The 288,358-nt window shown below is 38.5% G+C and overlaps 1 protein-coding gene across 2 annotated transcripts; it reads left to right on the top strand.

Annotated features, from left to right (window-relative positions):
* The first annotated feature begins 74,204 nt into the window (after positions 1 to 74,204).
* On the top strand, positions 74,205 to 248,993 carry Garem1 (GRB2 associated regulator of MAPK1 subtype 1). Of its 2 annotated transcripts, none has more exons than XM_042675335.1 (6): positions 74,205 to 74,368; positions 131,434 to 131,574; positions 209,654 to 209,784; positions 227,498 to 228,670; positions 246,182 to 246,348; positions 247,754 to 248,993. In XM_042675335.1, exons 1-6 carry the CDS (start codon positions 74,248 to 74,250, stop codon positions 248,646 to 248,648), a joined length of 2,628 nt encoding a protein of 875 aa, XP_042531269.1. In that variant the 5' UTR covers positions 74,205 to 74,247; the 3' UTR covers positions 248,649 to 248,993. The 2 variants fall into 2 exon arrangements, with proteins under 2 accessions (XP_042531269.1, XP_042531268.1); XM_042675334.1 differs by having other exon boundaries at positions 247,751 to 248,993.
* Positions 248,994 to 288,358: the final 39,365 nt, after the last annotated feature.

Raw genomic sequence — 288,358 nt, 5'->3', positions numbered from 1 at the left:
GCTTGGGAAACTGGATAAAGGAGAGTATTCTTACCTGAAATTGGGAATACCTCCATTTTCAATTGGAGCTTGCTAGAAATATAATAGTGTGTTGGACATGTGGAGTCTAGAGCTCAGGAGGGAAGCCTGGGTGGGTATTCATATAGGAAATCTTCAAGTAGATGGAGGTCAAGGCCAGAGGAAAGTAGGGTCATCAGGATATTCTGAGTAGCTAAAGAGAGATAAAATCTGAACCTTAATGTTAAGAAAAGAAAGAAGAAATAGGAGATGAGGATCTGTAAGACAAAAGGAAGTCTGGAGAAAAGGGTAACATGTTTTCATTGGTTGGTGTTTTCCTTCTTTTCCAGGAGATTAGTTGTGTGTTGGAAGAAGGGTATAAGTAAGAAATTTGTATGTATACATGTATTATGTATGTATGTATGTATGTAGCCAACCCTGTAAGTTCTTTGTGGGCAGAATTCTGTCCAAGTCATAGATGTATCCTCAGGCCTAGAATGAAACAGACTCTTGATAAACAAATAAAACTTCTTGATTTATAGAGTTCGACATAATCTCACTTCTTGTAGACATACCTATTACCTTATCAGAAAACTCATTCTGTTTTCCAAAACAGAAAAAACAATGATGACTTGATATGTGAAAATACTTATTATTAGCAGGGTGACTGATTCATGCCTATAATCCAGCTATTCAAGGAGGCAGGGATCAGAGGTTCAAGGTTTAAGGCTTTTTTAGGCAAAATTGTTAAGAAGAATCTATCTCAACAAAACAAGCTGGGCAGCTTCTTGAAAGACAAGGCAGACTGAGCTAGTCCTAAGCTAAAGAGGAGACCTTATCTGAAAAATAACTAAGGCTGTTCAAGTGGTAGATCATAAATGTTTAGTATCACCTGAGCACTTTAGCACCACAAAAAAAAGCAAACAAAAAAAACCCCCAGCTTACTTTGAAATGCTTCCTAAATGATTATGTTGTGGGGTTTGCTGGGGGTTAGTTTTTTATTTGGGGGGTTTGTTTGTTTGTTTTTGGTGGCACTGAGATTAGCACCCAGGACTTGTACTTGCTAAGCAGACACTGTATTGATGAGCTATTTCTCTAGCCAAATGAGCATTGTAACCTTGGATTTCATACTAAAATACTTCATAAACCAGTATCTCCCTGATCTTTGTTAAGCAACGTTCAGGCAGCAAGTATCACAAAGAGCACAGACTCTGGGCTAAAGTTAATCTGATTTCAACCCACAGCTCCAGCAGCCCTGCTTCTCTCACCTGGGGCAAATCACGCAATGATGCTAAGCCTCTCTTTCCTTATGAGTCAAGTAGTGCTTACATCATGGGCAACACTGGGCAATCGGGAAAATGAGATCTCCACACTCTCTGCAGAAGCTACTGTCGCAAAGCAGTTGCCTAGAAAATACCAGATCCCTTCTCTTTAGCAGCAAAGCACTGATCGGTTTTTACAGAACAAGAAGCAAGAATTGCTTCTCCTAGGTTAAGGCTTCCTCTGAGATTTCAGGCCTGCAACGTCATCAAGGGCCACCAGGTGGTGGTGGTGCTCATCAGGGGACCCCAGGTCAGAAGTTCTTCACATAAGGAAGCTAACTTCTCAGGGCTAACTCTAGGTTCCCACTATGCCTCTTTCTATGGGTGTTATAACTTTACTAAAATGACTGTCTCTGCAGATAAAACGCAGACTACTTCCAGAAATGGATACTAACAATAAAAATCATATCTCCATTGATATAAGACTTAATGGGGGGGGGGGGGAGGAATCTACTTCAGGTACACATCACAGAACATCCTGGTTCCCTTAAAGTGTTTCGAATTATCCCATAACTTGTAACCTTCATTTTAACTTCTCTACATTAATTGTGACTCATTCCTATGTTGGCAGAAGGCTAATCTCCCCTGGGCTGTGCTTAACCTCGGCAAAACTCTATGGAAAAAGCCCTCCATCCTTTTCATCTGTCAGGGGATTAAATCACTGTATAATACGCTTAGGGAGTCACTTTTGCCAGCATTTACAAGGCAATCTTGGCCTCCACATGCCATCCAAAGCTTTGCCCCAGAACTTGGCTCTTTTCATGCTTCCTGTCTTTACCCCATGGTGAAACACAAAACACATTGGGCCCCAAGGCTTCCATGACCACTGAGTTTTAATCAAAACCCAGCTTCCAGAGTTAGCCTGGCCCCTTCCGGGTTCATCCTCAACATAGGAGCTGCTGTGAGTGCTCTGCCATCTTTTAAGAGGTGCTAAAAAATCAAATCCAGAAACTGGTATGTGCCAGGAAAGTGCCCTACCATTAAACCACACCCCCAGCCTTCCTGCCATCTTTTGCATGTTGACATAGATCAGTTTGGGGGCATCCTGTGTTCATTTAAGCTTATTGCCTATGGATATCAAGGATGTTCTCTTCTCAGGAAGAAATCATTTAGAATGCTAAACACAAGTCAAAGTACATAATGCTTTGAAAATGTAAAGGTTTTGGGCCAGAGAAAATACTCTGTGATAGATAGTATCATGGTGGGTTGTTTGTCTTCATTTGCATTCACCCCAAGAGTGAACTTCACACTGATTATGGCCTCTATGTGGTTTCCGGATGCTAACCAATATGCTGTTCTGGTGTGGAATGTTGAGAATAGATGCATGTGGGTATCCTGGGATACATAAGAATTTTGTACTTTGTTTTGCTGTGAATCTAACTGCTCTTTGAGAAAAAGAAAGAAAGACAGAAAGACAGAAAGAAAGAGAAAGAGAGAAAGAGAGAGAGAGAGAAAGAGAGAAAGAAAGAAAGAAAGAAAGAAAGAAAGAAAGAAAGAAAGAAAGAAAGAAAGAAAGAAAGAAAGAAAGAAAGAAAGAAAAAGAAAGAAAGAAAGAAAGAAAGAAAGGAAGAAAGAGAGAGAGAGAGAGAGAGGGAGGGAGGGAGGGAGGGAGGGAGGAAGAAAGGAAGGAAGGAAGGAAGGAAGGAAGGAAGGAAGGAGAGGCATTGTCCTTGTCTGTGATAGGAATAGGAGGTATGCTCCTGTGGGTGTATATACCAGACCCTTACTAAGCCCCACTTTGGTGCTTCTATCTGGGCAGTGGGTACAGCAGCACACTAAACAGACCAGGCCCTATCCTTGAAAATCCTACAGTTGAAAGGGAAGGTAAAGAATCAAACTAAGTCACCCAAATAAGTGCTTCATTTTACTGTGATACATGTGACATAGGCATTCTGAGTGGTTCCCAGGGAGCAGCTGGCAATGAGCTAATTCTTTTCCCTGGGCATTTATTCTGCAATAGCACCACACCATGCTAAGTACTTCATGCACTGGGCATTGGTCTCTTTCTCCCCTGTGCTCCCCACTGGGTCTTTAAGATCTGAGAGCTAAGGGTTTCTAGCATGCTGACACTTGTGCTGACCTGAGCTGGAGCCATGCAAAGCCACAAGGCTGAAGCAACGAAGCTTCCAGAAGGCAGGGAAGTTCGGCCTTCTCCTAGCCTTCCTTGAGCTTCTGGTCTACTTACCTTCAAGCCAGTGATGTCAAGCGGGAGAAAGATAATAGCATTTGCACATCTGGGTCTTCTATTTGTCTCTGTATCCCTTTCCCTCTGGCTTTTCTCTAAATTGCCTCTTCCCTTGGTGTTAATGAGGAAAGGATGGATGCATAGAGATATATCACGTACTGGGAAAGCATACCCTGAAAGCATTTGCATCAGATTCAGTAATCCTATCTTTTGAGAAGACAGTGTTGAGCAATGGACACAGAAGAGATAGGGCCTTTTAGGAGAGTGATCTGCAGCCAGAAGTATCCACAACCTTTGACTATGCCATTCTAATTTCTTCAGAAATACAGGATGCATGCATTGTAAAGAAACAACTAGCCCATGAGGTGGATAACATTATTCCCATTTCTGAGATGAGAAAAAACAGGTTAAGCAACATGTTCTCAAGACCATTATATATGGGAAAAATAAAAGATCAAGGGTTAGGGGTATAGCTCAGTTGTAAAGTGCTTGCCTAGCATGCACAAAAAAATCAATATACATATAGTCAAACTTGGGTACAGATAACCACTAATAGACTTTCTCCTCAGAAATAGTTTGTAATAATCTATTCTATATAATAGGTCTAAAACCTAGTATACTAGGTTTCCTCTCATACCATACCATGAATGAATCGGTTCCAGAAGTGTTTATTAACATTGCCCCATTCCTTAACTGCTGCTCTCTTGCAACTTCAGAGAAAAAGGAGGAGGGCTCTAAAACTCTATAAGGAAATCATGTGTTGGACATGTGTGGGTGGTTGGAAAGCAGCTAGTGCTCCCGCCTTCTGTATTGTACGATGAGGTTACTCATCCTCAGTGTTCCGGGTCAGGGGAAAGCTTTGCCCAATGAGGGATGGGCCATCCTTCACAGGTGAGGCCAGAGCTATTGACCCGCCATCAGCAGGCCATGACATGCCCGAGCAGGTGGGGTGACGGATCTGCACAAATTTGTGTGTGCTCACGGGCTCCTCTGACCTACTGTGAGCAATGACAAGAATTTGAGAGCACTGGGAATTCAAGGGGTGCTGTTGTCATGATACATACATGACATCGGTAAGACCCTATGCAAACCTAATGTGCATTGTGAATGCATGACCCAATTTCTCTCTGGCTTTGTCCGTGTATTTAAGTGAAGAGATAAGAAACTCTTACATGAAACTGTGTTTTGGTTGTCAGCAACAACTCACCTTTCCAGGAACAGGATGAAACAGAGCTCAAGCAGAGTGTCCTTAGCTTAGTCTGAGACAAGTCCTTTTTATGGGCACATAGTAGATTTATATGCCTGTGACTTCTCTGTGCTTTATAACAAGGCCATCTAACATGCATGCCCTCAGAGTGAGACAGATGCAATATTTCCTTCTGGTGGGAGGCAAGGAAGCAGAAGGAGGGAGAGGTGGCTTTATTATGCATAGTAGCTATTTCTCCCAGCTCCAAGTGGCCCTTTGAGAAGATAAGTAGTGAAGGAGACCAGGCAAAAGGCTAGGAGCCTATTTATCTAATATAACCTGATTGCAAGCAACAGGTGCGCTAGCATATAAACTACCTTGGAGTCATCAAGAAATTCTAAAGAAAGCTGCATCAAATTGCAAATGATATGACTTTCATTCTAATGATAGATATTAATTATACAGGGAAGATTGCAATAGGCCCATAAAATGGGTGTTTGCATCCTCATTATTCAGTATTTCATGCCATGATGATAAAGCAATAATGACAGAATAATAAACACGCTTTTTATTTATTTATTTGCCTCACTGAAAACTAGTCTTTGAAAGTCAAACCAAGGTTTGGAGGAAGTGGGCTAAGGGCACATCTCCAACAGATGAGCTGAGATGCCAGGGATGGCAAGAGGGAGGAAGAGATTAGCCAACAGATGGGTGGAGAAGATGGATTTTTCTCTATGACAAATATATGCCTAAAATGCGATACAATAGTAAATGGTGAAAGGAGTGACACAGAGGAAGATGCATTGCACTCCTAAACTGCCTTGTCAAATGGCACCTCCCTTGTGCAACTACCTAAAGATAATAATATAGATGTTATTAGAAAATTTAGAGGAAAAATTCTCATTGGTGGTAACAGTGTTTTGTTGATATATTTTAAAAAATGCCCCAACCCGGGACTGGCAGTATAACACAAGTGGCAAAGCACCTGCCTGGCAGGCATAAAGCCCCGTGTTCAGTCATTAATACTGAGAGAGGAAAAAAAAGAGTCCAAATCCTTGAATGGACAATAGTTCCTTTCAGTAACACGGAGGGGTGGGACATAGGCAGTCACACATCATGTACACAACAGAAGCTGTCACTTGAATGTTGCTAAAGGCTCCTTAGACTTATGAGGCCCCAGTGTGGGGCGGAGCCAGACTGTGGGAGATGAAGAGTGGGTTGGAAAGCACTGAGAGACTGGGATTGCCAGCAAGGAGAAAAGCAAAGGCAGGAAGTGGTGGGTGGAAAAGCAGGAGGGAGTGGAACAGGAGAACACTCAGAGCAAACAAACCCACAACCACAGAAGTGGCAAGAGACAGTGAAAACCTTTGTCATGGTAGCTCACTAAATAGCACCTCGAAAATAAAGGGCAAATTGGGGGAGGAACGTGGGGAAAGAGGAGTTGCCAGGGTTGACTTACCTAGCTAGAATCCTAAAATAACTCTCTCTCAAAAGAAAAAAACAAAAACAAAAACAAAAACGCGTAGCCCTTAACATCCTGTTTGGTTAATTAATCAACATCCCTTTTCCAGTCAGCAAAGCCAAACCTCTATCTGCCTCTTTAGTATGGCTCAGTGTTTTAAATGAGGCTTAATTTATAATATTTTGGTAGATGTGCTTTTGTCAAGACATCTGAAAGTCTTGATTGCTCATGACTTCTACACACACACACACACACACACACACACACGCACACACACATGTCAAGATGATTTTGGGTGACTCTTTCTTCTGTGTAGGAAGAACAACAAAGAGACGCAACACTAGGCTATTCCTTGCTGCATCTTTATACCTTAAATACTACAACAAAATCCTCCATATCACTGATACATTTTTCACTTGCTCCTCTCTAGGCATATTACCTAGTCGCTCACTGACATAGCAGATTCTAGGAGGCATGGTGTGATAAACATGGATTCCTCTGAGCACCCCAAATATGAGAATTCAGGAAGGAAGACTTTGGTCCTATGTCTCCAAAATTGGCTTTGCGCTGCTACCTCCATTCACAGATTCATTTGTTCAATGAATATTTACCAGATCCTACTACATAGAAAGTATTAGGAAAGACTTAGACTCCCTTCACCCCTCAGGCTTGTATATTTTAGGCTGAGTATATTTTAGTGCTGAGTTTGGAAATTGAAACAAGCAAGATTTGAACAAAAGCAAACATCACATAAAAGAAAGCATAAGTGGCTTTATCTTTCTTGCTGTTGTTTTTAATGTATTTATAATGTACTATGTGATTTTTTTTTGTTTCTTTTGTATGTTCTTCCCCCATGGTATAACCCCTGTTTTCACTGTATTTAATTCTGGTGCCCTGAATCTTGTATATGTTTTTCTCATTTGGGGAGGGGAAGGGAAATAGCAAAAAGCCGATATAAGGATACAGGCTGACCCATTGTAACAATGAGATGTATAAGACACTATGTTGAAAATGAACTTTACAACTTTGGTGGGGGGAGGGAGGAGTCGGAGGTGGGGAGGGAAGGGATGGTAGGGGAAAAAAACAGGTGGTAACAATGCTCGATAGGAAATGTACTCATTACCTTATTCATGTAACTGTAACCCCTCTGTACAGTATCTTTACAATAAAAATATATAAAAGTATAAAAGCATATAATATAGTAAACAGTCATGTCCATTTCTTTTCTATTTTATTGGGGAAGAAATATTAGATCAGGAGGGACAAAAATTACCTCTCGGTGAACAATTGAGAAAACATTTAGAAGATATGGCTATTGAAAAGGCAGTTTTCAACATCAGATGAAAGTGAGGTCTTTAACAGTGAACGCCTCCATATACCATATGCAAGGCCTACAGTTCAAATCCCAGTAAAGCATAAAATTAATTATTTTTTTAAAAATGAGCTCTCCAGGTGAAAGAAATACAATAAGCAAGGAAACTGACACAAGATGTTGGAAATAAGGGTGCCATTAAGATAGAGATCAGAGATTAGGAAGGGAAATACTAACAGATGAATTTGGAAAAGAAGACTAGGCTTATTCATTCAACAAACACGTCAAAATTCTGTAAGGAACCTGACACTCTGCTAAGCACCAAGGTAAAATGTGGATAAAGACTTTGCCACCCACTGAGATCCCTTTAGGGCACCAGCAACAGCCACACCTGGATCTCATTAGCAATGAGTCATGTCAGACCCCAGTTTCCAGCTAATGAGTCAGAATATGAATTTTAATAAAAATCCTAGGGCACTTTCTATGGAGAACCATTGATGTAATGCACTGCCTACATATAAGGGGCATTTAGTTTGGTGGAGGCGCAGAACAAACAAACCAGAACATGCAGTGTGGAAATGCCATGAGAGCTACGCACACGGTAGCATGTTGGGGTAAGCAAAACAGATGAGGCAGAAAAGTCAGTCAAGAGGGACAAAGAAGAATGCCATTGCACCATTGTATCACCCACCCTGCCTATATAAGGCGGTGTGTAGAGGGAAGATGTTTACTAACAAGCAGAAGGAACACTAATATTCTTCCATGGCCTTGTAGACCAAACACTGGCAGATCGATTATGATTTAATCCTTCACCATTACTTCATTTAGTTCAAGCTACCATCATTTCTTGCTTGTACTATGTAACAGACTCATCAGACTGAAAAGTTCCATCCATTCCGCCTTTTCTCCGGTCTATCAGGCGATTCTTTTTTTTTTTTTTTTTTTTCATCTGTTCTCTATAATTCTTTGATATGTTCTTTTTTTTTTTTTTTTTTTTTTTTTTTGGTCGGTCGTGGGGCTTGAACTCTGGCTTGGGTGCTATCCCTGTGCTCTTCAGCTCAAGGCGAGCGCTCTACCACTTGAGCTACAGTGCCACTTCTGGTTTTCTAGTGGTTTATTGGAGATAAGTCTCACGGACTTTCCTGCCTGGGCTGGCTTTGAACCATGATCCTCAGATCTCAGCCTCCTGAGTAGCTAGGATTACAGGCGTGAGCCACTGGTGCTCGGCTTGATATGTTCTTTTAAAGCCTTGTGAGCAGCAAATGTTAGGGTTTCCTCCTCATATCCCCTGGTGCTTTACATACCACCAAAAGGTCTTTTCTCAGTCCCTCAAAATTTTCATATTTTCTCCTACCACAGGTTCTGTATATGTGTAGTTCCCTTTGCTTAAAGGCTCTTCTATTGTTCCTTTGGTCTAATTAGCTGTACATCTCACCGGATATCAATCTAAGTGATCCTCTTTTCTTCTTTTTTTTTTTTTTTTTTTTGTTGGTCCTGGGGCTTGAACTCTGGGCCTGGGCACTTTCCATCAGCTCTTCAGCTCAAGGCTAGTACTCAGCCACTTGAGCCACAGTTCCACTTCCGGTTTTCTGAGTGGTTTATTGGAGATAAGAGTCTCACAGACTTTCCTGCTGACTTTGAACTGTGTTCCTCAGATCTCAGCCTCCTGAGTAGCTAGGATTAAAGGCGTGAGCCACCAGCACCCTGCTTCTAAGTGATCTTCTACAGGAGTGATCATGCTTGACTTCTTGAGGTCATATCAACCAGGGAAGGGTTGGTCTTGCTTTTCCCAGCCACATTATTGCATCACCTGGGACTGTCTCATTCACAAATTAAACATTAATTTCCACCAAGGTCAAAGGCCTGGAATCTATTTGGGATCAGCTTTCTTTTTTCTCTTACGAGAGTGCTGGTCCATAGTAAGCACACATTAAATGTTTGTTTAGTGGTCAATCAATGCCTTGCTCTAGGAAGTATTTCTAGGTACAAATGCTGATGTGATCGTATTTTTGACAAATGGTCAGTATCATGACATGCTTCAGAGAAGTTGGGTGGACTAAGGTCTAAGAGATGATCATTTGTATTATGTGAGAGACTCACTGATAGTGGCTAAGCAGTTTCAGCAGCAATATCATCAAACCGAATAGTTGAGAAGAAATGGAGGCAAGAATGCAGACAATCTGACTAGCAATGCAGCCTTTGTCCTTCTGAACCTTACTCCCTGCATTTCTAAATATCTTACCCTTCTTGTTTATGAAGCTCTATTCGGGGAATCAATTAGATGAAGATAATGTGGCTATACAATGTCTTGATAAATAGATTCAGCCTTTGAACAACAAAGCAAAGGAAACAAAAACATTGCTATTTATCTTCCTAAATTTTTAATTTATAATCAGTAACACTGAAGACAACACACCAAGTAGAGTATTTTATGAACAATTCCAAAATTTGTGATAAGTGTTTCAGATGCACTATATCTTCTGATTCACACCCCCTACACACACACACACACACACACACACACACACACCTCATCCTGTTTCTGAATAGTGCCTCAAACTTCCAAGTTTCTTCTTCAAAGATAACAAAATCTGTTATAAGAATTTTGTATATAAGTTGTGTGAGAAAAGAACTGGCTCAGCCATCCGTTAGAAATGGTTCTTATTAGAGGTAAAAGAATTTTGCCTCTTCTTTGAGGTAAAAGTATTCCCCTGAATCTCAATAGAAGTATCTTAGATTACAAGGGTCTTTCTTGCCACCCTTCAAATAATAATCCCAATGGAGTTTTCTATCCCATTGACATTCCTATCCCTTTGAACAGACCATAATCCATAGTTTCATTCACCATAAATGTAATAGACATAAATATTATACATACCTTGATGGGGTATAACTTAATGAGGTATAATACATAATATATGTATACTTTGATGAGGTATAACTTGACGAGATATAATACATACCTTGATGATGTAAAACATAAAATGTTTCACTGTAATGAATTTTTAATAGATCTTAAAGGCTTTCCTTTGGTCTAGCTCTCGGTAATTGCTGCTTTTGTTGCTCCTCATCCATTCTGAAGGCATCCATTCTTAAAACATGGACTACTTAGTGTTTTGTTACACCTAATGAATATCATGGTCAGCATTCTGCCCCTCAAACGTGTCCACACCTTACTTGTTGGAGCCTGTGGTTTGGCACCTTGCCTGGCAAAAGGGCCTTCACAGGTGTGATGAAGCTATGGTTCTTAAGATGAATGGATCACCCTAAATAGAATAGGAATAACAAATGTGTATACATTAAATAGAGAAGTGAGAGATTTAAAAGATATTGCACTTTGAAACTCAGTGAAGTGCCACAGGCCAAAACATAGGCAGCCCAAGAAAGAAGCACAACTAGCCAAGACCATGATATAAACTCTCAAAGGGCCACATTTCAGATCTCACTTCCAGAGTTGTAAAGATAACCAATTTTTGTTGTTTCTAAACAAATCCAATTGTCTTTTGCTGTATCTCTGTTCTTCACATAAGTTAAACCAAAGTTCCATATTTTTGGTAGTTCCACACTTCTTTGCCAAAAGTTCTCACCAAAATAGTTTCAGAATTCAATCCTTGACTATAGCTGCTCCCAAATTTGATTGCTACAGAATTATCTGGAAGGCTGGGTAAGACCCAGATGACTGGGCCTCACCCCCAGAGTTTCTGGTTCAACTGTTCTGGAATGGAATCAGTGATGTGTATTTCCCAGGTGATGTTTCTGTTGCTGGTAGGGGAGACACATGGTACTATTCTCTTCTGGGAATGCTTTGCTATAGGAGAGAGTTTTGACTCTAATAAGCATATTGACTGGGTAACTAAAAGGCAATAAGATTCTCATCTCTCAGTAAATAGATAACTCAGAATATTAACTCTTACAGAACTCTTACAGAATATTAACTCTTACAAAACTCTTATTAACTCTGACATGGCCTGTTATCTAACACAGCACTAGCACAGTGCTGAGAAGAAAACAAAGCTTAGTAAACAGTTCTAGGTTGAATGAATATATGCATGCAAGCATGAATGAATGAATGAGTGAATAAATGAATGTAACAGCAAATCTTCATTTAGTCATTCACTCAATCCTAATTTATTAACCACCTCCTTTGTTCCAGGCACTGATTTAAATGTTAGTTTTTATATTTTTTAGAAAGATAATATGGAGATACAAACAAGCAGAAATCTTTTCATGTGGTTTATTGAGAGAAATGGTAAAAAAATTCACATATATGGAATATTAGAAAGTGATCATTGTTACAGGGGAAGAGAATCAGAGTTGGCTAAGTCAAAAGAGGCCCTTCCTAACTTGCCTCAATCACTACCAGACTCCTTCACAAAGAATATGTTTGTCTTACCCTGTTTTGTGCTACTGCAACAAAATTCCCGAAACTGAGTAATTTACAAAGAACAGAAATTTCTTTTCTCACAATCCCAGGGGTTGGGGAGTTCAAGGAGCCAGCAGCAAGGCCTTCTTGTTGTGCCCTGGTATCATAAAAGAGCAGAAGCTGTGACACCTCTTTCCTAAGAGTAGAGTCTCAATTCCATTCTTGGGGTAAGAGCCTTTAGTGCCTACTCCCCTCGGATAAGGACTCTACCAGTAATTCCATTGCACTTGCAACACCTGGGTGTTGGAGGGACAAAGCCATAGCCATGTTCTCTGAACTCCTGGTTGCCATGCTTTGGCCTGAATACCAAGATACTGCAAATAAATGGAGGAAGCATCTGCCCCTAGTCCTCCAGGAGTTTACAACCTGTAAGCCCAGTGTAAAGAATGGAATTACCTAGTGCTTACCCACTTACCTCTCTTCCAATGTAACTGCAGATAGCACTTCAAATACCATTGGCAAGTAAACACAGGGGACCTGGGAAGCCTGTGTAGGAAAAGCATTCCTAGCCTTTGGGCATTTACCTTCCCATGCTTTAAAGGAGAGAGAGAAATAGAGAGAGAGAGAGAGAACAAAAAGCTAATAATATTTTCCACATTTTTACTTTACATTTGAATAATAGTCTTTTTAATTTTCAAAGCTCTTAAAAATATCTTACAAGATCAAAAGAGAAGAATTTAAGGAACTGGATCAATTTTACAACTTTGAACTGAACACTCTTTAGTCTTTTAAGACAAGAGCATGTAAATGATGCATCTTCTCAGACATCTTGGGAAAGGCGTTAGATAGAATACCTAAAGCAATATATAAACTTCTTTTTTTTTATTGTGAAAATACTGTACAGAGGAGTTACAATTACATGGGCAAGATAATGAGTACATTTCTTATCAAGTATTGTAGCCTCCTCCTTTGTTTCCCCTTTCCATCCCTTCCCATCCTCCCCTGGCCCCTTCCCCCCCCCCCCCCCCCCCCGCACCAAAGTTGTGAAGTTCGTTTTCGACATAACAACTTGTACATCTCATTGTTGCAATGGGTCCACCTGTATCCCTATTTAAACTATTTGTTTTTCCCCTTCCCCTCCACAAATTATACCGACATCAAATACAGTGAAAGCAGGGGTTATACTGTGGGGGAGGGACATACAAAGCAACAAAGAAGGGCTGGGAAGATGGCTCAGTGGTAGAGCGCTTGCCTTGCATGCTTGAGGCCCTGGGTTCGATTCCTCAGCACCACATAAGCAAAAAAAAAAAAAAAAGGAAAGCAACAAAGAAATAATCTTATAAATGTGTTAGAAACAATCGCATGAAAGAAAAAAAAACATTTGAATACATATCTTAGGGTTCATTTCCCTAACATCACATTATCTGATCTTTTCTGCTTGACTCAGACCAATATATAAACTTCTTAATGTATCAGTAAAGTAATGATGGCTCTTGTGAAATTTTGTTTTGGGGGGAGATGCATCTCCTTCCAATTTAGGCAGCCTCAAAAATGAACTTGCCTATAAAGAACTTCTGATGTGCTATCTGACAGCAAAGTAGTTGTGGCTGGCAATAATTAAACGTATATTTGAAAATAACAGTAGAATTGGGTTCCTGTGGCTCACACCTATAATCCTAACTATTCAGGAGGCTGAAATCTGAGGATCACCATTGGAATCCAGCCCAGACAGAAAAGTCCCAGTGAGACACATAGCCAATCAACCCTCAAGAACCAGAGGTAGAGCTGTGGCTCAAGGTGATAGAGTGCTAGCCTTCAACAAAACAGAGCTCAGGGACAGGGCCCAGACCCTGAGTTGAAGCCCCACAACTGACCAAAACAAAAAACAAAAACAAAAAAAATCCCACAAAAACATGATAGAAAGGATTTTGGTTGTCCCCAACATAAAGAAATGGTGAGGAAATATTCCAAGTATGCTACATTGTATATATATATATATTGTATATATATCATTGTGCCCATAATTATGTACAATTATTTTGTGTCATTTTTAAAGTACTAAGTCACCTATTTGCCTATTGTATACATAATTAAATACAGATTTCAAAACTCTTTGGCTTAAAAAGTGTCTGATTTACAGAACGGCAATTCTTTGGGGAGAGTAAAAGTGAGTAAAGTTAGTCACAATACACAATTTATACACATGAAAATGGAACTAAGAGACTTGAAGGGGTGCACGGGGTTGGGATAGACAGGGAGAATAATGGAAGGATATGGATCAAGATTCATTGTACACACACAGATTGGCATGTTGAACTAAAACCTCTTTGTATGACTATGTAAAGATAATGTGTATTACATAAAATATAATAAAATCAAATTTTAAAAAGAAAGGCAATTATCTTGGTTCCTCTGTCAAGAACACATAGCATAGAAACACTGAAATGTCTTTTAATGTGCTGGTTTAATATAGCTACAATACTTTAAAATATTCTTCTAAAGTCAAAACAATTTCATCTGACACTTTTTAAGAAAAATTATCCCTATTTTTATGTTCTATTCTTTCTATACCCTGCTTCTCAAACATTACTTTTCAGATACCAATTCATACTAGAACCATCTCTATGACGATATAGAAAAAAATATTTCTCATAATCAAGCTGTGCATTAAGCATGCCAACTTTGAGAAGCTCTAGATTAAATAAAATTGAAGTCACTATTGAAATTTCTTGTATTGCCCACTATAATAAGCAATGCACCTAAAAAGAATAATAAATAACCATCACAGTTTCTCCTCAGGAAAAACAATTGAATTAGAATAAATCTTCCCATTGATAGTCCTTTAACCTATTCTACTGCAGATCCCTAGATTCTCTGAGTTAAAAAAAAAAACATGAAGATAAAAAAATTGAAATTAGACATCACTTATTAATAAAGCCCTAAACATTGAATTAAATGCAGGTAGCCTTCCTTGGGTTTTGCAAATAACTCAATCCAAGTATCATATTAGCTTTTCAGATTAAAGCACAATATTTCTCACGAAGGCCATTGAGCTACTTAGTTGAAGCAAAAAGTTCTTTGTTCAGATTTCCTGTTTCTTTCATAACTATAGAGAGACAGGATATTGGTTTTTATTTTAATGTTTTATATTTAGAACAATTTATTTCTTAAATCTATCTTCTTGAGTTATATTTTATAAATAGGGTAAAAATTATACAAAAGGAAAACAAAATTATTTAACTGATAAACTTAATGAAATGGGACTCCTAGAGCAACAAATAAACCATGTCTTTTAACATTTGGACTTTCAGTAGATGTCTCTTTAATACAATGCAGAAGTGTATATTGGTCCTCAGTTCATTAGTTTTAGTATGCCCTGTTAAAATATCGTCCTTGCACTTTTGTAACTGCCAAGATGTCAGTTCTGACATGACTCTCTTCAGGGGAAATGTGGTTGGCCTTTCCTTATTTTTTTGCTGACACAGAAAATGAACAATTTCTTAACATCATTTAGGATAATGCTATCTGAATCATAGCAAGTTCAAGTAAAATGAGGTGCACATGTTAAGTCATCTGCAGAAAGGTACAATTTTACCACTGGCTGAATTAGTTCAGGGCACAGGAATTTAGCAGCCAGACTCACCAATGCTAGAAATACATCCAACTGATGAAAAAAATTGAAATATATAAAGACAACCAGCCTTTAATTCATTTCCACTTGCATATAACATGTGACTTTAATGTACATGCAAGTTGTTTGCTAGGATGTTAAGCATTAACTATAATGCACCCTTATCTAGAATACATTTGATGATTTGGGTTGGTCATTACAATATTTAAATTGAGCACTTAAGTACAGTTTAGAAAATTATATTCTCTCCATTTGAAATAACCGTAAATAAAACTCTCTTTAAATTATTATGGAAGAATAATGCTAAGTGAAAAAGCAGAATACAAAATTGAATCTACCCTGTAATTGCAACTATACAAAATTGGTTATGCATGCAAACAAGATTGGGGGAAACATTAGAAAATAGAGGTGATTTGTTAAGGAAGTAGATTGGAAGAATTCTTTTTTATAGCTATTTGTATAATTTTCAAAAATATTAAAACTATTTTGAGGAATAACTTGTGTTTTCTCCTCTTAAATTCAATGTTTTCCTCTCATTGGACATAATTTAAATTATGAAAACATAAGAGATGATGTGGGCATCACAGAAACAGTTGCTGTCTTCCCTCTTTTAAAGAAATATATTTTAAAGCTCATGATGTTATTGTAGGTATACCAATGCATATAATCTACACAGACATTAATATTGTCATTTATTGCTAACATTATAATGATCAGAAATACTAGTCTTCCAACCAGAAGTAATCATGGAATCATAATAAAGACAAATGAACTAAATTACTGATGAAGTTGAAAGTTGCAGTATTTTGATTAAACAGCCAGCAGGAATTGTGAGACTAATTAACTCAGGGTCAAGCTATTGCTGAACCAAATGCCAGAACTATCAAAATCCAATACAGGCTATGCCCCGTTACTTCGCCAAGACTACGTATTTGTACTTAAGAGTAATGATCTGATATGTTAAGAAAGTTCAGCTCAGTAAAATAACTGCTGTTGAGAACTATTTGTGCCAGGCCTGCTGTCAGCAAATCACTCAAGTTCTGATAGTCAAGTTAGGCCTTTTGAATTCTGAAAACTGGGAATGTCTAGAATTTTTATAGGTAACTTAAGCACAAGTAGGCCTGGGGAGGATCTAGTATAGGACCTGAAGAGGGACTGGCCAAGGGGCAGAGCTCTTCTTCCTCTCTCAATTAGTTTCCTAAGAGGTCTAACATTTAAGTAAGTACTCTGTCTCCTCTCCTAGGAGGAGTCAATGGAGGAAACTAAGTGAATGTTAGTTCATCAGACAGATATTGAGAGAGGTTGAACTTACTAGCTTAAGTTGCAGGTAACTGAAGATGCCAGCATCCAAATCTTCATCCCCCAAAGCAAATTTACTTGCTCCAATTTCTTTTTGGTGGGAGTAGGGGGTGGGTCGTGGGGCTTGAACTCTGGGCCTAGGTGCTGTCCCTGCGCTCTCCAGCTCAAGGTGAGCGCTCTACCGCTTGAGCCACAGCGCTACTTCTGGTTTTCTAGTGGTTTATTGGAGATTAGAGTCTCATGGACTTTCCTGCCCGGGCTGGCTTTGAACCGTGATCCTCAGATCTCAGCCTCCTGAGTAGCTAGGATTACAGGTGTGAGCCACCGGCGCCTGGCTACTTGCTCCAATTTAAGTGAAAGATGGGATTGGTTATGAAACCCACTCAGCCCCTTGTTAAATTAGATAAGATGCAATGGACCATGAATTCTGGCATACATTAGTACTTTTCACCAACTGTTATAGGCGGGGCGCAGTTGTCCTAAATGAGATAAGAGGAGATGCTACTGGAATCTATTGATAAAAAGCCCTGGATGCTCTTCAGATATCCAATAAATGCATAGAATAACCATCAATAATAAAAGTTTTTGCCCCAAACAGCAATAGTCCCAGGATTAATAAATCCTTGAGAGGCATAGTCATAAAAGGTTACAATCACCACAAGTAATTCAACTGTCTTGCCTCAATAAAAACAGTCACTTGTTCATGCACAGTGTATATTCTCTTTTAATATTCTATCTCCTTTTAAAACAGCATGTGGGACTTTCTAGTTGTACAAAATTTGAATAGCTTTATAGAAAGGACTTCTTTGTCCCTGCTCTAATTGTTTGGCAGCTTTCATTCTTAAGATCCACACAAAAGATGTAACTAGTTTCTTAAAAGATGGAAATGTAATAGAGACAGATTCAAGCCTATCCTGGCCCTTATCACAAGATATTCTGTAACTATTAACATATTGTTTTCCTCCTTGAAATGGTGAATTTCTTAGGAACATGAACCGTATGGTAGTTGCCTAAAGCATATAAAGGGTGGGCAAATATTTATACTTAAGGGATCAGGTGCCTAGAATTTGGATAAATCATGGTCGTGTTGTCTAAAAGTAGTTAAAAAAATAATCAGCTTATTAGTCATAGCTCTTTTTAAAGGGACAATGGTATTAGTCTGTTCTGTACTTGCCAATGACAATATTTTTCTTCTTAGAGTGTAATTTTAAAAAATATAAAAGAAAATCAAGATTTTCAAAATTGACCTGGTGTCATAGTTGAATTATATCTCCCTAAAAGGATATGTAAAATTCTAACCTCAGCATCTCACAATATGAGATACTTCCTTACCCATATGACTTATCCCATATAACTGGTGCTTTATATAAGGGAGATTTAGACACAGACACACATAGGAACACCAACATGCAAAGACAAAGGCAGAGATTGAATGAAGCTTCTAAAGCTAAGAGATGCCAAAAATTACCAGAAACTAAGGAAGAAGGGGTAGAACAGCTTCTTCTTCGTGGCTTCCTATGGAATTGATCTCGCAGAAACTTTAATCTTCCAGGACTGTGGGACAATACATAGCTTAAAAGTATGCTCTCTTTCGGGCTGGGAAGGTGTCTCAGTGGTAGAGCGCTTGCCTTGCATGCCTGAGGCCCTGGGTTCAATTCCTCAGCACCACATAAGCAAAAAGAAAAAAAATAGCCGGAAGTGGCACTGTGGCTCAAGTGGTAGAGCACTAGCCTTGACCTGAAGAGCCGAGGACATTGCCCAGGCCCAGAGTTCAGGCCCCATGAACCGGATCAAAAAAATGTATATATATATATTCTCTTTAGACACAGTTGTAAACAAACAAGTAGATGCAAACTATTTTTCTTCCACATTCATATATCAACATCAAAAACTTCTAATATTTTCACTTTTAGTTTTCCTCCCCTCAGTTTTTTGGAACTCTTTTCAGGTTATTCAAACACATCTAATAAGAATTCTGGTGGTTTGTACTTAAGATTTCATCTCTACTCCAGCTCTTACACAAAGAAAACCATTTAACCTCACAACTGAAATAGTTTCCCAACCTCCTTAGCTCCAGTAACTGGTACTTCCTCTTAATTTCAGGTGCATGATCACAAGCAGTCCTTAGACCTAGTCACCTTGCAAACTGTATAAACTCTCTTACCCTCCTTCTGGTTTAGCAAAAGGAGTAAAATGTGCTTGCTTTCTTTCATAATATCTGAAACAAGAAAGTGGAGGTGGTAGTGAATAAGGTCCCATTATGTATTCATGTTACATCCATTATTACTAGCCTGGTCCCAAATAGACACTGGTGGTGATCTTAGCTGAGCCACATTAAATAATCAATTTGTCTAGGTATATTAAGGCCTATACTAAAAGAAGTTTTGACAGATTATTCCACCTCACTTTTGTCCAGGTGCTTCTTACTCAATCAGAAGTATGTCAGAATTGCTAGTCTGATCACAAGGAGGAGAGAAAGCAGCTGGCAGAAGACGTAAAAGGAAAGCAATCTGGAAAGAGTGTTACCTCAGACAAGGATTGATTGAGTCTTCCATTTTGATGAAAGTATTGCTTCTTTATGAGAGTAGATTAGCATAGATGACAGGAAGGAACTATGCCTCCAGTGGTTCACAAGTATTAGTAACACTTCCTTTAAATAGTATTTCTTCTTCTATCACTCAAATACTTAACAGCCAATGTTAAGTCCCTCTCAAAGGGAAAACACAGAAGAGCATAAGACAAATCCTCTGCCCATTGCTTGCCACTGCTCCTCAATTCCCATCCTGAAATAATTAATTTAAAAAGCATTTTGTTTGTTATGGGGCTTGAACTCAGGGCCTGGATGTTATCTCTGAGCTTTTTTTTGCTCAAGGCTAGCACTCTACTACTTTGAACCACAGCTCCACTTTTGGTTGCCTTGTGGTTAATTGCAGATAAGGGTCTCACAGACTTTCCTGCCCGGGCTGGTTTCAAACTACAATTTTCAGATCTCAGCCTCCTGAGTAGCTGGGATAACAGGTGTGAGCCACCAGCACCCAGCTCAATTAATTAAAATTTAAGCCCCTCAAGTTTCCACATTGGTCTTTCTACCTCAAGGTTTTCCCCTCTAGTCCTGGATATTTCTTCTAGTACTTACTTCTCTGTCGCTTCAGTCTTACATTCATTATGCCCACACTACCTTCCCCCCTGCATTCTTTTCATTAACTAACAAGAATTCTCTTGTTACTAAAGTAGGTATAGTTCATTTCTAAGCCATCCCAGATCCCTGAGTCTGAGTAGGCAACCCTGAATTTTCTTCTTAGAGTATTTATTATATATACCACTGTCATTCCATCATCATATGATATTGGAAATATCTTTTTAGAAGAGTAAGCCGCCCTCTTCTGGAATCTAAAATAGTTAAGGGTAAACTCACTCTACTAATTTCTTTATTCTTTACACTGTGCCTAGAATAAAGACTGTATATAATAAATGTTTATCCTAATTAATGAATGATGTTATAAGAGGCTTTCAGCATCTGTCCCCTGTTTTCGTCAATCAGCATCTTATCAAACATCTCCCAAGTGCTTGATACATAAAATGCTATTCAATTATATCCTTTTATTCTTGGTAGAAGTGCTTTTCTCATGTAAAAATTTTGACCTTTGCAAATATTTAGCACAAGACTATTTTATCGCAGTTAAAATAAAACTTAAAATATTCCCCTACAATCAGCTGTGCATTAGCATGCACTAACCTAATTAAAAAGCAAGAACTGTAACAGGAGAAAGGAGATGGACCATACATGGATTGTAAAGAAATAAAAAGAACTAAGTCATACAATAAAGAGGAGGCTTTCTATCTCATAGAAAGGTCAAAGGAACCTTGTTAAACTAGTTTTTCCACTTGGGGTCCTAGTTACAATATTAGAAAATGTATCACTTTTAGAATCACATATACATATATTTTCTCTGAATAAACAAAAATACCATTTTAAATAATAGAAAATGAATCTTTGATTGAATTGTAACCTTCAAAGAGATTAGAGCCCCAAGTGTCTTAACTCTAAGGGTATCCTTAGTTCTCAGTAACTAGACTAAACTCATCCAAAGGCTCTTATTCAGAACATTCTATTGTTTTGTTATTTATAAATGTTATTTACAAATTTTAGAAGAGGAAGAGACGAATGCACAATTTAGTCAAATTAGAAGAGAAAAAGAATGAATATCTCTAGACAAATACTTCCTTGGAGCTTAAATTCAGGACTTGACACTTCATTTGGGAGCTTAAAAATTATACCTGAATCTCTATGATAACAATCAAGGTTTTCATTGTTGTATTGCAAAACCGTAGGAAGTATGTAGGGCAAAATAAAATGTAAATTAACATATATATGTCATTTTTGAAAAGGATAAATTATTCTCTTCGAATTACCCTTTAAGTCCCTGTAATGTGTCTCTGTATTAAGAAGACAGTTAAGGAAATTTTGAGGAGACAAGATGTATTTTTCATACATTTCTTGTTATTCCACCTCTGATAACTGCTGTAAAACCTTTAATCTACTATTTGTATGAGAAATGGCTTCTTTCTGGAAGTAGCTGAGTAGGAATCCATTTAACTCTATTAGGATTGTTATTCAACTACAGGAGGATATTTTGGAAAATGATAAAAATGCGTTGGGTAGTACTCTTTCTCTTTCCAAAATGGATCGATCTACTGCTGTTTCTTTTCATGGCTGGTCCTAGGCCTTGTTGTGTTATGGCATGAGCAATTACTTCTTTTTTTATTTTAACAAGTGTTTTTATTGTGAAAATACTGTATAGTTATAGTTACATGAGCAAGGTAATGAGTACATTTCTTATCAAGCATTGTTGCCTCCTCCTTTGTTTTTCCCCTACCATCCTTTCCCTCCCACCTCCACAACTACACTCCCCTTCCTCCCCCCCAGCCTAAATTGTAAAGTTTGTTTTTCAACATAGTGTCTTGTACATCTCATTGTTGCAATGAGTCAACCTGTATCACTATTTAAACAATTTGTTTTTTCCCTTCCACTCCCCAAATTATACCAACATCAAATACCATGAAAACAGGAGTTATACCATGGGGGAGGGACATACAAAGCAACAAAAAATTCAGATGGTACCTTATAAATACGTTAGAAACAATAGCAAGAAAGAAAAAAACACGTGTGTCCTTATCTTGGGGTTCATTTCACTTAACATCATCTTATCTGACCTTTTCTGCTTGTCCCAGACATATACTAGTTATTGAAAGTAAGGGAAACCATGGGACCTATGTCTCTTTGGGCCTAGCTTACTTCACTTAATATAAAGACCTCGGAGTCAAAGCAGACACTCTGAAAACATTACAGGATGGAATAGGAGAAACCCTAGGCCTCCTTGGCACAGGCTGAAATTTTCTTAATAGAAACCCAGAAACACAACAAATCAAAGAAAGGTTGGACAAATGGGATTGCATGAAGCTCCAGAGCTTCTGCATGGCAAAAGACATAACTAGAAAGATCCATAGAAAGCCCATGGATTGGGAGAAGATCTTCACTAGCCATACAATGAACAAGGGTCTCATATCTAAAATATACTTGGAACTCAAAAAATTAAATCCCCCAACAACAAATCCTCAAAGAAACAACTGCCCAATAAATAAGTGGGCTAAAGACTCTGAAGAGGAAATAAGAATGGCCAATAGACATATGAAGAAATGCTCAACCTCTCTAGCCATAAGAAAAATGCAAATCAAAACAACATTGAGATACCACCTCACCCCAGTTAGAATGGCTATAATCAAGAACTCTAATATCAACAGATACTGGAGGGGATGTAGCCAGAAGGGAACCCTACTGCATTGTTGGTGGGAGTGTAAACTTGTTCAACCACTCTGGAAAGAAGTACGGAGGTTCCTCAAAAGACTCCACATAGAGCTCCCCTATGACCCAGCAATCCCACTTTTGGGCATTTACCCAAATGATCACAAATATGGGCATACTAAATAAACCTACCAGAACAATTATGTTTATTGCAACATTATTTACCATAGATAAGATATGGAACCAACCCAGATGCCCCTCAGTTGATGAATGGATCAAGAAAATGTGGTATATATACACAATGAAATTCTATGCCTCCATCAGAAAGAATGACACTGCCCCATTTGTTAGGAAATGGAAAGACCTGGAAAAAATTATATTAAGCAGTTACTTGTTATCTGATGATCATATCTCCATTTTATCACCCATTTGCTGCTGTTACCTAGAATTCCCTTTCAATAAATAGTTTTGTGTGTGTGTGTGTGTGTGTGTGTGTGTGTTTTGGTCAGTCATGGGGCCTGAACTCTGGGCCTAGATGCTGTCCCTCAGCTCTTCAGCTCAAGGCTAGCACTCTACCACTTGAGCCATAGTACCACTTCTGGCTTTTTCTGTTTATGTGGTGCTGAGGAATCAAATCCAGGGCCTCCTGCATGCAAGGCAAGCACTCTTCCACTGAGCCACCTTCCCAGCCCAATAAATATATTTTAAATGTTCAGAAAAGTTATTCCTTGGTGTTCCTCCCCTTAGAGAATCCTCCTTTAGTTTGACTGTATGTGAATGCCTGAAGTCCTGTATAGGTTATCATGTCCAGTTATCTTTAGCTCTAGCTTCCATCTATAAGAGAAAACATGTACTGTTCGTCTCTCTGAGCTTGGATTACCTCACATAGCATTATTTGTTCTAGGTCCAACCATTTCCCTGCAAATGACACAGCCTTATTCTTTCCAGTGGATGAGCAAAATTCCATTGTGTATCTGTACCGTATTTTATTGATCCATTCATCTGTTGTAGGGCATCTGGGCTGTTTCCATAACTCAGCTACTGTATTGTAAATAGTGCAGCAAGGAACATGGATGCACAAACGTCTTTGCTATATCCTGAGTTATAATGAACTGAATAGATGTCCAAAAGTGCTATGGCTAAGCCATAGGAAGTTCTAGCCACTGGACAATTTCTTAGCTACTGATTTATAACCGCAAGTGTGTAGCATGAAATATCTCAAGCATCTCAGAACATTAAGACTATTTAAACTTGAAAGAATAAAGGTGATTATAACTTTCAGCAAACAACTTGTCTTCAAATGTATAAATTCCAACATTGAACCCAAGTAATATGAAAATAACAAGCCAATATATCACCTCCAAAAGTCAAGAACTCCAAATAAAGGATTTGAACAGTACTGAAACAGATACAGTTTCAAACAATGGAGTAAAAATAAGATTGATAAGAATGATTGACAAAATTAAATAAGACATGTATAACCACCTAAGTGATAAAGCATTGAGCACAAAAGTTCAGGGTCGCTGGCAGGCCCTGAGTTCAAGCCCCAAACTGGAAGAGGAGGAGAAGGAGGAGTAAAATGAGAAGGAAGATGGTAAAGGTGTATGGATTATTCAAAGTACTTCATCCATAGGCATAAAAACAAAATAATGAAACCCATTTAAATTGTTTACAAAGAGCAGAAGGATAATGAAGCATAAACTGAGATGGTGAATTTCATTACAATATATTACGTAACCGTAAGGAAATATCATAATGAAACCCCTTTATATATGAGAAAAAAGACAAAAAAATTATATAGTTAAAAAGATATGCTAAATCTTTAAATAAAAAATGAGTACTTCAGAATATATGGTCCCTAACATTAGATAAAAATGATGGTTACTTGATGAAAGTGGTCTTAAGAAAAGGTAAAGTTGCTAAATTACAGCAAGAAGAGAAAATTACATCAAGATCCAAGAGACTCACTACCAATAGACTTCAATCACCACTTCCAAGACAGAGTGCTCAGCCCAAAAAGCAAGAAATCTTGGTGCAAAAATGCAAAACTGGGCTTTCTCCATGGTTTCCTACTTTCACATCTATGACTTCCTTTATGTTCAACTGCTGTTTTATGGGAGTATAAGACCATTAATATGCTCAGAAATGTTATAAACTGTGAGTTGGTTTTTGATCCCTTTCCTCTATTTATCTAGTCCACATGAAATCATTTTGGTAATTCTCATTTCAGAAAATGATTCCAAAGAAACTGACCTGCAGGTATTATCTTTGTTGTCCTTTTAACCTCACTAGACTAGTGAATAAACATTTAGTATAGAATATTTTACCATTAAAAATATATACCATATTATATACATAAACATATATACACATATATATATTCATGAATAGAAACTTAACTATATAAAAAATTGGCTCATTATATCTACTATGTACTTTTACAATGAGGTTTGGGAAAATAAGACAGCCGTAAGATTTTATTTTATTTTCCTTGGGATTTCTGTATAATCAGCCTCTTTCAATATTTGAAAAATAGATACAGATGCTGCATTTTTAACCCTATAATTTCAGTTTTATCCAGGTAACACTCAAAAACCCTAATCAAAGTAGATTTGAAACAAAAGTTTCAGCCTTGTATTAGTTTTGTTACAGGCTACAAAAGCTAATAATTTGCATTTGCCCTAAATTAAAAGTTTACCTAAAAATGAAGCATAACTTTTTCATGTCTTTTCCTAGCCTATGCTTTTGTCAAAAGTAACTTACTTCTAGAGATCCTGAAATACAAACTTGACCTACTTTGATTTCCCCAATAATTAGTCCTCTGGGCTTCAGTATGAAAATCAATTTTTCAAGGCCAATGGCATTTTCTGGGAGTATTTTACTTAAAGATTTCCATCCTCAGCTAAATTTTCTCACCTTCATGACTTCTGCTTTCTTACCTCATGTTATGCCTCATCTTAGGTTTCTAAGCTTGTTTCCTTAAAGGTTCCTTGACCTTTGGAGGTCGTTTATTTATAAATCCCCCAAACAGGTACGCTTCTTTCCCAGACTTTAATCCCTTCTTCTCTGGAAATTCACTTCCTTGCTTCATTAAGCCTCCCTGTAATATCCAGAATTAAATCACATACCTCATTTATTGTTGTGGTAGCTTGCTTTCTTTTTTTCTTTTCCTTTCTTTCTTTTTTTAAATGAAGCACTGGAAAGGACTTGGAAAGGACTGACCTGAAGTTTTCACCATTTAACTTATTTTGCTTTTTATTTCTAGATGATTGTGACATAAAAAGTTGTTTAACCTTTTAAAAAGTGTTGGGATAGGAAGAAATGGAAGGGCAATCGTAGCGCTCTCCTGAGTTGAAGGATTTGTCATGACAAGAGGGGAATGGTATTTTCCTACCTAGTTTTAACTAGAACCAGGACCAGATAGAATAAATTATACAGAAACACATCTGTTTACAATATGCAGATACTCAGGCTGTTAAAGAACCAGTGAGTTATTCCTTCCTGAAAGTATTTTACTTAGGGGATTCCTAAAAGAAACAAGATATTTCAACCCAATGAATTTATAAATCTGCATCCATAACAAATCAGTGAGACTGGCTGAAGGCCAGTTAGAACAAAATAGCTCGTGTGGTGAGTTTGTTCTAACGAAGACAAGAAAGATAGGGCCAGAGTTATAACTTAATGATAGTGTATATGCTTAGTATACTAAGATCACCCAGATTCAATTCTTAGTATCATTTATCCCTCAAAAAAATCAGAGATTTGTATGTATTATGAATCTACAAACCAATGTATCAACTATTAAACCATCAAGGAATAACTCCTTTAAATCATGGATGAGTTGGTAGATTTTGGCATGTGTTGGAGAGGTGTGATTTTAAGATAAACTTCATGAATGAAATCAAATCTAACTGGATTATTACTGTTCTCTAACCTCTCCCAATTCCTTGATGGATCCCATGGTTTTATATCCTTATGGCAAGAAGACAATTTATTTCCAAATATAGATTACATAATTACTTCAACATGCCAAAGTTCAAATGTATGAACTATTTCAGCTTTTTCCTATTGAATTCAAAATCCATATAAAAATACCACAAAATTAACATTTCATGGTGTGTGGATGACCTTGTTAATGCTATTAATAATACTCAAATGTTTGTCTCTGAGCAAGGGTTGAGATGAGGAACAAAGCATATTAGAAAAATATCTAAAACAAAAACACTAAAATACCTTAAATACTAAAGCTAAAACCTGGGTGTTTCTATAGAAATCTGTCCCTACTTTAACATAATTATATGCTTTTTTTCATTCATGAAGCTTGAGCTCAGGGCCTGGGCTCTATCCTGAGCTCTTCTGCTCAAGGCACTCAAGCCACAGCACCACTTCTAGTTTTGAGTGGTTAATTGGCTGTAAAAGTCTCACAAGGACTTTTCTGGCCAGATTGGCTTCAAACCATGATACTCAAATCTCAGCCTCCTGAGTAGCTAGGCTTACAGGTGTGAGCCACTGGCACCTGGCTGCTTGGGAATTTTTTAACCCAATGTATACTCTTACACTCACTGTGTTTCTCCAAGTTTCAGTCTACTCTGCAAAGTGAAGATGCTAATCTCACCATCTAGAATTATTGTGAAGATTAAATGAAATAATATATATAACAAAAATTTTCAGGGTTGGGAAGGTGGCACAGTGGTAGAGCGCTTGCCTTGCATGCATGAGGCCCTGGGTTCGATTCCTCAGTACCACATAAGCAGAAAAAAAAGCCGAAAGTGGTGCTGTGGCTCAAGTGGTAGAGCGCTAGCCTTGAGCTGAAGAGCTGAGGGACAGCGCCCAGGCCCAGAGTTCAGGCCCCACGACTGGACACCCCCCCCCATACCTCTCAGAATATTTCAGAATATTCACTGAAGTACAGATCAGTGTCAGTCCTTGTTTTCTTCCTTAGTGATACCAAGATTGATCCCTTTGATTCAAGAAGAAAAAACAAAAAACAATCAAAACATTGGTACATTCCAATATACCTGGTTTTATAAACCTGCATTCGGTTCCATGATAGCCTCAAACTTCAATTCTATTCAAGGAGATGATGGTGTTACAAAAAATAAATCTAACTGTATTAGTCAATGTCTCAACAAGAAAGAAATGGCACATTCAAAGACAAAAATGGTCAGCATTACTTACGACATACTAGGAGCAGGCAAATAAGGAGCAATTCATACCCAGTGAGTTAACTGGAATGATGAAGGGCTAATCAGGAATAGGAAGAAGTTAACTCCCCAGGCCTGAAGAGATGGAAAAATTTCTTTCCTCTGCCAAATGAGAGCTGTAGTCGTGGGAGGAGCTGTGGCATGAAGTAGAGGAACAAAGCTACTGTAGCTGTGCCACACCACAGTCCATTGAGGATGAAAGCATGCACACTGGAGGAAAGAGATACCCGGACCCCCCCCTCTCTCTGTCTCTCTTTCTGTCTCTCTCTGTGTCTCTCTATCTCTGTCTCTCTCTCCTCTCTCTCTCTTTCTGTCTCTTTCTGTCTATCTCTGTCTCTGTCTCTCTGTCTCTCTCTCCTCTCTCTCTTTCTGTCTCTCTCTGTCTCTGTCTCTGTCTGTCTCTCTGTCTGTCTCTCCTCTCTCTCTCTCTCGCTCGCTCTCTGTCTCTGTCTCTCTTTCTGTCTCTCTCTGTGTCTCTCTGTCTCTGTCTCTGTTTGTCTCTCTGTCTGTCTCTCCTCTCTCTCTCTGTCTCTTTCTGTCTCTCTCTGTGTCTCTCTGTCTCTGTCTCTGTCTCTCTGTCTGTCTCTCTCCCCTCTCTCTCTCTCTCTCTCTCTCTCTCTCTCTCTCTCTCTCTCTCTCTGTCTGTCTTTTTGCCCTCTAGTCTTCTTCTGGTAACTCCCATTGACCAATCTCAATTACAAGCCAGAGCTCAGGGAAGTAAGGTAGTACATGAGTCCTCCACCATCAACCCATGAGGCAGAAGAGGGTGATCAAGGAGGAGAGGTACAGGTGCAAATGAAAAATCTCCAGCACACTCACATTTGGTTAGAGCCTAGCTGTGTGGTTCAAGCTGACAGGTAGAGGGCATTCCAGGGAGACAACACAACAGAAGCCAAGGTACACAGAGGCATATGTGAATTGGGAGGCATGGCACCTCAGAAGAATTGGAGTATGAGTTGCAAAGCCCGAGATGAAACAGAATCAGATCACGGAAGGCCTAGTTATAATGTCTAGGCATAACCTGTAAAACGTGTGGCCTCCAGTGACTGAAAGAACCTATTGCTAACCAAGTCAGTATATGCACATTGTTTGCATGAGACAAGATTTTATTGAGAAAATAGCTTCTATATCTGATTCCTGCTTATGATTTTTCTGAACCAAGTCTGCTAATACAAACCACATATGTTATGGAGGACACTGTACCATTCCTAATTATTTTAGGGTAATGTATTTAGTTACACACTAAATTAACACTAATTGAAGTTGGAAGAGGTTCAGAAAGCAATTAAATATTACTTGGAACAGAATGGTAGAATAGAATATGTTGTTTTCCCAATACAGAATTTGTGCTGAATGATTGCACTGAGTCAAATTAGCATTTTCCCCCAGAATTCCAGCAAGCAATTCAGTGTTCTTTGCCTTTTTCCAAATCACATGAAAACAAGAGAAAAAAAGTTGCAAATATATTTCCTTATTTAGATTTGTCCTTGTATTAGTGAAAGACTCCTTACTCTAAATACTTATAATTTCTCATGTTTTGTTATTTACCAGTCTTATCCATGGGAATACAGGAAGGTAACAAACAGTAGTTTGTTCTAAGAGAAAGTTGAAACATAATTACCAAAAAGAGCTTGTATATAAGAGATATAGATATAGATAGATAGATAGACAGATAGATGATAGATAGATAGATCCCATTTATATATTGTATAAAAAGAAACTGAGAATGCATTATTTTTCTTTGCTTCCAGACATACACACACACACACACACACACACACACACAACACACCACACACCACACACCACACACCACACACATACACACATTGTTCTAATTTACAGTAGATAATTTTGAATTTTGGGTTCAGGATCAGGGTACAGACCAGAGTCACAGAGCAGCCTGGCTCATGCTACCCAATTATGGAAATTAAAAATTAATCTTTACCTCAATGGTGGAACAATTCCTTAACATGCACAAGGCCCTAGATTCAATCGAAGGTCACAAAAACCTGAATTTTTCTGTATATATGTCATAACCTTAAACTGATTGCCTAACTTCTATTTTCTATCCAGTGTTAAGGTCTTTTGCAGAAAAATAGCTTAATACACAGGACATACACAAAATCACTTTGCATATATTCTAAATGTGTATAAAATTAATTTTTAATTAACTTGCCACTGACTAAAGTAAATATACGGCTTTAACACCAACCTGGTAATTTATTTGCTTAAAGGTTTCTTTAGACTTTCCTGGAATCAGAAGGATAATTAAGTTACTAGAGGTCTCTAGTGCCTAATGACAATTTGGACACACAGAGGAAGTTTGTCCCTCTCATGATGGAGATTTCACTACAGGGAAAAGAAGTAAGAATTAAAACTCAGAGGAAATGGCTTTATCCAAGGGGAGAAGGCAAGAGAGTTTTTAAAAGACCAGCTGTAAACTAAGTGCCAGTGGCTCACATCTGTAATCCTAGCTATGTGGGAGGCTGAGATTTGGAGAACCATGACTCTAAGGTAACACTGACAGAAAAATTTGTGAGACCCCTTCTCGTGTGACATCATGTTGTCAATGGCTATTATCCTGCTTACCCAAAAGCCTAACAGAAGTAGGTCGCATCTAGGCACATTTATGGACAAGAAGTGAGAATGTACCTCAAAAATAACCAACAAAAAGCAACGCTAATGGTGTGGCTTAGAGCTGCAATTAATCAATCAATCAATCCATGGAAAGGCAGCATCTTTGATACCCAACGAAGCAGCAGATAATGTATATTTAAGAACTCTTAGCTCATCTTTGAAAAATTAAAGCATTCCATTCACGAGTTACAAAATACTTTTACACAAAAAGGAATTGTCTTTTCCTTAAAGTTGCCTGTGTTTATTTGAGAAGAATCAAGTAAGCAGTGTTAAGTATGAAAAAAAAATTAACAAAATTTGTACAACATCCCCTGAGAGTCTGGAAAAGCTTTGCTGGGGAGGACGGAAGAGAGACAATGCTTAGTCTGAGTTCCAAAGCCAGGAACTAGTTTGAAAAGTAGATGATGGAGACACTCCTTGTGATTAAAGGGGAAACCATGTTCAAGGGTTTTCAAGGTGCAGTAGGCAAACAGACTGCACACCTGTTCAATGTGCTGGAAGGCACAAGGAAAAGTGACTTCATGGAAGTTGGGGAGCTGTCCGGTAGATAACACATTATGGAATTTACGTCTTTCTGTCAATGACAAAGAGCCATTAGGAATTTTAGGAACAGAAGAGATTTGCTATAATTCACCTTTCAGAAATATCATCTGATTTAATATGGAGGCTTGACTTCATCAAGGCAAGTTGGCCACAAAGCAGCTTAGTATATCATGTGAAATACTCATCAACAGTATCAGCATCAAATGACCACAGCTCAACTAATCACTCTTAAAGAATGATTTACAGGGCTCCCATAAACAAGTGGGCTAAAGACTTAAAGAGAGACTTCTGTGAAGAAGAAATGAGAATGGCCAATAGACACATGAAGAAATGCTTAACATCTCTGGCCATAAAAGAAATGCAAATCAAAACAACATTGAGCTCAATAGGAAATGGACTCATTACCTTGCTCATGTAACTGTAACCCCTCTGTACAGTATCTTTACAATAAAAATATATCAAAAACAAAATAAATAAATAAAATGCCATCAAATTATGCCATCATAAAAACAACAATGAGATTCCACGTCACCTCAGTTAGAATGGCTATAATCAAGAAATCTAATAACAACAGATGCTGGAGGGGATATGGCCAAAAGGGAACCCTACTGCACTGCTGGTGGGAGTGTAAACTTGTTCAACCACTCTGGAAAGAAGTATGGAGGTTCCTCAAATGACACAGATAGAGCTCCCTATGACCTAGTAATCCCACTTCTGGGCATTTACCCAAATGATCACAAACAAGGCCATACTAAATAAAGCTACCAGCACAAGTATGTTTATTGCAGCATTATTCACTATAGCTAAGATATGGAGCCAACACAGATGCCCCCCCTCAGTAGACGAATGGATCAAGAAAATGTGATATATATGTATATATATATATATATATGGAATTCTATGCCTCCATCAGATAGAATAACACTTTCCATTTGTTAGGAAATGGAAAGACTTGGAAAAAATCCTATTAAGTGAAGTAAGACAGACCCAAAGAAATATAGGTCCCATTGTTTCCCTCGTTTGCAATAATTAGTACGTGTCTCGGATAATTTTATCAGATGAGCTCAAAAGCTATGTACATATGACCATATAAGATGATGTTAAGTGAAATGAACTCCAAGATATGGACACAAGAGGTCTTTCTCTGTTGTTTTTAATGTACTATGTGATTTTTTTTTGTTTCCTTTGTATGTTCTTCCCCCTATGGTATATCCCCTGTTGTCATTGTATTTGATTTTGGTACCCTGCATCTTGTCTAATTTGGGAAGGGGATGGGGAATAACAAAATGCTGACACAAGGACAGAGGATGACCCATTGCAACAATGATAAAAATATTGGAAATGACCGTTACAACTTTTGGGGGTGGAGGGAAGGGATAGTGGGAGAACAACAAGGGAAGGGGTAGCAATGCTCGACAAGAAATGTACTCATTGCCTTACTCATGTAACTGTCACTATTCTATACATCATTTTTTACAATGAAATAAAAAAATTATGAAGAATGACTTACAGAGCTAGAAATGTGGCTTAGTGGTAGAACGCTTGCCTAGCATGCATGAAGCTCTGGGTTCAATTCCTTAGTACTACATAAACAGAAAAGGCTGGAAGTGATGCTGTGGCTTGAGTGGCAGAGTCCTAGCCTTGAGCAACAGAAGCTCAGGGACACTTCCTAGGCCCAGAGTTCAAGCCTCAGGACCTTAAAAAAAAAAGAATGACTTAAGTTTTTTAGACTGGAGAATGCCAGGCTCAGAATAATAGAAAAATGAAGATGTTACAAATTAGATGTGCAGCAGGAAACAAAGCACATACTAATTAGGATAATTAAAGGCAGGTTTAGCAAAAAAGACAATAAACAAAGTTCTGGGTAGGATATAGAAACTTGTAAAGGATAGCTTAATACCCAGGAGCTGGTACCCATGTGGCTGTTACCACCCTAGGCCTGAAGGGAGATAGGAGAGAGCAGTCATTAGACAACACAAAGGAAAGTTCTGTGGGAATGAGACCACCTTGGGAGTAGTTGTAACCTTTGGCAAGGACACAGCCAACTTAGGACAAACCTGCAGGGAGAAAGCTGGACAAAGACAGCAACAAAAACACAAACAATAAAATCCTTCCTCTCACATCCTCCCACTTCCTGATTTTAGCATTATCTCCTCATTGGCCCACCCAATCAGAAACCAGAAGGCAAGAAGGATTTTTAGGTGCTTGCCTTTAGAACTTCCTCCTAAACAAAGTGTAAGCTGGAAAAATGTAGAAAGTAGAAAGGAAATCTGGAGGAACAAATGGAAGACAATTCACCTTTTCTGCCCCTCAGCATCCCCTCCTCTTTGTCATGCATTTGAAGCATCTATGTCCTCAAGCCTATGCTGGAAATCCTGGCTGTTTCTAAATCCTAGTGGAGTACCCTCTGATCCTGAAAGACTGGCGCCACCACCACTGTATTCCCAGTAAGATAACAGAGAAAAATGTGAATTATTTTTTCACAATTTCACTATTTCATAGCATAATCGTGTGTGTGTGTGTGTGTGTGTGTGTGTGTGTGTGTGTGTGTGTGTGTGTGACCTAGGCTGGTGACTGTCATTGCTGCCACCATTTACTCCATAATCCTATTACTTACTCACTGTCAGTACTCCAGTTGGACAGGCTTCTTTGTCTGGTTGTGTGATGCAAACCTTCATTTCTGTAGCACGATCCTTAATTGGTCTTGGCTTTAGTAGGTTGTCTCAGCTTTCCATTGGTGAAAACCATTGGAAAAAGGATTCATAAGCAAAAAGGAACACAGAGTTGCCAAAATAGGTCTTTTAAATTCCCCACACAGTTTCCCCTTGCTCCATGGTGTAGAATAAACCCAATTACACCCCAGTAATCTGTCGTCCACATGATATAATGCCTGAAAGTTTGGCTCAGAGTTAAAATTCTAGGTTTGCTCTTATGGGCCAGAACAAAACTATCACAAAGGCTTCAGGTGGAGGTCGTACGCAGGGTGAGATTAAGAGTAGGGCAGGGTTTCTATTCTTCCTACCCCAGACTTGGTGCCCAACCAGTGCACTGATTCTAGAGAGAGTTCTAGTCAAGAACTCAGGCCCCCTGATCCGGTCAAGGTAACGCACATCTCGACTGCAGTCTTGGTGTTTCTGTGTGGAAGCTACCATAGGGAGGTGTGCTCAGATAGATGCTCCTGCTAAGACTTTTGTGTGAGCCTTGAATTCATGTTGCCATTCTGACTTAATATTTTGTACTTTCTACGCTTATCTCCGATTTCCTCCTACTTTTCAGCCCAGGGATCATAAAATGCCAGGAATTCTTCAAAGCTCTCTTAGCATGAGATAGTCCCTGTCACACTGATACATCTAACTCGTGCCTGGTTCCATTCCATGGATGGAGAATATACACTGGGAGCTGCCAGCTTTTTTTTGTTTTTAGCCTCTTGCTTATCCTGTCAAAGCAAGTGAACACTCAATTGTGCCCTTCAGTTTGTCTCATTTGTCTTATATGACCACTGTGACACCTGGCAACTTTCTCTGACAAAAACCTCATCCTTTGTCAATGAAGTGTGAGGAGGATGCTGAGGAGAAAAAAAGAAAAGAATCTCTGCTTCCAGTTTATCCTCCAGCCTCTGCCCAAAGAGTCATCTGAAAAATAATGCCATGTCTTAGGTAGAATAAGGAATATTAGTCCTGCTTTTATATTCCCATTTGTTTTGCTAGTATGGTCCTTGGGGGTGAAAATGGATATATCAGAGATGATAATGAGGTGCTACAAACATGACCAAGGGCAAAATCTAGTCTCAGCTTTCGCTATTAAACACACCAATAAATTCATTTCTTTCAACACCTGTGAGAAAGGAGACATAGAAACAGATTCGATTACCTGGGATGGACAAATCCTATAGTTCTCTTGACCTTTATTAGAACATGGTCCAAATGAACCTGAACCATTTGAGTATTCCGAAGAATATCACATTGGTCATCTATATTGTTGATAATATGTGTATCAAACCTGATTAACAAGAAATGATGAGTACTTTGAATGGCAAGGTAAGACCCAGGTGCTCCTAAGGATGAGATCTAGTTCCCATTAAAATTTAGAGGATACTTTGTCCATGAGCTTTTCAAAAGTCCAAAGTCTGATATGCTGGGTTATTGCCTCCAAAGTAAGGAGGAAGCTATTGCCTTAAGTACTTCATAAAACTGTGAAGCCTAATACTCCATAGGCCTTCATGTATTTAGAAAGTGAAATATTATGTTCAAGAATATTGCTTCAATCAATTTATCATGTGATATAAAAGCCTGCCAGTAGTGGGAGAGACCCAATTGTTCTGATTGGAACTATCATAAAGCACAAGCCAAGCTCAAGAACAAATAGTCCTGATTCTTGTTCCATATGACCAGGAAGATCTCATGGAACTACAGTTATCATTTAATAGATAAATCAGGAGGATTTGCACACTCCAACAGGAAGTTTTGATGCAGATCTTTAGAGATCTGACTCAAGATCATTCACCTGCACAACAGAACTATATGCCATTTTCAAAAGCATGTTATCAGTTCCAAATACAAATAAGCTGTGACTACAGATCACCACGGGACTCTGACTTGAAATGCCATCATGATCACCAGGGACTATGTGACCTGAAATACCATCTTGCACTGGGTACTACCAGAATGGCTGCAGTATACAATCAAGCAAGCCTTCTGGCCATTTGTCACACAATGAAAATGAAGCATTTTGTGCCAAGCAAATGGAGAAGGCACAGTAAGCGGCACAAAAAAGTGGTCCAGATTCACTTGTAACCCACAACCACTGTCTATACACTTTGCCTTTTGCTTACACCTATTGCTTCATAGGGGCTTTCTATGACCAGCTGATGAAGGAAGAAAAACACAGGATTGGATTTTTCTTGTACTCATTTGGGTTATTCATACTCAATTGTTTCATATGAATCTAAAGAATGAAAAGTGGATTGCTATTGCTCTACAGATCTACCAGTGGAGGGAACCCTAACAGACAACAATATGGAGAGATCCTCTTGGTAGGCAGAGCTTTGTGGTTGGAGGGAGAAATGGCCAAACTAAGAGCATATATTGATGCAATGGCGATGCCAAATGGTTTGATTTGTGGGTCCAAGTCTGGAAGAAGCCATACTGAATACAGATAAGTGGAAGGACCTATAGAAGAGAGCCCAAAGGAAGAGGAAATGTGTATAATAATAAATACTCACAAGAAAGCATTTACTGAAAGAGAACAGAAAATACCATGAGGACCAAGGTAGTTGGCTCGTAGCTGTCAAACAGTCTCTGTCCTCAGCATCTCTAATGTGTGTACATAATAGAGCCACAGTGACAAGAAAATGTTATATGATGTCTAATAAGTTGGATTTCCTCTTACCAAAGGTGAACTGGCTACTTCTGCTGAATATCTGACCTGATATCAATAGAGACAACCCTGAGATCCATTATCTCTCTCAGGAAGCCCAAATGGATAGTCATTGATAAGTTACAAAACACTAACGAGAGTTGATAACTTTTCCAGGCATGAATTTGACTTTACTGTTCATGAGGGTTTTTTATTTTATTTTATTGTAAAGATGTTGTATAGAAGGGTTACAGTTACATGATTGAGGCAATGATGTTCATGAGGTTTTAACTAGCACAGCTATCTGCAGGCTCTGAAATATAAAGTTCTCTAATACACATTCCTGTTTCTTATAATTGTGTATCAAAACACTTTTTTCCAAAAGGTAGGTCAACAAGCCCATAACAATGGATTCTACTGGACCCCATATATCATTATCCAACCTGATGGAACACTAAAATGGGTCTGCTAAAAGCAAAGGTATGAACCAGGCACCAGCGGCTCATTCCTGCAACCCTAGCTACTCAGGAGGCTGAGATCTGAGCATCATAGTTCAAAGCCAGCATGATCAGGAAAGTCAGGGAAATTTTTATCTCCAATTAATCAACATAAAAACTGGAATAGGAGCTGTGGTTCAAGTGGTAGAGTGCTATCCTTGAGACAAAAAGCTCATGGATAGCACCCAGGCCCTCAGTTCAAACCCCACCACCATCAAAAAAAAAAGTGAAGGTATGCTAAGTGAAGCTAAGTGATGGCATTCTTTGAGAATCGGGTGATAGTCTTGAAAGTGTAGCATGTACCTTAAGCCAATGCCATATGTTACACTCTGTTCAGAATGGGATTCATAGGGTCAGAGAACCAAGGATTACAAATAGCCTCTTTCCAAGTTTCTCCTAAGTAGCTCCACTTGGGTATGAATGCTTGCCAACCTGCCAATGTTAGGCTCTGTGACTCTTGATAGAAGCCTAGATTCTAAGAGAGAGGGTTTCACATTGAAGGTTTCACTAAATCTAAAGCTATAACTGTCATCTGGTAACTGTTATTTTTATACAAGTAGACAAGCAGGCACCAAAGGAATTATTTACTAAGAGAGAAAGCTGATCCTAATTATTATAAGGATACTGGTTTGCTAGTGTATAATTTTGGTCTCAAAGAATATATTTGTCACTCAAGTTATCCATTGTAGCATCTTTAGACATTCTCTTATCTACTTTTAACTGCTAATAGGCAAGTTTAGTAACTATAATCAATAAAGTCTGTATCACTCTCCAAGTGGTAATAGTCAGAAGAACTTGGATGACAGATCAAATTGGTAAGCCTGCACAGCCGCAATCCCTGCAACCACAGCCTATTATGCATACATTGAGGTACATGAAGAAAGAGACTGGCTGTCCATCTGATTATTATTATCTTATCTATAAATGGTCTCTGATGGGTCATCATGTAAGACACAAATATCTTCAAATCCCATCTGTTCAAAGCAGTCCATCTACACATCAGTCCCTCTTTTCACATTATGATCAATATTCTAATAATGTTCTTTTCAATTATGTGAGTTTAATAAACAGTCATCAATTCCTCTTGAGTGAATGTAGATCTACTTCTCTGGCCATTTTTCCTTTCATATGAAGTGGACAGTCATACGCACTGCTCAACACAAGCTCACTGGTGGGCTATCAGAGAACACCAGACATCTTGCCTTTCTGTTTCTATACACCAGGCAAATCTTTGACTACTTAGAGCTCACGTCATTTTCCCTTCTGTTAACACTTTCTATAAGTTTCATCATAGAAAGTATTGAAGGAGAAAAGGCTAGACAGTAAAAACAGGCATACACCATGAGAGTCTGTACCTTCTGGCCTTATTTAGCCTGACTTGATATATAACCAAGGATTGTTGATGAACCATAGTCCATGGACTAAACCCAGATTGCCAATTCTTTTGTAGACTGCATTACTTTTAAGCCATGAAGGGCTTCTACACCTTTAAATGTTAGTATATCAAAATACGAATAATATTTCATGACACATAAAGTTATCTGAAATTCAAATTTCAGGGTCAATAATAAAGTGTTATTGAAACATAGGCACATTCATGTATTTACATATTGTTTATGGTCACTTTTGCACTATAACACCAGAGCTGGGTAGTTGTAACAGAACCATATGGGCCACAAAGCTAAACTATTTACTAGCTGGCCCTTTATAGATAAAATTTGCAGACCCCTGATATACACCACTTTGATTTTATAATGGAATGCACTCTGCACATCCAATTTTATGGTTCAGTGAATCAGAAAACACGAGTTTGGCAATTTGGATATCCTATGGTCAACATACAATCTGTTCCAAGACCAGCAGCCAGTTGTGGTCTCCTTTTCTAATGAATAGTAGTTTTCAGAATAGAACATAGCCTTCTTCAAAAATTCTAGGGTGTCTGTGTTGTGTTTCTTTTACTGGGGGGTTTGCCAGATGATCTGTAGAACATTTCTCTTCTCTTCCTCAAAATCTCTCTCTCTCTCTCTCTCTCTGTTTCCCTCTCTCTTATCACTTGTTTATTTAGAGAGTAAGTTGAGGTTTACAAGGTGTGGTTTCAGGCATTGGTTCTCCAATTTTAGTTGTTATCTAGAGAGTTCTACTTTTCTAAGCCTTGAACTCAGTAATAGTAAAGCAGGGCCTTGCATTGTAGCAAAGTTTTTATTGGTGATTCTGATGAAAATGATTGAAAGGATGTGATGAAAGAAACACTAGTTTAGGACTTTTCAAAAAGATTGTTTCTGTCGTTTCAGATACCTCTTTTGTCTTCCTTTTAATTTATTTTTTATCTGTACGTTATTGTACAAAGGAGTTGCTGTTCAACAAAGCAGTTTCTGAATGCCACGAATCTTAATCAATGGCATCCTTTTCATCATTCTGCCCTATCACTCCCAACACCACCTCTTCCCTCAATTTTCTTAATTTTATTGCACACACATTGGATTTGATGATGGCGTTCTCCCCGCTTCCTCTCTGGATAGCATATCTATCTGCCACTGATAGAGCAGAACATTGGTTTCTGCTGACTTCAGGGTCTGTGTGATGAGCAGAGCTACAGCCTATACTGTCTCACAACTATTTCTAAAAACAACTGCCACTAAAAACTGTCAGCTTACACAGTTATACAGTTAATGTGTTGGCACAGCATGTCTAATTGTGGTATATGTTGAATCAACATCCTAAAGACAAAGACCATAAAGCATTATGAGGCACAGTAGCTTATCTTCCACATTAAAAAAAAAGATATCACAGATCCCTTCACTCCCTCACTGATTATTGAACTTTCTCTCTTCCTCCTTTATCCTTTGGCAAACATATTCCATACTGCGTCCATGCATTCTGAACATAAAACTTCTCAAATTCTGCTCTTAGAGAACTCAGTCTGAAACATACCTGCTGTAAGATTATAATAGAATAGTTGGTCCCTCTGATGTAAATATAAGTTGAGATTTCATGTTTGTTTTTGTCTTGGTTTTATTTTATTTTTTTAATTACTGATGAAAGGAGAAAAACAGGAATTTTCATACTCAGTGTCAAGGGCTTTATTTATTTGCTGCAGTGAAGATAGCACATCTAGAATAAAGCCACACTGGATATGAGTATTGTCATATGCATATATACATTAGCCAGGGTTCTCCTAAGAGAAAGATATATATTGTAATATGTGTACATGTATATATATATATATATGTGTGTGTGTGTGTGTGTATAAATATGTGTATATATTATATATATTCATATATTATTCAAAATCTTGAGCAGATGAATTCATTTCTCTTCCTGTTCCCTAAGCTTTGGCTGATTAGAAAGTTCTTGTGATTCTTTCATTCCTTTCAGTGTAATCTTCCTTGGACATGCATTTGTTCCTCCCCCTCCACCATCTCTTGAGACTTAACTCTCATTATCAACTTAAAAGAAATGTGAGAGCTTGAAGAAGAATTGACATTAATTTGTGAATTTCAGGGAGACCTTAAGGATCAAAGCTTTCAGACTCAATTATATGATCTTAATATGTCCATAATCTTTGTTTTGGAAATCTCATTTCTTATGCAATAAGTCCCTTATCACAAGTGTACTCAAGACTTACTTCTATTCTACTATAGAACAAAGAGATTGTTTTATAGATATCATAGTGTATATCTGGTTCTTAGGTGTGTATATCAATCTTAATAGTATATATCAATTCTTAATTGAATTTTCAAAGCTTCTATGTTCTCTTTTTGGCTTTCTAGGACCATAAAAAGGCAATTGACTCTACAATATTTAAAATCACTTTTGTGATTTTATGTTATATAGTTATGGCATATTAGTGTTGATCATTACCAAGAGAAAAGATAAACATACTATCCAAGTGGCCCCTGATTAACCAGGCATCCATCAGAAACAGATTTCCTCTCTACTGAAGACATCTTTCTTCTATGGTGACTAGTAAGTAAGCCAATTCAGTATTAACTCTTATTTTTATCCCATGATTTAGATGAAGGTACTTTTCTACAATCTTAAAAGATTATACATAATTTTGTATAATTTAAAAGTTTCTCTTCCTGTCATTTAGGCAACTATCTCATTTCATCTCTTTCATCATATTTCCCTATAGCTCTGAAAGTTCAGAAGTAATTTGTAAGGGACATTCATAAAGGAAAATGTTCACAGCCACATTACTTAAAAGTTGCCTTGAAAATATTTGTCTTCATTAGTCTTCTTGAAAGGCCATGTTTTCTTAACTTTATATCATACTCCTACTTCCTCTCCTAAATTTGGTCTGAGTCTTTATTAAGAGCTACATTACCGTCTGCTGACTTCCCAGAGAAACTGCTAAGCACCCAGAAAGAAAGCACTTAGCTGCTTTTAGTCATGATCAACGGTGTTCTCATAAGAGCCTAAAAGGATCGAAAGAAGCAGAGGAAGGATACAGAAAACCTCTAATAGATCACCACAGGACTTCTGTGTGTGTTTATAGAGAGAACACCGTGCGCAGATTTCATTACAAGCCCAGTTTGGTTTAGAGAATAGTGACTGGCAAGTAATGCTCATAATTGATGTTGCTGTAATTCTAGATGGGTTGAATAATAAGTATGTTTAATGTATAATAGATATATAAAATTTATGTCACATCCTACTCTAATGCCCCTGTCAACTGCTGTACAGGAATAGCAGAGAATACTATTTGTGTTCTCTTTAATGTCTGTCTGGGACATTAACCTCCCTGACTGAGGACTCCTGCACTTTTGTCTCTTAATGGTTTGAAAGTAGCCCCAAGAATAATAGGTGGTACTAAATAAAGAGGTATTAGCTAGAGATATTTAATCCATACAAAGTTAATTTATTTATTGTTTTTGGAGAACATGCTTTTCTAAGGGAAATAATAATAGTGACTACCACTTGTAGAATGGACATTATCTTATATAACTCATAAAAAAGTGTCTTTACCTTTCTTTTAGTCTAAGGAAACTGTGGCTTAGGAGAAGATTAAATATATCTTGGGATTCTGCTTTTCAAGAATAAGAGTATACATTGAAGTGCAGACATATATGACTACAAAAATCAAAAAATGTGAAGAATACTTTTTTCTAATATGTTATCATGTAAGTAAATGCTTATTATTAGCCTTGAATTTGCCTTAAATTATTCCATTCAGCATAATCTCTTAGAAGACCAGAGAGCACATTAAGAAATGCTCTGAGCAAGAGAAGAGATAACATTGTCCAAAAAGAAATGCACTCATTTCCTAACTTACATAACTGTAACCCCTCTGTACATCACTTTTTATAATAGCAACAAAGAATTCAAAGAAAGGAAGGAAGGAAAGGAGGAAAGAAGGAAGGAAGGAAGGAGAGAAAGAAAAAATGAAAGAGAGGAATGAAGGAGAGAAAGAAAGAACAAAAGAAAGAGGAAGGAAGAAAGGAAGGAAGGAAGGAAGGAAGGAAGGAAGGAAGGAAGGAAGGAAGGAAGGAAGGAAGGAAGGAAGGAAAGAAAGAAGGAAGGAAGGAAGGGAGGGAGAGAAGGAAGGCAGGAAGGCAGGGAAGAAAGCAGGAAGAAAAGAAGGCAGGCAGGCAGGGAGGGAGGGAGAGAGGAAGGAAGGAAGGAAAGAAGGAAGGAAGGAACGAACGAACGAAGGAATGAAGGAACGAAGGAACGAAGGAAGGCAGGCTTTAAAGCCTGGAAGGGTGGTACACGCCTATAATTCCATGTCTTGGGAGACTGAGGCACGATGGAGAGTTTGAGGCCAGCCCACGCTGTATTACAAAGCTATATCTTTAAAAATAACACACCCCACATAAAGAAAGAAATGCTCTTCACAGCTGATTTGATTGTCATTTAGTTGACACAAGCATAATCTCTAATTTCTAGGAATTTGGATTCCTGGAGGTGAACATGGATCAAGTAAAAGTACTATCATGCATTCTGAGGCTAACAGTATGAACCTAAAAAGAGCCCAGTGACAAGGAGGCATTATCGTATTTTCGATAAGCTACACTTCCAAAAGCAATTGGCAGATAAACTAAAACATGCATCAACTTCCTTATCGGCTTGGTTTGGTTTAGGGAATAAGCTACAGTAACACCATTAGTTAAAAGAAGCAGATGGCTAGTGTTACCTTCTTCTTTTCCTGAATGCTTGGCCTAGATTATTATTTGAACCTCATTACTGTTAGTTTTCTCCAACACTAAAAGTTATTCATAATTCATCCTTCATAGGATGTTTTTGAAAACCAAACGGAAGTCAGGGATGATTGTACATACCTGCAATACCAGTACTCAGGAGGCTGAGGCAGGAAGATTGTAAATTTGAGGGCAGCCTGCCTACATAATGAGTTCCATGGCAGCCTATGCTACAAAGTAAGTCTGTCTCGAAATAAATAATAAAACCAAGCAAAAAAAAAAAAAGTAAGGAAAAAATTCAGGGGAAAAGCTTTCTAAAATGTCCTTGCAAAGGATCTAAAGTGTAGTAGATACGGGAGAATTGCAGTTCAATTTTCACTTTCTAAAAATCCAGTCAAGGGGGCTGAGAAGGTGGCTCAGTGATAGAGTGCTTGTCTTGTATGCATGAGGCCCTGGGTTCGATTCCTCAGCACCACATAAGCAGAAATAGCCGGAAGTAGTACTGTGGCTCAAGTGGTAGAGCTCTAGCCTTGAGCTGAAGAGCTGAGGGACAGCGTCCAGGCCCAGAGTTCAGGCCCCACAACCGGACCCCTCCCCCCCAAAAAAAGAATCTAAAAATCCAGTCAAGATATACTTGCTGAATCCTTGCAGCTGATAAAAAGCACACTTAAAGAGTTACTAAGAAATGATTCACCATAAGCTAAAAGGGGACAAGTGGATAATAGGGACATGTGTAGGATTAAAAACACGCTACTTAACACAATGGACAAAGTGGAAACATTGAGAAAAGAGTCTATTCTTTGCAGAAATAATAAACATTCAATCTGCATTTGAATATATGGAAAGAAATTATGTAAGTTTGGAAAGTTTTTAGAGCAGGTGGAGTGACATAATGGAAATCTACATAGCATTTCTCTATTATTCTTTTAAATAATATTATTTATTAAATGTTATTAATTATTAAATATTATTCTAAATAAATAAATACTCTATTCTATGTGCCACTGTTACAACATAGTAGGTGAAAGATATGTTACTTCCTAACAGTGTAGTGATATGGACAAAAAGAAGCTTTGCTTTTTTTAGTCTGAAATTCTATCTTTTGAAAAACAATGGCAACTTGGACATATTTGTAAAACTAGTCATTGAAGCTCTGAGATCAGTAAAGACCAGTGGAAACTATAGCATTGTTGCCATCTTTTATAATAATTTGTGACATAAAAGTCACTTTGCAAATTTCCTTTATGCTCTGTTCCTCCTCTCTCCATGTAGGTCAGTTTTGAATGCCTACTACCTGCATTTTAATAAGTTTATAGTTTAGCGAGGGTATGAAAGCATTTATCTGCATAGATTATGGGAAAGTACTTTTCCAAAATTTCTCTTCTGTGAAAACCTAAGGGGAAAAATAACAGAAAGCAAGGCAGAATTTATTAAATTGTTCTTTTAGTGTACCTGCAAAGTCATTTTTATCTTCATTTCTGCAGACACACAAGAAAGCCAAATTAAGTCTTGGATTTATTGCTTGCTTTGGGTATCTTGATGTACTACTGTATAAACTTAAGTCTCTGTTTTCTTGTAACTGTTGACCGAGGCATCTTGTATTTCTCATTAAGAAATTTTACAACAAAGAGACGAAGGACATTAAGGCATTGACAAATTGGGTTGACTTCGGGAGACCTGACTCTCTTCAACAGTAAAAAATCTCTCCAGTTTCTCAGGTCAGATTGTACTTCTTGATAAAATAGCCATACATTGTTCTTAAGAGACAATTCTATAACAAAATGAGATATATATAGAGAAAAATAATGGAACAGAAATAATTTAGGCAAATATTACCAAAAAGAAAGCTGATGTAGGAAATAAATATTTAAGGCAAATGAAGATAAAGATGGGTAACATAAAAGGAACACGCCATCGGAGTGATATGACAATCATAAACTTTTATGGCCTCATGAAAAAAGAAAACAAAACAAAATAATAAAGTAGAAATTGACAAATTCAAATTATAATCAGCAATTTTAACAAATCTTGATCAGAAACAGACACATCAAGCAAATCAATAACAAAAAAATAGAGGATATTTCAATTGTAAAACTAATAATCTTTTATAAATAAATAGCTATAACTTCCTCCATTGAACAAACAAAAAATATGCCTTCTAGTATATTTTAAAGTATCCATGGAACATTTACATAAATTGATTACAAATGAGTCACAAAAGATGTCCAATAAATTTTGAAAAGTTAATACACTTTGGACTACAAAACAAGAGTAGAAATAAGTGATTAGGAGGACATTCCAGATACTTATAAGATGTTACATATATTCCTAATTAACTCACCAGTTAAAGAAGGCCTCAAAATAGAATTCAAATAGTATTTTGAAGTAAATGATAATGATATATCAAAATACATGGGAGGGAATAATTTGAAAGTTAGAGATCTGATCTACTCCTTTTTAAAAGGAGAGAGAGCCAGAGGGTGGCAGTTCATGCCTGTAATCCTACCTACTCCGGAGGCTGAGGTCTGAAAATCATGATTCAACACCAGCCCAGGCAGGAAAGTCCATGAGACTTTCTCTCCAAATAACCACCAGAAAACCAGAAGTGACACTATGGCTCAAAGTGGGAGAGCACTAGCTTTGAGCGAAAAAGCTTAGGGACAGCACAGCACCCAGGCTCTGGGTTCAAATTCCACAGAAAAGGAAGGAGAATTGAAAATGAACAAGAAATGGGCTCAGAAATAAAATACAACAGAGTCATCAAGTGTGGTTGCACTCACCTACAATTCTAGCATTTAGGAGGTTGAGGCAGGAGAATTCTGGGTTTGAGGTTGGTTCTGCCTGTGAGAATTCTGCCTGCAAAATGCTAGAAAACAAAAACACACATAAACATGATGAGAATGAAAGGTAAAGAGAAAACAGAAATTAGGAAAACAAAAGAAAGAACAAAATTGGTTCTCTCAAAGCAATGAACAAATCCATAAGTCATAATTTTAAGATGACTTAACAGTACTCTTATAAACAATGTTTCACAAAATACTAACTCAATCTTTCATCATAGGGTCAGGTGGATCCAAATGTAACCCACGTTGTTGGACTAAAGAGCTTTCTATCTGATATCAAATGGAAAATGTGAAAAGTTTGTTTGTACTTGAATAATTAAAATGGAATCTTTGTTGGAGTAAATTGGCATCTATATGTGTTTGAAGCAATATTTCCCACTGGTGTATATTAAAGACAAGAATTGCTGGAAAGTCTCAGATATCCATTTTACAACACATGAAATCTTTGCATTCCCATACCCACTTTCAAGTTAGAAAAAGTAAGATGTACTAGGTAATTTTTCATTTAATCCTGACTTTCCTTCCCGCCTCCTTCCTCTTTCACTAGCCCTACTCAGCCTCTCCCACATACTTTTCCATGCTCTGTCTTGTCATAGGTTTCTCCTGCAGCTCCCTAGCCTGCTTTATTCCACCTTGACCTTTTCTTTCTATTTTCACAGTTTCAGCTTTCTCTCAGCACCTACTCTCTCTTTTCCTTGCTCAGCTATTTCAGCAGAAAAAGGGATAGGATACCTAAAAACTATTTATCCCAGAAGACAGTAACTTTATTTATTTATTGTCAATATTTCATTTTACGTCAAGAAAGCTGAAAAATATGAATTGGGTAGGGCTGCACTTTTCTGTGTGTTTGTTTAATCCTGAGAAGGTAGTATCAACTGCTTACTCAGAACTTCTCTGAAACTCAAAGCTACTAAGTCTCACATGTGTAAGATCCAAGGGTTTTTCACTTCAAATAAAAGTAAATTAAGTATACCAATGGGTATCTTGGCATCAAAGAGATTTACTAATAAAAAATGATTAACTCTTTTTTTCTGGATAGAATTATGACTAATGCAAAAAGTCAAAAGCTTTATTAAGTTACTACCATCTTTTCTCCAGATGTGGGATTTGCTTTTCAGACATTAGATAAATCCAATGGCAACACTTCATTGAAGAAAATTTTTGAAAGCTCCAAGTGGGTTCCATCAGAATTTTATGTTTTTACATGAAACAAACATTAAGTAAGTATTACTGTCATCTGCCTCCCAATTTCTTTCTTCTTGTTTTTGTTTGTTTGTTTTTAGCAGTACTGGGGATTGAACTCAGGACCCAGGCACTCTATTACTTGAGCTGTACCTCCCCTTCATGTGTTGGCTGTTCAAGGTAGGGTCATGATTTATGCCCAGGCTGGCATAAGCTGCAATCCTCATGCATCCCCAATCACTTCAAAGGAAAGGCCACAGCACCATACTTGGCCATTGGTTAAAATGGAGTATCAGAAATGTTTTTGTTACAGTTGTTTCGTTTTGTTTTGTTTGGGGCTTCAACTGGCCTCTAACCATGATCTCCCAATCTCTGCTTTCCAAGTAGCTATGATTATAGGCATACACCATGGTTCCCTGAATTGTCTCCAAATTTTTGAATGATCTCACCTACTGACATCTTTTGGGGCAAAAATAACAGAGCATACATTGATAGGAAGCCATTTGACTTCCTCGGTGTCTGAATAATTCTTATACATATAAATACTTGTATTCAAAGACTTGTATTTATATTAAATAAAACTGAAAATTTTATCACTAGGGTCTGTCAATTAGAGCGATTTTGAAGTTATTAACTCCCCCCAAGATTAGAAAAATAAAATGTTATAATACTGACTATACATACCCCCCCAAAATTTGATTCAGTTGAGTGTCATTGTATTGAAAGATCAGCCCCCAAATAAAAATGAGAAGCAATAGAAATTTCTATTACCTTTCCTTCTAGACAAGTATGAATCATATAACCTAGACTAAATGAAATGAATGAGGCCTTGAAAAGACATATGCACCAGTATTAAAATTGTCGAGGAATAGTAATAATTTATTCTTCTTAGGAAGAAAACTTGGCAATGATACCTTGCCATGGTCTTTGAAGTGATTTTTCATCTTACAGAATTCCTTAAGTTCAAGAAGGAATCTTAAATTTTTATGCTATTATAAATAGATTCCTGGATTTAACATATTAATGCATAAAACGTCCCATCTAAAGTTAGAATAATTTATTTGGGGAAGTTTCTCTAATATTAAATTTCTGAATAGGCATTTAAAGCCTCATTGAAAATAACTAAGTACATATATAAAGGTTTTATCAGTTTACATTTCTACCAACAAGGTATGTTTTATCATGTCCTTGACATCCAGGCTTCTCTTCATATTAAAGAATGTTTTGTGTAGCTATAATCAAAGAAGTTACTAGCAATTACTGACATTGTTGAAGGTTTGAAAGTGTTAAACAAGGACCAAGTCTGTTTTATTTTGCATCTTTCAGATATGTTTAATCTTTCACATATTTCAATATATTTAGCAAATCTTTCTTTATCAAGTATTATATTCTAGATTCTGTTTTAGACTACAAACAGAAAAAGGGATTCATATATATTATTGTTTTTGAGAAGGTTGGTTATTACTTTAGTGCTTTTCTAAATAGCATATAGCAAGGATTTAAAGCAAATTTTATGTGTCCTATTACAAAGAATTCTTTGGAAACTTTCTATAAACTATTGGTGATGTTGGTGTTAATTTAAAATAATCATTTCAATTATTTATTCAATATGTCAGAGACTAACCTAAGAAATGCCAGGAGTATATAAAAACATAGAAGACATTTTATGAGTAGGGAAATTGGCAGCCTTCATTCTGGGTCATCTTTTCCAGGATGTATATATAGTAAAACAACTTTAGAAGCTGCTGCTACTTATTCTAAAGGCAATTCTATACTATTCCGCATAATAAAGACAATAAAGGAAGGATTTTACTTGTAAAAGGTTGGGTTCTGGGAGTAGTGGGGAGAGTGGAAGAGGGAGGCTGGTAGTTCACACCTGTAACCTTAGCTACTCAGGATGCTGAGATCTGAAGATCGCGGTTCAAAGCCAGCCAGCATGGCAGGAAAGTCTGTGAAACTCTTATCTCCAACAAACTACTCAGAAAAAACCAGAAGTGTTGCTGTGGCTCAAGTGGTAGAGTGCTAGTCTTGAGCCAAAGAAGCTCAGGGACAGTACCCAATGAGTTCAAACCCCAGGATCAGCTCCTCCCTCCCCCCAAAAGTTGGGTTATCTAATGGGATTCTTACTTTAAGAAGTTCCCGTGTGTGCAGCACCTACCTGGACCACTCTCAGTCATCCCCTAGGACTTCAAGGCAAGAGGAACTGATGTGAACATGAAGTTCATACTTCCTGAAATTCCAGGAGTAATTTGTTGTTTCTCATGCAAGAGTCTTTTGTCTTCTGCCTATACCCATAAAAGTGAGTTAGGCTAATTATTTGCCTAACAAGTAGATAAAAATCTACAGCTCTTGACAGTAAAAAATGCTATATATTAAGGATATTAAGAACTTTACTCAGAAGACCACACTATAGTATGATTATGATAATTATCTATAATACTATAAAGAATTAAGTTGATCTTGCCCCCTCAAAATTTTTTTTAAAACACACACACACAAAGTTTTGTATAGGTGGTTAAAGTTGAGGTGTAAGAAGGATTTTCAAGGTGTAAGAAAGGAACTTGTGTGGAAATTGGAAGGTATAAGAAGTGTTATAAATCTATGCATGTTTCTCTATTTGTTCTCAGTATCTCAGTTAGCTTTCCTCTGTGATCCTTATGAATTGTAATGCCCCAAATGCTATTACTTCTCTTTGCCATCTCTGTCCTTTCCTGGGAAATAGTATCTGTGACTCAGGTGACCAAGTATGTATTGCTGTCCTAAATTTCTTTCCCTAGCCATCACCTTGTTTCAGATTAGCTCCACATACTTTACTGGTGACTCAAATTAACATATTCAAGTTGAACCAGTTCTCTCTTTTTTAGTCTCTAATCACTGATCTCTTCCTACTATCTGTTAATGGAAGTATTGCTGTCCTAAATTTCTTTCCCTAACTCCATCACCTTGTTTCAGATTATCTCCACATACTTCACTGGTGACTCAAATTAACATGTTCAAGTTGAACCAGTTCTCTTTTTTCTAGTGTCTAGTCACTGTTCTCTTCCTCCTATCTGTTAATGGAATCATGATTCTTAGGGCCCCAAACAAGAAATCCATAAGTGATTCTCATTGCTAAGCAGATATGCCAACAGAACAGAATCAATTCAATAGCATCAGTGTGAAAGAAATTATACTGCTAAAATCTACTAAATATTAAGATTGTCAGTAAAACCTACACTTGCCTGGAGGTTTGTCCTGTGCTTTCAAGGTGATTGCTTTACCATCACTCTGATTTATCATGGATTAACTTGACAGTTCAATGCAATTTTCATTTCAAATTTCTTATAATTTTCTCTATGTACTAATTATATGCTTACTGATTAGATTTTTCACAGCTAGGTTCGCTGATTGTTTAATGGAGTTATGATCATTTTTGGAGAATTGCTTCACCCCATGAAATAAACCACATTCTAAAGATTTTTCTACCTTAATAAATGTCTAAGTTTTTCTCTTATATCCACCTCTAGGAATATATTGACCTGCTCAAACCCTTGATCATCAGTCACCAGGTTCTCTTGTCCTCTAACTGTCTTCTGTTGTTCTCAGATTCAACCTCTTCAAATCTACCTTGGGGACTCTTCGAAATTCAAACCTGATCTTGTTAATTCCCTGCTTAAGATATTCCAGTAGCAGCTATCATTTATATTATAGACCATCTATTACAGGTCTTTTGAGGTAAAGGTAAACCTCTTTCTCAGGAGAGACAAACTTCAGCATTATCTGAATCTTGCCTAAATCTTCACGTTTGTCTGTTACTCTCTACTTGAACTCTCAACATACAGCAAATCAGAATGATTATAGATCCTCTGCAATGTGCTGCTTTGGGCCTTAATGCTTTTCCTCACACTGTTCCCTTTCTAATCTTTTTCTAACACCTTTTCTTAACCTGGAACTTCATAGCACAGAAGTTTTCTCAAAGGAGTTTGTATTGCCATCCTTCTAATTCCTGCCAGGGATGAAACTTCCCTTGTAGTTCCCCAAATACCATTTCCTGTCTTTAATCTTAACATTTGGATTGTAATAACACCATTTCTAGCTCTCCCAGGAACTCATCTTTCAAAATCTACTCAGCATATAACTATTCAATAAATATCTATTAAATAAATGAGTAGATTGATAGGTGGATCAATGAAGATTGGGTGATAAGCTATGTATATTTAGATACCAATTAATCAAAGTCATTAAAAATGTAATGAAAGGAAAATTGATATATTTTTCTTTTGAAAGAGTATTAATTATTACAGTAAGCACAATAATTATAAATACTTGCTTTTATTCCTGTTAAGTTCTTAACAAGTTAGGAATGTTAGAGATAGGCTGAGACTTAGTCAATATTTTCAGTGTGGTATATTTAATCTCATATTCAATAGTAAATACAAAGGATTTGCAATACTAGAGTTTAAAGGGTAAAAAGCTAAGTTTTCTATATATAGTATTCATTCTTTGCTTTTGTTTTCCTTCTCTCTCTCTTTTTCTTGCTGGTCTAGGGATTGAACTCTGGGCCTTGGCACTGTCATGAGCTCTTATACTCAAGGGTAGCACTCTACCACTTGAGCCACAGCGGCACTTCTGGCTTTTTCTATGATTAATTAGAGATAAGAGTCTCACAGACTTTCCTGACTAGGCTGGCTTCAAACCACAACTCTCAGTTCTCAGCCTCCTTAATAGCTAGGAATCCAGGCATGAGACACCAATGCCCAGCATCTTCACTTTTTTTTTTTTTAAAGAATAACTGTTCATTTGAATCAACTCAAAAACACATAACAAATGACTTCAGTCCTTGAAAGAAAACCTAAGATTCCAAGTTCAAGTGTAACTCTAAAGTATGTGGCAATATAGTGATATTTGGAAAATAGGTAACATTTTAAGATGTCAGTACCAGTGAAGTTGTGACAAAATATGTTCTAATCATCTGAGATACAAATATTGTGCTAGAGAAATGGGCTTTTAAGAAACTAAGTAGGAGTTTGAGGAAGAAAGCAAAGATAGTGTTCCTGAGGACCATCAGAACTTCCAATAAGACCTAGGGAGAGTTTGCATAATCGCTCTAATGGCACCATCTTCCACTACATTAGCTGGGATTGTTTAGAGCAAAGTGAAACTCCATGGTCTCTGCCCCCAATGACTCCCCAGTGCCTATTTAAATGTCAGGGGACTGTTAGGGCAGATCAGCTTAAGCTAGATACCTCCTTATAGGCATTTTATCTTTCAGTTAGATTTAACAGTGAGGACAAAGAATATTAAAGACATTTATTTATTTCTAATAATAAAATCAAGAAGGAAAAGAAATTGAAAACTCAGGACCATTTTGTTGAGGAAATGTAAATGTAGGTATTGAACAGAGGCATGAAAATAATAATATCTATCTATATATATAGGTATATATATATATATATATATATATATATAGGTGTGTGTATATATATATATATTTCCCTATTCTTTCTTGATTTTTTTCATAGCCTCATACACCATCCCAGTATTTTGTTCAGTAATTTTCTTGTTAAGTTTGACCTCTGAAAATAACTTCATTTTTTGAAGACCTTATTCTACTGCTTACAAGTGTGGTTATTACATATAGAAAAAATATATCTATATTTATGAACCACATTAAATATTCTTGTCCCTTTATTTAATTGTATGGACCAATCTCGAACTGCATTTAATTGTTATTACTTATTAATCATTGTTCACATTTGAGGAGAACCACACAGGGCATCAAAACCAGGGCCTTGAGCATACTAAGCTACAATGGTAGCCTCAAGGCTGGATAAATGGGATTGCATTAAACTGCAGAACTCCTGCATGGCAAAGGACATAGCCAGCAAGATAAACAGAAAGCCCACAGACTGGGAGACATAGCTACATAGCAGACAAGGGTTTATATCTAAAATATACTTATAGCTCAAAAAATTAACCCCTCCACCCAAAATAAACCCTCAAAGAAAGAACCACCAAGTGGGTAAAGACTTAAAGTCTTCTCTGAAGAGGAAATAAGAATGGTCAATAGACACATGAAGAAATGTTCACCATCTCTGGCCATAAAAGAAATGCAAATCAAAACTACATTGAGATTCCACCTCACTCCAGGCCATTTTCAAGATAGCCATAACATGCTAGTGGTCCACAAAAGGGACTGCAACTACACTATCGGTGGGAATGTAAACTTGTTTAACTACTCTGGAAGGCATATGGAGATTACTCAAAAGACTAACCATAAAGCTCCTCTATGACCCACCAATCCTACTTCTGGGCATTTACTCAAATGACCACAAACAAGGCCACATTAAAGCTACCAGCACAACTATGTTCACTGAAGCATTATTACCAAAGCTAAGATACGGAATCAACACAGGTACCCCTCAGTAGATGAATGGATCAAGAAAATATGGAATATATACACAATGGAATTCTATGCCTCCATCAGAAAGAATGATACTGACCCATTCATAAGGAAATGGAAACACTTGGAAAAAAATCATATTGAGTGAAGTAAGCCAGACCCAAAGAAACATAGGTCCCATAATTTCCCTCATTTGTAATAATTAGTATACACCTAGGATAGTCGTAGAAGAAGATCACAAAAGCTATCAAAAGCTATCTATGTACATATGACCATATAAAATGATGCTAATTGAAATAAACTCGAGGGTTTTTTGTTGTTGTTTTGTTTTAGTCCACTGTTTGCAGTTATTTCTTTTTCTTTTTCATTCCCACCCCTCTCTAGTTTATTCCTATGGTCACTGTGTTTCATTTCAGTACCCTTTGTTTTGTATATAAGTTTATCTGATCTGGGGAAGGAAGGAGATTCACAGAAAAGGTGGGACAAAGGGTTAAGCAATGCAACAGTGATACTCACAAGACACTATGTTGGAAATGAACTTTACAACTTGGCAGAGAGGGGAGTGAGGGGGAGGGATAGTGGGAGAAAATGAGGGAAGAGGTAACACTGAAAGAAATATACTCTTTACTTATATAACTGTAACCTCTCTGTACATTATCTTTATAATGGTCAATCAATCAATATATACAATCTTTAGCCAAAAAAAAGGTGCCTAATTGTATAAAAACAAAAATATAAGCATCCAGTGTAATCAGTAGGAGTGAAAGTTCATACGCTCTTAGGAAGCAAATTAACAGTATGTACAAAAAGCTTTAAAAAGTTTTCATGTACTCTAATAAGAATTCCCCAGGTAGTAACATGTAGTAAACCAGTGAGTGGAGGGGGCAGGGAGAAATCACATCTATTCTCAAAGATTTGCCTATAAAAATAGTCATAAAGACATGATTAATGATTATTAAATGGCAAATAACAAAAATGCCAAATCATAAAAAGTTGGGTAAATTATTTGTACAGATGATAAAATATTATAGTCATTTGAAAAATCACATTTTAGAATACATAGCTGCACAGAAAAATGCCCACAATATAGTGCCAAAACTGGGTGCCAGTGGATTACACCTATAATTCTAGCTACTAAGGAGGCTGAGATATGAAAATCACGGGTCAAGGATAAGGCAGGAAAGCCCGTGAGACTCTTTTTTTTTTTTTTGGTCGGTCGCGGGGCTTGAACTCTGGGCCTGGGTGCTGTCCCTCAGCTCTTCAGCTCAAGGCGAGCGCTCTACCACTTGAGCTACAGCGCCACTTCCGGTTTTCTGGTGGTTTATTGGAGATAGGAGTCTCACGGTCTCTCCTGCCCGGGCTGGCTTTGAACCGCGATCCTCAGATCTCAGCCTCCTGAGTAGCTAGGATTACAGGCGTGAGCCACCAGCGCCCGGCTTATGCCTGTGAGACTCTTATCTTCAAGTCACCACCAAAAAGCTGGAAGTAGAGGTATAGTTCAAGTGGTAGAGAGTCAACCTTGATCTAAAAGCTCAGGGACAGGGCTGGGAAAGTGGCTCAGTGGTAGAGCGCTTGCCTTGCATGCATGAGGCCCTGGGTTCGATTCCTCAGCACCACATAAGCAGGGAAAAAAAGCTGGAAGTGGTGCTGTGGCTCAAGTGGTAGAGCGCTAGCCTTGAGCTGAAGAGCTGAGGGACAGGGCCCAGGCCCAGAGTTCAGGCCCACAACTGGACCCCCCCAAAAAATAAAATTATGGCATAGTCCAAATTAAACAGATATGCAAGCATATACACAAACATACCAGTGATATAAGCTATGAATATTAATTCAGTATAATGGATCATAAGCTATAGTTTTTTTATTCACTGAATTTTCTTTGTATTAAAAAGTAACAAGTTCAAGCACTGGTGGCTCATGCCTGTAATTCTGGCTACTCAAGAGACTGAGATCTGAGAATTGTTGTTCAAAGCCAACCAGGGCAGGAAAGTCCATGAGACTCTTTTGTCATTGTTGTTGTTTGTTTGTTTTTGCTGGTCCTGGGACTTGAACTCAGGGCTTAGGTGCTGACTCTAGTCCTCAGTGTGCCCCAAGTTAGCTCTCTCTCACCTAAGCCAAAGTGCCATTTTGAGCTTTTTCAGCATAGTTTATTAGAGATCATTTGGGGAGGGAAGAAACAAAATGCTTAAATAGGGATACAGGTTGACCCATTGTAACAATGAGAAATACAAGACACTATGCTGAAAATGAATTTTACAACTTGTAGGTGGGGAGGAGAGAGGAGTTGGGGAAGTGGGGAGGGAAGGGATAGCAGGGGAAAAACAAAGGAGGAGGTAACAATGCTCGATTTGAAATGCACTCATTACCTTACTCATGTAACTGTACATGTATCTTTACTATATATATATATATACATTTTTACATATAAATATATATATATACATATAAATATATATATATATATAGAGAGAGAGAGAGAGAGAGTCATGGACTTTCCTTCCTAGGCTGGCTTTCAACTGTGATCCACAGATCTCAGACTCAAAGTGGTAGAGTGATACCCTTGAGCAGAAAAGCTCACAGACAGCACCCAAGCCCTGAGTTCAAGCCCCATGACCAAAAAAAAAATAAAAATAAAAATAAAAATAAAAATAATTAATGACATTTAAAGCACCACATTGATCCTTGATACAAAAAATAAGATAAATAAGAATAAAACATATGGTTGGGAAATTTGGCTTCTGAAATGGGAGTATGGCATGAGCTCCTTAAGATACGGATTTGGGAATCAACAGAAAGTCTAGTGGAGAAGTTAAGTATGATCTTAAGCAATTCTATGTAAATTAATATGATACTCTCTTATCTTCATTGACCAAGAATCTGAATAATGAATCATGAAAGAGGTCAGGGAGGAAATATTGTGGCCTGTTTGCACAGGTGTAGCGAGATGTTCAGAAGAGTCCAGCATCATGACAACCTTCTTTACCTTTCTTTTAAACTTTCCCTTTGAACAATTGTTGCAATAGAAGGCTCAGAATACATAACTCAAACAACATATAGGATGGTCTTTCTTCAGAGGATTTGTTGGCAGGAAACTATGATCTCATTATCTTTCCAGGGAGAGACTTAAAACTGGGAGCCATCTCTAACTGCCTCTGACATTAAAACTTCTTTTGAAGTTTCATATCATCAGAATAACAAACTTGTATGCTCTCTGGGAAGATTTGGAACCCTAATAAATGTTTAATAATATGAATTATTATTTTGTGTGTAACAAAACCAAATGAACAACTTTTACCTATGCTTATTATATGAAATATACATATAATTTTTGTAAGCTCACTAAATACATTATATCATTTACCTTTTTATTTTAACTGTTCCTTTTTTTCAAATTTTTTTATTGTGAAAATACTGAACAGAGGGGTTACAATTACATGGGCAAGCTAATGAGTACATTTCTTATCAAGCATTGTAGGCTCCTCCTTTGTTTCCCCTTCCCATCCCTTCCCATCCTCCCCCACCTACCCAAATCCTCCCCCCCCACACCAAAGATGTAAAGTTCGTTTTCAACATAACAACTTGTACAACTCATTGTTGCAATGGGTCCACCTATATCCCTATTTAAACGATTTGTTTTTCCCCTTCCCCTCCACAAATTATACCGACATCAAATAAAGTGAAAGCAGGGGTTATACTGTGGGGGAGGGACATACAAAGCAACAAAGAAATAATCTTATAAATGTGTTAGAAATAATCGCACAAAAGAAAAAAACATTTAAATACATACCTTAGGGTTCATTTCCCTAACATCAATTTAACTGACCTTTTCTGCTTGACTCAGACGTATACTAGTTATTGCAAATAAGGGAAACCATGGGACCTATGTTTCCTTGGGACTGGCTTATTTCAATTAATATAATTTTTTCCAAGCCTTTCCATTTCCTAACAAATGGGGCAATGTCATTCTTTCTGATGGAGGCATAGAATTCCATTGTGTGTGTGTATATATATATATATATATATATATATATATATATATATATACCACATTTTCTTGATCCATGCATCTACTGAGGGGCATCTGGGTTGGTTCCATATCTTAGCTATAGTAAATAATGCTGCAATAAACATAGTTGTGCTGGTAGCGTTAGTGTGGTCTTGTTTGTGATCATTTGAGTAAATGCCCAAAAGTGGGATTGCTGGGTCATAGGGGAGCGATATGTGGAGTCTTTTGAGGAACCTCCATACTGCTTTCCAAAGTGGCTGAACAAGTTTACACTCCCACCAACAATGCAGTAGGGTTCCCTTCTGTCCACATCCCCTCCAGCATCTGTTGTTATTAGAGTTCTTGATTTTAGCCATTCTAACTGAGGTGAGGTGGTATCTCAGTGTTGTTTTGATTTGCATTTCTTTTATGGCTAGGGAGGTTGAGCATTTCTTCATGTGTCTATTGGCCATCCTTCTTTCCTCTTCAGAGAGGTTTCTCTTTAAGTCTTTAGCCACTTATTTATTGGGCAGTTGTTTCTTTGAAGATTTGTTGTTGGGGGATTTAATTTTTGGAGTTCCAGGTATATTTTAGATTCTCACCCCTGTCCGTTGTATGGCTAGTGAAGATCTTCTCCCAATCCGTGGGCTTTCTATTGATCTAGCTAGCTATGTCCTTTGTCATGCAGAAGCTCTACAATTTCATGCAGTCCCATTTGTCCAATGTTTCTTTTATTTGTTGTGTTTCTGGGTCTCTATTAAGAAAATTTCAACCTGTGCCAACAAGACCTAGGGTTTCTCCTATTCCATCCTGTAATGTTTTCAGTGTCAGCTTTGACTCCAAGGTCTTTGATACATTTGGAGTTGATTCTGGTGCAGGGTGATATATAAGGATCTAGCTTTAGTTTTCTACAAGTAGTTAACCAATTTTGCCAGCACCATTTACTGAAGAGGCTGTCTTTCTTCCATTCTAGTTTTTTAGCTCCCTTATCAAAGATTAGATGGCTATAGGTCTATAAGTTCATTTCTGGATTTTCAATTCTATTCCATTGGTCCTGAGGTCTGTTCTTGTGCCAGTACCAAGCGTTTTTGATTACTATGGCTTTATAGTAGAGTTTGAAATTTGGTATTGATATTCCTCCAGCACTGTTCTTTCTGTTGAGGACTGTTTTTGCTATTCGGGGTCTTTTATTGTTCCATATGAATTTTGGGGTTGTCTCTTCTATTTCCTTGAAGAACGGGGTTGGAATTTTGATAGGTATCGCATTGAATTTGTAGATAGCCTTGGGAAGTATTGTCATTTTCACGATGTTGATCTTTCCAATCCAGGAGCATGGGAGTTTTTGCCACTTTCTAAGTTCTGTTATGATTTCCTTTTTCAAGTTTTTAAAGTTTTCATCATAGAGGTCCTTCACTTCTTTGGTTACTTCCTAGGTATTTTAATTTTGTGGGGCTATTTCAAATGGAGTTGCTTTCCTAATTTCAGCCACACTTTTCTCATTGTTGGCATACAGAAAAGCCATTGATTTTTGAGGGTTAATTTTATACCCTGCTACTTTGCCAAAGTAATGCTGAAAAACTAAAGCCATTTCCTCTTAACTCAGGAACAAGACAAGGATGTCCACTCTCTCCACTTCTCTTCAATCTAGTATTAGAATACCTAGCTACAGCAATAAGACAAGATGCAGACATAAAGGGGATCCAAATAGGGAAAGAAGAAATAAAACTCTCCCTCTTTGCAGATGACATGATCTTGTATTTAAAGAATCCCATAGACTCCACTCCCAAATTACTCAAGCTGATTGAAAACTTTGGCAAAGTAGCAGGTTATAACATTAACCCCCCAAAATCAATGGCTTTTCTGTATGCCAACAATGAGAAAAGTGTGGCTGAAATTAGGAAAGCAACTCCATTTGTAATAGCCCCACAAAAAATAAAATACCTAGGAATTAACTTAACCAAAGAAGTGAAGGACCTCTATGATGAAAACTTTAAAAATTTGAAAAAGGAAATCATAATAGAACTTAGAAAGTGGCAAAAACTCCCATGCTCCTGGATTGGAAAGATTAACATCGTGAAAATGACAATACTTCCCAAGGCTATCTACAAATTCAACGCAATACCTATCAAAATTCCAACCTCATTCTTCAAGGAAATAGAAGAGGCAATCCAAAAATTCATATGGAACAATAAAAGACCCCGAATAGCAAAAAAGCTCCTCAACGGAAAGAACACTGCTGGAGGAATATCAATACCAAATTTTAAACTCTACTATAAAGCCATAGTAATCAAAACAGCTTGGTATTGGCATAAGAACAGACCTCAGGACCAATGGAATAGAATTGAAAACCCAGAAATGAACCTACAAACCTATAGCCATCTAATCTTCGATAAGGGAGCTAAAACAATAGAATGGAAGAACGACAGCCTCTTCAGTAAATGGTGCTGGCAAAATTGGTTAACTACATGTAGAAAACTAAAGCTAGATCCTTATATATCACCCTGCACCAGAATCAACTCCAAATGGATCAAAGACCTTGAAGTCAAAGCAGACACTCTGAAAACATTACAGGATGGAATAGGAGAAACCCTAGGTCTCCCTGGCTCAGGCCGAAATTTTTTGAATAGAGACCTGGAAACACAACAAATCAAAGAAAGGTTGGACAAATGGGATTGCATAAAGTTGCAGAGCTTCTGCAGGGCAAATGACATAGCTAGCAAGATCAATAGAAAGCCCACAGATTGGGAGAAGATCTCTACTAGCCATACAACGGACAAGGGTCTCATATCTAAAATATACTTGGAACTCAAAAAATTAAACCCCCCAACAACAAATCCTCAAAGAAACAACTGCCCAATAAGTAAGTGGGCGAAAGACTTGAAGAGAAGCTTCTCTGAAGAAGAAAGAAGGATGGCCAATAGACACATGAAGAAATGTTCAACATCCCTAGCCATAAAAGAAATGCAAATCAAAACAACATTGAGATATCACCTCACCCCAGTTAGAACGGCAAAAATCAAGAATTCTAACAACAACAGATGCTGGAGGGGATGTGGACAGAAAGGAACCTTACTTCATTGTTGGTGGGAATGTAAATTTGTTCAACCACTTTGGAAAGCAGTATGGAGGTTCCTCAAAAGACTTCACATAGAACTCCCCTATGACCCAGCAATCCCACTTTTGGGCATTTACCCAAATGTTTACAAACAAGACCACACTAAAGCTACCAGCACATCAATGTTTATTGCAGCATTATTTACCATAGCTAAGATATGGAACCAACCCAGATGCCCCTCAGTAGATGAATGGATCAAGAAAATGTGGTATATATACACAATGGAATTCTATGCCTCCATCAGAAAGAATGACATTGCCCCATTTGTTAGGAAATGGAAAAACTTGGAAAAAATTATATTAAGTGAAGTAAGCCAGGCCCAAAGAAACATAGGTCCCATGGTTTCCCTTATTTGCAATAACTAGTATATGTATGAGTCAAGCGGAAAAGGTCAGATAATGTGATGTCAGGAAAATGAACCCTTAGATATGTATTTTAATGTTTTTTTCTTTCATGCATGTGTTTCTAACGCATTTATAAAATTATCTCTTTGATGTTTTTTTCTTTCATGCATGTGTTTCTAACGCATTTATAAGATTATCTCTTTGTTGCTTTGTATGTCCCTCCCCTACAGTATAACCCCTGCTTTCACTATATTTGATGTCAGTATAACTTGTGGAGGAGATGGGGAAAAACCAGTTGTTTAAGGATACAGGTGGACCTGTTGCAACAATGAGAAGTACAAGTTGACATGTCCAAAACGAGCTTTACAACGTGGGTGCGGGGGGGGGGGGGCGAGGGGGAAGGGGAGGAAGGAGAAGGATTGGGATTGGGGGGAGGAGGGAGGCTGGGAAGGGATGTGAAGGGTAAACCAAAGGAGGAGGCTGCAATGCTTGGTAAGAAATGTACGCATTATCCTGCCCATGTAATTGTAACCCCTCTGTACAGTATGTTCACAAATAAAATAAAATTAACTTAAAAAAATATAATGCTGGCTGTAGGTTTGTCATATACAGCCTTTATTGTATTGAGGAATGTTCCATGGATTCCTAATTTTTCCAAAACCTTCATCATAAAGGGGTGTTGGATCTTGTCGAATGCTTTTTCTGCATCTATTGAGATAACCATGTGGTTCTTATTCTTGCTCTTGTTGATGTGATGAATTATATTAATTGATTTGCATATATTGAACCAGATTTGCATCCCCGAAATGAATCCTGTTTGATTGTGGTGTATGATTTTTTGGATGAATTGTTGAAGTCGATTGGCCAGAATTTTGTTGAGAAGTTTTTCATCAATGTTCATCAAAGAAATGGGTCTATAGTTCTCTTTCTTTGATGAGTCCCTGCCTGCTTTGGGGATGAGGGTTATGATGGCTTCATAGAATGAGTTCGGTAGTGAACTTTCTCTTTCAATTTCATGGAAGAGTTGAAGGAGTATTGGTGTGAGCTCTACTTTGAAGGCCTGGTAGAATTCCACTGTAAAAACATCTGGTCCTGGGCTTTTCTTAGATTGGAGGTCTCTTATTGCTGTTTCTTTTTTTTTTTTTAATTTAATTTAATTTTTTTTGTGAACATACTGTACAGAGGGGTTACAATTACATGGGCAGGATAATGCGTACATTTCTTATCTTATTGCTGTTTCTATTTCAATGATTGTTATGGGCCTGTTAAGATGGTTTAACTCGTCTTGGTTTAGTTTCAGCATGTCAATATTTGCTAGGAAAAGGTCCATTTCTGTCACGTTCTCAAACTTATTAGCATAAAGTTTTGAGAAGTATTCCCTTATAATGTTCTGAATCTTAGTTGTTTCTGTGGTGATGTTTCCATTCTCATCTCTGAGTTTATTTATTTGGGTGTGTTCTCTTCTTTTTCTGATAAGATTTGCTAAGGGTCTGTCAATTTTGTTAATTTTTTCGAAGAACCAACTCTTTGTTTTGTTGATTCTTTCTATAGTTTTTTTGGATTCTAATTCATTTAATTCTGATTTAATTTTAATTATTTCTTTCCATCTACTGGATTGGGGTTTATCTTTCTGCTCTTTTTCAAGGAGGTTCAGATGTCTCCAATTTGTTGATGTAGGAACTCAGAGCTATAAACCTGCCCCTGAGTACTGCCTTTGCTGTGTCCCAGAAGAGCTGGTAATTTGAGTGTTCATTTTTGTTGAAAATCATGAACATTTGAATTTCCTTTCTAATCTCTTCCATGACCCACTCATGATTCAGCAGTGTGTTGTTCAGCCTCCATGTGTTACAAGACTTTCTTTGGTGGCTTTTGGTGTTGAGTTCTAATTTTATTCCCTTGTGGTCTGAGAGAATGCAAGGTATAACTTCAATGTTTCTGAATTTGGACAAGTTTGCTTTGTGGCCTAAAATGTGGTCTATTTTGGAAAATGTTCCATGTGCTGCTGAGAAAAAGGTGTATTCTGATGCTGCTGGGTGAAATATTCGGTAGATGTCTGTTAAATCTAGTTGATGTATGCAGTTGTTTAGATCTGCGGTTTCTCTGTTGAGTTTTTGCTGAGTTGATCTATTTAGTGGGGATAGTGGTGTGTTAAAGTCCCCAACAATTAATGTCTTTGGATCTATGTGGTATTTGAGGGAAAGTAGTGTTTCTTGGATAAATTCTTGGATAAATCTGATATTAGGATTACAAGTCCCACCTGTTTATGGGAGCCATTTGCTTGGTAGATTTTTCCAGCCTTTCACTTTCAAAATGTGTTTGTTTTTATGGGCAAGATGTGACTCCTGAAGGCAGCAGATAGAAGGATCTTGCTTTTTAATCCAACTAAACAGTGTATGTTGCTTAATTGGAGAGTTAAGTCTGTTAATGTTGAGAGATAGGACTGAGAGGTATTTGGGAGTTTCTGCCATTTTATCCACGTTCTAGAGGGCTGTGGCTACTGGGTTCTTCCTATGGTTCTTGGATTCTCAGTTTGGGTGTGGTTTCTTGGTCTTTATTGTGGTCTCGTTGGTTTTCTATGTGTAGGACATTTTTAAGAATCTTTTGTAGGGCTGGTTTGGTGGAGATATATTGTTTCAAGTTTTCTTTGCTATGGAAGGTTTTTATTTGACCTTCGGTTATGAAGGAGAGTTTAGCTGGGTACAGAATTCTTGGTAGATAGTTGTTTGTCTTTAGGGCATGGCATACATCATTCCAGGCTCTTCTTCGTTTGATTGTCTCTGCTGAAAAATCTGAGGTGATTCTAATTGGTTTCCCTGTATAGGTGATTGATCTTTTCTCCTTGACAGCTTTAAGGATCTTTTCGTTGGTCTGAATTGATCCTGTGTGGATTATAAAGTGACAGTGGGATGTCCTATTCTGGTCTGGTCTATTTGGAGTTCTAAAAGCTTCTTGTATCTGAATAGGCCTATCTTTTTGCATGTTTGGGAAGTTCTCTGCTAGGATCCTGTTAAATAAATTTCCTAGACCATTAACTTCTGTCTCTAAGTGCTCTTCTACACCCATTATCCTCAGATTAGGCCTTCTGATGGTGTCTTCCAAGTGTTGAATAGATCTAGCATATTTCTTGGATTTGTCTTGGATGGTTGTATGTTCTTTCTCTATAATATCTAGGCTGTCTTCACTCCCCGAGATTCGATCTCCTGCATGCTCTAACCTACTGTCAAGACTCTCTACTTTGTTTTTTATTTCTCTTCCTTCTAATTGGTCAGCTTTGATGGCTTCAAATTCTTTGTTGGAACTTTGTTTTAGATCTTGTATGAACTTCTTTACTTCCTTAATTTGGTGTTCAGTGTTTATTCTCAAGTCACTTAGTTGATTTGTTATGGTTTCCTTGGATTCCCATTCCTTCTGTTGGGTTACATTCAGCATTGCCTTTGTGGTCTCCCTGACTTCTTTCAGCTCTCTGTTAATGGATTCCATGAATGCCTTTAGTAATCTTTGTGTATTTTCATCCTGCTCTCTCGATTCCTGTATTACTCTTTGATTAGCTTCCTCACATTCACACAATTTCTGTAGTTCTCTTTGAGTGTTCTCAGCCTGCTCACGCCATTCCTGACTTTCTCTTTGACTGATCTCAGCCTGCTCATGCCATTCTTTTATTTCTCTTTGAGTATTCTCAAACTGCTCACGCAATTCCTGTATCAATTTTTGAGTAGCTTCCTCACTCTCATGATATTCCTGTATTAACCTTTGGTTTGCCTCCTCTCTCTCCCTATTACACTCATACAGAGTCCTTTACAGGTTTTCAATCTTTTCATTTACCATGTTTACCAGCAGTATTTGTAGAGCTATTTGGGAACTCTCCTCTGGATTATTCATTATCTGTTCTGATCCCTGATTATCATGAGTGGGAGTTGAGATACCCGGACTTTCCATTTTTCTTGTGTTTTTCCGCCTTGTCTTGCCCATTTGGGATGAAAGTAACACCAGTTTTATGCTAGAACACGATCTTAAGGCAAGCATCAACCAAAGTCTGTAGTTGCATAGTCAAAAGTCTGCAGATACAATCTAGTTCAACAGCTATATCTATTCAACATCAAACAACTATGTATTGATGGGCTACGAACCACAAAGAAGAATTTGGCAAACCAGAAATTATTAGATTTAGGGAGACATTTGGGTAAAAATAGGAATAGAGGGATGTGGAAAGGCAGAGGGAGAGTTAACTAAGTCCTAATCTCAAAGTGGGAAATAGATTGCAGAGAATGAAAGTAGAGAGAGAGGAAAAAAGAAGACAGAGAAAGAAAAAAAAGACAAGAAAAAATAGAAAAGCAAAAATTAAAATTAAAAAGTGCAACACTTAAAAATTATACAAATTTAAAAATGAAATATTCAGAGAAGAATGTGGATAGAATGGGAGAAGGGGAAGGATATAAAGGAGATGTGAAAAACTTAAAAATGAAAATGATTAAAATATTATATAGGTATAAAGAGGTAGTACTGCTATTAAGGAGTTTAAGTCTAAGAGGTTTTGAATGAGTAATAAATTTTTGTATTAAGTGTGTACACAATTGGGGATAAGATTTAATAATCGACTACGGGTATATCTGAGGATGAGCAGAACAGCAATTAAGTCACTCAAAGAAGAACGAAAGAGAAGAAAAGGTGAAAAGAATGAGAAAGAAAGGAAAAAAAGGATCAAAATTTAGGAGAGCTAAACAAAAAAATTTTTAAAAAAGAAAAAAGCACACACACATATACCCTAAAATAAAAATTATAAGAGGAAGAAAAAAAAGTTAATAGAAAACGATTGTTTTAATTAAAAAAAAGTTTTAGAGAAAAAAAATTTATAAAAGGTACAAAAAAAGAGTTATTTGATGGGCGGGGGGGGGGGGGGGGGGAGAATGGGAAGATCCTGTATCTCCCTTGTGTCCATAACAGTCTCTTGTTGGAGTCTCTGGATTTTCCTGTTGCTTGGTTGGTTTCTAAGTCAGTTTGTTTGAGCAGGCAGAAAAATGCTCTGCTTTTTGTGATCCTCTTTCCAAGCTAGTTCAATGGGAGGGGGATCTGCTCTGAGTATTACAAAAGAGGGAGATGGCTGTTTCTTCTAGTTTGGAGATGCTGTAAGGAGGCTAGGTTCTGGGTAGCGTTGAGGCCTTTCAGCAAACAGTAGTTTTTCCCTGAGGGGCTAGCTTGTGAGACACTCACAGAGCCCAGCCTGGAGCCATTCTCAGGGTTTATGTTTACTGAATTTCCATTGATTGTCCAGGCTGCTGTAGGGAGGGGTAGCTCTGGCTCTGTTTACCCAGTGAAGAAAGCCACTCCTGGGGCTGGCAGCCCAGGCTGGGTGACTTTTCCCTGGGTGGAGCTGAGCCTGGCAGGTCAGGTTAGGTTCCTGTCACCTGCTAAATGACTCTAGTTTTCTTCCAAGGCCTGAGTTGGAGCTAGCTGCTCAGCCAGGCCTTTGTTAGTATCAAAGATGGAGATCTCCAGTAGTCGGGGGAGAGGGATGGCCTTCCCTCCTCTGCTCTCTGAGAAGGAGTGAGGATGTCAGGCTTCTACTCACACTGCCGGAGTCTTGGTTTCTGGGTCATCTCTGGTCTGCGATCTGCAGGATGAAGATATCTGCTCCTTGTTGGTTCTTGCTGGTGTTGAGTAGAATCCTCTCGCCAGCCGCGTCTGGCGTCTTTGTCCCGAACTCTCTGTGTTGCATGTATGGCGGCTACGGCCACCGCCACTGCTGCCACCGCAGCCACAACTGCGGCTGCTGGCAACTGCTCAGAGCTGTCTTCTTGCCTGGATTTTCCCTCTCTGGCCTAACCCTCTGTACTGTGATGGCACACTTGGTGTGATTCTCTGGCTTAGGATTGTTCACTGAACACTAAAACTGCTTTCTATGTGAGAGCTTGTTTGCCTCCAGCTTCTTCTCCACCATCTTCCCGGAACTCCATTTTGACTGTTCTTGAAATTTGCACATCCATATAACTTTTACAATAATGTTTTGAGGAACTTTTAACTATTTAATGCTCAAAAGGAACTGTCATGTTAAGCAGTATTTTATTTTTATTTATTTTTTTGTTGATTGTGGGGCCTGAACTCTGGGCCTGGGCACTGTCCCTAAGCTCTTCAGCTCAAGGCTAGTGCTCTACCACTTAAGGGACAGTGCCACTTCAGGCTTTTTCTACTTATGTAGTGCTGAAGAATTGAACCCCGGGCCTCATGCATGTGAGGCAAGCATTCTTCCACTGAGCAACCTTCTTAGCTCTAACGTAGTATTTTCAATGGAAGTTATGACCCAGTGTGTGTTATGGAACAAAGTGAGTGAATCACAACTAATGTTTAAAAACTTAAAAAAGAAAATGTTGAAAGATCAGATCAGAGTAAGGCTAGTGGTACGGCCCAGTGGTGTTGGTTTTGCCTAGCCTGCTTAAGGCTCCAGAATAGGTCCCCAGACTGGTGAAAAAAAGCACCTTAGGGTTCAGTATACATTATACATATAAAAAAATATATCATTTTATAACTTTTAAAAAAAAACTCAAGATATATAAATATGCAAAAATATGTATCATTTTGTAAAATTTTGTTTTCCTTACATATGTATGTATATACTGATACTGGACTGCAGTATGATATGTCATTTTAGAGCAACATTTTGTATGCTTTGTTTGAAAGCTAACACTTTCCCATAAGATCCAATTGGCAATTTGTGATTTTTTTTCCCTTAATAGTCATATTCTTCTTTTGGCACTGGAAGATCTGCCCTTCTCCAACAATCTAGTGGTGGAGGTGTCTGCTAACAAGCATAAGGCCCTGTGTTCAAGTACCAGTTTTTTGTTTTGTTTTGTCTTATTTTGCTGTTGTTGTTGTTTAAAGGTATGCCCTCTATCAAAAGCAAGACAGGAATAAATGACAAAGTAAATTTCAGAAAGTGCCCATATGGGCTATACTTCTTATAATCTTATGATCTTTTAATGTCATCTTATTATGTCATCTTTTTATATACAAGTATATACATGCATATCTATGCATATGAACTCACTAAAGATATATGCACAAATATACACACATGTATATGTGTATATATAGTATATATAGTAGCAAGGGATGCTTTAAGATAATAAATATGCCCTTTGTAGGAGCAATGTCCTAGTAAAGGACACCACAAATAAGCTAACAAACAGTAAGTGGACTAACAGGTTCCACAAGTGTTGCAATTGTTAGTCAAGAATTATCATTTCCAGTTTGGTGAACTTTATTTAAAAAAATTCAAATTTTTGGTTGAATACAAAGACTGAGGTAGCAATCTGATAAAAAAAATATTATTTTTATGGGGCTGGAACTTATTAATGAAAGTATCTAAACTTGATGAGTTGTTTTTAATGAAGGGATAAATAGCATGACCTATGATAAAATAGAGTAAGAAGATGACTTAGTCCATTGATTACTCAATCCAACAAACATTAATTGAGTACTTTCCCTGTGCCAGGGATGGGAACAGGAAGTGAAGAAACCGGTGAACTTGTACATCGATGTCCACTGCTGCACTATTCACAATAGCCAAGTTAGGGAAACAGCCTAGATGCATACAATAAATGAGTGAATCAAAAAGTGATACCAAGACACAATGGAATTTCATGTAGCCATTAGAAAGAATAATATAATGTCATTTTCAGGGAAATGGATAGACCTAGAACAAGTCGTGTTAAGTAGGGTAAGCTAAGCTTAGTGACATAAAAAAATAAGCACATGTTTTTTTTCTCATATGTAGAAGCTAGATCTAAAATATACTGGGACATTATAAATTATACAGGATTCTAGGCAGTCATGCACAGTGAGATGAAAGGAGGATACTCTTAAGATAGGAGCACAAAGGTAAAATGCCTGTATATTTATGATTATTTAAAATAGTATTTCTCGGGCTGGGAATGTGGCTCAGTGGTAGAGTGCTTGTCTCGCATGCATGAGGCCCTGGGTTCAATTCCTCAGCACCACATAAACAGAAAAAGCCAGAAGTGGTGCTGTGGCTCAAGTGGTAGAGTGCTAGCCTTGAGCTGAAGAGCTAAGAGATAGCACCTAGGCCCAGAGCTCAAGTCCCACGACTGACAAAAAAAAAACAAAACCCCAAAACCCAGTGTTTCTCTAAATGAACTCCAGGATATAGAAGTGGTTTTTTTCTTTGCTGTTGCTTTTGTTTTCTTTTGTTTTGTTCATTTATCTCTCTTTGGGAAGGAAAAGGAGGGCACAGAAATGGAGAGATAAAGGGTGAACAAATGCAGCAGTGGCACTCAGCAGACACTATGTTGAAAATGAACTATACAACTTGTGTATAGGAATAGGAGGGAGGGAGGGAAGGGGTGACAATGTCCAAAACAGAAATGGACTCATTACCTGACTTATAAAAAACTGTAACCCCTATGTATATTACCATTTAATAACAATTAAAAAATAAACAGATAAATAAATATATTTTGTGGGGCCACAGGGAACTGGTGATTAGTAGTGTTAGCTGACATAAAAATAGATGAATAAATCATAGTTCAATCAGCATGGTTCAAGGGGTCATTGCTAGGTGAAATGGTATCACAGAATAACAGAGAAATATACATTTCGTAGTATGAGAGAAGGCTTTCTAAGCTGAGAAGACATCATGGCAAGGGCACGGAGCAGTATGGTATGAAGAACCACTGTAAGAAGGTTGTACTAGTGAATCCTATCGTGTTGGAAAGCAGCCAATAAAATGCAGGTTGCATAGGGCAACCCAGACATTTAATGGAAAAACCTTTTATGCCGGGCGAAGGACTTGACAGTTTATTTATAGACAATGAAGATAAAGATACTGAGTATGTTTTTGATGCCCAGGGAATGACTTTTAGGTTGACTCTGGCTGTAGCATGGAAATTAATTGATCAAAGAAAAAGATTCTGGAATTCTAGAAAACCACTAAGACTGTGAACTTTGATACCCACTTGACCATTAGCCTACAATGTGTATCAGACATTAAATATGCTTTCCACCAACATGTAATATGTTTATGTTGCAAAGCTGATAATGCAGGGATTAACAAATTATGTTTGTATATATAGTAGTGTCAGAGTTAGGAAGATGGGATATGTCTGTCCCACAGTATCTTATATGCCTTAGTCACCCTTGAGCTTATCAAAAGTGTTAGATTCTTTAGCAATTAAAGAGATACCATGACCACTGTCTGTATCTTCCATGTGACAAGCTGGCTCACTATACAATACTTAATCCCACAGCGTTTAGATTTGAGAAGTGAATTTCTGTAGCTGGGTTTTTCTTTTAGAGGAATGTTCTTCTATTCTCTGTCTTATATAACTCTTCTTCTAAAAATCAAATCATGTCTTTAAATTTGAATTTACCTCTTTATCTTTAAACTTTGACCCAGTCAAAGCCAATAGTTCTTTTAATCATACAGGTTGAACATTCACAATCTAAAAATAGCAATAGCAATGTCCCAAATCTGAAACTTTTTGAGCACTGACAGAATGCTATAAGTGGGAAATTCCACCTCTGACCTCACAAGATAGATCACAGTCAAAACACAGACACATTAAAAATTATGTGCACAATTACCTTCAGGAGGCTGGAAGGATAGCCTGGAGGTACAGTTCAAACTTAGCATGTGTGAAGCCCTGAGTTCAATGCTCAGCACACACACACACACACACACACACACACACACACACATTACATTCTTACATTCAAGCCATGTGTCTGAGACACATGGATATCATGTTTAAACTTCATTTTATGTCCTAAGATACCCTAGTATATAAATGCAAATGTTCTAAAATTTAAAAAAATGTGAGATCCAAAACATTTTTGGCCCCAAGCATTTTGGATAGATTCTTAACCTGTGATTGTAAACTACTTTCTATGTACCTATCAGATATTATTTTAAATGCATACTAATCACACTTAGGTGACTGAGTCAATTTTTTTTCCCCCAGGGCTGAGGACTGAACCCAGGGCTGGACGGGCACCCTTCTGCTGGGCTAAATCCCCAGCCTGAGAGTCAATATTTTTTTAAATCACCAGAATATGCTGCTTCCCCTCCCCCAAATCTCAGCTTTAGAAAGGCATTCAGCAGGATCAAGGGACCAGGAACATCAGCATTTGCCTTACAGAGAGCTTTTCTTGGCCATTACTTTTTGTAAAACTGCAAAATCCTCTAAGTGTTACTATTATGCTAGTCAGCTTTCTACTAGTATGATGAATACCTAAGATGATAAACTTGCAGTTGGCTTACAGTTTTGGAAGTTCTAGTCCATGGCCTCTTTGCTTTTTGGTCAGTGTTGGGCAGCATAGCATGACAGGAATGCATGATGGAACAAAACTTCAACTCATAAGAACCAATAGAACAAAAAAAAAAAAAAAAAAAAAGGAAGAGGAAGAAGCCAGGGTCCCACTATTCCCTTCAAGATTACCCCTACATAGCTAAATTGGTTGATCATTCTTTTGTTCTGGAGAAGGGAAATGGGGTGTTGATCATCCACCACCTTTTGGTGTTAGATGTTTTGGCCTTTTTCATTCTGCCTAACAGTTAATGCAAAGACTTCCCAGTAGTAGGCCCTTCCTCTTAAAGATGCCACCATCTCCAAGTAGCCATCCTGGGAATGTGACTTAAACATGGACTTTGGGGGAGATACTTAAGATTTAAAGTATAGCATCCATCCATCTGATGGTTATGCTTTTACTATATGTTTACTGTTTCATTAGTCCAATTGTCTTCAGAAAAACATATTTGGAAGTACAATTTAGTCAGATTGAAAGCTTATTTTTCTGAGTCGATGTGATTTTTATAGTGTAATCAAAGCTTTCTAACCCTCACAAGCAAGATCTTACTTTAAGAGTTCCACCAAGAGAGGAGGCTTGCTAAGAATTTGCTGCTCATTAAAGTTTCTTCTCTTGTATGCTTATGATTAAGATGAAACCTTTTCTGCCAGGTCAGCAATCAGACTAAATCTAATGTAAGAACTTTATTGATTTAAAAAAAAAAGTTAACTACATTAATCTTTTACTTTCATTTTATCTTTAGGTCATTAAAGCACTGATCCTTTCTGTGAAAGGGAATTACTTCTCATATTGTCTGAAGCTTTTATAGAAGATAGAAGAATAGCAAAAAGTTATTTTTCTGAAACTCCGTTTGCTATGTAAGGATTTACAGTCTACTCACTGGTTGAAGGATCTCTGACCTTGCCCAATCTTAAATGCTTCCTGTGTCATTTTGGAGTCTCAACTTTATTTTTAGAAGTGGTTAGCTATTTAGAAAGAATTGTTAACTGGTGCTCAGCTCTTTATGGTTCTCAAACACACTTGTAGATGTGAAAAAAAAATCAGAGCTTCTGATTTTTAATATACTTGGCAGACTACTTACCTTTTTTCAAGATAAAAATATTAATATAAATTGTACAAAACTCAGAAGAACTTTCTGATGCTTTCAATTAAGAGGATCAGGAAGGTGGGTGAAGGAATCTCTGTTTTTCTTCAAATACTATGAGAGCTTTTAAGCCTGACCACTCCAAGGTGGTGAGATCTTTTCAAGTCCTCTGGGGTTGGCCAAGCAAGTGAAGTGTTTGGCCTTATCAATTATCAGAAAAAAAGCATTGAGCATAGAATACATGTTGTACAAAAAAAGAATTGATAAACAACTTTGGTTCAGTAATCACACACTTGTTACTTTAACCTCATACTTTAAAAAAAAAAATCTTTAAAACCCAGGAATCTCTCAGTTACCTTCCCCGCCTCCTGACTTTGATCTGTAGTGGAGCTTGAACTTCAGGCCTGGGTACTGTTCCACCACTTGAGCCAGCTCCACTTCCAGTTTTCTGGTGGTTAATTGGAGAGGAGTCTCAAGAATTTCAGGCTTCCAACCGCCATCCCATCCTTAGATCTCAGTCTCCTGAGTTGCTAGGATTACAGGCATGAGCCAGAAGCACCAAGCTCTGGCAAGCATTTATCAGGGAAAACAAAGAATGGATTTGCAAGGAGATCCAAGAGTGGTGTAATTTTCTGCAATCACCTAATATGTGGGTAATACATCTAGAACAAGGGAATTACCCCAGTCTTTTATTATATTATTAATCTTATTATTTAATCTTCAAGTAGTCGTACAACATGTCAGTTTGTGAGTACAGTGCATCTTAGTCACTGTCATCTGTGGAAGTCAGACTTAAACTCTTCCAGTCTCTAGGAGTGAAAAAACTATGTGGGAAAGACAAGAGGAAACAGCCCACTCCACTGGGATTCCAGAAGCCTCCATGTTCTTTTCCTCTGTGGCAGTGGGTGACCTCATCTCCGCAGTCCCAGGCAGCAGGTCACATAATGAAGGCACCCAGTTTTGGAGATGTGTGGGAATGGGGTGTTGATCATCCACCACCTTCCCCATTCTGCCTAGCAATCAAAGAGCTGTTAACTTCCTTTGTGGAGTTGTAGGACTGGGGGAATGCTCCTGGGAGCTCCGGTGGCACTCTCCTGGCCTCTTCTTGGAACCCGAGCAACCGGGGAGTCCAGAGGAAGCACCGGAAGCTTTCTTTGGCGCCCCATTACTAGGTACCCACTGCAGGGTGGGAGTCGGAGAGGACAGTGCACGACTGAGATGCAGGGCGCTCGATCTGCACTCCAGGAGTCCGGGAAAGGGCCTGGCGCAGGACGGGAATCACGCACGCGGCGGCGCCGGGCGAGGCTGGCTGCAGGGCGCCGGAGCGGTCGGATGGGGGAGCGAGAGCTAAAGCTTGCGGAGCGCGCGGAGCGGCTGGCGCCAGCAGGCGAAGCCAAAAGCCGGCGCCGCGCCGAGTCCCGCGGGTCGCCGGGCCGGAGCTTCGGGGAGGTGGGGCGGGGCCTGGGGGCGGTGGGCGGGGCCGTGCCTGTGGGCGGAGCAGTGGGCGGGGTCGGCGGCGCCAGGGAGGCGGGGGCGGGGGCGGGGGCGGGGGCGGGGGCGGCGTCTCCCCGAGCTGCGCAGGCGTTGCTCGCACCTTGCTGATTAGTCAGTGCTGGGAGCGGTGCTATGGCGTTTCTCAGACCCGCGGCTCCTCCTCACACGCTCGAGGCGGAGGGAAGGAGGGGGAAGAGGAGGAGGAGGCGAGCGGGCGGCTGCCGCAGCTGCAGACCCGGGGCCAGAGGAGGAGGCGGAGCGGGAGTCGCCGCAGCCACCCCGGCCGCCGCCGTCGCCGCCGCCCGCGGACGCGAGGCTGCTCCGAGTCCTCTCCGGGCTTGAGGGGCGCACGGGGCGCCCTCAGCCATGCCCCGCCGAGGCGGCTGAGCCGGGCGCCGGCCGCTTCAGCCGCCGCGCCCCCCTCGGCTGCCCGCGGCTGGGGCTGCCCGGCGCCTCCCGCGCGCCCCAGATCGCGAGCGCGAGGTAGTGGCGGCCGCCGAGGCGCGCTGGTGCCGGCGGCCGGCCGGCCGGGGGAGCGCGGGACCGCCCGGCGGAGGCGGGGAAGATGGACCCGGCGCCCTCGCTGGGCTGCAGCCTCAAGGATGTGAAGTGGAGCTCGGTGGCCGTGCCGCTCGACCTGCTGGTCAGCACTTACCGGCTGCCCCAGATCGCGCGGCTGGACAGCGGTGAGTCCCGGGCGGGCGCAGGACCGGCGGGCGCCGATCTCCGTCTCGGCCCGGGTGTGCGCGCGCGCGGGGGGCTCGGGAGGGCGGGACCGTCGGGACCGGTGGGGAGTGGGCTGTCCCCAACCCCCTCCCCGGCCCTGGGGCCCCGGAGTTGGCCGGTGCGGCTGCCGCAGCCCTGGCGCGTTGCTCTCGACTCTCCTCCAAGCAGCAGCCAACAGAGGTGGAGATCGGAGTCCTGGCGTGTAATTTAACAATAATAAAGAATCCCTTGAAAAAATAACACGAGGGAAACCTCTGCAGATAGAGATCTCGGACCCAAGCCGCCCCTCCCCAGCCGCCTGCAAGAATTACTCAACCTGGGAAACCCTGAAGAGTTATCTCCGACAACTTTCTTAGGGAAAATAATTGTGCTCTGCACGGCATCGTGTTTTCTGTGCTCTCTCTCTAACCCCTAAAGCTGCAGATTTAAGAGGAAAAGCTCCTAGGTGACCAGTGAAAGGGATCATATTTCTCAGACATCTTTTATTACAGCTTGTCTGTTTTGTTTAACCCAACTGAAAGTAATTTCAGGCTATGTGTTAGAAAATGTCTTTAGCAGAAGTGATGGTATGCTTAAGGTTAATGATTAGCTGAGCACATTTCCAGCCTGGACATTTAAAAAAAAAATAGGTCACTATGTGCATGTATATGCAACAGAACCAAGAAACACCTATATTTCCTGAAACTAACAGAAACCAAACATCTCTCCATCCTGAATGCTCTATGTAGTAGGACAGCTACAAACAAATCTACAGATGTGCAGATCAAGCGAGAGGACACCTTTCAGTTAGAGAGTTGAGACAAGAAAGCGGCTATTTACATCGTGTTTTATTTTCACAACCTCAGTGGGGTTTGGACTGGGACGATTTTAGACTGTTTGCAAAAAGGAACCTGACCTGCTATGGGATATCAGGCCCCAGGATTGCAGGCTAGGGAGGCAGGCAGGCAGGCAGGCAGATAGGTAGAGAGAGCTGTGACCACACACAGGTCAAGTTAAAATATCAGTGAACCGAAAGATGTTTTGAGTCCCAAGTACTTGTGTAATTTCGTTGTTTTCTGGGCTATAAGAGTGTGACACAAGATGTGTAACTGTCCAAAGACATTTTTATTTCATTTCTTATCTGTGGTATTGGGTTACATATTTGAAGCACTCATGTGAGAAAGAAGTGCTGGAAAGTTCCTGACAGATGACAGACAACTTGCTATCCTTGTGTAGTGTGGGTCATGGTGGGAGCTGGAAGTAATCTACAAGTTATGATAGTATCTGAGGAGTCCAGAGGAAGATAGATAGGTTGAGGCAGTCTGCTTAGAATGTGAGTGGGAAAAGTATTTTGTGCATTAAGTATGCATCTGCAGGCCTGAGTGTGTTTGTGTGTGCGTGCGCACGCGTGTGTGCATAGTGTTTCATTTCTTCTTCCACTATGAAAAAAGTATATATTGGCAGGTTTTGAGTCCTCACCTTTCCAGACCTTCTCTCATCTCTGAATACTCTGCCAAGACTTCTTAGCTAAGCAAGAGAGCATTGATGAATGTGCTATAAATGTCATTCAAAAGCCTCATCAGACTGAAAGTTTTTTAAAGAGGCTCAATATCAGCTTCAGACATAACTCTTAGTTTTATTTTCCACTTTCTCATCCCTACCATTCATGAAAAATACCTGATTCAGCAATTCACTCATCCCACTCTGTTTTTTAAAATTAGGACGTGGGTTCTGATTTTAACACTGTGTCCTTTCAACCCCTGCTAAGAATTTTGATCACTCTGTGTCATTCCAGTTCTCTTTTGTAAAATTTTTTTGTTTATTTTATTTGAATATTACCAGAGCTCACCCAAATCCATAATTAGCTAAATACTTCTTTATATATTTTTCTCCCACTTAACAATCCCACTTAACAATCCTTTCAATACTTTTTTGTGTTTTTAGTAGATGTCTATTTGTAGGGATAGCTGAACTACATCCAGTCTTTATTAATGAATATTAAATAGCTTACTTGTCTCCTGTTGTAAATTATGATATAATGAACCTCTTGTACATATACTTATTTGTTGTGGTTGTAGTGTATTCCTACCTTGCTGAATGCATATGCAAGTCTTTTTAAAATCTTGGTATACATTGCTGTTGATTTAGAGAGTTACTTACACTAACTTAGGCATTGTAAGAGTACCACTCTGACCACATCCTTACATTTTTAGGAATTTAATTTTTATTTATTTATTTTTTTAATTTAATTTAATTTTATTTGTGAGGAATTTAATTTTTAAATACTTGCTCACTTCATCTAACAACATGTTATCTTAAGAATCTAATTTGGGTGGACTTTTAAAGAACCAATCATAGATTCTTTGCTTATTTTTAAACATGTTTCATACTAGTGTTTAGAAAAGGTTAAGGGCATGCTGCTATATTTTTAAATGATATCAGTAGAATCTCAAGTTTCGTAGAGTCCTTGTCCTGTGTGTGTGTGTGTGTGTGTGTGTGTGTGTGTGTGTGTGTGTATTTTGCCAGTTTTAGTTCTGTGGGTATACTTATACACACATTGCACACACACACCCTATACTTAGACATGAAAGGTAGTCATTTTCCAAATCACTTGTTTTAAAAGAGACTAGGAAGAAATTAAACAACTTTGCCAGTAATTGACATTATGCCAAGAGGAAGCTATTGATAAATTTTTAGCTATCATGGAAGCACATTAAAATCCTAAGCTCATAACTTGATAATTGGATACCTACTATGGGCCAGTTTTTTTCCACATGCTTGATCTATATTGTCTTAGATCTTGAGCCACCTTATTGTGGGAAGCTGAGGGAGCTGAGATTCAGAAAAATGGAATGAAAAACTCAGTCAGTGGTGAAGTGGGATGTCCAGGCAACTTTGTGCCTTTGAAGACTGACCCTTTACTCAAGCCGTACTACCTCATCATCCTAAAGAGGAGTATCTCTATATAGCCTTTCTCTGTCTCTCTCTCAGAGATGGAGGACAGTCAGTATTTTTAGAACAGTGTGGACATCAAATTACCTTTTGGTGTCTTCATCATATTTAGTTGACTCTCTGCTTTCCAGCGCAAAGAGCCAACAGAGAAGAGGAGAAGTTACAGGTTTGGAGAAAGAATTAGAGAACGAAAGAAATAACTGGAGTTGTGGAGGCATTAGGGTATGCATATATGTCCATTGCAGTAATTTCTTGATGTGCTTATTGTTAAAAGTATTAACTGTACAATATTTGAAGAATTTAATTTTTTGCATTTCTCTACTTCTGAAATGCTGCTTAGATACTTTTTGAATTTACATGTCCAATAGTGAAATTTATCTTTGTATGACAAGATAAATACAAAATTAGTGAGCCTTCATGAATATTTGCTCATGAGTTCTTGTAGAGAACACAAAGAAAGGAACTATAGCAGCTATCCTTGGGATAGTGGATGAGAGTCATCTCACCAGCCAACCTTACCTTAGTCTTATAAATTGTTGTCTGTAGGATCAAGTGCAACAAATTTGTTCAGGACCAAGAAAAGGACATAAAGAATACAAATTTTCACTCTCCCTCCAACAGTCCACAGTCAAAACAGTCGATGAGAAAAGCTATTTTTTTTTCTCATTATTTTATCCTGGAAGAGTCTGAAGATCTAGAGCAATGTTTTTCCAACGTTTTTGTTTTCTGTAGCTTATAAAAAATTCTGTGAAACTATTTATTTACCAAAGTTTTCATTTTAGGTTTAAGTAGTTGCGAAGGATATAACTTTTTATATTAATTATCAACTATTGACATTTTAAATCACATTGTCATATCACAGAAAAACAAGTGAAATCTGTATTTGATTCCTAGTATTTATTTTAAGACACACAAATAAATTCTTTTTAACATTTTAAAATTTTATATCTCCGTATATCCTAAATTTTGTATTCCATTTCCTTTTCCTCATATAAGATAATGTTCCAATGCAGAATATTTTTATAGTTGAAAGTGAATTATTGATCACTCTTTCATTCTTTCTCTAACCAAGAAAAAAAGTATATAAATTAAAATGTAGAATTTTGTATTTCTTTCACCATAGGCTTTTTTTGTACTTGAACATTTTTTAGTATTTTTGTTGTTGTTCTTGGGGCTTGAACTCAGAGTCTGGGTGCTGTCCCTGAGCTCTTTTGCTCAAGGCTAGCACTCTACCATTTTTAGCACCACTTCTGTCTTTTGAGTTAATTGAAGATAATAATCTCACAGGGACTTTTCTGCCAGACTGGCTTCAAACTTCAATCCTTAGATCTCAGCCTCCTGAGTAGCTTTGACTATAGGCAATGAGCAACCAGCACCCTTGCTTGGCTGTTTTTTGTTTTTTGTTTTTGTTTTTTGTAAACAAAGAACTGGGAAATACCTGACTTACAGAAGGAATTGTCACTCAGCTACTAGATACTTTGACTCTTTTGTACATCCCCTGCAGGTCTTTGCATTCCTGGCTCCTACATTTTAGAAACATCTGAGGAAGGTAGTGCAACTCATGTAGTGGGCGAGGACCATTGAGAGGAGGGAGAATTAGTTATGGCAGCTTCTATTAGTCCAGTCACCACTGGAGGGATGTTCTTGCATGACAGTCATGCCCCAGCAGAATAGTTCTGATAGTGCATTTGAAAGTTGGGGCTCTGGAAACTGTTTCTTTTCTAGCTGTGATGGTGAATCCTAGTTAAATGTTAGCTTTGCTGAGAATATATACCCCAGATTGAAGCATCAGTCTAGGGCAGCAAAAGATGAGTTAGTTGAAGGTCTTGTTTGACATATGGAAAAGGGAATCTGAGCATGCAGAGACTGATCTGCAAAGAGGAAAAAGAGAAGGTGAGAAGAGTTGGAGATGATGTGGAATGGTAGTTGTCTCTCCTTCCAAATGATAAGGGGAAGTCATATTTAAGCCCTAAGTTGCCTAGAGCCATGGGAACATTGGTTTTTCTTTGTCTTCATGTGCTTCTACAGTGCTGTCATTTATGAGTCTGAAGATTCTAGGAGCAAAAGCATGGGCATTTACACCCCAGGGAGGTTCTAAGAAAATCTATGATCCACCCCAGAGATCCTTCTAGATCCATATTTTATCTTAGAAATTGATGCAAGCTCTCAAAATCTACTATATGATTGATGTTATTTTATGAGTGTGTGTGTGTGTGTGTGTGTGTGTGTGTGTTTTCCTAAAGTAACAATGTAAATCTTGATCCAGGAAAATACGTATGTTTATCTTAGGGCTTCATTTTCTCTGACATTCCGTGTTTACAGTACAAGGGTAGGAGAAGCAGTTTATAGGTACTGAGATTCACAGCCTCGAGATCTTAACCTCTTTTCATATAGAAAAACACTGGATTCTGTGTTTCATAGCTTGTCATTAATTTGTTTATTCAGTTCTCTAATATTTATTCATGTTGTTAAGCGCCTACCACATGATAGCCCCAAATTTAGGTAAATTGCAGCACGGAGAGGCTTTTAAGTATTGTATCATTTAGGCAGAAGAAGTAAGCTGAATAATAAACACAGTATCCTTGTACAGATAAACTGAGAGAAATGCTCTGGGTGACTTCAGTCTGTATCCTTTTGAGCATTACAGATTATTGATCTAGAAGTCTGAAGATTATTCAAAACAAAAAAAAAGAAGTAAAGTTTTCAGAGAGAAAATGTTATAAACTAACCCAATCTTGGATTTGGAATGAACATCAGCAGGAAGTTAGGAAATGAATTTTTGTTGTTTTGTCGGTGGTGGGGCTTGACCTGTGGGCCTGGGTGCTGTCCCTGAGCTCTTCAGCTCAAGGCCAGTGACCTCCCACTTGAGCCCAAGCTCCACTTCCAGTTTTCTGGTGGTTAATTGGAGATGAGACTTTCCTGCCCAGGCTGGCTGTGAACCACAATCCTCAGATCTCAGCCTCCTGAGTAGCTAGGATTACAGGTGTGAGCCATCAGCGCCCAGTTAGGAAATGATTTTGGGGGGTGGTAGTTCTGGGGTTTGAACTCAGGTCCTCACAGTCTGGCTTTTCGCTAATTATTTTGGAGAGAGAGTCTTATATATTTTTCTTCCTGGACTGACTTTGAACCTTGATCCTTTAGGTCCCAGCCACCTGAGTAACTACGATTATAGACATGGGCTACCGGTACTCAGCTAGGAAAGGAATTTCTAACATAATCTAGAATATATATTTTGGTAATGGTATCAAAACAATGAGCTTGGATGCTTAAAAAATTAAGCATATATTTGCCTTTATTTTTATAGATCCAGGGCCAATTTTTAATACCTGTAGTTATGTAATGGTTACTGGGGAAGAAACACCTAATAAAAAGCTATACGCAAGTGAGAAGAAAGTCTCTTATATCCCTTCATATACTGTATACTTTTTTTTTGGGGGGGTCCGGTCGGGGGGCTCTGAACTCTGGGCTTGGGCGCTGTCCTTCAGCTCTTCAGTTCAAGGCTAGCGCTGTAGCTCTTGAGCCACACCGCCACTTCCGGCTTTTTTCTTTCTGCTTATGTGGTGCTGAGGAATCGAACCCAGGGCCTCAGGCATGCAAGGCAAGCGCTCTACCATTGAGCTACCTTCCCAGCCCAACTGTATACTTTTATGTTACTTATTCTTATTCTACTTATGCGTAGATAGTAAGAAAGAAAGGATGTCGTTGTGGGCAGTAGACAGTGACAAGCATTTAGATCCATAAAATAAGACTAGATGGTGGTCCTTCAAAGTGCTTGTTTTTCAAGTAAGATGGCAGTTTTGAAAATCATAATTTCTAGACTGGGAAGGTGGCTTAGTGGTAGAGTGCTTGCCTAGCATGCATGAAGCCCTTGATTCCTTAGTGTCACATAAACAGAAAAGGTTGGAAGTAGCTCTAAGCTCAAGTGGTAGGGTGCTGACCTTGAGCAAAAGAAGCCTAAGGACAGTGCCCAGACCCTATGTTCAAGCCCCAGGATTGGAAAAAAAAAAAAAAGGGAAGAAAGAAGGAAGGAAGGGAAGGAAGGAAGGAAGGAAGGATCGTAATTTCTACACTGGCTGCAAAAATCTTAAGCTACTTGCCTCATTTTTAAAAGGAAATATGGTTTGATTGCTGTGATTGTATCATAGTTTCAGAAGAGAGAATTCTTAGGTCTTTTGATCACTGGCCACCTTATTGAAATAACAAGTTAGGAACAGCTCATAAACCCATTTATTTTTGTTTGAGATTCCTGAGGTGGTATCTGCCTTTTCACTTAAGGAAGGACTCATAAATTCTCCTCTGGTTTTCAGCAAGATTCTTGATCTTAACAACACCAGCTGTTGTATGCAACATGAAAAATAACTTTCATGGTTGGCATGTGTATTGTTTTGCCAAACTTGAAAAAATATAAGATACCTGCTAAAATATTTTAAATCTCTTGAGATTAATTCTTCCATAAGACATTACCACATGAAAAGCCTCCCCCACTTTCCTGCCCCACCCTTCCTCCCAATTTCATAAGAATGTTTGCTTGAGCTTCAAGTTGACGATACTTAAAGTTATTCTTACTATTTACTAGCTCCTAGCACGATGACAGAGAAGTAGAGGTAGTTGAAAGCATTTCCTGAATGAACGAATATAACTATATGATCTGTTATATCTATATTACTTAAGCTGCCCATTAGCTCTCTAAGTCTGAAAGATAATTTCAGACTTTATAAGACAATATATTCCACTTGCCCACTGTTGCTAAATAGAAAGGAAAGAATGGTAATCCAAAATATATCAGGTATTTTATATATCAGAACCAAGATGGCAGGCCTTAATATTATTAGTAGCAGGAAAAATAAGAGATTAGTAGACCATCATAATTTATGAGGTAATTAGTCTTAAGGCTGTTACTAATATTTTACATGAATTATTTTTGAAAATTACATTTTATATTCAGATATTTTACTTTTGCTGGATTAAAAAAATCAGTTTTATTCTGAACTTTACACATTAGATATTACCATGTCTTTGAATTTTTAATCTTTGATATCTTTATGCCTCCTGATAATATGTTAGAATGCCATAAATCTTTGAAAACTAGCTAACTATTACTCCAATAAAGAAAAGGCTTGACTGGATCTTTAGCTAACCATTTAACTATCAGCTTATCTCTGGACTGCAGCAATTTTATTTCTAAGCAAAACCTGTCACTTGGTTCAAGATAGTGTTACAAAACTATAACTGCAAATTTGGTACAGTTGTGCTTCCTAGAATAGCCCCAAGATTGCTTGAAACACTAGTGTCTTTTTAAAAATTTCTATTGTAAAGGTATTATACAGAGGGGTTACATTTTCATAAGTCAGGTAATAAGTACATTTCTTTTTTAAATTTATTTTTTTTGAAAAGGCGATGAGCAGGGAGTACAGTTATATAAGTAAGGCAATAAGTACATTTGTTTTTAATCATTGTTACCCCATCCCTCTTTATCTCCTATCCCTCCCCAAGTTATAATGTTCATATCCAGTGTAGTGTCACATGCATATCAATGTTGCTGTGGTTCATCCGTTGTTCTGCTGTTTCTGTGATTCCCTTTCCCTTCCACATATTGCATTGTTTAATACGCAAAACACAAGGTACAAAAAACTAAGAGAAGCAAGAAAAAAAATGAAACAATAGAGAAAAAAGAACAAACTACATACAGGGTCTAATAAGAACCTCTTGAGTACATTTCTTTTTTTTTTTTTTTTTTGGTCAGTTGTGGGGCTTGAACTCTGGGCCTGAGCACTGTCCCTCAGCTCTTCAGCTTAAGGCTAGCGCTCTACCACTTGAGCTACAGCGCCACTTCCAGTTTTCTGGTGATTTATTGGAGATAAGAGTTTCACGGACTTTCCTGCCCGGGCTGGCTTTCAACTGTGATCCTCAGATCTCAACCTCCTGAGTAGCTAGGATTACAGGCGTGAGCCACCGGTGCCCAGCTGAGTAATTTCTTTTTGAACAGTGTCACCCTCTCCCTCATTTTCTCCCACAACCATGGTGTCTTAATTCCAGACAATGAGGTTCCATTTATGCTCCTGAAGGTATTTTACATTGTGGTAAGAAAGAAAAACAAACATCTTCTCCAGCCCCTTTCCAGTTCTGTGGATGAATCCTATTATAGCAACAGGGCCCATTTTGAAATATTTAAATACCATTTGGGTTTTGATAGCTTAATGGTTGTTTAATAAATACCAAGTTACTGAATGTAAAATACAAGGTGAAGTTTTTATAGTTATGAAGTATTTGTCATTTTGGGGTAATATTTAATATTGTTACAGGTTATTATGGTTATAACATAGGAGGCAATGTAATTGTGACTAGTGCATATATATACATACATATACACTCATTTAAAGAAATGAACTAAGTTATGTTTTGTATGTTTCTTCCCTCAGTACAAGATTTTCCTACACTTTTTAAAAATACATTATTATTATTATTATTTATTAATAAGATTTTATTGTGAAAATACCATACAGAGGGGTTACAATTACATGAGCAAGTTAATGAGTACATTTCTTATCAAGCATTGTTGCCTCCTCCTTTGTTTCCCCTTACCATCCCTTCCCTCCCATACCCCTCTGCCAAAGTTGTAAAGTTCGTTTTTCAGCCTAGCATCTTGTACATCTCATTGTTGCAATGGGTCCACCTGTATCCCTATTTAAACATTTTGTTTTTTTCCTTTCTCTCTCCAAATTATACCAACATCAAATGCAATGAAAACAGGGATTATACCATGGGGGAGGGACATACAAAGCAACAAAATAGTCACCTTATAAATATGTTAGAAACAATAGCAAGAAAGAAAAAAACCACTTGTGTCCTTATCTTGGGGTTCATTTCGTCTAACATCATCTTATCTGATCTTTTCTGCTTGTCTCAGACATCTACTAGTTATTGCAAATAAGGGAAACCATGGGACCTATGTTTCTTTGGGCCTGGCTTACTTCACTTCATATAACTCTTTCCAAGTCTTTCTGTTTCCTAACAAATGGGCCATTCTTTCTGATGGAGGGCATAGAATTCCATTGTGTATATATACCACATTTTCTTGATCCATTCATCTACTGAGGGACATCTGGGTTGGTTCCATATCTTAGCTATGGTAAATAATGCTGCAGTAAACATAATTGTGCTGGTAGCTTTAGTATGGTCTTGTTTGTGATCATTCGGGTAAATGCCCAAAAGTGGGATTGATGGGTCATAGGGGAGCTCTATGTGGAGTCATTTGAGGAACTTCCATACTACTTTCCAAAGTGGTTGAACAAGTTTACACTCCCACCAACAATGCAATAGGGTTCCCTTCTGTCTACATCCCCTCCAACATCTGTTGTTATTAGAGTTCTTGATTATAGCCATTCTAACTGGGAACATTGCTCAATACAATAAAGGCTGTATATGACAAACCTATAGCCAGCATTATACTTAATGGTGAAAAACTAAAGCCCTTTCCTCTTAACTCAGGAATGAGACAAGGATGTCCATTCTCTCCACCTCTCTTCAATTTAATATTAAAATGCCTAGCTACAGCAGTAAGACAAGATGGAAACATAAAAGGGATCCAGGTAGGGATCCCTTTGCAGTTGACATGATCTTGCATTTAAAGAATCCCACAGATTCCACTCCCAAATTACTCAAACTGATTCAAAACTTTGGCAAAGTAGCAGGGTATAAAATTAACCCTCAAAAATCAATGGCTTTTCTGTATGCCAACAATGAGAAAAGTACAGCTGAAATCAGGAAAGCAACTCCATTCATAGTAGCCCCACAAAAAATAAAATTCCTAGGAATTAACCAAAGAAGTGAAGGACCTCTAAGATGAAAACTTTAAAAACCTGAAAAAGGAACTCAAAGTAGAACTTAGAAAGTAAAAAAACTTCCCATGCTCCTGGATTGGAAGGATCAACATTGTGAAAATGGCAATACTTCCCAAGGCTATCTACAAATTCAATGTGATACCTATCAATATTCCAACCTCATTCTTCAAGGAAATAGTAGATGCAATCCAAAAATTCATATGGAACAATAAAAGACCCCGAATAGCAAAAACAATCCTTAACAGAACAGTGCTGGAGGAATATCAATACCAAATTTCAAACTCTACTACAAAGCCATAGTAATCAGAACAGCTTGGTACTGGCACAAGAACAGACCTCAGGACCAATGGAATAGAATTGAAAACCCAGAAATGAACCAAACAGACCTATAGGCATCTAATCTTTGATAAGGGAGCTAAAAAATAGAATGGAAGAAAGACAGCCTCTTCAGTAAATGGTGTTGGCAAAATTGGTTAACTACTTGTAGAAAACTAAAGCTAGATCCTTATATATCACCCTGAACCAGAATCAACTCCAAATGGATCAAAGACCTCAGAGTCAAAGCAGACACCCTGAAAACATTACAGGAAGGAATAGAAGAAACCCTAGGTCTCCTTGGCACAGGCCGAAATTTTCTTCATAGAGACCCAGAAACACAACAAATCAAAGAAAGGTTGGACAGATGGGATTGCATGAAGTTGCAGAGCTTCTGCATGGCAAAGGACAAAGCTAGCAAGATCAATAGAAAGCCCCTGGATTGGGAGACGATCTTCACTAGCCATTCAACAGACAAGGGTCTCATATCTAAATTATACCTGGAACTCAAAAAATTATTTTTATTAAGATGATAGTTTTCTCAATGCCAAACTTCAGGATGTTGGAAATGAAAATTTTCCCTTCTATCAGGGAAATAGATTCCTATATCTAAAGGTAACAGTAAAGTGCAAATGTTTCATTCCTGTTTTTAATCCTCTCTTTTATCCTGTAGGTAATTGGAAAACACTGGTTATAACAGAATATATCATCCTTTCATAAGAAGGTTAATGAAATGCCTGAGAAAGTTTTGCACAACTCTAGGACATCTATCTGCACATGCTGTGTTTTATCCTATCATGGAATTTCATTTGGGATTATTATGCTCCTTCTATTTAGCAAGAGTGGTCAAGTGGACTTCTAGAACTAACAAACCAGTCCCTTGTCATTCCTGGTTCTAAGTAGCTTCAGCTCCCAGATTGTCTTTTTAGCTTGTTGCCTGTTAACATTTAAAATAATTCAGAATCCATTTTTACCTTTGGTCTCCTAACTCAAAAAAAAAGGAAAAAAAATCAATCAAGTGCCAGATCCAAGTTAAAAAACAACTTAATTAGTTGGAGAGAAGGTTGGGGGAGAGGAGAAGGAAGAGAGATCACGTGCACATAATAGAGCTCTAGAAGGTTCAGATTACCTACTTAAAAATAACAAGTAACATGAAAGCTTTATTAAGAAGCTCTGCTCTTATTCTTTTCTGTTTATTTTAGTCCCATGTTTTGGCCAGTAAAAAGGAAAGAAGCCACTGAGAGTAGATAGGACTGAAGGGAAATCTCACAAACTCATGTTAGCCATGTATATAGGTAAGGATAAGGTCAGTTGTGCATAATAACAATGACAAAAACAAAACAAGGAGGCTCTTTCTTTTCTGTATAAAAGAAGCTTGAGCAGACACAGTGTAGGACTGATAGGACAGCTCCACCCAAATCATGGGATTTTTGTCATACTCTTGAGGTCAGTTCATCTTAGACAGCAAAACATGTAAAAATGAACTAGCTTCTTCTACACAGACTTCTTTCATATCTCACAGGTCAGGAAGTAGCCACCTCCTTATGAGAGTACCAGAATGCAGAGAGGACTGAAGTCTGAACTGGACCTTGGGCTCAGAGGTTCCTGTGTCAGAAGGGAGCAAAAATGTGTTAAAATAGCCATGTAGTACGTTTCCTTCCATAATCTCTCTTGTTCAGTTTCTCCCTCAGCCAAGGCTCTATGAATCTCTTTGAGCATGAGCTACAGCATTTAAGTGGTTTTACATTTACAAAGCCTAGTTTTACTTTTTTTTTTTCAGTGCTGAAGATCAAACAAACCTATGCCCTTGTGCAGGCTAGGCAAGTGCTGTCCCACAGAACTACATCCTGGGACTAAAAGTCTTGATAGAGGTAAAAGTGCTTTGTAGGAAGTAAGCCATGAAAAGTTGTCTATATGGAAAGAATTATTGTTATAAAGACTTTCTCACATTTTTGGGGGGGGGCTGGCTTACTATTCATTTTTTCCCCTGATTTGCTGCACTTAAGGGGAAGATATACAAGTCTTTCCCTAAGGTTCCCCCACCCCTGTTTTATTCTTCTTGCCAGAGAGTAGTAGTTCTATTTAAAACAATCTTTTCTGCTTTCACCCAGCTCTCATGATAGAAAATTTGACAAGTATAGAAAAACAAAAGTGAATATTAGTTTTAAATCCAGAGAGCATATAACTTTTTACATAGCATTAGTCACTTTTTTCTTAAAAAGTAAAATTTTCTGACTAATGCGATTCTGTTATTACCCATTAAGCATTATTTATGTGGCCAGATACTAGCTGTTGTGTCTTGTTTTTGAGAATACCTTTGTATTTGAATTTGTCATTTTTGTGGGGATTCTCATAATACTCAAGCATAATATGGATTAATTACTTTTTAAACTTCATTTCTTGTATTAATGTGTGCAACCAGGTATCACCATTATGTTCGAAATTGATTATTTGTGATTGCTTTTCTTTGTTAACTTGAAACTTGGATTTAAATGTATTTTATTTCGGCTGCTTTTCTGAAAGAGTGATTATCCATTTGTTGTATGAAGTATAAATAATCTTTCGAAAGTTGGCAAAATCATGTTGTATATTCACAACTGTATTGTGTTTGAATCATTGTGTTTCACAGGTACCTCACTGTTAAATTCCTGTGGATTGTATGAATCTGAGCTGACAAAATAGAAATGGACAAAGAAAGAAATGGATAAATATGTAAAGATTATTGAATTATTTCTCACATGTTATACATAACCCAGCCTGAAATTCTACATCTCCGGGCAGTTAGATGGGACAATCTTAGCAACTTCAGAGTCTGTTGAATCTAAGTCCAGATGGGATAATTACAATGTCATTTCATCTTCTGTTGAGTATCTGTGCATTTCATTGTAATATCTAAGAAGAAGGGAAGAAAAGCCCAGGTTAATTCTCTGCGTGTAAAGCCAATGATTGATGGGAAATGAAACACATATCATTCTGCCAATGTAGCACTCTAGAAATAGTCATATTTATCAGTGTTTTAAGTGACAGTTACTGAAAGTGATGAGCAAGATAACTTTCAGAGACTCTTTTTAGTGCTAACAAAGAGTTTTAAGTTAACTTCACAGTTGATGAGGCAGATTGTGAGTTATACTCACTCGAATACTCCAGTCTTCTTTCTTTTATTTCCTTAACTCAATTGGAAGATAAAATCTGAGTAGATTGTGTTCAGTTGGATATTAGGTTAGATAGAGCCTAAAATGAGGACAAGAGGAAATGCAAGCACCAAGTATAAGTACCATTTATGGGCTACCTAGTTTTCTAAATTGCTACAATAAAACTTAATTCCTCCAATTATAAATGTAATATATTCTCTATTAACAATCTGAATACATAAAAATGTTTAAACGATGTTAAATTCTACCATCCAGAGATAACCACCATTTAATATGTTGATGCATCCCCATTCATAAACAGATATACTTACAGTAAATGAGGCATTATGGGAACTTAAAAAATTCCTCTTTCACATTATCCATTCCCCTTGGAATCCTGCCTACTCACATAATCCACTTCAACAACCCTGTTCATTTCCTACATATTTTCTCTGTACTTACTACATCAGCATTAGATGTATGTATAGATAGATACAGAATTCTGTTAGTTTAATAAAAATTGAATTGTATTACAAGTGCTTTTTGTCCTTTATCAGTCATGCAAGTTTGTGTCTCTTATAATATGTCCTTACTTTAAAACAACTGTATAGTACTTCATCACATGGAAATAGTCATTTTTTATTGATTGTGCTCAGTTTATTTCTGAGTATTGGCCACTATGAGTTATATTTTAGTAAATCTTCCTGTATTAATGCCAATAATACATTCATTGTTTTTCTATGATTCTAATCCCACTTAACAGCTGTAACTTCTACAAACATCTTTGATAGCATTGTCTTTCCAATTCTTTCAATGTTACATGAAAAGAACAAAATTTCACCTTTTTTGGAACAAGGGGAAATGGGTCTTATATATATTTCAAAGGAAAATTTACAGAATGGACTTGATTTAATACATTTTCCCAAAATATGTCCCAAGGCCCCTAACAATTCTCATTTCCATCACAGAAACATCAATCACTTCTCTAAATTTATATCAATCATAGTTATTGTAGAATTTAAAAGTAATGGGGGGGGCTGGGAAAGTGGCTCAGTGGTAGAGCGCTTGCCTTGCATGCATGAAGCCCTAGGTTCGATTCCTTAGCACCACATAAGCAAAAAGAAAAAAGCCGGACATGGCGCTGTGGCTCAAGTGGTAGAGTGCTAGCCTTGAGCTGAAGAGCTGAGGGACAGTGCCCAGGCCCAGAGTTCAGGCCCCACGACCAGACCCAAAAATAAATAAATAAAATAAAAATAATGGATAGAAAGTATGGTTTTATTGCTATGCCAATTAGCATTTTTCTCTTTTTGTGAAAGAAATGTTGCAATTTTCTCATTTTTTATTTGCACCTTTCTGTATTTTTGTTTGCCATTTGCACTTGACATGTAAATTGAAATTATATTCTTTTTTCTTCCTATTATTGGCTTGTTTTCATCAATTTCTGAATGTTATTTGTATATTATAGAGATACCTTTTCTTATTTTCATTTATTTTGTCTATTGACTTTGTTTACATTCTATTTATCTGCTTAAGAGTTTTAATTTTTATATGAGTCAGTCCCTTTTTTAAAATTTTCAATCTTGGTTAAACAAAGAAGTCCTCCTGAAACTTAGCCTTTTGTATGTAGTCTCTTAAGAGTGTCTGGAAACATTTGAATTTTTTTCATTTGCCTTTAATCCATCTGGAATTAATTTTTGCCTATGATGTAAGATTTTTATTTCCTTACAGGCTGTGGTTTTGCCAGCCTGTTTATTCTAAACTCTGTTTATAATTGATACAAACTATCTTTGTCAAATTTATTTTGCTCTTTAACAGTAGAAAAACACACTTGAGCCACACCTGTCTTTCAAGGTCTGCCTTGGGCTTTGTTTCAGTAACACAAAAATTTAATGAAATCTGAAAATAATCTTTTTTATTCCCCAAAGGAAAGAAATTATTGCTAGACCTGTCTTTAATCTTGATTTAATTCTTCTTTTCCAAAGGCTACGGGAGGCCCTAGGTTTGTTGTTGTTGTAACAAAAATTTAAAATCAGGCTATCCTGATAAGATTTGGAAGCCATAGTACCTTGTTAAATGTCTTCAGGAAGCATAGTCAGGATGCTTTGGCAGTGTTTTCTCCAGAGGAGAATTTGTTTTGAATTGATACCTTACTAAGTTGCCTGCCTCCCCCCTCCTCCCCCTCCACCTGTCTGCAGCTTCCTTTCTTTTGTATGCATTTGGGAATTTCAGAAAGATTTGCAAATTGTATACAAATTTTAGATTATGAAATTGGAAGGTTCTTTTCCTTTGTTTTTTATACAAGAGATACACTTTTGCAGAATGGTCTTAATGCATAGGTATGCTATAATAACCCCTTATCTGTTATATCTGTTTTTCTTAACATTGTGTTTACCTCTCCCAAATCTTTGATAACATTGTTTTCTTGATTCCTCTTAATCTCACATTCAAGGATCAGAATTAAACATTCTTTAGAAAATAGTATTGGACATTGTGGAATTTATGCCTCAATTTCAAAACCCGTACTATTTGTATAAAGAAATGAGTGTGAGAAGAACTGAGCATAGATTTTTCTCTAAGACTTTGTCTACTATAGGGCCCTTAGATTCCTTGAAGAACCTTAATAGATAAGAATGGAATGGATTTCGTTTTATTCTTTTCTTAGATTTACCTTTCTAAACTGTCTGAGAGCAGGGATTCTGACTTCTTCTATCTTAGAATGCACAGTGTCTAGTGTGATGGAGTAGAAGTCTTGTCTGAATGACTGCCATAGGGTTGTCAGGGTACTCCTATGTACACATACAAGTACACACTCTTGTCTTTACCTTTTCACCACCTCACAGATTCTAAGCAAGGAAACTAGTAGGATTCTAACAGTTACTCCTTTGCTTTCCATATCCCCCCTCCCTTTCCTTCTTTCTTCTCCTTTTCTTCCTGTCCCCCCTCTCCTTTTCTAGAGGCAGTATTACGGTTTCAACTAGTTGCTGGAGCTGGAGCTTGCTAGGAAGGTGCTCTACTTCTTGAGCCCTTTTAGCTTTAGTAATTTTTCAGATAGGGCCTTGAACTTCTGCTTAGTTGGTCTCAAACTGCTGTTTTCCTGCTTTCTGTCTTTTGAGTAGCTGGCATTATAGTCATGTGCCACCATGCCTGATTGTGACTTCTCAAACTATGTCAACCCTCCAAGAGACCTAGTATATGAGAGTATGTCTTAATACTGCATTATACTTATGTATTTATTATAATATTGTATATGATGTAATAAAATAATATAATATATAATTATATATTATGTTTATTATATTTATGTATGATAGAAAGAAGTTGGAAAATATTCTGAGGCTGGTAAAAGCTGACCCAGTGTTAAAAATCTGCTATTAGATGACTGAGATTTTATCTTTACTACTTAATTAAAAAAAACTGGTTAATTTTATCAATGTGTTGTGAGAAATGCTTCCAAAATGGATATCTGTAGATTTCATTTATGCTAAGTAAGGCACATAGTTTAGTGTTTCTGAAATTAGGATGTATTCTATAATTAATGATGTGACATAGCTTAATCAGCGGTGTTTATTCTGTTGTGGTTGTAGTAAAACTATGATTGACTTGAAAGTGATGACACCCTAAATCACAGGAGTTATGGTCCTTCCACAGGGTAGCTGTCAGTCATATAATTCAGTGTGTAAAACATATAAAACAAAGAGTGTGAATAAATGTCCCTTACAGGCTACTATATAAACTGGAGCAAAAGTCAAGGAATATCCATTGAATATCTCTAATAGAGAATGCTAGAGATTAAATATGGAACATCCATCAAAGGTTCAGGTGAAAGGCTTAGTCCTCAGTTTGGTGTTAGTGGAGCTGGTAAAAACTCTTAAAAGGTAGGACTTAGTGAGAAGTCTTCAAGCCATTGTGGGTATGCCCATGAAGGAGGAAGGATTGGGCTTTTCCTTTCCAATTTTGTTTGTTCCAGCCATAAAGTGAATGGTTTTGCTCCCCTGTGGCCATGATGCGCAGCCTCACCACAGACCCAAAAGCAATGGGGCCAACCAACCACAGACTGCAGCTTCTACAATGATAAGCCAAGATAAACCATCTCTCTTTACAAATTGATTGTGTCAGGCATTTGTTACAGCAAAAGAAAGCTGACTAATAAAAAATGTTGTGTTACTCATTTAACAACAAATAAGGTGAAGTTCCTGGTTATGTATACAACTATACTTTCCCCCCTGTGCTACATTTTCTAACTTTGAAGAATAATTTCTGTGCTCTTCATTGGACTCTGATTTCCCTGAGGGCAGGAATTGTATCTTTCATGTTTGTCTTTATGTTCTCTGCATCCAGCATATTTTTCAGAATGTGGTACCTTGGCAACACGTATGTATGTGTTCTATGTGGCTTCATTTAAGGACTTATTTTTAGCACACTATAACACAATAACACAGTTTGGAAGAGAAAGTACAGAAGGAGATTTGAGACAGAAGTGGAATAGGTATTTTAAACCATAGACACAGAAATTAGAGTTTACTTAGAGTCATTAGAAGCCAGAAGAGGAAGTGAACATAATCTCCTATAGAAACTTTAGAGGAAGTATGGCTTGATTAACTCCTTGACTTTGGACTTTTGACTTCTAGAACTGGGTGATAATTAATTTCTGTTATTTTAAGCCATTCGTGTCAATTTAGTATAGAAGGTTCAGGAAATTACTGTACTGATATACATGTACAGGTGTGCAAGTTTCGCTAGTCTATAGTGAAATAAAATGCCAAATTAAAAAAATAGAAACTATAAATACAGAATCACCTTCTATATATGTAATAACATTTAAAACATAGTTTCCTCTAATACCCAACAATAAAATGGGTAAGTGGGAGCATATAATATGGTTTTCACAATGTTCTTCATTTATGAACTATGAATCACATGCTATCTGATAAACATAGAACTGAGAGCTAGGAACACAAAGATGAATAAATGTAGTCCTGATCCTCAAACAGCTTGCCCACTGGGTAAGTTGCTTCTTAGACAATCAACCTGCCTTATGATTAAACAGGTATGAACTGATTTTGTCAAAACTCTGAACAGCTTTTACAGAAAACATTGACTAGTGAGCTAGGCATTGAAGTATGAATAGAATTTTTCTAGGTTTAGAAGAGAGAAATCAGTATTCCTGAAGGAGGTTCAGAACATTCTGAATAGACACATATGAGGGAGGAGATAGGAAATGAGGCCTAAAAGGCAATTCGGAAGCAGAGGTTTTTTTCTCATGGTTTGAACCCAGGGCCTGCAGCTTTGGAAGCATATTTTGAAGAACTATAATATTTACCAGTGGGTAACCCTTTATCTTTGGTTTCCTTCTAGAACACAGATGGCAGATGATGTCTTTTCAGAATAAGTTGCAACAAAATCCACTGGACTCCCCAATTGTGATGCACTGCAATATAAACATTTAGCAAATAAGAAGCTATAATATTTAACACATAAGCTACTCATCTAGCAGTCTTCAGAGAGGCATGATAGAGAATTTTCAGCCATGTGCACATCCTTACACAGGTTTCACTCTGTTAATCTTAAATGTTGGAGATTGAACTAGAGCCTTGTAGAGGCAAGTGTGTGCACGCTTTCTCTGTCTCACTGCCTCCCTCCCTTTGTCCCTCTCACTTTTCTCCCTCCCTGCACTGAGCAACATCTTCAGTGCTCTTTCCCCTTTGCAAGAAAGTGAGTAAGAGTCAAGTTTTCATAGAGAATTTAAATCACTTTAAAACACTTCAGTGTTACGAAAGCTAGCATTGAGCAACACATTGTGCAGGTGGCTGTCACTACACCACATTGGGAGATCGGTGCAGGGGCACATGGCTCATTGCGCCCACAGTGTGTCTGACAGTACCTGGTGACAGGAATGTTCTTCAAATGTTATATGAACAGTGGGAAAACATTTATATAGGAAGTCTTGGAATTATTGTTGTTGTGTTTTTTTTAAACCCGGGATTGTTCTGATATCATTTTGGAAGATCATAAAGGTAGGAGTGAGAAGACAGTGGAAGCTATAGGATTATAATTAAGGGAAAAGGTGTGTGGGGATGTAGAGGAAAAAAAATGGGAACTATTTGAAGGTGAGTTTTTAGGACTAAACATAAATATGAGATATGAAGAAGGAAGCATCAATTAGTTACGACATTCCTGGGTTAGGTATCATGCCCTTGCCAGCAATACAAGAACATAAATGGAGATACAGGAAAAAGTGTGTTCGTCAGAATAGGCCAAGTTTGACTCACATATATCAAGATTATAAAATAGGATAGGCTCAGATTGTAGTTTAGTGCTTGGCATATGCCACGCAAGTCCCTGATTTGGTCCCCTCCACCACAAATAAAGCAAACAAAGCAACAACAAAAACACAGTAACACGGGCTTATTACTCACAGTGCACATGGTTATCATGAATTGGTTGATTGGGGTGTTGATATTTTACAATCTTTTCATCCTCATCACTGTAGACCCCAGGCCTTTAAGCCCCATGATTGTTTGTCCATGCTTGCTGAGGCTTGCAGAAAGAATATAGCAAATCATGCACTGACCCCTTAAAGCTTTGGCCCAGAAGTGGTATATTTATTGTTTCTCTTATATGCTAGGGCTGAGTTCCTGGCCACACCTAATTTTCAAGAGGGTAAAGTTGTACAATCTTTCTCTATGAGAGGAATATGGCTCCAGTGACTGTTAAGGTGGGAGGTGTGGGAAGGTAGCATTGTTTGTGGATCGGTCTGTTCAGAAGATAGTGGAAATCACGAGCTGGGAAGGTGGCTCAGTGGTAGAGCACTTGCCTTGCATGCCTGAGGCCCTGGGTTCCATTCCTCAGCACCACAAAAGCAAAAAGAAAAAAAAAAAGCCGGAAGTGTCCCTGTGGCTCCAGTGGTAAAGTGATAGCCTTGAGCTGAAGAGCTGAGGGACGGTGCCCAGGCCCAGAGTTTAGGCCTCATGACCGGACCCACCCCCCCCCCCCCCCAAAAAAAAGAAGATATTGGAAATCTTACATCTTGAGAGACTTCAGGGCCAGAAAAAGAGTATTAGGAGGTTTCAATCTAAAAGTGATGAATCAAGTGAATAGCACTCATCTGTGGAAACAACAAATGCAAATGATTTAGACTATCAAGTTTGTGGTTACAAATTTTGCAATTCCTCAGCCCTGGTGTTTTGTTTTTGTTTTGGGTTTTTTTTTGTTTATTTCTTTATTTATTTGGCTTGGGGCTTGAACTCTAGGTCTGGGCTCTGTCCTTGAGCTCTTTTTCTTACACTAGCATTCTAACTTGAGCCACAGCCCACTTCTGGCTTTTTCCGTGATTAATTGGAGATAAGAGTCTTACTGACTTTCCTGCCCAGGCTGGCTTTGAACCTCGATCTTCAGATCTCAGCCTCCTGAGTAGCTAGGATTACAGGCATGAGCCACTGGTGCACAGCAGCCCTGGTTATTTTATTTATTTATTTATGTATTTATTTATTTATATTAAGGAGCCAGCTATAACTTTAGTTTTAACTAATTATTGTTGTAGTTGTTGAATTAATTACTGAAACAGAATTTAGTTTTTTTAGACTCCAAAATTGCTGACTTGCTCTTAGTAATTTCAAAGGTGCCCTTCAGAACTTGCAGTTAAGATTTCAGCCAGTTTTCTGACCCAGGAGGAAAGACAATATATTACCAAGGGCAGCCATTATAGTTGGAAGAGAGGATTGATTATAAACTTATTGATAACAAGGTTGCAGAACATTTGGAAAATTAGAGTTCTTTTAAATTTTTTCCTTTCTGTGTCTCAGACAGCAAGAAAGGCTTAGCCTTGTTGTAATGATGTTCTTTTTATAGCTCCAATTACTGGCAAAGGGAGGTAGTTAAGAGCAGTTTTCTCCATTGGCTGGTGTTCAGACATAAGAAGACTTGATGTTCCTATTCTCCATTCTCTTGAAAGGTTTTTGACACTTTTGCCTTTCTGACCTCCAAATGGGTCTACATTAGAAATGCTTACTTTTTAAACTTGTTATGTAGACATATGCAGTAGCCCAAACTCTTCATCTTTAAGATTGTGAATTTACTAGGAAAATGAAAAAAAAAAAACAACAACCTTGGTTTAATACATAGTATTATTTAGTGGAAAATTTGAAACATTATGAATAGCCATAAAATGATCATGGTCATTCCAATGTGGACAGTCATTGAATTTCTTCTCTCTCCTTCCCTCCCTCCCTCCCTCCCTCCGTGTGTGTGTGTGTGTGTGTGTGTGTGTGTGTGTGTGTGTGTGTGTGTGTGTGTGTGTGTGTGTGTGTGTGTGTGTGTATCTCCTGTATGGGGGCTAGAACTCAGGGCCTTGGGTTCTTGTCTGGCTTTCTTTGCTCATGGCTGGTGCTCTACCACTTGAGCCATATTTCCACTTGTGGCTCTTTCTTAATTGGAACTAAGAATCTTGTGGATTTTTCTGTCTGAGCTAGCATCAAATCACAGTTCTCAAATTTCAGCTTCTTGAGTAGCTAAGCTTATAGGCATAATCCACTGGCTTCCAGAGAAATTTTTATTTCTTAGTAGCACTATAGTATAGATGATTGCATTAAAAACTATAGGAAGCTAGCTTTTACTTTCTTGATACAAGCATATAAAACTATGAAAAGTTACTGTTGTGTCCTTCAAACTAGCAAAATTATTGGTGTTTGCTCCTGGATGATAATTATAGCTCCTATTTATTGAAGTCTAATATGTGCACTGGCTGTTGTTCAGTACTTCATATACATTATCTCACCTCTTGCAATAATTCCGACATAAGGGATAATTTACTTAAAGTCAAGTAGCTGAGACATAGAGTAAGTCAGTAACTGGAGGTACTTTTACAGCACTAGTCTTTAACTCATCCTGCCTCTCCTTATTCCCATATCAGCAGGAGCCCTTCTTTCAGTCCTGTTGCACATTACAGAAGGAGAGAGCATGTTGTCCATCATCTTTATTAAAGATTGAAACAAACAGACAAGGTACCAAGAATAGGCCTGATCTCACTGATAGAGGTAAGAGAACCTCCCATTGATGTAAATAAATAGACCAGGGCTCTACAGAACTGTTTCTAGAGGAAAAGAGCTAAAGTGGACCTCGAAGATTCCCAACAGAAGTAGGGTTCCTATTTGAAATGTTTGTGTTTTCCCAGCTCATTCTCCCTGACAAGTTTGGATAAAAGGTGACAGGTAATAGCAAAATAAGAGTACTTTTCATTTTTCTTTCTTGACTTTTAAAACACTTGTTTCTCATTTGTTCTCAGTGTTCCATATACATACATATATTCCCATACATACACACACATATTCTATTTCATTACATAAATCCATGGTGATTTCCTTTATTTACCTTGGAATAGGACTTGAAGAAACTCTATCTGTCTTCTTTTCAGCAAATCTGTGCTTCTGGTCTTTGTCTGTCACAAAGCTTGTACCTGTCATCACACCCTTTTCCTAGACCGAGGAGTAGTGGGTTTACCTTGCAGCATAAAATAGCAAACACTTTGAAAACCAAGCTGAAGCAGATTGCTTTCATTAGAAGTGAGACTTGCTCAAAGCAGGTGGTCACACTTACACTCTAAAAACAATGGATGGATATTCCCTCACTCCACAGACATCTACACAAGAGAGTTTACATTTTTGAAAATAACTGTAGCCATGAATCTTGCTTAACTGTTTGGAGATCTGATGAAAGCTGCAAACAGACCCAAATGTCAACATACTACCTAGGACTTTATTTAAGGTAAACAGACCCAAATGTCAACATACTACCTAGGACTTTATTTAAGGTATTTGTGGACACTCTTGCCCCTGCCTGAATCCAAGACTCAGACTCTGGATGGGAAGATTCTTGTGGAACTTGAACACTACCTCCCCATGGTGGCAAATTACCAGGTGGTAGGTGTTACTAAGGATGAAAAATCACACACTGTTTATATTCACTTTAGTAATTTGAATTACAATGTTTAGTTCATTAAATAGCATTGAACAAGTAGTAATTTTATCAATGTGAGGAAATAGTAGCTGGGACAGGAAGGAATAGAGAAAGTTTCTCAAAGACAGAAATATATAATACCACAATTCATAAATCTGATTTCAGGTTATATTGTTCCCCACCAAACAACAGCAAGTTTACCCTAAGTCAGAGAGTAGCTCCTGTAGCCCATGGACTAATTGGCTTGCTGCTGCTTAAGTAAATAAGGTTCTTTAAAAGACAATGAACCTGGGGGCTAGGAAGTTGGCTCAGTGGTAGAGTGTGTGCCTCACATGTATGAGGCCCTGGGTTCTACTCCTCAGTACTACATAAGCAGAAGAAAGCTGGAAGTTGTACTGTGGCTCAAGTGGTAGAGCACTAACCTTTAGCTGAATAGCTGAGGGGCAGCACCCAGGCCCAGAGTTCAGGCCCCACCACCGACAAAAAAAAAAAAAAAAAAAGACAGTGAACCTGTTGGCTCACATACTGTCAGAGCTTTTGTACTAATGGAGCAGCAGTGAATAGGTGTCAGAGAAATTATATAGCCTAAGAAATTCTTCACTATTTGCTACAAGAAATAAAAAGTTTACCAACATTCATCCTAAGCCATTTGTTCTTCAGCAGTTAACTCTGAAACCATTGTTTATTTGCATGGATAAAAGATGTCTGTAGATCCTGAAAATTCAACTTGCAGAGATGTAGATAAATCTCATGTACATTCATTTAGTACAAATAGTTCTTTGAAAATGGGGCGTGAGAGCCCCAAATAAACCCTGTTAGACCACTTAAAAATGTTCATATTCCCATCTTTTTTTTTTTTTTTCTCTCCCTGTGGTGCTGGGGATGGAACTCAGAGCCTGTCCTTGCACAAGCTAAGCAAATACTCAATCACCGAACTACATTCCCGGCCCTTAATAAACCCCTTTAGGAATACAGTATAGCAATTTCTCATTGTATGCATCCCTCACATTTATCTGTGAAATAGAATAATTTTCATCCCAGGCCAGGTTTGCTAGTGCCCACTCACAATATACCACCAAAGCACATAACCAGAAAGCTAAAACTATCCCAGTAATAACACGTAATGAATTTCAACAGCATAATTTCAAATTATGTGGTTTCTTAGGTCATCTGTAGTACAGTCTTTCATTAATTCTACTGTCTGTAGAAATAAATTGTGAACATGTTGATGATGTGTAGGGCAAATGGGAGGAACAAGGAAATGGAAGACCTGAACCTTTGAGAAAATTTTGATTCAGTACTTTCCTTTTAGAAGGAGAGTTACAGGATTTTTTTCCCAGTATAAATATGTTTATTGGAGGATATTTACAAAATACATAGGAGCTAAAACATTGGCCCATTATTTCTTCATCCAGAGATAATAGCTTATGTTTTGCTACAGTATTTTTTTTTAAAGCACTATTCCAGTAGAGTTGTAGATTTAGGAAAAAAAGAACAGATACCAATCTTAAGAAGTAAGTATTCCTCATGTATTGCTTTTAAAAAATGCATTACCATTTTCAGCTATCACTAGAGCACTGGTACGATAAGAAAAGAAATACACTGTGCTGACAACGTAGTAAAGTGGTAGAAGGGATGTTTATTACCCATGGGTTCAATCACCAGCACCAAAACAAACAAACAAAACCTCTCTCCTATTTATCGATCATGATGTATTATAAACTAACCTGTTGATTAGTAACAACTACTTAAAGATAATAAAAGATAAATGGCACATTTATCTAGAAAACCAAAGATATTTGCTTATGACGGTGAGTTTATAAGGACTATAACTTATTTGATGGATGATTTTGTTTAATAAGCTTTTAATAAGCAAATAGGAAACTAAAAATAAAAGAATTTGGGTGTTTAATGTCTTATAGAGAAATTAACTTCTGTCTTTATTAAAGCTATCCTTATTAAATTTCAACCAGAAAAATGTAGCTGAAATTTTGGCATAAAAATTTTATGCAGAAATTCTTTGGCTTAAATCATAGAAAACTACTTTATGTAGTAAATGTAAATGAATGATTAGAAACCTACTCACAGCTTCCTACTGGATGTAAATTAGGTGGTGCAACTGCTGTGAAGCTGTTATAACCATGGATTGTGCATGCTGTGGAAGAACAGTATATACAACTTTAAAGGCAGAGAAATTGCATGCAATTAGGGTTCTCTGTGTATATAGTACAATTGGGGCCATTGATGGCTTGTAGCACTTGAACCTACTGGAATTATGATATATACAGTCCATGCTCTTTAATGAGACACCACTGCCCTGTGACTGTTAGGAGGTTGTGACTGTCAACACTCACCAGGGCTGAATTTTGCTATATATACTCTATATTCATGGACACAGTTTCATCATCCCAATGTCTTGAAATTTTAATTGTAGAGTAATGACAAATTATAAGGTAGGGTTGGGGAAAGTGTTAGTGAAAAATGATCTTTTCAGGAATCCTTATACAAATAATATGTCAGTAGACCCAGAGTTATGGTAAAATATGGACTACATTCATCAATTTCTCCATTTGGTGTTTGCTTGGAAGATTGTTATTTTTTTGAAATATAGGCAAATAAGCTTTGTCAATCCAAATTCCTTTATGTTCCTCAGTGTGAACATAGAAAGTTAAGGAACTTTTCTAGCTTATTTCCTTATATTGAGTGTCACAGGATCCCAGTTTGTCCAGGATGGTCCCACGTTATAGCTGTATTCCCAGAGAAATTATTCATAGTGCCCTTTTCATTCTCAGAAGTGCCTGACTTGGAGCAAACATTGTGTAGGTATTTTACCTATAGGTGAGATATTGAACATGTCTTCTTCCTTAGCTCCTGTGGCGACTATATTACGTAACATGAAAATGAACACAATTCTTAGTTTACAAAAATAAAATTTTTGTTATTGCAAATAACCTTGTTATTACAAGAATGGTAGATATTTGTGTGTATGTGTGCGTGTGCACACATGCGTGTGCATGTGTGTGTGTACTGAAGTTTGTGTGCTGAACTCCAGACTTTACATTCTTGTGTGGTTTCTTGCTCAGAATTGGTGTTGTACTACTTGAACTACACCTCTAGCCCAGCTGTTTGTTGGTTAGTTTAGAGATGGAGTCTCATGGGCTTTTCTGCTCAGGCTGGCTTTGAACTTTGATCCTCCAGTGTTAGTTAGACTTCTGAGTAGCTACTTTACAGGCATGAAACACTGACGAACATTTTTGCATTTTTATTGTTTTTGCACACATGCATGCACGCATGCTGTGAAGAAGTTGCTTGCATTTTGGAAGGAGCAATTACTGTACATTAAGATATTTCTATTGCACAGTTTTCTATGTCATTGTCCATCTGTTACTTGAATTAATTTGAAAGCTTTAGCACCCTTGTGGCAGTGCACCATTAAAATTAAGGATATTCCTAATGGAGAGCAACATATAACTTAACATTACATTTCTGGAATAACATGGCTATTCCTGAATCAATGGTGAGAGTAGTATCTGTCATGTTACTGCTGCATTAATTACATTTTTGGACATAAAGATAGATTTTGCTTAATACTATGTATCTTGATTCTGACATTAGTGTACATGCTAATCAATGGTTTGTGATTCACAATGGGGATTTAAAACTTTTTAGGAGGTGGAAATAATTTGTCATGCTACAGTAATATAATTAAGTTTTAGAATCCTATAAAAAACAATTCATATTTACACATCAAACTTTGGCTATTTAAATGAGGAATCTTAAGCTTTAGCCCTTCAGCTTGACTTAGTCATTTTTCATTAGAAGGTTTCTGGTTTATAGTCAAAGACATGAAATTATTCATGAATTCTGTGAAATAATTTTGTCAAGACTATTTATGCCATTCATTTTCTTCTGTCTGTTTCAATTGCTTTCCAAATGACAATGTGAGCAGGTGATGGCTGTCAAGCATTTCTGATGAACTATTTTACACAGATCATAAGTATAGTTCTTATGGAAAAAATGGTTTTTGCTTAGTAGTTCTTTGGTGTGTGTGTGTGTGTGTGTGTGTGTGTGTGTGTGTTCCTGAATGAAAGATGTATATCCTTTTAAACCCCCATTTTTACTATTATGTATAGCTTTACCTATCACTTTCTGTTAATCTCTATAAATCCTGATTCAAACTGATGATTGGGGTGGGAGGCAAGCTTCCAAGAGTTTGGATCTTCCATACTGAGTCTTAAAGGACACACAGGAATCAGCCAACAGAAGAAGGGCAGCCAGTTATGCTTTCCTTATTTCTCATACCACTTAACCAGATTGGACCTTCTCTTAATCTTGGAAAGTCATAATACTTCTCATTCTGGGCATGATGGCACACATATGTAATCCCAGCTACTTACAAGAGCAAGAGTATTGTGAGTTCTAGGTGAGCCTGATAGAAGTTTGGGGAGATTGTATCTCAAAACAAAATATAAAAGCAAGGCCTGTGACATGGCTGTAGTGGTACAGCACCTCTAGCATGTGTAAGACCCTGGGTTCAATCCCTGTATTGATAAAACATAAAAAGTCATATCCTTCAAATGTTTTTGGCAAAAGAACATATGTATGAATTTTATGAATCAGCTCACCGAGTTAAAGAAATACAGAATTTGCCCTTGCCAGTTCTTGGTTAAGTTGTCTGGCCTGATTGTAAAGAGTCAGGTTGGGACCTGGCACTGCTCAGTTTAGGACTTTCAGCTATTTTTACTCATCTGATGATGACTGTACCCAAACCAGAAAATAATGTGAAATTTCTGTTGACTCCCAAATATGCAGAGGAATTATTGCAGTGTTTTGACATCTGGCATGATCTTTCAAGTCACTTTATTGGAGTCAGACTTATCCTAGCACCCAAACCAATTAGACTGCATATATATTAAGACTAAAGATCCAATGGCATTTAGCTAGTCTAGGGGAAGAAACAGAATAGTATTTCAAGCCCTTGATTCTGAGGTCCATGCTATTTGCACACAACAGATTATTTTGTAAAAACTATGTGAACAGCTTTATTGAGGAATAATTCACGTCTCAATGTTCACTCTCTCAGTAGCTTTTCGTATATTAACTGAGTTGCACAATTGCTCCTATAGCAGTCTTATTTCCTAGCTCCCGATTGTTCAGTAACTATCATTCTATTTCCTATTTTGTTTGTTGTTTATTTTGTTGTTTTGCTGATAGTGGGGCTTGAACTCAATGTTCTTTGCACTTTTGTTCCACTTTCCTGCTTACAATGGGGCTTTACTACTTAAGCTACATCTCCAGTTTGGCATGATCTGGTTAATTTGAGATGTCTAATAGATTTTTCTGCTTAGGCAGGCTTTGACCTCTTGGTCTCAGCCCCCTGAATAGCTATGATTACAGGCATGAACCACCAGTACCCAACTCACCACTCTATTTTTTATCTGTATGTGTATGCCTATCCAGGATATTCTGTTCAAATGGAATCATAAGATACGTAGCCTTTTATAACAGTTCTTATTTCACTTAGCCAGATCTTTTCTTGTTCATTATGTTTTGGCATATGTCAATTGGTACTCCAGTCTTTTTTCATGCCTAAATTATAATCCATCACCTAGATCTAACAGATTCATCAGTTGATAGATATTTTGGTTGTTTCCACTTTAGGCTTCTATCGATACTGATAGGAAAATTTGTACAAGAGGTATTGTGTGAATATCTGTCTTCCTTTCTTTTGGATGCACTCAGGCATTACTAGGTTATATGGCAACAATATGATTTGTCATTTGAGGAACTTCCAGACAGTTTGCCATGTCTATACCATTTTACATTCCCACCAGAGATTCCAATTTCTCCACATTCTGATTGCTCCCCTTATTTCTCACAACTATCCCAACACATATGAATTGCTATTGCATGGTGGTTTATATTTTTTAATTTTTAAATTGGGTTACTTATAATTTATTTTTAATTGTTAGTTCCTTGTATATTTTGGATATAAGTCCTTTATCAATGAAACATTTTATAAATTGTTTCTCCCAGAGTGTAATCTTTTCATTTTCTTGGTGGTACCTTTGAAGCATGATACTCTTTAATTTTTACATTTTACCACAGTCCAACTGGTGTCACGTATACAAAATTGTTGCTAAATCCAAAGTTACAAAGCTTTCTACCTAAGTTTTCTCCTAAGCTTTATTGTTTTAGCTCTTACATTTGGAGTTCTGATCCATTTTGAGTTCATATTTGTATAGATTACTGTTCAATAGTGATCTGTATTTTTCAGCTGTTGTATTTTAAAATTACTTCTGATATTTCTTGAAATCATACAAAAAGTTTTCAGAAAACCTTTCTTACTGTTCTGTGTTTAGTCATTTGGAGAAGATCTGGCCGCTGACCTGCAGTTATTAATTTCAGTTTTTTTGTGAGTTGAAGAATACACATGTTCTCTTTGACAGCAGCAAATACAAGTCAATGTACTACTGAAGGCTCTTGCTCTGTTAACCTGAACAGTTGGTCTCTGTTCTAGAACAATATCTTCATTTTCTGAGAATATTTGTTTGGGATCTTTCAATGAAAGCATCTCTCTTCCCATTAGTCTCCTTTCTGCACAATAGACAAAGCCACTGAGCAGAGGGCAAAAGCTTAAGACATGCAGGTGACTTGGAAGCTGTCTTATATGCTCAAAGTGTTGAAAGTTAACCTCCACACCAAAGCTTAGTTAGTGAAACCTCCCATCTGGTCTTCTCAAATACTGGTCCGTGCAGATGTATTATAAAGTCATCTATTAAAGTTTTCATCAAAATGGGATGGTTTTCTCATTCTTTAACCATGTGTGGCATTTGATGATGCTGTTTTTATGAACAGCATCATTTTCAGCTTAAGAGTATCAAGATTTATTAAAATGTACTTTGGATTTCAAAGATTTGCAACTGCACTGAAGTACCATGTGTTGAATAAAAAGCTGAATGAAGATTTTGTATCCAAGTTATATGACTTGGTTTATATTCTGAGTTATGTTAGTACACTTAAGCCTTTCGGGTTGTTTTAAAGTTATTTTATTGTAAGTCGATAATAAAATAACTTCATACATTCTGGGAATAAATATAAAAATGGAAAATTACTGATAAATCCTGTCATTCTTGTGATGTCAAGGGCAAAGGACAGTGTGTAAAGCCATTGAATAGTTTACTTAAATAGGACAACAGACTTCTAAGACACTTTTTTTTTTTAAAAAAAGCATATCAATAATGATTAACATGTAGTCATTCAGTCATTCAGTCTTTGGCAGAGCTACTTCTTGTATTTGGAATAAATTCCTTTTACAGAAAGAAATGCACGTGCACCTGCCTTGGAGATAATGGTAGCAGCTCTGCACAGGGGCAGCATTCTGGGCTCGTTAGGAATTGCTTCTAGTGCTGTTTAACAGTGACCCTCACAGGGACTGCGCCAGGGACAGGAAGTTCACTATATTTTGGAATGCAAGCAAAAATATTGGCACATTGTTTCGCCAGATGACTTTGAGAGCACTTTTCTTTCTGTGCAGGGTGGGCTGTGTGTGGAGAGATTTGCTGAGTGGGTTAGCTTGTAGCTGAAGAAGGAGCCCTTTCACATCGGGATCTGATGACAGAATCAGGGAACTAAACTGCAGCGGGGCTGCTTTTGTTTGTGGGTACAAGGGAAGGCTTCTGTGTGTTTAAAAGATGTTGTTGTGTCTGGGTGAGCAGTCATTAAGCAGAGCACACGGTTATGGAAGAAGTTCTAGTAGTGTACTTGAGTACACTGGCAGGCAGCTTTACTCTCTGCTTTAATTTTTATCCAAAGCTGTCTTTTTGTTGTTATTGTTTTGTTAGTAGTACTGGTATTTGAACTCTTCATCTTATGCTTATGAGACAAGCATCCTACCACTTGAGCCATTCTTTTTTTCCCTCTCCCTCCCCTCCCCTCCCCTCTCCTTCCCCTTCCCCTCTACCTCCCTTCCCCTCCTTCCCTCCCTGCCCCTTTCTTTCTTTCTTTCTTTCTTTCTTTCTTTCTTTCTTTCTTTCTTTCTTTCTTTCTTTCTTTCTTTCTTTCTTTCTTTCTTTCTTTCTTTCTTTCTTTTTCTTTCTTTCCTTCCTTCTTTCCTTCCTTCTTTCTTTCCTTCTTTCTGGTAGGGTCTTGAGTTTTTGTCCAGGGCCAGTCTGGAACCACACCGTCCCCCTTCTGCCTCCCATGTAGCTAGGATGACAAGTACATTCCACCAGCTATTGGTTGAGATGGGGGGGGGTCTCAATTTTGGGGGTGTGGATCCTGGGCTGGCCTTGAACCCATGCTCCTCCTGATTCTCATTCTTATATAGCCAGGTTTACAAGCATGAGGCATTGTGCCCTGCCAAAAACTGTCTTTTGAATTGTTGTACAGTGGTCCTAGCTCATACTTACTGAGTATTCAGCATCTCTTCAGCACCTGTACCTTATTAGATAGTTCTCATACAACAGTAACTCAGTTAAGTACTGTGGTAGCCTACTATCTACAGAAGAATGCTAGAGTGTCACTCGAGTCCAACTGCCAGCCCACAAGAACCCACAACAGGTGGATTGTAGAAAAACTTTCTAAATTAAAATAGACATTGTTTTGCATATCTACACATGCATATTCACTGAGAAATTTCTCCTACATCTCCAAGCTTTCTTAGAAGGTCATCTGCCCTCTCAAAGAAAACCCAGAAGCTGTAATCCTGCTGATTCTTAATTCTTAAGAGACACACCAGCTCCTAGCCTTAATGTTGTCATATATTTTATTAAATCTTAAGAAAGAATGGATTATAAGAGACACAAGTATTTTTATATATTGCTAAGAAAGAGAAAAAAGATGCCAAATAGTTTGTAAGGGTGCTTTCTGTCACCTAAAACTTAAATTTACACTTGTTAAGTAAGCTCTTTGAGAGTTACTTGAGGTGTAGTTTTATTCATGGGCTCATCAAAGTAAGAGTGTATATGTGGAACAAGGTATGTCTGAGGCTGCATCATATTCAGGGTTGTACTCTTCTACAGTACTTTTCTACTCAGCTGTACAAGAGCATTATTTCCATACAATGTGGCCTGCCATTGTTTCTAGGCATGACACTGTTGTCTCCAGGATTTTATTCCAAGCTGCTGACACCTCTTCCATAAGTGCTGATTGACACACATAGACAAGGTTACATTACTCTTGCTATCTGGCCAGCAGTAATTGAAATATGCATTACAATTTGGAGGAGAGTCACCATAAAATAAAAACTTTCTGTAGAAATATGAGGAAGAAACAAAGTCAGATTGATGTCTTTGTTGAACTGAATGTTTTGGGTAATTAATTGGAAGTACAAGTCTCACCAGCTTTGCTTCCAGGGCTTGCTTCAAATCACCATCCTCAGATCTCAGCCTCCTAAGTAGCTAGGATGACCGCATGAGCCACCAGGTAGCAGGTAGCTGGTGTTCATTATTAGTAATGATAGCCATGTACCGGCAACGTGGGTATTATAGTATTAAGCAGGACTGGTTGACTCATTCTTTCTTGGAAATTTGAACTAGGAAACATCAACATCCCTGAGATCTGAACCTAAAATACCATGAGAGAGTGAAGTGTCAAAAGCCTATTAGAATCATGTGGAAGCTGTATGATTTTAAGCAAGTTGCTTAAGTTTTCAGTGTCTCATCTGTAAGTCAGGATGATAGTTTTTCACCTCAGAAGTTGCTTTTATTTTTTAAATTTAAGGAATTAATATCTATAGAACCTTTAAATTCTTGCTTGATTTTCTGACAGGTGTTACTTACTTAAATACCTTCATAAGTAATGGCTGATAGCATCAGAAAATACAGAACAAGGTTTAAGTAGAGAACAGCCAGTGAAAGAGAGAAGGGAAGAAGGGCCATTTACATAGAACTTTCCCTGGGTGTAGATAAGGGTGTGTGTGTGTGTGTGTGTGTGTGTGTGTGTGTGTGTGTGTGTGTGTGTGTGTGTGTGTGTGTACGTACTATGGTGGCCCATGCTACCATAGATCTCTAGAATTCTAACTCAAAGTAAACAAGCTTGTAATTTTTTTTGTTTTAAAGGGACCTGACTACTCGTTACTTTTGCAACTAAAGAATTTTAACTCTTTTGCAGTGTCTTTTGATCTAAAAATGACCCAGGGTAAGGCCCAATCTACAGTGAATCTGTTGGGCCTTCCAGGTAGAGAGGGCTTTTAAATAAGATTGGAGAGATTTCAGAAGCATCATATTAGCAGAGGTCATTCTTGTATCATTTACCTGTTTTGGACTCTTATTCATGAGCTGATTGATTTATCTGATTCAGTCTAAGATCTACAATTCTTATTCTGACATAATTCTTTTCTTTTTTTTCCTTTGTGTGCTTTTGGGAAAGGACTTTTCTCTGCAATTTCTCATTTTAAATAACAGAAGTTGTAACCATAAAGACAAGAAAGTGGGTTTTAGAATTCCACTGACCTGCCTCCAAGTGCCTGGCAAGCCTTTCCAATCTCAATGTGATATCTGTCAAACCCCAGAAAGCTGGATGAGAATCCTCTGGAGTCCTATTGTTCCAGCTCTTGGTCTTGCAGATAATGGTATTTGCTCATGACAGTAGATGTGGTGAAGTGAAGTCAAAGCTGGCTACTTCTCTTTGTCCCTACATACAGTCCTCCAATCCCTGAAGCCCTCCCTTGTGGGACACCCTACCTTCCAGTTAGCCACTTGAGAGGCTAAACACCTATTTTCATGACAGTGCATCTTCAATATTTATTGTCAATCACATAATCTTGAAAGCAATCTTGGAAGAAACTAGTATTGTAGTTTTCATTTTATAAATGAGTACACCGACAAGTGTTATTTGTGTAAGTTTTATAAATGAGCAGTAAGGCAATTCAATACCCAGAGACATTATAAACTTGTAATCCAGCGGAGTCCCTGGATTTCCTCTTTAGGTACAATTGATCAGATTCAGGATTTGGCATTCCTTTTCCACAGGGTCTTAAAAAGCCGGGAGCTGTCATTGTTTCCAACCCCCTGTTCTCAGCAGTGAGGGAAGAGTCAGTTTGCTCATGGTTCAGCAGGGTTCAGAGAAAAGCTGTCATCACAGCTAGGCAGGTGGCCAAGGTAAGGGCTTAGTGAGACCTGTGGAAGGAAGTTCATGGACTGAGGCCACAATTCACAGGGATCCCAGAATTGCTGCATTCTTGGGAACTAAGCCTCAGACCACAGCAAACATACCCTCTGCCAGAGAAAGCCTGCTCAGCCTCACCTTGTATTTAGTTATATATTATAGGTCTTTCCCCTAACATCTTTTGCTAAGTCAAGAAATGGCAGCTGAAAGTACTGAGATTGAGTTGTTTGAACTATTGAACATTAGTTTACCTTTTTTTGTGGGTAGGGGAGGCAGCCATTACTGGGGCTTGAACTCAGAGCCTAGGTGCTGCCCTTGAGCTTTTTTCCTCAAGGTTAGTGTACCACCATTTGAGTCACAGCTTCACTTTCAGGTTTTTGGTGGTTAATTGGTTCAAAACTGGCTTTGAACCAGAAACCTTAGATCTCAACTGAGTACCTAAGATTATAGAAATCCTGGCCACCATTGCCCAGCAAGTTTACCATCAAAGAAGTCAATTTGGCTGTTCTTATATGAAACATGTCTCATTTTGTCATCTGAGATTATTATAAAGCATAGAGACTGAATAAAAGCACATTGCAAAATAATTTCAAATAAAATATTCTTTAAAATATGCATCTGGTATTCTTTACATTGAAATTTTGGAAAAAAAAAAAGTAGACATGATTGTCCTTGTTTGCAATCACCATAGTTCTCTTCTGTAGGTAAATGTGTTCACATTCAGAGGCAAGCCAGGTTAGCTTCCTTGGACACTCAACAGGACAGCCTAGGTCAGGGTTTAATCATTGCCCATGATGTTCTTCATCCCCTAAGCTCAGGATCTCTTTACCTCTGACCACTCTATAAAGTCAGTTTCACTGGTATCTCTGAGCAAGGTACTTGGGGGTAGCCCCTCAAATACTTGCAGGCTGTCAAGTTGCCTTCTATAACTAGCTTCAGTCACAGCTTTTATCCATGGGCTCTTAGAACCTTGATTTGGGAGGAAGCACTGGGAAGTTTCTGTCCCTTTCATCTTCTTCCCCTGAGGGAAAGCTTCTGGAGGCAGCCAAGCTGGAAAGGGGAGAGGTAGTAATGTCTCTTCTCACTCACTTTGGAGTAACAAGCCAAGTAAAGCTAATGCTTCATCTTCAGATTCTGTCTGGTCCTGTTTTCATGTTAAGCGGTACGTTTGGTTGTTTAAAGTTGTTTGTTGCCCAACTTTTACTTTTGTCATTTTAATGATTACATACTACTAAACAGTGGCATAAAATCCACATGTGGAATGAAGAAACATATAATATGCTACTTTCTTCACCCTCTACATTAAAGGCTCCCGATGCTGGGTTGGGAGAAATATGTGTAATTTCTCCAATAAACTCTTATGTGTATTGGGGGTGGTAGGAGTGTAACATGAATGAATGACAGAGTCTTGCCAGGCTGGCCTTGAACTTGAGAACCTCACTAAGTGCTGAGATTATAGGCCTGTTAGCACCCTAGTGCTCTTGACCTCATCATGACCTTTAAAGTAGGCTTTACGTTCTTAGTTCAGAACAAAATCCTCGCAAGAAGTTCCACAGCTGTAATGGAGGCCAGACCTTGAAACTGTTCCTTTCTCAAAAAATTTCTGTCCTTGGAGTATCCTACAGCTACCTGTACATGCAGAATGAATAACCCATGCATGCAGAATGAATAACCTTCTCACAACTTGAGATTTTATTTTACCATGATTGATTTGAAAATAGCAAATCAGAATAAGGTATTTTTCTTAAATTACTATCCTGCTTTGTTTAGTTAAAAATAGAGTTAAAGAGAAACTGGTGATCCGAATAGTGTGCTAAGAAGGAAGCTGTTCAAATAACTTCTGACTTTAGCTGCTTCATCAGGTTAATTATGTAAGAAAGAACATTGGTATTTGCTTCAGTCAAAGAAAGATATTTCTTTTAATTTTTAATCATATATTCAAATGTGAAATTCTCGCTTTTAATCTGGACTTGTTGTTTAATGTGCTGGGAATGGAATCTAGGGCCTTGCACATGTAAACAAGGGCTTTACCACTGAGCTATATACTTTAGGTTAGAGGACTGTAGTTAAGTAGATGTCCTCTTCCTATTGTAATAGTTGATTTTCTTATTTGTGAATTACTATATATAAGGCAATGTATGTTGCACACACATGCACTTGTGCACATACACGGACTGGTCCCTTCTATGGTATTTGCAAGACTGCAAACCCTTGATGACTTGTGTGTGGCATTGTCCTACTTTCTTCACCGTCAGAGCTTCTCAAGAGAACTGCTTTCATATATAGGCTGGTTCTATATTGCTTTTCCTTGGTCCTTTTCATTTTCCTTCAGCTCCCAAGTTCTTCTTGAGAGCTCTTAATCCAAAGCTGCTTCCCTCAGTAACTTTCCTTTATTGTTTAGCAACTTAATTAGCTCTGCCTTCTGTTGTCTTCATTCACATATTTATTGCACTCGTTCCTTTGATGTCTCTCGCTCTTCCTCCTTGCCTCTGAAGTTGTGCCCTTTATCTCAGGAAAATTACTCTCAGTTTTTATCAGAGGTAATAAATACAGAGAAAGAGAAGGACATTTCAAAGTTTGTTAGACCTGAGGTTTCAACTCAGTTCTGCTGCTTGGCTGACTGAAACCGTGGCTACTGTTTCTACAGGCGGACAGATGTAGCCTGGCTGCTAAAGACCTCTTGTGTAAGGTGCATGCAACCCTGGGTTTGATCCCCAGCATTGCAAAAACAAACAAAACATACTTCTCTCACAAAATGACAAGATGGGCTGAGATCATGCATGCTAAGCATCTAGAGCTGGAGTGTTGTGGCACACATCTGTAACCTCATCACTTAAGAGCCTAATATGAACATAGTGAGAACGCAAGATCCTGTCTCAAAAAAACCAAAATAACAACAGCAACAAAAGCTGAAACAACAACAGAACACTTGGAATGGTGCCAGCACACTCATCTATGCCCTCCTCTGTCTCCTAAGTTCCGCATAGGAAAGTAGGTGTACTAACGTCAGAGATTCCATGAACTCTTAAACCTATGGCAATATTTTTCTGCTCCTGTAGTTGACTACTTTTCTTTACGTAACAGCATTTTCCAAGTTCTAATTTTAATTTTTAGTTCTGTTATTTTAAAAAATTGTTGTCATTATTAACCATAGTGATTTCTCCATTGTAAAAAATAATCTCCTTATAAGTTAAATACACCTTGAATACACACTGAAAGTGTGTAATATTCTGTTGAGATAGCTAGTTTTGTTTTATTTTAAGAAGTTTTTTCTTTAGTATAATTGTAGGTTTATAGGAAGAACAAAAATAGTAGCTTCCTTGTATACTCTTCAACATACTGCTTCACTGTAGTAATAACCTTGAAGCTTTGAAATTAGCATTGGTTTATTACTATGTTAGGCTTTATTTCAACTTTATGAGTTTATTATTATCTTTTAAAAATTTCTAACCTGTGTCACATTGAACTGTCCTTGCTTTTAAACTTCTATGATGTATGGCACTTCTATTTTTTCTTACTGTTCATGATCTTGACACTTTGTAAATTTATTATTATTTTTATTGTATATACTATCCCTCAATTTTTATTTGTGTGGTTTTTTTCTCCTTTTAATTGTGCATTATTGAACAGTACCTTGAGGCAGAGTGATATACTTTTCACAATGCATTATATCAACGTGATGCTAACCTTGATCATTTGGTCAAGGTGGAGTCTACTGCATTTCTCCATTGTAATTGAACTACTGCTCCCTTTGTATTTTTGGTGTGTGTGTGGGAGAATAGGTACTTCCAGGCTGTGCACATATCACATATCCTGTTTCTCCTTAAAACTTTTAAACATTCATCTGCCTGTAGCAATATTATGGTAGAACTCCTGATGGGGATTTTCTGCTTCCCTTATTCTTTCTATTTTTATTAAACCAAAATCTTCCATAAGGAAGGTTTATTTTCTCCTATATTTGTATGTTTATTATCATTAGTGAATATGATTCATGGGTATTTGTATTATTTTTTGAGTTTATAATCTAGTATTATCCCACAGTATACTTTGTTCAAAATGCTCTAGCTTTGGATTCTATGTTTTTTTTTTTCCTCTGCTCCAATTGTCAAGACAGCAGAGAGATGGAAAAAAAAAAGCAGCAGTGATTTGCCCCTTATGCTTGGGACCACAGCTCCTCTGGTCAGGAAGTATTCTTTTTCTATGGAGTTTTGGAGACCTGCCCACCTGTTGCCACCACCACCACAGTCATAGGATTGCTTGAAGATGGATGAGCTTCTATGTCAAATTCCTGTTTTTCCCATTGTTCCTGCTACTGCTTACTTTATAGAGACCACAGAATGAATGCTTCCTCATGCATTCTATTCAGAATTTATGAAGTCCAAAGACTTCTGGAAAGGCTTTGTCTCTCCTGAGATCCCAGTTGGACTTAGACCTCTTTGCTTTCAATATATTTTCTTATTACCTATTCCACCCAAGTATACAGAATGAGTTTATGAACCTATTCAAAAAGTAACAACTAGGTTATAGTATTTGTATACAAGTCTTTTTTTCTTGACAGAATTACAGCATGACGTCAGTAACAGTTTCTAAAGCTACTAAGGTCAGCCCCTTCCATCCCTTTTTAAAGCAGTTTTGACTGTATTTCTTACATGCATGTAATTTGTAATACTTTAAGATTTATCTGGTAAAACAGTATTTTGAAGATTAGATTTCTCATTTTGTGGAATACAGGAGTAATACTAGCACACCCTAAAATGATTCTGTCTTTGATCTTTTTTTTTTTTTTTTGTAACTGATACCTTGCAACTTTGCCATTCAGTATTGTTTCTTCCACTTATCAACTCTCCACTCATACCTACTCAGCAATAACCCTTATCTTTTCTCATCACTATTGGAATAATAGCATGTGAACAGTCTTCTAAGACTGGACTGGTAAGTTATGTCATGGTTTTTGACATATAACAAGTAAAAAATAAACAAGACAAAAAAAACAAAACCTCATACAGGTACCTGTGGCTCATGCCTGCAGTTCTAGGTACTCAGGAGGCTGAAATCTGAAGATCATGGTTTGAAGCCAGCCTGGGCAGGAAAAGTCCTCAAGACCCTTATCTTCAATTATCATCAAAAGCTAGCAGTGGAGCCATGGCACAGGTGGTAGAACACTAGCTTTGAGCAAAAGAAATTCAGGAACAGCATCCAGGCCCTGAGTTCAAGCCCAGTACCAGCATGCATATGTGCACATGCGTGCACATATGCACATACAATACACACACACATACACAAAAAACACACATACAACTCATAAAACAACTATTATAGTTCAAAACTCAAACGAAAATATGACACTGTGGTATATGCTAGAAACCAAGTTACTCCCATACCATGATTCTTGATTTCATGTTACTGGATTGTTTATAACAGACTAATATATATAATATATTATATATATATAATATACATATTTAATATATGTTATATATATTATAATTACTGAGCTTTTTTTTGACCCTGTTAACTAATCTTTACAGTGTAGGACACTGTGAAGTCTCTATTTCTTGATTTTGGACATGAATAATATATACCACTAACAAGATGAAAGAATGCCATTCCTCTTCTGCATCAGGAATGGCTCTTTATTTAGAAGAAAGCTCACCTCTAATTGGGTCACTGTTTTTCACTGGAGAAGTAAAGTGTCCTTGATGAACATAGATTAAAACGTTTATTAAAAACCTGAGCCAGAAAAAGAAGCTGGGAGCTAAGCTTTCTGTATCTTTCTCCTCTCCTGTCTTCAGAAGCTTAAACTCACTTTTAGAAGTTGAAGTGCTATGTTGAAGGGTTCAAAAATATCATGGTAGGATCAGAATTCAGAACGGCATTCAGCTTCTCCTTTGAGGTGAGGTGGCTGTAGTAGAAGAGAGGTTTGTTTTGTTGAAAAGGTGGAGGCGTGTATACTGGTGATATTGGAGGCATTCTTAGAGATGTCCAGAATGTTGAAGTGATTTTATGAACAATTTATACTTAATTCTCATGATAGAAATAATTCTAAGAGATGGATCACTGCCTCCAAAATCATTAAAATGTGTTAGAACATCACTGGGAAGACTTGTGAGGAATTAGTTTCTAATAGCTAGTTGAAGAATGTCATATGATTTTACTGAATTGCCCGATATTAATATAAAAGAAGCTCAATAGTGAATATAAATTTGAAATGGGTCATTTCCCTTACTCTTATATAGAAAGAGTGAAAGATAATCTGGACCATATATTGAAGATTCCAAGATTTATTTCATTTTGCTTCCCTCCCTTGCCCCATCTCATAAAAGAAAAATTTTCTTGAAGTTTTCATTTCAGTTTTGTTTTTGGAAGGGGGAGGGATGGGGTTGACACAAAGGTTCACACATTTCATTCCATAAATGCTGTGTGTGTGCGTGTGTGCATGCACATGCACATGCATGCATGCGTGCGCACACTAGTACTGGGACTTGAACTCAGCACCTTGCACTCTGGCTTGCCTTTTTCACTCAAGGTTGGTACTTGAGCCATCCCTGCTGCTGCTGCTGCTGCTTCCTCCTCCTTCTCCTCTTCCTTCTCCTCCTCCTCCTTCTCCGCTAGTAAATTGGAGATGAGTCCCTTAGATTTGTCTGCTCAGGCTGTCTCCAAATTTGATACTCAGATCTCATACCCTGAGTAGCAAAGATTATAGACACGAGACACTGGCACCTGGATTCATAAATGCTTTTTAAAAAGTGTAAACATTTATGAGGATTTTCAAATGTTACAAAACAAATGAATTGCTTAGTTCCAAAGGGAGAATATAATTGAGACCAGAATCCAAGAACAAGAATGCAACACTGGACTGAAAGAGAACAGAAAGGATCGATGATGGTCTGATAGCTCATCAAGGGTCACCCATGTAGCTGTGTCCAGGAAGTCCAAGCATTTGGCATGCTGTAGTGTCTAGAATTTCCCCTCTAGAGAATGAGTTGCCATTTATTTAATGGAGAAGGATTAAACTAGACAGGACACCCAAGAGACATTTATTCCAATTCTGTGTTTAAATTTACCAGCTTATTATAATTAAAGCCTCTAATGGTGTGTGGCCTTCAGGAAGGTTACAAAATTGATCAAACTTGCCAATACAGGTTTTCAGCCATTTTCATATGTTAGTTGCCAAAGTGTGGCTGCTCTGGCTCTCAGAGATCACTGCATTCTAATAGTATGATATTTTTTTAAAGGGATGACTTCCCTTTGTGCTGAAATAACCCATTACCATTTTTAGAGGTCTATAATATGTTCTTCCTCCATATATAGTTATACTCTTTTGTGCAATTATATTTAAGTCCCCCTAGGCCACAGTCCTCTCCTTTACTCATGCTGTTGTGTGTTGGAACTTTTTTGAGACCTACAAAGGATTTAACGTTCAATTTTAGAAAATTTAGCTTTAATGTAGCTATAAATGATGTGGCATTTCTGAAAGGTCACATTTTTTATGGTTGGAAGGAAAATTGGAAATATTTGTGAGTCATTTTAGTTGTCTAAGTGAGTTTAGTGCCTGTTTTTCTCTTTCACCAATGTTAGATGTTTAAATTTAAACTGAGTATCACTTATCTCCATATGTCTAGTTTAAATGCTTGGGATGTGACAGAACATAATAATATAGTCCTTGTATCCAGGCCACAGCCACCTTTCCTATCACATTGTCATCATTTCAGAATCAAGTTCTTGATGCCCACATAGAGCCAAAGAGGCAGGCACTCCTGGCCTTCCCTCCAGCTCTGTCATTTCCTATCAGAGTGACTTTGAGCTGGCTATTTCTCTTCTTTGAAGTTGAGTTTTTCTCATCAGTGAACTTGGGGGAAGAGCCTTATATAGACGTAAACCTGTTTTGTATTTTAATGTTAGTAAAAGAATACTGTTTTTAAGAACAATAAAATAATCCTGCTTTGCCATTTGTTTAGTGGGCCTTAATTGAACATTTTACATTCTCTTTTGTGCTCTCAAATTAAAGAAAGAAAACTAGAAAAGGTCTAAGGAAGAGCAACAGAAGCAATGAAAGGGTTATTAAAAACAACAACAACCACACACACACACACACACACACACACAGTAAGACCCATAAGGAAAGAATAAAGGAGTTCCTCTTTCTTATATATTCTTTTCTATGATAAATTTAAGAGGCTACTACTTAAAAACTGTTTTGGATATGTGAAGGGTTTCATGAAAGGAATGCTGAGAAATTGTTCACTTTCTCTTTATGCTTCTTACAAAAGAGGAATAAGTCAGATTTACTGTTCCATATATCCTCTTAGGAGAGGACTGAGAGTTCCTTCACTTGAATATTTGTTGACTTACAGTCATCACACAATTAATTGGCAATTGGCTTCAAAATGATCACTTTATCTTGTGCCATCTTTTATATCTGGATACTTTCTAACTCCTGTGTTCAAGATTATGAAATAGTACAGGAGACAAATCAATTATTGTGCTTTTAAAAGAGACTTTCTTTCATCAATTATCAAACTACAGAGGCAGAGTTTTCCATTCAGTGTTCAAATTGATATCGTTGGAATAACCAGAAAAAGTAAACTATACTTAAAAAGCAGGAACTCCTGCTTCATGAAATGTGCACAGTTGTCAATAGGAAAAATCTCAAATAAAATTTGTGCCATATGATAGTTTAGTAAACTGATTAAGTTATTTGTGCTTCCTATCCATAAATACAGACAAATTCATAACTATTAAGCAGTTAATGTACTCTAACCCACATAGTGGGTTAAATAGTGGAGGGGAAGGAGCCAAGTGATCATGTATTTGACCCTTTACTCAATCACAAACACTAAATTAGGACTGGTACAGAATTTTAAGTGCCTTTTCCTTGGGCCTTAGTGTTGTGATCTTTCTTTAGAACAGTTCTGATATACCCTTTGGAAGGCTGGCCTCTGTGGATTTTGTCTGTGCCAAATTACAACACAGAACAAGGGACTGTTCTGTTTTAGTTACCGAGAATAGTGCTTAATAAGTACTATTTGACAACATGCTGAATTAAGAGAATGTTGTAAGGATGTCTCACAAAGGACATCTGATGTTTACAAGTTTTATTTATATGTAAGTTGATAGCAATAGAAAGCTCTGCTTTAAAGCTTTATTTTAAAATCCTTATTTAACACATAAGATTATGTATGCTGAGAGAAAATGATTTCATCTGATTCCAAATATATACAGTATCTCAGTATAGTGAATACTATTTTAGAATACATTTTGTTTTGGCTTGGTCTTAAATGTGTCTTGGCTTCTGGTAAATTAATTTGTTAACCAAACCCATACCATACTGATGTGTAACCTGGGGCACATCCCTAATTTTTTTTCTTGTTTCTCATTTTTTAATCTTACCCTAGTATCTTAATTTTTAAAAAATTTTTGGAAGTGGGCTGGAAAGTTGGCTCAGTGGTAGAGTGCTTGCCTTGCATGCCTGAGGCCCTGGGTTTGATTCCTCAGCACCACATAAGCAAAAAGAAAAAAGCCAGAAGTGGCGCTGTGACTCAAGTGGTAGAGCACTAGCCTTGAGCTGAAGAGCTGAGGGACAGCGCCCAGGCCCAGAGTTCAGGCCCCACGACTGGACCCCAAAAAAAATTTTTTTGGAAGTAAATATGGTTTCTCTCCTAAAAGATGGGTTCCTAGGTAAAATTACACTGTGATATATTAGTTACAATATATTTTGTATTGATTGTCACAAACTAAGCAATTGTCTTCAAAAGTTATTGTAGCATTTAGCATATAAAAATATCCCTGTGGGACATGCAAATCTGGTTCTGTTTTTTTAATAGGTAACTATATAACCTGTAGTCAGGTACAACATATGAAACTTAAAGTTTCTGTGTTAAATACCATAATTTACGGGTTTGCTTTCTTTTCTTGGCAGTACTGGGTTTTTACTCAGGACATTACACTTAGTAGGCACTTGAGACATGCCTCCGTTCCTTCTGTTTCAGTAGGGTCTTGTGTTTGTGGTCAAGCCCAGTCTTAGGTTGTGCCTTTTTACCTCTTCCTCACCAGGCATGCAACAACAACACACCAGCTTTCTTGGTTGACATGGAGTCTTTCTAACTTTGTGTCCTGTCATACTTCACTTCTCGATTACCTGAGATTATAGACATGTATGTTACCACCATACCTGGTATTCTTTTTTTTTTTTTTTTTTTTGAGTCCGGTTGTGGGGCCTGAACTCTGGGCCTGGGCACTGTCCCTCAGCTCTTCAGCTCAAGGCTAGCGCTCTACCACTTGAGCCACAGCGCCACTTCCGGCTTTTTTCTTTTTGCTTATGTGGTGCTGAGGAATTGAGCCACCTTCCCAGCCCACCTGGTATTCTTTATTTCCTTAAATCTTCTTTGGAGAAAAGGTTGAATTTAGATGATCTCTAAGGCTTAACGTTTCTGTGTTTAACATACATTATACTTTAATAAGATGCCCATTTCTTTGAATATATAAATAGTACTTGTCACCTCATTTGAGAAAAATGTTTATATTATTTCATTGGCAATAGGCCTAAGAAGAACCTAAAATGGTAAATATTCAAATAATACCTACCTTTTTCCCCTTTCCTTAATGCTGGTGCAGTTTCTAGAGTCACAATACAAAGAGGTAAGGATAAACAGAACAAATCAAGTGATGACTAGTTTTTTAAACAATCATTATTAGTGTAATTAGTTACAGGAGGAGGATTTCAGTATGACATTTTATACCTGTGTACAACACATTCAAATCAGTCTTACTTCCTGTATCACTCTCCCATACCTCCTTCTTAAAACTATTTCAACAAGTTTTATTGTTCTATTTTCATATTTAAACAGTATACTTCCACCCTCCTTATCCTCAGTCATTCTTTGGTGTTAGCCCAAGCCTCTTTTTCTAGTACACCTAAAGCAACAAGTGATTGGTTTTCATGATGGGGGGGTGGGGGAAGCACAGTGTAAACTAACCTTTTTTTTTTTTTTTTTTTAGCAGTTGGCACTTATGTGGCATTTATGATCTGAAGAATGCCCCTACTAGCTTTCTCATTTAATATTCATGATAGTTTATGAAAGAGGTATTATTCTCACATTTCAGATTAGAAAATTAGGAGCACAACATGGGGATTCACAGTCAGCACTCAGACTTCAAAGCCAGCTGAATAGTTCTTCCTGGTATTCACCTAGCTGTCACTCGCAATAGCTTTGGTGCTACATTGAGATATACAACGGGAAATTGGGTTCTGTATTTTCTGTTGCTACAAAGTGATTGGGAATTTTGTGTACATTTTGTCAGTTATCGAATGAAAGTGCTCTATCTTAGCATAAACCATTTCAAATTTAATTGGTACTGTGCCACTCAAAATTATCACTCAGAAAAACTGATCAAGATGCATTGTCTTTATAAAGTAACATGTTGAGTTGAAAATCCTTGTATAACTACTTAAAATAATGGTCATTTGGCCTTTGATACCTGGTGAGCCTGAGGTGACCCTTGGCCAGCTTTTGTGGGTCACTCAGTCTGTATGAACATCTGCTCACAGTCAAAAATGCATGCTACACAAATCAAATCATTATCCTACTGAAGTTTGCTGTAGGACAAACTGCATGTATCTGACTTACTAAAAGAATGTCCATATATTATAATTTAATTGATCTTCGAAGAAGAACTTTCTTATATAATACTGAGGCCCTTCCTCGCCTGCTTGAAATATCTGGTCACTCGGCTGAGAGATTTAGTATATTGCAGATGTTGTAAAGTACTGGAACTATAGTTGGTCACCTGTTTTTCTAAGAATTGTTTTGAACAGGATTTTTATCTTTTGAATGTTAGGTATGGTTCAGTATCTCAGAGCATAAAGTTTCAGGTTTAACTTAAGTTGGCATACTTCTGTTTCATATGGCAAGAATCTATTAGGTATAATTCCTAGTAAATCTACTGTTAAAAAAGGAGTCCTTTGTTCAAGAGTTCATTTTAAAAGAGGGAATATATATCCCTACTCATTTTTTATTCTCTTTGGATCATATATCCCGTTTTTGTTTAGATTGCACCATGGAGTTCTTTGAGCATATTACCACTTTATTGATTTGTCTAAATCAATCTCCATTTCCTTCTTTTCTTACTGAGAATTCACAGTAAAGAATAAAACTTGAAAACACAATCCTTTGGCTTGAGTTGAACTCAAGGTTACTATAGTTTTTAAGCCTGTGAAAAAGTATTCATCCAAAAATACAACCTTAGACAATGTAGCTATGTTGATGTTATTTAGGGTAAGGAGAGAAATATCAATAGAAGAAAGTACTTGTAAAAGTACTCTGCTTTCTTTGAGGAACTTAAATGTTGAGTAATACCAAGTACTTAATTTATATTTAGATTTGCTTGATGTCACTATTTTTCAACTTTTACCCAAGATTATTCACTTGACAGCATTTTTTTTTTTTTGCACAGCAATGTTGTGTTGTGGCATACAGACAAACACAAAAGGAGATAATGGAGCTAATGGTCTAGATGGGGTATACAGAGGAATTCCCATCTATTTTATGTATAGGCACTCAAAGTAAAAATAGTCTAAGGAACTTGCATGGCTTAAGCCTATAATCTTAGCTACCTGGGAGGCCTACTCAGACAAGGAAAAAAAAATGTTTGTAAGACTCTATTTCAACCAATGGCTGAGTACAGTGGTGCTTGTTGTCATCCCAGCATAGAGAGGAAGCCCTGGAGAATTGTAGTTCAGGCTGGCCTGAGCAATAAAGTGAGAGACTCTAGCTAGAATATAATCAACACTAAAAGGGATTAGAAGAGTCACCCAAGTAGGAGAGCCACTTGTTAAAATAATAAATTAATAAATAAAAGTTGATAATAGCCATGCATAATTATTTAGCAATAAAAAATTACTGATATGTGCTACAATGTAGATAAACCCTGAAATCATTATGCCAAGAATATAATCTAGACATGAAAAGCCATATGTTTTATATTCTATTTAAGAAATTGTCCAGAAGCAGCAAACCATTATATCTTCCTATTACTTAGTTATGTTGTTACACCTAATGACTACGGGAGCTGGTAACAACATTCTGTATTCTGGACAGCCATGTGCCCTGCTAATATAAGGGATTGTTATTGAAGACGAGTGAACGGTATAATGCTGGATATCTGCTAACTTTTCCATACTGTAGTTAAAAATGAATTGCAAGAACAAAAAAAACTGATAGAAATTACTGTGGCCAACCCAATTTAATGAAAAGTTTCCTGTTAATCTGAAATAATAACATATTGAGCACTAATAATCTATTGGGAATATAAGGAGAAGTCTGAGAAAACAGAATTGCTCTTAGATTTGTCTTATGTAAGATGAAAAGGAGGCAAATATCTTTAATTCCATCTGTACCTATTTGAGTATTTGAGACCTAAGCCATTGATTGTTTATTGATAGCAGATAGGTGATTGACTGTTGTCTGGAAACAGGACAGTGAAAGTCCAGCAAGGAATCAGTCCCTAGAATGCCACAGCTTAACCAGAAAAACATGATAAACCCATGAAATGTCAAATAGCACAAGATAATTTATAAATACTACAAAAATTTTAAAAGAAGACACTAATTCTATACAATTTGAGATGCCTGAGAGAATGTTGTGACCTGAGGAATTTGAGGACTAATAATTACATTTTTAGATGGCTTAGTATGTGTAGCTAATAATTTTAAGCACCCATTAAGTTTTATCTTGCTCTGATGGCCATTCCTTTCTCTCCAATCCTACACATTCTTATAATACTTCAACCATTAAGCTAATGGCATTCTTTTCTCTTCTTTCTGGAGCTTTGAGTTCTTCAGTTCCCATTGATTTAAAATTATTACCTGTGCTTTAGTGATTTCTTTTTTTTTTTTTTTTTTGTCCAGTCATGGGGCCTGAACTCTGGTACTGAGTGCTGTCCCTCAGCTCTTCAGCTCAAGGCTAGCACTCTACCACTTGAGCCACAGCGCCACTTCCGGCTTTTTTCTTTTTGCTTATGTGGTGCTGAGGAATGGAATCCAGGGCCTCAGGCATGCAAGGCAAGCACTCTACCACTGAGCCAGCTTCCCAGCCCATGCTTTAGTGATTTCTTATAACCATATCCTACCAGATTGCTTTATAGTTTCTCCATCTCAAAAGTTGCCAATTACTTCTTAGGAATTGCTTCCCTTCTATTGTTTCCTCTTTGGAATGTCCTACTGCCTTTGCATTGCAGACAAAACAGTGTAGGTTTTTATCTTGTGATTGCTCTTTGAGTCTTCTCCAGCAGTTTGCTGTGATGTCATGTCTTCATCTCCTCCTCCGCACATCCCCTTCCTTCCCACATCATTTGGATTGCAGTCCCTTGGGACGGAGACTACTACCACAATATTGAATTCTATTCTTGATTGTCTGGGAGACAGTAAACCACTAGGACCTCATACATTGGAAATTTTTAAAGATACTAACTAAATTACATTTAATTGTATTCCTCAATTTATAAAAAATATATAAGAATGAAGACAGGGATTTATGACTCTAAGCTACTTTTGGGACATGAAGGCAAGTTGGTATTTATGAAGAATTATGGTAGTCAGGAGACTGCAGGTGCTGAGGTTTTGTCTACAGATGTTTCAGTTCAGGTAGGCTCATGACTGTAACAACAAAAAAGGGAATGTCTACCATCCGTGGCATACTTTCACAGTGGAAGGATATTTCTCACATAGCAATCCAGTGTGTTGTCAGGACAGGGTGGCTGGTTTATTCTACTATGGATAAATTAAGGAATCCATACAACTGGCAGCAGTCTTCACCTTGATCCAAGATGTTTCTGAGAATCAGTATTTAGCCATGAGTGGAGGAAAAAGTACAGACGCTAGCTTGTGAGTTGCTTTTATGGGTAAGACCAGGACAGGATGTAGAAATGTCATGGCTACTCACACATCATTGGCTAGAACTCGATGATGTGGCAACGGTAGCAGCAAGGGCATCCAGCAGTGTGATCTCTTGTACTAATCAGCTAGCTCCTAGTGTGGAAGGTATTTTAAATATTTTTTTTAGGTTGTGAGAGAAATACAGTGGTTTGGCTCCTTTAAACATGAAAAGGATTGTAAGATCAAGTGAACATGTAGTTCAACTAATGTGTTATGTATTAACAATAAGAAATTATACATATGATCATATAAAATGATATTTATCTAAATGAACTCCAGAAATGGAAACAAGGAGCTTTTTGTTATTTTTTTTCTTCTGTATCTTTTGTCTTGTATATAAGTTTGTTTTGGGGAAGGTGCAAGGGGAGCACAGAAATGGTAGAACAAAGGGTGAACAAATGCAGGAGTGGTACTCACTAGACACTGTGTTGAAAATGAATTATACAACTTTGGGTGGAGGGATGGGAGAAAAACGCTGGGAGAAAGCAAGGGAAAGGGTTCTGTTCAAAAAGAAATGTACTCATTACCTGACTGATGTAATTGTAACCCCTTTGTATATCACCTTTACAATAACAATTATAAAAAGAAATTATAAGTACAATATAATTACAGTATTACTAACTTAATTAACTTTTGTGTTGAATTAAGTAGCTAGGATAACTCAAATTATATAAATGATAAACAGCATAAATATCATCTATTAATTGACCAATTATTATAATCTATCTAGACATAAGAATCAGCTGATAAAAAACAATAGCAACTTCAGTCAGTCAGATTCTTGTTTCACAAACACTAATGAATCTGATTGTTTTAATGGGGATTTACTACTCTTGCAACAAATATTTGAGGGAACTCTGTGGACAGGGTTCTCCTAAGATTCTGAGAAGGAGCCATGCTAATCAGTAATAAAGTATACTTTTGAAGAAAATTAATTAGCAATATAAGGGCATATATTTGTATTCTGTGTGTTACAAGGATTAAAAGACAGTATCTGTAGAGACACAGCTGTAAGCTGTAAGTGTGGTGTGAAATACCACAAAGAATAAAGAACACAAGTGTAGAAAATAAAAATATTTTAATTTACTAAAGTCACATATATTTGGCCTTTTCTTTGTTCTGCTAACCAGGGTGTGTTCTTTGTAACTTAAGAGTAGCAAAAAAAAAAAAAGCAATGTGAATATTTGTCTTTTATTTTCTGGATTCATCTCAACATTAAGAGAAAACTTAGTAGAAGTAAACTCGAAGGTTTACTATCAGCAAATAAGTCATTCAGGTAGGTACATATATATTTTTTTTCTAGATTTTGGAATATTTGCAAATATATTCAGGGGATGAGATCTAAGTCTAAACATAGAATTTTGTTTAGGCTCTTATACACAGCCTAAAAGCAATTTTGAGGGGTCAGTCCTGGGGCTTGACCTCAGGGCCTGGGCACTGTCTCTGAGCCCCTTTGTGCTCAAGGCTTGTGCTCTGCCAGTTGAGCCACAGTGTCACTTCTGGCTTTTTCTGAGTAGTTTATTGTAGATAAGAGTCTCATGGACTTTTTTGCCCAATCTGGCTTCAAACTGTGATCCTCATATCTCAGTCTCCTGAGTAGCCAGGATTATAGGCATGAGCTACCAGCTCTGGACTTCTAAAAGCAATTTTGGATACTATTTTTAGTGTGAAGGGCTTACATGAGCACAAGGGTGGAGATTTCCACTACAACATCATGTTGATCCTTTAACTTTTTTTTTTTTAATTAAGGATATTCAGACTGTACCTCCTCTTCATGTTCAAAAATTTAGTAGAGGTCTGACTACTATGAAAGATGTTAGTTATATAACTACTTGGACTGATTCAGAACTATTCTAAGTTACACAGGCACTGTAGTTACACAGTAAATCTTATTCAACTGTAATGATGTACAAAGCTAAAATAGTTATGAGCACTGTAAGTAATATTCAGTATAAGGGAGATATTCTAAGTAAAGCTATTACAGTCTTTAGACAGCACAACAAAACTGAAAGGGGGTGAGTCTGGGTTGCTCTGTTGCATTGCTCTGGGCATTAGTAAGGTGGAATGATATAAGAAACTTTCATTTATACTTCTGAATGTCTCTGTTCCTTAACCCTTACAGTTATGTTTCTTAACTTTGGAAAAAATGTGCACTAGAGTTTCAGTGTTGTTGTTGGTTATGCTGCTTGAACTTAGAGCTTGGGCAATGTCTTTTTGCTTTTTTTCAAGACTGAGCCAGAGCTCCACTTCAGGCTTTTTGGTGGTTAACTAGAGATAAGACTATTATGGACTATTCAAACTACAGTCTCAGCCTTCCAAGTAGCTAGGATTACGCGCAGGAGCCACCATTGCCCAGCTGCACCAGTTTTAAAAGGGGAAAACATTCTGATAATTCCAACTCTTTTACATTATTTTAATTTCATTTTACATGTTAATGTACAGCATTAATAAGTTGACCTACATGTCTTGTGTTCATACCTTAAAAAGTTTATAAATTCAACATGGAAATATAAGCTTAAATACAATTAGGATTTGAGTCAGGAATACAATGCCCGTGTCTCAAGGTTGGAAGGTAGAGAAACAGTATAGCAGAGGAATGATGGTGAGAAGAGGACTCAGTTGTGTGACAGTGCAGACAATAGGTAAACAGAGAACAGTCTTGTTGGGCTCTAGATTAAGGACATAAAGCAATAGATTCCTTTGGAACTAGATCACAGCCCTCAAGCACTGGGCCAAGGAAGGAGTGGGAACTGTTGAGGCACGTGAGCAGAACAGTTGATTAGTGTATTTAAAGAGTTCTATCAATAATAATATTTCTATAAATGAGAAGAATGAAAAATAATGATAGCTTTGTGAGGGTAGGTACTTACTTGGTCCACTGTGGTGTACTGCTAGGTCTTTCAGCATAGTTGGTCCTCAATAAGTATCTATTGGATGAATGTAAGATGCATAACACATGACACTATGACATCCAGTTAGAAATATGTAGAAAATACAAAGCCAGAATAGTTTTTAGAATGAAAATTAACGGTTGGTGATATGGATGGGGGAGTTGTCTCTGAGCCTTTGAGAAATGTGAAACACTGTAAAGACGAGAGAAAAGGAGAATAGGTCAGCAGTATTACTTTATAGCCAACCTTTAACGCAAACATTGAGAGAAGGTAACAAGAAAGTTGACTCCAAAGAATATTTTGGACCAAAGATCAGAAAGACAAGTTACTCAGTTCTTTATGTCCAGCTTACAAATACTTATTTTTGATTTTGATGTTGAATCTTGTTTAAAGCAGATTACTCTGAAGTTAAAGTAGTGTTAAAAAGTTGTTTGTTTGTTTTTTAAAGCAGGAATGTAAAAATATAAGGGTCAAAATAGGGAAATAAAGTATGTCCCAGCATCATGCTAACATGCCAGATCTCAGGATGGTGCTCACATATTTTGGAATTTAACAAACCATTCTTTTAGACTTCTTGTTACTATATCCATGAGCAAAATATATACATTTCAGTATGTTATGCATAGTAGTTACGCAAAAGGACAATTATATCACAATACTGTTTACTTTCTGAACTTGTTTAATGTGGTATCATAGTCTATGAGTGGCCTACCCTAGGATATTTTAAGCTTTATTTCTAGACAATTTTTATTAAAGTTACTTTGCCTAAAGCAGACACAGGTTCAGTTTTTTTAAAATATTAAAAAGATGTAAGCTAAAAAGAAGGCATTGGGTTTTTTGTTGTTTTTTCACTACGTTCTGGCTTTGAAAATCATTCCGAATCCTCTTGCCAGAATGCTTACTACAAGAGCAAGCAGTAGCATTTAACATTAAATTTTCATTTTGATTAACTTGACTACAATTGTTTCATGGCTGCCTCTTTAGAGCCCACTGTGGAATAAAATTAAAACAGCTTTTATGATACAACCATTTAGTTGGAGAGAATGACATTTTTCTCTTTTCCCTGAATGGCAGTGTATTCTACCTTGAGCCACGCATATGCTTCATGGCTCTGGCTTCTTCTTACTTAGATCCATCTTTTGTACTACTATCAGATTAATTTTCCTAAAGCAGAGATTTGGTCATTCCTCTATCCTTCAATGGCTCCCCATTGTCTCCTTCTCATCTGAGGAGGAACATCTCAGTTGCTATATTTTCTCTTAATGCTTTCCTTCATCTTCTCTGCTGAAGTCCCCATCTCTACTTGAGATATTTTGTCCTCTCAGCCAGCATGGGTTTTGCCCTGCCTTACATAATATTATTCATAAGCACACTGCAATATTGAGAATGTGGACTTCAATTTGGGAGCCAAGTATTCATTATATTGTTCTGACTCCTCCATTCCTGTTGAATAAAAATACTGAGTAAAAGTAGATGTTTGCTGGACAGTTGAATGAAAAATACTTTTAAATAACAAATACAAAATTCCCTTCCCATATATTTAGTTTTTCTTTGGACCTCTCATCTTCTATTTAGTTTGTAATGTAATCATTCTTTTGCTGTCTGTTATCAGCTGTCTCCTCCTCCCTGTTGGATATTAAGCACTTTGTTTTGCTCACTGACAAATATTAATGTTTAGATCCAGGCTTGTCATGTTACTTGAGGGAATGAGTGAAATACACATGTGAAGATTAGCTTCTTCCTGTTTCTTGGGTTATTGTCATTGTTCTGTGAGGCACAGGATAGTGCAGTGGCAAAAAGATGAAGAAAAAATGTAGATGGGCACTAAAGTCATTTTGTGCCACTTGCTACCTGAGTGACTGAGTTTCTTGACTGTTCTGAAGGTCATTTTGTAACCTGTTAAAGGATAACTTGACCTAAATTACAATGTTTACATAAGGATTAAATTTTAGGGAAAACCAGTTACAATAAAGTTAATAGCTCATGTTTCCTAATTAATTCTAATTTGCCAGACTTGGTGCTAAACATTATCTGTTCTCTGTTACTATATATTACCTGTGAAACAGGAACTACATCCTAAGTGAAAAGCAGATTTGATCTGGCCAAGATCATCCAGTCAGTGAGTGGCATGATACTAATAAGATCAGGTGTGCTAAACTTCCCTCCCCTTCCTCCCGCCCTCCCCCCCACCTCCCACACACCCATTCTGGTGTTTATAACTATTCTGCCTACTATATGCCTGCCCTCTCCTGGGGATGGCAGGAGTGGAAAGCTTACCATGCAGCTTCTGGCTGATTTCCATCTTGCCCTAACATTCTTGAGGAAAGAAAAGAGCTGGCTCTTAAATAATAGTGGCCCCTTGGAGATGTCTTCAAGAAAAGCCCAGTCTTTCTAAAGCATGAAGGGCAGAGGAATGAGGTTTGGAACAACCCTTTAATGAATAATTAGGCCCTTCCATTCTTGCTCATGTATCTCTACCTCCAGTTGTTTGTTTCCCCCTCCCCCTTTCTTCAAAAGACAAAACATTTCACTGTATTTTCTACCACAAAGATATAATATTCTTGTATTAAGGCTGTTTTAAACATGGTTGCATTTATTGATTTGGAAAAAATTTAGTTTATAGTTGGAATAGTCAAAGTTGTCCATTATTGCCTTCTCTATTAATTGGAAAAGTACTGAATCTTTTTATTCTAGAGAGATCTGCAAATGCCATTTCAAAACACAATATTATCTTACTAATAAGTCTTAATTACTATAATAAAGTTAATATAAAAAATAAGAAGGTGTTTTCTGTATGAAGGAATTAGTCTTTTCAGGTATTTCATGGAACATTTCAGATAACTAACCCTGAATTAATGGGATGGATTATGTCAGCATATGAAAAACATTTTTTACATTTTAGGGAGTGGATTTCTCTTTTAAACTAGTTTCTTATCAGTTCAAAGGCCAGAAAGGTACTTCAGAGAATATTAAAATGAAAAATAATTTCATTTGGATGCTATAAAACTTCATTATATTTAATTGATTGGGAGGTTTGGGATAAGTCCAGAGAGAGCTGGCAGACATATTTAAAAGGAAATATACACATTTGACTCCAAGTATTCTTTCAACAGAGACACAGCTTATTATTTATTATAGTGATTAAAAGAAGTTGTGGGCCTAAATAATTCCCACTTTAAATTCTCACTTTTTCCGGGCAGTAGTGGCTCACACCTGTGTAGCTACTCAGTAGGCTGAGATCTGAGGATCGTGACTCAAAGCCAGTCTGGGAGGGAAGGCCATGAGAATCTTACTTTCAGTTAACCACCAGAAAATCAAAAGTGGCATGGTGGCTTAACATGATAGAGTGCTAGCCTTGAGCAAAAGAACTCAGGAATAGTACCCAGGCCCTGAGCTCAAGTCCCACAACCAACCAAGAAGAAAAAAAGAAAAAAAGATATCATTTTTCTGCTTTTTAAATCTGAGTTTAGACAAGTTACCTAATATTCTGGACCATGATTTTTCTTTCTTACCTGTAAAGGAGGAACAGTAACTCCTTAAAAGTTTTTATTACATAAAATATATGAATATATAATACATGAATATATATGAAAATATCTATACATACACACGTATGTTCAAAACAGTGCCTACTGCACTGTACGTACTTTTAAAAACTACCATTGAAATTAACTGTTCCGTACAGTGAAGTATTTGCCAGATATATAGAAAACATTTTTATGAAATCCTGTGTCCATTTTTCAACTTGGTATGGAATACTTTTACTTTTTTTTTTTTTTTTAAATCAAGGGTAGACTTTTTTCTACCTTACTATTAGTTATCAGCTTCTGCATATCAAAATTTACCTAAAGAGATTTTATTGCAAAGCATGGAGTAAGGAGATGTGAATTACAATTTTCTTACATAAAATTGTTTGTTTTCCAGGAGAATGCATAGAAGGGTTGCGAGAGAATGACTATCTTCTGATCCATTCATGTCGTCAGTGGACCACCATCACTGCCCACAGTCTGGAGGAGGGCCACTATGTCATTGGGCCAAAGATAGAGATTCCAGTACATTATGCAGGTAAGATACCTCTCAAGGGTCAGGAACAGGCAAGAAAGGAGAAAGGAGACTTAGAAAGTTCATGCTTTTCCTTCATAAGTAGAAACTGTCTCTAAACTAGATAACACAATGACTTCAAAAAACAAGAACCAAACACTTTTTAAATCAGTGAGTAAAATCTCAGACTCATTTTGTTGTAGATATTTCTAATTAAGGCAGCTAGATATTTGTAAGATGAAAATTTTTACAACCACAAAGAACTTTGCAGTCTTGGATTAAAATCAGCATGTGTAGTGAACATCTGATCTCCAAGCAGATCTGTGTACAACTTGAACATTGTCTTTGTGAATAACACTGATGCAGTGATTCCAAAAGGTGCCTTTCATGATGGAATGTTACAGGTTTTAGGAGTATGGGAAATTCAGGTACCTAGATGTGTTGTTCTTGTCAACTAGACCTTTAGAACACAGCAATGGAGAGGACCTCTCTTCTCTAATGCATGTGACAGCTATCTTGTTTTCCCTTTAAATTCTATTCAGCTTAGTGACTTCAAATTTATTGAGCACATTCTATGGCCCAAACTGAACTTGGGATATCTTAAATGGTTTGAATACACTTTCAATATTAGTAGCTTCTAAGTGCACTAAAACAAGTTTGACAAGAAATATACTCACTATGTTACGTATGTTACTGTAACTATAACTCCTCTGTACATCAACTTGACAATAAAACTAAATTAAAAAAAGAAAATATGTATATAATTTACCTTATACTTCATGCTGGCACTTACAGTTCATTATATAAAGGACCATAACTCTTTCTGTGTTCATCTTCATTTTTAATTTAGTTACAGCAGAACATTTTAACCAACTAACTATAAATTGCTTAGTACTAAACTAGCCAGTTTCTAAAATGCCTATCAGGTTGTCTGTTTGGAAAAAGTCCTTGCTAAAATAGTAGCAAATGATCCTCATACAATGAAATTTGGCGCTCTTTTGGATTCTCAGAAGTTTTGATTGCTGGTATGAGCTTCTCAAAATATTCTTCTTATTCAAAAAATACTTAGGGAATTTCTGTGAGAATTTGTATGACTTAAATTTTTCCTTCTAGATTTATAATACCTCACCTCCTGATTGAGTAGCCTTCATGGAAAAAGGGAAACATTGAACTGCCAAAGATATTCATTTGTGAGATTGGGAGTCAGGTAATAGGAGTGATGCCAGTTTTCAAAGGAGTGAAGAATGACACGTAGCCTCCAGACAGTCTCCAGAAAGTTCTCACAACAGGGGAAATCTACACTACTTTTAGCAGGCTCTAACTCTGTCTTTGTCCCAAACTGCAAAGAAACAAATTTCTGCATTGTTTGATCACATACATGACTACCTAGTTGTATTCTTCCATTAGTAGACCAAGTTCCAGTCTTTCCCTAAACCCTCTGTGAATAGTTCTGTCAAATCAGTCTTCACAGAGGAATGCTTCACAGAGCTATTTCTTCAGCTCTCTTTGGGGATTCTTTACCTTGTTGTTTAAGGCCTTTGAGAGTTCTAGCCTAATTCTTCAGTCTTTCTACTCTGAAAAGCCATTCACCTGAGATACATTAGTCACAGCCTCCTGATCACACTGGATATTTCACATTTATACCATTTGCCTCACTTGAGTTGCCTCCCTCAGCACATGCTGCTTTTCAGCCTGTCTTTGGGTTGAAACGTGCAGGTCTTCTGCTGCCCCCACTGGTCTCTTGATATACTTACTGTATATCATGTTCATTTGGCACATGTCATTACTATTCATTCAATTTCTTCTTCTTGTGGACATACATATCTTCCTTCACATACCAGTTGGACTATACACTCCTTAATAAATGAGATCAGTTAAGCATGGCCATTCACATTTATGATTCTAGCTGTCTTGGAGATGGAGATCATGGTTTGAGATTGGTCTGGGCAAAAAGTTTGTAGAGGACCGGGCACAATGACTTTTGCCTTTCATTTCAGCTATACTGGAAGTATACATGGAAAGATTACTGTCCAACCTTTCCTGGCCATAAATATCTGATATACGGTTCAACAAATAACTAAAAGCAAAAAGAGCTAGGGAGCATGGCTCAAGAGATAAAGCATCTGCCTAGAAACTCAAGACCCTGAGTTCAAGTCCCTTTACCTCCGCTTATACACATACAATGATTAGTTCTAAAAAAAAAAAAAAAAAAAAAAAGCTCCTCCTTTTGTTCTATACACAAATAATGTACATGGATGTTTGATCTCAGAATCTCACGCCTGGCTCCACATAGGGAACACATGATTGCTGGGCCCTACCTCCAGAAGTTCTGAAGATTTTAAATTTCTCTGTGATAGAAAATGCATCCTGGGTTGTAAATAGGTGTTTATGGTGTTAGATGCTATATTTTTCCTAAATACGTGTAAATACATTAGTATTTTAACTTGTTGTATTAAAGCCTCTCGGCTTCCTGCAGGTGTTCAGCAGCTTATGTTTTATTTGTGAGGGGAAAAAACATCATGTTACAAGCAGTAAACATTCATTTTAGTGGAATTGAAGAGCCAAGAGTAAAGGAAAAATGAACACTAAGATCACACTACCTTACATTAAAAGGAGAGGAAAGAAAGGATAAAAAAAAAACTTGAAATAAGATCAAATGGTTTGAGAGGTCATTTCCATTAGGCAAATTAAAATGGATGGTTGGTGTTGAATGCCCATCTAAGTTTTCTAAGCTGTCCTTTCTGAATTGATTGAGCAAGAAGTGTAGATAGAAGTCTTGAGGTACAAATAGATGGTGGTGTCATTTTGTTTGGGGGCTCACATCTTAAAAATTGCCAAGAAACGTTCTTTACAAAGTTAAAAGGAACAGATTTAATGATTTGCTATGGCTAATAGGGAATCAAGAGGGCCCAGCACTTTGATACATTATAAAAGTGACATTCTTCAATCTTCAATCTGATGTGATCATTTGGTATCACGGTTTAAGTGCCCTGTGGATGTGAATAATTTCTTCTCCTCCTTCTCCTTCTCCTTCCTTCTTCCCTCTTTTTTCTTTCTTCTTCCTTGTGGTCATGAGTTTGAACTCAGAGCTTCATACTTACCTGCCCACTGTCAACTATATTCTCAGGTGATTGCCCAGGCTGGTATTCAACTCCTACGCTCAAGAAATTGTCCTATCTCAGGCTCTCAAGTAACTGAGACCACCTCATCCAGTCTACAGTGGCATCTGTTTTGTTTTGAAGAATATATGTATTATGAAATTCAGCCTTTTGAAAAGAAAGTGAGCATAAAGTATATTATGGAATCCAAAAACATCATTTATCTCTGTCTTACATGTACTCTAAGTTTAATTAGTAGAGGAAACCCTTATCCATGAATACATGTCAAAATTTCATCAGATTGAGATTAATTGTTCATTCCTTAGGAAAATTAATAAACAGGTTATTAATAAACAAATTAACCTAATAGCAAAGCCCACCAGTTTTATAATCAAACAATCTAGCTTGGTTCATGATTGTACTATTTACTATCTGTATTACTTAGTTTCCTCATCTGTAAAATGGAGATAATTACAGTACCTTTTTCCAAAGGGAGTTGTAAAGATTCAAAGAGGTCATACAAGTGGAGCACCTTCCAGAGTGCACAGTTCCTTTAAACTGCTCCATCAGTGTCGATGGTTACTATCATGGTCATGAAACTAATAAAATGTCTCCTGTACTATTATTTACAAGTTTAATTACTTTTCTGTTCACACCTAGTTCACACTGATAACCCTCAAAATATTTCTGGGTTATGTTGTTGTTGTTGTTACTGTGTGTATCTTTGTGAGTGATTTTTTTTTTTTTACTTTTTTTTTTATTGTGAAAATACTGTACAGAGGGGTTACAATTACATGAGCAAGGTAATGAGTACATTTCTTATTAAGCATTGTTGCCTCCTCCTTTGTTTCCCCTTCCCATCCTTCCCATCTCCACCCCATCCCCCGTTCTCCTGCACCCCCCCCCCGAAGTTGTAAAGTTCATTTTTCATCATAACATCTTGTACATCTCATTGTTGCAATGGGTCTACCTGTATCCTTATTAAACAATTTGTTTTTTCCCTTCCCCTCCCCAAATTATACCAACTTTAAATACAGTGAAAACAAGGGTTATATCATGGGGGAGGGACATACAAAGCAACAAAATAGTCACCTTATAAATACGTTAGAAACAATAGCAAGAAAGAAAAACCATTTGAGTCCTTATCTTGGGGCTCATTTCTTCTAACATCAACTTATCTGACCATTTCTACTTGTCTCAGACATATACTAGTTATTGCAAATAAGGAAAACCATGGGACCTATGTTTCTTTGGGCCTGGCCTACTTCACTTAATGTAATTTTTTCCAAGTCTTTCCATTTCCTAACAAATGGGGCAATGTCATTCTTTCTGATGGAGGCATAGAATTCCATTGTGTGTATATACCACGTTTTCTTGATCCACTCATCTAGTGAGGGGATCTGGGTTGGTTCCATATCTTAGCTATGGTAAATAATGCTGCGATAAACATAGTTTTTAAATTTTGAAAATGAAGTAATATACTCCTTTCACTCATTTACCTTATCATTTTTTTCCTGTCTTCTCCAAGCTCTCTTACAAATATATACACATGCATTTTTTTCCTCTGAATCATTTGAGTGTTTCACTCAAACAAGGATATATAACCTCAGTACTATTAGCAAATTTAAGAGACTTAATACTTTGATCTACAGTCCGCATTCAATTTCAGCTGTTGTCCCAGAAGTGTCTTTTACTTTATTTTATTTTATTTTTTTTGCCTCCAGGTCTATAACTAGACAGAGGCTATACCTTATCATTCACTGTCATGTCTTTAGCCTGCTTGAATCTGGAGCAGCCTTAGCTGTCTTCGTGTTTTGTGACACACAAACATTTTTGAAGAATATAGGCAAATTTATAGAATCAGCACCATTAAGAAATTCACTGTGTTATTCACATAGTCTATATCGGAGAAGTTTCATGACATTCCTCGTGTGAAAAGAAATAATTTCAGAAAACTTTGAGAAGAGCTAAATATAACTTGACGTTTGCATGAGAACTACATTCTGAAATGGTAGTTAAAAGAAGCTCCTTATTCTGATTTCTGAAATGATTAGATGTGCTTTACACAAATAAAGACTTTCCTCATTCTGGTAAAATAGGCTTAATTTTGGAGAAAAGGAGTTTTCTTGGTACAATAATCAATTCCAAGAGACAGAATGTGTTCTGTCATCATCATGTATTTTTCTTTCACACAGTTGGAGAAAGTACTCAGAAAAATTGGCATAGTGCTTGGAAAAGACATTGATGCTTTTACATGTGTTTTATTCAGAAGGCATCACAGATAAATCATCTTCTTTCAAGTTTTAACTTCTCATTGCTGCCAGAGGGGCTGAGATTTTCTAAGGAACATGCATGACCATCTCAGGACTGTTACTGCATTCTGCATATTCAGAACATCTAGCTTCAGAATTGCTTGGAAATTCAGACACAGGCTAATTCACCCTACACATCCACCCTTCCCCTCATTTACCCTCACTGCTGAACAAAGCTCTTCTTTTAAAAATTAATTTAAAATACCTAATATATCTTAATTCTAGGCAATATAAATGATTTTCATTTTACAGATCACATTTTTAAAAGAAAAATTAAATTCATTTTTTCTCTGAAATATGGAGTAGTCAGTCCAGGAAATGCAAATTAATACCACAAAAGCAAATCTCATGTTACCCTCCAAAGGCCCCTAACCTAATTTAGATTATGATTAGGTTAATAAAATAACATGATTCGGTTCATACTAATATAAATATGAATCATGAATGTAATTTGACACTTTTAAAACATGTAATCTAAACTTAAAGTTCTGCAAATACTTGGAAATACCATATCCTCTGAAATATTTATCCCCGAGTGCTGTCTCTGTTATACACGATAGACAATTTACCCTAGAACGTGTTGGGGAGATCTAATCCCTTTCTTTACCACCTCATGAGAACCAACAAAGAAGATTCTGCGGGTAGAGCTTTGAGAAATCGAATGAATCAGAATGTAAAGTGTCTTTGTACCTGTGGTCCGCCAGCTTGCCAAGTAATGGAATTCTGACTGGGCTTATGAAATTGTAAATCATTCCATGGAACGCTTATGATCCTTATGGATGAACAGATTGGTGCTTGAACATAAGCATCTGAGATTAACTCCAGCCATGTTTGGTTTCTATTTTTAAATTTTCATCTTCCTGCAAATCTGGTGAATCTATAACAAGATAAAGCGATCTCAGTCCTTTCCCTCCCAGCTGCAGTATATACAGAAAGAAGTGACACTTGTGCACAAGGTTGAGAGAATTGCTTATGCAGTTTTCAAGGCCCTTAGTCAGCAGCACCTGCATTTCTGTCAGCAGTGCCTGTTTTAAAAAAAATGTGGGATGTGCAGTGTCTGTCTCACGGGCAAAATTATAACGCAGTACCTAACATAACCTTGAATTGTAATTACTGAACAAAAGGAAATGTTAAAACAAGCTAATTTTATTCTCCTGGGTTGCAAGTTTAATTAGTATGAATCACAGTTTACAAAAGTAACTACTAGTGTTGAACAACAGTTTGTGTACTTTTTCTGTTCTATGGGATAAACTTTCTGTGATAAGTGGAACATAACTGACCTTCCTTTTATAAAAGTCCTAAGTTTTCCTGTATCCCATTCACTTTTCCCAATAGTACAGATTGGTTGTCTAACAAACAACTGAGTTTTAATGACTAACCATAAGGGTCACAGTTAACAATAACTAATACTTACTGAGAGCTTATTTTTTCCTTTGCAGGCTATTAACAGCTTTTACTTTCATTTCTTTTGTGTACGTTTCAGAAAAGGAAAGATTGAGAATCAGAGGTATTATATATCTTGTAAGATTACACAGCCAAGAGTCAAGTGTGATTTGAACCCAGGATATGTAGCTCCAGAGCTATTCCCCCTTCTTGGCAAATTCTAGAGGTTACTTTCTAAGCCAGTGTGTGCCACCTAAGCCATGCCCACAGTGTTCTATGTGGATGGGGCATGAATTATAGAAAGCATCTACTGATTCTAGGGAGGAGAGATCTGGTAGAATTAGTCAGTATGATGAGAAAACATATTCTGACTCTAGTCAAATTAAGTAGGTATCTAAACCATGACACTTTCTGATGTGTAAGTCATCTGCACATAGGTGATAGTCCAGTCTGCCAGTAATTACCAGGAAAAAGCAGAGACAGAAAGAACTTCCAGGAGACCCCTGAGTTGATGGGTATGGCTTCTGCTGGACCTGGAAAGTTTGAAGGTCTGGGAAAAGGCATTTTACTAAGGGCACTGGCGATCTTCAACAGAGCAGCCTAAATGAATGAATCAAACAGAAGAAAATTAGATTACCGGAGAAGGTAATCTAATGAGTGACAAGTAAGACAGCAAGCAGGGATCAACTATTTTCATCAAGATTTTAGTATTAAAGGGAAGCAAGAGAGATCAGAGGAATGAAAGGCTTTTTAATATTTCATTTTTAGAGACTAATATAATCTGATGAGTCTTTCTAGGTTAAGTTAGAATGATTCCTAGGTAGAATGATTCAGAAGAGAGGAGAGGAAAACTAATTAACTAATGTAATAGCCTAGTGTCTGGGAAATTGTCTCTTCCACTAACCCCCCCCCCCTCCCCAGGTATTTGTGAGGGTTAAAAGATTGCTGTTGAGAGTCATAACACATGACAGATTAACAAAAGAAAAGCATAGCAGATTTATTTTTACATGACTCTGTAATGTTAAAATGAAGTCCCAACCCCAGTGAAAATTACCTAATTGTCTATTTTTATGCCTAGATTTGATGAGGAATGGATAATCATGTACAAATGTAATTAGACAAAAAGGTTGTAAATTTCACAGAGGGTATGAGCAAGGCTTATTCATATAAACTCTTCTTTGCAGTTCTGTATGGCATTTCTTTCTCACAGAAAACACAGGACCCTCTTTGGAATGAGGAGCCACTATTAGACAAGGTAAAGAATCTGTTATGGCAGGGCCAAGGGGGAGATTAGAGTAATATGGTTGGCTTTGGGGGAAGGGAATTTCTAGTTTTCAGTCATAAAATTGCCTTAGGAAAGAGACATTGAATTGGGGGAGTAATGAGAGCAGGCAAGAGAAAACCAGAGACTGCTTCTCGAAACTCCTCTAGTGTCTTTCAGCAGGAAGTACTCAGCATGTCAGATCCCCATTTGCAGTGTTGTTTTCTGATCCCCCTCCCCACTTTTTTATTCAGTTATTTAAATTTAAATTATTTAAAATTTTTCTGGGCTGGGAAGGTGGCTCAGTGGTAGAGCGCTTTCCTTGCATGCATGAGGCCCTGGGTTCCATTCCTCAGCACCACATAAGCAGAAAAAGCCGGAAGTGGCAATGTGGCTCAAGTGGTAGAATGCTAGCCTTGAGCTGAAGAGCTGAGGGACAGAGTTCTCCTACAATCGACAAAAAAAAATTCAGCTACTTAACATAGTGTTTGTGGTCAGATAGAGGGTGGATGTATCTTTTCCATATCGGTGTGAAAAAGAATAAAGAAATAAAGAATAAAGAAATCATATAAATGTTTACCTTTGCTAGAAGACTTAACTTAAAGATAGACCCTGATGTTTGGTTTTTGTTTTGGTATGGCTAGTCTCACTTCTCATTGGGTATGAATAATAACCCAAGAAAATTTGAATGCAAATTATATTTAATGATGAGATGATATTTTGACATCATTTTGATTTTGTTAGTTGAGATACTGGTATTATGGCTCTGTTAGAAAATACACTCTTTAGCCGGGCGCCGGTGGCTCACGCCTGTAATCCTAGCTACTCAGGAGGCTGAGATCTGAGGATCGTGGTTCAAAGCCAGCCCGGGCAGGAGAGACTGTGAGACTCCTATCTCCAATAAACCACCAGAAAACCAGAAGTGGCGCTGTAGCTCAAGTGGTAGAGCACTCGCCTTGAGCTGAAGAGCTGAGGGACAGCGCCCAGGCCCAGAGTTCAAGCCCCACAACCAACAAAAAAAAAAAAAAAAAAAGAAAATATACTCTTTAAAGACACTAAATCTTTGAGGGTGACATGTAATCACACTTTATAAAATAAGTACTTAAGTAAAAACAAACAAAGCAGGTGAATAATTGGGAAACTATTGAAGTTGTTAAAACTAGAATGGAAATGTGGATGCTTGGTACCCTACTTTTCTGTTTGAAAATTTTTGTACTAAAAGGAAGAAACCTGACTCAGTGATGTAACAGCCAGCACAAAGTTTCCTTAGGTGATATTTTAACTAAAATCTTACTGCCTCTGTCTTTGAATTCCATTTGGAGTCTTCTATTTCTCTGAGGTAAAAGTTCCTTTTTTCACTGGGTCATTTTGATGAGGATTAGTACTCACTGAAATGACTGGAAAGTGTTAAGAGGGGGAAGATGAATTTGGAAGAAGTAATGACGGAGCCTCCTTAGCTGGTAGCTTTCTGTAGAACCTTCCTTAGTCTCAACCATGGCAATGTCTGGAGGCTTACTCAGCTTACTGATTAGCAGAGATCAAGACCACGTTTTAGAGAGGATAAAGGAATTTATTGCCCAAAGTTCAAATAATAAATAAATAAAACAATGCCTTGTGGGCTTCCTGCTGTCATCCATATGGCCCCACCTAGTCTGCCCCCAACCCAGATTCCAGGAACAGCCCCACCAGGCCACATTCCAGCAACTGGAGGTTGTGATTGAAGCCCCTTCAGGAGGAATGGGAACTTTCTATTTCAGATTACATGAAAAAGAGGTGGTCATATGTAAGAAAGGAAGAAGGGAGGGAGGGAAAGAAATAAAAATTACCTTTTTATTTATTTTCTTAATATAAGAGATTTGTGGGAGATACAGAAAGGGGGAATATGAGCAAATACATTAGAAACTTCCTTGGTATTGCACTGTTTGGCTTTTCTAAATTGTGCTGTAAACACTACTAAAATAATAAAAATTTATTATAAATAGTAAAAGAATAAGTCTCTCAATCATGTTTTCACAATTCAACCTGTCCTTATTCTCACACTCCTTGCAAATCATATGCTGAAATCTATAAGCAAAATCAGAAGAAATAAAACTCTTAACACAAAGTAGGGATGGTCTTTAGAGTTTAAAACTCCTAGGCTGTTGTTTTTGTTTCTCTTCTGCTTCTGGTTTGGTACTTAATGGGAAGTTGGTACTGGAAAGGGCTAACTCCAGTTCAAGTGTAATGTAACCTATGAGATAATGTGATCAACATCAGGTGGAAAGTTTGAATAAGCCACCTGTGACCACACTGTTAATGGAGTGTTTATAGCATGGGTAGGAATGTACTTGTCTCACTTCATAATTTGATTTCCATGTTGGATTTGTACCTCTAAGAAGTAGTGTGACCTTCCAAAAGCTTTTCTTCTAGCTTTTAGGGTTTTCCTTGAGCTTCACAGAAAATAGACTTAATAATTTGTTCCAAAAGTGATTGCAATGCACTAAAACTTCCTGATGTCACCACTGTTTTTTAGGATTAAAATCACTTGCCTTTAATGACTCACTACCCAAGGAAGTCTTGTGCTGGCTTTGTGTGAAGACTGACACATCTGGGCAGTGGTGGTTCTGTGTACTTTCAATAGAAAACAACAGGCCAAGTATACTGTGCATAGGTGCACATGTTTCTGCCATCTAGCGCAAGAGGAGAGGTGATTCAGACACTTCCTCGTTCACTTCTAGAAAGGTGTACGTTACATGGTGCCTCCAACTTGTTAGAACTGGTTCACAGAAGCTAGTGGGGTTTGTCCCTTGTGAGTCAAGCCAATGAGTGAGTGTAAGATGAGCATAATAAACATGGAACTTTTATTTTCTAGATGTTCAGCATCACTGTAGTTAAGTGAAATACAGTGCCCACATAGATAATTTGAAATGTTCCATTTGCCCAGTGATGCCTTTTGTATTTCATTAGTAGTTTTAGTTTTAATACTCAATGGCAGGCAGTTTTTTGTCTTCATATGACTCTTAACACTATTTCCTAGTCCCAACTTGTTTTCATATGTGAAACTAGAGATACCTTGTGTGGAAATTCCAGTGCTTCATCCTTCTTGGGCCCTTTCCAACTCGCCCCCAAAGTAACTGTGTACTGTCTTGTCGACTCTGCTTCTGTATTCCCTAAACAAGCCAAAGTTCCTTTTCACCCTGCCTAACTGTTTCTCATCTGCTCTGATCATATTTTCCTCCTGTACTCAGATCTTCTTTTTTCCCCAAGTACAACTCTGTTCTGTGTACTGGCTAGGACTTTTTCAAGGGTTGTGTTTTTTGTCAATACAAACTCTTGTTTAGCCCTGAAATCTGTCCATTATACACCCCAGTAGGCACCAGCCCACAGGCTGTGGTTGCTTACTGTGTCCTGTCTTGCTCCGTTTTCTTTCTTGTGCTTAGAGAGCCCACTTTCGAGTCCTACCCCATTACTGTCCTACCCCCCAAATACTATTTTCCTCAAGAAGTTTTTCCCAGTCTTCCACATCATGAAGGTACAGCCTTTCTTTCTGGCTTTTCAGAATCCCTACAACATTCCATGCCTGGGGCACTTGCTCTTATTCTTCCCGTTACTGAATGCTCCTTGAAGAAATTCAAGTAATATTGATCCTATCTGCATCTAGTATACTCTCGGTTAGTTTAAAGGCTTACAAAATGATCTTAACCCAACTGAAGTTGATTTGTCTTTAAAGGACAAACTTTAAATTTTTTTTTTTTTCTGTAGCATAGGCATTTGAACTGAGGCCTCATACTTGCTAGGTTGATAGTTTTTGCATAGGTTATTTTTTGAGATTGTCTCACTTCCTGCCAGGAATTATCTGAACCTTGATCCTTCTGTTTATACTTCCCATCTAACTGGGACAATCGGTTTACATAGCTGTACCCAGCCATTGGTTAAGATGGCATCTCTAGAACTTTCCACCCAGGCTGGCTTCAGACTGCAATTTTCTGATCTCTAGTCCCCAAGTACCTAGGATTACAGACTTGAGCCACTGTGCCTAGCGGTACAGTATAGTACAGTAGCTGAAGACCTTTTGGACTGTAAGGTGGAGCTGAGGACCAAAGGTAGGCATAATGCTTACATGAACAAGTCTGGTTTCTTACAGTTCTATATCTGATGTTGACAGGAAAGGTATTTGAAAGTACTGGTATAGCGATACAAGCCAAATTCCTTGGCAGTGTGCATTAAGGAGCTTTGGTCTGGGAATGGAAGGTGAGACCTTTAAGTGGACATGCGCAGAAATGACCTCCTAGACCAGAACATCATGCACAAAGCTAGACTGTAGGCAACAATAATAATAGCTTAAATCATTTGTGTCATAAAGGAGATGGAGAACTTAGAAGATACAATTAGAAGACTAGTTTAAGAAAAATGAATAATGATTCCTAGGCAGAATAAGGAGAACTATAACCTCTGTGCCCTGTTAGTCCTTCACAGAATCTGTGTTTTTAAAAGATTACTGGTGAGCTAGCCTACTGTCCTCTATGTGTGAGTTTAATAGATCAAAGTGAGGAATGCAAAGACAGTGGGAAACTGCAGATAGAATAGCCTCTTAAGAAAGTTCTTGAAGTAGACCTGATATGGGGGAGCGGCTAAGCAAGACCAATAGAGAAGATGAATTTGATCAAGGGACGTTGTGTGCATATATGGAACTATCATAATGAAATCATCTTGTATAACACATGTGTTCATTTAAAAAAGAAAGATAATGAAGTTATGGACTAGGCTAGTGGGGTTGAGGTAAAAACAGATATTGAGATATGAGAAATAAGGAAATGGGAGAGAAAAATAAACCTGAGAATAAAAATTAACTTTTTTACACGATTTAAAAGGAAATAGTTTCCCTCTCTTTCTTCCTCTTCTCTTTCCCTTGCTCCTGCGTTTTGGCTTCACACTTGCTGTGCATCTTTTTTATAATGGCTTTATTTCTAACATTTTCTTTATTGTTAAAACACCTTCTCCCCTTAAGATAGAATTTGCCAATAGCAACAACAAAAAGTATTTAAGATTTTTCCTAATAAGAGAGAAAGAAAGTAGATTCAGGTTTCTTTTTAAAATCCTTAATCTTTGGGACAGCCAGAGGGTTTAGTAAAAGTTACTTAAGACTGGAGAGAATGCTCTTATCTTTCTCAATCTTGGGTCTGTCTAGTATATTAGAGTTAGAATTTCCATAGGTAATGTATTTAGAATACAGGATGAAGTGATAAAACATGGCAAACAAAAAATACCAGGTTCTAAAAGGTTATTACTATAAGGATTTGGCACTTTACCTGTATTTTGACATTTATTTCCTATATCCAGTAGGAACTCTTCATTATCAAAAATCTTAAGTTTTTCAGTACATGGTCTCCCTCATAAGTGGATGCTAAATCCAAAAGGTTAGGTGATACGACAAAACTAACAGGACTTAAGAAACAAAGAACTCCCGCTCATCTGGTTGAACCACTACTAAATATCCTCATGCTGCTGATCACAAATATGGTATATAACATGTGAACACTGTTATATATTACAGACTGTGGTAGACAATTTGCTCCAGGGAAGTTAGAATGAACTTGTGACTTTGAAATTATGTAATCATTTAATCACAATCAAAAAAAAAAAAAAAAAAAGAACCTCGGGTAAGGGAGGGAGGGAGGGGATGGTAGGGGGAAAACAATGGAGGGGGTAACAATGTTCAAGAGGAAGTGTACTCATAACCTCACTCATGTAACTGTAACCCTCTGTATAGTAGCTTTACAATAAAAAAAAAAATCTTAAGTTTTTTAAGTTGCATGAAATACATTGGTTATATATTCTGAATATGATAATAAACTCCTCTGTGAAGAATATATGTGATGTAGGTCAACTTACGATCGAAACCTAATATCTGCTTATACTGTGTCTAATGTGTCATAATTTGTAATAACACTATTACTTCCTCAAGAAAAAGGATTGTTTTCTTTGTTTAACATAAACCAGTGGTTTTCAACCAAGTTGAAAGTTTACACCCACTTTCCCACCCTAGTTACATTTGGCAACTTCCAGAGACAGTGGAGGTGCAGCCGTGCAACCTGCTGAGTCTCTTAAAATCCACAGGATGATTGGCCACTTAGGAATGTCCAGCCTCCAAATACCAGTGATGCTGAAGTAGAAAAATGAAGTTACTATCACTCTTTTCTTTATTATCATAATCAGTTTTACATTCTGTTTTTAGACAGAAGCTACTATCAGATATTGTCTATGAAATTAGTGTTATAAAGTTGGTTGCTAAAACAACCAGTTGTTGCTCAGCCCTAAACAGACAAACAAGTAAATGTCCAACAGATTGTAAGCTTATGTTAGTTTTCACACACACACACACACACACACACACACACACACACACACACACTGCCTGAAATTGATAATCACTGTCATGTCAACACACACACACACACACACACACACACACACACACACACACACACACACACTGCCTGAAATTGATAATCACTGTCATGTCAACACACACACACACACACACACACACACACACACACACACACACACACACACACACACACACACACACACACACACACACACACTGCCTGAAATTGATAATCACTGTCATGTCAAGACCAAAAAATTCAGGGGGCCTAAATGGAGCAATCCTTTATTATAAAACTTTATCTTCCAGACTATCCTAACTTATTTTTTATTTCTTCCATTTTCAAAAAAAAGAATGTAAATGCCTACAAATACACAGATTTTGAAAGCTCTAAAATGGCAAACAAGCTCTACCTACTTGAGATGTGAGACCTCTTTTCCTTGATTTCCCCCAGAGTGAATCACTGTCTTCTGTTGTAAGTCTTTATCCCTTCCCAACATTTTAACTACATGTTTTGTTCCGTTTTTAAGTTGAAATAACTGTATAAAAAAGCTAATCTCAGGAGGAGAGACAATAACACTTAACAAGGGGGAGCTGGGAAAGTGGCTCAGTGGTAGAGTGCTTGCCTTGCATGCATGAGGCCCTGGGTTCGATTCCTCAGCACCATATAAGCAGAAAAAGCCAGAAGTGGTGCTGTGGCTCAAGTGGTAGAGCACTAGACTTGAGCTGAAGAGCTCAGGGACAGTTCCCAGGCCTAGAGTTCAGGCCCCACAACTGACTAAATAAATAAACAAATAAATAACACTTAACAAGGTTAGGTAGATCTGTGGATCTACTCAGACATGAGTTGAATAAGTCATGTTAAATACCTACTGGATACTGGGCAGGATGTACAAAGAGCAGGAGAACCATTGGTAGTAGTGAGTCAAGACATCAGTATTATGAGATGAAGTTAAGTGAAATGAACCCCAAGATAGGAACACAAGTGGTATTTTCTTTCTTGCTGTTGTTTCTAACATATTTATAAGGTACCATGTGATTTTTTGTTGTTGCTTTGTATGTTCCTCCCCCACAGTATAACCCCTGTTTTCACTGTATTTGATGTCAGTATAGGGGGAGGATAAGAGAAAAAACAAAATGTTTAAATAGGGATACAAGTTTGACCCATTGTAACAATGAAATGTACAAGACAGTATGTTGAAAACAAGCTTTACAATTTGGGGTAGGGGGGAGTATAGGAGTATACTTGTGGACGTGGAAGGGAAGGGATGGTAGGGGAAAGCAAAGGAGGAGGCAACAATGCTTGATAAGAAATGTATTCATTACCTTGCTCATGTAACTGTAACCCCTCTGTACAGTATTTTCACAATAAAAAACTTATTTTAAATAAAGACGTGGGGGGAGTGGGAGATGGGAAGGGATGGGAAGGGGAAACAATGGAGGAGGCAACAATGCTTGATAGGAAATGTATGCATTATCTTGCCCATGTAATTGTAACCCCTCTATATGGTATTTTCACAATAAAAAATAAAATAAAAAGACATCAGTAGTGAGCAGTAGGAAACACCTACTATGTGACCCATGTCTGGTGCTACATATCACCATTCTCTGATTCAATACAGAAACCATTCTAGATGAGGAAACCAAGGCTTTGGGTCTTCTAGTCAGTAGGTGGTAAATTTGAGGTTCCACCCCCAAACCACCTAGTTGTAGAGCCTAAGTAATCAGGCTGCAGCCTGCTACAGGGTCTAGATCTGAACTCTTGTGGACTTTCTGGGCTCAGGCTGTATTTTGTAAGCAGTGAGTTTATTCTCAAGATGCTGTGCTTTGTTTCACGGATAAGTCTTTGACAACAGGTTAGGTGGCCCTTTGTGGCTAGCAAATTGCATAAAGTGGAAGGAACATACAGCACATTCCTTTGTCATTGGTTCTCATAACTTTGGGGCCTTATGAATCATGAAGCAAGGGATGACAGCACATGGACTGAGGCAGTTGTTCTTTCTGCCTTACCTTCTTTCTCTTACCTTTCACTTTCTTGCCAGCCAGGGCTCACAGATAGCATTTTTAAAGAGAGCTGTTCCAGAAGGGAAAGCCTTGTGTTCCTCTTGCCATATGGAAAGTCCTTCTCTGTGTGCCTAAGGTTTGAGAAAAAGCAGTCCTTCAAGGAAAATCGGAGTGCTGCACTTTTCCTGTTGCAGAAGAGGAGCCACTGTGTTCTGGCAAGTACCCATCAAGCATGTTAACAGGGGGACACTTTCTTCCCATCACTTGTCCCCTATCTGCACGCTGCGCAGCTGGGAAGTGCCAAACTAACCCAAGACCCTGAGTGACATAGGCTCCAAGATGTCTAGGTGGATAAACCTTGTGTCACCTCTGAGATTTCAGGCAAAAGCCCTGGCTCATACCTTGCCCTCTTCTTATGGTTTAAAACATTATATTACTGATGTCTTTAGAAATGAGAACAAGATGAGGGCCTCTGCCCTTATGTGGCCTAACAACTTTCTCCAGCCACAGAGAGTGTTTTACCAAAAAAAGGAGCGGGGGGGGGGGGGCTTATTTTCCTGGCTCAACCTCTTACATATGTCCCCTGACCTTTCTTTGTCTCATTTTCACCATTTATAAAACAAGGATAACAGTAACTACCTCACACTCTTGTCAGGAGGATTAACTAGTCTTAGAAGCCTATCCTAAATATACTAAACACTAAGTTCTGCTGTTATAGCTACTTTAATGTGTTTTCAGTTTGATACATAATAATTGTATGCGTTTATAGGACTTGGTATGATATTTTAATACATGTAGACGTGTGTAATATTAGATGATAGTACTGTCACCCTTATAAGGTATCTATCATTTCTTAATTTGGGAAACACAGCTATTTTGAAGTATTCAATTAGTTGTTGTCAACCATTTTTGATGCATTGTACAGTAGAACATTAGAAATCATTCCTGTTCAACCACATTTCCCTACCCATTAATAACCCTCCCTCTGTCCATTCCTCCCTCAATATCCTTCTCAAGCTTACACAGTTCAGTACTGAATCTTGACAATATCTTTTTGACTACTTTTCATATGAAGTAGATATGCTTAGACTAAAAAGCCAGGCACATATTATATTTTGTGATTTATTTAGTAATGGAATGACTTCCAAACCATTGCCTTAAACCACGTAATTTTCAGTTTAATTGGACAAAACACTAGCATTATGATGTTGTGTCTTGTAAGACCTTATTCAAGGAAAACATCCCTTCAGTTTGCAGCTTTAGAATAAACAATTTCTGAAATGATTTTTCACTTACCAGTTACAATCATTCTGAATAAGATACAGAAATTGCTCAGATTCAGAATTACTTGCTTAAAAAACAACTCCTGTAGCTTGGGATTTAACCTTCCTTTCCCAGCAACACCTCCCTTCCTAGTATTTAGCCTTGTTCTTTTGGGTATTGAGGGTATATGTAGTGTAAAATCAAATGTGTACATTGTAGTGCTTGCATCTGCAATTTATGTTTACAGCCCTGCAACCTCAAAAGGCACCTTTATTATTTCTAAGCCGTATTTCCCAAATTTAAAAAATAATTATAGTAATATTACATGGCTAGGTGTAGAATATTAGCTGTTTGCATTTTGTAAATAATAAAGAACTATTATTTCACAAAGCATTACTTTCCATATGTCTAGATTTTCATAGTCCTATGTATACTCAGCATGCTTTTTTGGAGTAAGTACTTAAAACAATGGTATTTGATCTTTTAAGCTGTGCTAAACGCCCTTGCCTTAAATCGCCTAGTTAGAAGAACATTTTTTTCTTATCATATATCATAAGGGATTATGTTTGCCAATTGAGTATGTAAAGTTTCTTTTTTTGTAAAGTATCTTTTATATGTGTCTTCTGCGTTCTTGTCAACTCTTGAGTATATCTCATTTATTTTGCCTTCTTCACAGAACCTGCCATTGTGATAGGTCCATAGTAGACAGTGGCTGAACAGTTGAATTCATGAAAAAGTATTGAATTACAATATCTGTTATTCACCATATAAATGTTTTCAAAGGCACATGTTACACAGCACAGTTTTATTATTTTTATCATCATCTAGACCCTTCCCTTTTACCTCTCACACCTTTCTTTCTTACCTTAATGTACATGTGTTTCTATAGTTGCCGCTGAAAACTAATGCAAATATTTATTTGCTTTAGTTGGTACTATGTACTGTTAACATAAATCTAAGAAGAGTTTACTGTAAGATCTTGTGTATTTGTTCACTATCATTGTGACTTATCCTAGAGATAGAATATTATATGGGTATATGCCAAATAGGATATGATACTTGCAAAGCGCATGAAGCTAAGTCATTGATCCAAGTATACACACTTACATCTAGAAGATGGACCTACAAACAAAAGTCTGTACTCTTGTAATTGCACATATAATGAGTGAAGACAATGTGAAAGTTGGCTACCTTCCCAGAAGAGGATTTATGGTCTTATGGCCTCACCTTGCCTTCAGCAAAGTGTCACTTTTCTAACATCTACTTGAATGTCCTTCATGTCTTTGAAAAACATGCATGAAACATTTGACAGGAAACACAAAGTGTGACTCTGAGTTCACAGTCTTTGTTGGAAGTGAAAGCATTGAGGGGACTGACTTAAGAGCTCTGTTTATGAAATCTGGCAGCAATCAAACACCAAGGTATTGCTGTTGTTGTCTTCATTGTTATTCTTTGTTGTTCATACCAGGTTTTATGTATGCATCTAGTGTCCTGGAAAAATGAAGTCTCTAAAATTGCTGTCCATCAGTAATGGGTACTGTGTTCATGGGATTTTCTTAAATGGAAAGTAATATATTGGTTTTACCAGAAATTCTTATCTGTAGTTTTACAAGGCCTTTAAGACTGATTTACAAAAATGATTATAGAAGGCTTCCCATCAGTTGACACCACTGACTGTAAATATAGTCTATCTACTGTGATACAGATGGTGGAAAATTACCTTTGGAGGTTGGGAAAAGTCCGGACATCATGTAGTGACCACCCTTAGCCATTGCCTCCCTGATGTACTTGTGGGCAACCAGAGCGCATTAGGTGACAGCTGTTCCACGTTGGTATCATCTTCCACATGTCCTCTTTTCAGGTGGCTTTGCTTGTAAAGGTCTCATAAAGACATGAAAAAGTCACGGTTGTGCTGTTTCTTGTCAGTCTTCATAGAAAAACATGTGGCAACAGAAAGTTCATGTCTTTTTCTTTTTGTAATCTACTCAGACCAAAGAATGATTATGAATAGGTTGTTACCCAAAGAAAAATTTTCACATTGTACATTTCCTATGCATTTCAGTGATTGAAAATAAAGGGGCACATGGCCACTGAGGAATTCTGCTATTTCTGCTATCTGCCCTATATACTAAGTACTGTTGCCCATAACTCCTTTTGTCCATTTCCTTGAAAATCATGGTTGGTTGCCATCAGAATGTTTTGGACTTTGAGTTCTATACAGCCTTATTTGTCTGTATTCAAGGGTTTCATCAACTGCATACCAGTCTCAGTTACATGGTGATTGTCCTCAAGCTGTTGTAAGAAAAATATCCTAGACTGAGTGGCTTGGAAATAGCAGAATTTTCTCACAGTTTCATATGGGAAGTCCTTTACCAAAGCATGGAGAGATTCAGTGACTGACAAGGGTAACTTCCTAGTTCATAGGTGGTAACTTCTTACTGGAATGGCAAAGGTGTCTGCAATGTCTCTTTAGAAGGGCAATAGTCCCATTCATGGATTAGGTTTCACTAATGAATTTCAGGGAGAAGGACACAAGTATTCTATCCATCACAGTGGTAAAAAAGAATCCCTTCCAAATGAAGCCTAGTTTTTACCTCCATAACTAAAATACTGAGTATTGACATTATAAGCAAGAAACAGCCCTAGCTAGTGATAACACAGTTTTATGCACTCATACCTAAGCTATTTTACTATTAGCTTTTTATTCTCTAGTTAAAAATACAAAGTCAGATTTACCTACAGTACAGAGAGATAGTAGAAATATGGCGATAGAGCTTTTAAATTACATACAAACTGGGATGACTAGTTCATACAGAAAACATTGCCAAACATGCCCCTTCTGATGTCTGCTAGGAGAACTTCTTCCACAGAGTGAAAACTGGCATAGGAACAGTGAGAATGGGAGTGAGGGTGACGAGAGAGCTAAAGAACTGCTTCGAGCACTGTGTTTTCTACGGAAAGCACCCCAAGCCTACTCTCTTCTCTAGAAGTCTTTGTGAGCTGCCTTTACTATGTTACAATTCTGACCTCTTGCCCCATTTCCTACTAACGTGAACCTAAGCCAAATCCTGTGGCCATTCTGCTGACAGGCCTGTTTAGCTCGTCTTTCCAGTTCTGTTGGCTTTGCCACACCACACTAGAGAGCTGAATGTTGCTCTTTCTGTGGTAATGAGACAGAAGGCAGGTGTGGATGCTTCACAGGGCAGGACTTGTCCCTCTCTGGTGATTCACTGGGTGCCACTCTTTGGGTGTATATTGTTAATATCCTCTTTGTAGGTGGTTGTTTGCCCTCAGAGGTACATCTCCCAGGTCTGTGCTCCTAAGATTGGGTATTTATCTCCCTGGAAGTGTTCCAGGTGGGTAATTGCTTTCTACTTTCTATAAATCAATGACGTTGGGGTGTGTCTTTCTCCTAGGCTGACTGTTATGTACAATGATTCTCAGAAGAAACAAGCTTGTTTTAGTCAAGTCATAGTGTGTGTCACATATAAAGATTGGGATTTAGTTGAGAAACAAGATTGTATTGCCTGTTTTTTTGATATTTATAACTTAAAGAATGATTTATATGTAAAATTGTAATTCACTATATCATGCATGGTTATTCGACAATTTTTTGTGTTTGCATTTTGTATGTGAGTGTGTGTGTATGTATATATGTGTGTACATAGTAATACATGGATGTATGGTCACCAAAACAACATGGGTTATCTGTAGATTGTATGTTTTCAACTAAAGTAACCTGAGCCTACCTTTAACACTGTTTCTCAATTTAACAACTCCTTAACTAAACATTATCTCCATTCCTTACCTCTTACCTCTCATTTATTTCATAATTCATTGAAGTGCAGCTTCTGTTCTCATAAATTTACTGGAACCACTTTTACTACTGTCTATATATAATAGGCATTTTCCAGTCCTCAGCTTGCGTAAGACTGCTGTTCATGACTTTCTCCTTGACATTGTTGACCTGTAGGCTGTCAAGACATCACCTTACACTTGCAGTTCCCCTCCAAGGTCTATCACTATCAGTGTGACCAACCTTTGGGATTCAGTATCACCCAGAGTACCAGTTGGTTTGCTTCTCTCCCTCCCTGAGATATGTTGCAGGGATGTCTACCTCAGTTAGTATAGCTTCCTCCAAACTTACTTCCCACCCTAAACCGGCTTTTCTTCCTATATCCTGTTTGGTGGCATTGCCATCCAAGCTAGAAATCTGGGAGTCTTCCCACAACATTATCCTCTACATCCTGTGATGAAAAGTCTCACTGATGCTATCATCTCTGCATATCAAATGTGTTTTAAAAAAAAAAACATTTCTGCTCTCCTAATACAAACTGTCTTCCTTTTTAAACCTTCAGCCTTTTAACTGACTCTAGCTTTGTTCTCTTAAGTTTTACCACCCATAGAGTAGCCAAGGAGTCCTTCATATTTAAAACAAACTATTAAAAAAATCTACCTGAGTTATATCTCTCTTTTTAAGTTCTTTCATAGTTCACCAGGCCAAGAGAGAATCTAAGCTTCTCAGTGCCAGACAACATACTACCTGATCGAGATCTTGCCTGTCACATCTGCAGCATGGTGGGCCATTCTCTGAATGTGCTACGTCATTTCCATGCTCCTCTTTTTCTTCTCATGCTGTCCTCCCCACCTGGAGTATCTTGTCTTGGTCATCTATCATCTAGAAAGCATCTTCAGATATATCCTTCCTGTGTCTCTAATCCTGTCCGAGACCTTGACAGTCTCATTAAGGAGATCCTGCGCCTTTTGAGAGAAAATACAGAATTTCCTCCTTGTGTCTTTCATGTCTGTCAGAGGAATGGCATGTTACAGTACAGTACATTTTCGACTCAATGATGTATTTATATAGTTTAAGTTGTTTATAGGAATTAGGATATATAAGGATTATAAACCACTTCGGCTTCAAAAGCATCTCTCTGCAACACCAATTTCTAACTATCTCTGCTCAAAAACATAGAAAAATGATTTGATGCATAGAGACATGAAGCAATTTGGATGACTGTCTAAGTTTATGATTTGAAAAGTAGTTCCAAATCTTTTTAGGAAGCACGTAGGCCCTGAATTGTGAATTTACACTTGAACCTAGCTTTGCCTTTCATTCAGTTACTCATTCACCCACTCTCAGGATGTCTTTGGTAACACAGAGTTGTGCCAGAGACAATCATCCATAGAGCTTATTGCTGGAAAAGACAGTGTGGTAGCAATGACATTCTGATCCTGTTGGTGTTCACAACACAATGGATCAGGTTTACTATAAAGAACAAATGCAGACTGAAAGGACAGTTACTACATTTTATATTTAATTCATCAAGTAGATTTTTTTTCTTAGCTATATTTAAACTCAAATACTAGGCACTACTTTTTTGTTTGTTTAATTTTGCTGCTGTTATTATTACTAAGGAACTGAGTTTTGTAGATTCCTGGTCCACATGGATACCATTGAAAATCCATATCCATATTGTTTATGAGGAATAGAGAAGAAAAGAGTTTGTGAATGAATGAGAAATGAGCCAAGAAGCACTCGAAAGTAAACCAGGATTAGATTGTAAGGAGTCTTTATGGATCCATTTCCAGTCATGTATTGAATAATTTAACCACTTGGTAATTAGCACCAGGGTCTTTAGAGACTTTTTAACTTTTAAAAGAGTTCCTGCTGTCTAGAATCTATAAATAGTGTAGAAGCAGTAATTCAGAACAGAAAAGAACAGTGTTTTATCAACTGGAAAAAAATTATGGAGACCTCTTTTTCCCTTTTCCTGGGCAGCAGCAGTGTCACATCACTAATGATATAAAGATCCACAGTTACCAAGAATTTTGATAAAGTTGGGAAATAATATACTTGTTTTGATCAGTTCCACAATGGCTTCAGTTGGTAATAACCAACTTTTCCTTGTAAAAGGCCAGGCACTAGTCTTCTCTTACAAGGAAGCAGATAACGAGAATGTGGCCCAGTTGTCAAGAGGAGAGAGACTCAAGCTTAAATCAAGTTCCAGCAGGTCAAAATATCCAAGATATATTGAGGAATGCCAATTAGAACTATAGGGGTTTGTCTGGTAAAGCTGGAGGGAGCCATTGTTGTTAAAGCTTCTTTGGGAGGAAATATAATCAGAGAAAGGATAAATGGGTCTGAGAAGGCATCTGATATATTTAAAGATAAGGGAGTAAGCCAATGGATTTGTCTGGAATAATGTACTAGTTTGGGAGTGGACATCTCAAAACATTTCCTAGTTTTTGTTGGCTCTGCTTGGTCTTCAGGAATGCCTTTCTCTCTACCAGCCCTCAAACCCCAGCTTAAATGTCACCTCCCTTGTAAAACCTTACCTGACGCCCTTAGACAGTCATCCTTCCTGAAAACATGCTTGGCTTTCTTTACTTACTCCCCTGCATCCTTTCTCGGTGTGGTAATCCCATTTCCGACGTCTCCTTGGCTTGTTCAGAATTGAAACTGGGCCCGATTAACCACTCTTGCAACCTTGAGACCCAGGCAAGTGCCCACTTTGGAAATATCGAGCAATTACAACAAAACAAAAAATAAAATTGGGACTTTGACATTGAGGAAGTATGTAAGAGGTTCCTCTTTGATAAAAGTGGTAATCTAAAAACTAGATGACAGAAGTTACTAAAGCTTCTCAAAGGAGCATGTCTTGTATATATCAGTGAAATTTGGGTTATTCCTGTATTTTATAAAACTAAATATTTTAGTAGAACGCAAAGGCTTAGTATCAATCTTAAGCCTTTGAATATGTCTTCCTCTATTGCCTCTGAGTTTATAGTTAGGAAGAGTATGTTCTTACCCCCACTTGATGTTATATATGTACATAAATCATCTATGTATTCTTCCTCTATTAGTTAGGTATTTGTATCTTACATAAACCTTATGTAGTTGCTTTGAACAGTGGTTCAATGGTTTCAGGAATAATGACTTCTTTTGATCGATATGGATACATTTAAACTAAAATATGTCTCATCTCATTTGTAAGAAATTTTTTGTTTGATATGTATCAATTTGAAAATCAAATTTAAAGTTAAAATTTAAGGACATTGGCACTGCTAGATGTCTCTGAGAGCAAGACAGGGCATAAGTGAGATTCTGTATTTATTGTTGCAGCTTGCTTTTAGCCACATAGCCTAATACCAGTATCTCTCATCTCAAAAATTATAAACTAATAGTTTTAAAAAATTACTCGTACTTCAAGTACTTTTTAAATGTGGTTTTTATGAAGTCATGATTTTGGTAATGTGATACTTGATTTCACAACTTTACATTTCACCTGTTGACAACAAAAACTCTGTTACTGAGAACCTAAATTCCACCCACTGGTTTTTCCAGAATATTTGTAGAACTTTCTCAACAACTAAAAGTTGCCAACCCAGTTTTGGTATGTAGACCTCCCAGCTAGCCGGAAACAAAGCAAAATTTAAAATCACTCCTGTATTGCATAACTGTGAGTTCATTCTGATACTAAATCTTAGTTAATGATTTTAGCCAGAGTTTTATCTCCTATTATGATGTGATAATTTAAGTTTTCTTCTAAAAGGATATGCGGAAAATGATTAAATTTCACTGTTACAGCTTTTTGGTCTAGCTACTCTATAGGTTTTTTAAATGGATATATCTAAGCAGTAGGGAACTTTATTATCTCATGGTTCCTCACACACACACACACACAAGCACACATATATATACAGATATATGTATATATATATATATATATATATATATATATATACATATATATATATACATATATATGTAGTATACTTTAAAGTATCTCCTTTTTCTCCTGAGGTAGCCCTTGATGTGGCAAACATTTGTTAAGAACTCTTCATGCCAAACACTGGTCTAATTTCTCCTGCTAAAACACTAGTTTTTACTTTACACAGGACAATTATAAATCTGCTTGGAGGGAGCTTTATGATATTAGGTAGTGAAAAATAGTACCAGAGAAGAAAAATAAGGTACTTAAGACATTAAGGCAAAGCTCCCAACTAGACTAGATAGAGCAAGGGGAGTTGTAGTGATGTTCTTCTGGGATTTAGAGAATGTTAGCATGGCCACTGTAGGTGGAACAGGAGAGAAATGTTGCAGACAGGGAGGAAAAAGAAGGATATTTCAAGAGAAGAAGAAAGTTACACATTTGAAAATGCTTGTGTCAACAGTTTGAGAAGAGAAAATGGAGAGATGGAGCTGCATTGGTAAATCAGGTCTGGGATATGTTCTGTGACTTACCAAACCATAAAGCAACATGCGAGGAATAGTATTTAAAGGAACTCTGGAAATTCCTCTCTGCCTTTATTAATCCTCCCCAGCAGTAGAATTATTCATTTAGGTTTTACATAGCAGATGCAACACTTCCAGATATCATAATGAAACTCTCACACTTTTTTTTTTTTGTCCGTCATGGGGCCTGAACTCTGGGCCTGGGCGCTGTCCCTCAGCTCTTCAGCTCAAGGCTAGCACTCTACCACTTGAGCTACAGCACCACTTCCAGCTTTTCCTGCTTATGTGGTGCTAAGGAATCTAAACCAGGGCCTTGTGCATGCAAGGCAAACACTCTACCACTGAGCCACCTTCCCAGCCCCAAATTCTCACACTTTTTGCACATTGTTGTAATGGTGCTGCATTCCTTCCAAGATGATCCCCAGAAATTGGGATTAGCACTCAGGGCCTTTTGATGATGTGCTGGGAGCAGAGGTAGTTAGATAGCCAAGAAGTTAGAGTGCTTAATGGAGAAAATCCAGAAATATGACATGAGGCAGGCCAATGGATGTGGAAACAAATAAAAAATAATCATGTCACCAGGTCTGTCAGCCCTGCCCCTCATATTTCTCATCTCCCCATCATGGCATATAGGGTTTGGTATCCATGTTTCTACAGATAGGAGATACAGGGTTTATGGGACATGAAATGTTGGGTTTATAGGATATCTTTGTGATCTATTTATGTAGAAAACAGAATATTTGAAATATAGATGGCTTCATTTGCCTCAGTAGCCATTCGTATGGAATGATAGTATTTCATATGATGTGAATAGGTATTTTTTCTACTGAATAAACTAGAATGTTGTGATAGATTAGCAAATAAATATTCTAATAGAGTAGAACATCGAAGTTTGGAACACTTGGAATGTTTCCTAATAAAAATAAAAATAATAATTTTGCATTCAAAAAGGTTCTAGCCATAGTTTATTTTTCTGAAATGTTCCTGAAGTTTACAAGTGAAAACAATTCATGTCACTGACCTTTGCCCATCAAGAGCAATTCCCAAGTGGCCAGGGCCACAGGTATTACGCAGTCTGGAATCTGAGTTTTTGCTTTGCCATTCATTACCATGTGACTGAATATAACACAGTTTCTTCCTCATTTTATATTACAAATAATGTATTGAGAAATCTTGAGAGGTACATTTAGTGGTTTGATTGTTTTTGGTACTCATGTATACCTAGCATATGGTACAGTTTCATGCTTAAGAGTTTTAAGCTGGGAGCTGGTGGCTCATATCAGTAATCCTAACTACTCAGAAAGCTGAGATCTGAGGACTACAGTTTGAAGCCAGCTAGGGAAGGAAAATTCATGAGACTATTATCACTGATGAATCACCAGAAAGCTGGAGGTGTAACTGTGGCTTAAAGTAGTATAGTACTAGCCTTGAATGAAAGAGTTCAGGAATAGCATCCAGGCCCTGAGTTCAAGCTGCATGACCCACACAAAAAAAGTTTTGATCAGATCATCTTCATGTTGTAGTATGCTACTGTTAGCATGTGCCATACACACACACACACACACACACACACACACACATACACACACAAACATACATATATATTTGCCGGTCCTGGAGCTTGAACTCAGGGCCTGGGCACTGTCCTTGAGCCTCTCTGTGCTCAAGGCTAGTGTTCTACCACTTGAGCCACAGTGCCACTTCTGGCTTTTTCTGTTGATGAGGTACAGAGGAATTGAATCCCAGGATTCATGCATGCATGCTAGGCAAGTATTCTACCACTAAGTCACATTCCCAGCCCATGTGCCTTATATTTGTAAAAGCATTTTTCTGTATATCAGTAATACTGGCTTAGGACAGACAATTTTGTAAGTGTATATTAACAATGTAGTCAGAAGAAATAAAGTGTTAAAACCAACATGCTAGACTTTTATATAATAAATATAGATGAAATCATCATTAAATTTTGCTTTTTTTTTTAACCATACTTAGTTTTTGTGTTAAATATCTGTGTTTGTTGAGGTTAGCAGAGAATAAGCAGAATCTAATAGAAGTAAAATAATGAAATTATTACTTTACTGGTACTAGAAAAATAACTTTTGCCAGAAATATTAACCCTTTACCAAAAAAAAAAAGACCTTTGTTTTAGGTGGAGCAGGAGCTCTCCTTTAGAAGTTGTTTTTTTTTTTTTTTTTTTGGGTCCAGTCGTGGGGCCTGAACTCTGGGCCTGGGCGCTGTCCTTTAGCTCTTCAGCTCAAGGCTAGCGCTCTACCACTTGAGCTACAGCGCCATTTCCGGCTTTTTTCTTTTTGCATATGTGGTGCTGAGGAATTGAACCCAGGGCCTCATGCATGCAAGGCAAGCGCTCTACCACTGAGCCACCTTCCCAGCCCATCTAGAAGTTTTAAGAACATCATCTGAAGCTTCTTTAAAATGGCCTTCCTTTTCCTGTTATATAGATAATGAAAAATCAGCACAGATAAGATTGTGTTTTTTGAGAATGAAGAATATTTCCTTGTCCCTGAAATGAAAGGAATGAGATTAACTCATTAAGCCTTTTCTATTGTTTGCATTTGGAAACTTGCAAAAATTTCAGATATTTACTAAGCTTTATTTGTTAGAGATTAAGACAAAGACTTAAGACAAAGGCCTAGACCTTCAGTCCATGAACCAGAAGAATCATTCATTGGGAGCAGAAAATTTTGTGGAATCAAAGAATTGCTAAAGAAATTGTATTTACTTTAGTTTTATCTACTATAAATTTATAGATATCATTAATATTTTAGCCACAATTGTATAATTAACTGCAGTTTTTTGACTATGTGAATATAATGTCATGTTTATTTTATAAGAAACAATGACAAGGTAATTTCAAAAACATAACATTACCTTCACAAAGGAAAGGAGCACCAGCTTACATTTAATGGCTAGGGAATTACTGTTAATTTTCTTAGAATAATTTTTGTTTTTTTAAAGGTATACTGTATTTTTTAAGTGAAACTTATTTCCTTGAGACAGGAAAATATTTTTTTATCTTACAAGAAACATAAGCTTAATTTTACAATAATCATTAGAGAAGCAGTGGTAAATTCACTTTTCAGGATTATTTCTGCTTTTTTTAAGACAGAAATCAATTTAGACTCAGAGCTAATTATCCCATATAATTATTGACAACACTGAATACTTAGAAGCTACAGTTTACCCCAAGTTGGGCTTACCCCAACTTGAAGCTTGACAAATGAGTCTACAAATAAGGATAGATGAATTAATTAAATAACTGACACATATCCCGTAGGATTCCTTAGAAGAGTAAACTTAGGCAGTAAAAATTATTCAGTATAGATTTGAATTCACACTTGAACAGTGAATATACAAGTATGTAATTAGGGGGATATTTTTGTTTTAAAAAATGCAGACATATCTGATAAACATCTTGTTTCCTCATTAGTATACTCTTGATAATTAAAATGTTGTGAATTTGTTCTTTTGAAACTGAAACTTGAAGGGCAGATTGACATATAAATACATGGTTAGGTTGTCACTGATGTCACTGATAGGAAGGATTATATCTCAGTAAATGCTACCTTGGTCATCATTTGGTTAAACCCATATATGTGTTTCTTGCTTCATCTTTGAAGTTTTCATGGTTCATCATAATTTCTGTCTCTTCTCTGCAACTTGCCTTTAAAACTGACACATGAAAAACATAATCTAACAGACTAGTTGTTTTATTACTGATTTCGTACAAAAATTTAACTACTGAAGAAAAATAAAATTTCAAATACCATTTACAATTTAAAACACATTTAATTGAGAAATATATTAGGAGTTAATGAGACATGGGTGGTATCTGAATAGAAACTCAGAAACATTTAAGAACAATTTATTGCTATATGTAAAAAACTATAGGAGGAGTTGGATTTTTAATCCACTAAAATTCCTTTTAAAGCTTTACCAAAGGCATGGAAAGGACTTACGTTAGAAAATGTTCTGTTTCTGATAAGCTATAGTGGCACATCCCTGTAATCCCACCACTACGAAGACCAAGGCAGGTAGATCCTGGGTTTGAGGCCAGTCCAGACTACATAGCAAGCTCTAAGCTGGACTAAATAGCAAGACTTTGTCTTAAAAACACAAACCAAAACTTCTTCCAGACAGATACAGACAGATCATTTGGGCATCTGTGTTACTTTTTATTATATGTGATCAAATACTTGTCATAAACAACTTAAAGAGAAAAGATTTATTTTGACTGAGGTTTCAAGGTGTCAATCCATCATAGTGAATCAAGGGTGAAGGGGGGTGCAGTAGAGCAGAGTAGTTCACAGGAAGCAGAGAAAAGAAGATACAGGTAGAAACCAAGGTAAGATACAACCCTCCTAGTGACTTGCTTTCTTCAATTAGGTTCCACCACCTACCTTTCACCACTTCCACTAATGCTGTCATTGTATGAATTACAGCAAGAGGAAAACAATATCAAGGGATTCATTCTTTCATTAGCTCAAAGTCTCTGTGATCAGGTGCTATCTGGAAACATCCTCACAGACACCGCAGGAAGTAAACTTAATACCCTATGTGTTTCTTAATTCACTCAAGTTAAAGATTACCACTACGCACCAGATAAATGTATGGGAATGGAGAGGGAACACTGGCAAATGTGAGACTCTATCCTGAAAGTCAGAATTCTTAAGGGAAACCATCTGAGATGAAAGCCATAGCTATGTGTTCAAAGTACTGGAAATTTTTCCGTGTGTGATCATTGTTCTGTCTTCTGCCCTTCTTTCCAGTTCAACTGGTTAGTTTCTAGTAGGATTTGATGATAGAAGAATTTGCTTTTAAAGTTTCATAGCATAACTTAAAAATAACCACTTTTAATCACTACACATAGATGATTACAGCTAAGATGGAGATATACACAAATATCCTTATATTTGTGTATATATACTTAGCATTTTTATTTCATTTCATTTTAATTTTATTTTTTGCCAGTCCTGGGGCTTGAACTCAGGGTATGGCTACTGTCACTGAGCTGCTTTTGCTCAAGACTGTGACTCTACCCCTTGAGCCACAGTACCACTTAGAGCTTTTTCTGAGTAGTTTACTGGAGATAAGAATCTCACAGACTTTCCTGTCTGGCTGGCTTCAAATGGCAATCCCCAGATCTCAGCCTCCTGAGTAGCTAGTATTAGAGGTATGAACAGGCACCTGACCCCATATATTCAGCATTTTTAATTACTAACCTGGCAGGTGTGTCTTCAAAAACTGAATGAATGTATTCAAAGGAAGAAGATTCCATTCTATTTTTTGCCTATTAGTTTAACCTTTTGAAGTTGATTTTATATGAGGTAAACATAGTACATTTTATAAACTCTACTAGGAAATGTTTATAAGGTTTTTAAAATAATGACTTACCCGGGGTATTGGGGAGTTTTAAAATGCTGGTATAAAATCTCCCATATAATGTCTAAATTTTATTATCTGTTATTTTTTCAGAGGGAGGAAGAAATGCCAGCATTTCAAACTACTTTTTTCAATCTAGAATCAAAATTGAAAGAGGTTGCCTATGAATTTGTGATTAATCATACTATTACAGTTAATAAAATCCAGTTGTTCAGAGTAATTTAATTAAATCTCATTTCTTAATTTCATTGAGGCAAAATAAGTATTCCAAAATAATTTCACTTAATTTTTGGCTTTATTTGCAGCAGATTTGCTTTCCTTGCCATGCTTGGTTGGTGCTAACATTGAAAATAGCCAGGATTCTCAGGTTCATACCAACCATCAGTGAATGAAGAAGTAGGCTAGATGATCTCTGAAGCAGATCATCTCCACATAAATATGTTCTTATATGGAGTGAGGAAGGCAGGGATTAGAATGGATGTCAGGAAGACGAGAAATCCTATCTGCCTAAGAACAACTCACCAGAATTCTGGCTTTGTTACATGTACAACCAGGAATCTGAAATGTGGGAGATGATTGGGGAATTTTTTTTTGTTTGGCTGTTTTTTTTTGGGGGGGGGAGGACTGTTGTTGTTGTTGTAGTTGTTGTTGTTTTGGTGCTGGTTGTGGGATTTGAACTCAGAGCCTAGGTGCTGCCCTGAACTTTTTTGCAAAAGGCTTGCTCTCTACCACTTGCACCACAGCTTTTTCATGGTTAATTGGAGATAATAGTCCTGCAGACTCTCTTGAGAAGGTTAACTTTGAACTGTAATCCTCAGATCTCAGCCTTTAGAGTAGCTAAGATTACCAGTGTGAGCCACCATTACCCTGCAGAATTTCAGTATTTTTAAAAGAATATTAAATAAGAGAATGTATTCACAACTGGAAATGCTGCTAAAGCTAATAATGATGTTTCTATTTAAAGTCTGAGGTCAAGAGAGAACTTTGATTAAATATTAGCATAAGCATGAATATTTAGCATTTGTAAGCATGGATATTTGGTATTTGTTCTCCCACAAAATCTAGTAATCTTCATTGAGGGGCAAATGGGATTTTGAACTATTAAAAACAAACAGAAGGCCAGGGAACATGGCTTAAGTGGTAGAGCATCTGCCTAGCAAGTGAGAAGCTTTGAGTTCAAACTCTGATATTGCCAAAAATAAAAATATTAAATAAATAAATGAAAACATGAGGAGAGGAAAGATTTTAACAGCTGTGTAATGTTATGCAAATGTAATCCATAATCTATCAGTTATCAGCAGAATGGATCCATAGCAGACATAAGATAGAAATACTAGCAATTAGTGTTCTATGAAAATTAAGAACTCATTTTAGGGTTGCTTAGAGTGTTTGCTGACCAGACCTACCTGTCTCCTCTAGGCAAGAGAATTCTATATGGGGGGAAAAAATGATGCTCCTTATTCCCAATAGCTGCAAAAGATCTATAAACACAACATTTGAACTCTCCTAATGAAATACTTTATCATTTTCCAGCCCACAGTCCCATTTTATGCCCCCAAACTTTCCATCTGAGTTTAAAGCCTGTCTCCCTATTGAGAACTGGCAAGCTAGAAGCATGAGACCTGTGAGGAATGTCTACAGTGTGACTGTTAGGAGCAAACCGCACACCTGGAGAAAAAAAAGAAAAGTCTTGAACAAAATGCCATCCAAGAAGCAGGAAAAAAGAAATCTCTTAATTGTTGAGAGATCAGAAAAAGGATACGTATTTAACAAAAACTGGATATTTTAAACAGTTGGAACATAGAAGTTCTTTTAGAAACTAAACCTACTGCACAAATAAATTTAGTGGAATTATTGGCTAAAGATGAGAAACTTTTGGAAAGTATCAGCTTTTAAAAAGAAGAGTATAAGATAGGAAAGAACAAATTATTATTCAATGTTTGAGTGATAGCTAGTCCAGAAAAGGAATGAATGGAGTTGATTTAGGTGAGGTGGTGAGGAGATAAAAAGGGGGCTGAGAGAGAAAGAGAAGAAATTGATAGGTTAATGTGTTTGACCATAGTGAGTAGGGTTTTGTGCTTTGTATTAACAGGAATTAAAAGTTACTTAAACATGAGCCGGGCGCTGGTGGCTCACGCCTGTAATCCTAGCTACTCAGGAGGCTGAGATCTGAGGATCGCGGTTCAAAGCCAGCCCGGGCAGGAGAGACTGTGAGACTCCTGTCTCCAATAAACCACCAGAAAACCGGAAGTGGCGCTGTAGCTCAAGTGGTAGAGCGCTCGCCTTGAGCTGAAGAGCTGAGGGACAGCACCCAGGCCCAGAGTTCAAGCCCCATGACCGACAAAATAAATAAATAAATAAAATAAAATAATACAAAATGTCTTGTGGGCTAGGAAGATGGCTCAGTGGTTGAGTGCTTGCCTTGCATGCCTGAGGCCCTGGGTTCCGTTTCTCAGCACCACATAAGCAAAAAGAAAAAAGCCGGAAGTGGCACTGTGGCTCAAGTGGTAGAGCGCTAGCCTTGAGCTGAAGAGCTGAGGGACAGCACCCAGACCCAGAGTTCAGGCCCCACTACTGGACCCAAAAAAAAAAAAAAGGTAAAAAGTTACTTAAACAAATAACCTATATGATAATTATTTACCTGTGGGATAAGGAGATATTGCATATCTATAAACTACTTAGCTTTATGGTGAATCATATAGTGTAAGCACTGAATATTGATCATAATCCCCAAGCGGCCTATATTAGTCAGTTTTATTATCATTCACCAAATATCTGGTATAAAGAATATAAAGAAGAAAGATTTATTTTGGCTCACTGTTTCATAGAATTCAGTCCATGGTTGCTTGGCCCCATGCATCTGAATGAAATATAATGGTAGCACCATGTTGTTGAGGAAGCAGAGAGAGGGAGGGGGAAAGGAAAGGGAGAAAGAAAGACAGGAAAGGATCAGGGACCAGGTATAACCTTCAGAGGCACATCCCCATTGAACCTTCCTCCAACTAGACCTGATCTCCTAAAATTTCTAGGTTTCCAAAATAGCTCTACCTGGATGATGATCAAGTATTCAATATGTGAGTTTGTACAGGATGCTTCATATTCAAACCATAACATACAATCAATGGCCCTCTAAGCCTCATGACCATCTCAGTGCAAAACACATTTTGTTCATCTCCAGAAGTATTCAGATTCTTAATATTCCCAACATTGTTCAGAATCTAAATTCCAAGTCTTATGATAATCAGTGTAGACTTTTAGTCGTGAGCCCCTATAAATGAAAAGATAAAGTACTTTTAATATAAAATATCACAGAATGAACAATCCCACTCTAAAAACATAATAACAGAATTCCAGGGAAACATACGCCCAAAGAAAGAGCAAACCCCAGCAAGCCAGAACACTAACTTCTACAGTTTCTTATGTGACACCTGGGGCATATACTGGTGTGATGTAAGCTCCAACAGGCAGAGGCATCTCTAACATCTCTAGGTCTCCACTGCGGCTTATGCATCACCCTTACAACTTTGTCATCATCTTTTCAGAGACTGCCTGCAGAGACTCTGACCCCCGACATTGCCACACATTCCTGCCCTCCCAGGTTTGCATTTGAAATCATGGAGCCTTCCTGACCCCATAACTCTTGAATTGTGCATGCCTGCAAAACAGTATGATGTGTGGATGTTGCTGAACTCTGCTGCCAGATAGAAGAGTAGCCAGGTTGCCTTGAATTCAAGCTGTTGAGGCAGCTGAACCTGGGAAACACTTTCTGTACATATTGGCCACCTTGGAATTCTTTTCCCAAAGCAAGATTTTTTTCAAATGAGTGAAACTCATACCCCAGAGTCTCCCATAGAGGTGGGATCTGACCGATTCCTGAACTGCCTTTACGACTTGCTTCCTTTTCAAGTCCTTGGCTTCTTTGCAATATCTATAATCTCTCCAGAAAACCATGCTCTCCTGAACTCCAACTTGACACAAACCTTATTTCCAAACTACCAAGTTTTTTGTCTGCTTTGCTTTTGCTCACAAATTTTAATTGGCTAAAAACAGTCAGTGATAAAAACAGTGCTACAACCTAAATGCTATATTCTCTTAAAATATCTGCCAAATGAAGTGCTCCTTTGTGCTGAAAGTCAACTTCACTCAAAGTCATAAATAACACACAAAATCTTAGATGAATTTTCTTTTGGCCAAAATGTAACACACATGACCTCTATTCCAGTTTCTAATATAGCTCTTACCCTTGTCTGAAACCTTCACTAGCCACATTCCTATTGGTGTTCTGCTCTTCTGAGCTTCCACCAGAATCACCCACTAGGTTCTGCTTTTGGTATCCCCAGCTTTTCCTGCGCCATATCTTCTAGCACTTCCAAATTCTTCTGAAAAAGTAGTTTCAGAGGCTACTGAACTACATACATCCTTAGGTTTAGTCACAGGAAGAACTACATTTCTTGGTATCAATTTTCTGTTAGTCATACTTCGTGTTGCTGTGACCAAAAATACCTGACATAATAAAGAGGAGGAACTGTTTATTTCATTAAAGTTTCGGAAGCTTTATTACCACCATGATAAGGGAGGGTGTGGTGGTGGAACAAAGTAGCTCAAATGTACAGAGAAGGGACCTAGGGAGCAGGTACTCCTGGAATCTCCTGCCAGTGAATCCCACGTCCTAATGTTTTCCCAACCTCCCAAAAGAATGCCACCAGCTAAGAACCAAGCATTCTATAAATGAGCAGCCTGCTGTGGGGTGGGAATTTCATATTCAAACCTAACACTGTCATAGAACAAGATGTGTGATCTGTGCATATAGGTCACATAACAAACCTCCTGCATAATAGTCAATCAATAGACTGAAACATAAAGTGATTCATATTCAGAAACATGACAGAAGAAAGTCCTCAAAGAATGAAAGATACTCATCTCTAGGGTGACAGGATCAGGTTGGGAGGCATGAGAAGAGGCTATTTTTCTTCTGTAAATTATAAGCCTTTGAGTACTGTTTTGGTGGTGTTGGGATTTGGTGAAATCTTGAAGAGATGAGATGTAGTGGGAGGTCTTTACATCATTAGGGGGTAGAATTTGTTTCCTTGAAGTTTATTAATGAGACCCAGGCTCTTCACTACCTATTCCCTGGTAAGAAATTATTGTTTCACCACATGCTTCCACCATAATAATGCTGCCTTGACATAGGTCCAAAGCAACAGGCAAGTCATTTATCGGCTGGAACCTCCAAAACTGTGAACGAAAATAAACCTTTTATGAGTTTATTATCTCAAGTTTCAGTAACAGAAAGCTGACTGCTGCAAATACCACCTGATTGTTGTAGCTCTGAGCATGTTTTAGTTTAATTTAAAAGTTAAAGCAGAAGGCAAAGCTTTGTTTTGCTTTTAGCAAAGTATAGCACATACAGCTTCTTTGTGTTGTTTTTTTGTTTATGTTTATATTTATCTCGTAGCACTGTGTTTGAACTCAAGGCCTTGTGCTTACTAGGCAAATGTTCTATTACCTGAGCCATGTTCTCAGCACCCGCCACTCCCCCCCCCATCCACCACCCAACAAAGTTTGGGTTTGGGGTTTGGGTTTTTGTTTTGGGGTTTGGGTTTTTGTTTTGTTTTGTTTTTGTTTGTTTGTTTGCTGGTTGTGGGGCTTGAACTCTGGGCCTGGGTGCTTTCCCTCAGCACTTCTACCACTTAAGCCACAGCCCTACTTCCAGTTTTCTGGTGATAAGAGTCTCACAGACTTTCCTGCCTAGGCTGGCTTTGAACCGTGATCCTCAGATCTCAGCCTCCTGAGTAGCTAGGGTTACAGGCATGGTACCTGGTTACTGGTACCTGGCTCCAACAAAGTTTTTATACAACATACTAAAGTCACAGTACGAAGAAGGTAGAGTGCACAGATGGGCAATTTGGATTTTATATTTGGATACTTTACATTTGGATTTAACTCATGATCAGACATCCTAAGCAATCAACCTAGTCCAGAGCTTGTTTTAGTGCTGTGATGTTGCTGGGTCTAAATTCTTCATAATTTAGGGACAAGAAGCCCCACTTGTTCTTTTGAGCTAAGCTCTGGAAATTATGTAGCCAGGCCTGCTGTAATGGATACATTGTTTGGATTCTGGCCTGAGTGAGGTTGCTACTACTTCCTATGACCCTGACCTTCTAGTGGCCTGTTGTTTTCTGTACCCAGACAGACTGATAAGTCCACAAAGACTGCAATACACTGACATCCATCTCAAGCATTTGAAAGTCATACATTGCCCAATACCCTAGACAGTTGTTCAGTGTGTTTTATGGATTAATGTTATGTCATTTTCAAACGAAAATTTGGCATGGGAAAGGTTATGTTAAATTCTGAACTATGTAATAAGTGGAATCATTTTCACAGAAAAGAATGTCAGTATGTAGAAAGCTAAGCTTGAGACGTCACACTTGTAGCAGCAGAAGGATGTTTAAATTGATGTCCAGATTGGAAAGTCTAGATTAGTCAGTCACCTTGAGCTGTGGAGAGACATTACTTCTCCCTCAACCAATAACAAGGAATAAAATGTTGCTGCTGTGAGACACAGACCAGGCCTCACTGGATCCTTATCCTGAGCAACGTTACTTGCTCATTTCTCAGGCTGACCACCACGTTGTAGTTTCCACACACACTAGTATGCTACTCTGAAAGGGTCTCCACTGTCTTTTCCAGCTTCAGTAAAAGATAATACTGTGTTACCTTCAAAGAGAAAGCAGGTTTTCTGGTTTGGTCACTAAGATGGTTTTAAAAAACAGTTGCCAAAGAGAGTGCTTAAAAATATCTCATGCCATGATAGTGTGGCAGAAGTCATTGTTCTGTCCCCAGAGTGATATATTTGAAGAGCACTGCTCAATTGGGTGTCTGTGGCCTGTACTGCTTCTGTTTGCATTATTTATAGGTGTATCTTACTTAGTCATTAAAATTGTTTCAGATGTCACTGTCTTCAAGATGGCTGTGTTAAGTACAAGGAAATAGGAAGATTAGCTAAAACTTCCTTTTTACATCTTGGAGAAAGCATTTTTGTAAAGAATTACCATACTGTCGAAGGGAACATTAATCCAGATGTGCCACAGAGTAGGAGGTAAAGCCCAAGAAGCAAACAAAACCCATGAAATAGCTTGAGGCTTCCTTCTTCCCCATGTGTAATGGCTCTAGATGGCCAGGATCTGACCCACATTCCCATCACTGGGTGAGACATTAGAATACAGGCTGTAGCAAGATAAGTGCTGTTTCAGTGGAAGTTCAGAGTCTAGGGAGTTAAGGGAGAAGTTAAACAGTTGCACATTGAGTTAAAGACTTAAAGTGAAGAGTTCAAGGTGTCCTGGGGATTTAAAAGAAGAAGGTAATTTAGATTGAGTTCAGGACATACTGTTTTTGAGAACTGATTGTAAGCTGAAGCCTAAATAATTTGTCAGGATAGAGATAATTATGAGTACAAAAATAGAGCATGTGAAGGACACAGAACAGTGAACTGTGTATAAGAGAAATCCAATAGATGCAGTGCCCCTCCACAGTATAGACGTAATAGAGTGGAGTCACATGGATCACACTATACAGGGAATAAATGGCCAAAGATGCCAAGACCAAAAACTTTATAAGACTTTTATTCTGAGATAAGGTCTCACTGCGTAGCCCAAGCTGACCTCTTAACTACTGAGCCTCCTGCCCTAGCCTCCCAAGTACTGGGATTACAGGCTGTGCCATCATTGCCTGGCAGAGATTTCCATTTCAAAATTATATACTCAAATAGGCACATGTGAAGTTCCTGTGTGATGTATAACATTCAGTAAATTCTCATTACATGATACAAGAGAATAGAAATCATCATTGTTATGTATCTGAATACTTTCAGCAAATATAAGTGGACTGAGGAACAGAATAGCAAATAAATCATCTGGTCATTAAATAAGAAAAAAATTCGTTTCAGGAATCAAAGAAAACTAAAATGTTTTACATATATTGTATTGTTTTCATGATAGGAAAATGCAAAAAAAAAAAAAAAAAGCAGTAATGCTCAAAGCACCTAATTCCTTTTCCTCTTGGGTGTTTTTACTTTACCTAATTGTACGATTAAATAGTTTGCATGTTAGAATTTAGAGAGCAAACATGGGAGATTAGTGTGAATCATCATTAGACATATTCCAGAATCCCTCATATATAATCATTGGTGTGTTTTGAATTACTCATTTTCTCGAGGAAAGTTTTTAGAAACTTAACTTTAAAAAAAATAGGAAAGAATTGCTAACCTGGCCTGCTTCGTGGTGATTCATTTCTTCTCCCATTTTGCTCCTTAAAACAACCAAAAAGCCAGATGTTTAGTTGCTTAAGATGAAAGCTGTTTCCTTAGAAATCCTGAATGAAAGAAAAAGTGCTTCACTAGAATGGCAAGGTCTACTTAGAAGGTAATCATGACCGGCCTCAGGCAATTGAAGGTTGCTCATAGCAACAGAGACCACTTGTAGATATACTAATTTCCTAAAATAAGCCTTCTCTAATAAGTGTGCCTGGAATTTTCCTGTTCTACTGTACCAAATGTTCTTTTTTTTCAATGACTGAATTGACCTAAATATATTCTTGTTTGGTAGGCTTGTAACCTGTAGATTACTTCTGTAGGCTTAAAAAATATTTCATTTCTATTGTGGAATCTTTTTACCTGCTGACACATTTTTCTTTGTTCTTTCTACAAATTTAAATCAAATTTAATGTTAGTGGTTTGATAGTAACTAGAAAAATATTTTCATTTTCTTATGGTGGGTTTAAGTGGTGAAATGAAATCAGTAACTTAATTGTTGACATTTTTTAAATGTATGTGTGCCAGTCCTGGGGCTTGAATTCAGGGACTAGGTTCTGTCCCTAAGCTTTTTTGTTCAGAACTAGCACTCTACCACTTGAGCCACAGATTCATTTATGGCATTTTGGTGGTCAGTTGGAGACAAGAGTCTCAAGAACCTTTCCGCTTTCTGGCTTTGAACTATGATTCTCATATCTCACCTTCCTGAGTAGCTAGGGGACAGGCATGAGCCACCAGCACCTAGGTAATGGTTGATATTTTTAAAGTAAAATTGAAATAAAGGGCTGGGGGTATAGGTCCTGGGTTCAATCCCTAGTACAAGAAGAAAAAGATAGGAAGGGAGGAGAAAGAAGGAGATTTCTAACATGTATGTATATTTATTGAGTTTTGGTTTATTATTGTTAATGACAGTATGAAATACTCAATGTAAAGCTGTGAAACATGAATCTAGAACTAGTATTTTGACTATTTTCTATTCTTAACTCCTTAAAGTAAAATTCATGAATGATTATCATAAATAGAAATCTGATCCTACAATTTTTCTTTTACAAATGGACAAGACATTATCACAAAAGAAAATTTTATTTATTCATTCAAATATATCCTAGGAGACATTTGTTTGTTCTTATTTACTTTTTTTTTTTTTTTAAGGAATTGGGTATAGCTTTATCAAATTTTTCCACTGTTAGATAGCTTAGGAGAAAGAATGCCATAATTAAATAGAGCTCTTCCATATCAGTAATGTCATAAGACTCCTCTCTTTGGGTTTTTTTTTTTCTTCGATTTCTTGCACCCAGTTTTTATATTTGCACAGGCTTGTAAAGACAGCCTTTGTAGAATTTTCTAGAGCAGCAATAATCTCCGTGGTTAAACGACAATTAGACAACTATAGTGGCTGCTTCTGTCACTCCCTCTTTACTTATGCTGTTTTCTGATTTTGCTGAGTTTTATGATTTTTCAAAAAATTTAAACATTTAAATATAGCCAGTGAAGGTAAAACCCTGGAGGGAGGTCAGAGGACTAGAACACTAGTTGCTGTTGTGCTTTGTGACACAAGGCAAGTTATTTGAGCTGCTGAGCCTAAACTCAGCCAGCGATGAAGGAGTTGGACTCGGCCATCTCCCCACTCTGGTTTTTGTTGTTGTTTTTGGTGCTGATCTTAGGACTTGAACTCAGTGCCTGGACACTGTCCCTAAGCTTTTGTTCTCAAGGCTAGTACACTACCACTTTGAGCTACAGCTCCATTTCCTGCCCCATCTGGCTTTGAATCTCTATCCTCAGATCGTAGCCATTAATTTAAAGTTTGAATTAAAGGAACAGGAACATTAATACAAACCAGACAAGACAGAAACTCTGATTTCTTTTTCTTTTTCATTTTTACCACAGCCTTGTAGTGACAATGCATTTGTCAGTTAGACTATCAAAGTGATTTATTTGGATCTGTGGTTTCTTTTGTTTTTGTCAGTATCCATGAATTAGTTACCTAACATTGGTCAAGAATACATCTTTTTCCTTAAAAAAAATAACTTTCAGTAGTTGTACAAAGGCATTTCCATTCAACACGTGAAAGAAAGAATCTTTTATGAGTAATCCTTCATCCCAAATTAATCAACTTACTTATAAATGATTTTGTAATCTTTCTGAAAATAGAACTTTGCTTTCTTTCTTTACTTTGACAGTTTCAGTTCTTTTTCTTCCTTCCCTTTTTTCCATTCACTACCTCTCTTTCTCTCCCGTTTTTTTTTTTTCCGCTCTTCATCAGTTCTATATCTTTCCAAACCATTCCTCCATGGAGGCTCTGTCCTTCCCTATAATCACAGATGTTCCAGGTCTAAGGTGAACTCTGGCTCAATCTCACCAGCCTACTACTCTATCCCCTCCCCACTTATTTTTTTCTACTCCACTACCTCTCCGCTTTAACTCTGACCCTCTGTAACTCCTCTAAGTTTTCTGGTCAATTTGTCAACACCCAGCCTTCTTATATGCCCCTGACTTCCTGATATTATATTCCTCTTAGAGGCTACTCCTTACTCCTTCCTGTATGCCCCATAATAGTCAATGAAGATTAGCTATGACAAGATTCTGGGCTCACAAAGAGAGGGGCAGGATTCTCCACACAGAGCAGTGCAAGAAGATAGGCCTTTGCCCTTTTTGTGGGGTTAGCCATGAGTATATTTTCCAAGTGTTCTATACAACTCACCCCATCTCTAGTATTTTAAATCAAACTTTCTGTGCTAATTTGGAAACTCAATCCCCAATTGTAATCCTGTGTCCCTGAGAAAATGTTAAGTTTCGAAGAACTAAGAAAAGAACTTTTGGAATACATACATCTTGTAAATAGTGACTGCTAGTTTCTCATAAGATACATTCTGCAGCTGCTCAAAGGGCTAGGTGTAGGGTTGGGGATGGGAGGAAAAGGGTTTTGATTGTTAAAATTTCTTAGAAATTTCAGCACTAAAAGCACTTTGTAATCATTTTAATTTATGTAATTATTTCATCTAAGTTTGCACATTTTAGAATTAATGACTTCTTGCAGAAAACCATGTATTTGAGCTATGTAAAATTCCGTAATTCTGTAGATCAGCAGCTGTATAACTCTGAAGAAGAGATTCCTTTTCACAGACATTTTTTATGGTATAGAAACTAATATTTTAATCCATCTTTTTAAAGACTATACTGAGACTCTGAATGTAGGATAGCTGGTCAGACTTAAACAGAATGGCAAGTCATGCCTAGTACTTTACTTTAGAGATACTTACATATTTTTACTTTTCAGAATATTACTTAGGATATTTCCTAACCAAGTCACAAGACTCTGAATGATTAAAATCATCCTTAAAGAAATGTCCTCTGGTTAAACTGGACTCTGTGATGAATGTACTCTGGGACTTGGTTGACTTTTGTGAAACCTCCGTCATTCAGGCCCTTTAAGATATACTTCAGTATTTTTCATAGAAAATGTATTATTTATATCTGAGGACCAAGAAATATCATTGTTGTTCTGCTTGCATCAGTAGTTTTATATAAGCCTTCTTCACTGATAAATTTGAGTCAGATTAATGAGTAATAATTCTAAAAATAACCTTTTGAAACTATTGGAGAGCGAAGGAAGTGGATATATAATTATGCTTTAAAAGGATACATGACTAAGGCACTCAAATACATTTCCTATGGTACGTAGAGTGGTTTTTTTCCCCTAGTTTAACGCAACTGAATGATTATTTTCTACATTCCATCAACATAGCATCATTAATAACATTAAACTTTGAAAAAAAGTGATACAGGGTTTGCAAAACAGAAAGACCAGAAGTTTAGCCAAAGGACTAAGAAGTTATTTTAAAATACAGGTACCAAATGACTTACCCAGCAAATTTTCTCACATTTTCTTAGTATGTACTTTCTCCATAATTAAAAATGAGTGCAATATTAAAAACTGTATTTATCAAAAAAGAAGAATTTGTCTCATTAAAACACCATGCTTTACATTCTTGATATGCCATAAAGTTTAATATGAAACATAAATATAAAACCTTGGCCAGTTGGTTTTATGTGTCTTTTGAAAACAGAGGCTGTCACTTAGGTTGTTTCTATAGTATTAGCTTTGATGTTTGATGTTTTATAACTCACATTATGTTATTTTTGTCGGTTGTGGGATTTGAACTCAGGACCTGGGCATTGTCCCTGAGTCTCTTTGTACTCAAGCCTAGAGGTCTATCACATGAGCCACAGCACCACTCCCCAGTCTTTGAATGGTTAATTGGAGATAAGAGTCTCATGGGGACTTTTCTGCCCTGGCAGACTTCGAACCATGATTCTCAGATCTCAGTCTCCTGAGTAGTTAAAATTACAGGTATGAGCCACCGGCTTCTAGCCACGTTATCTTTTTAACTCATGAAATAGGCATGATATTTCAATTTATTATTTCCTCCACAATGAGCAAATATTCAAGAAAGAACTTTAAAGTGATATTTAACCTACAAGAGTTCACATGGCTTCTAAACTGTCTTTAAACTACATTTAAATGAAGTTTTCATATTTCCTCGATTAAGTAGAAAATTCAAATTATATTGAAGAAATGTCAGTTAGTTCTTGTGTATAAACAGATATTTCTTAAGCATTTATACTTCTTTTTGTCTATTTTAAATGTTTTTGACTTCATACTTAATATAATAAAAGACCCTGACTCTCATTTGAAAGAATTTGGAGCAAGAATATCCTGTTAACCAAAATTTCTGATGATTGTATTACACGATAGTTCTATTAAGGCTGTGTTGTACATAATTTTATTTTTTACTTTCCATGCTATAAAGAGGTTATATTACATTCACAAATAGACTTTTTAATGTCTCCATGTGTATATATTTAAATATTTAGGGAAGAAGGAGACTCTGAATGACTCACTCTGGAAAAGGGGGGGAGGGCAATTTTTAACTTTTCAAATAGCTTTCTTTCCTCTTCTCATTTCTTCATAGAAACTTGCCAGTTACTCTACATAAAAGTGTCCCTTTCTCTTAACTATCTCTGCTTGTTGCCAAGGTGTAAATCAGAAAGCCCAAGCTTCTTTCTCCCACTTCATAAACAAGACTCCGTTCTGCTTCAGACTGTTTGGAGGTCTGCCAAAGTTGTCATGATGATGTCAGTTTACCAAGAATGTTCACATTTCTCATGCTGTGTTCCACATTCCCTGACTCAAGCAAATGTCCTTTTAGAGCTCACTGAAGTTTTAGGCTTAGATTAAAAAAGCATGCCTTGTATTCAGTCCTTACTCTTCATATGCTACCTTTCCAAAATCAAAGGTTCATTTTCACAACATGTCATTTTACAAACCACCTTCACACATTTCATATTTGTTGACTAAGAAAATATAAAACAATTGAAAATTGATCAGATAGTATAATAAGGTTTTTTTAAGTTTAGCATTCTTCCATTCAGCAAATATATGTGTGTATACCTATATCTCTTATTTACTTGGAATATATTGTTTGACTTCAGCTTTTTCATTTTGCAAATAATAATATATCTGTTTTTGCAAAGTGGTTCCTATTTTTAGGAGAAAGTACATAGTATATATCAAATTCTCAGATATCTTACAGTATTTCTTGGTTCGTGGCTACCTCATTATCAGCCACTAGGTAATTATTTCTAGTCACTAAAAAAGATTTTGACATACTAAAATTAGACTGGAAATTTTCTGATAATATGAGGGACATGTCTACAGTTGGAAGGTTTAGTTTAGGCTTTGTTTTTTATCTTGTCCCAATCAAATTAACAGATGTCTTATGGAAAATTCATAAGTCCATGATGATTTTGGTCTACCCGACATTTAAACTGTGTGTAAACTCAATTTTATGGACCTTAAGAGAACAAAGCTTACAATAAAACCTGTTTTGTGTCTGTTGCGTTTGAACTGGTTATCTCACGTGATTCAAAGCAATGTGCAGAACTGTAGTACTGAAATGGCCCTAACAGAACCTTGGAAGTAAATTCTAGATAACTAAGCGATTCTGGACACTTCTGCAGGTTGGGAAATTGAATGTAAGTATGACATACTTGTAAAATAATGATCATTGTAAATAACCAGTAAATATCAGTATGTTTGAAGCCAGGCTCCAGTAACTCATGTCTCTAATACTAGTTTCTCAGGAGGCTAAGACTTAAGGATTTTGGTTCGCAGCCAGGCAGGTAAATCCAATTTGACACTCTTATCTCCAGTTAACAAGCAAAAAGCTGGAAGTTAAGGCATGGCTCAAGTGGTAGAGTCCCAGCTTTGAGTGAAAAAAGCCAAACAAGAGCATAATGCCTGAGTTCATTCTCCAGTAGTTGCGTGCACATATGTGCATGCATGCCTCCCCCCCCCAAAGCATATTTGCAAGGATGTGTTACAGCTAATGAGTACTTATGACCAAATTAGACTAAGAAACAAATATCAGTATATATTTACCTTTTAAGTATATTTGATTATATTTTGATTTTTGATTAGATATATTGTATATTCATTAAAAAGGGAGAATTTTCTTGACTATTAATTTTAAAAGTGGCCTCAGCTGACTTTCATAGGCTCATATTGGACATTGCCTGGTTTTTTCATTTCTTTTGCAATAAGGAGAGTTACAAAAATTTTTCTTTTAATCACTAAGTTTGTGTCATTCAAGAAAATGGAACATCTTGAGATGGAGGAAAACCCTAGCCCTTCTGTCCTTTATTCTCATTGAGCAGCATAATGACTTTTGCTGAGATTCCAATTCATAAATTCAAACCATTGTGAGTTTTAGGTTTAATCCTACTAACATTGCTCTATACCAAATATATATCATTTTGACAATTTTTTAGAGCATTCCTTTGTGGCTTTTTATAGAAATTTCAAAACAGTTAAAATGAGTTAAATTAAAATCTAGTTGAATACAGAGATTTTTTTAAACTCTATTTTAAGAAATAATTGCAGATTCTAAAAGTAGTTTTCAAATTAGCAAGGAAGCCTCAACCAGTGTTTCAGTCTCATCTTAGAAGGCTCAGTGTGTTCTCTAGAATTTCAAGAGTTAGTTTCCACAGCTAGAAAAGGGCCTGAACTCCAGAAAGTGTCAGATTGATTCATGACAATGACAGATCAGATTCAAGGAATTGCTTAGGATGTGTTTATCCATTGGAATACCATAGAGATTTTTAAACAAATGAGATATAGTTTGTTTATCATAAAAGAATAGCCAAAACTGGCTATTGAGCCACAGGCCAGTGTACTGTTTTAGATAATACTCTTGTCTCTATATGAATGGGAAATGTCTGTTTTCTTCCATGTTTTTTTATTTTAATTATTTTTTATTTATTTGGTGCCAAGAACTCAAACCCAGGGCGGCCACATTCCCAGCCCCTCTTCCATATTTATTAAGCAAATATATGTTTCCATATGTTGACCTAATGTTTCTGTGATTTTGAGTTAAAAGGGTTGCTGTTAATATTATGTAGCTTTTTTGTTCTTTATTTTAAAGTAGATGTACAAAGGAGTTTCAATTCCACAAATCAGATTATAAGTACAGTGCATCTTCATCAGTGATACCTGCTCCATTGTTTTCCATATTTTTCCTAATTCATATTGTATATCTTATAGCCTTTTCTAAAGTAAAAAGGTCTCCCTTTTCCTCTGTACATGTGTTTCCTAATTGGCAACTCATTTTTTACTATCCAATTTATGTATATGTAATTCTGCAGTTCACCTTTTTTAAAAATCACTTTTCTAAAAAGAACCTCGGGGAAGGTAGGGAGGGAAGGGATGGTAGGGGGAAAACAATGGAGGGGGTAACAATGCTCAATAGGAAGTGTACTCATTACCTTGCTCATATAACTGTAACCCTCTGTATAGTATCTTTACAATAAAAAATTTAAAAAGTCACTTTTCTAAATTTGGTTCTGTGTAATATTTCTCTTGCCTTTTATTTCTAGTACATTCTCCAGATTGTTCCATTTGCTCACAAGCAGCCAACTAAAACACTTGTTCAACAAGGGCAAGAGGTTAATTTCCTTCACTATAGAGCATTGCTTGCCATAGACCAGAGTTGCACTATGATTATTTTCCTTCTTTTTGATAGTGGTACTGGGGCTTGAACTCAGGACCTCATGTTTGTTAGGCTTGCATTCTACTACTGAGACATGCCTCCAGTCTTTTGCACTGGCTGTTTTGAATGAGAGAAAGAGTGAGATGTCTGGAGTATAAGCCTACTATTTTACACTTTTTTGCCATATATGGATGATAGGTATTCACTACTACACCTAGCTTCTTCCAAAAGATGGAACTTCACAAATTTCCTTCCTCCCTGCCTGCCTCCCTGCCTGCCTCCCTGCCTCCCTCCCTGCCTCCCTCCCTCCCTCCCTCTCTCACTCCCTCCCTTCCTTCCTTCCTCTCTCCCTCCCTCCCTCCCTTCCCTCCCTCCTTCCTTCCTTCCTTCCTTCCTTCCTTCCTTCCTTCCTTCCTTCCTTCCTTCCTTCCTTCTTTCCTTCCTTCCTTCCTTCCTTCCTTCTTTCTTTAATTTTGGCCTGAACCAAGTTCCTCCTGATCTCACCTTTCTGCATAGCATGGGTGGCAGTAATGCACTACTGCACCCAACTATGACTTCATAGGGGTTTTCAATAACTTTTTGCACAGGCTAGCCTCAAACCATGATACTCACGATCTACTCACTATCTCAGCTTCTCCAGCAGCTAGGACTACTGATATGAGCCACTGTGCCTAACCTCTTATTTAATTTTTAACAATTGTTATCTTTAAGTAGTTGTACAAAAGAGTTTCAATTCAACAAATCAGCTTATAAGTAAAAAGCTTCTTGATCAAGGTAACCTCATTTATCATTCCTTTTTCTTTTTTACAATGGTCTTGTTACTAGAACATTAATCTTGTCCTTAATTGCCCTAAAATCATTTCCTTTTTATCATTTCACGTTTGCAGGTAGTATTTGAAGATATGTTTCTGTAGTTGTACACAAATTAAATATCTCAAGCCTGTCTGTCTTGGGGAGGATTTATATTCAGACTTCTCTAAATTTTGTTTCCAGACAGGATGTAGTATGAACAAAACAGAGACTGAGGGATGGATTGAATTGAGCTACTGCTAACACAGTGTCTCATCTCTTCTTGTTCTTCCTGGTGATCAACCTCTTTTCCCTTTTGTGGGAAGTTCTTTTCATATATGAAGTTCAGCTCTGCTTTATAAACATTTTTTAATGTTAAGCTTGTGCTTTGGGAATCTTACTCAACATCCTTACATTAGATCCTATAAAATTCTCCTAAATTCAGTGACTCTATACCCTCTTCACTTTTCAATGTCTCACAGGACCAGGAGTCATCATTTGGTTAACAGAACAATAAACCGTTTGTTCTTTTATCATCAAAGGAGAATCCAGATCCTTGGGTTGTATTCAAATTTTATTTTTATATATGATCTAAAACAAAAGGACCATCAGCCAAGGGTTGGGCACTTTTTTCATATAACAGTTCACCTTTTAGTGACCTCTCTCATTATTACTATGATCCACTTTATGCTGATGAAACTCTTTCAAAATACTTACAGTCCCAAGAAAAGGATGTACAGGTTAATGATTTTATTTTATCTGAGGTTATCCTGGAATGTATTGTCAGCTTTAAAAATCTATATACTATAGATTGAATCCAGTGCCTTATACATGCTAGGTAAACATTGTACTACTTCACTAAGCCTAAACCCTTTTGCTTTGATTTTGTTATCAACTTTTCCAGGGCCAGCCTTGAATTCCAAGTACTCTTGCCTCTTCCTCCTGAGTAGCTGGGATTATAGACATGTGCCAGCATACTCAGCTTGTCAGATTTTAGTAAACATTAGAATTCATGTAGAATGACTTTAATTCAATCTCAGTTAAAATTAGCCCAGGGTCTGATAGGAAGTAGATAACATCTTAAGGGAGGGTACCTTCTGATGACCACCAATATCAACAATGGCATCAATACCCAGAAATCAAGCATTTCTAGATATTCAGGTCAAGTTTTAATCAGCTTGGTGATGTGAATCTCAGCTGGAAATTTATCAGTTACTTTTCATCCTGCCAGTCAAATAAGCAATTGCTTTTGGGGGAAGGTTTAACTGGAAACTAGCATTTCCAGAGCTTATTGCCAATACAACCAATTTGTCATTACCTTATCGATGTTGCAGAGACTTCTTAAAATCTTCCTTGTCTTTCAGTCTATTGGAAGAACTGAGAAACAGATCCAGTGAAGTTAATTTGTCCTTTATCTCCTTTCATATCATCAAATTTCTGTCCTACATCTTCACTGAATGATACCTCTATTAATAGTTTTTCGGTTTACGCTCCCAATAATACAGCTAAAGGAAATGTGATGGAAAAGATTTCTGTGGTAATTCTGGGTTCCTAACATTAATTTTCTAGTATGTAGACATTTTGCCAATTTGTAACCATCTTAGCCTTTTTGCAAATGAAAACTTTGTTCTTAATTTGTCCCCTAGATATTCCAGAGTTATGTGTTCTCTGCCTACACTTGATTTATTTATTTTACTTGCCTAGTTTGCTTATAGACTATGGACTGCTTTATTGTAGACTGCTCATAAACTTTCTAATCTGTGATTTCAGTATTACAGTTTATATAGACATACACTTTTTTCAATTGGCAGTGTTATATTTTGAAAATGCTTTTTTACATTAGAAATCTTTAAGCTTAATATGTTACCCGTATAATTTAATTTTCAATATATTATTCAAGTAATTAGGCATTTCTAGATTCAGCAAATTGATATTTATTCAGCGTAGTGAGCAGCTGTTTCTTTCCCCCAATTTAGCTTGATTAGACGTAATTATTGATAATCAGTGTTTATAAATCTGTTTTGTACCTTAAAAATCTGAACATCAATGCATCATCTGAATTCTTACTGGGCATTGAATCCAGAATCTCATGCATGCTAGCCAAGCACTCTTCCACTTGAGCCTTGTCATCCGTTCCTTCGGGCTCTTCTTTATATCTCCAGTTTTCCACATTGGCTCCCAGAAGACTAGTATCTGGCTTTGCCAAACCTAAGCAGGAGTGAAGTTACTTGTCAGTCTAATCCCTGATTTGGAGACACTTTAAAGCTGCTAAGTTTTGTGGGGAGAGGCCCACAGGGCAGATCAGGTTTCCACAGGAATGTAGCCTGTGCAGTCTAAGTCCAGTTGTATATCTGGGTCCAAAAAGATCCAGATTCAGAAGAAAGTCTGACAGCTGAGAACATCAGCCACACTAGGGAGGCAGCACCTTTCTGTAACCAGCATGCAGAGGTGAGATTAATTCCAGTTCTCAAGGTGGACATTTCCAGGACTTCTTCAGAAGTAGGACTTGATGAGAGCAGATGTGCACAACCTGTGGAAATCTGAGCTCTGGCAGAAAGAAGGAAAGAGAGAGAGGGAGGAGGGAAGGGGGAGAGAGGAGGGAGGGAGAGGGAGGGATGGAGGGAGGGAGGGAGGGGGAGGAAAGGACAGAAGAGAAAAGCAGAGGATGATATGTAGAGTGTTACTATGCTTACAAACCCAAGAAGCCTTCAGTGGAGGGAAGCAGGCAGCAGCCCACTGATCTCAGGCAGGGGAAGATGAGCTAGTCAGGGAGTTATTCTGATGATCCTGACTGCTGCGTTTAGGCTGCAGGAGAAGTGGGTGGCTTGCTGACAGTTGGCTGTGTATCTGGTTCCTTACCTGGATCTAGACAGTGCTGAAGATGGCAGCCACTGTTTCGAAAAATGTCAATATGTTATTCTAAACACACTCTTGAATGCATGAGGATCGATATTGGAAGTACAAAGATTTGTTCTTTTTTATTTGAAATGGCTTGGTTTGAAAGTATTCTTGGAAGACTCAACAAGGACGCTTTTCCTTCTGTTTGTCTCATGTTTTTTGTTTGTTTGTTTTCACCGGTTTCTGGCATTTTATTTAGGCAGGATACCTTCTAAAACTAAAAAAAAAAGTTATTTTGCATTATGTAGCAGAACAATTGATAATAAACTTACAAGTTTGTTGTGAGTAATTTGGGGCTATGGCAGCTTCCAAAGTTAAATTAGCCAATTTGTGCAGAATACAATGACCTTAAGAAATGGAGGGACTTGACAGTGAGTCCCAGAAATGGTGCATCATTCTTGACATTTCAACGCTGGGAGTGACTATACCTGACTTAAGCTCAAGTCACTGTATCTATAAATAATAACACACATGAAATGTTTCCGTATAAAGGAAGCATAGAAAAAGACATCAACGGGGCAAAAGAAACTGAGGTTGGAGGGGGTTGGTGAACATCTATGACAATATGTAGTAATCTCCCTTTTGTGCTTACAACGTTTCCTTAGCTTCGGTTCATATAGCACTTGCTTTGTCCCACAGACATTTCCAATATATGCTATCCAATTGTTCCTTTCAATTAGTATTACTAGGAGATGAGGAATTTGAGACAGAGACTGCCCTCAGGGAGCTTTGGAGACACAAAGATCGTCACACAAACAGTTCTGCAATAACAGTTGCTGGTATCTCCAGACTATGAGCTGAGATGTGGAAAAGGGCATCACAGACATGGGAGAGAGTATCAGCTGTCCTGAGAGTCACACCCCACCCTACCCCCTGCCCTGTTCTGCATCCCTGTTTCAAAAAAAAAAAAAGAGAGAGCTGGCAAGTCTGGATCATGAAAGGTTGTGTGTCATGCTAAAGAGGAGGTAGGTAAAGCCTGGAAAGGTATAAGGTAGGAACAAGGTGAGCCAGTGGGCATGTAGCAGCAGCATGGGTGATGGTACTAGCCTGAGGCAAATAGATTATTTAAGAGGTAAGTATAATAATCCAAGAAAGTCACCAGTGACAATGTGGTTCTGAGCTCTGATTCTCCTTAGTTGCTTAACTTTTGAGCCTTGTTTTCTTTATCTGAAAAGTACACGTGATGACAGTATCAACATTGAAAGGAGTTTGGGGTAGAAATGATACTTATCCAATACCCAATCCATAGTAAACTCTCAGTTAATAATCAGTATTACAGTACCATGTCTCACAGTCTCCTTCAATTCATGTTAACCAGAACAAACCATTTCTCTGCTGGCCTACGAAATTTGTGCTCTCCATTTCACTGTGATTGTCTGTCCAGAGACCCAGCCAACAACTCAGCAGAAGCCTGGACAGGTCCCTTTCCTCCTGCCCTAATGATGCTATCTCTAGCTCTTGCTGTTTTATCCTCAGCATAAGTCTGCGGTCTGTTCACTTCTCTTTACCTCCTGTGCAGCTGTTTGAGCACAGAGGATTACAGACAGGTTACAGGGACCTCTTCTTTGATTGGCCCTTCCCTGGCCCACCCACTCCCACTTCATTCTCCACTTTGGAATCAAGAGTATATAGATCTTGGGGCTGGGAAGTTGGCTCAATGGTAGAGCGCTTGCCTTGCATGCCAGAGGCCCTGGGTTCGATTCCTCAGCACCACATAAGCAAAAAGAAAAAAGCCTGAAGTGGCGCTGTGGCTCAAGTGGTAGAGCGCTAGCCTTGAGCTGAAGAGCTGAGGGACAGTGCCCAGGCCCAGAGTTCAGGCCCCACGACCGGACCCAAAAAAAAAAAGAGTATATAGATCTTTTCAAAACACAAATCTGTGTTAAAATCACCATGTTAAAGAAACAAACTTCAGTAACTTCCCTTTGCTCTTAAGATAAATATTAAGGTTCTCTAGGGAAACAAGCAATATGTGTCAATTCTATTTTGTCCAATTGTTTTTATGTGTCTGAGAACAGAATACCCTACACAAAGGTGTGTGACATACTTTATATTAATTATCAAAGAAAGTTGGACTTATATCAGTATTCAACAGAGACTGGACTGGAGGCAGGGCCCATTGGTTGCTTTTACTTGACAACCTGGAGTAAACTACTTCGGTCATGTCTAGGCCTTACTTGCTAACTTTGTCCTTAGGCAGTTACTTAAACTTTACTTTTCTCTACCTCTGTCATTACATGACAGCATTTAGCAAGTATCTAGAACCTAGCAAGAACTACATAAATGTTTGCTGCTCTTGTTATTTACTTTCTTTGCTATTGTTGAGTTGTTGCTATAAGCATGTTTTGCTCTTACAACACATTAAAGCTTCTTAAGCAATTTTCAAAGAAAGGTGAAGCAAACGGTCCAAGGGGTCTGGGTTAGATTTACAGTGTGTCTGGCAAGGCTTTATGTGACAGCCTCTGCTTCTATAGTAACAACTTCTTCACAGACTACTGTTCTTCCCCTCCTTTGTGAACTATGTCATGCCAAACTTCTCATTTCCTGCAGACACACTTCTGCTCATCTTTGAAGTTTCAGATAAAAGTTGCAATCCCATGGGAGGCTCTTTCTGGGCCCTTTACACAAAGTTTGATTGCTGTGAACTCATGGTACTTTTTCTTTAGAGCTTTTTCTCCTTGTCATCGTTACGTTTCTTCAAGTGATTAATAACAAACACCTTATGACCCCCATCACGTAACTAGAACCACGAAAGGACCCAAACTGTTTCACTCACATTTATATCCCTAAGTGCCTCACAGAGCTGTCTGCCAAACTAGGCTGAAAGGGGTGAAGGCAGGAGCAGGCGAAAGCATTCTCTGGTAGAGAATGAAGTCATGTGAATACCACAGCTAGAGGAAGTTACACTGGAGAGGAGGGGACCTGCTGCATTTATCAGGATATATCCAGGGCCATGTTTATAGAGTTAGTTATATTTTAGAGAAGTTAGCTATATTTTAGAGAAGTCATTCTACCTGTCCATTGTGATAGACAAGTAGAAAGCAGAGACAAACTGTAGCAGTGTAAATGAAAATTGCCCCAGGTCTGGGTCTAAGCAGCAGGGATAGAGCAGAGCAGCAGGAACAGCTTGAAGAAATAAGCAGATGGAGCACTTGGGAGGCGGAGGCAGGAGGATTGGATGTTCAAGTCCAGTCAGAAACCAGGAGGATTGGATGTTCAAGTCCAGTCAGAAACCAGAGGGAGGGAGGAAAGAGGGAAAAAAGGAAAGGAGAAAGAAGAGCAAGGAAGGGAGAAAGGAAGGAAAGAAAGGATGGAAAGTAGAAGGGAGGGGAGGGAGAGAAGGGAGGGATGGAAGGAGAGCAGGAAGGAGATAGAAGAAGTAATATTACTATGTGATAGAGTAGATGCAAAGCAATGCTTTGGTGAAGATGATGTCTAGGTTTTTGGCTTGAATTTATTTATGAAATTAAGCGCCAAGGGGGTAAACATTGAATTCAGAGAGAAGTACTACGTGTTCATTGCTTCAGAGACATTATAGAGGAATTGTTCAGTGGAGGTTTAAGGTGGGATAGGCTAGAAAGATGTAGGAGATGCCAATCTGTATAAGGTGATGTGGGAGTAGTATACACCTTCAATCCCAGCACTTGAGAGGTGAGGTAGGAATATAGCATATTTGAGAACCAGCCCAGGTTGCATAGTGAGATCCTGTCTCAGAAACAAAAACTGTTTCTTAAAATCAAGGAGGGTGAATTTATTTAATCCCGCAGGGTTCCAGGTATTTTAATCTATCTGGAAGTTATAATTCATTCCTTTCTAGGTCTGGTTTTTGGGTGGTTTTTTTTTTTTTTTTTTTTTTTTTTTGGTTGATAACCAAGATTTGAACTCAGGATCTGCCATTCCCTTGGATTGCTTACTGGATTGGCACTCTACCACTTATTCCATACCCTCAGCCCTGCTTTTTGTGAGTGATTTTGAACATGGAGTCTTGAGGACTTTTCTATCCAGGATTACTTTAAACAGAAATCTCTGCTTCTCAGCCTCCTGAGTAGGTAGGACTACAAAGTATGAGACACTGGCACCAGGCTTAGGCCTGTGTTTTTTGATGAGTGAAAACTTTAAAGAAACTATCTCCTGCATTCTCTAGATCTCACTCCCGTTGCTCCATAAGCTTTAAGAGAGTGTTTTCACGGTCACCCTGTCTGCCAGGATTAGGTCTTGTGGTATGCCTCCTTCCAGCTTGTTTGGTTAGTTAGCTAATGTGTTTTGAATTCAACCAAGAAAGTTGAAAATACTGTCTCTGAGGGCCAGCGAAGGTGGAAATGTTTTTCAGGTTACAAGTGGGCAGGCTGGCTAAGTTTTTGGGGTGATGATTGAGAAAACTGCCCACTAATTTTAGCTTGGGAGAGCTTGGAACACAAATTGAATTTTCAGTAGGAAATAATGTGCTTCTGAGATATTTTGTAGCCATTGGAACTATTGCCTGGCTCTTTAGCCCTTAGTCGTTTTCTTACTCATTATCATATTAAGAGCGGTCAAGATTTTAGTTTTGAAAATTTGATATTTTACCTTAGATCATCAGAATCTCAAAAACCATCAAAGACTGACTTGGCATTCCATGTGACTAATGAGATGAGAAGCAGTAAGCATGTGGCAGGCATCTCACCCAGAAGTGCTAAGCTGGATAATAGCACACTGGACTACACCGTCTTCTCCAGTTACCACTTTCAGATCTGTGTGCCAGATACTGGACTGAAGTATTCCAAAATGTTTCTTAGCTACCCCACTTGCATACACAGTATAACTTTTGAAAACAAAAATCCTGTGTTCATTAAAAAGTTTCATCTGCTTTTGTTTTCATGGATGAGGTTTAAGTTTATGGCCAAAGTTTGATTTGTCTTTCACAGGAAATTACATATGGCTTAGTGAAGCCCATGTCTGGTACATTTTCACCTCATTTATTTATTTATTTGTTTATTTATTTAGTTTATGCCACTCCTGGGGCTTGAACTCAGGAACGGGACACTTTCCCTGGGCTCTTTTGTTCAAGGGTAGTATTCTACCACTTTAGCCACAGCTTCCTTTCTGGCTTTTTGGTGTCTCCCAGACTTCCTTGTTTGGGCTAGTTTGAACCATGATCCTGAGACCTCAGCCTCTTCAAGTAAGACTGCAGGCATGAGCCATTGGTGCCCAATGCTTTTTCAGACTTTTTAGAGCTTCATCTAAGCCACTAGAAAGTAACACATATTTTCTAGGGATTTGATTTCCCCATAATAGTACTAACCTGTGATATAGTTTTGTCTCATCTCCTACTTCATATTTTTGTCCTTCCCTCTAGATTTTCCCAGTGACAAGTCTTTCACTATACAGAACTGTTGTCATTACTGTTTCAAAAAAAAATGAAGTGGAAACACAAGAAAAACACTGCCCTGATTATCCAGACTTTTAGCAGATGCCATTTTTTAGCCACCTACTCTGCATCAGGAGTTTTACTAGCTGTTTTATATAAATCAGCCTAATTTACTCTTATTACAATCCGTGAAGTCAGTGGCTAAATATCTTACGTTATAGATGAAGAAGGTAAATTTCTGGGAAGTTAAATAATCCATTCTACCATTTGCTACTGGTGAGTGGAACCCATCTGGTCTGAAGCCTGAAGTTTTGGTTGTGTCATTCTCTGCCTCATTACAGTCTTCTATTGACATGATTCAGGTCTAGGTCTGCCCATGACCCATATTCAATTTTTAGCCTATTGAAGTATTTGAATGGAGGATGGAACAGATCTGATGTGGATTGAAACTGTGTACACTGTATACTCATTTTAATGACAAAAATCTCCACATTTGTATTTTTAAAGCAATTGAAATGTTTCAATAAAGGATGAAAAGGTGTCAAGGAAATTAAGATATTTAAATTCAACAAGTACTCTTAAGTACTGGTATTTGCTAAGTGCTATGGTGGTTGCTATCCTATGTCCTGTTTAATATACTTTTGTAAATCTTCCCAAGCCTTCATTATAGCTCATCTGCAAATAAGGAAACTGCCTCAACAAGAATAAATTATTAAGAAAAGGGTGTAATTCTCACTGCTATTCCTGTGGTCCCTCTGCTGCCCCTCAGCCCATCAGTAGCCCAACCCATTGCTTGGCATTTGCATTCTCTCCCTTGTGAATTTCACCTAGGTCAGACATCTAGGCAGAAAGCATTTCCTGAATTGTCACTAGAATTGTTTATGGGAAATGGTGCATCTAAAGAAGGTCTCATATTCTCCATCATTAGCATCTATCTTAGCAATCTCTGCTTTTCAGAATTAATTTCACAGAAAGTGATGGAGTTATTTATCAAGCATTTCTCAGAAATAAATACAGGATGGATACATGTAGTTTAAATCAGGACACCTCATTACATCTGCTCTGTGTATTTAAGGAATCCAGAGGTAATTGGACAGAGTAATTGTGTTGTTGTTTCTGAAAGGTTTCACTAACATTTATTTTCATTTGTGTTTTATCTGAGCCTATAATTGCTAGAAACATTCTCCCATGATGATTAGTTCCCAATCTAAAATAGATGGTTTCATTAAAGATAACTATAATGAGACCAGTGAGGGCCCAAGCTGTGTCCCTTAATGATAGTACTACCCTCTTCACTTGCAACTTGACCATGTGTCCACAGAATGGTATGAGTCAAAGCCTTCAACCTCAGTCTATCTGACAATGGCATTGCTTTTAAGGTCCCTTCCAGATTTAGCACTCTGTAATTCTTTGGAATATTCACCAAATGGAAGTTCAGAAATTGATTCTGCTTTCACACTGAGAGAGAAGAATGCCTTCAATTGAATAAAAGATTAGAAGCTGTGAAAAGGAAATGGTTGTCTTGAGTGAGTTCTTTTATTGGAAATCAGCCTTGGACTACTGGACAGGAAATTAAGTTCTTGCCTGGGTCATTAATCATTGTGCTGATCTGAAGATTGGCAGTGGAGAAAGGTGGCTCTTTTTGAGGAGGAAGGAAGGAATGGGCGGAAAGAGCTCTCCTAAAGCTCCGGGTCTGAGTGGGCATTCAACAGCAAAGACAGGGTGATACCAGCCACCCCCTCTTTGCAAGTCCCTGGTATTTTCGTCAGATCTCCTAATAGTCCCTTACATCTCTTACCCAGATCACTTATAGCAAAAGGAAGGAAATAGAATAACATTGAGAAAGGGCAGAGAATCGATCAATGGGTAATATTACCCTGCTTAGCATATTAGAGATAATATGGGAAGGAAAAAAACCACAATTAGAATATTATGAATTTCTATTGAAGTCAGCATCAATAAACCTAAAATACTAACAAAACCAGGGTGAATAGGTCATGCTGTATTAGAACAGCCTTTGCCCCTCAAAATGACTCTATCCTTGGCCAGGTGCAGTGACTCACACTTGTGATCCCAGCTGGATGGTGGACATCAGAAGGATCTGTTTGAAGCAAGTCCAAAGTTACTGAGACCCCCATCTCAACCAATAGCTGCTTGTGGTGGTCCTCCCTGGTCATCCCAGCCATATCAGAAGGTTAAATAGGAAGATTGTGGTCCAGGCTAACTTGGTCAAACCCTATCCCAAAATTGAAAGCAAAAAGAGATGAGGCTGGAGCACAAGTTGTAGAGTGCTGCCTGGGCTCTGAGTTCAAACCATAACATCAACCCCAAATAAGAAAACAAAAAGACCTACTCCAGGGCTGGGAAGATGGCTCAGTGGTAGAGCGCTTGCCTTGCATGCCTGAGGCCCTGGGTTCTATTCCTCAGCACCACATAAGCAAAAAAGAAAAAAGCCGGAAGTGGCGCTGTGGCTCAAGTGGTAGAGCGCTAGCCTTGAGCTGAAGAGCTGAGGGACAGCGCCCAGGCCCAGAGTTCAGGCCCCACGACCGGACCAAAAAAAAAAAAAGACCTACTCCATCCTTCACTATGTCCTCCATATTTCTCACCCTCTTCCCAGATAGAAACCCACTTGGAGGAGACTATTTCAGCTACATAAACATGGGGCTTCCTTTTTGCATGTCTTTATTAGGCTAGAAAAGTACCCAGATTATCCTAGCTTTCTCTTTTCCCTCCTCTCCCTGCCCTTCACTACCCACCCAACATGGGGCTGTTTTAGAGAATTTGTGCTTTTCTGCTTATTTTTCCTGAAAGGTGAGAAGTCTTGGTAAATAAAAAACTTGGCAGCAGATTGTTATTTCCACAAAAATAACAATTTTGACATCTCAAGGTGTCATGTGTCTCAAAGCTGTTCCCAGTAGAGTCTAAATTTGCCTCTGGGCTTTCTCATCACTCAGCAGGCCCACCAGGGAAATTTGCTGCCCTGAGGATACAACTGACTAAACCTTCTATAAAACTCTCTCTTCTCTTACCGATTTTTTTCTGATGGGAGGGTGGCTAAATTGGATTGGGAATTGAGGTATTTGGCTCAGTTATATATTGTGTGGGTTTTTTGCTCTTTCTGCCTCTCTCTAGACACCTGCTTCTTTCTGACTGGGAGTTCGTAATGTTCTTAACTGATCAGTGTGCAATATGGTCCTCTGCACCTCAGATTAATCCTACCTCATTCATCCTCTTAAGTGTTCCCGACTGGTGGCATGGTGGTGGTGTTCACAGCAGTAGGACAGGTGTCACCTTGCTTTTGCTATACAGATCTAGCCTGCGTGAAGATCTGTGTCTTCTAACTAATAATAACAGGACTGTTATTTACACCAATGACAAGCACCTAACAATAACTTCCAAAATTAGGAGGGGGAAAACAAGAGCAACAACAAAAACATGAGGATATAAATGTCACTGTCAGCTCAGGAAGTGGATTTGGAGCAGCTTGTGATGTGGAGGATGAGATCTGTTGCCATGAGCCGCCTCTTCACAGGAACTCACACAGGCTTGCAGGCTAGGAAGCTCTTTTGAATTAGAAAGAGTAGGCTGGGTATCTACTTGTTGGCATTGTATACCTAGCTCAAGAAGTAACATACACTACAACTTTTTAAAAATCATTATCTTTAAGTAGTTGTACAAAGGAGTTGCCAGTTAAGAAGTATTTTATGAATGTAGTGTGTCTTGATTGATGTCACCCTTTCAACATTCTCACCCATCCCTCCTTTACCCACCCCTTCTCTCACTTGTCTTAATTTGTAGGATATACATTGAATTTACTTCATTTGTTTATGCCTCTCCCCTTGACTCCACCCCACTCCTATCAAATAACCATTTCCTGGTGTTTATTTTGTTGAATTTTTACTTTGCCTTTCTAAGGTGTTACAGTTTCAGTTCTCTCTTGAATCTACCATATTTCAGTTAATGCATTTGTAAACACTTGCATACCACCCAGTGTATTTACTTACAAATTTATACGCTCATCCTAGCTTCTACATATGAGGAAAACATACAACTTTTTGTCCTTCTAGGTTTAACTTACTTCACTTAACATAAATTTTTTTTCCAGATCTTTCTGTGTTTGTAAGTTTTGGACCCCTAACTTTGAACTGGATCACAACAGTGACTGACCTGGCCTTGATCTTAGTTGACACTGGCCTGGGAACCTGGCTTCTAGCATCATAGTAATTTCTCATGGTCAGGCTTGCGAGTCTTTTCCATGACTGCTTCTTGACTCTTTGTAACATTGCACACCAGCAGCAGCTATCCTTGAACTCTTTCTCCCACTCATATGATGTTCCATTCTCCTGGCCTTCATCCACCTGCTCTTCTGCAGTTCATCTTCACTGTGTTGGTCGCAGACTCAGCCTGTTCTTCCCCCTCTCTCTCTTACCCTTCTTTCCTCCATTAATGTCTCTTCCTCTCTTATTCCCCTCTCCATCTTCCCACAACTTCTACCGTAAACTCCTCTTGGTTTGACTGCTCTTATTCTGTTCCAAAGTTCAACAACCACTATACCTTCTTTTTCCATCTTGTCAGCCTTAATTACTGCAAAGGAAAGTGTATCTTTTCTCCCGTAAACTTATCCCTACCCTGCTGTGTCTATTTTTGTCATTTTCATTACCCGTAGCCTAGGCCATCAAATTGATCACCGATACTCTTTTTCCATTGAGCACTATTTTGTGGAAGAAGTTCAAGTGGATTTATAAGGCAGAGTTGCCAGGGATCCAGACTGCAAGCTTAGAAATGATAGGTTCCATCAATAAACCACTTGGTACTAAATCCTATGCAAGATATTTTTCTAGTTTACTCCATGTGGTCTTCATAGTGTCCTATCAGATGATTAGAAGAGGGCCCAGGCTCTGCACAAGGATGGGAAATGGGTTCAGGTACTCCTCCTCCTCCTCCTCCTCCTCCTCCTCCTCCTCCTCCTCCTCCTCCTCTTCCTCCTCCTCCTCTTCCTCCTCCCCCCCCCCTCCTCCTCCTCCTCCTCCTCCTCTCCCCCCCCCCTCTGTTTTCCTCTTTTTCTTCCTCCTCCTCCTAAGACATCCCAAGACCAACTCTCCTTTAGTGTAGGAATTTAGTTCTCTCAGATGTTACTTGAGTGGTCAGATGGAGCCCACAGTTTAATAAGACTTCCAGGTGATTTGGATGCAACTGACATTTTGTAACAATAGTGTGCAACTTCCTTAGAATTTAATTATGTGTTGCATTATTTGCTTGCTTCATATATTATTTCACCTCCAGGATCAGACTGTAGTTCTACTCTTTGGCTCACATTCACATTTTTACACATTAATCTTTAGTTATATATTTGGATCAGTTGCTGAAAGTCATTCCAGTTAATTTTCACTTCATTTCTTTCTTATGACTAATAATTTCATCTTGATCTGCTGAAGAACAGCATATGTACAGAAATGTCAGATTCCTCACAATGCCTGAAACCAGGTGTGAAGTTACTGTTGGAGGATGGTGTAGTGTCACACAGGAAGGGGCATGACTCCCAACCACTCTGGGTTTTATAAGAAGAGGAAGAAACAGATTTGTTTGTGAATAGCAATGCTTGGTTAAGTTGAAATTAGGGTTGATATATCTGGGGTATAGGGCTGGATGGATTTTTTTAAGCAGTCTTGGCACTTGAACTCAGGGCCTCTTTGTTCTCAAGGGCAGCATTCTACCATTTGAGCCACAACTTCTGGCTTCTTCTGCATAGTTTATTGGAGATAAGAGTCTCACGGACTTTCCTAACCAGGCTGGCTTTTTGATCCATGATCTCAGATCTCAGCCTCATGAGTAGCTAGGATTACAGGCATGAGCCACTGGTACTCAGCTTCTATATGGAATTTGGAAGAGGGTACTAGAAAGACAGCTGTTTTAAGGAATATTTTATATCCCTCAAACTTAACTGTGTGGCTTATATGGCACTCAAAATGTTTACTTTCTTCCCTTTTTTCCTCCTTCTGTCTTTCCTGGTACATTAAATAAATGTTTAAAAATGCCAGCCTTATGTTTACTCTCTACATATCGGGGGGATGTATTTTCTTCTATTTCATCTCAGTAGTATATATACTCCCTTCCCACTCTGTCCGTATATAACCATTGCATTGTGTTTATTGTGCTTTGTTTTTGGATAGTTTTTTGTTTGTTTGTTTTGCCAGTCCTGGGGCTTGAACTCAGAGCCTGGGCACTGTCCCGGAGCTTCATTTGCTCAAGGCTAGCACTCTAATACAATGTCACAATGTCACGTCTGGCTTTTTCAGTTTATGTGGTACTGAGGAATCAAACCCAGGGGTTCATGCATGCTAGGCAAGCACTCTACCACAGATAGAGAGAGACACATATATTGCACTTTTGCCAGAGTGCAATATATGTGTCTCTCTCTGTCTGTCTTGAATGTATTTTAGCAGTATTGGGGGTTGAACTCAGGGCATTGCACTTCTAGGCAGGTACTTTTTCACTTGAGTCCTGAGCCTAGACTTTTTTGCTTTGGTTATTTTTGAGATAGGGCTGGCCTGAACAGGAGATCTTTCTACACCTCTCATGTGGTTTGAGATGAAAGCTTTTATTTGTTGTAATGGGATTCTGTGAACTTTGGTATGGGCTGGCCTTGAACCACGAACTTCCAATCTTAGCCTATCATATAACTCCCATGTGGGATAATAGACATAAGCCACTGTGTTCAGCTTATAGTTTTAATTTGTGCAAATTACATTGTGTTCTAAATCCCATGTTTTTGTTTTCTTTTCCCTCTTCATTCAGTTTATTTCATTAAATATCATTTGAAAAAACCATTCTTGTTTGAAACTCCATTCTTACAATGTGTTCACCTGGTCTCCCAAAGGAGGGCAGCAAAAATGCTGCTGACATGAATATCTTCGTATCTCCCTGTGCTCTGTGTGAACATTTCTTTGGAACTTTTATGTAGGAGTAGAATTTATGGGTGTTAGAAGCATGAGGATTTGCTTTGACTCAACGATAACAAAATCTCTCTTCAGTGTAGCTGTCCAACAAGATTCCTGACCTCTGTTAGGAAATTACAAGTTTGTGATTGTAACAGTTGTGAAATAAGAGCTCTTACTTTGCCTTTGTTGTACTCTTTGAGGTTCTCTTCACATCCTCCTAGTTTTTAGGCTGGCCTCCTTAGAAATGCTCCTCCACTGTCATTTGTAGGATTTCACAGAATTCCACCCCCCCTCCCCCCCCCCAGTATCTATCTCTCTTCACTTTCGGACTTTATAATCATCTTCTGTCTGTCACCTGTCAACTTTTCCCATACTATTCGCAAACAGAATATTTAATAAAAATCCTTGCTTTGCCTTAGTTTCTGCTTACAAAGTCCATTTTAGTTCTTCTCCATTGTTAGCCAGTTTTTAACCAAATCCAAAGACTAGTTTAGTCTTGTCGAGTATGTTGTGGCAGTAACTTAATTACATAATACTGAGATTTTTTTTCCCATTTACTAACCCTCTCTGTGTTTATTGAACAGAAATGCTTCTGTAAGTTAAAATAGCCAGAGCCCCAGAAGAGTTAGATATGTCCTAAAACTAGTAAGAACATCACCAAAAAAAGATGTCAATTCACTCTGAACCCAGCCTCAGAAATTTCAGCTAGACTGTCAGCGCAAACACAGTGCATAAAGAACTTTGTTGACCCTGTCTGTTCTCCCTGTAGAGTATTGGCCTCAACAACCAACATAAATTCAGATCCCATCTCACTCTCTCCAATAATGATTTACCAGTTTACCAGTTCTGAACATTTTAGACTTATGACTTGTTTATAGGGCACAAAAATAAATAATGCTAAATCATACTTGGGAAAATTCAAACCTATATATAAAAGAAAGAGAAAGGAACACAAAGATTTTTAAGCATTTTTCTGCGTTGGCATACCTTTGAATACTGCCTTGTACAGAATAATAAATAAATACATGAAACTGTTATAATGGTTTTGTTCTGTTTTGTGTTTGTGTCTATAGTGGGGCTTGAACTCAAGGCCTAGGTGCTGTCCCTTCACTTTTTCACACAAGGCTGCCATTTGAGCTTACAGCTCCACTTCTGGCTCTTTTGCTCTAGCTGGCTCCAAACCATGATCCTTAGATCTCAGACTACGAGCCCAAATGAATTTTTCCTCTTTTAAGATGTTTCTGTCAGGTATTCTGTCACAGTATCAAGATAATTAACATGTACCCTTAGAATATCAGAAAACACAGTTGTTGACTCAAAATTGATCTTTCTAAATTTCCAGTAATTTTTGTTAAAAGCCTGACCTTATACTAGAAACAAGAATTATTTTTAAATCAATTGATGATATACAGTGTGTTTGTAATTCCATCATTACAGAGGTTGAATCAGGAGAAATGTGAGTTTACCGTTAATCTAGGCTATATAACAAGATTATCAGAGAGAGAAAGGCAGGGATGGAGGCAGAGAGGAAAGGAGGGAGAGAGGAAGCAAGAAAGAAGAAAGTGAAGAGAAAAGAAAGAAGGATTTTTTTTAAAAGTTAGAATGTGTATCCCTAACAAAGTCACTCCTCTGTAAAAGTACTTTTTCTCCCCAGCCTTTGCCATCAGACATTCCTGCCAGTGTAGCCCTGTTTACATAACTGCCCTCCTTGGATGGAATGTTTTATTGAGCACCATCCTACACAGGCACCACAGCCTGTTTAACATGGAATAAGGTCAAAACCTAAAAGGTACTTGAGAATGCCCAGTAAGTTAGATCTGTGCTGAACAAAAGTGGAAGCATTTTAACAAAAGTGAAGTATTGGAGCAAGAGCAGGGACAGTTCGCCAGCAAATACTAAAGAAAACAAAAGAAGAAAGAGTAGCTCTTTTGTGAGAAGGTGGAAGGAAAACCACTTGCTGGGTTTGGGATAGGCCAAAGGTATGTATTTGCTGTTTGACAACATGCTCATTCATCAAGCACTTTAACAGAAATGGAACTGCAAGTAAAAATAGCAACGGCATGGCTGTGTGCTTCTCCATTGTTTAATCAGAGATTCTGAAGGATTTGGCAAAAATGAGGGACTCCATATATATGGATATATACATATATCCATATATATATATATATATATATATATGCATGGATATATATCCATATATATATGGACATATAGGGATATATATGTATATATCCATATATATAGATATATATCCATATATATATATATATATGGAGCCCCATTATATATAGGTTTTCCTTTTTTTTTTTTTTTTGCTGCAGCTTTGATTGATTCCTAACCAGAGTAGGACTTGAAATTCTTTGTCATGTGGTCACATATGCATTAATTATATTTTAAACATGAGACATTGGACTTGTTCATTCATTAAGGAGAGAGTTAACTAGATAGCATGTCATGAGAGTCAACACTTCCTATTTCCCAGCCTCTGTCCCCAAACCAGTGTCCAGCCAGGTGGTTGCAAGCTGCTCTAACTATGCTGCTTTTCTTCTCCTTTCTTCCTATCTAACCCACAGCACTTGTGCCATTTCTGTATCTGTCAAATTTAAAATACCTTTTGATATCTCCAATTCTGTAGGGAGGAGCTTTTCCAGTATTATTATAAGAAGCTAACACTTTTTTCTATCCAGCAGCAAGAATATTAAAATAATATTAAGTTGCTCTCCATGTTTGGGGGGGTGGGGAGAAGAGCTGGTCCTAGGGCTTGAACTCAGGGCCTGCACATTGTCCATAAATTTCTTCTGCTCAGGGCTAGCACTATGACTTGAGCCACAGCTCCATTTTCAACTTTATGATAGTATTAGACATAAGAGTCTCATAGACTTTTCTGCCTGGGCTGGCTTCAAGCTGCATAGCTTAGCCTCTTGAGTAGCTATGATTACAGACATGAACCACAGCTCCTTTTCTTTGATGACAGTGCATTTTCATGTCACATTCTGACCTCCCTTAGATAAATACATTCACTGAGCCCACATCCTGTGTCACTTACCTTGTTAAGCTCTTTATGTGTGTTTATCATCCTAAAAAGTCTAATATTGCTATTACTAACCCATATTAATAAGAACTGGTAAGCAAAAGCGGTGTAAAAGTTATGACTTAACTAAAGTTGCATGGTAAAAGAGAAAGCCGGGATTTGAACTCCAGAAATGCATGCACTAACTGCTGCACAAAGTTGTGGAAGCAAAAATAATAATCGATGATAATCCAAAGCTCACCACCTTATTTTGAAAGCTTAATCATTAGCTTGATTCTAAGTGATATGTCTTCTTTTTTGCCTATTATTGTAAGAGCCATGAAAACAGGACACAGTGACCCTGTGGTATCTTTCTTTTACTCAGCTATTCTGTCAAATGTAAGACTCTAAGGAGTTGCCTTGCTTTAATTTTTTTTTTGATAGAGGAGTTTCAGGTTAATAGCTAAGTTTAATAGCTAAGTTTAAAGTGCAGACATTTCCCATGTATTTTATATTTCGACATATACGTAGTATCCCATAATATCAACATCACATTCTAAAATGGTACATTTGTTGTAAACAATGAAGCTACAATGGCTCATTTTTATTATCCAAAGTCTATAGTTTATACTGGTGTTTCAACTTGATGTTGAACACTCTATGAGTTTGAACAAATATATAGCAGACATGTATCATATATGCTGCTACAGAATATTCTCACTACCCAGAGAGACCTCTGAGTTGTACTTATTCTTTTTCTCTTGCTTTAACCCCCTTCCCTTGAATCACTTTACTAATCATTTTCATCTCCATAGTATGATATCTTCACAGTATCATATAGTGAGAATTATAATACATAGCTTTTTTAAGATTGTCCTCTTTCACATACTGCATGCATTTAAGCTTTCTCTTTTTTTTTTCTTTTTCTTTTTTCATTTAAGCTTTCTCTATGTCTTTCATAACTACTTATTTTGCTACTAGTAGCAAATAGTAGCTAAAGGGCTAGGAAGGTGATTCAGTGGTAGAGTACTTGCCTTGTATGCATGAGGCCCTGGGTTGGATTTCTCAACACCACAGTGCCAGAAGTGGCACTGTGGCTAAGTGGTAGAGTGCTAGCCTTGAGCTGAAGAGCTGAGGGACAGAATCCAGGCCCAGAGTTCAGGCCCCATGACTGACGAAAAAAAAAAAAGCAAATAGTAGCTAAAGAATTTAGAGAAGATAAGAAATATACTCATTACCTTACTCATGTAACTGTAACCCCTCTGTACAGTATCTGTACAATAAATAAATTAATATAAAAAATTTAGGAAAGATGTATTCCTAATTTTTCCCAAAATGCAATGTAAAACCTATATGATTTGTTTTTTACTAGAGTTCAATGTTTTAGGCTAGTTGATTTATCTTCCCCTGTCTCCTTGATAACTTAAGTGTCTTCCCTGGAGCATACCTTTAAGAAACTATTTCTTTGCATGGAATTTTAGTCAGTACAATTTTGGTACAAAGATTAAAAACGAAATCTCCTATAATCAAGGCACTTTTTCTCCCTAATGAAAACCACAGCTTGAGCAGCTGCTTATATTATTGTCTCTCCTCTGTGGTCCCACTGGTGTGTGGGAGTTTACTGTTGGGCTGTGGAAAAGGGAACGGATAAGAAGCCAAGAATGGGTCATGTTTCAATAGAGAAATAATGGTGGAATGTTAAAATCCTTGAGTTTGTTTCTCACCCTCTCCACTCTTTGGTCATGCAGTTGGCTTTCTTTTTTCCTTTTTAAATACTTCCATAAGGCATGAGGGAAAAGCCTATATTAGAAGAATCAGAGTTTTGAAAGCTTAAACTTCTACTTGAATTCGAAATGGCATCTTTTCTGTTTTGCCTGTCATTGTAAAAGGCTTTAAAATCTATCTGTATTGTACACACCCATATGTTATCCCCTCTGCACTGGTGTGGTATTTCTTTTCTTTGTCGGGATTGTGTTTGTGTCTGATGTCTTTTTCTAGTGTCAATTTCTATGCCTCATTTTTTTTTAAGTTTGCACATCTTTCTCTCTCCCTACTTCCTTTTTCCTGCTCTTCATTTTCTATTCATTTTTATGTCCCCCTTTACTTTCTATGGAATATAACTTAAAATTCAGCAAATAAAAAATTTAACATCTTTAATTTTTCTGTACATAAATAGGTCATTTGATATTTCTCCAAAAATAACCTAACTCAAATAAAATTGCTTTTTACATATTGGAACTTGGATACCTTTTTTATGTAGGTTTTTATTCTTTAACAGAAGCAGCTGCTGCATTCTGGCTTTCAGCCACCATGCCAGACATTATAAAAGGGTGGCTAGGTTCTGATTACACAGAATGAGGTGAATCCCCACTGTCACCAAGCCTTCTATTCTCTGCCTCAGTCACCCATGTCATGTCTAAATGAAAATACACTTTATCATTTAACCAATTGCCAGGGTCACTTGGGGGATTAAGTGAGACAATCAGAATAGACTTTTAAATTCTGCTAAAGTGAAATTCATTGACTACATAACATCAAATGATCCTTTTCCTTCTAATTTTTTGGTATTCTTCCAGTAGTAGGCAAAGCACCTCATCTTGTTGATCCCATTCTAAGGAGGTGTTGATGGATTTTAGAAGCAGCATAATAGTGGTGGATTTGGATCCAAACACAAGTTACAATTCTGGATTTCCTACTGACTTGGCTCTGACCGAAGCAAATTCCTTAATCTCTGTGGACTTCAGTGTCCTCACCAGTTAAATCTCTAATGCTCCTCGCCCACTCCCTGGATTGTTCATTGGAGTGATGTGTGTGAGAAAGTAGACTGACTGTAAAGAATCATCCTGGGATGACTCTGGCCAGAGGGTCAGGCTCTTTCTTTTTCATTTTGTTTTTCTGAATCTGGTTAAGATTCTCTTGAGAGAATGCTTGTTTGGTCTATGATTCCTCTCTTCTAAATCTTTGTCACCACTTACATTGGACACATTTGGTCCTAAAAAGTCGGTCAGAATACATTTTTAGACTTAGGCCAGTATAAGGAGCGTGGATATGCCTAGTCTGAATACTGGCAATAGTATAGGTCTTCAAAGAACTGGTTCATAGTGCTTATCCTTAAAGTTATAAAAAGAGGCCTTCCACTTCAATTCTGTGGTTTTAAGCTAAGGAGGAGTAAAGTATTCAGTAGGCTAGATTTCCCAACAAAGTTTTTTGAATATTTCTTCACTAAAATCCACCCACTGCTATGTGACATCAACTAGATCAGTGATGTGTCAAGCCCTTGGCCAGCCACATCTACACCCTGCTCTCCTTCAGAAATACAAAGTGATCCTTGAAATGGAGATGATTTTTTTATTTGAATCACACACTAAAACCTTGATGTATTTACATAAAAACCTCATACTATCCATTTCTGGGGATCAGCCGGTGCTAGGAGAACTAGGAGGTCACCATCTATACCTTTTTATCAGTTTTACCAATTTATAAGACTTTTCTAAAAGGTCTTATATGTATTTGAGTTTGAGGCAGACACACACACACAGAATGCAATTCCCCTTACTTGAAAACAATAGGAAAACCATTTTCAGAGTATGGAATAGCTTGGTTAGTGAGAACTTTCATCCCGGAGTGATTGTTTTGAATCCAGGTAGGTCTAGTTAATATTCAAGGATGTAGTTTCAGAATGGAAAGTGACAGTATGATCCCTTATTTTATACAATCTCAGAGAAATAGGAGTACCCACAGATTTTTTTGTGTGTGATGGTCATTTTACTGATTTTTTTTCCCTATCTTTTGGGTCTTATTCCTGTTCTCTGTAGTGATGTAATTTTTTGGCCTTTGTGCTGAGATGTGTTTTTTGCCTTTGTTGGGAATTTGTTTCTCCCAATTACACTTCAGTTCTCTTCTCTCCAAAACCATAATTTGAGAAACAAACTAATCAGATTTTAGATTAGGAAATATCAAGTTGTATCTTAAGTCTATTATTATGTTTGAAACTGTTTTAAGGTTAATACAAATTTTACTGGGCTCACACCAATAATCTTAGCTACTTAAGAGGCTAAGATCTGAGAATAGCAGTTCAAAGCCAGCCTCGACAAGAAAGTCCATGAGATCTCTGATCTCCAATAAACCCCCAAAAAGCTGGAAGTGGAGTTGTGGCTTAAGTATTAGAGTGCTAGCCGTAAGAAAAAAGCTCAAGGACAGTACCCATGCCCTGAATTCAAGCCCCAGAACACACACACACACAGACACACACAACACACACACACACAGATTATACAAATTCCAACAATTAGTAATAGAAAAATGATCAGAAAATTCACATAATATAAATTACTTATAAAAATAACTATGTCCTTCCTTATAATAAAAGATTTGTTCAAATCTCAATGGTAAACTGTTTCTCAGAACAGCCATACCTTTTTAAACTTTGTGAATGAACTGTTAAGAAAGGCATAAGGAAATGAATTGTCTGAGAGAGTAGTTGGATACAAACTTGCACTTAGTTTGGCAATATGTGTATCAGGAAGGAGAATGCCTTTACCCTTTAGCCCAGCAGTTCCTGTTTTAGGCAGTCTCCTACCAGTACATAAGAATATTCATTTCAACAGCATGGTGGCTACAGAAAATTGAAACAATCCACCAATAAGGGCTGGTTGAATTAGTTGTTATGGTGTAGAGGTATATATGGTTTTAGCAACTCTTAAAAATGAGAAGTAATTGTATAATATGCTACCAATTTTGGAAAAGGTAGCTAGACTACATCAGATTCTACCTCTGGACTATGGATGAAAGGACTAAGGATGAGTAAATGGGTTTCCTTATACTGTTAGTGGAAGTGGACATTAACATAAACTTTATACAACATGATGTATTGCTCTTTGTTATTCAAAATAGCAAGGTGATACACATTTGCTACCTGGCAGTTCCTACTTGTGTGTGTTCTGCCCTGCATAAATACACCAGATTAAAAAAATGCCTGAATACTTTTGGTATTACATCTTGATAATAAGTACTGATTGTTGCCCAGCTTTATTTATCTCCTAAGAAGTGGCAACTGCTTCATTGTTTCTGTTGAGAACTGTTCATTTCTTCACATCTGGAAATGGTCCAGTGGTTTTAAGATTCAGTTCTTTGAACTACCTAAAATGTATTTCTACACAGCTAACTTGAAACCACCCAACTTAATATTGGTGGCCTGTCTGAGAGAGGCGGGGGAAGTTTGTTCACTCAGTCTCTATTTAGTAATGCCTTGTTGATATGACCTGTAGGTCCCACACTGACTAACGTGGCTCTGCCAGCTTTCTGGGACTTTTCTTCACACAATCTTTTTATTACTTTCACCATTCTTAGTGCCCTGGTGTCATTTTGGTTGCTCTTTTTTTCTGTATGGTTTGAGGTTGGTTTTGACAGCATTTGTCTGTTCCCAGCAGCAAGGGAGACGTCAGTAGTAGTGTTGTTCACTTGAGTTATAGTCCCACAGATGGATACTGCAGGCCTCTGCTCTTATTCCGATTCTTTTTATTTACACACATAAAGTAGACCACTGTGCTGAAGGAATGGCAAGCAGTAAAACCGTGGCTGTAAAAGATTTACCACAGGCCATGCTCATTTCCAGCAGTAATGGGAACGAGTGGAGCACAAATCATGGAGAGTTCCATCCTCACTGGTTTCTGCAGCTTTGGATTCCCACTGACTGGTGATCAAAACTTCCCGGCCAATAGCAGACTTGACAGACCTGCACCCCACTACTTCTCTTCGTAATTAGCAACATTTGTTTTCATTTTCATTTCTGACACATGGTCTTTACTGCTAAGTAAAAGAGGTGTTATTAGGACAGTCCCTTAGCATTGTTCTGTGCTCTTGGCTATGCTTGATGTGTTATCCAGTGGCTGCTTTATCTCTGAGACCATCTTGAGAGGCAAAAATAAGAATATATTCTAGATGACATTCCTTCCCAGAATATTAATTATGAAATCAAGTTTTAGACATAGCATAAATAAAGCATGGATCTTTGCTTTCTAAATAGTACCTTAAAGTCACTTAGATTGTAATCGGCAAGCATGTCATTGGTGTTGGATTTGTTTCTGGGAGTTTCAGGACCTGGCAGATGGATCTGCTCTCCCATGGAGAAGTTTTATGAAATCATCAAAGCTGTCGAAAGACAATGAAACTTCCTCCCTCTCCAAGAACAGAGTTTGACAGTAACATCTCACAACAGATGTTTCCACAAGCTTCAAATGTTTATTTGGTGGCGCAAAAGACTCTGTTATTCATGAAATGGTCTGTTAAAAAATTAGTTCCTCTGCATGAGGGTTGTGGGAATATGTGTTGTGTAAATTGATTTCTCTTTTGGCAAGGGACTGGTTCTTAAGTCATCCAGTCTCTAAGGTTGGCCTCTAACAAGTTCCAATTTCCAAGTCACAGCGGCAGCAGTCACAGAGAATTTACCAATGCCATAGCCAGTATCTTTCCCAGACTATGTCAAGTTGACTAACCAAGGAATGTCACATTTGTTCTTAAAGAATAGAAGCTGAGTAAAAGTTAATAAAAATTTTGGAAAGGATGGTGAGAAAATATCAGCATTTTTGTTGTCTGTTCAGTTAAATTGTCCTCCTAATATAAGTCTGCTTCTGCATCTTGCACTTTTGATTTTAGATATGTATTTAAGGGAAAACGGCTGTTCTAAAATCAACAAGGGCAGCTTAGGATTGGCTTCAGGAACCTCACAAGAAACCATGGTGTGACTATTTAGTTAGTGTGGGATGAATGGGCTGGTCATTTTCACTTCTGCTGTCTTGTTTTGCCCCTAGCCCGATCTGTACTTTCCAATTCATCCAGCAGGACAGAGGTCAGCAAACTGTGGCCTGAGGGCCACATCTGACCTGCCACATGTTTTGTAAATAAAGTCTTACTGGAGCCTGGCTGCTGTCATGCCTTTGCATGTTGTTTGAGGCTGGTTTTGCACACCAGAGACCATTTAGTCCAGAAAGGCTAAAATACATACAGAACAAGTTTGTTCAATTCAGCCATAAGAAGTCACATGTGACTATTTAGATTTTAAAGTCACTTGTAATGTAAGAAATTTAAGTAATTAATTTTAGATAACTGTGTGTTGCCTGGGCTAGCCTTGAACTGATATCCTCATGCTCTTCGTCCCCTGAGTAGCTTAGGGGTATAGGCATGAGCCACCAGTGCCCTTATTAGTGTCCTACTTCTTTTTATCTGTGTTGGGGGAGGGGGGCAGGGAACAGTGAGGCTGGAACTCAGAATCTCTTGCTCTTGCTTAGTTTTTTTCTGTTCAAAGTTGGTGTTTTACCCACTTGAGTTATACCTCAACTTCAGGCACTTTCCTGATTAATTGAAGATTAATTGAAGAGTCTCACATTTTTCTACTCAGGCTGGCGTCAATCACAGTCCTCAGATCTCAGCCTCCTGAGAAGCTAGGTTTATGGGCATGAGCCACTAAGCTTTCTTTTTTTATTATTATTATTTTAATGTGGCTGCTGGGGTGGGGAGAGCATAATTCAAGAGTTTTAGCATCTGCCATTTAGTATTTGGTGTATGTACAGATTTCTTTATGTTAGGAATTTTTTCTAACATATTTGTCACATTTTAAGTAAATTAAACTCATTCATAGTTTTTTTATTTGTTTGTTTGTTTTTTTGGGTCCAGTTGTAGGGTCTGAACTCTGGGCCTGGGCGCTGTCCCTCAGCTCTTCAGCTCAAGGCTAGCGCTCTACCACTTGAGCCACAGAGCCACTTCCGGCTTTTTTCTTTTTGCTTATGTGGTGATGAGGAATCGAACCCAGGGCCTCATGCATGCAAGGCAAACGCTCTACCACTGAGCCACCTTCCCAACCCCTCATTGGCAGTTTTTCATAAAAGTATACCTGGTTTCATGGCAAAGGGCTTGAATTCTCTTCAGGTTTCAAAATTAAAATTTCATATTTACCTAATAAATTAGAAAATAAACATCACAATTATACATAACCAGAAATGTTGGCACAAATATTCAGTGTCTCTTTAGGATGTTCTAGAGATCCGACCAACTGAACCTATAAATTTTATCTTTTACCCTGATATATCCCATTGCAATGCTGAGGGATCATCTGTTTAATCTTGAAGGATACTTTAGCGTTTATTTAACCTAGTCTTTGGATTGGCTCCTAAAAAATATTCTTTGAGGTTCCTGTTAACATGATAATGATTTTAAGGGGCCTGGCTCTTCATCTATGGCTTTTGAACTAACTCCTTCCAAAATAAAGAAAACACAATCTCCATCAGAGCTGACTATCCATTGATACCAATCTTTTTTCCCCACTGTTTCTCTTCCTTCACACTTAAATTCTTGTATCCCTATTTGCCAGCTCAAGGCCCATAGACAGGCAGCATAACCTCTCACATGCCTACATCCTGGCTCTTTTGCTTTCTTTCACTTCTCATGCTCACAGTACTGGCCAAATCCAAGTCTTTACTTTGCACCAGCCTCTGTGTATCTTACCTTGGCTGGGGAAAACATGGTCATACTTTCTGATTTCACTCAATTCAAAACCATCAAACCCTAAGCAGGAACTTAATACATCCTAGCAGTCTTGTGATGTTACTCCCTATGACTGAACTTTTGACAATCTTCTTTTTCCTTAGTCCTCTGATGCCTCTCAACCAGTAACTTTGTTCCAACTTTGGCTAGAAGAATTTAAACAGTAAAAAGAAGATTCTGTGAGCTTCTACATTATACTATATCTGGTGTAGCTACAGAAGGATTGTCTGTGCTTCTATCTGGAGGCTACCATCACCATGTCAGATCCATCCTCTCAGACTGATTTTTTTTCTTCAGTACTGGGGATTGGACTCAAGGTTCATGCTTACTTGAGCCATACTTTCAGACCCTTTTTTCATTGTTTATTTCTGAAGGCAGCTTGTCACTTTTTATTCCCCTGGACTGTCTGGACTGTGATCCTCCTACTGGTGCTTTTCAATATCACTGGGGAAGATAAGCATGTATGTGTCATTGCACCAAACCACTGTTCTCCCTTAGAGTAGGAATAACAGAAGCATACCACCATGCCCAGCCATTGCTTGTGGTGGGTTTTCCTGCAAACCTCTTCCCTCCACCTCCCCAGTACCTAGGATTACAAGCTTAAACCACTCTACCAGGTTTCTGATCCTTTGTTAGTCATTTCCATCAATATCCAAAGTATCACTCTCACATTATATCAAGGACAACAAAATGACCCCCATCTAACTTCCACCTCCTACCTGTAGTCATTGCTTCATGTCCCTTCTCTCTATACCAGTACTGCCTAAACATCAGCTGAACAGAACTTAGTTCTGTCAGGCATTTGGTCCAGCTATCCCACTCTTCTCAAACTCCCAGTTAAATTTCACACAGTTGTGATCTCACTGTCCCATAGCAGCCTTCAGCATTGTTCTCAATCCTTGAAGTACTCAGATCTCCTGGCTTCCAGGATGCACCCTCTCTTGGTTTGCCTCTGGCAATATTCCTGGCTAGTCTTCCTCAGTGTCCAGAAACGTATACCTTAGAATTATTTCCTACTTATACTCAAAACCATGGTCAGCATTATCATAAAATATCATAATAGCTTTAAGCATTGTCTATATGTGGCTGACATAGACAAGTTCATTATTTCCAGCTGGACCTTTCTCCTGACTTCTCATTTATACATCCATAGATGCCTTCATTGTATTATATCCAATAGACATATGTCCAGACTGATTTCTAGTCCTCCATCTTCTCTAAACCAGCCCAACTCAATTAATGGCAGTTTTGTACCCTTGATTGTTCAGGCCAGGTTCTTAACACTTCTCACCATTTACAACCCCCTGCTGTCTCATACTTAAAGATTACAGGAAACTCCTGATATCTCTGCCCCCATGCCTTGCATCTTAACAGTCATCCCAACATGGCAGCCAGAGTGAGCTTTATTGGTAAAATCACTTCTTCACTCGCTCTTGACATTCTTTCTCTTCTCTCTTGCCGATTTCCCACCCTATTCCAGTCACACGGCAGCATGCTGAGCAAGCATTCATCTACCTGAGGGTCATTACCTAGTCTCCTGCCTGTATCTAGAATTCTAAGAACTCCACTCTAGTTAGCTACCAGCATCTTTGTCCTTTACCCACATCCATGGTCACTAAATCAGCTTTATCTTGTGGCTGTCCTGCTCACACCATTTTCCCCCTCTGCCCTCTGTCCTGCACATCTTACCCCACTCACATCCTGTAACCTCTTTTATTATATTTGCCATCTGTCTCTGACCCAAATGTAACTTTCAGGAAGACAGTGATTTCTGCCTTTTTCATTGGTGAATCTAATATAATGCCTCTAATCTAGAAGACACTTAATAAATGTGTTGCATATAATGAAAGTTTCCTGACACAGACACATTCTCAGAGATCTTCCTCATGATATTCCTTAATTTGCATCTAAGAAAAATTCAGAAAATACCTACTAACAAGATAACTCCACTGTGTCTTTGATTTGATTACATACGGTCTTTTATGTTAAACTGAAAACAAACTCCTCTAGACTGTAGCAGCAGTATTATTAATATTGAAAATGTACATTCAGAGTTCTTCACAAATCCCCCAAATTGTGCATGCCACAATAGTGTAATTACTGGCATGAATTTCAATCAAAGGAAGCCACAGGGAGCCTTATATGTCATGTGGCTGGTAGGGGTTAGTCCCTGGAACCAGGCTGACCCCACAGATCAGCCTTTCAGCACATTGAAGCCTCTGCACATTTGTTTACCATCATACTCAGATAGCTCATGAGCCTTCATTGTTTCTTGTGGATAGTTGAAACCAAGAATTTGAATTCTGTGAAAGCCAAGAGTCCATGATATTATTTTCTTCTGTGTTACTCTTTGTTGTGCTGGTCTTATTGTGGTGCTAGGGTCAAACCCAAACTTGTCTGGCATGCCAGACAGGTACTCTCCTGCTGAGCCACAACCCTTGTCCTTATTTTATTCTATTTTAAATACTGACTTAAAAAAATTAGTTCTTCCAGGATACTGGGACTTGATTTTAAAGTGTTATATGTGTTCTAATCCAACTAAATGACAAGATAACTTTATGTTAAAACACAAAATCCACAGTAATTCATAGACGATAATAAGTTTTCTCTTCAGATCAAATCACACATAAGCAATTTTAGACCTTTGACCATAATTATCTTAATGTAAACAGAAAAAGGAAAAAAATATATGCTTGTTTTTCAATATGATATATATATGTGTATATATGTGTATATATGCCCTAGCTTAACCCTTCTGTCATGATAACTCTTTTTTATGATGAATAAAGTTCTTTGATTAAAAAAAGAGTTGGTGGAAGGAAAGAGGATGTTGTCACCACAGTGACAGCTGTCCAACATAAACATCTTACGTCTCTTCTGTTTGTCATGTACTCTAGGGCAATTCAAGCTGCTGGAACAAGACAGAGATATAAAAGAGCCGGTGCAATACTTCAACAGTGTGGAGGAGGTGGCTAAAGCATTTCCTGAACGTGTATACGTAATGGAGGAAATAACATTCAACGTGAAGGTAACTCTTGAAGACCCAAATGTTTGCCTTCACTAAAATAATTCAATTTTCTAGTCTGTATGTACATAGCAAGTGCGTATCTGTGCTGTTCAGAGGGTTCCATTTCTCCAGAAAGCTAATTAATGTCAGCAGCCAAACTGCATATATGATAGAGCTGACTTGACTCCTAATTACCTTCCATATTCATTAGCATTATCTTTTATTAGAACATAAACCTGATAAGTTCAAAAATAAAATTGCTAGGACAGATCAAGGACATTTTAAGTTTATTTTTAGCAGCCTATATTAATTTTACCAAATAATAAGTTTCATTATAACATTTTCATGTACACGTATAATATACTTTGTCTGAACTTTGGCACATTCTGACCCCCTCCATTAATCTTAGAAGACTTTTTTTTTTATAATGTGGACTTCATTTCCTAATGTTTAGCATTTGTTTGACTAGCTCTTCTGATAGACTGGTTTTCCGCCTATGATGAACAAATATATTAAGTTTAAAAAGGAAAAACAAAAGGCTTATAGAGCTTATTCTGAGATCAGCATGTATTCATTCTCTATCCCAATATATGCAGAGAAAACTGATAAACAGAATCTTACCCAGAGAAAAGACAGATAGTGTTTGCTGTGCTTCCTTTGTTTTGCATTCTTAAAGGAACAGCACATTCCCCTTTAATATGTTGAAGGAGCTCCTTTGACCAGACTTGCTGATGAAGCAGTGCCACTAGCTAGGTTCAGTCATGTTGCCCACACATCTCCTACATCTACACTCACAATTACTATCAAACATTTTAGACAGTGTTCACATTGAAAGGATTTTCTATTTAACCTCTTTTCTACAGGAAGTCCAGCTAAGCGAAGTTCTCTGAGAATTTCAAGATTTAGGGAGGCAGGATTCCCGTTTCTTAGAAATCTGTGAGAACAGCATACTACATGGTTTCTTGGCCCAAGAATGCACTGTCTTTGTGGGTGAGTCACTCTACCCACATTCTTCAGGAAAGGAGGAGTACCCAGGCAGCCTCCTGATTGGAGAAGTGGCTCCATTGTATTGGCTGTCTTTCTCACTTCCAGTTCTAAAATACAGCAGTGGTGGTCTACTTTGTGTCGTCTTTTTGTTAAAGTGAATCAGATTTTATATTTTGTAAAATGTTTTACTAGGTAAATTTCACTTATATAAAAAAGTCTCGGAAGTGGCAGTGTGGCTCAAGTGGTAGAGTGCTAGCCTTGAACTGAAGAGCTGAGAGACAACGCCCAGGCCCAGAGTTCAAGACCCACAACCAACACACACACACACACACAAAGTCTCTATAATTTTTTAATGCCTTCAGTGTCTCAGTATTTTTAAGTCATCAAGACAGCCCTCTTTCATTTATATTGAAAGTATGTGAGAATATCTTCATTTTTAAATTCCAGATTCATTAATTCATACATTAAATCTGTGTTTTCTAGCTGCACACCGGTGGCTCACACTAATCCTAGCTACTTAGGAAGCAGAAAGCTTGAGGATTGCAGTTCAAACCCAGCCCAGGCAGCAAAGTTTATGAGACTCTTATCTCCAATTAACCACCACAAAACAGGAAGTGAAGCTGTGGCTCAAAGTGGTAGAATACTAGCCTTAAACTGAAGAGCTCAGTACAGTGAACAGGCTCTAAGTTCAAGCCCCACCAGGACAAAATAAAAGAAACTATGTTTTGTTCTTTTGTGCATTTTTTTTTCCTGTGGCACTGAATCTAGGACCTTAATCATACGAAAGCAAATATTTTACCACGGATATACTCCTCATCCCAAGAAGTCTAATTCCATTAGCATCTAAATATGATTTAAATCTTTCCTGAAATTTTAAAATATTTAATCGAATGAAAAAATATTTAGAACAGAAAGTTAATATTTGTAAATTCTTCTTAAAATATTTTATCTGCTAATAAATGATGAAAAATCAATCAAAAATTTTTATTTTTTAAAATTTTTTTTCAAAAAAGTTTTTGACTTAAGATTTCCTCTACTATTAAAATTTAGCATTCCATATTAGTCATGTACAGTATTTTGTTTTTATTTTTTTACTTTTTGAACACTGCTTGTGTGTGTTATCTATGCATGAGTACATACACATGCCAGTCCTAGGGCTTGAACTCAGGGACTGAAGGCTAGTGCTCTTCTACTTGAGCCACAGTTTTACTTCTGGCTCTTTGGTGGTTAATTAGAGATAAGAGTCCCATGGACATTCCTGCCTGGGCTGGCTTCAAACCACAATTTTCAGCTCTTAGCCTCCTGAGTACCTATGGTTACAGGTGCTGGCCACTGTTGCCTGGCTAGCTTAACTATTTCACTCAAGGCTGTTGTTCTACCATAAAAGCCAAACCTCCACTTCCATATACAGTATTTTTAAAAGATGCTTCTATCAACTTTTCAAACAATTTTGCATTAAATCAACAGTGGTTTAAAATATTATCTTGGAATTCATACATTTGATCGAGTGATTTTACTGTATAGAATACCATGTTTGGGTGTAGTCATTAAAATGTGTATAATATAAAACTGAGCTTATAATATCCATAGAGCTGATTGGATATGAGCTGAGTTCCAGGTTGTACAAACATAAATATTTAATATCTTCACTCTATGACTTAACAAACATTTAAGAGCCATCACATCCAGCTTGTATCAGTCATTAAGACATGACTCATTTCTACTCAAGGAACAATTGATACACAAAAATTTGCACACTTAGTAAATAACCACCCAAGTAAGTAAGTACATAGAGAAGAGCTATGGGAAGGTTTGTCTGGATACTACCTGAGCCAGAAGTAAACATTGAAAGTTATGGTCTTCTTTAATTAAAAGTAGACATGATTATAGTGTGTGTGAGAGAGAGCTGAGTTGATTTTTTTAAAATGGCATGGTTGGTCACTACTTTCTCTGGAAAAGAAAAAAAATGAAAAACAGCACTGTCTATTCACTGTGGTGGCTGGTTACCAGGAAACAGGTTTGTTTGTTTGGTTGTAAAACTTTCAAACCTCCTTAGAAAACTTCACCTTGTTCCTTCCACTTCAACGCATAAATTAGACCTGTAGGGCCCACCATTGAACATAGAACTTACTTAGGAATTGCAACTCTCATAATATTCAAGAGACATGAATATTCTTTGAAATAAATATTCCTATGTGTATGTTCATATACATAAAACGTGTATATTCACAGGTTCAAATTTAAGTGAATTGTAGTAAGAATTTGAAGCATCAATGATTGCTTTTCTAAAGTGAACTTACGTGAATTAGTTAATCATCAAGTATATTTTGAGCTCCTATTACATGCCAAGCACTCTTGTGGTCTCTGGAAATATGGAGTGAATATGCAAATACCTATTTTCAAGGAAACCACAATTTGGTAGGGAATGTAGACAATAAATAAGTGTTCCCCTCCTTCCTCAAGTAGAGATAACAAGACATTTGGCAGCCTGGGCTACATAGTGACAAGATACTATCTCAATGGCAGGAAAGAGGGAGGGAGGAAGAGATACACAAATCTGGAACTTGGAGTCTGGGATGATATATATTTGGGCTCATAACCTTTGGGAAGGTATTTGAAGCTGTGGGTCCAGCTGAGCTGAACACAACAGCAATATTTTCAGTCAGGGTCCATTTATAATGTCTGTAATTTTGATTGTCATGACTATGATAGAAGACATTCTTTGAATAGAGGCCAGGAATGCTCTGAACATTCCACAATGCACAAGAGAGACCCTCACAAGAAAGAATTGTCCACTTCAAAATATTAAGTCTCAGGACTTAGAAACCCTAACCCAGAGACTAGATAGTGAAACAAGAGAGCAGAGGATTGAGCCTTGGAACATTTCAACATTTAGGGCCCTGCAGTGAGATAGGAGGGCCGCAAGTATTCCAGAAGCCACATGTGAAGCAGGACTAAATACTGTATCAAATGCAGCTTAGTAACTGAATGAAATACAATCTCAAATTTAGCAAATGGAAATCACTGGTAGCCTTGACCCAAAGAAAATAATCAATACCAAGGCCTGGAAAATAAGCTAACCAGTGCTTATGGTAGGGGAGAGATTTGTTAAGGTAAAATTCAAGTGAGGCCCCTCAACCATCTTGTTTATTCCAGCATCCATGGCCTCATTGATGCAGGACTGAGTGATGTGCTATTAATCACATGTGCTTTTCTACCAGGTGAATGTAATCCAGATTAGCCTAGACGCTAATGAAGTATGATAACTCAGATGAATGGGTAGCACTGAGCCATAGAACTGGAAATGCTATATGACACATGGAACTCCACATAGGAATAGGAAGTAGGAGGCAAGATATTCATGAAAATCAGTCTTCATGATTCTGCTGATCATTTGTATGTGTTTTAACCAGTCCCTCAAAACTAAGAGCAAAATTAAGCTTACCTTGTTTTTAGAAAAGCAGTCACCTGCTGCTGTCACGTTGCTTTTTTTTAAAGCCTTTATCCATTTTTTTTCTTTACTTACATGGTGAGAATTTTGGTTTTGTTTACTTGCTTTTCTGTTCCTTTTTAACTATAATAGGCTTTTTCTGTCTTAGCGCTTAACTTTGTTTGTTTGGTTTGGTTTTGACTGCAGTAGCAAGGCCTAGGCACACTCTCCTTTAGCTTTTTTGCTCAAGGCTGGGGCGCTACCACTCACTTATTATTTTCAGCACCATCTCTATTCTTACGTTTAGTTCCAAATCAAAAGACAATTTTTTTTTTGTCAGTCATGGGGCTTGAATTCTGGGCCTGGGTGCTATCCCTTAGCTCTTCAGCTCAAGGCTAGCACTCTACCACTTGAGCCACAGAGCCACTTCTGGCTTTTTCTGTTTATGTGGTGCTGAGGAATCAAACCCAGGGCCTCTTGCATGCAAGGCAAGCACTTTACCACTGAGCCACCTTCCCAGGCTCAAGACATCTTCTTTCTAAGTTGGCCATCCCAACTGAAGGCTTAATCCTTTGCCTTTTAATAATAAAACTTCCATATCAATTATTTCAGGCTATGCTTTTTTCTTTAAACAAAGTCATGGTGACCTAAACACCCTTGAGATGGTGTCATGGTTCAGACTCTTGACCTAGAGCTGAGTTCAGCCCCAGCTCAAGATGTTGACCATGACAGCAAGAAGGCCACTTGACCTCCTGAGCCCTCAAGTCTTCACTTGCAATATGGGGGCGATACTCCCCACCTTATGATTTGTTGTCAGAATTAAATGAAATAATGCACCTGAGTCCTTTGCAAGTGTCTAGAATGAGAGCTAGCAAACTGTGGCCCATGGCTAGGCCACCTATTATTCCAAATTAAATTGTGCTGGAACGTGGCCATTTGATTACATATTGTCTGGTTCTGCTTCACACCAGCAGAGCTTCCAAGTTTCAAGAGAGCCAGAAGAGTTACTGTCTGACCCTGTAAGAAAATCTTACTAAAGAGTTTCATATTTAAGAAATATTTCCACCACACCATTCTATTTCACTTAACTCTTTTAATACTTCACACCCCGTGTTTTAATATTGAGAACATGCTACAGAGAAGCAGTTTTTATCATTGTTTCAAAATACCTCCTCGCTTCATACATATTATAGTTATAGTGAATAAATTCTTTTAAACATGTTCAACTCTTCAGACTCAGCCAAGTGATGATGAGAAATTTTCCCACACATGGGTTTTCTGCCACCAATTAAGTTTTAATGCAAGCTCTGTCCTCACTGTGACACTGTAAAGAAAGGGAAGAAGAGGCAGTTTTGATTTGGCACCTTGTCTTCACTGCTCCGCCTCCACAGCTTTATACATTGAAATTACTACCCTGGAGTCTAAAGCAGCCCAAATCCTCCAGGCTGGAATCTATAATGTTACTATTTTAATTTACAGCCAGTGAGGGCTTTCTTTCAGCTGTTCCTGCAGAGATTTCCCCCAGAGGCAAAAGAACAAGTTTGCATTGTCTCAACTAAGGAAACTGACCTACTCCGAAATGAGAAAGTTTCCTGGTCACCTCTGCTGCCTTTTCCGTACCATCCAAGCTGGGTAGGAGCTGAACTAACAGCCCTGTCACCTGCAAATCAGCTCCAAATTACTGCATGTGACACCTGCTGTGGCAAAGGTGTCATTGCCTAGCAACAGAGATGCTGATGGGGAGGGGAGAAGGATTTTAGAGGTAACTCCCTTTTTGAATATTGAGAAGTTGTAATTGCATGTATTTATGCATGTATTTAGAGAGTGATGTATAGGTGTGTGGAATGGTTGAATAAAGCTAATTAATATATCCATCACTTGAAGTATTCAAGAGACAGTTCATCTGTATGACTAGAATATTGTACCCTTGGACCAAGATCTCCCCATTCTCCCACTCTCCACTCTTTGGGAACTATCCATTCTATTTTCTACTTGTGTGTGTGTGTGTGTGTGTGTGTGTAATATCTCATGAAGAGTGAGAACATACAACATGTCTTTTTGTGACTGGTTCTTAACATAGTATCTTCCAGGTTTGCCCATGTTATTGCAAATTATATTATTTCCCTTTTTCTTTTTCTTTTTTTTTTTTTATTTTTATTTTTGTCAATCATGGGGCTTGAACTCTGGGCCTGGGCGCTGTCCCCGAGCTCTTCAGCTCAAGGCGAGCTCTATACCACTTGAGCCACAGTGCCACTTCCGGATTTTCTGAGTGGTTTATTGAAGACAAGAGTATCAGGACGTTACTACATAGGCTGGCTTTGAACTGAAACCCTCAGATCTCAGCCTCCTGAGTAGCTAGATTTACAGTCGTGAGCCACCAGTGCCCGGAATTATTTCCCTTTTTCTTAAGACTTAATGGCATTCTGTTGTGTGTCTATAAATACAGAGATGCCTGTTTTAAAATAGGAGACAGTATCATAAAAGATTCAGAGAACGTATATAATAGAGAAATATAACCCAAAGTAAAATAACAAAATCCTATAATCCAACAGGACTAGGAGGTTGTTTACAGACTTGAGTTTTTTTAACATCCTATTTTCTATCTGAATTCATTTTTAAGCTAGATAAGCATAGTCAGTAATTAATGTATATGGCCTAACATGTAGCCAAAATTCTCTTGTCTCTTGTATTTTCTAAAACACATAGTTTGATATAACCGATTTGAATGCTTTTGTGAATGTTACGCATGTAATGGATAGTGTATCTATACAATAGTATGATGCTAGTATTTAAAAAGTGAAATCCTGCCAGGCCACCAGTGGCTAGGGGTATAGCTAATCCTAGCTACTCAGGAAGGTAAGATTTGATGATGGAAGTTTGAAGCTAGCCTGGTGAGGAAATTGTATGAGACTTTTATCTCCAGTTAACTATCAAAAAGCCAGAAGTAAAGCTGTGGTTCAAGTAGTAGAACACCAGCCTTGAGAGAAAAATCTAAAGGACAGTACCCAAGCCCATGATATTTGTTTCTATCATCGTTATAATATTTTAGTTAATTAGATAGTATGGGTCAAAATGAACTCCTTCAAAAATACCCCTGTAAAATATTCAAGTTTTAACTATATTAGTAGAGAAGCAAAGCTAGACATGAATACTCAAAACACTGTTACTTGAAACAGTGTTAGAGAAAAGTGACTAAAACACATTGCTGAATAAATAAACAAATGTCTAAAGATTAATTCAATCAAATTAAAGTTTCACTCATTAATGCAACTTGATGCTGAACTTTGAATTTATCCAAGGCTTTCAACTTATTAAAAATCCACTTTTTTCCACAAGTCACAGATTTGAAGAAACCTGTGTGCTTTTATATTTATGTGTTAGGTACCCTTTTTTAAATTGCCATCTCAAAAAAATTAAAAAAACACACTGAGTAAATGAAAGACCTTCCACTTTTTCCAAGGAGTTACATTTCTATAGATACAGGAGTTAAATATGTCATCTTATTTTTTCTTACTCATTTTAACAGAGGAAACTATAAGTAGAATTTTGAAAATATATTAATGGGGAAGTGAGTGGGTGCTTGTGATTTTGTAATTACTGTAATTATTTACATTCTACCATCTTTCTAACCATATTTGCATTAAAATTTAAAGCAGCTTATTAGTAGATATTATTCTGCATGCATTGACTGTCCTGTGGTTGTCCTGTAAAGTAATGCAAAATTGTAGTAGTGAAATGGTGTTCTTTGGAGATTTTGTTGATTGTAGTTCAGCTCTGATCACCACTCCAGTTGAAAGTACTGCCCCAAGATTGTGACTGGAGAGCTAAAAAATAGTCTCCTCCTTGTGTTTGACTTTATAATAATATCAGGAAGACTGTTTTTCCTGTATTTTTTCCAAAATAGATAAAGGATCATTTCCTCCAGGAATTTCCTTTCTAGACAGCAAGCTTTGGTGGGTTGATGTGAATTCTAACAACTTTTTTTTTTTTATTATTATTAAAATGACTATAATTCCCTTTCAGATTCTTCCTATTACTTTCCTGCCATTTAAAGAGAATGCTTGAACAAAATCTGAACTTAACTTCATCTCCTATTCTATAGTTCATCGACACTCTTAACATCTCTTGAGATGTGTATGACTTTTGCCTTTATATGGAAAGACCCTGTACCCTTATTATTTGGTGTTTTGTGTTCTCATTTAATTTTTTCTGTTTGTTGTTGCCTCTTAAATCTATTAGAATACTTGTTATAACAATCCTTCTTTCCAGTTTTTATTTCCATTTCTGGTTGTCATGGATTAGAAATTGGTAGCTATGTTTGACAGAGCTTTATTTAGACTTGGAGCAAGTACACTAAGTTAAGGATTGTGTACACCTATCTGTACAAACCCTCATATCAGCTACATCCTTTCTTGTGGCTGCTCAGAGTCCTTCTAGTTTTTACTGCCTTTTTCTTGGCTCTTTTCCAGAAAGGTCAAGAAGTATTGATGACTGTGCAGAGTTTTGTCAAATGTAAAAAGTAATTTTTCAGATGAAGATTAAATGAACTTTAGATGCAGCCAACTTTCATTTTTGTTTTTCAGTTTAAAAGTTGCATCATTCACTTAGGATGAGTCAAATGCCATTTTATTATCAACATTCTCTAGCATGATAAATTGGGTACATTTGCAGGGTTAATTATTTTTTAGTGTTTAAAGACAGGTCAGTACTTTTTTTTGTCAAATGAGATTTTGAGACTTTTTCTGAAAAATTACCAATTGGCAAACCCTCTGCTGTGCTGTCAGATTAAATCATTGCCCTTCTATTTGTCAGCCTTGTCCTATTTCCTGTCTTAAAAAAAAACATACATACCCACAACTGACATTTATCTTAACTTTTAGAATGCTGTTTTTTTTCTCGTTTCTGCCATTTTCCCAAAGGATAGAGTTATAAAAGTTGAATTTGGTAGGACTTAATATAATACTAATAGTATCATTGTCTATTGACTGTCAATCAGATCCATCCTTGTTGTAACTTAAGAGTTAGAATTTTAACCTGCTGTTTGGTCATTAGAGAACTTATTGCCTAGTACAGACAATCAGTTTGTGTGTCTGTGTGTGCGTGCGCACATGCACACACTGTGCATATGCATGAATGTAAAAAAATTTATTAGTGTTTTAAAATGTTTCTTGACCAAGGGACATTAATTCTGAGTGGTATTATGAATGTTAAAACCCTGATTGTTTCCTGGATTAGACCTATTAGAGTTGTTTAGATAACACACTTTGAATTACTTCCTCTCAGGAAGCATTGAAACTGGAAATGTTAACCAGGCACACATACCAAAGCACTTAGATGGAACACATTGTTTCTTTTGCTCTTTAAAAAAATAAAAAGGGAAAGAAATTATGCAAATAAATCACATCTGTAGAAATCCAAGGAGACTGGCTGAACTGCCAAAGGAAGAACATTTATTTGTAAGATTCTTCATTTGTCACTGACAATGACCACAAAATTGGTCAGTACATTAGTCTCATAATTTATGTGGGGCTAATTGCTAGCATTAATGATGACATCAGAGTTGAAAACATAGACTTACAGATTGTACTCACATATGTTATGCATTTTTATATACTGAGTGGGAGTAACTTACTAAATACACACAGACAAAAATGTAGGCAAAGCCGTTGAATGCGCCCGGATACTGACATTTAGTAAGGATTACTTTGATCTATTTAATCTGTGTGCAAGACTGTCTGCTGCATGTATCAAAAGCTTACTGTCATTCTCTTCAGTTCATTTATGTGTAATACTTCCACTATACCAATCATTTTCATCCCTGTGGAAGGTTGATGTTTATAAAGGTAAATTAAGAAAAATGTAGTAAGTATACATTTAATGGATTAGAAACAAACATGCCTTGTTATTCCTTCATATTTGAAAGACACTATTGGCTCCTTGTCTATTCACTGGAAATAGTTTATTGCTAGAGTGAGTGTGTGTGTGTGTGTGTGTGTGTGTGTGTGTGTGTGTGATTCTCAACTGGGTAAACTGCCAGGTTTTTTTTTTTTACAAAGTTGCAATAAAAAGAGTTTTGCAGGCTAGTTTCTTCTAAACTAGTATATTTTGAATCCTTTGTATATGCTTTCTTCCCTTGGGATATATCTGTAATGGTATTTCAGGCTGTATTCAGTTATAAGGTTTTTTTCTGGGATAACACATTCAATAAAAATTTGAGCTAGTCTTCAAAACAGAGAAAAGGATAATCCTAAGAAGTAGTGGTTTGGGCTTGAAACAGTAGTAACTGAAAACCTAGATATCAATGTAAAAATGCGAGATGTGAAAAATACTGTGAAACTGAATTGCATAGAGTAAAATTTTTTATTGTTAATAAAAACAGTAGTCCTATTGGCCATCATTTATTGGATACCTACTGTGTTCCAAGCACAGTAGGCCCTTGTTCACATATACATTCACTTGGCCAGCAGAACAAAATAAATAAACATTATGAGGTCACTTAATGGTAAAGTCAGGATTCAAGCTCAGCTTGTAGTTTAGCTAATAAAATTAATAGTACAATATCAATCAAATTCCAAAATCCATTGATCTATATCCAAAATGGGCAAGCTCTTTCAAGAAAATGAACATGTAGATATTTTAGAGTTTGTGTAGGTTATAGAGTACTTGCTGCAAATACTCTACACTGTCAGTGTCCGGTAAAAGAAACCTCTACATACATGAATGGGACTAAGGGTGTTCTAAATCAACCTTGTGTATAAATTAGTGGGCTGGATCTAGACTGTGGGCAGTCATTTGCTGGCATCTGATCTACAAATATTGGCGCTTAAAGTAGTATCTGTAGGGATAAGTATGCCAAAAGTTAAAGTGAATAGTAAAGTGTGCTTGGGAACCAAAGTCATAAAATAACCTAAACCTTGAAGCTACAGATCATGTTAGAAAAGAAAGCCTTCACATGTCCCAAGTGCTGTCATTTAAAAAATGATGCATTAGGGCTGGGAAGGTGGCTCAGTGCTTGCCTTCATGCATGAGGCCCTGGGATTGATTCCTCAGCACCACATAAGCAGAAAAAGCCAGAAGTAGAGCTATGGCTCAAGTGGTAGAGCGCTAGTCTTGAGCTGAAGAGCTGAGGGACAGTGCCCCACGACCGACCAAAAAAAAACAAAAAACAAGATACATTAGTGGTTTAAGAAAGAAAAAAACTAAGCTATTTCTTCAAGGTCATGAAAAACATGGCCAAAGAACTCATATATCAGATGACTAGATAGTAGTTGTTTCTACTAGTATGTAGAAAAAAAGGACACTAGTGGGAAAAGTGGGTGAGATATAAAGAAAACTTGAAGGTTACTGCCTAGTACTACACCACAATGACAAGTGTCATGGTCATATAAGTTGTTACCTAGAGAAGGTAGATGTACGACACCCTCCCTCTGTCCTCCTGTGCATCTTTTTAGCCAATCCAAAATCATTTTAAACAAATATTTAGCATTCATTTATATACTTACATTTCAAAACTTATCATAATGCAGAAGGGGGAATGCATTAGTGGTATAATGTTAGGGCCAGGTAAATACTGAGTCTGAAAAGTAAACAGTTAATCTGATATCTTAAAAAATAACACTTCTCTGAGTCACCTAAAGTGGACTTTAAACATTAGCAAGGTGAATTGCAATTAAGACAATATTGTGCTGTCATTTATGTATTTAAGACTTGTGTAGAGAAATACACATTACCATGGTAACCACAGAGCTGTTGTTTTGTTTTGTTTTATTTTTACAGTACTAGTGTTGACAAATTGCTTGTTCTAGAGGTTAAAATTACACACAGATGACCTGGGATGTGATGAGTAAGAGGTTCTTTACAAAGATTGTTCTACCAAATTTTCTAAATACACACTGACAGTTATACTCGATAAGCAATATAAACATCATCAGTCAGTTTACCCATACTGTTTTTATTAATACAACAAAAAGTTCAATCTCAGCCTCTGCATAACCCTGAGACCCAAACCTGTTAAGAAAAGGGTAATAAAACCATACCAGTCTTACTGTGACAAAGATCTATAAATCATAGGTCAAATACTGTCAGAGATAATCATGCTCTTTTAAATACACATTATCATGTAAGATTACTTAAACCATATAGTTATGTTAATATTTAGATATCTACTATTAAATATTAAAGTAATACATCAAATTTTAAAATAAACAACCACATTTAATTAAATTTTTAAATTTCTTCATATAAATTTTCAGGCAAATGGAATTAGAAGACATATTACTCACATGATATAAAGTATACGTCAAACCAGAATATTTTAATATATTTATAGAGACAGTATTCACATTAAAATCTCAATACTCTCAACACCAGAGGGTTAAAGGTATGAAATTGAAAGATCAAGTATAAATTTTTTTTGTCATTTTTTCTGGGATATATTCTCAAAATAACAAGTGAATAAACTGAAAAAAAATGTTTTTGCAGTAAGATACGAGACATGGAGAATAATAAACATTCAATAACTGAATTGAAAACATTCACAACTGATAGAGTCCTAATAAAGGAATAAAAATCCGAATACATGTTGAGAGTTACCATCTGCCTATTTGGAAGTCCCAGTGATATCACGTCCTGACAAAACATCAACACATTTAATATATTTCAAAGAAAATGCACAGTACACACCACAGACAAAATGATTCAATAGGGCTGGGAAGATGGCTCAGTGGTAGAGGGCTTGCCTTGCACGTATAAGGCCCTGGGTTTGAGTCCTCAGCACCACATAAGCAGAAAAAGCCAGAAGTGGCGTTGTGGCTCAAGTGGCTGAGCGCGAGCCTTGAGCTGAAGAGCTGAGCGATAGAGCCCAGGCGCGATAGAGCCCAGGCCCAGAGTTCAGGTCCCACGACTGGCCAAAAAAAGAAAAAGATTCAACAGGTCATCTGGAAAAATCAGTAGGCAAAAATTTAAAAATAACTTAATGTCTTTTTTTTCTTTTCCCATTTTTAATTTTTAAATAATTTTATTTCTTAAAAATATTACCAAATTCACTGAATACTAACCAGCTTATACTATTGTCCATTTGCCCACATTTGTTCTTATCATCTTCTACCCCCTCACGCACCCTCATATGAACAAATACACCATATGACTTACAATTTTTCTGAATCATTTGAGAGTAAGTTGAATACATTATGCCCTTTCCCTCTTAATAGATCAGTGTATTTTACTGAAGAATAATGGTATTTTGTTACAGAAATCTGGTACCTTAGCAGTAAGGAAATTTATTTACCCTTCCTAATCAAAATTTACCAGTTGATCCAGTATATTTCATTTGCATTTACTTTTTATTTCTGTTTACGTCACTTTAATCTGAAATCATTTTTTTATCTTTTCTCTTGCATGAACATTGAGTTAAGAGTATACACTGAACCAGGCACCCATGGCTCACACCTATAATCCTAGCTACTCAGAAGGCTAAGATCTGAGGATCATGGTTCAAAGCCAGCCCGGGCAGGAAGGGCCATGAAACTCTTATCTCCAGTAAACCACCAGAAAACTGGAAGTGGCACTGTAGCTCAAGTGGTAGAATGCTAGCCTTGAGCTGAAGAGCTGAGGGACAGCACTTAGGCCCAGAGTTCAAGACCCATGACCAACAACAACAACAAAAGAAAGAGTTTATACCAGCCATTGTACTGGAATGTTTCTCAGGCCAGGAGTGTAGCTCAGTGATAGAGTGCTTTTCTAGTATAGTTGATGCCCTAATCTCCATTCCCAACACAAGGAAGGAAGGAGGAAGGACAAATATTGCTCAGTTTGTCTCATCTTTCTCATGTTTAGGTTCTGGGATGTTACATAGGTGAGATCCTGAGCAGCTCTGACTATACATTGCTGGTATGCCTCTTTTTGGTGGTACTTAATTTGATGGTCTAGTCAAGGTGTTTGTTGTCTTTTACCTCATCTCAACTAAGGAAAACACTTAAAGCCATTATATAACTTCTTTCAAACTTGATGCATTCAGCATTCACTGGTCATCTTGTGTCAACCAATCTTTACTATGATAGCTGTAAAACAGATTTTTCTGGTTCAGTCTCTCCATATTGTTTTTCCCCATTCATTTTCTTCACTTGTCCTTTTTTTTTGCTATCAGTATATACTTGGCAGTTTTTATTTTATTAGATTATAATAAAACATTATTAGATTATATTATTAAATTATAATTAGATTATAATTTTATTAGATTATAATAGTATATTTATTGTGATTCACAAGTTGTCCAGGTGCTGTCAGTAGGAACCAACTCAGGCTGGGTCCTGTTTTTTTTTTAATTTTTTATTGTGAAAATACTGTACAGAGGGGTTACAATTACATAGGCAAGATAATGATCAAGCATTGTTGCCTCTTCCTTTGTTTCCCCTTCCCATCCCTTCCCATCTCCCCACCCCTTCTGTGTTCTTTTGACACATGCTCCTTGTCTTATGAATGCTTTACTGTCTGGCACAACCAAATGTTCCATTTGGCACAACCAAATGTACCTCTCCGGTGCCACACCTGGAACTGGTCATTTCTTTGAGGGATCCTGCTTCCTTTTACTAGAGAATAGTTTGGGTCACAGGGAACTTTAGATCCTAGTTGCTTGGGAAGAAAGCTAAAGTGTGTGTGTCTGTGTCTGTTTATTTGTGTGTGTGAAAGAGAGAGAAAGAATATATGTGAATCATTTAAAAATCTCCAATTCTAAATCAGTTCTCAAGGAGTTCTGTCTTGCTCACCTGCTTATACCGCTTTAACCCATCCCATGTTTCCGTCACTCCTTCCACAGTAAAAACTGTAATCTTTAACACATCAACATACTCACTCATTTACTCCGTCTTACTGTATACATAAAGTTGATTCACATGCTTTCTGTACATATTTCTCTTAAAAAGGGTTAAAGAGAACAAATGATTATCAATATCCCCCATTCCCACTCCCCTGCTACCAGCATTACACAGTCAAAGGCAGTTTTCAGGATTGACAATACCTAGGATAGAGCAGCATTCCAGATTAGTTGTCTCTGTACCCAAAGTAGTTATTTTACAAATTTGGAATACAGTTGGGTTTATCCATTTCTGTTTGCATTCAGAGTGGTTCGTTTTTAAATCTTATTGACTTAATTCTTTGTACATGTATAACACTCACATACATCCTAAAAGGAAAACTATAAAATAGTTTACTCAGAGAGATTCCATTTTCACTCATGTTACTTTTCCTTGGTTCCTCCCTACCCTATCTGCTGTAAGTACTCAACTTCATTATTTGCTGGCTTATTCCATTCCTTTTTTCACAAGAATAAGAAGAAAATACATGCATACCCCCTTTTTTCTTTTTTTATTGTAAAGATACTGTACAGAGGGGTTACAGTTGCATGAGTAAGGTAATGAGAACATTTCCTATCGATCCTTGTTACCCCCTTCTTTATTTTTCCCCTGCTCCCTTTTTTCTTAAACAAAAACGTATGTATATTTTATAAACTTTATTGCATCTTGGTTTTATCCCTTTAATATATCATACAATTTCATATCAGTATATCAATAATCTGCCAGCTAAAGGTTCTTTTGCTGTATTCATATGGAAATCACAAATAGGCAAAGTGCAGCTCCCATAGTTGCCAACAACTCTGAGCTTTGAGTGCCAGCCGCCCAGCACAAGCTGCTAGTGCTAATAGCTCTGTCAGCTGCCTTTGGTGGCTGCTCAACTCACACTGACTCTTTGGAGCTCTTCCCATTGCTGGGACCAGTTCTCTATAGCTCTTCTCTCTTCATCGTTTTTTACCTTCCACAATCCTTCACCTCTCCATTGCCTCTCACCCGCTCAGCACTTCTGCAATTGTTCACAATCTTAGTTCTCCAGTCTCTCCAACTGTCTACTCGCTGGAACTTATCAGTTCTCTTCTAGCTGCTGGATGTGTGCAATGCTTGCAGGAATTGCTGTTCTTCTTGTTGCCAGCATAGCTCAATCTAATCATGCTTAAAGACCATAGAACTACTCAAATGAGGCTTTATTGGGGCCTAGTTTGCAGCACAAACGGGACAACAGTATGTGAAAAGGAAGTCACCCTAGAGGCGGTGAGAGAATTGTTTGCTTATATAGCTAACTTGCAAAGCATACACACATATTTTGGTATAGTATACTAACTGTACCTTTTGCATAATCATACTAGTGTAACTAAGACTGGACTGGCCAGCCTGATCCTGCTGTCGTGGGCAGGAGACATCTGAAAGTCAACAGAAGCTGCGCGTAGAGGGAGATGTGCTGAGCTCTGAAGTCATCACAGGGTGTCTAGAGTGATCATGACTGAAACAGAGTCTCTTGACACAGCAGCTGTGGAAGTGATTTTGCCTGGAACTGAAGCAATGGCTTCTGTGGTGGTCATGGCAGCTGTGGCACTTTCTTTGGCTGGACGCAAGTCTCTTCCAGGTGGCAGCGGCTGATTAGAGTCTCCTTAGCAGCTGTAAAGTGTTTAAAGTAGCTACAGCTGTCATGATGACTGCTCTCGTAATCCTGAAAGAAGCAGCTGGTTGATTGACAGCTCTATAGATTCTACGAAAGCAATGGGACTGAAGCTGAGGTTTATACCTTCTCAGATGGAACTTCAAGAGTGGCAGCATTGTCACTTTTAGCCTTGCAGGACTCAGGACGTCAAGAGACAGTACAGCTGACCTATGTCTCTGTCTGACCTGAGATAGTCACCCAGTTCTGCTCCCTGGCAGTAGCTACTACTGTACCTGGCCTAGCACTGTCAGTTCACTCACTAGACAGCTAGGAGGAAAAAGACATGAAAGATTTTTTAAAACAAAGATATAAAACAAAGCTTGACATTCTCCTATAAACCTTTATCTAACAATACTTAGCCTCAGCCAAACACCAGCTTGGAGGACTGGATTCTCCTAATCTGTCTCCATTGTCCTCATGCTTTTTTGCGTAGGACCATTGTGTGTGTATATTATAGCTCTTCTAGTTGGTCTCCTCTGGGCATTTAGATCATTTCAGAGACTGTGTAAATACAAATAACGCTGCAATGAACATACATGCATAGTTTCATAAAATTAGAAGATTGTCTTTAGGTAAACTCTTGGACGTGGGATTTCTGGGTGGAAGGATGAATGCAAATGTAGTTGGGTTCAAACATGCCTGATACACCAGTGTAGTTTGTCAAAATTCCATATTAAAATACCTCATTTTCCTCGGTATGTGTGTATATCCATGTCTTGATAGGAAGTTCTTTACCTGTGTGTTTGAAAGACTAAAGGCATTAACCTGCAGTTTGATTGATCATATTTGTAGGTTGCTTCCGGTGAATGCAATGAAGACACTGAAGTTTACAACATCACCCTGTGTACCGGGGATGAACTCACTCTTATGGGGCAGGCAGAAATCCTTTATGCTAAGACTTTCAAGGAAAAGTCACGCCTCAACACAATCTTCAAAAAGATTGGGAAGCTCAATTCCATCAGCAAGCTGGGAAAAGGCAAAATGCCATGCCTCATTTGCATGAATCACCGGACCAATGAAAGTATCAGCCTTCCATTCCAGTGCAAGGGCAGATTTAGCACCCGAAGTCCCCTGGAACTTCAGATGCAAGAGGGTGAACACACCATCCGTAACATTGTGGAGAAAACCCGACTCCCTGTGAATGTGACTGTGCCCAGTCCTCCACCCAGAAACCCATATGACCTCCATTTCATCCGAGAGGGGCACCGCTACAAGTTTGTGAACATCCAGACCAAGACCGTGGTGGTTTGCTGTGTGTTGAGAAACAACAAGATCCTCCCCATGCACTTTCCATTGCACTTATCCGTCCCCAAGTTCAGCCTCCCTGAACACCTGGTGAAGGGAGAGCTGTGGCCTGAAACCCTGGTCCATCACTGGCTGGGTATCTGTCAAGAGCAGTTTGACATTGACGAGTACTCACGGGCTGTCCGTGATGTGAAAACAGACTGGAACGAGGACTGCAAGAGTCCCAAGAAGGGCCGCTGCTCGGGCCACAACCACGTCCCCAATTCCCTAAGCTATGCTCGAGATGAGCTTACCCAGTCCTTCCACCGGCTTTCAGTCTGTGTATATGGCAACAATCTCCATGGCAACAGTGAGGTCAACCTCCATGGCTGCCGGGACCTGGGGGGAGAATGGGCTCCCTTTCCTCATGACATCCTGCCCTACCAGGACTCTGGTGACAGTGGGAGTGACTACCTTTTCCCAGAGGCTAGTGAAGAGTCTGTGAGTGTCCAAGGAAAGTCAGAACTCCCTTATGAAGAGCTTTGGCTGGAGGAAGGCAAGCCCAGCCGTCAGCCTCTCACTCGCTCACTGAGTGAGAAAAGCAGATGTGACCCATCTCGAGGCTCTGTCAGGTCTAAATGTACAGCTTCTCCTCTTCTTGTCCCTGAGACTCTTGGAGCTGCAATGAAGTCTTCAGAAATTGCCCTACCTCCACCTCCGGTGCCTCCCAAATCTGAAGCCGTAAGTTGTTTGCTTTTGAGTGGTGTACCAATCTTTCTGTCTCTATGCTTAGTCCTCTGTACTGTTTGTTTGGACAGTATTGGACCTTGAACTCGGGCCCTTTAGGTTGCCTTTAGGTGCTCAACCACTTGAACCACACTACCAGCACCACTCATTTTTTTTTAAAGAAAGGGTTATCATAATAAACAAATGTGCTTAATTGGATTGAAATACCAATGTTACTAGGTTACTCCACTAATAAGGAGTTAGAGTCGGGTGAGAGTGTTATGTTGGATGAGAAACTTCTTGAGATATTTTTTTTGTTGGTCATGGGGCTTGAACTCTGGGCCTAGGTGCTGTCCCTCAGCTCTTCAGCTCAAGGCTAGTGCTCTACCCCTTGAGCCACAGCTCCACTTCCCTTCTTGAGATATTTTAAGAAGAAATGTTTAAACCTGACTTTGGAGCTAGAGGCATTAACTCGAATGGCAGAGTGGAGACCCAGGGTTCTCATTTACAGAATAAATAAGCAAACATATAAACAACCAACCCACCCTGACTTGTTATTTCCTAGAAAACTGGTTATAGGAAGTAGACCCTAGGCCAAGAAAGAGGTAATTGCTCTAACAGAAGTATTTGGTGACAATGCCTAGACTATATAGCAGCTAGTAACAGTAAGTGGTAGGGAGAAATGAGGTGCTTGGAATATAGTTTGAAGATAGACCAACAGTTGTCACTGACATTGAATGGACGAGGGAAGTAAAGGAAAGCAAGCAATAAAGGAAAACTGGGTGTTTAGCAGATCAAAAGTGGATGTTAATGTCATTTGCAGTGATAGGATGTCTGAAAGAGAAGAGGAGTATAGAATATGAGAGACAGCAGAGAGGACCCAGGAGGCATCAAGCATCATTTGTAACTTTTTCATGTATCCCTGACAGTACACTGAGGTAAAGCATGAGTCTGTGTACACACACACACACACACACACACACACACACACAGAGCAGAATCAGGTGCCATATTGTTATGCTTAGATCTTAAAACATTACCCAGAGCTAGATGGATCTCCCATGAACTTTTCATGCTAAAAGATCAATCAGGAGCTGTGTGGAATATGGCTAGCGGAGCCTATGGTTACAGTGTATATGGTCCTAGGTTCAATCCCCATAACTCCCGAAAAAGTAAAAAGTCATTACAAATAGGAGAAAGGACTTTTGGCTTTGGTGTGGGTTTGTTATTTTGTTTTGGGTTTTTTTTTTTTTTTTTTTTTTTTTTTGAGTAACATCCACTCTGAACCTTTGCTACTCAGTTTGATCATTGTATGTTGTTATACCTGAAGAAAGGATGCACTAAAAGGATCAGACAGCATTATCTTTATGTGTTTGATAATATGTATTATGGTGATACACTTTGTTTCTATCTCTAGTGGAGTCCATTCTAAAAAAAAATTGACATGAATCCCAGTGTATTAGAAGAATTAAAGTCTAAACACACCCACAGCACGGGATTGAGAACCAGTGGTCTTTGGGCCTTTGTCCACTCTTCCTCCATTGACTGGTCTCCAGAAACATTCTTGGAATCCTGAGTCTGTGAAGAACCCAGTCTTAAAACTGTGGAATTACTGGGGCCAATGCTAAAAATACGAACAACCATAAGACCTGGACTGTGGATCTTGGTAGCTTTCAGTTTGATGTAGAAAGTGAGCAGATGTGCTGGGCGCCAGTGGCTCATGCCTGTAATCCTAGCTGCTAAGGAGGCCAAGATCTGAGGATCGTGGCTCAAAGCCAGCCCAGGCAGGAAAGTCTGTGAGACTCTTATCTCCAATAAACCACCAGAAAACCAGAAGTGGCACTGAGGCCCAAGTGGTAGAGCACTAGCCTTGAGCTGAAGAGCTGAGGGACAGCACTCAGGCCCAGAGTTCAAGCCCCACGATTGGCAAAAAAAAATAAAGTGAGCAGATGAAAATCAGCCAAAAAGTGATAAACAATAGAAGAGAGAGACAGATAATGTGTGTGTAGGAAACCATAGAACAAAGGGCAACTTCTATCTGGGAATGAATGATAACTTTCATGAAGATGTTGTTTTACGTGAGTGTAGAGAATGTACATTAAAAAAAGGAAGAGCAGAGAGATGAGAAAGACCATTTCAAGTAAAGCATGAACAAGGGTATGGGAGCAGGGGCAGCTTAAACATGTAAGTTCTCTCTGGCTGCTTGACAGGGTTCAGTAGAGTACATGAAGGGCAGAGGTGGCCAAAAGGTTGGCAGCAACACATGGACAGCCATAAATGTTGGGCAGTTCATGTCAGGCATTTTGCTTAGCTGTCCAGAAAGAGCCCTCATTTCTACAAAGGTTTCCTGAGAGAGGTCCCATCTCTTGCTTCCTAGAAACTTCAAGTCTGCACGGATTCCCTTTGTTGCTTAAAGGATCTTGGAGGAACCTTCAGACACAAGCAGAGAGATACTCAATAAGAAAATGGAATATTTAGGGAATTTTTGGTGGGATCAAGGTCCTTGGGTCCTTGTAGTCATGTCATTAAGGAGACACTTTTTCTAGGAAGTACTAGGCACCTTTAGTGAAGTCAGAACTCAGCTTTGTAATGGTGGTATTTGATGGTTGGGGGCCTTGATCTTTATTCAGAACATTAATTATATGAGCTTCTCCTCTTTAACTTTGGTCCTATCTGGCATGTAATGAGTGGCTCTCAGATTTGTTGACATAGCAAAATCTAGAGGTAAGAAACCAGCATCATTTGTATTTGTATCTGTGTATACCTCTGTGTGTGTGTGTGTGTGTGTGTGTGTGTGTGTGTGTATGTGTGTGCGTGTGTGTGTGTGTGTGCATGCACGCATGTGCATGAGTGCATGCGTGCGTGTCTGGTCAAAGGTGAATAAGGACATAAACATTAAGAAGTCCAATCTTGACCTTGATACTAAACGACAAACACTAGAGTTAAATTTAAAACTGAAAGCAAACGTCATTTTAAAAAACAAGGAAGAAAAGATTTAGACTTCCAGTCCAAGCTATAATCTCTTATGACATAAGAGAATGTCCAGTGTTTATAAATCATTATAAACAAAGATTTTTATAAACACCTGAAATCGTTTACTTTTAAAGAAAAAAATCTTACATTTTAAATGAAGTCTTTTTTTAAAAAATCGGTTCTTCAACCATGAAATGAATTTTCCCTTCTTTAGGATGAGTGTGGGATCAAAGAACATCATAATTTTTAGATACAGCTCCAGCTTGTAATTTTTAAAAGGGAACTTTAGTGGGGCATAAATTCAACTGCTTCTGCAGAATTAACTAAAAGTTCTGTTTTACATAGAATAGGAGTTCTAGAAAAGAGATGTAACATGTGTCTAACATCCCACCTAGATGGCAATGAGCTTTCCAGTGAGGGAAGCCAACAGGGTATCATCTGGGAAGGTGACAGCCCCTACCAGGTCCTCAGGAATATATGATAAGGCCATGGACCAATCAAAAACATGCTGTCTCATAGTAATAATGCAAAGCTGATGATGGGCTAATGAACTGTTTCATTAACCCAGCCATGTGAGGAAGGGTCTTAAAGGTGCAGTAGCTGCATTGTAGTACATGTCAGCTTTTCTTTTTCTTCTAATTATGTGTCACATTCAGTTCCAGTGTCCTAAGTTGTGATATTATACTCTCTCTAGCAGGTTTTCATGGTCTTTGATTCTTTTTGTGAAAATAAGAATAAATCTTTCCCCTTCAACAATCATGCCTGATTAGAATGATGCTGTAGTCATCTTGTGTCTTTGTAAAGATTAATACAGGTTTTTGAACAAAATACTGCCATTTATCCTTTGGGGCGTGAGAAACTATTCCCTGACAGAATTGTCCTCAGAAAAAGTAAATGGTTGTGGGTTCCAGAAGTAAATAAGACTTGGCCACTCAAATCCTCTAGCAGTATTGCAGCCAGGTCCAAGCTGAGGGAGAGCATGCCCAGCTTACTGGGCAGTGCCACTGTCGCTTAAAATTTTGCAGGGAGGCCATGAACCAAAATGACTCTCTTAAATGAATTATCCTTATTGATCCAGTCATTTATTCTAAACATATCCTCTGTTTCATAACATTGTGGGCCTCCATAAATCACTTTAATTTATGAGTATTGGCTAATATGTCTAAAATATTTATCCAAATATACTCTACAAATGACAAGCATGATTCAAGAGCTTTTTTCCCTCCATATTTTTTCCTTTTTAGAAAATACAGTTTTAGGGCTGGGAAGGTGGCTCAGTGGTAGAGCGCCTGCCTTGCATGCCTGAGGCCCTGGTTTCAATTCCTCAGCACCACATAAGCAAAAAGAAAAAAGCCGGAAGTGGCGCTGTGGCTCAAGTGGTAGAGCGCTAACCTTGAGCTGAGGGACAGCGCCCCTCAGAGTTCAGATCCCACGACCGTACCCAAAAAAGAAAATACAATTTTAAAAAACAATGACAGGAACACTTTATATAATATGGAATTTTATACATAGAATGACTCCCTTACTGCTCTGGTCGATACAGTGAATTACAAATGGTAATCAAAACTATTAGTTAGGTTGTGGGTATGTACCTCAATCGTAGAACACTTGCCTAATGTAGGCAAGGCTCTATATAGGTCCAATCCCCAGCCCTCCCTGCCAAAATACAACTATTGAGTGATCCTCTAAAATCTCTTGCACAACAGTATCTTACCAGGAAAAACCAAGACCCATTGATCAATATCCTTCATCTGTCTCTAGTAATAGAAAACAAAAGCAAAGAAAAATAACTGCATCTACACTTAACTTTGCTGTTAACATTATAGCAGTTCCTGACATTAGTAAGAAGAAATCCATAAAAGAAGCTCTAAGTTTTGAGCTATTCATTTAAAAAAACTGTATTGTGGTACTGATGAATTTGTTTAACCATTAGCAAATTGACAGGAGAAAGGTATAGGGAAAAGATGAAGTGATAATCCATATTCATCACTAGGAGACTGGGAGAAAACCATGTTGTTGTTTGAGAAAAACAAGACTAAAGGATGGATTGAATGCCAGATTGACTGGGCCTAACGTGAGTACTTGAAAAGACTAATTTGACTGTATGTTGGAATGTCTCTAGTCTGCGCTGGGGAGGCTGCACAGTCAGTGGAAAACTAGAAGGAAGTACTATGAATCCTGGGGGTCTTTATTAAATCCTCTCATGAATCAGAGGAAAAACTGGTCTACCACACTAGAGGACAGTATGTAGCATTGAGTTAGAGAGGCACGTTGGACTAGGATCTGCACCCTACCACATAGCAGTTTCATACTTTGGGCAAAATCACCTCCTTACTAAGTTCCAGTGGAGATGATAAATTCTTCATTGCATTATTGTATCATACAAAGTGTTCGGCATTTTCCCCCCGTGCCTGGTAAGCATTTAAAATAAAGAATAGTAATAATTTAATATAGATGGATTCCATCTAAGAGCCAGATAGGAAATGATTTTTCAAGTCTTTTCTCTCCCATCCATCTTAACCAAGAGATGGGGTAAGTCTCCCTTTTCCACTTTATGAGGCCCCTCCACAGAGTCAGGGCTTGTCTACCTCTAAGCCCAATCAGCAGTGGTAGCCCTGACACCAAGATGGGCTCCTTGTCCTCATTCCCCAAATTGTGTTTGGTAGTTTCATCTTCATTCGCTGTTTCAGAAAGAATTTTTATTTTCAAAATAGATTATGTTATAGTTACCTGGCTGTGGAGTTATAAACTTGGCAATAATCACAAGGCAAAAGAAAGAACCTCCCCCGCAAACTGCCTAATATCTTGTGGATCTTAGTAACAGAATCCTGTAATTGAAGGCGTTAGAGAGCTTGAAGGAATTTAGGGTACTTGTTTTGAAAAGGCTGCCTGTGGCTCTAAAGCTGTCAACAAGTATCAAGACACTAATACTTTCAGGTCAACCTGTATGGTAGTCTCAAAGCTGAGAATTTTCCAAGAATAATTCCATTCCTTAGGCACGGCTGAGCTAGGCCATGGTGCCAACAGATCTTGCACCCTGGATATGTCCATCATCTAGAATTAGGTTACATGACTACCCAAAGTAAGAAAGCTCCATAAAAATATTTGTTTATAAACAAGGAAGTGACCACAGAAAAACAATTCTGTTCTGCAATTTTTATTTTGGCTTTGGCTTTTTTCTCTATCACATATTAATGTTAGAAAAGACGTGGAAGGACAGGTTTTCTTTTTTGCTTTGTTTCACTTCATTTTGTTTTTGTTTTTTAAACTGACTCTCCATAGATAGCCCAAAATAACGTTGAACTGATCTCTACCTCCCAAGTGCTGGGATTACTGTCTTGTATTTGTCTAGCACAAAGGGCAGGTTTTCTTAAAATAATTTAATGATTCAAGTTTAGGTAGTAAAAAGATTAATATGGAATTAGTTGTTGGGATAGCTCAGTGACAGAGCTCTTGCTAAGAAGAGGAGGCAACAATGCTTGATAAGAAATATACTCTTTACCTTGCTCATGTACTTGTAACCCCTCTGTATAGTATTTTCACAATAAAAAAAAGAATAAGTGAGTGCCTAGGTTTAATCCCAAGCACTACACAAAAAGAAATACAGGACTGATTATTCACTTCTCAGAATAACTACTCTATAAAAAAACATCCACTCAAGATTCCACTAATTAATGAGGTCTCCTAAGGCATTTGACATTTAATTAATTTTAATTATAACTTTGAAGAGTATTGTGTAAGCAAGCAGTACCTACATTTCCATTTGTTAACTGAAATAAGGACTAAATTATTACTATGTTTGGGTAACATGTAAATTAATTGCCTTGTATTTTATATATTTATTTTTATTTTTATTACCATACTAATTATACAAAATCATGGGCTTTATTACATAATTTTCAAATCTGCATGCGAAGTATTTTGCCCATGTTCATTCCCCCATTATCTTCCTTTGTCTCCTTCCCACTGACCTTTTCCTCTTCCGAAGTCCTACACTTCTAATTTAGTGTCTATTATTTTTCTACCTAAATTCTACGTATGAGAGAAAATAGTATTTTTATCTTTCTGAGTCTGGCTGTTTGCTTAACATAATGATCTCCAGTTCCCTGAAAATGGCATTACTCCATTCTTTTTTATGGCTGAATAAAACTCCATTCTGCCCCCCTCCCTTTCTTGTTGTCTCTCTCCCCTCCCCCACTCTCTTCTCCTCTCTCTTTTTCCCCTGATGGGCACCTAGATTAGATATTATGAATAGTGCTGCAGTAAACATAGGTGTGCTGGGACCTCTAGTGTATACTGACTTAGGCTCCTTCAGGTGTACACCCAGAAGTAGTATAGCAGAATCATAACAAAATTTTAGTTCTGAAGGATTCTCCATAATGGTTTCCATGGTGGCCACACTAATTTATATTCTCACCAACAGTGTATGAGGGTGATTTTTTTCCCCATATCCTTACTAGCTTTTGATAATAACCTTCTGTATAGGGTGGGGTACAATTGGATTTTCTTTATGGCTAAGCATATGGAACATGTCTTTATGTATAATTTATTGGACATTTGTACTTTCGAAAATTGTTCAGTTCACTTGCCTACCTATTAATTAGATTTTTTTTTGTTCTTTGGTCATTTAATTTTTATTTTTTCTAGAGATTAATCACCTGTCCAGTAAATAGCAGGCAGAAGCTTTCTCCTATTCTATAGACTGTCACTTCACCCTGATCATTGTCTGCTTTGTTAAATGAAAACTTTTTAGTCTGATGCAGTGCTGTTGTCAGTTCTTTCTATTATTTCACAAGATATTGGAGAGCTACTCAAGAGTCAAATCTGCATTTTCCTATATATGAGGAGTATTTCCCCTATATTTTCTTTCAGTGCTTTTAAAGTTTCAGCTCGTACATTAAGGTCTTTGGTCTATTTTGTGCTGATTTTTGTACGGGGTTAGAGATCGATGTCAAATTTTAGTCTTCTATATGTAGGTATCCACAGTTATCCACACTATTTATTGGAAAGACTGTTTCTCCAGTGTATGTTTGGGGCATCTTTATCAGGAATTGGGCATCTGTAGCTCCATGGATTTATTTCTGGATCCTCTCTATTCTATTTAGTTGGTAGTTGCCCATGCCATGTTCCTTTTATTACTTTGCTCTATGGTATAATTTAAAGTCAAGTGTTGTGATGCTTGAGCATTGCTGTTTTTGCTAAAATTGCTTAGCTATTCAGAGTCTTTCATACTTTCCATATGATTTAAGATTAATTTTTCTATGTCTGTGAAGAATGATGTTAGAATTTTGATGGTTATTGCATTGAATCTATAGGTTGAATTCAGAAATATGGACATTTTCATGATATTCTGTCTTTTAGTGTCTTCTATAATATCTTACTTCAGTTTTTTATAGTTTTTATTATAGAGGTCTTTTATATTGTTAGTTAAGTTTTTTCCCTAGATGTTTCTTCTTTGAGGCTATTGTAAATAGTATAGATTTCCTGATTTTTTTCTCATCTTTGCATTGGCATATAAAGAAGCTATATTTTTGTATGCTGACTTTGTATCTTACTACTTTGTTGAGATTGCTTGTCAAGTCTAAGATTTTTCCTAATGGAAACCTTAAGGTCTTTTAAGGATACAGGAAAATTGATAGTGTTTCATCTACTTGTTTGTTTGTTTGGTATGTCCTTACCTAGTTTTTGTTTCAGGGTGATGCTCCCTTCATACTGTTCAGGCTGGTGCTGTTTGAAGATGAGGGCTGAGCCAGTCAAGGGTCAGTTGTCAGCTTTAAGGCTGACAGTTGCTTCAGATCCTTCCCTTCTTTGTGTTCTAGGAACTGCTCATGGCCTCACAGAGCTTTGTAGCTTGTACTCCCCCAAGTTTGTACACAAAGGAATAGCAAATGTCCAAGCTGAGGCGTTTCCACTAGGGACACTGGAGTGTTGGGAAAGAAACAAAACACCCAGGGCACCCTGAGCGAACTAGACATTCTACCTAGCGATGCTTTCAAACCCCACCCAGAAGTAAAACACCCATTTGAGAGAAGAGAGTCTGGGAAAATCTAGCAATCCATCAGACCTGGGCTCAGAACTCTCCATCCTACTTGACAGTACATGTAGCAGCGAGGCAGCTCCAGAGTCTGAGCAATTCACAGGCATGGACTCAGGCTTAGAGCTCTGCAGTCATCCTCAGATGATGGCTGCCTAAACTTCTTCAGACGTCCATGTCCTACTCTCCTGTCTACGGGAATGCCCCTTGTGGCCATCTCTTACCCAGACACTGTGTCCCTAGACTCCCTTGTTTTTAAGACTCTCTGAGTAGCTCAGTCTTATACAATAGTGCTTCTCTCAAGATCTTACTTGGCTCCCTCTCTCTATAATGTAGGGAGCAACAGATTTTCCCAATGCTGGCCTGCCACACAAGAGCAGCCATGGGGACACCAAATCCCCACACTGAACTTAAGGTTTACAAGAACTATGGGTTAATCCTGTGGGCAGGGCTGCCTGGCTTCCGTTCCTACATACCCTGTCCCTACCCCCACCCTCAGGCTTGGCAGCTTCCTACTTCCCTACTTCTGTCTATATAGCTTTCTTCTTTCTCTGCTTTTCAGCTGTCTCTTCTTTTGTAATTCTTGATGCTTTTCCTCTCTGTGTTTTTGAAATTTTAATGTGTCCTTTCTTGACTCCTTTCATTCATGGAGCCCCCTGAAGGAGGTTTCTAATCCATCATCTTACCCAGAAGCTTCATGTAGGTTGTATGTATATGTATATGTATATATGTGTGTGTGTACACACACACAAAATTTTTACTGTGTTTTAGACAGCATCTCACTGTGTCACCCAGGCTAGTCTCTAACTTGCAATCTTTCTACCACAGCCTTCTAAGTTCTGTGATTACAGCATATGCCAACACGCTTAGCGTGTAGACTGTTTCTAAATGAAACCTTCTTAAATCAATCTTCAATGTTATCAGAGGTCAGGATGACTGAGATATTATGAAAGATAATTATGACATTCTAGTAGCTAGTTCTTCTTTCAGGGCTGCATTCTTTGGTACCATTGTATAACATATTGACAGGAAGGTTATACGCACTGTAAGTTTATACATGGTGTGTTACCCTCCCTGCCCAGGAAAGGTCTTTATACTAGGCCCAATGACATATCTTTTCTCCTTAGTCTACAGAAGACCCTAGATTTTAAACAAGTACTTCTTTTCAGAATTACTTGCCCTTCTTGCCACTAGCTGAGTGGCCTCCCACTCCCTCTCCCAGCCTCCCGTGCCTCAGGATTAAGTATTAGAAGCTTTTCCCAGAAAAGTTTATCTTAAGTCCTTATTATCCGTGTATAAAACTGGAAGAAAGAAAACAATCTATCTGAGAATCAGAAGTTTGACTATAAATCACACTTGGCCTTATGTAATTAATCAATGAAAGGTTCATTTATTGAACTTCATTATTATACAACTTTAATGCTGTTTAGCTGAACATATCCATTGATGACTGTGTGACAGGGTTATGAACTCCTTGTATAAAAGCCTCTTTATAAATAAGATTTCTTAAAGCTGTAATGATTTTGTTATCTGGGAGAGGGAGTGTGGGAAGAAATGTAAAATACAGGGCAGAGAGCATGCAGTGAAGGCAAAGTTACAAAGTTCAAGGCAGCATGGTTACAAAACTCCTTTCTTTAGATAGCTGACATTATCCTGAATTTGGCTTTTTAGAGATGAAAACTTTATTTTATAGATCAAGCTCACCTGTGGCACATATATTTTCTGAATCATCAATATGGAAACAAAAGTGATCCATACTCTACCAAGTATGAATCTACCAAGTGTTCCAAAATACTCAGTGATAGCTCACAGTTCCAGGCAGTGTGATATTTTTGTTTTTCAAGGCAGGCAGGAAATATTCCCTCACTATTGGCACCAGGTGGCTATAGTAGATTTTAGACTAAAAACTGCAAGGAAGTATGTAGCTACCTTAGCAGGTGTCTCCAAATCCACTGTCTTTGTGTATGAATTGAGCAACCACTGCTATGACATGGATTCTCACCCCCACCCTGCCCCCACCCAGCCCCAGGATATCTGAACACTGTTAAGCAAAGAATGAGTCATCATGAAGTATTTTGTTTACTTTCCTTGAGCTCTCTCATTGGTCAGTTAGTGAGGGGGTGGAGATGTTGTTTATTCCTGTAGAGATGAATGGGGAGTTCCAGAGTGCCAAGAAACCAAGAGTTTCCAAGAATTACTACCATACCAAAAAGCACCATTGTCATCCTACACTGTTTCCTAAAGACTGGGTATGTCTTTTATTTCTTATCTTCTTTTAAATATCTAGAAGTTTGTAGGTAGCAAAAACTGAATGTATAAGTAATAAGTATAAAATACTCCAAATATACATAGTATTTGAATATTTTTCATACAAAGATCTACATTTTCCAGGCTGTTTTCCAACCCTGTCATAATGTGCTTTGTATGATTTAAAAAATTCTCGTGCATTATTTTTAACATGTGGACATTTAAAGAAAAGACCTTACTTTCCATTTTCTCACAGATTTTTGATCCTTTACCCTGGGCTCAGATTCCTCCCTACTGAACAGCTGTAGTGAGTACAGAGGGGAAAGGAACAGTAAATGTCTATTCCAGGAGGCAGGAAATGAAGTTAGACTTTCTGGAGAATGAAAGAAAGTCTGCAAAGTCAAGAAAGTGGTATCGACCAAAGGTTAAAGGGGTGTTTAACGTCTTTTTGACTGACTGTCTACTTAGAAAGGAATTTTCCACAGCCACTGATTCTGTTGGGTTTGTTTTATCTTTCCTTTAGCTATTAGATGATGAGCTACCATTAGTTATGAGTCTAGCTCTATGTGGTCCATAAGGGTCTGGCCAAGGTGAGAGCATGAGCAAGTGTGTGTTCTCACCTTCATCCTCTGAGGTCAGAAGTTGAATACAGAGCCCCGGGAGTTCTCATCAGAGCCTTTAGTACATATATCTAAACACCTTTCCCTACTTTCCAAAACAAACAAAAACAAACTAATAAATAAATAAGCAGGTGCCAGTGACTCAGGCCTGTAATCCCAGCTACTCCAGAGGCTGAGCTCTGAGGATCACAATTTGAAGCCAGCCTGGGCAGGAAAGTCCATGCGACTCTCATCTCCAGTAAACTACCAAAAAAGCCAGGCATGGAGTTGGGCTCAAGTGGTACAGTGCTAACTTTGAGCAAAAGGACAGCACTCAGGCCCTGAGTTTCCCTAGGACCAGCACCAAAAAAAAAAAAACCAAAACCATGATTCCTTCAGTCCCAGGTTCCCTTTCTAACAACTGCCTCACCCCTTTCTAGCCTCACTGCCACACTGACTCTACTCTCTTTCCTTTCTTCCCCTGACTCACCGAAATCTGCCTTCAGCTCCTCTTTGTTATTTTCACTAATGACTGCTATGATAATGGGGTGAATCTCTTCAAGCCCACTTCATGGCTTCCCAACATCTCTCCTTCTTTACACTTCTTCACACTTTCTGCAGGCCTCCCTACCTTGGCTTGCTTACCATTCAGCCATCATTCTCTGAGCAGTAGTCTTCACTTCTTGTCAGGGATCTCAGTTCCTCTACCAATGCAAAGTCAAAGCCAAACAGTCCCTTCAACATCGAACTCTTTTGTTTCTCCCAATCTTTGTTTCTGCCTTCTCAGTTTCTGTCTCAGCTTCTAGACCAAAAGTGCATCCTAATTGTCCATGCTCTTTATAATATTTCTTCTCTAAGACTTTCCCAATCAAGTTTCCTATGAGTGTGTTCTACTACTGCCTTGAGTAAATTCGTGGTCCTCCCACACACGTTTGCACATACTTCTGTTATTACACTTGCCGATTTTTATCTTAATTACATTTCTCTTCCTCCCTCACAATTCATTCTATGAGTTACTTACTTTTGGGTAGTCAAGACAAACTCATTGAGCATAATAGGCCTTGACATACATATTTATACTTGGCAAAGTAAGTTGATATAATATGTAAGAAAAGAGAGTGGCAGCCATGGTCTCACAGTGGCAGTTGCCAGGGAATGGAGTACACATTGAAAGTAGATGGTACCTTGCTCCCAGCTTTTGTAGTTTACTTCAAACCTGTGTTACTCGACTATTTCAGTGCATTCAATGGCAGGCACTTGAATATGCCTCCCTAGAAATATGCTTTGCAGACTCTAGAACAGAGCTCACCATTCCTACCTTTTGATAATTTACTTTTGCATTTAGCCTGAGGTTAGCAATCTGCTATGTGAACAGCAAAGAATATTACTAACACCAGACTATTTGTGCCACATAGTTGACAAAAATTAAATCATTAGCTATTTAGAAGAAGGAAAGACTGCTGTGAAGGAGAAAAGGTGGAAGAGTTATGCTGCACATGGAAGAGATACAGAGGAGCTGTCGGCCTTGCTGGTGAAGTAAGGCTCTGGGTGTGAGCAGGAGTCAGCCCTCCTCACTGCTACCTTCCCAGGAGCGTCTCTGTGGACACTCAAGCTACTCACAGTCAGGAATTAACTATTGATGGACAGAGGCTACCCATAATCTGCAATGGGTGGTAACATTCACCTCAAAACACAATGTCACCCTTCATGTATCTTAGTATTAGAGAGGTTTGTTTATTCCTGAAAACACAGACACTTTCCACATGTGTTGCTAGTTCAAACTCAGTCTCAATGTTTCATTGAGAATGAACAGAAGAGCTGTACTCTACCAGGCACAAAATAGTCTAGGATGTGTCCATTTTAGAATAAGAATTAATGGTGTGGGAAGTGCTAACAAAGCCACGTTTCTTAATTTAAGAATGCAGTCGTTGTCATTTTTACCCAAGTACTATATCAAAGTGTGATGGTAGAGGTAGAATTAATAATGGTGATGTGCCAGCCCTACTAGCTCTATTTTATTCCTGAGACTGTAAGTGAATATGGTATCACAGGCCCAGATAACCAAATGGCTTGTCAACAGCAATTTCCACATAGGAATCTAAGTCATTCTGTGGTATATTTTTGGTCTAAACAGTGTTAACCTGGGGCTTGGAATGTGGCTTAGTGGTAGAGTACTTGCCTGACATGCATGAAGCCTTGGGTTCAATTCCTCAGCACCACAAAAACAGAATAATACGGAAATGGCACCGTGGCTCAAGTGGTAGAGTGCTAGCTTTGAGCAAAAAGAAGCTCAGGGACAGTGTCCAGGCCCTGGGTTCAAGCGCACCAGGACTGGCAAAAAAAAAAAAAAAAAGTTAACCTTTAACCTCTACCTGCCAATCTGTGTGATGCATCTGTGCCAAAGGCAAAAGATCCCAAACTCTTCACCTCCCATGACTGTGACATCCAGAACAACAGGCTCGCTCTACTGTTTTAGTTCTCAGGCTAAGTGACTATACATGGAGATAAACTAAATGTAACAGAACATTAGTGGGATTCAGTAGCAGGGAGCAGACATGGGGACTGTGGCGGTTATAGACAAAACATGTAAAGGGTGGGGCTGGGCAGTAGAAATGGACAGTTAGCTGGGAATGGAAAGAAACACTAAAACCGAGGAAGGAAGAGGCCGGAAAGCCTAAGGTATGACACTAAATCCACCACCTAGATCTCTGTGGAGGAATGGGAGAGACAGGTCATATGGAGGAGTGGGAAAAATAGGCAAAAGGTAGGATGGAGCCAGACTGCAGAGAGCTGCTGGGTGGAGGCAAGGAGGCAGGTGGCCTTCCTCCAGCAGTTGGAGGGGCCCCTGGAGGTGGAAAGGAGCATGAGGACAGCCACAGGAGGAGTGTGCTGAAAATATGAGAGAAAACGAGAAATGGGGTGATTGGCCATCCCAGCTTTTAAATTGCCCTTTATCATCAGATAAAATTCATTTACAACCTTAAATGCCTCATGTTGAATCAAATCGAGAAGCAGAGTAAAGTAGAATGATTGCTGTTCTGAAAGTAAGATACAACCAACCCTCGATTTACACTTCTGAATTCCAAAATGTATATATCTCCAAATGCGTATAATCCTTCCCATAAGTCCGTGGAATGTGACTTCATCAGAGTAGCCATGTCTGCAGCACCGAGTTGAAGGTACTAGAACTGTCAGGAGTTGGTTTGTGGGCGGCGCTGTTACCCACTGAGAGCTGCCCCTCCCTCCCACCCAGCATAGCACAGAGCTCCTTGCTTTGTGCCTCAGTAGACAATGCCCAAAATTCCTGTCATGGATGAGATCCCTTTAAAGTTGCCTTTTTAGAAGCAACCTTTTTTCTCCAGAGTCTATTTGAAGGAAGCCTAGTATTTTCTTTTCACTTTGAATTCGTAATTCAAACTCTCTTCAGGAGCCATGTGACCACCCCGAAAGCTGCCTGTGTCTCAGATTCTGTTTTGAAGTTTCGCTGTAAATATTCCCAGCAGCTTTCTCCTGCCCAGGCCCCAGAGCCTACAAACGTATCTTTTCACTTCCCAACCTTGGGGAAAAAACCATAGGAAGCCCTTCAAGACAGTTCCATTAGGAAGGAGGTGGCCGAAGGGGTTCTAGGTGACCTTGGATGCCCAGGGCTGGTTAGGAGAACAGGAAGAGAGGACTTCCCTAGGATGCATTAGACTGCAAGTGGATGCTTTTTTGAGCTCCAAGATTAAGGTCAGCCAATTATGTTCAATTAAAGTGCATATTACAATTGACATCTCAGGTAAGCAGTCCCTAATGAAATGTCATATTTAATAACTAATTACAAAATGTGAAAATACCCCAAATTGAATTCAGCATTAACTAGGGTTTCCTCATGCTCCCTCTACCCCAGTACTGAAACATAATTGTTTATTTTAAAAACGAAAACATTAACTGGCTCTTGTCACATTTTCCACGATTCCTGTAACTGTAAACATCTACCAAAGCAATGAAGTTCTGCCTATCCATCCTAGATTCTGTAGTCATTCTGGAGAGAGAAAAGAAACTTGACAGGTACCCACCCCCTAAAGGGGGGGAAAAAAAAACAACCAGGGCATGCGTGGGCTGACTTAGCCGATTTTCAGGGTCCTAGTTGATTCTCAGTTACTTAGGAAAGAGGACCCCAAATGGTGCCAGGACGGAGCCGTCTCCCGCATCTCCTCCGATGTTTCCTTTCTGCAGTCAGCCGCCACCACCTCTTTAAAGCCTCACGTAGCTGTTGGAAAGAAGATTGACTTCAGACATTTCACTTTATTTCAACTCCAGATGAAAAAAGCAAAAAACCGCACTCTTAACCCAGTGTGAAGTACATTGCTGTAGCGGGGCAGGGGGGAAGTGTATGCAGGTTAGAGTGATAAACCCCGGACCCAGGAGAAAATGCTGTGGATAAGACTTTAAATCATTTCCAATTTACTTAGGAGAGAGATGTGTAGAGCCACCCATGGTCACATGACTTTCCCTACCCACTGCTTTTCTTTGGCAAGTGAATTGGGCCTGGGACACCAGTTGGAGACCCCGGGTGCTGTCAGTGTAGGAGGCGGAAGGTGTGATGTAATAACATGAGCCCATTTCTTTTCATGTTGGGTAAACTCTGGGCCAAAGCTAATGGGAGCTTGCTGTTTCATTGTCCTTACTTCCCCCATAGCTGCTTAGACAGAAAGGAGTTGAAAAGAAAGTGAAATATTTTGAGGATAACATGGCCTAAAAGCAGGCAGGGGCATTTCAAAGTCCAACGCTTTTGATCAAGTCAGAATTGGCTGTTTTTAACTCTGTCGTTTAGGGTAGACCAGCAGAACCAGGTATAAGCCGCCCCCTGCTGTCTGACATGGGGAAGTGCATACCAAAAACCCACTTGGTGAATGAGAATTCTTTTTGGACATGTTGTAAGGACTGGAAAGCAAAATCTGGGGTAGAGCAGGCAGGCTTTGCTAAAGGCATGGCCATCATGGGTCACCCAGGTCCTCTCCCGTGTAAAGATGAGAGGAGGATGAGAGGGCTGGAGGCAGCTTTTCCAATAACTGTATCAATCTTTGGAACTAAAGAGCTAACTTCTTGAGCCCGGTAAGGATGCAGAAGCCCCACCCTGCCTTTCCTGGACTAGACTCTGCATTTTCACATGCTCCCTAGGAGAGTCGGGCATGCACACTTACGTTTGAGAAGCCCCAGATAGAACTTCCAATGGTGGTTTAACCCTGGAGAAAGTTTACCTTTCCAAAGCTTTGGATCAGCTTGGAATCCATTCGAGCAGGGAATAAACACACCCCAGTAGGAGCGTCTCATCCTGTCGATATCATGGCTGCCTTCTGGTCTCATTTCCTTCACACATCTGTTTTCTACATCCTCACATTTCACTGGCTCTTTAACCCAACACACTTTAACTTGCTGTACTTCACATTACTTGCTGTATTTCCGTAGCAGCTGACTCTCACCAAGCAGTTTCTTTCCAACTCAGTCTGTTCCCAGCAAATAGATGACAGGCGTCTGGTTTTCTCCCTGGCAGCCTCTTTTCCTATTTGCTCCCATCCTTTCTCCTCTGCTTCCACCCCCCTGCCACCCTCACCGGATCACGCGGGTCCCCTAAGGCCTTGTCAGTCTTGTCAGCTTGTTGCTAACGTGGAGTATTCTTTTCTGCATCAGGTCAGGGAAGAATGCCGGCTCCTGAATGCCCCACCGGTTCCACCCCGAAGCGCAAAGCCTTTGTCCACCAGTCCCTCCATCCCTCCTCGCACAGTCAAGCCAGCGCGGCCACAGACTCGCTCTCCCAGCCCCACCTTGTCCTACTATTCTTCAGGGCTGCACAGCATGTAAGTCTTACTGCTAGGGCTTGCCGCAACCCCGCCTTCCCTTCAACCAGTCCATGGGCCCTTGAGGTCATCACCTAGATGGGGAAGGGGAAATAAAGTTTGTTTTTTTTCTCTTGGAAAAAAAATTTGTTGGACGAACATGATGGGCCCCTGTGGGTTTTGATCTAGAATGAAAGAGTCAGCGTATTAGGAAGAAATGATGCCACAACAGTCTGAGAAATTCAGTAATTAAAAAGCCTACTGATGTGTCTTGGAGACAAAACATGGGCTGCTATTGGTTCTTTCCACTTTGATCTTGACACAGAGACAGCCCCTTCCAGCAGGACCTCCAGCTGAGAAGGGTCCCCTTGGCTCTGAGCTCTTGAGTTTCCACCCAGATAGGCATCCCTTTCTGACCAGGACTGCTGGGCAGTCATTCCATCCTATCTGGGTCCTTCCACAGCTGTGAGTTTAGTTCTTTCATAAGACAGCCCATCCGTTCCTTGTTGGCAAGTGACAGTAGCCTCATGAAGTGAATGTATCTTTTATACTGTCAAGTCAAAATCTCGTTCTAAGTAATGTTCAATGATTCCTTGCGTATACAGAAAGAGGAGCTCCACCCTACTTCTCTTTGCCAGCCCATGAAAATTTGAAGTCACTATCATGAAAGGTGTTCCTCTACTTCAAAAGAAACAGTGTCAATTCCATCTGCTATTTCCACCGATGCCCACAGCCTGTTCTATCCTCAGCCAGGTCCCCCACTTTTTAGGGCCCCCCCCCACTGCAGCTTCACTGTTGTGCTTAAAATATGATCCGTAGGCTGAATGCACTGCCCCGTATGCTATTAAAGTTTAAGTAGCTCTCTTAAGCACTTTGTTTTCTGCTCGTAGGGTACTATGACTGCATTGTGCAGAAACCAAGGCAAAGATGAACCTTTCATGTGAAGCATCTCTCCCTGTCTGAGACAGTGGAGTGTAAATAGAGTGAGGGATGGTGGTGAGGTGTCCTGGCGAGCAAGCACGAGGAGCCTACATAGCGCTTTCTCTCTCCCCTGTGGGTGAAAAGCCCAAAGCATAGCTTGAGGGGTTTCCTCACTATAAATATTCAGATACTTACCAATCACGATTTATTTTATTGTTAGCTAAAAATGTGTGTGTGTGATTTTTCTCTCTCCTCTGTAGCACTTTGAATCATCACGTACCTATCCATAATTATAAAAATATATTCTATTAGTGATTTGTAAAATGAAAAAAACACGACTGAGGTCAACAAGTACTTTATTTTTAATTCATAATAAGAAATACATGTCTCCGAATTGCATTTGCCTCCTTAGAAGTAACATCTACGTATAACAGATACCTTGAACTTGGCTCTGTTTTTTTCCATACTAATTTCCTTTTCTGTGTCTTGTCTGCTTTTGACGCAGTGTTCCTAAAAGTGACACAAATCCTTCTGACAGTGCTCCCGTGTCCTGCTATCCCTGCAATCGAGTGAAAACGGACTCTGTGGACTTGAAATCCCCTTTTGGAAGTCCTTCTACTGAAGCTCTAGCCTCGCGACTCTCGTGGCCTAACCATTATTCAGGAGCATCCGAAAACCAGACCAGGAATGACTTCCTGCTGGACCCAAGCAGGAGTTACAGTTACCCCAGACAAAAGACGCCAGGCACACCAAAGAGAACCTGCCCAGCGCCTTTTGCTTTTGACGGCTGCGAGCTCACCAGCAGCCCTCCAAGTTCAGGCCCTGCGGAATTCAGTGGCGGCATCTCTGGTTGTCCCAAGTCAGCCAGCTACTCCCTGGAGAGCACGGAGGAGAGCACTGTTGCAGCGGGCATGACCAAGCAGAGTGTTTCCTGCCCTGCCTTGCCCCCCAGGGCCCCAAAGCCAGCGGAACAGAAAGCCGCCTCCGAAACATCTCCTTTGCCTCTGAAAATTGATGGTGCTGAGGAGGGCCCCGAGTTGGGGTCCCTGGACCTCTCCGAGAACCAGTACTTTGTTAAAAAGGGCATGCAGGACATCTTCTCTGTCTCTTACCCTTTCTCATCTCCTCTCCACCTCCAGCTGGCCCCTAGGTCCTGTGGCGACGGTTCTCCATGGCAGCCACCTGCTGACCTGTCAGGACTCTCCATAGAAGAAGTGTCCAAATCCTTACGGTTCATTGGTTTGTCTGAAGATGTCATATCCTTCTTTGTCACTGAAAAGATTGATGGAAATTTGCTTGTTCAACTAACGGAAGAAATCCTCTCCGAGGATTTCAAATTAAGCAAACTGCAAGTGAAGAAAATAATGCAATTCATTAATGGCTGGAGGCCCAAAATTTAGCCAAATAGCCCTAGGTAGCATGGAACAAAACGAAGTAATGTGTATACGGTAAAAGGGATGGGCTGGGACACAGTTTCATGTTTTTGCACTAAAAACCTTCTCTGTAAATAGGGATACGAGAAACTCTTACTATGCAGATTACGTTTTTGAATGATGAACAGGCTATTTTGTACATCAATAAAAATGCTGTACAGAACACTAAGAGGTGTGCCTTGTACGTCACTCAACACCCAACAGCTGCTAAAAGAACAAAGGCATATTTAGAGAACTCATCCTTACCCCAGTAGGTTTTGTGAGAAGGTATGATATTTATTACAAAATAGCCAAAGCTGAAAGACATAAGAATCTTGAGCGAGAGAAAAAAAAGAAAAGAAAAACATTATGAGTAATTCCCTTCTTCGGGAGAGTTGACTTTAGACACTAAACTATTCTGTGCTGTTGTTTGGATTGCTTCATGCTAATTGTTTTACTCTTGTGCCTGAAAATGTTAGTGATATGAATAATGACACTTTAATGTTGTATGCTTGGTGAAGATTGTTTTTATCAAAAGGCATTTTCCAAAATTCATGTGTTGATAGAGGGTATATGACGTCCTTAGAAATAAGACAAATCGTGACCAGAAAATTGATCTGTAACTGCTGCTAGTTCTATTGAGCAGAGAGAAAAACAAAGTGAAATATCCGTATAGGTGTATATGTATGTGTGTAGGTATGCATATATGTACACACATATATGTTTTAAATATAATTTTGAATCGATGTTTTAGATAATATATGTTTACTCTCAAATACTCATTGAGGTTTTGAGACTATTAACTATGTTGATTCTCTTAGACACATTGGACAGAATGATTCCAAAGATTCTCAGAACCCTGAACCTTGAAGCTCAGGCTTCATCACTGGAAACGTGGAAGAGATCTGTAAAGAGTTTGCATTAAAGGACAGCGTGAGCTGTTTAAGCCCATGGTAGGGCTGTTCATGGCATGTCCATGCTGACGTTTGGTAAAGCGACAATTGCTGTTGAATGATCATTTTGACTTTGAGGGTCTGCAGTAAGAGATCTGAAGGGCATTTCTCAGCGTCAGGTGTTCACAGCGTGCCTCTGGCTTCAGGAAGCTCAAAAATCAAATGATCTATCCTTCTGTTTTCATATACACTACATCTGTTGAGTGATTCTTAAAATACCAATAAGAGTACTTGTTAATTTCATAAGTCTCTTCTTTCTTCTCTTCCAAAGAAAATGATGTATCCGTATCAGACTTTTACTCCAAGAACTCCAGAATGTGCGTCTGAGAACTTTCATTAAAGGTGATTAAATATTCCAAAATATAATGTCATCATCCTCATTCTTGACTTTTTATAAGAATATAAACTTCCGAAACGTTTTCATTCTGTGAGTAAAGCATCCTGCAAACAGCCCACAAGTCTGAATGTAAACAGCCTGTGACCACATACATGCTCTGACCTTTCAAGTAGATCTGATCTCTGATCTCTCCTTCCTGCTGCTCACCAAAATTAGGTAATCCGTTAAAAAAAAAAAAACAAAAAAAAACTCACTAGTCTAAGTTTATAGTCCTGTAAAATATTACTTTATTTCGTGGTATTAGAAAGGTATTTGAGATTCATGATTGAGAGTTGAGGTGAGCTCATGCCTGTTCTCATTTTCTATCTTAGATTTCCTATCATTATGCCTTCCAAAATGTAAATATTATACTTTAGGTAAAAGGGGATCCCTGCAAAGCTGTCAAATAGGAGCTTTCCTTCAGAAGTAACTGAGGGATCTGTGAAAATTCCAGTACCCTCGGGGCCCACAGAATCCTGTTTATAGAAGATATCCTTCCCTGTGAGGGGAACTCATGCCTTACGAAGGCCACCTCTCGGAACTTGCCTGTAGAATAAAAGTAGAAGCAGTTGAGAATCTGCAAGTTTTGTGGGTAAGCCACTAGGACTTCCATTTTTCATCACTTGACACAGTCTTCTCTCAGAAGCAAGCAATGAGATTGCTTTAAGTTTACTAATGGATGTTTCCCCATATCAAACTGACTCCCTTTTATTTTTTTTTTTTTCTTTTTGCTAGTCATGGGGCTTAAACTCAGGACCTGGATGCTAAGCTTTGTTTTCTTCAAGGTTAGCTCTCTACCACTTGAGCCATGGCTTCACTTCTGGCTTTTTGGTGGTTAATTGGAGATGAGTCTCATGGACTTTGTTACCTGGGCTGGCTCTGGACTGCAATCCCCAGATCTCAGCCTTCTGAGTAGCTAGGATTGTCAGTAATCTTTTCTCTTTTTGGGGGGGTGGGGGTGGGGTGTTAACACAAAACAGGATTGTTTTCTTGATGTTTACGTTGTTCCTGGTATGTTAATGCTAAGTGTTTATTGATTGGCAAAGGCTGGCCTTTGATATATCCATTTAGCATCTTCTTCACACCAGGCATGATGCTTGATGTCAGCCAAAAACGCTGCCTTGCCAGGCAGCAGTGGCTCATGCCTGTAGTCCTACATATCCAGAAGGCTAAGACCTAGAGGATCCTAGTTCAAAATAAGCACAGGCAGAAAAGATCATGAGGCTCCAGCTAAACAGCAAAAAGCCAGGCTGGAGGCATGGCTTGCAAGGTTGAGTACCATCTGGGGGAGCAAGGGAAAAACACTAAGCAAGCACAAGCTCTGAGTTCAAAGCCCCTAGTACCCCTCAAAAATAAAAAAAGACCCAACCTCTTCCTTCTTGGAACTCCTAGTTCATATTTAAAATCAAAGCTGCTGAGACAGTGTAAATACAAGAGACAGAAAGTCTTCCTGGCAGCTGGATATACTGAGCTAAGTGCATCCTGCCTTTAAGGAATCCACAGATAGCAGTGACAGCTGCCTTTATGGGGTATAAAATGAACACCACAAAACCATTAAAATTTAGAATATGTTGGAGGCAGAAAGCCTCTGTTTCTCACTGTCTAGTATTTCTTTTCATTAACTTGGAATTTGTTTAAGTGTAATATTTACTAGCATTTCAGAAAGTCACAAAGAAATGTCATTGCTGTTTCTGGGCTGAGCACTCATCTGCCGAGATCCCTGACTGGACATGGCATCCATCACCCCAAGGGAAGCAAGACAAGAAATGCAGAGAAGGAATGAAGAGATACAAACACTCTTACCCTTCTAGGAGCTGTGATTTTCTTCCCTCCTTTTATAAAATGTGTATTAACATATTAGTTGTACAAAGGAATTTTATGATGACATTTCCACGCATGGATATAACATATTCCCATCTATCTCGCCATCTCTATCACTCTCCCTTACCCTAGTCCCCTACCCTAAAATTTAAAAGAATTAGAACAGGTTTTATTGTTCTAATTTCACACACACACACACACACAACCTGCTGGGACCATATTCATCCACAGTCACTCTTTTCCTGAATCCTCTTCCCCGCTCCTCTTGCTGGTACTCATCCTTGCCATGATCCTGTTTCACTTTCCTGTCCTTTCGTTTTCAATCAGCTTACATTGGGAGGTGTAAGTTCACCATGAAAAGACTTTACAGAGATCCCCACAAGCATACCTTTCCTAACCATCCAGGTCAACACAGAGCCCATGCTTCTACAGATTCCCTGAAGTTAGAATGAGTCATGTAGGCACTTGGGAAGAACTGTGTGGCTAAAAAGGGCCTTTGCTTGGTTCTTTAAATTCATGGCTAAAACCATCTTCATGGCCCCCTATCAGAAAAGAAAATCAATAAATCAAGCCAAGCAACTAAAATGTTAAAACATGGATCCAACTCAGAGAGAACTCAAACATAGACCAGTTTCTTCACATCGTGTACACGCCTGCAAGTTCTCTATTCTAAGTCAAGCTGCTCTACTTTATGAACTGTGAAATGTACACTTCCACTCTCAGCCCTCACAGATCACTCCAATTGATGAAGTTGTAGCAAAATTGTCCACTCGGCTAAAATACAGTGTTTATTCTTGCCTGCAGAAATACAACAACCTTATGGAAATATTATGACTGTCCATTCCAGATGATCAGACACGCCTAAACAAAACCTTTGCTCACATTCCAGAACCACCTGCATATCACCCGTAAGGCTGGGTTTAGGCCTGGGTGTGGGTGGATAGCAAGGCCTCTACTTGTCAAACACTTTGTGTGGCAAGTCACTCGTCATCATTCTGAATAATAAACTGGAAACGCAAAATGGTTCTCCAAAGAACTTAGTAGCATGTTAAGAGTAAATTTTAGTGTTAGCAAAGCAACACCAAAAAAAAAAAAAAGTTAAGCCTGCTGTTGGAAACATGAGGCTTTTCTGAAATATGCTCATGATTGCATTTTATAGAAATCTAAAGGCTGCTAAGGTAAGCAGAAGAAAAAGCCCAGATTGCAAATGATGGAAAGGGGACTTTTACATTGTGAGGTTGTAATGTGGGGGCCCAGATTGCGAATGATGGAAAGGGGACTTTTACATTGTGAGGTTGTAATGTGGGGTTTTTCTGACCACAGCGTGTTAAATCACAAGATTTTAGTCTTCGGAACTTTGTATTTTAAAATTTGCCTCATTGTGATAGCCAGAAACAAAGGAGTAAACATGATTTCAGTTTAAACTAGATTCAGTTGTCTCCTGTCATTTTGCTGCTCTAATTCCTCTTAATTTCTAAGCTAGGAGTTTTGTAGTAGAGCTTGGTAGAGTGCAAATATTCTTTTGTTTACCATCTCCATGTCATAAGGCTCAGCTGATGGCTTAGCTAGAAACTTATTCTTCCATGCTCATGTTCTGACTTAAAATTTTCAAAAGTTGAACTCAGTTAAGAATTTGAGGAGATGTCCTTACCTTAAATGGAAATGGTATGTTGTTTTCAAGGAATTTTGTAGCCATCTTTGCAGTTTCTTGGCTTGGAAAGCATTTTAAGGGGTTAACTACAAGTCAATAGTTGGATTACTTTCCAGAGCATTGTCTGTGGACACAGTGTGTACCTCAAGGTAAACACCTATGTTATGTCTAAAATTTAATCATTGTCTGTTAATTTAAATGGTTCTGACATGTCTATAAATAAAGAAATTTTCAAAGTTGCTCTTGAGTTTTTCCTTAGTGAGTCAGACCTTGTAGAGCTTTCTAGGGCTTCATTCCCCCGTTCTCATCAACAGGTAGGGCACTGGTCTAGAAGGATTCCTAATACTGAAGACAATAACTATCGTATGTAGAAAAAGCTGGTAACCAAGGACCCTAGTGACACTCAAAGAGAATCTAGTACCTGTGTGATGAGGAGATGGAGCAGAAGACAATGTAGGTGACGTGATAAGGCTGTAAACTTGATATGTGTGTATATGTGTGTGTGTGCGTGCGCGTGTGCATGTATGCTGTGTGGGTGTGTTAAGAGCTATGGGGAGCTAATGCAAATTCATTCATTTTACAAAATGACAGCACAGAACAAATGGTCAGGAGTACTAGAGAAGAGTTGTGAGGATCCAGCCTGCTGTGGTATCTGCCAAAACATTTTTAAAGAGAAGTAGGAGACTGGTTAAGAGAACTTTTATTGTACTCCAAATAGTGTGAGATTATTTCACAGCATTGTGATGCTCTTACCTGCCTGTCTTCTTTGGTTAGACTGACAGAATCCCCAAATAGCATTTCATCTTCTAAGCCTTCATCTCTGCTCGCCTATTCTTTAGGGATAAAACTTGTGAGGACCTATACATGGTCCTCACAGTCATGTGAGCACTGGATGTAACCTTAAGTTTGATGTAGGTTGGCTGAATGGCCAAAGATCTACCTTAAGGTCCTAGAAGTACCTGCACCAGGACGCTTGACTCCTCAAACTGGATGTTCCCAAATAAATTTGAATTTCAAACAAGTTGGAGTAAAACCAAATCTTCCCCAATTCCTATATATCTGATGTTAGAGAAAGTCATATTTATGAAAAACAAGTTCTGGATAAATTCTTATTTTGCTGAAATGACTTATGATGCCTCTCTCAGAATTCCTTCTCCCCAAAAAAGTAGATGCTCCTTAAACTCTGATGTATGCCATTTCTAATGGTAGCCTTTATACCATTCAGATCAAGATTGTAGCCACCGGGTAGCCACCTAGTCCTCAGATGAGGACTAGGAGGTGCAGAGCACCAGTTCCATATGTGTGAGACCAAGTTCACTCATCAGCACCAAAAAATAAAGGCAAGTGAATGACATCAGTGACACTTGTATCCATAAAGTACAAGAATAAAGAGTGACACTGCCCCAAAAAGAAATGTACTCTTTACCTGACTTACGTAATTGTAACCCCTTTATATATCACCTTTTATAATAAATATAAAAAACATATGGAAATAGATTAGAAGAAGACATGGCACAAACTTGTTTTGAGATTCCCAGGTTGAGTGGGTGGTGTGACAAATGATATATGTAACGAGTATTACAATAAATAATTTTTTTCTTATAATTTAAGCCAATGACTTCCCTTTCCTGTGGCTGTATGATGAATCAAAGAGATCAGTGAATCATGGAGATCAATGTGTTCCCATGGACTGATGCAGATATTAGCTCTAAAAGACATGGGCAATTGGAAAGTAGCAGATGTTGCTTGACTTGAGAGTGCTCTCAGGCTGGAGGCAGTGATGGAAAGACAAACACTGATGGGTGTCCTCCAAACTACAGGAGAGGAGACACTGTAAGGGCGGGGGGGGGGGGGGACAGGAAATGGCACTCATGGTTGGTAGAGATGTTTAAAGCGAGAAGAAACATTGGAAATGAGCTGCCCTGTCCTCTTAACCCAATGAGTGGCAACAGAACAACAGAGTTAAGGAATAAGCTCCTGGCTTTTGTGTTCAGTCATCCCAAATCTGTCTCCCCATTTCCTCAACTTTTTTTTTTGGTCAGTCATGGGGCTTGAACTCTGGGCTTGGGCACTGTCCCTGTGCACTTCAGCTTAAGGCAAGCGCTCTACCGCTTGAGCCACAGCACCACTTCTTTCCTCAACTTTTAACTCTCCAAAATAGTGGCTTTGTAGTGCATATAATAATACCCTGCCCTGGTCTCTTGGGTTCTTCTAAGGTTAAAACCTACAAGATAATTCTCAAAGGGATGGTAGGGAAAAACAAAGGAGGTAACAATGCTTGATAGGAAATGTACTCATCACCTTGCTCTTGTAAGTGTAACCCCTCTGTACAGCATTTTTACAATAAAAAAGTATTTAAAAATAATTCTCCCATCAGTGCTAGTGGAAATAAAAACTATCTCTGCTCATGGAAGTAGATGCTCAGAGCACATCTGCTCTTGGATCAAACAGGATAACTCAGTGCAGGGCTAGGAGTGAGGCTTTAAATAGTAGTGTGCCTGCTTAGCAAGCAGCAGCCCCGAGGTCCAACCTCTAGTACTACCAAAAACATGACTCCATGGAAATGCCAAATAGTACAAGTGTCATGGGGGAGTGTAAAAGGCTTACAGGTAGCACACACATGCACACGCCTTTCATGCCAATGTATCTAGTTAGGTGCACCTAGGTGGAGAAACAGATGTAGTACTAAATATGGACACTAGATGTCAGGCTCTTCGACCCAGCCAATTACTACTCAAGGGTTACCCTTAAACATTTTTTCTTAGGGGAGTAGGAGAGGATGTCCTGGAATTTGAACCCAGAGCCTCACATTTGCTATGCTATGATTTATGCCTCCAACCCTTTTGTTGGTTATTTTTGAAGACAGATTCTGGCAGAATTTTCTGCCTGAGCTAGCCTTAAAAATCAATCCTATATGTTTTCGCCTCTTGAATAGTAATGCTACAGACATATACCACAAGAAGTGCCCTGCTTACTCCTGTTAACTTTTTTTGCCAGTCCTAGGGCTTGAACTTGGCCTGGGTGCTGAGCTGCTTTTGCTCAAGGCGAGAGCTCTACCACTTGAGCCCACAGCTCCACTTCTGGCTTTATTTTTTTTTTTAGTAGTTTATTAGAGATAAGAGTCTCAGAGATTCCTGGCTTCGAACCATGATCCTCAGATCTCAGCCTGGTAGCTAGGATTACAACCGTGAGCCACACTGGTGCCCAGCTTCCTGCTAACATTTAACAGTATAATAATAATAATGAGCCAACAATCAGAACAGTTTTTAGTCCAACCATAAGTTTCTTATCTTTTTTTCATCAGTTGCTTTGTACTTTCCTCAGCCAAAGGCATTGAATCTTAGTGTTATGGAAATGAATAAACAAAAAAGATAGGGAATTTGAGAAGACCCTGTGCAGGTCCCGTCCCCGCCCCCGCCCCCTGTATAGGTCCACTCAAAAGAGAACAGAGGTTCTCAAAGTACAGCGTTGGGCCTGCCTTGCTACCTCTTAGTTCTGAATCTCAGGAATTTTGCAAGCTATCACAAAACAGGTTGCACTTTTTTAGTCTTTTTTTAATTTTTTTTTATTAAGGTGGTATATGGAGAAAGAGCTTACACTCCTTCCTCTTCTATTTACTTGGTTGATTTTGATCCACCAAATCTTTTACCTGAAACAAAAGTCTAACAAATAACATTTCAGTAAAGTTGACTTTCAAGTTAGGATCGAGAAAAACACATCTCTTTCCAACCTCCTCCTCCTCCACCTTCAGAGTCAAACCATGAATGCACCTAAGTGGTTCTGCAAGGAAAGCCAAAGAAAAGACAAACCATGCCTAAGAACTGTTCAAGCTGCCATTTTTATGTACAAGTATTTCTAGGCCCTTCTTTATACTTTAATACTTTCAGTATCACAGTCAGCGGAGCAATCTCTTGAGCAGTTTAGAATACTATGGCATTACTGGGAGGTCGGTTTTCCCAGTAGGCCCCTGGAGGACAACATCACTAGGGGTGTGCTCTGGAAGGACACACGTCCTGTCCCTGCTCTCCAGGGCTGCCTCTCTGTGTCCTGACTGTCATGAGAGCAGCAGTTGTGTGTCATCTTGTCCGTCCACTCTAGTATTGCCTGGCCACGGGCCTGCAAACAAAGGAATAGCCAAGCAAGACAGAAGTCTCTGAAACAAACCTTTTCTCCTTTTAAATGGGTTCTCTTAGTTATTTGTTAAAGCAATTTTTTTAAGTGACTAAGACACCCCGTCGTGAGTGACAATCAGGAGCAGGCATGGAGTATGGGTGGAAGATGGGGTATCTCTAAAAACTGTCACTACTGACTGGCGCCTGCGCAGTAAGGCTGGTGGCCAGCACTGGAGCCAGCGTGGCAGCCCAGGCCAGGGCCACGTGAAGTTCATGCAGAAGGGAACGGGCTCAGACACCAAGAGACAACTCAAAGAGGAAGCAAAGACAACAATGAGCAAAGAACAGTTGTATTTTAAAGAGACAGCTTTAAAACGAGAGCTCTGAAGAGAAAGGAAATTCATGTTTCAGAAGCAAGTAGAAGAGAAAGGAGTAGGGCTTGGAATAGCAGATGACGAAATGGCTGGAAGACAGGAGACCTTGTTGAGGGCAACTGGACGAAAGTCTGCCAAGAAGCAGGAGTGCGCGCCAGTTATAAAGAGGATGAAAGGGACGCATAACACCAATTAAAGATGTTCATCAAGCCTCAAGAGTAAATGGATGCCTTCAAACAGGGCTCGAGGATGCCTTTGGGAGCAGCGCAGTTTGGAACTTGGCCAAATTGTGTCCTTCAGTTAATATTGTAATGTTTATTTGTAAGGAAATGTATCATTTTGGAACATGCTGTTTTGTTTTGTTTTGTTTTGTTTTGTTTTTGTCAACCAGGGGGCTTGAACTCTGGGCCTGAGCACTGTCCCTCAGCTCTTCAGCTCAAGGCTAACACTCTACCACTTGAGCCACTGCACCACTTCCAGTTTTCTGGTGGTTAAATGGAGATAAGAGTCTCACAAACTTTCCTGCCTGGGCTGGCTTTGAACTGTGATCCTCAGATCTCAGCCTCCTGAGTAGCGAGGATTCCAGGCATGAGCCACAGGCACCAAGTTTTTTGGTTTTTTTTTTTTGCCAGTCCTGGCACTTGAACTCGGGGCCTAAACTCTGTCCCTGAGCTTCTTTTGTTCAAGGCTAGCACTCTATCACTTGAGCCACAGTGCCACTTCTAGCTTTTTCTGTTTATGTGGTACTGAGGAATCGAACCTAGGGCTTCATGCACACAAGTTCTCTACCACTAAGCCACATGCTCAGCCCCAGGCATGCTGTTTTTGAAACAGATGTGTGGTGAGTGTGATACAACCTTTTCCTAATGGTATTTATTGACAACAGAATTTTAGCTCTTCCAGAGCACTTAGGCACTGAAGAGCTTTAGGCCTGAGATTTTAAAAAGTAAATCTAAGCTGGGCGCCAGGTGCTCATGCCTGTAATCCTAGCTACTCAGGAGGCTGAGATCTGAGGATGATAGTTCAAAGCCAGCCTGGGCAGGAAAGTCTATGAGACTCTTATCTCCAATGAACCACCAGAAAACCTGAAGTAGTGCTGTGGCTCAAGTGGTAGAGTGCTAGCCTTGAGCTGAAGAGCACAAGGACAGCGCCTAAGCTCAAAGTTCAAGCTCTACAACTGACAAAAAAAAAAAGTAAATATAGGTCTTCAATGACCTTCAATTGATTCCTATAAACTAATGTCATCATTTAAATTGCCCGTATGTTTGCATTTTACCTCAAGTCATCAATCATGTTCATTTGTAATCAAACATTACGGGAATTTATTATATGTAAATATAATTCATAAAAAAGCATTATGCCAGCTGGGCATTAGTGCCTCACACCTATAACCCTAGCTATGTAGGAAGCCAAGATCTGAATATCATGATTTGAAGCCAGTCTGGGAAGGAAAACCTGTGAGACTTATCTCCAATTGGCCATGGAAAAGGCTGCAAATAGCTCAGGTGTTAGAGTGCCAGCCTTGAGAGAAAGAGCTAAGGGACAGCACCCCCAGATCCTGAATTCAAGACCCAATACTTGCTCAAAAAGGAAAGGAAGGATGGAATGAAGGAAGGAAGGAAGGAAAGAAGGAAGGAAGGGAGGGAGGGAGGGAGGGAGGGAGGGAATAAAAATAACAAACACGCCTTTGCAGCATGAAGTATTTGCATGCCACTAAATCGCCAGCAGCTCATGTTAGCATTTTATGTTTAAGAAATTTAATTATTTCTTAGTCTTCTGTAATAAACATCTTTTTTCATATAAATGTGGTCAATATTGGTAACATGGTGAGGCAGTAAACGAAAAGAAAGAGAAAAAGAACAAAAGAGAGAGGGAGGAAGGGCAAGGCAGGACAGGACAGGGAAAGGAGGGTAGGGAAGGGAAGGGAGGGGAGGGGAAGAAGGGAGGGGAGGGAAGGGAAGGGAGGGGAGGGGAGGGAAAGGAAGGGGAAGAAAGTCAAGCCTGTCAAAGGAGCTAGCAAGGGCTAAATGATAGCATGTTTCTCTCCAGATGTTCCTGAGAGTTAACTGAATAAAGGGAATATGTATTTCATTTTCCCATCCCTATGCATTTACAGTTAGTTATCTGTGAAAGATAAGTTAGTTTTCTCAGCCTTCCAAATAATAAACCATCAATGACTCCTGACTCATGGATTAGGGCCTTTTATGCTTTTCCTAATAGTGTTCTTTCTATCAGTTGCCCTTTTTTCTGCCAGAACAAATAACTCACATCTTTCCACCATTCAGGATGATGGATACAGAGAAATCATACTTTTTCAGAATATGCACCAGATAACTGGTGTGCACAGAGCTGAATCTCAATGACAAGAACTTAAGTGCCATTCTCATCTAATAAGAAAATGAAGTCTGTAGGCCTGAGAAAGGATGTGACAGGAAAGGACCTGATTCACAATTTATCTTCATAAAGGAACAGGGGAACTTAAAAAAATTAAGATATAACTCAGAGTCCATAAAATTAGATGAACAGCTTAAGCGGCAATAGGCTTCTCAGAGGGAAGAAGAAGTAAGGATTGCTGACTTGAGGGGGTGGGATGGGATTTGCTAGCCTGGGGGTCTTTAAATATATAGAAGGAAATTATGAGTGGGTAAAAGTACTGCCAGGACTCAGACCTGGAGATAAGTGGGCTCTTGAGTGGCTCTACTTGGAGGTTGAGAGATGTGTCTCAAGACCTCTCACCATCATGGCATCTGCTTAAATGCAAGCATAATTTATGTTAGTGAACAGGAGATGTGAGCAGAACTGTCATCATTCTGTAGCCCTGACATAGACAAGGAACCAAAATGGCCACTGTCAATGATGTGTAACCTAAAGAAACATGAAAGCAGCAGACCACTTCACGAAGTGAAGAGCTGCATCGGTGTGAACTGTGGTTCCCTTCGGGGAAATCACATTTCTGCATGACTCTTGTTCACAAACCACTGATGTATGGGGAAAATAGGTAATGATGGGTATGTGAAAGCAGTAACTGTCAATTATACCGTTTCAATGAGGGTCTAGGGTATGGCTTGGTTGGTTGAGTGCTGCTTGCCTTCCATGCGGAAGATGGCGGGCTCAATCCACAACACAGCCAAAGGAAAAGGAAAAAAAAAAAAAGATACATTATGCCCTCCTTGAGGGCTCCAACTCAGGACCCAATCACTTTGCAAAGCCCAACAGCTGACAACCAAGGCCCCAATACTGGAGCCTACAGAGGACAGCTCACATTCTAACTGTAGCAGGGCATGACTTTGCTCTAGGGAGCTGTGGAGGGTGGGGGGAGGATTTGATACACAACAAGCAAAGGTTTGATACACCTGGGACACGCCATCTGCTAGGCAGCAAATAATCTCACTCCACTCTCACTTTCCCTCACTAACGCTCACTGAAATGAAGGTTTCTTTGTGTTCTCTGGCTTCTCTTCTTCTTAGTTTTTTTCTCATGCTTCTTTTCCTTAAAAATCTTAGCACTTTACCTGGACTATTTGTCAACCATCTCCTCAGTCTCTGACACCTCCTTAGGAGCCATTCCTAGTAGGCGCAGTGGAAGTATGGTCCATCCGGTCCTAGCTTGTCCAATACAGTTATTCCCTGCTCTCAGAAGTGGCTATGCATCCATCCCTAACCATGACCACTGGGCACATCCTATCAGCCTTCTCTACCAGGAGCTGTAACACGGCCTTTGATTAAGTAGTTGAATCGGTGCCACTAGAGATGTGCACTTGTGGGTATTTCTGGTCCCTGCTTTGGTCTCTCCTCCCCAGTGTCACACTATACCGGATTCCAGTGCAACTGATGAATTACAAATGTGCTTCTTTAAACCCCAGTGTCCAGTGGACATGTCCGCATGAAACTGCACACACTTCAAGGACAAGCATTCTCTGAAAGCCTCACAGTTGAGAAATAGGCCCAATAATGAATCACAGGGCTCTTCTACCCCACCCCCCACCCCTTCAGCTCCACAGCTGGTCCACAGGGGACCAGCAAATGTGTGGAAATGCCTCCTGTGAAGATGGGGTTGCATTCTTACATAAGGCTCCATCTCCTCATCAGGATCTGCCCCAAGGGAGGATTAATTTCTCTAGGGACAATTATTTAAATACCATTTTGAGTCAACTGGTCTTGCATTTGGATTGGCGCTCAACTTTTTATTATGACTGTGACTAGGCCTGATTTTCTTACCATAAAATGGCAATAACAACAACTATTTCTTAGAGTGGTTATGAAAATTAAGAAGTTGGTATATATGAAGCTGTCAACATGCCATTTAGTTCAAAGTAAGAGTTGATTCTGCTTCAGGATAGAATTGAAGTAAGAATGGTGAAGATGAGAAAGAACAAGAAGACGCTGGAACAAGAAGATGGTGGCTATGGCAAAATCAAAAAGGAAAAGAAAGAACAAAAACCAAAACCACATAGTATTTGCCAAGTCCTTGAGATGAAATACTGCGTAGCATTGCTTGCATAATTTTTCCAGGTAAGATCGAGTGTATCAAGTGAAAAATACTGGGGGAAAAATGAAGCAATGAAAAGCAGACCTTCTGTGATGCTCATTGGAACGTAAGTAAGGGAGTCTGTTCCTCACCCTGAGAGAGTGACTGTCATTGGAAGCAGGGGTGTGACGTGAGCAGACAGGATCTCTGAGCGTTAGGGAAGATCAAGCAGATGAAAGGAAAGAGAGACTCTAAGAATTACAGATCAGGACTTCATCATCACTGAAGAGGGGCACCAGTAGCAGCGAACAGAGTCGGGGATAGAAGGAGGGAGGAAGCGTGGGGGTTTGGGGGTTTAAATACAGTTGAGTATGAGAGGTACTTTGGATTTGCCATAGCTTTGTAGTTGTGGCAGAAGGCGCCATTTTGGATTTCTGAAGTCCTTGTAGCTGCCGCTATCTATCCTACACTTTCAGATTAGGCTAGCAGTGAGGTTTTGCTAAGAACAGCTCGAGGGCAGAGATTCTGAGAAGATTCTGGGGAGGCCGAGCGATAGGGGCTCTGCCTGTAATTCTAGCTACTCAGGAGGCTGAGATCTGAGGATCGTGCTCCAAAGCCAGCCCAGGCAGGAAAGTCTGTGAGACTCTTATCTCCAATTCACTACCAGAAAACGAAGTGGTCATGTGCCTCAAGTGGTAGAGTGCTAGCCTTGAGCTGAAGAGCTGAGGGACAGTGCCCAGGCCCAGAGTTCAAGCACCACAACCCAAAAAAAAAAAAAAAAAGATTCTGAGGAAATTTCCAGGAGAGGTTTTCTGGGGAGTATGGTCCCTGGGCCATGGGAACAACATTGAGTTATGAGAAGAAAGCAGATGCGCATGCAGAGAATGAAAATAGATTGGAAGGATGCAAAATTTGGGTATGGAGGGACCAGTGAGGAAGCTGGATATAATTCATGCCAAGAATGATAGAGTCTGGAGGGAGTACTACCAGTGGGAGTGTACAGAAATAAACCACCAGCGCAGTGGTAGGGCAGAAAGGACACGTCTCTAGTGTCTAAAAGTCTTGTAAGCATTTGTCACGTTCCTTCCTAATACATTATATGAAGGAAGAAGTAGATGATGATTGTTATGATAGCATTCCCATGGCTCTAAACATAAAAAGGTATGGTAGGATGTGAATTTTATGACAAATTGTGGTACCTGCTTAGTCCCTGCCCCAAATTCTTAGGTTAAAACCTAATCAGCATAGAGCAAGTATTAGCAGGTAAGGCTTTGACTAAGTGTTTAGGCCATGGTGGGGGGCTCTCGTGAATGGGAATAGTATCTTACAAGAAGGAATCGCAGAGAGTGAGCCAGTCCCCCTCACCATGTGGGGAGAGATGATAAAAGGTTGTCATCTGTGAGAAAGCAAGCCATCCCCAGACCCTAAATCTGCTAGCACCTTGATCTTGGATTCCTAGCACTCAAACTCATGAGAAATAAATGGCTGCTGTTCGCAAGCCATTCCGTTAGAATCCCTGCTAGATGCTCTGCTTGTAGAGAGAATGAAATGGAGCTCTGTCAACAGATTAACTCTGTAAGGACATATCAGGATAGGGGATAGGTCAAGTTTGTGTCATACCATGGACAAAGGACTTAGTTTCACAAGGCTATCATAAATGACAATAAGGAATTTGAAGTGAATATTCTCAGAGTAAAACTAAACCTGTTGACCTTTTTGAGTCCTAAAAGTCTTTTGGGTACCTAAGAAAAAAGAATCGTGTTTATTTATGTGCCTGGATGAACATATAGCTTATAGTAAGTTCCCAGCTAACAAATTTCTCATAACTGAATGAGTTAGACAATGCCTGCTCAGAGATTAGAGAAAACCCCTGGACAGCCTGAGCAGACACCCAGACACCAGTTCAATCCTTTTGCAAAGTGTACTGGGGGATAAAGAAGGTATAATCTATGCATTTTGTGTTGTGGTGATAGAGCAAGGCTGCTTATTGTGATTTTGTGGCTGGGACTTAGTGGCTGCTTTTTTTTTTCATTTCCTAGCTTTTATTTAATACATATTTTTATTGTAAAGATACTGTACAGTTACATGAATAAGGTAAGAAGTTCTTTTCCTATCGAGCATTGTTACTCCCTCCTTTGTTTTTCCCCTATCATTCCTTCCCTCTCTACCTCCCCAACACCTCCCTCCTCCCTCCAAGTTGTAAAGTTCATTTTCAACACAGAGTCTTGTACATCTCATCGTTACAATGGGTCGACCTGTATCCTTATTTCAGCATTTTGTTATTTCATTTCCCCTCCCCAAATTAGAAAAATGTATATACAAGATGCAGGGCACCAGAATCAAATTCAGTGAAAACAGAGGTTATACCATGGGGGAAGAGCATGCAAAAGAAACAAAAAAAAAATCACATACTACATTATAAGTACATTAAAAACAATAGCAAGAAAGATAAAACCTCCATATCTTGGGGTTCATTTTGCTTAGCTTCATCTTATATGATCATATGTACATAGCTTTTGACCTTTGGTACTTGTCCTAGACATATATTAGTTATTGCAAATAAGGGGAAACATGGGACCTGTTTCTTTGGGCCTGTCTTACTTCACTTAATATAATTTTTCCAAATCTTTCCATTTTGTAACAAATGGGATGGTGTCATTCCAATATAGGCATAGAATTCCAATACATATGTGTGTGTGTATATATATATATATATATATATATATATATATATATATATATACACATATATATCACATTTTCTTGATCCATTCATCTACTGAGGGACATCTGGGTTGGTTCCATATCCTTATTTTTTTGTCAATCATGAGGCTTGAACTCTGAGCCTGGTTGCTGTCCCTGAGCTCTTCAGCTCAAGACTAGCACTCTACCACTTGACTAGTTTTCTGTTAGTTAATTGAGGATAAGAGTCTCACATAATACAAAGGAGGAGGCAACAATGCTTGATAAGAAATGTACTCATTACTTGCTCATGTAATTGTAACCCCTCTGTACAGTATTTTCACAATAAAAAAACATTTGAAAAAAATTTAAAAAATAGGGCTGGGAAGGTGGCTCAGTGGTAGAGCGCTTGCCTTGCATGCCTGAGGCCCTGGGTTCGATTCTTCAGCACCACATAAGCAAAAAGAAAAAAGCTGGAAGTGGCGCTGTGGCTCAAGTGGTAGAGCGCTAGCCTTGAGCTGAAGAGCTGAGGGACAGCGCCCAGGCCCAGAGCTCAGGCCCCACGACTGGACCCCCCCAAAAAATTAAAAAAATAAAAAAGAGTCTCACATAATATGATTTTTTCTAAGTCTTTCCATTTCCTAATGGGCAGTGTCATTCTTTCTGACAGAAGCATAGAATTCCATTGTATGTGTGTGTGTGTGTGTGTGTGTGTGTGTGTGTGTGTGTGTGTGTGTGTGTGTGTGTGTGTGTGTGTGTGTGTGTGTGACACATTTTCTTTCTCCACTTATCTACTGAAGGGCATCGGGGTTGGTTCCATACCTTAGCTATGGTGACTAATGCTTCGATAAAAACAGTTGTGCTGGTAGCTCTAGTATGGCCTTGTTTGTTTTCATTTGGGTAAATGCCCAGAAGTGGGATTGCTAGGTCATAAGGGAGCTCTATGTGTAGTCTTTTGAGGAATCTCCATACTGATTTCCAGAGTGGTTGAACAAGTTTACACTCACCAACAATGCAGTAGGGTTCCCTTTTGGCAACATCCTCTCCAGCATCTGTTGTTATTAGATTTCTTGATTATAGCGATTCTAACTAGGAGGTGGAATCTCAATGTTGTTTTGATTTGCATTTCTTTTAAGGCCAGAGAAGGTGAGCATTTCTTCATGTGTCTATTGGCCATTCTTATTTCCTCTAGAGAAGTCTCTCTTTAAGTCTTATCAATAGGGCAGTTGTTTCTTTGAGGATTTGTTTTTGGAGACTTGGAAAAAAATCACATTAAGTGAAGTAAGCCAGACCCAAATAAATTTAGGTCCCATGGTTTCCCTTATTTGCAATAATTAATATATATATAGGATAATCTTATCAAATGACCTGAAAATCTCAAAAGCTATGTACATATATCCATGTAAGATGATGCTAAGTGAAATGAACCCCAAGATATGGACACAAGGGGTCTGTCTTTATTGTTATTGTTTTAAATGTACTATATTCTTTCTTTTTTGTTTGTTTCCTTTGTATGTTCTTTCCCCTACGGTATATCCCCTGTTGTCACTGTGCTTGATTTTGGTACCCTGCATCTTCTATATACATTTGTCTAATCTGGGGAGGCAAAGAGGAATAACAGAACGCTGAAATGAGGACACAGGATGACCCATTGCAACAAGGATACCCACAGGACAGTATATTGGAAATGAACTTTGCAACTTCGGGTGGGGGGAGGGGGGTGGGCATGGGATGAGTGGGGGAGGGGGGGAGGGAAGGGATATTGGGAGAACAACATGGGAAGGGGTCACAATGATGGACAAGTCATGTGCTCATCGCCTCACCCATGTAACTGTCACCGCTCTGTACAGCATCTTTACAAGAAAAGAAAAGAATCACAAGGACTTTCAAAAGCAATAATAACAATGAGGCAAAACATACGTTCCCACAGTGGGTTAAATGTTTCAGGTGTATGAATTTATTTAATCTTCATATTATCCTTAGGATGAAATAATTATTGTATTAGAATTGGTGTCTGTGAGAATATTAAAAGGTAGAGATATTGGCTAGTGTTTTATAAAAATAAACTTATAAAGTCATATTTTAAATAGCAAAAAAAAAGGTCTTTCCTGCTTGGGCTGGCTTTGAACTGTGATCCTTAGATCTCTGCCTCCTGAGTAGCCAGGATTACAGGTGTGAGCCTCCGGTGCCCGGCTTGGTGGCTGCTTTTATGGTAAACACTACCTCTTCACTTGGGCCTGCAGGTGCTCACTGAGTAGCTAAAGCTTGGCTTCTCCACCATCATTTTACATCTGTCTTCTTTGCTACCGTAAACTTGGGGGTCAGATTCCTGCTCAACAAGTGTGAATCCCTTCTTTTTTGTCTGTCTAAAAACTGCTCACTTAATATTCATTAGCCCTAAATTTACCTAAACTCTTTAATCCCCCTCAAGGCTGAAGACAGCGAGAACAGAGTAACTAGGATATTTTTCAAGAGTCTAGGAGCAATGAGCCTTGCAAGCAGATCACATGATGATGAGAAACAAGGCTAACCTTCAGGCAGGAGCCATGAGCTCATGGTAAGCTGAATTCCCTGCTAGCCCCGTCACCCTACTCCTAACCTCCTGCCCTCCACCAGCTCCAAACAATAATGATTTCTCTGGCACCAAGAAGACCCCGCGGAACCAGACCTGAGACAGTCGACCAGACCACGGTTTGATGAGGGCTCCTTGCTTGCCTCCTGCCCTGACCTTTCCTCTGCGCAGCCCTTCAACTTCATAACTCTACCTCAAAGACAGGACTTAGGGCTCTGCTCTCCCTCTTTCTTCTCATCACTGCCACACTGAACAAACGTCTACTTTTCTGATTGGAAACACAAGGCTGTGAGTGGCTGCATGGGACTCCAGGATTCAGGACTACAGCAGTATTCTGCTACCTCTCCTTTCTCTTTCATCGTGAGTTGAAGCAGCAGAAGACCTTCACCCACAACCAAGCAGATGCTGGTGCTGCTGCACTTCCCCAAATGAGCCTCTGTTCTTCAAAATGACTCCATCTCCAGAATTCTGTTACAGTACCAGTAAATAGGCTAAGGCTTTACCCATCAGGCTAAGAAACAAAAATAATGAAGCTAATTTCTTTACCCATACCTCCAGACAAATGTACAGTTTTAAATTTCTTCATTGTCCCACTACTTTCAGCCTAAGGTACATTGTTACACAACCCCCTAGGAGAAGAATGCAGCAAGGTATTGTAGAACTTATTTTTAAAAAGAAATTTGTTTAAAAAGTGGTGAACTCGGGCTGGGAAGGTGGCTCAGTGATAGAGCGCTTGCCTTGCATGCATGAGGCCCTGGGTTCAATTCCTTAGCACCACATAAGCAAAAAGAAAAAAGCCGGAAGTGGTGCTGTGGCTCAAGTGGTAAAGTGCTAGCTTTGAGCTGAAGAGCTGAGGGACAGTGCCCAGGCCCAGAGTTCAGGCCCCACGACTGCTCCCCCCCCCAAAAAAAAGTGGTGAACTCTGTGGGGTCATTAGTGAGTCCATATACTTCTCCATTTAGATTTTATGTCTGAACTTTCTTTGACTTGGAAAGGTTTATACTCAGTCTTGGGAGCAGTAGTGAATGAATAAAGTTTCCTGTAGGAAGCAAGAGCCAGGTTTTCATGTCTTCAAAAAGAGAAAGTTAAGCCCAAAGGAAAAACAAAAAGCAGTAAGGAAAGGAAGGAGATGCTTTGTCATCAATGTTACCCTCATATTTGTACCATTGGGCCATTCCCCTCCTCAAGGGGAGTGCAAACTTTGGGCCGATGGATGGTAAGTCAATGGATCATAAGGTCCTATGTTTGGTTTGTCTTAGCCCTGCTCTCCCAAGACTGCTTACCTCCCAGGCTATATTAGTACATTGGATTGGTACAGTGAAACAAATTGAATATGTAAATTTAGCTTTGGGAAACAAACTCTTAGTAATGGTTGTTTTTGTTGGTTTTTTTTTTTTTAGGGAAGATCCATGTTTATTACATACTAAATGTATGAAACTATCTGCACTCACGTATTTAAGAAATTTTTGTACTTAGAATGGAAGCCTCCATTTAGTTTTCAATCCAATGAAATAATGTCATAGCATTAGAGAAAATACAAGACACCCACTTCTCCTAGAGTTTTGAAAGTTTCTATTGCTTCTCTCATTCAAAAAAAACATTTTTGACTCAATGAATACATAATTCTCTGTAAATTATGATGTGATTTACTTTTTATGACCTAAAACACTTGCTTCTATGAGGTTTTTCTCACTCCCTATATGAACAAGCATACACATTGTATGAGGTTTGCCTAAGAACAGAGAAAACATTTGAAGCAACTTTAATTCCCACAGGCCATTGAATAGAGTGTCTCTTCACCAGCTCTTTTTCTTTGCAAAGTTTCAAGAGAACACAGTCTAAAGACAGTACACCGTCTAGTGTTCTAGCTAGATTTCTAAGAGATAGGCAAAGGTTAACACAAATGCACAGGAAGAAATTTAACTCATTCCATTTTATTGGAAGCAATTTCCAAGTAGCTTATCTGTTATGAAGATAACTTCATCCAAGCATTTATTTAATAGTTAATTAGCAGCATCTCTTAAAAGATTTCTGCAGCCTTGGAAACATACAGCCATCATCCTAGCTAATAATATCAAACTGATGAGCAAAGACATAGCACCTACGTTTTCAGCTGATGATGTGGCAAAGATCATGAAATCCTGCAAAACTCAATCTAAAGTGAGTTATAAATCGCACAAATACCAGCTAATGGATAATGAGATTCTATTCTAATGTTGATAATGTGCAATGTAAGTGTTTCCTGTTTCTTAAATAGGATATCTTTGACCATTTAAACAAGTCTTTAGCGCCAAGCATCCACAGACATGAGTATATTAAAAAAGCCATTTTGTGTATGCCGTTTGGAGGTAATGAGAAAGTGTTTCTCAATGTGACACGCTTAAGAGGAGACATCAATGTCTTATTAATAGGTAAGAGCACGCTGAGTTAATAGTGCATTGATAACTTATTTTTATTGTCCCCTCCTCACCACGCTTGTGTGATTCCATGATGTAATATTAGCAAGAAAACAAAAAGCTAAACTAGCACAATTACTGTGTCATCATTTTCTGGCATAAAAATGTGCTTGCCTCTTTATTGGAAACATTTTTATGTATGAGAACATCATTTGACCTTTATCACAAATGTCTTTTGTTCAATACATCAACTCTACCCCCAATTCCTCCAGTCATCTCCTTATTCCTTACTTAGCACCAAATTCCAACTTTGATCTACAAAAAAATGCAGTACTTTAAATCTAAATCTCCCTCTAATCTAAGTCTTCCCATTTTACATTTAGGGCGCAGTCTCAAAGGCCAAGTAAAGCTTGAGTGAAGATTTTGGGGCACTTTCATTTAAGAACTTAAATCTCTGTACACTGTTAGTCCAGTCCTTCTCAATGTCAGGCACTTGGAAAAGAGGTAAAAAATGTACAAGGCATGCTGGGAACTGGTGGCTCAAACCTATATTCCTAGTCACTCAGGGGGCTGAAATCTGCAGCTGAAATTTGAGGCCAGAAAAACCCTCGATTTACTCAGCAAAAAGCTGAAAGTGAAGCTGTGGTTCAAGTGGTAGCGAACCAGCTTGAGCAAAAAGGCTAAGCAAGAGCTCAAGGCCCTGAGTTCAAGCTCCAGTACTGGTGTGCAAGCACACATGTGTGTGTGCATGCACGCACACACATACACACACACACACACACACACACACACACACACTCCACATGATGTAAAATCTGTCCTTGTTTCTAATTGTGGAAATGAATCAAACATATTCCTTGAACATATATTTATTAAATACTCCCTACCAGTGGCAAACAAAAAGTGAGGTCATAAAGCTTGTCCACAAGGAATTCACAGTAGAGAACAAGGACACACACACACACACACACACACACACACACACACACGTCAGTGCAGCATATAGCCTGGGTACCACAGCAGGATGCTAACAAAAACAGTTTTTGACAGGAAGTTCCCAAAAGAAGGGAGCTATTCAGAAGACATTACCCAGATGACAACGTAGGACAAGTTTCTAAGAGTAGTATTTCAGCTTTCAATAGAATTCACAAATGATTATTTCTAAAACTCATTAGAAAATAGGCCAAGGAGAAGTAGAGAATACGAGAGGGTGATGGGGGTAAGGTTGATGTGGTACATTATATGTGTGTATGGAAATGTCACAACAGAACCATACGCACAACTAATATATGCTACTAAGAACATTTCTTTAATCTCTTGGGGGGGAGGGAGAAAGAAGAAAATAGGATCATGATTGGGACTGTGGTTTAGTGGTAAAGCATTAGAATGCATGAGGCCCTGGGTTCTGAGTTCCATCTCCAGCACGTGAGGGTATGCGTGTACAAACACACACACACACACACACACACACACACACACACACAGAGTGCCTAAAAATATCTATTTCCAACGTACTCTTTGGTATCTCTCACATTCAATTCTGTAGTTTATTCAGATTTTTACTGTATTTGTCATTGGACTAACCTTCCCCAAACAGTAGTAACCAACCCTCTCTCTCTCTCTCTTTCTCTCTTTCTCTGTTTCTCTTTCATGCTCTCGCTCTCTCTCGCGCTCTCTCTCTCCACATAGAAACTTGTTTGTAATCCCTTTGCCTACTATTTGTCAAAATCAACTTTTTTATCTTAGGACTCTGCTTTGTTTTTACCTGAGACCTTTGTGTGTTTGTTGCCATATTTCCAGTGCTTGAAACAAGCTCTGGCATTCAGAAGGTGCCCAACCTTATTTTGGAGTAAATAATTTTCTTTTTTTTTTTCTTTTTCCCATTGTGGGGCCTGAACTCTGGGCCTGGGCGCTGTCCCTCAGCTCTTCAGTTCAAGGCTAGTGCCCTACCACTTGAGCCATAGCACCACTACCGGCTTTTCCTGCTTATATGGTGCTAAGAAATCGAACCCAGGGCCTCAGGCATGCAAGGCAGGCACTCTACCACTGAGCCACCTTCCCAGCCCATGATTTTCTTAAGTCACCTTTGTAAATAGAGAAGTTTCTTTTCTTGAATTTCTACACACTTTCCTCATCAAACCTGAATCAATATCTAATCTTGATAGCTTCCAGGAAATCAAGTTAAACCTGAGAATCCTCCTCACACCAAATAGCACCCCTTAACTTAGTACTTCCTCAACCTACTACCTCCTCAACCTAGTACCTCTTCAATCTAATACCTGTCAACTTAGCTCTTTAATATGCCCAGACGCCTTTGACAAAGATTATAGTTGGAGCCAAGCCTACTCAAGTCTGTACAAATATCAAATTGTAATATGTAATTTTAAGCAATTAATGATATAAATGATACAAGAAAATGAATACTAGACTTTAGAAAAGTACTGTGATTTTGCTGTATGTGAATAGTCTTCTCAATTTGCACAGAAACTTTGAATTTGGGGTGGTGAGTTTGTCTCATTTCCCAATATTTAAGTCAAGCAGAAGGATTGTCATTTTGAAAAGAAGGAAAATGGCACAATTATTTGATTGTCAAGTAAAAAGAAGTTCCCTAAATATCACTTAATAACCCAAATAATTAATAACTCAAATGAAATATTGCCTCTACTTTAATGCTTCTTTTTATAAATTTCTTCTTCTTCTTATTTTGTGGCTCATGGGGCCTGAAGGCCTGGTCACTGTCCCTCAGCTCTTCAGCTCAAGGCTCACACTCTACCACTTGAGCCATAGCTCCACTGCCAACTTTTTCTGCTTATGTGGTGCTGAGGAATCAAACCCAGGGCCTCAAGCATGCAAGGCAAGCCACCTTCCCAGCACCTGCTTTAAGGCTTCTTTATAAAATAATCCTGAAGGCCAGGCGCTGGTGGCTCATGCCTGTAATCCTAACTACTCAGGAGGCTGAGATCTGAGGATCACAGTTCAAAGCCAGCCCAGGCAGGAAAGTCCGTGAGACTCTTACCTCCAATAAAAACCACTAGAAAACAAGAAGTGGCACTGTGGCTCAAGCGATAGAGTGCTCACCTTGAGCTGAAGAGCACAGGGACAGTGCCCAAGCCCAGAGTTCAAGCCCCACAACCAACCAAAAAAAAAATTAACTAAAATTTTTTTTAAATCCTCGAAATGTGTTATTTTTAGCATGTCTTTGATTATAGGAATTATTCAATTCAATGTCATAAATATTTTTCTGAGTACTCCCCAAACATCTGAGGTACTTGGCAGAGGAAGGAGGAGGGGTTAGGCCTAAGGATTGTTAGAACAGGAAAGACCAGGACTGGGAAGGTGGCTCAGTGGTAGAGTGCTTGCCTCGCATGCATGAGGCCCTGGGTTCAGGTCCTCAGCACCACATAAGCAGAAAAAACCAGCAGTAGTGCTGTGGCTCAAGTGATAGGGCACTAGCCTTGAGTTGAAGAGCTAGGGGACAGCACGTAGGCCCAGAGTTCAGGCCCCACAACCGGAAAAAAATAGAAAGAAAGAAAGGAAAGGAAAGGTTACTAGGAATATCAAGAATCCTAAAACCTAAAATCTTATGTTTTAAAACATTTTTACATGCATATTGCTTTTGCCAGCCTCTCTCTTAACTGAGTTTTCCAATATTCATAGCGGGAATGAGGTTGAGGAGTTACACTGCAGAGGTAGAAGCACAGGCCCAAGTTCCAGGGGGAAAGACTCACCCTGTCCCACAATGGATATGCTTGTCCTCTGTAGGGGAAACTGAGCAGAGCATCTGTTATGCTGAGCTCCAACGCAAATATATCCTCTGCTGCTGCAGGAGAAAACATACACAGAAGGCTAAAAACTCATCTGAGCTGAGGGTTTCAGATTGCTCCTGCTAACCTACATGGAAGCCAGGAATCAGCCAGTCACTTGGCTGTTAAATTAGACAGGGAGATGAAAGACAAATGACTGAATGACAAGTGCTAATAAGCCCCAGAAAAGGTGTAAGCCACAGAGAAGCAAGGGAATGCAAAGCAGATGGACTGGGTTGGAACAGAAGGAGGAAAAGGGAATTTCTATATTTTGCTGTTAAAAAGACAGCAATAACCTATATTTGTAAAGATATGTTCTTTCTGAAAGATTTCTCAATCTTCTTCTAAATGATACAGGTAAGAAATGTCTAGATGTGAACACTAGATGCTTCTCACAAATCTCAGAGAGCATTGAGGCATGTTATAAGATTCCAAACCAACACACAGACTATTGGAAGTAGTCAATCATAGCCTAGTTCTAGGATGTTGAGATTTTTTAAAGTATTTATTCTGTACCCCTGGAAATTAGTTATTAAATAAGGGGCCCATCCTCATCCTAAATGCCCTCATCTTAACTAATTTCATCCTCAAGGGCTGACTTTCCAAATAAGGTCACATTCTGAGGAATTAAGACTCTAGTTTTGCATAAAAATTAGAACTAGGAGAGAAAAAAATCATTTCTTCCAGTATTCTTCTGAATTCTCAGCTGTTATCCCCTGAAATAAAAGATAACAAAAAAATGAGCTTATCAACTGTGCATTGCACATACACAAGAGAAAAAAAATCAAAGAAGTAAATAGTTCTTTTCAATATTGGAATTCCTAGCCAGAGCAATAAGGCAAGGGTTAAACACAAAGGGAATCCAAATTGAGAAAGAAGAAGCAAAACTCTCCCTCTTCGCAGATGAGGAGATCCTGTATTTAAAGAGCCCCCATAGACTCCTCTCCAAAGTTACTTGAGCTGATCCAAAACTTTGGCAAAGAAGCAAGGTATAAAATTAACCCTCAAAAATCAATGGCTTATCTGTATGCCAACAAAGAGAAAAATGGGGCTGAAATCAGGAAATTAACTCCTTATGTAATAGCCCCCCCCCCGCAAAAAAACTAGGAATTAACTTAACCAAAGATGTGAAGGACCTCTATGATGAAAACTTTAAAACCTGAAAAAGGAAATTAAAGCAGACTTAAGGAAGTAGAACAACCTCCCATCTCCTGGATTGGGAGGATTATCATGAAAATGGCAAAACTACTTAAAGCTATCTATAAATTCAATACAATGCCCATCAAAATCCCACCAACATTCTTTAATGAAATAGAAGAAAAAATTTTTTTAAAAAGATATGGAATAATAGGAGACCCCAAATGGCAAAAACAATCCTTAGCAGGAAGACCAGTACTGGAGGAATACCAATTCCAACCTCCAAACTTAAAGCCTTAGTTATAAAAACAGCTTGGTACTGGCACATGAACAGGGCTGAAGACCAGTGAAATAGAATTGAAGACCCACAACAGTGTTTGATAAGAAACATACTCATTACCTTGCTCATGTAATTGTCACCCTTCTGTACGGTATTTTCACAATAAAAAAAACTTATTAAAGAAAAAAAAGAATTGAAGACCCAGATGAGATCCCACAGATCTACATCCACTTAAACTTTGTTAAGAAAGCCAAAAATACAGAAGGAAAGAGAAACTACCTCTTCAACCAATGGCTGTACATGTGTAGAAAACTGAAGTCGGATCTTTATATAGTACCAGGCCTGCACCAGAATCAACTCCAAATGGATCGAAGAGCTCAATGTAAGATCACATACTCCGAAAGTCTTACAGAAAGGCATAGAGGAAACACTAGGGCTCCTTGCCCCAGGCTAAAATTTTCTTAGTAATGACCCAGAAAAAATAACAAATCAAAGAAAGGTTGGACAAATGGGATTGCATTAAACTGTAGAGCTTCTGCATGGCAAAGGACATAGCTAGCAAGATGAATAGAAAGCCCACAGACTGAAAGAAGATCCTCACTAGCCACACAACAAACACAGGCCTCATATCTAAAATACACTTAGAACTCAAACAATTAAGTCCTCCAAAAACAAATCCATAAAGAAACAACTGCCCCATTAATAAGTGGGCTAAAGACTTCAAGAGAGACTTCACGAGGAAATAAGAATGATCAATAGACATATGAAGAAATGCTCAACATCACTGACTATAAAAAAAAATGCAGTTCTTTTATTTCTTATTCTAAGATTTCATGATCTTAAATTTGTATGTCTGAGCTAATACTCAATAGTTCAATATTTCACAAGAATTACTTGTTATTATTATTTAACATGTCATTCTCATGGTATAATGCATTTCTTACATTTGTAATGCTTTTCTTTCTCAGCTATCAGACTTTTTAATTATAGCCAGTGCTTTACTCTCCCAGTTATTAGACTGTCTCTAATGCTTAATTAATTTCCATTTCTGCAAGTCTTAACCTATGCTGTTTTTTTAAGATGAAATAGGAAGAGTAACTTATGACTAAAAAACTCATGTGCTAAATAGAGTAACAACCATTTCATTCTTTTTAACATAACAAAATACAAAAACATCTTGAAAGAATAGCTATGTGAGCAACCCTCATGAGTCACCAAAGTTTGGAGATCATTGCCAGCTTTCTTGCAAACAGAAGTCTTTTTTTTTTTTTAATTTTATTTTATTTGAGAATATACTGTACAGAGGGGTTACAATTACATGGGCAGGATAATGCATACATTTCTTACCAAGCATTGCAGCCTCCTCCTTTGTTTACCCTTCACCTCCCTTCCCAGCCTCCCCCCTCCCCCCCACCCAATCATACCCCCCTCCCCCCCACACACACCGACATTGTAAAGCTGGTTTTGACATGACATTTTGTACTTCTCATTGTTGCAACAGGTCCACCTGAATCCTTAAACGACTTGTTTGTCCCCATCTCCTCCACATGTTATACTGACATCAAATATAGTGAAAGTGGGGGTTACACTGTGGGGGAGGGACATACAAAGCAACAAAGAAATAATCTTATAAATGCGTTAGAAACACATGCATGAAAGAAACAAAAACATTAAAATACATATTTGAGGGTTCGTTTTCCTAACATCACATTATCTGACTTTTTCCGCTTGACTCATACCTATACTAGATATTGCAAATAAGGGAAACCATGGGACCTATGTTTCTTTGGGCCTGGCTTACTTCACTTAATATAATTTTTTCCAAGCCTTTCCATTTCCTAACAAATGGGGAAATGTCATTCTTTCTGATGGAGGCATAGAATTCCATTGTGTATATATACCACATTTTCTTGATCCATTCATCTACTGAGGGGCATCTGGGTTGGTTCCATATCTTAGCTATGGTAAATAATGCTGCAATAAACATAGTTGTGCTGGTAGCTTTAGTGTGGTCTTTTTTGTAAACATTAGGGTAAATGCCCAAAAGTGGGATTGCTGGGTCATAGGGGAGTTCTATGTGAAGTCTTTTGAGGAACCTCCATACTGCTTTCCAAAGTGGTTGAACAAGTTTACATTCCCACCAACAATGAAGTAAGGTTCCTTTCTGTCCACATCCCCTCCAGCATCTGTTGTTGTTAGAGTTCTTGATTTTTGCTGTTCTAACTGGAGTGAGGTGATATCTCAATGTTGTTTTGATTTGCATTTCTTTTATGGCTAGGGATGTTGAACATTTCTTCATGTGTCTATTGGCCATCCTTCTTTCTTCTTCAGAGAAGCTTCTCTTTAAGTCTTTCGCCCACTTACTTATTGGGCAGTTGTTTCTTTGAGGATTTGTTGTTGGGTGGTTTAATTTTTTGAGTTCCAAGTATATTTTAGATATGAGACCCTTGTCTGTTGTATGGCTAGTAAAGATCTTCTCCCAATCCGTGGGCTTTCTATTGATCTTGCTAGCTATGTCATTTGCCATGCAGAAGCTCTGCAATTTCATGCAATCCCATTTGTCCAACCTTTCTTTGATTTGTTGTGTTTCCGGGTCTCTATTCAGAAAATTTCGGCCTGAGCCAAGGAGACCCAGGGTTTCTCCTATTCCATCCTGTAATGTTTTCAGAGTGTCTGCTTTGAGTTCAAGGTCTTTGATCCATTTGGAGTTGATTCTGGTGCAGGGTGATATATAAGGATCTAGCTTTAGTTTTCTACATGTAGTTAACCAGTACAAACAGAAGTCTTCAGGAATAAAGCAACCTACCAGCCAGGGGGTCGGGGAGAGTCGGTGTGGAAAGAAAGCTATTCAGGGAAGCTTGTGTGGTTTTGACTGTGGTGGCCCACAGAAGGACACGCGGTGAAGGATCACCTTCCCAGTCACCTTCTTCAAAAACAAAAGAGGAAGCCAGGTGCATGTGGCTCACGCCTGTAATCCTCGTTATTCAGGAGGCTGAGATCTGAGCAGGAAAGTCTAGGAGACTTTTATCTCCAATTAACTACCAAAAGGCTGGAAATGGAGCCGTGGCTCAAGTGGTAGAGCATTAGCCTTGAACATAAAATTGAAGCGACATGTCCAGAATCTGAGTTCAAGCCCCAGGACTGGACAGAAAGAGAAGAATCTGTTAGGTCTAGCTCCACGATCAATTGATTAAGGAAAGGAATCTGGCTCATAGTATACTTACTTTAAAAAGAAAAAAAAAGCTTACATATTTTTATTTATTAGTTTAAATTTTTAATTTTATTGTTATTACAAAGATGGCATACAGAAGGGTTACCATTCTGTAAGTCAGATAATGAGTACATTTCTTTTGCACAATGTCATCTCATCCTTCACTCCCAGTTTTTCCCTACAGTCTTTGCCCACAAGTTGTATAGTTCATTTTCAACCCAGTGTCTACTGAGTACCATCTGTTTTCCCACTTTCCCTCCATTTCTGTTGAAAAAGTATTTTTTTCTCTTTTTTCAGTTTTTTTATTGTGAAAATACTGTACAGAGGGGTTACAATTACATGGGCAAGATAATGAGTACATTTCTTATCAAGCATTGTTGCCTCCTCCTTTGTTTCCCCTTCACATCCCTTCCAATCCTCTCCACCCCCCCCCACCCTATCCTTCTCCCCACCCCCAGGGGTTATGCCGTGGGGGAGGGACATACAAAGCAACAAAGAAATAATCTTATAAATGTGTTAGAAGCAATCGCATGGAAAAAAATTTAAATACATATCTTAGGGTTCATTTCCCTAACATCAACTTATCTGAGCTTTTCTACCAGCATGACTATGTTTATTGCAGCATTATTTACCATAGCTAAGATATGGAACCAACCCAGATGCCCCTCAGTAGATGAATGGATCAAGAAAATGTGGTATATATTCACAATGGAATTCTATGCCTCCATCAGAAAGAATGGCATTGCCCCATTTGTTAGGAAATGGAAAAGCTTGGAAAAAATTATATTAAGTGAAGTAAGCCAGGCCCAAAGAAACATAGGTCCCATGGTTTCCCTTATTTGCAATAACTAGTATATGTCTGAGTCAAGCAGAAAAGCTCAGATAAGTTGAAAAAGTATTTTTTTAAACAGATACAAAGTAAACGCTCACTCAACCCAGTAAAATATTCAACATCCATGTGTGCATCTCCCACCTCTGCCACAAAGGTGCGCACTTGAGCTGAACTGGACATAACATACCACCTCATCCTTGGCCACAAGAAACCAAGGCAATCAAAAATCTTTCCATAGTATTCAATGGATATCCAATGAAACTAGGAAAATTGAGAGGAGGGTGGGTTGGTATGGATGGTGGGTAAGGGTGATAGCAGATCAACATGCATTGTACTTAGACTGCATATTGAATTGTAACCTCTTTGTACAATTACTTAAATAAAATAAAAATGTGATTTAAACACTCTTTGCCTACAAAGTTTCAAAGTGGAACTTACGCTGGAAGAACCTCACCCTATCTGCAGCAGAGCTGCTATGACCTCAGGGTAGCCCCACCAGCCGCAGCGAGAGAGAACAGAATAGAACAAAGTCAAATGCAGAGAGAGGTGATGTAAGATAGCCAAAGACCAGGGGTAAGTCCTGGTGGCATGGGCGTTTCTGATTCCTGTATCATTCCTGGGGCCCAGTGAGCCTCAGCCTTCCCAAAGTTCATATTTGCAGCCAATAAAATCTCCATCTGCTTAAACAAACTTGTACATTCTTTACCTATCGTCCAAAGAGTCTTGAATTTTACAACCAGGAGTCAAGTTGTAACTACTTGTTTCCACATTCTTTCTCGCTTGTATGGATTCCATTGGGACCTTGGTGACCAGCCATAGTGATCACACTATGCTGAAGGTCAGCTGCAATTTCTTGTTTCTCATAGACTCCCTGCCAGGTAGCAGCATTTGAAATGCATAGATTGGGGTCGGAAGACCCCTGTCAATCACAGCTAGAGCCCCTGCTAGATGGAAGGTAACCTATATAAATGGATTCTTTAGAGTAAGATGGGGGGGGGGGCGTTGGTTGTAAGTTGGCACAGTTTGTAAATGTCATTAGTCAGAGGATTCAGAGCATGTTCTCATGAAAACATTTCCAATCTGTCAGGACCATTATTCTTCCTCTTTCCCATTCCTTCTTGCATTGTCTTTACAAGGTAACCTAAGAAACTAAACCCAAAGACAGAATAACACAAAGGCAGCATCAACCGAAAGGAAACACAATTTGAAGGGATTTAGAGAGAAAATGTTTAGTCAGACCATGCATTAGAGCTTCCAAGGAGATAAATATATTCTTTCTGATATTAAGGATCTCTTTCATGTTTACTGTACTATTGGCCTAGTAGCTGTCAGAGGAGATGATGATGATGATTGATTCAGAATACTCTGCAAACTTCCTGGCATGAGGGGGCGGGGGCAGGCTGACAGGAGATTTACAGATGAGGGTGGGCTGCTGTGATCAGCAGCAAGATGTGGCCTGGCCTGGCCTGGAAGCGGTGTCAGATGCCAGCCAACGCCAGGTGTTTAGCACAGGTGAGTTTTCCAGGGTTGCATCTGAGATAAAATGTTTCACAATCGTAGCTTCCCTGGGACTTAGCAAATCACTATCATTAAGCTTAATGATAACTGAGTCATTTCTCAGGCAGGGAACACATTGGACCTAAAAAAAGGTCATTTTCTCTGGTTTTGTTTGCTATAGAAGTACCAGAAAATACCAAAAAACCTTGTTTACTGCAGGGGTTGGAAAGGTGGCTCAGTGGTAGAGCGCTTGCCTTGCATGCATGAGGCCCTGGATTCGATTCCCCAGCACCACATAAGCAAAAAGAAAAAAGCTGGAAGTGGCGCTGTGGCTCAAGTGGTAGAGCCCTAGCCTTGAGCTGAAGAGCTGAGGGACAGTGCCCAGACCCAGAGTACAGGCCCCATGACCAGACCCCCCCCCCCCAAAAAAAGAAACTTTTTTACTGCAACCCTACAGTAAACCCTCCCCCAAAGCATGTAATATCTGAAGGTAATTGAAAAAGAAATGGTTAAAACTCTATAGCTAACTCCACACATCCCATCACACTTGAGGTAGTCATTTGGAGCATTTATAAATAAGATCATTTTAACTAAATTTAATTTAATTATTTTTGTCAGTTGAACTCAGGGCTTGAACTCAGTGCCTGGGTGCCGTCTCTGAGCTTTTTTTTCTCAACACTAACACATTACTACTTTGAGCCACATCTCAAAGCCTGGGCTGGCTTCAAATGGCCATCCCCAGCTCTCAGCCTCCTGAGGAGTTAGGATTACAGTTGTGAGCCACTAGTGCCTGGCATAAGATCACTTTCAGAAAAAAAAAATTTCCTCTCACAGACAAGATGTCCTAATTATCACTATTAGACATTATGTTTTCAAAATAGTTATGGAGGGGCTATGAATGTGGCTTAGTGGTAGAGTGTTGCCTATATGCATGAAGCCTTGGGTTTGATTCCTCAGTACCACATAAACAGAAAAAGCTTCAAGTGACACTGTGGCTCAAGTGATACAATGCTAGCTTTGAGCAAAAAAAGAAGCTTAAGGACAGTGCCTAAGCTCTGAGTTCAAGCCCTATAACTGGCAAAAATAAAAAATAGTTACTGAAAAATTAAAAAAGAAGAGTTGGATGTTAGTGGCTCACATCTGTAATCTTAGCTACTTTGGAGATTAAGAAGACGAGCTCATGATTCCATACTAGCCCAGGCAGAAAAGTTCATGAGACCCCTTTGCATCCCATAACTGGGCACACTGGCAAGTGCCTGTCATTCCAGCTTCACAGGAATTTAAAATTGGTAGGATCGTGGTTTAAGGTCAGTTTGGGGGAAAACGAAACGGTCTGTGAGTCTCCACCTAAATAGAAGAACTTGAGTGCAACAGTGTGTACTAGTGTAAAAATGTCTGGAGGCAAAATTCAGCAATAGAGCACCTGCTCAGCCACTATGAAGCCCCTAGTGCCCGTCCTAGCACCACCAAAACAAACCACATAGCTTACAAAGAGCCTAGACTTGAGTACAGTGGCCCCTTCCACTGGCAAAGCCAGTGACTTCCTTCTTCCCAGTGAAGGATCATCTCTAAAGGGCTCAAAGTTAATGCACTATTCAACTCCAGTCATCTGTATCCAATTCCCAGGCTAGTTTGGAGTAAAATCCCCTATGCCTTTAAACGACCAGTTACTAATTTGAAGCTTTTCCAACATCTTTTTCTTGCTAGTTGAGTTCTGAAGACAATCTTTTGTAATCAAGTATTTGCATTCAGCAAGCCCTCTTTTTGTTGTTGTTTTGTGTGTGTAACCCAGGCTGGTCTCAAACTCATGATCCTCCTGTCCCTGCCTCTCAACTGTTAGGATTACAAGTATGTGCCACGTCACACAGCCAAGACCCTCTTTTCTCATGTGTAATATATCTCTGAACTACAGTTCATATCATAGAAGGCATACTGTCAAATGGCTTAAAGTCAAGTCAGATGTGACTTTAATGACAAAGGATAACCCTTTTTCTTAAAGTCCATATTTAAATATGAACAATAGCTGGGTGCCGGTGGCTCATGCCTGTAATCCTAGCTACTCAGGAGCCTGAGATCTGAGGATCACAGTTCAAAGCCAGCCCAGGCAGGAAGGACCATATGACTCTTATCTCCAAGTAACCACCAGAAAACCAGAAGTGACACTGTAGCTCAAGTGGTAGAGCACTCTCCTAGAGCTGAAGAGTGCAGGGACAGTGCCCAGGCCCAGAACCCAGAGTTCAAGACCCATGACGGGAAAGAGAAAGAAAGAAAGAAGGAAAGAAGGAAAGAAAGAAAGAAAGAAAAGAAAGAAAGAAAGGAAGGAAGGAAGGAAGGAAGGAAGGAAGGAAGGAAGGAAGGAAGGAAGGAAGGAAGGAAGGAAGGAAGAAAGAAAGAAAAAGAAAGAAGACAGACAGATAGGAAGGAAGGAAGGAAGGCAGGCAGACAGAGAAAGAAAGACAGAAAAAGGAAGCAAGAAAGAAAGAAAGAGAAAGAATAAAAAGAAAGGAAGGAAGGAAGGAAGGAAGGAAGGAAGGAAGGAAGGAAGGAAGGAAGGAAGGAAGGAAGGTTGATGCTCTGGATAATCTGAACTGAGTCCCTTTCTTCTGAGGACCTTACAGTTTGATGATATCTATAGAAGAAATACAAGATCTTTAAGATCATTTTGACCCTTTAAGTCATATAATGTTCAATCTCTCCCTAAAGTAGATTAACTAATTTCCACAGGTGCCAATCACTCAAAAGGAGAACTGGAAGAGTATCCAAGTATTAGAGAAGGATTTTGCCAAAAAAATGTGGTATGAGGGGCTGGGAAGGTGGCTCAGTGGTAGAACCCTTGCCTTGCATGCATGAGGCCCTGGGTTCTATTCCTCAGCATCACATAAGCAGAAAAAGCCGGAAGTGGCATTGTGGCTCAAGTGATACAGCTCTAGCCTTGAGCTGAAAAGCTGAGGGACAGTGCCCAGGCCTAGAGTTCAGGCCTCATGACTGGCTAAAACAAAAACAACAACAAAAACAACAACAACAACAAATGTGGTATGGTCATATCCTACCAAAAATGTGGAAATTGCATGCTATTAAAGGTATTCATAAGTCACTATGTATAAAATGTTAAAGGCTTTGAAAATCTCACTTTTCAAATTCTTTAAGCCTCCATAATTTTAAAACTGGTGGCCCTACAAGTTGGGAACTGTGATTTTACTCCAAGGACAGGGCAGTACCCTTTAGATGGTTTCCAGATACACTCTTCCTTTCTTGTTGGGAGAAACACGTAACAACACAAACTTTCAACTATGGTCCTCACACGCATAGCTTGACAGCTGGCTGCCGTGGGGGCATGGGGCTGGAAAATGCTGCTTTGAGTACAGCATACTGTTATCCAGGAAAGCAGTTAATTCTACCTGAGGACACTTGTCTTAAATAATCACAGACACCATGGTGAAAGGAATCCTGGTGTGGCTACCACAGCAGGCCCTGGGCCGTGGCAACTGGGATGGTTTCCTTTGCTCTCTCATTTTAAGGATAATAGTGTGGGATGGGAGTTTTTGTAGAATGGAAAAAGAGGAACCATTTGATAACAGAGCTAAGTAAACGTTTGCATGCCTCAGTCATAGCCTAGAATCAATTGCAAAACAAAATCCCTTCACCACCAGGAGTCCATGGTTCACACCTGTAATCTTAGCTACTCAGGAGGCTGAGACCTGGGAATCACCATTTGAAGCCAGCCTAGTAGGAAAGATCTATAAGACTCTTATCTCCAAATAACCATAAAAAGCTGGAAGTAGAGCTGTGGCTCAAGTGGTAAAACTCTAACCTTGAACAAAAGAGCTCAGGGACTTTCCCTGGGCCTGCATCACTGGCACCAAAAAAACCCAAAAAACTCCCTACGTTATTCAGAAGCTTCAAATCTGAAACTAACAGCAAAAATGTTTTTCTTCCATTTGTCCTAGAATAAAAATATAACAATTTTTTAAAAATTACCTCTATCTCCATTTGGGAACTTCTTAATAGGGAGCAGTAGCAGCTTGCCATCATTTTGTATTGTTAATCATCTAAGAACCTTACTGAGAGACAAGAAAGGCTGTGGCACAAATGTTCATGACTTTCATGCAGAAACAATGGCATAAACGTCACCAACCTCGCAGGGCCACATCTTCTTCACCAGGACTGCTACTGTGAACCACCCAAGCCACTTATTGTAAGGAAAAGCATGTGTGCATTTTAGTTTTGCTCTCAGACTTGTATTTAAAAACTACTTTCACCAGGAGCTGGTGGCTTATGCCTGTAACCCAAGCTGCTCAGAAGGCTGAGATCTGAGAATTGCAGTTCAAAGCCAGCCCAGGCAGGAAAGCCTATGAGACTATCTCCGATGAACCACCAGAAAACCAGAAGTGAAGTTGTGGCTCAAAGTGGTAGAGTGCTTTCCTTAAGCAAAGGTGCTCAGGGACGGCTGCCAGGCCCTGAGTTCAAGCCCCACAACCAACAAAAAAATCTTTTAACTAGTCCTCCATCCCCTCTCCCTACTTCTCAGAATAATTTGTCCTCATTGAAGATTCATCCTCCTGCTTCCCTGCCCTTCCCTTCCATCATTCCTTTGTATTTTCTCTTCTAACAACAGCAGCTTTTCCTAAGTGCTGGCTCACTTACATATTGCTGCTCAGTTTTGTTGAGGAGCTCAAACTGCTCTAAAAATGAAGACTATAAGGTGGGCCTGATCGTACGTTCTTGTAATCCAGCACTTAGAAGTCAGAAGCAAGATGATTGTGAGTTTCAGGCCAGCCTGGGCTAATAACAAGACCCTGTCACAAACAAACAGAAGTCTATGTTTTTTAAAATGACTTGTTTGTTTATGTTGGGCCTCAACTCATGCCTGTAATTCTAGCTACTCAGAAGGCTGAGGTCTGAGGTTCAAAGCCAACTAGGGCAGAAAAGTCTGTGAAATTTACCTCCAATAAACCAGCAGAAAGCCTGAAGTGGAGCTATGACCCAAGAGGTAGAGCCCTAGCCTTAAGGGAAAAAAAATCCCAAGGATAGTGGCTAGCCCCAGGTCCAGTTAAAAGTTATTTTTGATGTTGTTTAAAAATGCTTTAAAAACAAAAGAAAAAAGTTGACAAGGATGCCGAGAAATTGGATCACTTATATATTGCTGGTAGAATGTAAAATGGTACAGCCATTCTACAAATCATTTGGGCAGTTTTTTTATTGTAAAGATGCTGTTCAGAGGGGTTACAGTTACATGAGTAAGGTAATGAGTCCATTTCTTGTTGAACATTGTTACTCCCTCCTTTGCTTTTCTCCTACTATCCCTCCCCTCACCTCTATTCCTCCCCCCTCAAATTGTAAAGCTCATTTCCAACATGGTGTCTTGTGAGTATCACTGTTGCAATGGGTCATCCTGTGTCCTTGTTTCAGCATCTTGTTATTCCCCTTCCCCTCTCCAGATTTGGGAAGTTTCTTTAAATTACATGTGCAACAACTCTATGATCCAGCAGTGGCTTTACAGGTATGTATTCCAGAGAAATGAAAAACTTATCCCTACATAAAAACTAATACACAAGTTGGACATTGTGGTGTATACATGCAACACTAGAATTCTAGACACTGAGATAGGAGAATCTCGAGTTCAAGGCTAACCTGTGCTATATAATAGATACCATCTCAAAATAAAACAAAACACCACATACAAACACAGGCAGCAAGTTTTTTTGTAATAGCCAAGAACTAGAAACAATTTAGATGATCTTAAACAAATGAATGACTATAGTACATTCAGACGATGGGCTGCTCTTCATCAGTTAAAAAACAGCAACCTCCTGATACACATTATAGCCTGGATGAATCTACAAGGAATTATGCTAGGGGTGAGTGGGGGAATCAACCCCAAATGTTCCACACTGTATGAATCCATGAATAGGACATGAACAGGACATTCTGACATGACAAAATTATAGGACTGTAACATGGTGGTGGTTGGCAGAGGATGTACAGTAAGAACAAAAGGGAAATGGATATTGGGACTCCATCTTGTCTGTACCAGAGTCAGTTTTTGTTGTTGTTTGGGTGGTTGGTTGGTTGGTTGGTTATGGAGGTTGAATTCAGGGCCTGGAACTGGGTGCTGTCCCTGAGCTCTTTTTGCCCAAGGGTAGCACTCTACCACCTGAACCACAGCACCACTACCAGTTTTTTTCTGAGTAGGTTATTGAAAATAAGAGCCTCATGAACTTTCCTGTCTGAGGTGGCTTCAAACGGCAATCCTCAGATCTCAGCCTCCTGAGTAGCTAGGATTACAACATGAGCCCCCAGCACCCAGTGTACAGTCAGAATCCTGACTGTGTGTGAGACAGACTTTGTAAGATGGAGTACTAGCAGAACCTGAGTAAAGGGTCCATGGATCCCACAGTATTACTTCTTACCACAGCATATAAATCTATAATTATGGCAAAACAAAATGTGAATTGAAAAACTGCCAGGCACTGGTAGCTCATATCTGTAATTCTAGTTATTCAGGAGGCTGAGAGCTGAGGATCACACTTGGAAGCTAGCACAAGCTGGAAAGTTTATGAGACTCTTTTCTCCAGTTAGCCACTCCAAAGTCAGACATAGAGCTATGGTTCAAGTGGAAAGCACCAGCTTTGAGTAAAAAATCTAAGTATCAGCTATCAGGCTCTGAGTTCTGGTTCTAGTACTGGGACATTAAAAAATTAATGAAGTGACTTTATTATTAGAAGAAGTTATTTAGTTAACTGCAAATGTAGACATAAGCTTGAACTCTGTAGTACATGAGAAGTTGAGACAGGAAGATCATGAGTTCAAGACTGCCTTGAGCTATATGGTAAGATACTGAGAAAGGAAAAAAAAGATGTTAAGACAATTTATGCTACTGATGATCAAAATGTAAGCTTTTGGATAAAAAAATACAATTTTAGAAATGTTATTCTTCCCACAATGAACATAAGCAAATTCCCAACACTTTCTTAATGTGGTCGGTAGTGATATTAACTAATGTTTTGGAACTATATAACAAAAGGTCTTAAGTTGCAAGAGCTGCTAACCCAGTGGACCTATACTGCCTAAATGTTCATTGTAGAATCTTAAAAACCCTGGACTTTACTGGACATAGCACAAAATTTTGTCATATGTTTTCATATTCCAGTCCTAATGGACCTTGAAAAAATACCATTGGTTAAATTGGGAGTGTGGCTCAAGTAATAGAGTACCTGTTCACTTATTAATGACTATTAATGACTAATAAATGCATAGCTTAGAATTTTCCCAGGTTGATGCTGGGTGCTGGTGGCTCATGCCAGTAATCCTAACTTCAGATGTCTGAAGACTGAGGATCACAGTTCAAAACCAACTTGGGCAGATAAATGTATAAGATCCTTATCTGTAATAAACCATCAAAAATCAAGAACTAGAGGTATAGCTTCCAGCCTTGAGCAACAAGAAAAGCAAACGAGACCATCAGTTCAAGCCAAGTTCAAGCCCCAGGACAACCATTAAAAAAAAGTCCCAGTTTTGTTTCTTAAAATGAAAA

This window comes from Dipodomys spectabilis, unplaced genomic scaffold (genome assembly GCF_019054845.1).
Source record: "Dipodomys spectabilis isolate Male_0828 unplaced genomic scaffold, ASM1905484v1 ptg000024l, whole genome shotgun sequence".
Lineage (NCBI taxonomy): Eukaryota > Metazoa > Chordata > Mammalia > Rodentia > Heteromyidae > Dipodomys > Dipodomys spectabilis.
The sequence above is the reverse complement of the archived record's forward strand: the minus strand, read 5'-3'. Positions and strand labels throughout refer to the sequence as shown.

What these genes read in the sequence shown, in the direction of transcription:
- Garem1 (XM_042675334.1), top strand. Translation starts at nt 74,248, where the DNA reads ATGGACCCGGCGCCCTCGCTGGGCTGCAGCCTCAAGGATGTGAAGTGG. An exon ending in GATCGCGCGGCTGGACAGCG is followed by an intron (nt 74,369 to 131,433) that starts GTGAGTCCCGGG and finishes TTTGTTTTCCAG; the next exon opens with GAGAATGCATAGAAGGGTTG. An exon ending in AAATAACATTCAACGTGAAG is followed by an intron (nt 209,785 to 227,497) that starts GTAACTCTTGAA and finishes TCATATTTGTAG; the next exon opens with GTTGCTTCCGGTGAATGCAA.